Source organism: Equus przewalskii, chromosome 13, assembly GCF_037783145.1.
Source record: "Equus przewalskii isolate Varuska chromosome 13, EquPr2, whole genome shotgun sequence".
Lineage (NCBI taxonomy): Eukaryota > Metazoa > Chordata > Mammalia > Perissodactyla > Equidae > Equus > Equus przewalskii.
In genome coordinates this window covers 4,731,969-5,020,326 of record NC_091843.1, presented here as the reverse complement: position 1 = coordinate 5,020,326, position 288,358 = coordinate 4,731,969, and the positions used below count along the sequence as shown (strand labels likewise).

Sequence of the window (288,358 nt, the reverse complement as noted above, 5' to 3'; positions counted from 1 at the left end):
AAAGAACTCGTGGAACCAGCTTTTGGGCTGACTGGAACCAGGATCCAAACAGCACCATGAGTAACTTGTCAGTCAAGAAGCTTGCAGCAACTTAAACCACAGAAGACATTGACAGCTCCAAGATCCAGAGGGTCCAGAGGTGGGGTGGCTATAGGGAAGTATTGATCCACTATCTAGACCCACAGTCTTTGCTCATCTCTCCTAATTGTCAACCTCATCCCAAGACTGGTTTACTTGCTGATTCCAAGATGGATGCTCCCTAGGCAGCTACATGCATCCTCGTTCGCATCCAACAGGAAGGGGAAACTGTGTTCCAGCATTTAGTAAAAGTCCTTGATTCACTCTGACTGAACAGCTTTGGTACTGCCCAGCTCTGGCAATTTCTGCAGTGGGAAATGAATGTGCTGAGTGACTCTGCCCAGGCCAAGTGGTCCCCTCTGGAGTCAGAGGGCTGGGGGAGTCAGTGTTTCCAGAGCCACATAGCTCTCTAAACAGAAATCAGGGCTTTGGGAAAAGTGAAAAAAAGTTTCACTAGAACTTCCTATTTTCTTTTGCTTCTATCTGCATTTCTGTTTAATTCTTTTAAGGCAGTGTCTTCACAAGGTAAAGAATGTGTCTGTTGGATGATAGCTACACTATCCTAAGGGGGTAAACAGAGTTGTCAGCTCCAGTTTTGTTTTGTTTTTTCTTAAATCCCAGGAAAAGATGTGATTGGTCCAGTTTAGTTCACATGCTTATGACTGGCCCAATCACTGTGGCCAGGAAGATGGACCACATGCCCAACACAGCTAGGGTCAAACGTCTACCCTCAGCCAGGGAGGGGGTCCTGGGTGTGCAGCTCCTGCTTAGGCAGATAAGATAACAGGAGTTCACTCCATGACATCCACAAGGCAGGGTTGTTGTGAGAATGTACAAGAAGTTTCCTTTTCTCTTTGTCATCCAGTGTGCCTTCAATACCTTTTTTCTTTCCCGATCCCCCACCACCCCCTGCCCTCCAGCTCCAAATTTGCCAAGCTGAAGAGCAGGTCCTGGAAAAAGACAAAACAAAAATCCCTTGGGTGAGTTCTGTCTAAGCAGGCTCTATCCCCCCATGCACAATTCTCTCATTTAAACTAAATAAATCAAACAGAAGGTGCTTGAGCAAGTCACCGCATCACTGAGACTCCGATTTCTCACCTGACAAATGGAGTTAGTAATAGTCCCCACCTCAGAAAGTAACGGTGATAGGAACTGAGTTGACGCATGTGAAATGGGTTCTGAGCATACAATGGGCACTTAATAAATGGTAACTATTATGTTCCATACCATCCCACATTTTAGTAAATTCAGTCAAAAGGGAATCTTACTAAAAATAAATTCTCCAAGAACATTTCAAAGCCTCCCCAGTGGCCAGGAAAAGACCATGTCACCTTCTTCCCACAGCACCTGTCCCTTGTTGTCACCCACCAGCACCCCCACCTGCAATCCTGCATGCCCAGGCTGAGCCCCCACCACCCACTTCTCTGAGCTCGGATCTGCGCATTCACCTCCCACCACTCCCTCCCCACCCTCCAGTCATCTGTGCTGCCCACCCTGGCAAGCTGTCTCCCTAACACCTCACCTACTCACAGCTTCATTATTTTATTTCCCCACCTTTCTCGCTCAGAGGAGGGCAGGGGCAGGGAGAATCATATAAGGTAGGAGACAATGGGAGTCCATTGGACCTAGCCTCTGCCTTCTGGTGCCACATCCTCCTCCCAGAGCTCCTGCAAGCCCACCCTCTGGCCTTCTGGTGCTTCCCTCATCCTCCCCACCCCTCTCCCATCACCCCTGTGCTGAGCAAACAGTACTCTCCAGTCCCTACCCTTTTCCCCTCCCCCTCCACTTCCCAAGATTGCTCATAAAGCCAGGCCAAGTTCCAGACCCCCAGATCCACAGCTCTAGCAAAAAGCCCAATTCTGACTGGCAGGATGCGTTAGACAGAAGACACATGCCCCTTCTCTGAAGTGGGTTGGGAGGAAGTGCAGTAGGATCACTTGCAGAGATCCCTGGCCCTCTCCATGCTCCAGGCTCATTAGCCCTGTGACTCGTGAAATATTACTCTCTGAACCCACCTAATTATCTCTGTTCCCCATAAAAATACTTTTAAAAATACAATAATGCCAACCCTTACTTCACAGGGCTCTGTTTCCCCTCCTGGGAACTAGAGGGCAGCACAGTGCAGTGGGGATGTGGCTTAACCCTGGCTCTGCCTCTGTAGACCCTGTGATTTTGGACTAGTCCCTTCAACTCTCTGAGGCTTGGTTGCCTTATGTGTAAAATGGGGATGATCTGACACCCACCTCACAGGCTTGCTTGAAAAAGAAAAACAATCGCAGGACAATGGAACACATTTTGTCAAGTTGCTGGTTGTTACAGAGGAGGTTTTCTTCTAATGTGGGTTTTGAAAGAAAAACAATGGAATAAAAAGGTAATGGACACTTCTGCTTCCAGCAGGATGGAGTAATGGAAGAGATTTACCCTCCTATCTGATACAACCAGTAAAAAAAAAAACGTTTTTTTAAATGGAAAAAATATGGAACAATGACTTTCAAGACAGTGGACGTAAAGCAATAAACGATAACAACCCCTGTGAGAGACAGAAAACAACCGCCCTTCCTCACCGCCTGGAGCAGGAATCCAGGCTGCGGCCCCGGCAGTGGGAAGCCAGGCAGAGGTCAGCGAACAGCTTGGGTTGAGAGGACCAAGCTGAGAGTTGGAAGAGACTAGGGTATCTAGAGTACGCAGCGCAGGATCCTGGGGAGGAGAGAGCACACAGAGAGAACTCTGGAGGTCTCCGGAGCATTTAGCAGAGCACTGTGCAGGGCATGCAAGTGTGTGTGGAAACTACCCACCCGAGGCTGGGGAAAGAATCGCCAGGAAAGGATGAGAGAGACAGCTGCCGGCCCTCGCCCGGGGCTGGGAATAGTGCCTGTTCCTACCAGCCAGACTACGAAGCCTTGAGCCTCACCCTCACGGAGCTCAGGCAGAACACCCAGAGGCTTGCCTTCAAAATGAGGAATGATTAACCCTTCACTATACACACTCTGGTCCCATGGAGTAAATCTTGAAAGCAAGACACAAACAATAAACTGTTTTCAAGTAATTTAGCTACTGTCCAAAGTAAAGCTCAAGGATATTTTTGGAAATATTAAAATAGCCAGCAACCAACAAGGTAAAATTCACAATGTTTGGTATCCAATAAGAGATTAACAGGCATGAAAAGAAGCAGGAAAATATGACCCATAGTGAAGAGAAAAATCAATCAGAATCAACCTAGAACTGACACAGATGTTAGAATTAGCAAAGAATGACATTAAAACAGTAATTATATTTCATTATATTATAACATTATGCTATATTATATTAATGTTTTATAATATTAGTATATTCTGTTAAAATATATAATATTTAACATATTTTAGTATACAATATTATATATATTTATTTTTAAACATTTCATATTTTCAAAAAATTAACTAGAGCTATGGAAAACATATTTTTTTAAGGACCTTAATCTTTAGAGAGAAAAACTATAACATCTGATATGAAAAATACACTGGATGGGAATAATAGCAGATTAGTTACAGCAGAAGCAAATATTAGTGAATTTAAAGACATAGGGATAGAAACTGTCTAAAATGAAACACACAGAGAAAAAATAACTTTAAATAATGAAAAGAGTGTCAGTAAACTATGGAAAAACTTCAAGAGACCCAATATATATGCAATTGGAGTTTCTAAAGAAGAGGGGAGTGGACATAAAAATATTTGAAAAAATGACATCCAAAATGTTCTAAGTTTGATGAAAACTATAAAACCAGAGATTCAAGAAGCTCAACGAACTCCAAGACAAGAAACATTAAGAAAACTACAGCAGGACATATCACAATAAGATTGCTCAAAACCAGCATACAAGAGAAAAATCTGAAAACAGAAAAAAAGCAGATCACATATAGAAAAAGCAAAGATAAGGATAACACAGATTTCTCATCAGACACAAGGCAAGCAAGAAGCCAGGCAAGAGAGCAACATATTTAAAGTACTAAAGGAAAAAACTGTAAACCTAGAGATATACCTTGTTATTGGGTCAAAATACTCAACATTATTAACATTTCAATTCCCCCCAAATTGATTCATATAATCAATTCAATCCAGATCAAAATATCAGAAAGATTTTTTGTACAAATTGGCAAGCTGATTCCAAAATTCATATGGAAATGCAAAGGAGCTAGAATTCATACTCACACACATAGACACAACTCTGAAAAAGAACAACAAAGTTGGAGGGCTAAGACCACCTGATATCAAGAATTATTATAAAGCTACATTAATCAAGACAGTGTGGTATTGGCATCAAAGTAGCCACATAGATCAATGGAACAAAAGAGAAGGTGGAGAAATAGACCCACACAAATATGGATTTTTGACAAAGGTGCAAAGGAAATGCAGTGGAAAAAAGATAATCTTCTCAACAAATGGTGGTGGAACAACTGGATATCCATATGCAAATAAACAACCTTGGATTCATACCTGTCATCATCTATAAAAATTAACTCTTGGGGCTGGCCCAGTGGCATAGTGGTTAAGTTCATATGCTCTGCTTCAGTGGCCCAGGGTTCGCGGGTTCGGATCCCAGTCATGGACCTATACACTGCTCATGAAGGCATGCTGTGGTGGCGTCCCACATACAAAATAGAGGAAGACTGGCATAGATGTTAGCTCAGCAACAATCTTCCTCAGCAAATAAAAAAAAAGGAAAAATAAAATTAACTCAAAAATGGATCACACAGAGAAAGATAAATACCACAGGATCTCACTTACATGTGGAATCTAAAAAGAAAAATAAACAAGCTCACAGATACAGAGAACAGACCAGTGGTTGCCAGAGGTGAGGGGTGGGGGTGGACAAAATGGGTGAAGGGAGTCAAAAGGTACAAACTGCCAGTTATAAAATAAGTAAGAGCTGGGGATGTAATGTACAGCATGGTGACTATAGTTAATAACACTGTATTACATATTTGAAAGTTTCTAAGAGCAAAAATCTTAAAAGTTCTCACTACAAGAAAAAAATTGTAACTATCTATGGTGATGAGTGTTGACTTATTGTGGTGATCATTTTGCAATATATATAAATATCAAATTATTGTTGTACACCTGAAACTAATATAACGTACGTCAATTATATCTCAATTTTTTTAAAAAATGGATCATAGATCTAAATGTAAAACCTAAAACTACAAAACATCTAGAAGAAAACATAGGAAAAAATCTTTGTGGCCCTGGGTATCATATCATATCAAAGATTTCTTAGATCTGACACCAAAATCATGATCCAAAAAGATAACAAATCGATAAATTGGACTCCATCAAAATTAAATACTTCTGCTCTTGGAAAGACACTTTTAAGAAAAGAAAACAACAAGCCACACACAGGGAGAAAATATTTGTGAAGCATATATCTGATACAGGACTTATACCCAGAATAAATAAAGAACTCTCAAAACTCAATAATAAGAAAACAAACAACCCAATTTTTAAAAACACAGGCAAAACATTTGAACAGACTCTCAACCAAAGAAGATATGCAGATGGCAAATAAGGATATGAAGAGATGCTCTACATCATTAGTCATTAGAGAAATGCTAATTAAAACCACAATGAGATACTATTACACACTGATTAGAATGGCTTAAATTAAAAAGACTGACCATAGCAAGTGTTGGTGGAGATGTGGAGAAAGTGGGACTCTCGTGCTGGTGAAGTTAAAAACACACTTACCATAATCCAACCATCCCACTGGTAGGTGTTTACCCAAGAGAAAAGAAAATATATATCCACACAAAGGCTTATACACAAATGCTCATAGAAGTTTTGCTTGCAATAGCCAAAAACTGGAAACAATGCAAACAGCCTTCAACAGATGAATGGATAAACAAATTGTGGTATATCTATCCAATGGAACACTATTTAGCAACAAAAAGGAATGAGCTATTTATACAAACACCACTATGGAGGAATCTCAAAATAACTATGTACTTGAATGGAAGCAAGACAAAAAAGTACATGTTATATGATTCTATTTATATAAAACTCTAGAAAATGTAAACTAATCTCTAGTGACACAAAGCAGATCAGTGGTTACTTGGGGGGGAGGGGCGGGTGGAGAACAGAGACAACAAAGAGACATGAAGAAATGTTTGTGGGTGATGAGTATGTTCACTACCCTGATTGTGGTGATGGGTTTCATGAGAGAATGCAAATGCCAAAATTTATCAAACTATACACTTAAATACAGGTAGTTTATTGTATGGCAATACATCCATCAAAAAAGCGGGGAAAAAAAGCTAACGTGCGTATACAGGATGCACTGCGGCGTCCAGTACAGTCCACTTCAGGTCCTTCTTCTAACTTTTATTTAGAAATAACTGTACACTGAAAGAAGAGTTGCAAAGACGGTGCAGACTGTTTCCAAGTACCCGTCACTCAGTGGCGCCAGTGTTAACAACTTACATCAGCATGGTACAACTATCAAAATCCAGTTTCGCTCCTCCCTCTTCTCTGTGGGCCAGTCTGCTGCAGTCCAGCAGGCCCAGCCCCTCCAATAAGTAGGCATAAGCCCCAGCCTCCACTCCAGCTTTATGTCTGCTGTTCTGTGCGCAGTCGACACTCCGCACTCCAGACAGCTCACCATGTCCACTCCCAGCTCCATCTCTCATAAGCCCCAAAGCCTATAACTAACTTCATCCTCCACATCTCCCCAGCTATCTCACAGATGCCTCAAAAGCAGCATGTCTAAAACTGAATGCATTATTGTCCCTGTCCCCCTAAAAACTCCTCTTCCTCTTGCGGTCTTGAATTCAGCAAATGGCATTGTCACCTGTCGCCCATTCAGGCATCCTGAAGTCTTCTCTGACTCCTCCCTCTCCCTCAGGGTCCTCATCCAATATGTCACCATTAACTCTTCCTCCACAAGTTGCTCAAATCCCACCCCATAGGTCCTACCTCCACTGTCAACACCTTGATTCAGGCCATGATGTCAACTCTCATAGGGCTGTTGGAACAGGCTTTAAACACTCCTGTACTTCCAGTCTCTCCTCGTGACCCAACTTCCCCGGATGATCTTTCTAAAATGTCCACTGCCCTAAGTCTCTGCAATGGTTTCCAAATGCCTGCAGGGTGACATTCTGGCTCCAGGTATGGCATTCAAGGTCCTTTTAAAAGAGCCTTCAACATCCTCTCTTGACTCTTAGCCAGCCAGTTCACTCCTTGGAGGAGTTACCAAATGAAATTCCTCTCCCTCCCCAACTCACCAGACATCCTCATGCCTTTGCCCCTGTTGTTCCCTCAGCCTAGCAGCTTCTTTCCCATCTTCCTCACTGGAAACTCCTACCCACAGTGCAGCTCTATTTTCACCCTAAGAAAGAGCCTTCTCACAAATAACAGGCAGAATTGCAAGTCCCTTTTTGTGGACAACCAGAGCCCTTCATACATACCTTAGAGGCAGCTTTCTTTGTATTCCCCCCAGTAGATGCGAAAGCCTAAAGAGTAAAGATTGTTTTGGGGAACTTCGGATCTTACAGACACACTGATGAATGGATGAATGGATAAAGAGATAAGCAGATGTATTCATGGATGTGTGGAGAAGTCGACTAATGGAAAGATGAAGAGCTAATGGATAGACGGATGGATGGATGAATAGATGAAGAGATCATAAGCACTTCAAGGGCAGAGATTGTTTCTTACTCAACTTGTTTTCACAGGGCCTAAAATAGGACCTGGAATACAGCAATAGATGTTCACTATATGTTCCTGGAAAAGTGAATGAACGATTAAAACACCAGGTTATTATGGTAAAAGTTTTGGACTAGGAGTCATAAAACCCGATCTCTAGCTTTATCTGTATCTTCAAGTTATTTATGTAAACATGGGCAACGTAACCAAACATTTTCAATTTAATCTATAAAATGGGAAGGCTGAATTAAATGACTTGTAAAGTCCTTTCCAAGCATTCTTTGGTTCCCTGATTTGAAGTTGCCCAGATCTAAGACAAAGCCATGGGATGGGAGGAGGGGCCACATTTGAGTAAATGTGCACGCACTTACAACTTGTCCCAACGCAGAGCTGATCCCAGATCTCTGCCAGCCACGAGGAAAAAAGAGTTAACACACTCCAGATGAGATTCTGTCAAACTGTCTGGCAGAAAGCCTTGTGATGGAAATGAAAGACAGGCTGATAGTAGAGCCTGAGGGGTGATTATGAGTGAAACATGAATCTCTGTGAGGCTGCACCCACTGCAAGTTGAAAGGAAGGAAGGGCCAGGCTACACAAAGCCTTCCCAGGGCCCTTGGCTGCTGGCCAAATGCACCCTTTATCCAGAAGGATGGTTGTTTGTTCACAGAACACGTGGTCTGTCCTGCCAGAGTCACACCTGGACTCCTGGCATGCTCTGGAGTAATCACTGTACAGAGAACACATCTATCAGTTACAGACAGATACATGCCAGGCACTGTCCATATATCACCTCCTCACTTCCCCCAGCAACCCTGGGAGGCAGGAATGATGATCTTCACTTCATGGAGGAGGAAAATGTAGCCAGTGAGTGGCAGATTGAGGATTTGAACCCAGGGGACTTTGGCTGCCTGTCTGTGGACAGCTGCCCTGGAACTGGTCAGGTAAAAATCTGGAGACTTCAGACTTCATGCCACACCAAATGGCAGGGACACTTCCTGGAGGTTGCCTGATCCCTTTGCTACGTGCTTTCACACTGATCCAAACCTGCATTCCTGAACCATTACTTCCACATTGTGACAGGGACGCTGAGACTCAGACTGACAGGTGAAGTGATCCAGCCATGGTCACACAACTTGTAAACACTGGAACTGGGATTCCATCCTTGAGAACTAGAGTCAGGGCTCTTAACTGGTGGCTTATTCTGTTTCCATGTGGTAGTTGTGATAGACATCTGTGGATTTTACCTAAAACATTCATTTTGCCTTCCTCAGGTGACCTCATCTGATTTTTGGGGGGGAATCACACCCACCCCACCCCACCAGCCACCACCTCAGTCCAAGTGATTTGGGCAGCAGTGACATGCCCTGTACTCTCTCTATCTCGTGCAGCGGGGACAGATGATCCTCCTGGCCACAGGAAATGCATGTGACCAAAGATGTCCCATGAGACTCAATCCCTCGACACCAGAGGAAACCACGGAGAAAGAGGCACCTTCTTTCTACTGGGATTTCTGAGCTGGTAATAGGGAGGATGGGAACTGCTGGGGCCACCTGTGACTGTACCAGGGGACAGCCTGCCAGAGACTGAAGCCGACACAGAGAAAAGCAGGGATAAGAGATGGAGAGAGACAATTTCCTGAGGACGTATCTTGAGATCCTGGATCCAGCCACATCTAAATATATTCCAGGTATGTGAGCCAGTGAATTTCCTTTCTACTTAAATCAGTCCGAGTCAAGTGTCTCTCACATGCACCTAAGAGGCTCCAAGTCAATACGCTCCCTTCATCTCACTGAATTATCACCACTTATGTCCTTGGCTGCTGACCTATTAGACCCAGCTCACTTGAGGCAGGGACTGGGTCAAAGCCACCACTGTGTCTCAGTGCCTGACTGCAACACTAGCCTGATGAATATTTGTTGAATGAATAAAAATCTAGCTTGCTTCAGTGGTCTTTTGTGAAGTTGCAGACATATTGGGCCCAAGAAGCCTGAATTCTCTGGCCCAGCCCACCATTCCCCTCCTTCTCCTCCACCATTTTCAAGGCCTAATTCAAAGGCTGTCCCCTCTGAAACGGGCCCACAGCCCCTAGCCCACTCCAGAAGTCCTCTCACCTGCATCAGGACCTCCGTTGGAACGTTTCTGCCTTGTGTGGTAATTAGAGCCCATGCCTGACCCCTCCTACCAGAATAAGACGTCCTGAGGACAGGGTCTAAACGGAGTCATTTATGTACCAAGCCAGCACCTGGCACCCTCCAGAGCTCAGAAAATATTTTCTGAATTCAAGGGCTCATTTCATTCAATAAACATTCGCCAACCCCTAGTATATGCCAGGCACTGAGAATACAGAGGTGAATACGGCATGACAGTTAAAAATAATGATAATAACAGCTAATGTTGACCACACTTGTACTTTGTGCCAGGCACTGATCTAAGCACTTCACTTGTATTAACTCGTTTAACCTTCAGCGCAAACCAGTGAGGTAGCTACTATCACTACTGGCCATTTCATCCCTAAATGAGGAAACTAAGACTCAGATGTCAAAGATTTTGCCTTACTGAGATGGTAAGTGGCAGAGCCAGGATTTGAACCCAGGCAATCCGGTTCCAAATCCATGCTCTTAACTAATCCAGTATGCAGTGTGATCATGAGTACTTAATAGGCTGCTTTGTCATAAACCTGGCCTTCTCCTTCCTAATGTCTATAAGCTCCACTTCTGCAAAGAGCTGGGCTAAAAGGAGAATTGACTGTGCCCAGTATTTCTGAAAGAAAGAGCTTGGCTTCTGGAGTGAGACACACAGGTTTGAATTTCTAACAGCACCACTCTTTGGCCCTGGGTATCCTACTGCAACCTCTCTAAGTCTCAGTCCTTTCAGGATTAATAATAGCTCATGGGCAGTTATTAGGGTTAAAAGAGCAAATATGTGAAAATCACTTAGCACAGGGCCTGGCCCATATCACACAATCAATAAGAGCAGGCTGCTGTCATTGGTACCTCATATTATTCTTATGGAATAAAGCAACTCATCAACATACAGGGCTTGGCACAAGGTACACCATCAAATATTATAAATGTGCTTCCAGTTTTTTTCCTTCCCTCACCACATTCTATGACCTTGAAAGAGTACCGCACTTCTCTGAAATGATTCAACCAGCGCTGTTTACCAGGCCCCTAGAAAGCCTTCCTTCCAGCCAGCCTTCAAAATGGATCAAGGATTTGGAATTCCCTCTATTTCTCCACCCACAGGATCAAAGGGTGCAGGCAAGGGCTGGGGAGCGGGGGAGGAATGCAAGATGGAAACAGGCCCCAAGTTTTGAACTGGCAGAAGAGCAACTATGGTTCATCCCAGGCTCTGCTGAGCTTCAGGGCCCAAGCCCCCATGTTCTGCTCTGCCTGTGCCCTTGAGAAATAAACACAGCTGCCAGAAAGCAGGATGCTTCAGCCACGGCTAATCCCAGGCCACAAGACGAGCAAGAATTCAGAGGTGCCCTGCGATGCAAAGTGTTTTCCAAAAACGTCAGCAAGTACATAGAGTAAGGAGGGAGGGAACAGCGCAATGCAAATACACAATTAGGCTTCAGAACAGGAATAAAGGCTGAATGCACAGACCAGCCCCAACCTTCTGGGCAGGCGCCTTCCTTGGGAAGCCTTGGCTCCACTGCCCTCTAGTGGCCAGACAGGGGCCAGCCGGCAGGTTTCAACAGTTCCAAGTGCTGGAAGGATCACAGGGCTTGGAGCCTCAGAGAAAACAGATCCCCCTCCTCTCCACCCGTCCGTCCAGCCTATCAGCCTCACCTTGACCTCTCCCTTGCAATTCTGCAACAGGCTCCTCGCTGGTATTAATAAAAATAATAAAACCTACTGATGCTGACTGCAGGCACTGTGCCAAGAGCTTAAAAACAGTATCTCACTGGATTCTTACATCCTTTCGAACTGGGTACTATCCCATTTACAGAAGAGGAAACTGAGGGTCACAGATTAGAGGACTTGGCCAAGGCCACATGGCTAGCTACAAGCGGAAGAGCTAAAGTTTAAACTCAGCAGCACCCTGAGCCAGGCCCACGTACCGAAGAGCTTCACCACCAGCAGCAGCCGCCCCTAGGAATCTGCCAGAACTTCAGATGCTCAGGCCTCCAGCCCCCCTGTAGGAACCTAAACACTCTGGCGGTGGGACCTGGCACCGTGTGCTTTAACAGGCCCTCCAGGGGATTCGGAGGCACCCTAACTCGAGAAGCTCTGCGTTACACCTGCTGCTTCAGGGAGCCTCTTCCCGAATCATCGTGTCCACACTGCCCCAGGTGGTCTTCCTAAAACTCCACTCTCCACCACTTGAAGCCCTTAAAACCCAGCTGGCAGGCCTCAGGTCTGACTCAGCGCTGCAAGCAGGCCCTTCACAGTGGGCCCTGATCTACCACCCTAGCCCCACCCCATGACCCCTCCCTTAAATCCAGGGAGGCAGGGGCAGCAGGGGAGAGAGCCTGACTGATCGGGCATCTTCGCCCTCCATGTTGTGCACACTCCCCCCAGTACTGAGGTGGATGAGACTTAGTCCTCACCTGTGGGAAAACCAAACTGCCCTGAACGGGGAGCCTAAAGCTGGGAGGGGGAGGAGACACACCTACGTTCACACAGGCAGCAAGCCAAGGCCAAGATAAGAGCCCGGGACTGTCTAACGCCACAGCCCACGTGCTTCCAAGCCAGATGGAGCCAAATTGCTTAGGAAGCTGGGCTGGACCCACACCTGATGGCTCTGACGTCTGACGGGCAGAGGCTTCCCACACAGGTTCTAGTCTTTGTTTATGCAGCCAGGCCAAGGGCCACCTGATTCCAACCAAAAAGGCTTTATGGGCAAATCCTAGTCTTGACCTCCTTCTCTGTGACCCTAATAATAGTGGGACAGGAGCTTGGAGAGGCCAAAGCCCTGAGAGGATCCTCAGGTAACCACACCCAGAGGAGAGATGGGTTAGGCCCTGAGAGACAAGGCAGAAGAGTCCAAAAGCTCGGGTGGATACTCATCCTTGATGCAAGGATTGTGAAAGGAAAGCCGCCCCCCACTGCTCACCACCGCTGCCCTCGGCCTCGCCAGCCCGGACTGCCCATGTCTCCACGCCTTTTCCCAGACCGGGTCCTCTGCCTCAAACCTCCTCCAAGGGCTGCCTGGCCAATTCCTACCCACTCTTCTAGGACCAACTCGAACACCTCCTTCAGGAAACCTTCTTCCTCCACACGCACCGGCACGCCTGTGCCTTTTCTGTGACACCACTCGCCTTTCTGCAGATGGAAGAAACAGCAGGGCCCATGGCAGTGGTTCTCAACAAGCCGGACGCTAGAACCCCTGGGAAGTCTGGCCGGGATGGGGTCTGAACGTCAGGCGGTTCCAGTGGACAGCCACTGACCCACAGGACAGGCTTTGGAGCCGCACACAGATTGGGGTCCTGCTCTTCCCCCTGACAGCCGTCTCAGGAGACGGAAAGCAATCGCTGAGCCTGTTTCATGCACTGTGAATTGGGGGTTACACCACCCACCTCTCTGGGTCACTGGGAGGGTTAAATGAGGGCTTTACCCTTCTTGGCTCCCACCACTCTGCTTCTTTCCCTCCCCTGCTCTCCCCACATCCTCTCCCCTCAAAGCGAGTATTAACAGCCGGGTTGGCAAACTGTTACTTTCCCATCCATTCATTTATTTAATAAACATTTACTGAGCACCTGCTTGGTAGTACCGAGCACAGTGTTAGATATCAGGGATAAAGCAACAAACATGTCAAAAAAGATCCCAAGACACCAGCAGTTTAGTTGGGGAGATGGTCACAAAACAAACGAATGAGTAACTTCTGATGGTAAGTACTCTGAGTGAATTTACAGCAAGTGAGAAGAGATCATGCAACCAGGTTGAGTGAGGCGACATTAAAGAGGTAAATTAAGACCTGAATGCTGAGGACACGGTCTGGGAAGATCAGATCTGGGGAAAGTTCAATAGGAAAACACTGCAGCGTTTTCAGCAAGGGAGAGATGCGATCTGACTCGCTCTCTTATGAAACCGCTATCACACTGTGTTGGCGCCATCTCCACACCAAGCTGGAGGTTCCTGGAGCAGAGACAGGCTGATCTTCACATCTGCACCATCAGCGCCGAGCCCAGGCCTGGCACAGGGCGGGTGCTGAGTGACTCGTTGAATGAATGAATCTTCTTGTCTCATGTTATTTCCCTTCACTTTACCAAGCCAAACCTTACCTCTTCTCTGGTATCTGCCCATCAGCATCATGACAACTTTGCCACAAAGCTCCAGACGAATCACAACATTGACGGTTAACCATCTTCTAAGACTCCCAAGCCTTTGCATCTGTGTGATTGGTAAGCCGCATCTAGGCTGAACCTAAACAGTTGGCATTTTGGACCCATGTGTAAAGCATAACACAATAGAAGAACATGGCCTTCAAACTATTGACTGACCGGGTGACCCTGGGCAAGTTCCTAACCTCCCTGAACCTCCGTTTCCATCTGTAAAATGGGTCCGAGGTATAGTAGTCTGATATTTCTTCTCTCTTGCACAATGCCCAGCACTCAGAGGAAGCTCAGACAGTGCATCGATCGAACAAAGATCCCTTACTACAAAGGGCAAGAGGGCCTCCCCTCTACTATGTGTTGAACACAGCACTTCAGCCGCCATCTTGGAGATGCAGTCCATCACAAACGTTCAATAATCTCAGGCCTGATCATCTGCAATCTGAATTCCACAGTGATATCTCATTTCAGGGAAGAAACTTTTCTCCAAGTTGACTTTAATTCCACTCTCGCTACAGTTGATGACCAGGTACAAATCGGCCTGTGCCCAGCCCAGATCTCCGTTGGTCCCCAATGATATCCCGAGATGTTCTGAGATTCCTTGCTATATCTGCACCATTGCCTGACCTGTATTCTAGTAACCTAACCAAGAAGATAAAAGGAAATGGGGGTCGAACAACTTGTTCTTGGCCAATCCATGGTGGCCCCAGAGATCCCTGACGGCATTCCAGCCAGGGCAAGTTGTGACTTTGTTGCTATGACACTGCTGGTTGTGGGGTGGGGAGGGGGCATGTTTTCACACTCTGCCTGCTTCCCCTAAGGGGTGAAATACTGAGATGCTGGATGACTTGAAGTTCAACAGCTTGTGGCTCCATGTCAGCAACAATTTCAAACATGTAAACTGCTACCAGATTTGCAATCATGGGCTGAATACTTCTCATTTAGTGTCCCTCATGTTAAGAGGGACTTAGCTCTATAAATAAGTATTAAAAAATAAGTGTTAAATATTCATTTTCTCCAAATCCCACCCCACCCCACTCACCCTTCTTTGCACAAAATGTGGTAAACTTAGGAGACAGGGAAAGCTTCCTAAGGTAGGGTTTATCTTGCACATAGATATCCTCTTAACACCTGCGTAACAATAATAGCCACTCATTGAACATCCATGATGTGCCAGGCATTTAACATATGCCAATTCATTTAAGCCTCATAAGCTGAACTGTCATTATGGACATGGTAGAGTTAAGTAAACTGCAGCTCATGGAGGTGAAGTAATTTGACCAGTCTCCCGACTAGTGACGGGAGAATAAGGATTTGAACCCGTGTATCCACCTCCCTACTCACCAGGCCACACTACCAATCAGCCCAAACTGACATCACCCAGGGCCTGACACCCTCCCTCTTTTCTCCCCAACGCCATCTCATATTCCACCTGACCATCTTCTCCACATCCCAGGACACTGCCACCACCTCGGCTTTGCTCCAAGCTGCAGCACCTCTTCTCACATGTCCCCTGGCCTGTAGTCACATCCTCTAGACTCAAGACTTGCACTGAGCCCATCTCCTCTCCATCCAATCCTTTCTAGAAACCTCAGCTAACAAGAGCTTTACCCTCCTCCTACTCCTATTTCCCCCACTGGTACGCACAGCTCTGACTTAAGCTCCGCTGTTCACATGCACACATATCCATCATGGGCCCAAACAGACCACAAGCAGAAAGCAGATCTAATATTTCTCCTCTGAACCTCCCACCATGCCCAGGATGTGATGGATGAGCCTCCTCCCTTCACAGTACCTACTCCTGGAATGATTAACGTGGCTCGCTCAGCTCTGCCATTTAGAACCAAGACAGCTGACAGACTGATGACATGTCTCTGCAGCCAGCCCATGTTCTCCTTAGAAGCTGCTCCTCCTCACGGGGAAAGGACGTATTAAGCATCTTCTGTGTGCCAGTTGTTGTGCTAGACACTTCACAAATACTTTATCTCGTTAATTCTCCCAACAACCCAAGCAGAAGAGGATTCATCATCCCCACTTTATGGATGAGAACTGTGGGTTAGATCAATCATTGCTGGAGCCTGGACTCAAATCTGGTTCTGCTCAAGTATGAAGCCAGCCTTATGTCCACTGCACCACAGTGTCAGAGGGAGAGAATATCTTACCTACACATAGGTACTTCCGAGTGTGCAATGCACTTCTATATATATGATCTCTACTTCTCTCCTTAAAGATAGGGCTTATCTTTTAATTCTGTCTACAGGCTTTTTTCCTTCCCAAGAAGGTATACATTTCATGGTCCCATTTATGACTAAAATCCTTAGGGAGTAAAATATACCTTTGAACAGAAAAGGGCTTAAGGGTGTATCCACCCCACTCCTGGTCATTTTTCATTTCTTTGTTAAAGTATAGTTATTGGTGAGGAAGACTGGCCCTGAGCTAACATCTGTTGCCAATCTTCCTCTTCCTGTTTTTTCCTCCCCAAATCCCCAATACATAGTTGTATATCCTAGTTGTAGGTCATTCTAGTTGTTCTATGTGGGACGCCGCCGCAGCATGACTTCATGAGCAGTGCACAGGTCTGCATCCAGGATCCGAACTGGCCCAAACCACCAAACAAGAGCACATGAACTTAATCACTTCGGCCAGAGGGCTGGCCACCATCCACCCTGGCCCCCCAGCAGCCATTCTAAACTGAGCCGGACCACATGTCACACCCCTACCAGCTCGAACACACAGATACACACACTTTGCTCTGGGACCTCCAGAATCGGCCTCTTCCTGATTCCTCTTCTGCTACTCCACACCTCAGTCTCCTGATGTGGAAAGCATAGCCTGCTTTTGACTTAGCCTGCTCCTTGGTCTAACTGCCTCTGGCCAGGACCTCCGCTCTAGCTTTCCAAGACACTCTGTCAGGAACTCTCCCCACCCCTCGCCCCCTGCTGCACAGCCTTACCCTAACACAGCTTAGGGTGAAGGGAACAATCCTCAAAGCACACACACACACCTCACACAAGCTTTACATTTGGCAGGTTTCATTCTCGCCTGATTTCATCCCAGAGTCCAGAATCTCAGCAAAAAATACCATAATATTAACCACCTATTTCTTAGTTTGACTTGTAATTCCAGTCAACACAGCAATGGGTCATTGGCACAACAAATCCCAGACTTTCTCTGCCAACTAAAGTCTAGCTCAGAGCAGACCTCCCCACCCACTTCTGGTTTGCTAGTGTCTGGAGCAGTAACTATATAATACGCCTGGACTGGCTGAATAATCAACGGCCAGGTGTGATTCTGAATGGCATCCTTCCTTTCTGAACTAGGAGACTCACTCAAACCATAGGGGTCCCAGGTCTGGCACAAATTATGTCATTTCTCCAGGAGGGACCAGACTTCTGAGCCCCTCTAGGACTATGAAGCCAAGGCACACAGAGGATGTTGTCAGTAAGACCTTGACAGTCCATGAGGCTTGTCACAAGCTGGAACTTGTTCCTCATGGCTACGTTTTCCTATTGCTCAAGCAGCCCCATAGGTGAAAGCAACAAATCTCTTCTTGTTTAAGTGACAGGTGGCGTGGATCGCTACTTTACACAAACCCAGAGGAAAAAATCCACATGGATGGAAGAGGAGGGAATCAATCAAATATCAAAGATCTAGACCAAAATCTTGACATCTGGTTCTAATGCTAAAGAAACACAGCAGCAACCACAGGAATGACAGATAATTGCAAAAACAAGAAACAGTGCACCAAAGTTTACTCCCAGGGACATGAACAACACTGAACTTCTGACATAATGAGGTGGCAAGTTGGTTTGCCACTGAAAAGACCATTCTTCAGGGCAATTGGAGGCAGAGGCTGTTCTGGGGACTGAACTGAAGGAAACACTACTGAGCCTGAAGACTGGGTTCAATCGATCACACAGTAACCTGATCACGCAGTAACCTGGGCCAAGAGTCAACTGCTCAGAGCCAAGGTCTGCTCATCTGTAAAACAGGAATGGCAAATAAAAACAGAACAACCATTGCAATAGAAGGTGTATGGGCCTTTAAACAAACCCAGATCTGAATACTGCCACTTAATGAGTAACACTGTAACTTAAACTCCCTGAGGTAGTAAAATGGTGATAAAACCCAGCCTCAGAAGGCTGTTGCAAAAATTGAGTTAGCTGATGAAAACTGCTCATTACAGTACCAGACACATAGGGAATGTCCAACAACTAAAAACATCTATTAAGACTTAGTGAGTATTTATAATACTGCCCAATATGGTGCTGAGCACCTTACATGCTTTATCTTGTCATACTTGATTTGTCTAGCCTTCAAGATTTTTATATACATAAACATGTTTTTATCTATAAATATGAGCATAGGAAAACTCCTAGAAGGATATTCACAAAAATGCTAAGAGTAGTTATCTCTTGGTGCTAGGAATATTTTTCTTTTTGCTTATCTGCTTTTTCCAAAATTTTCTACAAACATCACTTACTGAGATCTATTTCTTTATTTTTAATGCTGAAATAAATTAAAATACAATGAAAATGAAGACATTGCTCACAGGCAAAATGCCCTATGCAAGCTATTCCTTTTGGAGGTAAGAGCTAACAAAAGCTCTGCTTTCCCTGAGGAGCTGGCACGTGCTTTTCTTTTTAGCAAGAATTGGCTGACTATATCCTTCTTCACTTTGCCAAAATTTTAGTCCCATCATTCTATTAGGTCCTTATTCTTTACATATTTCTGTTTTAATTTCCCCCATCTTGACTTTCTATTCTAATTTATGTCTTATCCTGATTTTGTATTTCTCATTTATATTTTACTACTTTTCTCAGTGTTTATAAATTTATCTACAAATCCTTTGAAGAAGGAGGCCAAGAACACAAACACATACACAACATATAAAGGATTGCTATTGTCCATGCACTTCATGTTCTGTCCCTGCATTTTAGAGTTCTTGGTTAAGACATTAAGTGATGGAATTACAACCTTTAAACTCTATTTGAGATTTTTTTAAAATGCAAAACTATACCACTCTGTAATAATATAATCAGGTGATAATACCATAATTTTAAAAGTTCTAAAAGTCTTATTCTAAAAAAGTTTTATTAAATGCTCAAGTCTCACAATTATATATATTTCTTTTTTGTTTTTTTTCTGGGGAAGACTCACCCTGAGCTAACATCGGTTGCCAATCTTCCTCTTTTTCTTTTTCTTCTCCCCAAAGCCCCAGTGCATAGTTATATATTCTTGTTGTAGGCCCGTCCAGTTCTATGTGAGCTGCCGCCACAGCATGGCTACTGACAGATGAGAGGTGTGGTTCCACAACTGGGAATGGAACCCGGGCCACCAAAGCAATGAGAGCACCAAACTTGAACCACTAGGCCATCAAGGCTGGCTCATATTTCTTTTTTAATTATAAAAAATCTCCATCCCCATCTCACCCTTCCTCACCCACCCCTCCAAACTCAGTATTGTTTAAGCAGAAGAAAGTCCAACAAAGTCCACTATCCACCCAAAAGCAGGAAGACAGCAGGTCCCCAGAGCATAAGGTGTGCTAGTGCCCTCACCTGCACTGGCAAGCCCTCATCCGGGAGGTAAGAAGCGGAACAGCTAACATAATGGGAAGGGAACTGGAATGGGCACCTGACCAAAGACTTTCATAATTTATACCAATTCACAAATACTTTAGGTGTCACAAACCCCAAGAGAACAGACCAAACTAATTACACAACAGAAAGCCGCTGCCAGGGCCTCCTCCCTACGTCAGGTCCTCCTATCAGGAATCGTTAGGAAGCCCAAACAGCTTCACAGTTCCTGCTTCCCGACTGCTGTCATATTTGCCATCTTTGTCATCACAAGCAAATGCCAGCAGAGGTCTTTTGGGGTGCCAAGCCACGGTGAAGGTTGGGGACTCACACTGCACCTCCCATAGCTTGTCACCTATAAAAATCAACATAGAGAAACCAATCAATATGTTAATAAGAGACCACACTCATTAAATACTTACCTATATTAACTTGTTTAATCCACTTAATAACCCCATGAGATAGTACAATCATTACCCCATTTTACGGAGGAGGAAACTGAGGCACAAACAGGTCACAAGCCCATAGGTGGCAAAGCAGGATCTGAACACAGGCAGGTTAACTTAACTTAAAAGCCTATGCTCTGAACCCCTATTCTTTACTCCCTGGAAAAAGAGTAACAGGACTTACTCTTTGTTGAGCACCCCTTATGAATCAGATGAACTATACTTTATTTCAATAAAATATAATGACAACTCAGCAAGGAAGGTAATAATTTTAAACCCCATTTTATAGAAACAGATAACTTAACAGTTAAGTCACACCTCAAGGGAGAAGCAGGTAACATATGAAATTAGTCTGTTTCCAAAGCCACAGATCTTTCTGCTAAACCACGATGCTTTGCAAATAGGTTTCTTTTCCCCAAAATCTTACTCCTTCTACTTGTTGAAATCAAACATGATTTTCCCAAAGCTGTTATTCCTTTAGTCCTGCTTAACCTTTTTTCAACCTTAGGGTTAAGATTAATGTAGTAAAACATTTACAGTGTGATACCAATTTAAAAATGCAGGATACACTGAATGATACACTTAAAACTGGTCAACTACATGGTATGTGAATTATATTTCAATAAAGCTGTTTAAAAATACATACATTCATATACATATGCACGTTTGTGTGTATATATAGAGAGAGAGAGGTTTTCTTTAAGTAATTCTACTTCAGAGACAGTTAACCACTCTTCATGATGCTGGGATCTGGCAGTCTACAGCTACCTGTCTGAGCAAATTTCTAAGTTACAGACACAAAGAATGGTTTGCGTCTGTTACTCCTCTTTCGTTTCTCTTGAGGCCTTTAACTCCATGTCATTTGCTATGGGATTGGTAAAGATAAAGAAACAGACACAGTTCGAGAAAACCAGAGTAGACATGACGAGGCCTTCTAAAACGTTTCCCAAATAACCATGTGGCTTCATAAACTTTAATATCTTGATCACTTATTAGAAAGTTTAATCTCTGAACGATAAATAAGGTGCTGACAGTGTGAGACTGACATTACTATTCCAGACCATCGAAGTTCCAATAGACTGTTGCGGTGTGTCTGAAAAGCTTAAAATCAAGTGGACTGTATTAAAATGCGGTTCTATTATATATGCTATCAGGAATAAAATTAAAATTAATTCTCACTTTGTTTTACATTTACCCATTAAAAAAATGTAGGATACAAAACTGTATCTAATGTATGATTCCAACAACACAAAAAATAGATATATAGGAGGAAAAAAAGACTAGAAGGAAACACACTAAATGTTAGCAATGGTTATCTCTAAATTATAGACCTATGTATGACTGTTAATTTCTCCTTTATATTTGTTAGCATTTTCCAGATATTCTATAATGAGCATGTATTACTCTTATTTTACAAACTAATCTATGAAGACATACTGCATAAAATTCAAACAGTACAGGGTACAGAGCAGCACTGCACAACAGAAACTTCTGTGATGGAAAGGTCCTATGTTTGCAATGTCCAATACATGTCCCATAGCCACATGTGGCTACTGACTCCTTGAAATGTGCCTATGGTGACTGAGGAACTAAATTTTTTATTTTGTTTAAGTGATTTCCATAATAATTAATAATTTAAATCTACATTTATCCTTTTCCTTATTGTAGTCTTCCTCCAATCTCATGAGTCTGATATGAGTTCTTCTAAATGTTTTTCTACCGACTTAGCTTTGGTTTCTTTCCCTAAATGGAAACACACCACACGCACTGACTGGCCACCTGCTTTGCTCTTTCAGTACCATGTCTTGCACATCTTCCACATCAGTGCACAGAAAACTGTCTTTCACTTGGCACACTGTAACATGACTGTACCACCACTTATTTAATTAGTCCATCATAACGAAAATTTAGACTGTTTCCCATCGATGCATAAAACAATGCTGTAAATATACAATTGTACTTTACTTTGATAATCATCTTGCTTTTAATTTTTAACCTGGGTTATAGAAAAAATGAAAAACAAACCCAACAAACCGACATGTTAAAAGTATTTGTCTAAACCATTAAAAAAAATAATACAGCCATATTTTATATATTCCTAAAAGATTATATGTGAATTAAATCATATTTTACATGTATTAGGTGAGGTAGATAATTAAAAGAAACTTGCACAAAGACAGCCTGGGAAAAACATGCACGTGCATGCATGCTGCTAAGAGCAAACACTGCAATAACCTTTCTGTGAGGTGGTTTAGTCCTTCACAAAATGTGAACACCTTAGACTCAGTAATCCCACTTCGATGGTTTACCCAAAAGGATAACCACATAAGTAAAATGAAATACATAAGGGATATTCACAGCATTATTTATAATGGTGCAAAGATTAGATGCCACCTAATAGTTGGGCGACTTAAGTATGTACTGACATATAGTCAAGGATATACTTAGCATATTCAATGGAATTCTAAACCCCATTACAAGCGGCAGTAGAGCTCAGTAGCCATCGCCATGTAAGAAGCTGTATCATTCTGCCCATGAGGCGGGCGGGTCCCAGAGCAGCGGGAGAGTACCCCTGCATAACATGAACCAGGGTCACATAAGGAGCTGCACGTCTGTCCAGATGGCTAGACAACACTCACCACAATGTCACCAACAGTGGCACTCTTTAAATTGTGGCATTTCAAGTTTTTTTACTTTCTTCTTTGACATTTTCTATAGAGTTGGAATTCTTTTACTAAAGTACCATGTATTTCCTAAAACAATAAAGCTACATTAAAAAATACATGAGGAAATTCTTTTGTAAAATGCATACTCTCCTCCCATTTTTCTATATTCAAGTTCTTTTGTTGTTTTTAAAGCAAATCACATCTACTTTGATAATTCTTTAAATTATGAAAAAAAAATACATCTTTTTAAGTTCACATACAGATAAAAGATAGAAATATACCAGAACAAACACTTGAAGAGGTTGCAGTTAGATGGTGGGACCACAGGTGATGCTCTTTTCTTCCTCCTACTTTCTGTATTTTAAATTTTTCATTACAATAGAAGAATTAAGAGTTAATAAAATGTAAAACATTTTCCTAAATCACTTTCTTTCAGACTTGTCCCCTTCTTTCCTAACTCTTTGCTCCTTCATACCTGACTATAACAGTCTAATAAACAAATTTGTCTTAAAGAGACAAATTCATTTATGATAATACTGGTTTATTAGTGATGTGCAGAGATGAAACACATGACAAAAGAAGTCCTGATGGCCAGAGGTGAAAGACAGAAGATTCTCCTTAAGGCAGCGAGGGTTTTAGTTACCTGTCTCTACTTCAGCAATGTCAATAAAATGATCTTCTGATGCCGATGCCAGCATTTTCCCATCATGGCTAAAACTGAGGGTCCTCACAGGCCAATCCAGCCTATGATACAGAAGAGACAGAGCAGACATTAGAATAACCCAACAAGAGGAGGGCACAATTTCACCCACATGAAGTACAACTAATTTATCCAACAAGAAAAGTGCTGGCAGAGTCACTTACCTGGAAAAGCACCGAACACACACTAACTCATCCACATCCCAGAGGCTGACCAAAGCGTCCGCACTTCCTGTGGCAAAGTACTTCCCCATGGGGTCAAACTTGATACAGATGCAGTTGGAAGGATGGGCGTTGATGGACTGCACAGGCTTCAGCTCTGGGTAGCTGAGAAACAAGACAGGCAGCAATCAAACTGTGGGAAGAGGACTGAGGTGTTAAGACGATAATAGGAGACACTGAGAAAGAAAACCAAAGATGACAGAACAAATATCAAAAACTGTAATTCAAGAAAATTTTCCTGAAACAAAAAAAGATTTCAAACAACATACTGAAAGGACACACCACATATCTGGGAATATGAACCCAGACTAACCAACACGAAGACATACACTAGCAAAATTACTGGATAAAATTCAAGTTGCTCAGCATAGAATTTCAGGCCTTTTATAATCTGGTCCCAAATTATATTTCAACTTTATCTTCCCATTTTCAGGCCCTCTCTTCAGATACTTTACCTGCCACCACTCCCAGCAACCCTACCAACTACTCTCCAAATAAGTCATGCTCCTTCACACCTGTTTTGCCCTTTTAGTGATTCTTAAAATTCTACTCATCTTTCAGGGTCAAGCTCAGAAGCTGGCTCACTCAATCCCCGTCCCCCAATACAATGTTTCTTTCCTTAGAATTCCACAGCAAACTCCCAGGCCCTCTATCACAGAACCCATTGCTCACCTAGGATGGTAGAAAGACCACAAGTGGACAGACCTGATATTCATTCCACAATTTTGTTCATCGAAAAAACAAATATTTACTGAGATCCTTACTTTGTGTAGCAGGCACTGGGCTAGGCCCTGAGGATTCAACAGTAGACAAGTTAAATACAGTCCCTACTCTCATGGAATGTATAGTCTAAGGCAAGATACAGACAAGTAAACATGCAGTTACAATGTAGAAGGAGAAATGCCACCAACAGAAAGTACATAAAATAAGCTTCTAACCTGCCTCTAACCTTGGGGGAGGGAGGTGCTGAAGACAGCCTCCCTGGAGGGGAAGGGATATTTTAACTGAGACTTTAAAAGTATGAATTAGCCATAATTCAAGGTGCATCCAATTCTAGCACTCACTAGCTGACTAGTGACTTAACCTCTCTGAATCCCAGATCCTCATCTGCCAAATGGGAAACACACCATCAACACCCTGGAATTTCTGTGAGGACTCAGTAAAATATAAGGTGCCTGGCTCAAAGATACTTAATATAGGTTAGAATTCTTTATTACTATCTGTCCTTTAGGCTCCTTCAGGATAGACTCACATCTACTTCATCACTAGATCCACCACAGCACCCAGTGTGAGACATGACAGTCCCCTAAGCTAGAACCCCCTCACCTGAGGATGTTGATACAACCGTTGCCATTTGTCAGGAAGAACATGTTATTGTCATTGTTCCAGGAGATTTCATTGACCTCAAACTTGAACTGCTCCTCTGCTTTGGAACGGTGTGTTTTGGCATCAATAAAGGTCACCACATCATCCTTGTTGCCTACAGCAATGGTCTGCCCGTCGGGACTCCAGCAGATATTAATGTTCTCCCCTGGGAACCCAGACATAATCAGAAAATACCGTTTGCCCATAATCCTCCCGAAGTTTGTTAGCCTAGACAGACCAGAGCTATCTCCAGAGCTCATTCATTAAGGTCCTGGTCAACAGGAGAGAACTACCACTTGCAGATCATAACTATGAGTCCAGGGCATTCATCTACAAATCTCCCCATTTGGTCCTCACTTATTTCTCTAAGGGACACTTCATTATCCTCATTTTACAGATGAAGAGATGCAAGATAAGAGACATCAGCCAGTGTCAAAGGTACGAAGTAACAGAGCCAAGATCTTAAACTCAGATTTGACTCTAAAGCCTCTTATTCTCTCTTATACCAGCATTTCGCAAACTCCAGTAATTTACATGCCACTTTCACAATTTTTTTCCCCTCCACGTAACAGCTATACTTTTCTTTATTCAAGATTTTTCTTAACATTGACTCAAAAAAACTTTTTACTTAAATTTTAGCTTCAATTTAGCAATAAATTCTAGGAGCTAGCTCTTTTTTCCTAGTAGACATTAAAACATATATATAACCAGTTTCTAATGGTCATCCAAGTGCCACCTAAATTATGCACCCATCACCTTTTGCATACTTAAGCAAAGCACTACATCATTCCACTTTCAGGTACAAGTCTTATCAACCAAGTCCAGTGGCCCACACTGAACACATCAATTAAAAATTTCATCAGCCTTATCAATTCTAAAATACATATTTTTCCACATTTCACTATCCATGATGCATCTGAAAATGCATCAGGATGCATCTCAAAATTTGAGGAGTACACAGCTATCCGGAAGCTTTATTTTCCTTCCTAACAGCATATAAAATATTGGCGCATCTTATAATCAATGACATCTTAGTCAATAGAATACGATAAATAGCCTCAAGGTTTATAAGACAATACCAGGTGGAGAATAGTCTATAAATGTACTGTACAACTTCCAGGTCGTTTTCTCCCAGATATCAAGACCATTCAGTCCAAGATCAGCCACTCTAGCCTATCAGCAGTTTCCTAGGTTCTCCATGCCTTTGCAAGTGCTGTTTCCTCCTAGAAGTGCCTCCCTCCCCATTACCCACTGCACCCTGACCACTTTCGCTCCGTGAGGCCTTCACTGCCTCCTCCAGGCAGACAAGTGTTTCCATTCTGGGTATCTCCCTTATCAACATCTCCACTATAAGACCATGTCATACTATGCTAATTTTTTTTAATGCATATGCCTCTTTCCCTGCACTAAACCATGAGGTCTTTGGAGCTGGAAACTGTCTTATCTGATCAGCTCAGGACGTCCCACACCTAACACAGGACCACGCACAGAAAAGATATTTGAAAAATGCTTGTTGAATGAATATAAGTAGCTTATCTTCCTTTTGCCCCCTCTCTGAAGTCACCTTTAGTGTTCACAGTGGCAATGCATTTGGTCGTCCTCACATCCCAGATGCGAATGGTTTTGTCTCCAGATGCAGTAACAAAGAGGTCGGGATTGCTTGGATGCCAACAAAGCTGGTCCACACTATCCCCATGTCCCCGATAATTGTTTTCTTTGACCTGAAAGAACAGAATCCAAATGTCACTTCACACATATGTACCTGCTTCCGTATGTAACTTAACCTTATTCAAACCAAGGTATCTTGCGACCAAGAAAAATCTGGATAATTAAAAAAGAGTCCAGTCCGTCCAAGCCTCTTCCCCAAAGCTCTTCCCAATACCCACCCCCTCTTCCTCCTCAATCACTCTGAACTGTTCAGAGGCTGTGTCCCACATCAATGCCCTTACTCCTTGCCCTCCCTAGCCCTCCTCCTTCTTTCTGGTTTTCCACTTTCACTCTGCTACCAAGGTTCCCAACCCACTTGCTCATCCCCACAGGAGGGCCTATCATTTTCAAAGGGGCCCTTCTCACCACCATACAATTCCTTCCTACCACTCCCCCACACCCCCACCTCACCCCAGGCCCACCCCCCTCCTCACCACCAGTCCTCACTCTCTCCTCACCTCCACTCCCCATCATCTTCACCCCCCCTTACTACGTGCTCCCTACACACCCCTACCTCCCCCTTCCCATCACTGTCTCCCTCTCCACCACACTGCTTCCTCACCCCTTACCACCGCAGCGCGTTCACCCTCCCTCGACACCCCACACTCCTCCTCCTCGCACCACACCCCCTCCTCACCCCTCCCCTCGCCTCCTCCCTTCTTTTCATCCGCTCCGCCCCCCTCACCGCCATTCTCTCCTCACCACTACACCTCGCTTCACCACAGCCCTCTGTCCCTGGCCCGGGCCGGGCCCTGGCAGCTCACCAACCGGTCCTTCTCCAGCAAGAAGACGCTAGCCGTCTTGTCGAAGGACCCCGAGGCCAGGCGACGTCCGTCGCAGCTCCAGGCCACCGAGTGCACCTTGGCGCTGTGCGCCGGGAACTCGCGTGTCTTGCTGTGGCCCCGGAACAGCTCCTGCATCCCAAGCACGTAGCGCGTCGGGCCGCTGGTCACTGAGCACCAGGAGGCCATGGAGCCGGGACCGCTCTGGCCCAGGGTCGAGGGCCCCATTGCCGCCGCGGGGACCGCCATGCCTAACTCCCGGACACCAGCGCAGCCGCCGCGGCCCGGGAACACTCAGTCCTGCCGCCGTCAGCGCACGCATGCGCTCGGTAGAGGCCTCGCTCCCGCGCAACAGCACTGTAGGCCACCCGGAAGGGACTACAAACCCCGGCATGCAGCGCGTGCCCGTTTGTTGCCTTTTCAAACAGTAGTGATTCCGCTTTAAATTTCCTTCACTGTTAAACATTCTGAGGTTTTAAGGATCCGTGTTTCCCCCTTACCTACTGCTTGGTAGATATATTTATGTCCCAAATTTAATCGAAGACGGAAACCAACGCTATACTTCTAAATTTGTTTCCCGTCAGTAAAACACCTTTTTTCTAGGGTTGCTCCCCACCCCACAGCTTCCTCACTTAGCGCAGAAGGCCTTCAGCTTCTTACTGGAGAAGGACCAGCTGGTGAGCCTGTCCTGGGTAAAGGGCTGGGGGTTTGTGGGGTCAGAGCAAGGGAGAGGGGAAAAGGTGTTGAGGCATCTCTGGAGATTTGTTTGCTTGGTGAGGAAGATATGCCCTGAGCTAACATCTGTGCCAGTCTTCCCCTATTTGGTATGTGGGACGGTCACAGCATGGCTTGATGAGCAGTGTGTAGCTCCGTGCCTGGGATGGGAACTGCAAACTCACTCGGGGCAGCCAAAGCTGAGCGGTTGAACTTAACCACTATGCCAGGGCCAGCCTCTGGGAACTATTTAAATAAATTCTTTGTTTTTAAAAGATACTATTTGCACATGATTATATATGCAAAAAAATATGAAAGATACAGAGTAAAAAGTCAGTGTCTACCTGTGTCCCCTACATTGGATTATTCCCCACCCTACACACCCCTACCTTAAACGGATGGTGAGCAGCCAGTGCCAGCCAGGCCCTGGAGAAGGGCTGTGGGCTGGGGAGGGTTTTGGAGGTGATTCGGCAGCTAGAAATTTGTTTAAAAAAGCAAGCTCTTGTGAATTTACAATTATCTCAAAATTAAAAGTTTCAAAACAAATCTTTTTTAAAAAGTAACACATGTACTTGGTAACATATGTAGAAAGTACCAAAAAAAAATGAGTAAAAAGTTAATTTCCTTTCCTCATGTCCCGAAAGTCCTCTTCCAAAAAATATTATTAAATTTCTTATGTGGCCTTCCAGTGATAGTGTAAGTGTAAATAAGCAGCTTGGGAAAGGTAGATACATGTTTGTCTATCCTCTTTCCTCTGAAAAACAGTAGCACTTCTTATATAACTTGCTGTCTGTATTAAACACATGTAAGAAATCATTTCTTATCAGTATATGCAGGTGTCTCATTCTTCTTGATGGATCTAAAATCATTTATTCAAGTGATCCCCTTGATGGACATTTAGTGTCCATGAATTTGCTTGTAGAACAATACCGGCATGAATATACAAACTTCATTGTGCACATATGCGCTTTTTTATTTGCATAGATATTGCCCAAACACTCATGAAGAGGTTCTAACCACCTACATTTCCCCCAGCAGCATAGGGGAGTGTCATAAGGTCATAAATACTACGTGAGTCCACAAAGAAAGCACAAGCTTCTGAGAAGGGCCTTAGGAAATGAGGCCCTTTTCTTTCCCCAATTCTCTTCCCTACCACTCCAACCAGAAATTCTTGGAGTCTTCAAAGGTTTGTAGACTCCAAAAAATACCAATGAAGTCGCTAAAACCTTGGGGTAGGAGACTATTTGGTGTCTAGTTTTCTTTCCCTAATTTTCGTTTTCAGGAATCTTCTTCATATGCCAGCACACACATAACACTAAGGATCTATATGGTGAAAATTAATAAAAGGAAACTTTATTTAAAAGGCCAGAAGGGGGCGCTCCCACACAGTACCACTGAAGGGCAGTTACAGGAAGGATTGTCAACAAGACCCAACAAGAAGAATGGTCAACAGGAAAGAATGGTAAATTAGAGGCCTCAACAGGAAAGATGCACATTGCATTTCCTGGAGGAAATTGACTACCCCAGCAACTAAGCCAATGAGAACCTGTCATCACCCTGAACTCCTGCGTTCTTGCAATGGACTTCTTTCAAAACAAGCCCTCCCAACTACCTCCCTTTTCTCTGTAAAATAACATTCCCCTCTTTTGCTTGCTGGATTTGCCTGTGGTCTGCCATAGTGTCACCAGTGCATTCCCTAAGTAACTCAAAGGAAGTTTAAAGGAGCTTAACACTCCCTCAAGGTTTTTTCAGAGCAATGTCAGCATCAACCAGCCTGAACCAGATCAAGCCCCACTGCAAGGGCAGCACCTGTGCAGATGACCTGAAGATGACCAGAAAATGCCCTCTTCCTCATCTCAGTACTGTAATCTCCAGCCTAGGAGGAGCCTAGGTCTTAGTAGCATAACACATGATTTATGTGAGAGCATGTTTTCAGACTGTGCCTGCACCAGCTGATACCCGCCTCTACATGTGATGACGAAACTTCCATTTTAAATATTCATTCCCTCCTGAAACAAAAGGACCTGCTTCCCTTTGTTCAGGGAGTCCCAACTTTGGAAATGAGTCTGCGTAGTCGCCTGTTTGCTGCAAATATACTTTATTTTGTGTGACAACTGCTTCGGGTGGAGAGTCTGATTTTAACTCACCAGGCAGTGAACTCATCTTGCTTCAGTGGCAATAGCATGCACGTCCTGAACTGCAGTTCTTTGGCTCTTTCAGAATACACTTGTTTTGCAAATAAAACGACTGTCTGATTTACTTTTTTTTTTTTTTTTTCTTAAAGATTTTATTATTTCCTTTTTCTCCCCAAAGCCCCCCGGTACATAGTTGTATATTCTTCGTTGTGGGTTCTTCTAGTTGTGGCATGTGGGACGCCGCCTCAGCGTGGTCTGATGAGCAGTGCCATGTCCGCGCCCAGGATTCGAACCAACGAAACACTGGGCCGCCTGCAGCGGAACGCGCGAACTTAACCACTCGGCCACGGGGCCAGCCCCTGATTTACTTTTTAAGTTGACATATATGGTGTCAGAAAGAGAGCTAAAGGAGGCAACCCCGAGAGACGACGACCTCTGGAACTGAGTGAGGTATCTGCACTGAGCCCCTTGCACTTATTGCTTCCATGAGTTACTGCCTACTTTGAGTCTGGTGTGTCTCCTCTGGGATTCCAAGGTCCACTCCCTTTGCATTCTGACCTCTCCCACTTCATTCAGGGTTGGGAGAGACTTTGTCCTTCCTGGTTCGAGGCTTCATCCTTGGCGAGCACTCAGTTGTTTTGTGAAGCAGTAGCAACAGTGCCTTTTGGGGCTCAGGCTTGCTGAAATTCCAGTTTTCTTTGGTTTTCAGATTCCTTCTGGAATCAGGGCTGGGAATCCATGCAACTCTCTTGTGTTTTTAGATTCCTTTGGAGATCACATTTAGGACTCTAGCAACTTTCTTGAGTTTTCAGAGGAAATTTCAGAAATGGGATCCCAGTCATCCAAATGTTCTGAGGCAAACTCTCCTTTGAGCCCCGGCCAGATTTATGTTTAAGAACTATGCCCCCCACATACACACACGCACATTTTTAACTAAGAGGCCCAAAGTGACCAAGAGTATCCGGAATTACAATGGCCATTATGGGGAAATTTAGATCTCCCCAAACTCATTTTTTTAAAACCAAATTGGAAGACTGTGGCTCTAAAATTAAGCAAAACAAATAGTATGTTTAACTGGTACCTAGAGGCTTCCAAATGTGCACAAAACTCTCAAATGCAATCACTATAAAATACTGTATCTAAATTAAAAAACTGAGGGAAGACAAAATGGCTTCTGAGACCTCTCTTTCCTTTCTCCCATTTTCTTTGTCTTATGCTCAGGCCCCACCTCCGATGCCATCTTCCTCCTTCTCTTCTGCACTACCTCCACCTCCTCTATACCCTCAGTTTCCCCATTTAATTCTCTCGTCAAACTTACAGGGCTCCAAGGAACTACAAGGACTCTCCCCATTCAGAGAAACAACTCTCCAGATTGGGCATGCAACCCCACGGCTGTGAAGCAGCCCTGCCTTGGTGTACTAACATGGTCCACATAGTGGGAATCTCTGATAAACCTCAACAAGTTCCCGCCTCTGAACCTTTTGTTTAGACCCTTTGAGAGATACCCACCCTTTCCGCCTTAGTTCCTCCACCTCTGTTCATATATTAGGCTGAGACTTTTTAGAAAAGTATCATGTTGGAATTTCTTTCTCCCACAAAGGGGAAATCATTCTAGAATTTGATAGCAGCAGTGACAGCAATAACCAAAATAGCCAACTGGACAAATTAAATGACCCAACAACATCTTTTATTTGTTCTATCACTGATGATGTTAAAACTAACTTTAAAGACACTAGACATTTATTCCCAGTAGATCAGCTACTGCCCTCCCAATGGGTAAAGTCTGCAGCTGACACAGGCAGAATCCATACTGCACCTGCTATTAAAATGCAAATAGGTCCTTCAAAACCTCTCCCCAATATTAATAGCATAATAAAAAAGGAAGTCATTCAGTGTGAGTCTTTTGCCCCCTGTGTAAAGAGTTTCCTGGGAGATTCTATAGACTTTTGGTAAGAGCACACAACTTGTTCTTCAATGCATTCCAATCCTGTTTCCACACCAACAATTTCTAGTTGTTATTAAATTCTGAGAAAACACTTTACTTTTCTGTGAGCATAATGAATTTTTGTTAGGGTCCAGCGAGGAAGCATCATTTTTGGAATGTCTACATTTGTTACTTTGACACCAGTACTTGAATTCCAATTACAACTTGATACATTATTCCAAATTGCTGCTATTTTTCAGTGTTTCAACACTCTTTGATACAGTACATAGATGATTTACTTCTTTGCTCCCTTTCTCAAACCTCTTCTAACCCCTTTTTATTTATCTTAACTCTCCCTTCTTATCTAGAGCTGAAACTTTGGCCATCTGAGCAGGTAACATTAACTTAGTCCATCTGCCTGAAACACAATTTGGATCCATCTATTCCTTTGAACTGTGTATCTGAGACATGGATGAAATTTTTTAAACAAAAGCTATAAGGTCTCTATGTCTGTCTATATGTTATGTGTGTGTGTGTGTGTGTGTATGTATGTGATATTTTTCTACCTCCAGATGGTATTGCCAAAATTAATCTGTATAAGAGCTCTGAATTGGCTTAAGGAAAATCAAGTTCTTATATAAATTAAGTATTTCTAAAAGTTCTCAGAAATACAATAGAAACTAGAACAAATGCTTTTCAGGTTCACATTATCTGGAAAATATTCTAAATTAATGCTAGTTTAAGTTTGTTGGCATAATGGAAACAGGCATGTTTTTAGAGTTATTAACATTCAATACTATACTTTTATTCTACATGGATTTATTGGTCAAATTTTATATATTATCTCTGTTGCAAAATTTGTCAGCAACGAAATTTGCTTGAGATGATGGCTGACTTTGTTTAATATCTCATGAAGGTTTTTTGAGTAATCTAATCATAATTGTTGGGAACAAATTATTTAGATAGATGAAAATGGGATAAAAGTTTTTAGGTGCAATAATTATGTTTTATGGTATGTGTGCTTAAAAATAACATCCCCAAATCTTCTTGAGTAACTTAAAACTTTAGAGTTTTTGTGAAGTTACATTAAATGATGGGATTTCATTGACTATCTGGACCGTTTTACAAACAATATAAAATACTAACACATTAATTACTGAACATAGGTTTATGTACTTTTGGCTCCCTATTACAAGAAACTGAAGATAAATTTGAGTCTGTTAGTAACCATGTGTTGTGCCACATTGAAAGATTGCACTATTTAAAAGGGCATATGCTTATAGAAATTATAAATTGTATTTATAAATTTGCTAGCCTACAATTTCTTACCTCTTAGTTTTCACTAGGAACCAAAGATTCTAAGGGTTAAGAATTCTAATTAATATATGTGATTAAAATTACTAGAAATGATAAAGGAAGCCCCTCCATGTGCAAAGAAAGTAGGATGTGTGTTTTGGGTTAGAAAAAGGCATGAGGTATGGAGGGACATTTTTGTTGGGGGGATAAAAGAGAGAGAAAGTAATATTTTTCCTAAAGTAAATGGTTGACAGAATAAGAAATGACAAAATCTGAATGTAAAGAGAAAGTTGTAGAAGGTTTGAAAAGTAGGAATCTTTGGGAAGAAATTTTATATGTGATCAAACTGGATAAGATTAAATAAAATTGCTCTAAAGGTTTTAAAATAAGTTTTAATATCAGCAGTGTACTTATGTAAAACTGGACCTTAATTTTCTTTCATCTCTTAAAAGGACAGAGTGCTTGGGCTGAGCCTGATAAGAGATTATGAAAGGTTTTCCCGTACTTTCTTGTGTTTTATCAAAGTTGTTTCTTGTGCTTTATGTTAAAAGTTGAGACTTTTCCCCTCTTCTTTGAGAAAATGTATCTTTACTACAAGAGTTAAAACATTTATATTTTTCTCCCTACCTGATCCCTCCAGAATTCAGAAACTCTTTAGTATTCTTTTTAGGACAACATATGTATTTGCATAAATTCAATGAGAATCTGTTCCCCTCATAACAGGACACAATTGGAAACATGGGCTATATTACCAAGGCTTGACTGGAATGTCATATTTGAGAGAGATATACATAGACGCAGATATTTACTATGATTATCTTTGATAAAAATGGGAGTAATTGTGGAGAGAGAAATTATGTTTGTAGGTATTAAATTCTAGCCCTATTTTTCCTTATGGCAATAGTCTTGACCCCTATTGCAATAGTCTTGAATAAAGGCTTCCTTGCCTATTTAATTTGTCCAGTGCAATTTTTCTTTGACAATATTTTAGAAAAATCATTGGCAATGAAAACTACTTAGTTACTTTATCTTATGCATAACATTTTGAATTAATTATGCAAGGACTTGGTTTAAGTTCAAGCTATGGAATTCAAACTCTAGGATCATTTTTAATCACAATAACCTGGGGTTGTGAAAACTTTGAAAGGTATAGGGGAGGAAGACATTTCCTCTACCCACTCTGGGTCCTTCTGGCCAGAGAATGAATTGAATTCATGTGAGACAGGATAATAGGAGAAAATTAAACAAAGCTTTATAACATGTATACATGGGAGAGGCTCAGGCAAACTGAGCAACTTGCCAAAATGGCTGAAGCCACCACCTTAAATATCGTCTTCAGCTAAAGGCAAAGGAGGATGTTGGGGGTGGAGGGGAGTCAATCATGGGAGGTTACTACACAAGTACAGTAAACAAGGGTCAGGTTATTATGCAGACTGGAGTCCTTGCCTTCTGCATTGATAAGAGTTTCTAGAGATAAGGTCACCCCCCCTTCCTCCTAGTACAGAGATGGAGACACCTTTACAGATGGAGATTTCCTTTACAATGTAAATGTCTCAACAAAGGGTAAGTAAATTCTACTTTTCAGAATTTCTTTCCTGTCTGCAGTTTTTAAAAGTAACCAGCCCAAAATAATCCTCATGCCAAAGAGACATATCTTGGGGTGGCCAATTCCAGTCCCCCACACGGACTATTCCCAAATAAACTCATTTTGCAAGTAAAACAACTGGCCAATTTACTTTTTAAGTTGACAGTATCTCCCAGTCCCAGATAAGAAAACTGATTTCAAAACTTATTACAAAGCTACAGTAATCAAAACAGTGTGGTAGTGACATAAAGATAGACATAGACCAATGGACTAGAATACAGAGCCCAGAAATAAACTCTCACATATATGGTGAAATGATTTTTGACAAGAGTACCCAGACCATTCAATGAGGAAAGGGCAATCTTTTCAAATGGTGCTGGGAAACTGGATATTCATGTGCAAAAGAATGAAGTTGGATCCTTATTTACACCGTATATGAAAATTAACTCAAAATGAATCAAAGACCTAAATGTAAGAACCAAACTATAAAACTCTTAGAAGAAAACATAGGGGAAAAGCTTCATGACATTGGATTTGGCAATAATTTCTTGGATATGACATCAGAGGTTCAGGAAACAAAAGAAAAAAATAGATAAATTGGACTACAATAAAACTAAAAATTTCTATACATCAAAAGATGCAATCAACAGAGTGAAAAGGCAATCCACAGAATGGGATAAAATATTTACAAATGGTATATCTTATAAGGGGTTAATATCCAGAATATATAAAAAATAGCTACAAATTAACAACAAAAAATAAACAACTTGATAAATGAGCAAAAGACTTGAATAGACATTTCTCCAAAGAAGATGTATAAATGACCAAACAGCACATGAAAAGATGCTCAACATTACTAACCATTAGGTAAGTGCAAATCAAAATCACAAGGAGGAGGGAGGGTTTCAAGATTGTGGCATAAGCAAACTCTGAACTCACCTCCTCCCACAAACACAATGAAGGTACAACTATTTTTGGAACAATTACCTCTGAGAGAGAACTGAAAACTGGATAAAAAGAACCCCTGCAACAAGGGACAGTCCTGACTGAGACAGAAGAGGCAGAAATTCCTGTCTAGAGAGAAAAAAGCCACCTTCAGGACCCATGGAGCTTCATGGCTGGCCAGCCAGGAGCAATCCTAAGGTATGAAGCCTTCCCTGGAGGAGTGGGGGACCTGTGCAGGGGAGTGTTGCCACTATAAGCATCCTTTGGACCCAGGATGGCTGAGACCAGTCTCATAATATCTGGCTTTGCTGGCTATTAACTACAACAGGGAATACACCTAGAAAAGCTATCAGACATAAGTGGTAAAAAGCCAGCTCTTAAAGGGTCCACACACAAATTCACCCATTTTGGAAAGCAACCTAAAATCATAAGAAAGGTGCACAGTCCTTTGGTGAAAGGAGATTCACCTGATGGGCTTCGGGGGCATCTCTGTGAGATGTGAGACCTCTTCAGGGACTGAGACATTGGTGGCAGCCATTATTGTGACCTAGTACAGGCATGCTGACGCAGATGCTGGCAGACACCATTGGAGTTCTTCCCCTGGCCTGTTAGCACAGGGTCTGCCTCACACACTAGAGCACTAATTTAATCCAGCTCAGCCAGGACAGGCAACATGCCCTAGGGAGTGGACCCACCCAACAGCAAGGCCTTGGGAAACTTTTTGGCCTGCATAGACTGGGTGCCTGGATCCTCTGCAGGCAGGCAAGTGGGTCTGCCTCTGTGGGACAGGGCATATGTAGGAGTGGGCGGAAAATGAGGGGCATTGGTGGAGTGTGTGGGGTCCTCTGCAGTGGGGCAACTGCGTCAGCTTCAGGGAATTGGGATGTGTGCACAGACCAGGATCCTGTTGACAGTGGATGTGGATCTGTGGCCCTTGGGGCTTATCAACAGCAGAAGACCTGTGCTTCCCAAACAGCCACATAGGGGATTGGCCCCATCTTCCAAAGCCTGAAACAAGTGGGTACTCCCATGCCTGGGGCCAGCACCACTCAGCTGCAATCCTGAGAGAGCTGACAACAGCCTTGCAGGCTAGAGCCCTAGAGAAATTTTAAGCCCCTGAGCCTAGAAACCAGCCATGCTGGGGGCCTACTCACTTAACAGAGAAACTGCAACAAGAATGTGCTATTAGACATTGCAGCCAACTGTGCTGGGGCTCTCCAAACCCAATAAACTGACTGAAGGGTCCATAGCAGCCACATACAGCTGAGCACTACAACCAGCTGGTTAGGAGGACAGCCTAGACTCCCTGGGAAACTGCAGAAGAGCAACCCTGACACAACAGAAGGACACACATAGCCCACATAGGGCACACTCCTGAAACATTTGGAACTGGTGATGAGAGGGAAGCACTGCTGGGCCTCAAAAGGTGTCTCCTACATAAGGCCACTTCTCCAAGATCAGGAGACATAGCTGACCTATGTAATACATAGATATAAGCACAGAGAAAGAGGCAAAGTGAGGAGGCAAAGAACATGTTCCAAGCAAGGAAATAGGACAAAACCCCAGAAAAAGAAATAAATGAAACAGAAATAAACAATCTACCTGACAAAAACTTCAAGCAAAAAGTCATCAGGATGCTCACTTATCCTGGGAGAAGAATGGATGAACACAGTGAGAATGTCAAAAATGAATTGGAAAATATAAAAAAGAACCAAGCATAAATGAAGAATACGATACTGGAAATGAAAAATTCACTAGAGGGACTCAATAGCAGAGTAGATGATACAGAAGAATGGAACAGCAAGCTGGACAAAAGACTAGAGGAATTCACCCAAGCTGAACAGGTAAAAGGAAAAAGAACAAAAAAGAATGAGAACAGTCTAAGGGAACTCTGGGACAACATCAAGTACACTAACATTTGTATTATAGGTGTCCCAGAAGGATAAGAGAGAGACAAATGGACAGAGAATCTATTTGAAGAAATTATAACTGAAAATTTTCCTAACCTAAGGAAGGAAACAGACATCCAAGTACAGGAAGCAAAGAGAGCACCAAACAAGATAAACCCAAAGAGGCCTACACCAAGACACATTATAATTAAGACGTCCAAAATTAAAGATAAAGAGAGAATCCTAAAAGCCGCAAGAGAAAGGCAACAAGTGACATACAAAGGAAACCCCATAAGGCTATCAGTTGACTTCTCAGCAGAAACCTTACAGGATAGAAGGGAGTGGCAGGATAGATTTAAAGTGCTGAAAGGAAAAACCCTACAGCCAAGAATACTCTTCCAGCAAGATTATCATCCAGAATGGAAGGAGAGATAAAGAGTTTCCCAGACAGGCAAAAATTAAAGGAGTTTATCACCAAGAAACCAGTTTTACAAGAAATGCTAAAGGGACTTATTTAAGTGGTAAAGAGAAGACAACAAATAGGAATAGGAAGATTATAAAAAAGAAAGAAAGGAAGGAAGGAAGGAAGGAAGGCAATAAAATCACTGGTAAAAGCAAAAATGCAGTAAAGGTAGCAAAACAACTACCTATGAAGCTAATATGAGGGTCAAAAGACAAAAGTACTAAAATTACCTATTTGGATGATAAGAGAGTAATGGATACACACACACAAAATAAGAGGTTAGATATGATATCAAAAACATAAAATGTGGGAGGAGAGGAGTGAAAGAGTAGAGCTTTTAGAAAGAGGTCAAACTACAGAAACCGTCAACTCAATATAGATTGCTATATACTTAGATTATTATATATGAACTTCATGGTAATCACAAACCAGAAACCCAGAATAAATACACATATAATTAAGAGAAAGGAACACAAACAAAATACTAAATAAAGGCATCAAACCACAAGGGAAGAAAGCAAGAGGAGAAGAACAACTAAAACACCCAGAAAAAAAGTAACAAAATGGCAATAAGTACTATTTATATATATAATAAGCTGTTTATCAATAGCTACGTTAAATGTCAATGGACTAAATGCTCCAAGAAAAAGGCATAGTACGGCCAATTGGATAAAAAAACAAGACCCATATATATGCTGCATACAAGAAACACACTTCAGACCTAAAGACACTCACAAACTGAAAGCAAAGGGATGGAAAAAGATACTCCATGTAAATGGCAAAGAAAGGGAAGCTGGGGTAGCAATACTTATATCAGACAAAATAGACTTCAAAACAACAAGAGACAAAGAAAGGCACTACATAATGATAAAGGGAAATCCAACAAGAGGATATAACACTTGTAAATATCTATGCATCCAAAATAGGAGCACCTAAATATGTAAAGCAATTATTAACAGACATAAAAGGAGAAATAGACAGTAACACAATAATAATAGGGGACTTTAACACTCCACTTACACCAATGGATAGATCATCCAAACAGAAATTCAATAAGGAAACATTGGTCTTAAAGGACACATTAGACAAGATGGACTTAGTAGATATAGAACATTCCATCCAAAAACCAACAGAATACACATTCTTTTCAAAGGCACATGGAACATTCCCCGGGATTGATCACATATTAGGCCACAACTTTAAGAAGACTGAAATAATACCAAGCATCTTTTCTGACCACAAAGGTATGAAACTAGAAATCAACTACAGGAAGAAAATCAGAAAACCCTCAAATATGTGGAGATTAAAGAAAATGCTACTGAACAACGAATGGGTCAATGAAGAAATCAAAAAAGAAATCAAAAAATACCTGGAGACAAATGAAAATGAAAATATGACATGCCAAAATCTATGGGATACAGCAAAAGTGGTTCTAAGAGGGAAGTTTATAGCAATACAGGCCTACCTCAACAAACAAGAAAAATCCCAAATAAACAATCTAACAGTGCACCTAAAGGAACTGGAAAAAGAAGAATAAACAAAGCCCAAAATCAGTAGAAGGAAGGAAATAATAAAAATCAGAGCAGAAACAGACAAAAATAGAGGCTAAAAAAATAGAAAAAAAATCAATGAAACCAAGAGCTGGTTCTTTGAAAAGATAAACAAAATTGAGAAACCTTTAGCTAGACTCACCAAGAAAAAAGAGAGAAGGCTCAAATAAATAAAATCAGAAATGAAAGAGGAGAAATTACACAGACACCTCAGAAATACAAAAGATTGTAAGACAATACTATGGAAAGCTATATGCCAACAAATTGGATAATCTATGCCAACAAATTGGATAATCTAGAAGAAGTGGATAAATTCTTAGAATCACACAAACTTTTAAAACTGAATTAAGAAGAAATAGAGAATTTGAATAGACCAATCCTAAGGAGATCAAAACAGTAATCAAAAACCTCCCCCAAAATAAAAGTCCAGGGCCAGACAGCTTCCCTGGTGAATTCTACCAAACATTCAAAGAAGGCTTAATACATATACTTCTCGAACTCTTCCAAAAAATTGAAGAGGAGGGGAGCTTCCTAACTCATTCTATGAAGCCAACATTACCCTGATACCAAAACCAGACAAGGACAACACAAAAAAGGAAAATTACAGGCCGATATCGCTGATGAACATCGATGCAAAAATCCTCAACAAAATACTAGCAAATCGAATACAACAATACGTTAAAAAGATCATACACCGTGATCAAGTGATATTTATTCCAGGGATGCAGGGATGGTTCAACATCCACAAATCAATCAACGTGGTATAATGAAGAATAAAAATCACGATGACTTCAATAGATGCAGAAAAAGCATTTCACAAGATACAGCATCCATTTATGATAAAAACTCTGAATAAAGTGGGTATAGAAGGAAAGTATCTCAACATAATAAAGACCAAATATGACAAACCCAAAGCTAATATCATTCTCAATGGAGAAAAACTGAAAGCTATCCCTGTAAGAACAGGAACCAGACAAGGATGCCCACTTTCACCACTCTTATTTAACATGGAATTGGAAGTCTTAGCCAGAGCAATCAGACAAGAAAAATAAATAAAAGGGATCCAAATTGGAAAGGAAGAAGTGAAACTGTCACTATTTGCAGATGATATGATTTTATATATAGAAAACCCTAAAGAATCCACTAAAAAACTTTTATAAATAATAAATTAATACAGTCAAGTTGCAGGATACAAAATCAACATACAAAAATCAGTTGTGTTTCTATACATTAACAATGAAGTAGCTGACAGAGAAATTAAGAATACAATCTCATCTACAACTGCAACAAAAAGAAGAAAATATCTGGGGATAAACTTAACCAAAGTGGTGAAAGGTCTGTACACTGAAAACTATAAAACATTGTTGAAAGAAATGGAAAGATATTCTGTGCTCTTGGACTGGAAGAATTGACATAATTAAAATATCCATACTTCCTAAAGCAATCTACAGATTCAATGCAATCTCTATCAAAGTTCCAACAACATTTTTCACAGAAATAGAACAAAGAATCCTAAAATTTACATGGAACAATGAAAGACCCCAAATAGCCAAAGGAATCCTGAGAAAACAGAGCAAAGCTGGAGGTGTCACACTCCCTGATTTCAAAATATACTACAAAGCTATAGTAATAAAACAGCATGGTACTGGCACAGAAACAGACACACACATCAATGGAATAGAATTGAGAGCCCAGAAATAAACTCACACATCTATGGACAGCTAATTTTTGACAAGGGAGCCAAGAACATACAATGTAGGAAGGAAAATCTCTTCAATAAATGGTGTTGGGAAAACTGGACAGTCATGTGCAAAAGAATTAAAGTAGACCGCTATCTTACACCATACACAAACATTAATTCAAAATGGATTAAAGACTTAAATGTAAGACCTGGAACCACTTAACTTCTGGAAGAAAACATAGGCAGTACATTTTTTGACATCAGTCTTAGCAGCATATTTTCAAGTACCATGTCCGACCAGGCAAGGGAAACAATAGAAAAAAATAAACAAATGGGACTACATCAAACTAAAAAGCTTCTGCACAGCAAAAGAAACCATCAACAAAATGAAAACACAACCTAAGAACTGAGAGAAGTTATTTGCAAACCATATATCTGATAAGGGGTTAATATCCAAAATGTATAAAGAACTCATACATCTCAACAACAAAAAAACTAACAACCCAATTAAAAAATGAGCAAAAGATCTGAACAGACATTTGCTCAAAGAAGATGTACAGATGGCCAACAGGCACGTGAAAAGATGTTCAAAATAATTAACTATCATGGAAATGCAAATCAAAACTACAATGAGATATCACCTCACTCCTGTCAGAATGGCTATAATTAACAAGACAGGAAACAATAAGTGTTGGAGAGGATGTGGGGAAAAGGGAACCCTCGTACACTGTTGGTGGGAATGAAAACGGGTGCAGCCACTATGGAAAACAGTATGAAGATCCCTCAAAAAATTAAAAATAGATCTACTATATGATTCAGCTATTCCATTGCTGGGTATTTATCCAAAGAACACCAATGCATAAAGATGTACACACTCCTAGGTTCATCACAGCATTATTCACAATAGCCACCACTTGAAAGCAACCCAGGTGCCTATCAAGGGACGAATGGATAAAGAAGATGTGGTATATGTACACAATGGAATACTACTCAGCCATAAGAAATGATGAAATCCAGCCATTTGTGACAACATGGTTGGACCTTGTGGGCATTGTGCTAGGTGAAATAAGTCAGAGGGAGGAAGTCAAATACTATATGATCTCACTCATAAGTAGAAAATAAAAACAACAACAAGCAAACACCTAGAAACAGAGATTGGATTGGTGGTTACCAGACGGGAAGGGAGGAGGGAGGAGGGCAAAAGGGGTGATTAGGCAGATGTGTCTGGTGATGGGTTAAAATTAGTCTTTGGGTGGTGAACAAGTTGTAATCAACACAGAAATCGAAATATATAATGTCATACACCTGAAATGTATATGTTATAAACCACCACTACCACAATAAAAAAGATTAAAAATATCAAAAAAAGAGACAGAAATTCTATTATTTTAAGTCAATGGAAAAAAAGATATACCATGCTAACACTAGTTAAAAAGAAAGGCTATTTTAATCTCAGACAACATAGACTTTACAGCAAAGAATATTACCAGGGATAAACAAGGTCATTTGATGATGATAAAGGGGTCAATTAATCAATAGGATGTAGATATCTTAAATATCTACACATCTAATAAACAGGCTTCAAAATATATGAAGGAAAACCTGATGGAATAGCCCAGAGAAAGAACCAAAATCACAATTATAACTGAAGATTTCAATATCCCTTTCTTGACAATTGATAGATCAGGTAGACAGAAAATGAGCAGAAATAGCCGACTTGAACAGCATTATCAACCAAGTTGACCTAACTGACATTTATAAAACTCTATACCCCAAAATAGCAGAATGTACACTCTTTTCAACTACATGAGGAACATTATCAAATATACCAAATTCTGGGCCGTGAAACAAATCTCAATAGATTTCAAAGGATTCAAGTAAACCAAGTATGTTCTCTGAAAACAATGGAACAAAAATTAGAAAGAAATTATCAGAAAGATATAGGGAAATTCCTCAAATATTTGGAAAATAAATAACACGCTTCTAAATAACCCATAGGGTTAAAGAAGAAATCTAAGTGGAAATTAGATAGTATTCAAACTGAGTGAAAATACAACATCCAAATTTGTGGGATGCTGCTAAAGTAGTATTTAAGGAGGAATTTATAGCATTAAATGCCTTTAATTAGAAAAGAACCAAGGTCTTAAATAAATGACCTCAGATTCTACATAAGAAACTAGAAAAAAGAAGAGCATATTAAACCCAAAATAAGCAGGAGAAAAATAAATACTAAATATCAAAGCAGAAATCAATGAAACAGAAAAGAGAAAGGCAATAGAGAAAATCAATGAAACAAAGAGCTGGTTCTTTGAGAAGTTCAGTAAAGTTGATAAACCTCCTGAAATTCTAATCAGGAAAAAAAAGAAGATACACATTAATATCAGGAATGCTGGAGGTGATAACCCTAAAGACTCTACATATATTAAAATGATAAGAAAATATTATGAAAAATTTTATGCCAAAAAATGCAACAACTTAGATGAAATAGTCAAATTCACTGAAGGACGGGGGGAGAGTGAAAGGGGCAAAGGGGTAGATGTGTATGGTGACAAATGGCAGCTAAGCTTTTGGTGGTGAACACGATGCAGTCTACACAGAAGTTGTAATATAAAGATATACATCTGAAATTTATATAATGTTATAAACAAATATGACCTCAATAAAATAAATTTTTAAAACTCACTGAAAGACAAAACCTACCAAAGCTCACCCAAGATGGAACAGATAATGAGAATAGCTTCATCTATTAAAGAAATTGAGTTTGGGGCTAAAAACCTTCCCATGAACGAAACTCCTGGCCCAGATGGCTTCCCTGCTGAATATTACCAAATATTTAAAGAATAAATAATATTAATTCTACATAAACTCTTCCAGAAAATTGAAGAAGAGGGAATATTTCCAAACTCATTCTTTGAGGCCAGCATTACTCCAACACCAAACCACACAAAGACATTTAAGGAACACTATAGACCAATATCCCTCATGAAGAGACACACAAAAATTCTAAAGAAAATTTCAACAAATCCAACAATATACAAAAATGAGAATACTTCTTGACCAAATGAGATATATCCCAGGAATGCAGGGTTGGTTTAACGTCGGAAATTAGTCAGTGTAATTCACCATATTAACAAACTAAACAAAAAAAGCCATATAAACATCTCAATAAACAAAGAAAAGTATATTCAACAAAATCCATTCCTAATAAAAACTTTCAGCAAACTAGAAATTGAAGGGAATTTCCTGAACCTGATGAAGGGCTTCTAAGGATAACTACAGTTAATGTCACATCTAAGGATAAAAAACTGGCTACTTTTCCTCTAAGATCAAGAACAAGGAAAAAATGTCTGCTCTCACTACCTTTATTCAACATTGTACTGGTAGTTCTAGGCAGTAAATGACACAAGAAAAAGAAATAAAAGTCATACGGATTGGAAAGGAAAAAGTAAAAGTGTCTTTACTCACAGACAACCTGATTGTCTAGAAGAAAATCTAATAAATCTATAAAATCTATGAAAAAGCTGATAGAACTAACAGGTGAGTTTAGCAAAGGTTCAGGACACAAGATCAATATACAAAACAGTTGCATTTCTGTATACTAGCAATGAACAATCAAAAATTGAAATAAAAATACTCTTTACATAGCATCAAAAAATGTGAAATTCTTAGGGATAAATCTGACAAAAGATTGGAAAGATCTGTATACTTAAAACTACAAAATATTGCTGAGAAAAAATTAAAGAAGATCTAAATAAATAGAGAGGCAGTCCATGGATTAGAAAACACAATATTGAGAAGATGTGAATTCTCCCCAGCTTGATCAATGCAATACCAATCAAGATGCACCAAGTTTTGTAAAAATTGACAAACTGATTCTAAAGTGCACCTAGGAAAAGCCTAGAATAGCCAAAACAACTTTGAAAGAAACAATATTGGAAAACTAATATTACCTGATTTCAAGACTTGTTAAAAAGCTGTAGTAATCAAAACAGTATACTATCGGCATAAAAACAGAAAATAGATCAATGAAGCAGAACAGAGAGATCCATACATATAAAAACAATGGATTTTTAAAATTCAGACTTTATTTATTAGAAAGGTTTTAAATTTATAGAAAAATTGAGAAGATTGTACAGAGTTCCCACATGCCCCTCACCAAGTTTCCCCTATTATTGGCATCCTATGTTAGTTCAGTACGTTAGTTATAATTAAGGAACCAATATTGGTCATTGTTTTTAACTAAAGTCTATAGTTTATTCAGATTTCCTTAGTTTTAACTAACATCTTTTTCTGTTTCAGGATTCTATCCACGTTACATTTAGTTGTTATGTCTCCATAGGCTCCTCTCAGCTGTGATACTTTTTCAGACTTTCCTTGTTTTTGATGACCTTGACAGTTCTAAGAAGTACTCGTCAGGTATTTTGTAGAATGTCCCTCAATGTGGACTCGTCTGATGTTTTCATAATTAGACTGGAGTACGTGTTTTGGGCAGGAAGACTTTAGAGATAAAGTGCTATTCTCATCACATTATATCAAAGGTATATACCGTCAACATGATTTATCTGTTGAAGTTAACCTTAATCACCTGGCTGAGACAGTATCTATCACTTCTCTACCATAAAATTATTCTTCCCCCTGCCTTTTCTATACTATACTCTTCAGAAGGGAGTCACTGTGCACAGCCCACACTTAATGAGTGGGGAGTCATGTCCCACTTCCTTAGTGGTGGAATATCTACATAAATTATTTGATATTCTCCTGCAAGAGAGATTTTTCTCTTCTCTCCATTTATTGATTCAATCATTTATATCAGTATATACTCATGGATATTTTACTTTTATACTTTGGATTATAATCCAATATTATGTTATTTATATACCGTTGCTCAAATTGGTCATTGGGAGCTTTTTCAGTTGCTGCTGTGTCCTTTTGACAAATCCCCCTCGCTATAGGATTTTCTTTTCAGCACTTCCTTACTTTCTGGCACTACAAGATGCTCCCGGCTCATCTTGTATATTTCCTGCCCCAGTCCTAAAATCAGCCACTTCTTCAAGGAGCCCTGGATCCTTTTATTGAAGAATAGTATTAAAAACCAAGATCTGGGGGCTGGCCCAGTGACACAGTGGTTAAGTTCACGCATTCCGCTTCACGGGGCCCAGGGTTCGTAGCTGGATTTGGGGGTGGACCTGAGCACCGCTTATCAAGCCATGCTGTGGCAGGCGTCCCACATATAAAGTGGAGGAAGATGGGCACGGATGTTAGCTCAGGGCTAATCTCCCTCAAAAAGAAAACAGGATCTGGGCACTCCATTGCTATTGGAGTGAACAACTAATTTTAACAAAGGTGCAAAGGCAATTCGATAGAGAAAGCAATCTTTTCAACAAATGGTGATAAAACAACCAGATATTCACATGCAAAAAAAATGAACTTGGATCCATGGCTTGCACCATTTAGAAAAATTACCTCAAAATCTATCGTAGACCTAAACGTAAAATCTGAAACAGTAAGTCTTATAGAACAAAAACATAAGAGAAAATCTTTGTGATCTTGGGCTAGGCACAAATTTATTACATGACACCTAAAAAAAGATCCATATAAGAAGAAATTAATAAATTGGACATCACCAAAATTAATATACTCTGCTCTTTGAAAAACATTATTAAGAGAAGGAAAAGACAAACCATAGATGGAGAAAAAATATTTGTAAAGTATACATAAAGAACTTCAATCCAGAATATATGTATATTTTTTAAAACCACAACTCAATAATAAGAAAATAAACAATTCAGTTTTTTAAATGGGCATAAGATTTGCACATACTTTGCCAAAATGATATATGGATAGCAAATAAGCATACGAAAAGGTGCACACCAACATTTGTCATTAGGGGAACAACAAAATTAAAACCATATCTATTAGAATGGATAAAATTTTTTCAATTTAATTTTTATTGAGTTAATGATAGGTTACAATCTTGTGAAATTTCAGTTGTACATTATTGTTTGTCAGTCGTGTTGTAGGTGCACCCCTTTACCCTTTGTGCCCACCCCCCACCCCACCTTTCCCCTGGTAACCACTAATCTGTTCTCTTTGTCTACATTTTTAAATTCCTCATATGAGTGGAGTCATACAGAGATTGTCCTTCTCTATCTGGCTTATTTCACTTAACATGATTCCCTCAAGGTCCATCCATGTTGTTGCAAATGGGACGATTTTGTTCTTTTTTACAGCTGAGTAGTATTCCATTGTATATATATATATATACCACATCTTCTTTATCCATTCATCTGTTGATGGGCACAGGTTGCTTCCACGTCTTGGCTATTGTAAATATTGCTCCAATGAACATTGGGGTGCATGGGACTTTTGGAATTGCTGACTTCAAGCTCTTTGGATAGATACCCAGTAGTGGGATAGCTGGGTCATATGGTAGTTCTATTATTAATTTTTTGAGGAATCTCCATACTGTTTTCCATAGTGGCTGCACCAGTTTGTATTCCCACCAGCAGTGTATGAGGGTTCCTTTTTCTCCACAACCTCTCCAACATTTGTTACTGCTTGTTTTAGTTATTTTTGTCATTCTAATGGGTGTAAGGTGATATCTTAGAGTAGTTTTGATTTGAATTTCCCTGATGATCAGCGATGATGAACATCTTTTCATGTGCCTATTGGCCATCCGTATATCTTCTTTAGAGAAATGTCTGTTCATGTCTCCTGCCCATTTTTTGATCGGGTTGTTTGATTTTTTGTTGTTGAGTTGTGTGAGTTCTTTATATATTATGGATATTAAGCCTTTGTCAGATGTATGACTTGCAAATATTTTTCCCAGTTAGTGGATTGTTTTTTTGTTTCAATCCTGTTTTCCTTTGCCTTGAAAAAAGCTCTTTAGTCTGATGAAGTCCCATTTGTTTATTCTTTCTTTGTTTCCCTTGTCTGAGAAGACATGGTGTCCGAAAAGATCCTTTTAATACTGATGTCAAAGACTGTACTGCCTACATTTTCTTCTAGAAGCCTTATGGTTTCAGGTCTCAGCTTTAGGTCTTTGATCCATTTTGAGTTTATTTTGATGAATGGTGAAAAAGAATGCTCAATTTTCATTCTTTTACATGTGGCTTTCCAGTTTTCCCAACACCATTTGTTGCAAAGACTTTCCTTTCTCCATTGTATGCCCTCAGCTCCTTTGTCGAAGATTAGCTGTCCATAGATGTGTGGTTTTATTTCTGGGCTTTCAATTCTGTTCCATTGATCTGTGCACCTGTTTTTGTACCACTACCATGCTGTTTTGATTACTGTAGCTTTGTAGTATGTTTTGAAGTCAGGGATTGTGATGCCTGCAGCTTTGTTCTTTTTTCTCAGGATTGCTTTAGCAATTCAGGGTTTTTTGTTGCCCCATATGAATTTTAGGATTCTCTGTTCTATTTCTGTAAAGAATGTCATTGGGATTCTGATTGGGATGGCGTTGAATCTGTAGATTGCCTTAGGTAGAATGGACATTTTAACTATGTTTATTCTTCCAATCCATGTACATGGAATGTCTTTCCATCTCTTTATGTCGTCATCCATTTCTTCCAGAAAAGCCTTGTAATTTTCATTGTATAGGTCTTTCACTTCCTTAGTTAAATTCACCCCAGGTATTTTATTCTTTTTGTTGCGATTGTGAATGGTATTGTGTTCTTGAGTTCTTTTTCTGTTAGTTCCTTATTAGAGTATAGAAATGCTACTGATTTATGTAAATTGATTTTATACCCTGCAACTTTGCTGTAGTTGTTGATTACTTCTAAAAGTTTTCCAATGCATTCTTTGGTGTTTTCTATGTATAAGATCATGTCATCTGCAAACAGCAAGCGTTTCACTTCTTCCCTCCCTATTTGGATTCCTTTTATTCCTTTTTCTTGCCTAATTGCACTGGCCAAAACCTCCAGTACTATATTAAATAAGAGTGGTGCTAGAGGGTATCCTTCTCTCATTCCTGTTTTCAGGGGGATGGCACTCAGTTTTTGCCCATTGAGTATGATGTTGGCTGTGGGTTTGTCATATGTGGCCTTTATTATGTTGAGGTAGTTCCCTTCTATCCCCATTTTGTTCAGAGTTTCTATCATAAATGGCTGTTGGATCTTGTCAAATACTTTCTCTGCATCTATTGAGATGATCATGTGGTTGTTATTCCTGACATGTTGATGCGGTGTATCATGTTGTTTGATTTGCGGATGTTGAACCATCCCCTGTGTCTCTGGTATGAATCCCACTTGATCATGCTGTATGATCCTTTTGATGAATTGCTGAATTCGGGTTGCCAAAATTTTGTTGAGAATTTTTGCATCTATGTTCATCAGCGATATTAGCCTGTAGTTGTCCTTTTTCATGCTGCCCTTGTCAGGCTTTTGTATCAGCGTGATGTTGGCCTCATAGAATGTGTTAGGAAGTATTCTATCCTCTCTAATTTTTGCCATAGCTTGAAAAGGATAGGTATTAAATCCTCTCTGAAAGTTTGGTAGCATTCCCCAGGAAAGCCATCTGGTCCTGGGGGTTTATTCTTTGGGATGCTTTTGATTGCTGTTTCAATCTCTTTCCTGGTGATTGGTCTGTTCAAATTGTCTGCTTCTGCTTGAGTGAGCTTTGGGAGATTGTAGGAGTCCAAGAATTTATCCATTTCCTCTAAGTTATCCATTTTTGTGGCATATAGTTTTTCATAGTTTTCTCTTATAATCTGTTGTATTTCTGAGGAGTCTGTTGTTATTTCTCCTCTTTCATTTCTGATTTTGTTTATTTGAGCTTTCTCCCTTTTTTTTCTTTGTAAGTCTGGCTAGGGGTTTGTCAATTTTATTTATCTTCTCAAAGAACCAGCTTTTTGTTTCATTGATCCTTTCTGCTGCCTTTTTTGTTTCAGTAGCATTTATTTCTGCTCTGATTTTTATTATTTCTCTCCTGCTGACTTTGGGCTTTGTTTGTTCTTCTTTCTCTAATTCAGTTAGATGTAGTGAAAGATTGCTTATTTGGGATTTTTCTTGTTAAGATGTGTCTGTATTGTGATGAATTTCCCTCTTAATACAGCTTTTGCTGTATCCCATATGAGTTGGTATGGCATGTTATCATTTTCATTTGTCCCAAGGTATTTTTTTATTTCTTCTTTAATTTCTTCAATGATCCATTGCTTGTTCAATAGCATATTGTTTAGTCTCCACATCCTTGTGCCTTTCTCAGCTTTTTTCTTGTAATTATTTCTGGCTTTATAGCATTATGATCAGAGAAGATGCTTGTTATTATTTCAATTTTTTTAAATTTGTAGAGGCTTGCCTTGTTTCCCAACATATGGTCTATCCTTGAGAATGTTCCATGCACGCTTGAGAAGAATGTTTATTCTGCTGTTTTTGATGAAGTGTTATATATATGTCTATTAAGTCCAACTGTTTTAGCTTTTCATTTAGCTCCACTGTTTTCCTTGTTGATTTTCTGTCTGGATGATCTGTCCATTAATGTGAGTGGGATGTTGAGGTCCCCTACTATTATTGTGATATTTTTGATATCTTCGTTTAGGTTTGTTAATAGTTGCTTTATGAACTATGGTGCTCCTGTGTTGGGTGCATAGATATTTATAAGTGTTATTTCTTCTTGATCAAGTGTCCGTTTGATCATTATATATTGGCCCTCTATGTCTCTCTTTACCTGCCTTATCTTGAAGTCTGTTTTGTCTGATATAAGTATTGCGACACCTGCTTTCTTTTGTTTGCTATTAGCTTGGAGTATTGTCTTCCACCCCTTCACTCTGAGCCTGTGTTTGTCCTTGGACCTGGGGTGTGTTTCCTGGAGGCAACAAATTGTTGGATCTTCTTCTTTAATCCATTTTGCCACTCTGTGTCTTTTTATTGGAGAGTTCAATCCGTTTACATTGAGGGTGATTATTGATGCATGCGGGCTTAATGCTGTCATTCTGTAGCTCGTTTTCTGGTTTTCCCGCATTTCATTTGTTTCTCATCCTGTGTGCTTTAGCCTACCCATTGACTTCTGCAATTTCTTAGGCTGGGTTTCTTAGATTTTTCCTTATTTATGTTTTGTGTCTCTGTTCTGTTTTTTAGTTTAGTGGCTACCCTGAAGTTTGTATTCAGAATCTCGTGTATAACATAGTCCATTTTCTGGTGGTCTCTTACTTCCTTAGCCTAGACTGATTCAGTCCCTTACCTCCTCCCCTCCTAAATTATTATTTTCATCTCTTATTCCAACTTGTGTTGTGAGTTTGTGGTTAGAGTGATAAGATTGTCTTTGCTTTGGTGATTTCCTTCCCTTTATCCTAATACTATAGTTGAATATTTGCTATCCTATTCTGATTCTATCTATCTGTCTCCCTACTCTGTGTTTTGTGACCCCTTTCTCCCTTTCTTTTTTTTTCAGGTATGAGAGCCTTCTTGAGGATTTCTTGTAGTGGAGGTCTTGTGGCTACAAAGTCCCTTAGCTTTTGTTTGTCTGGAAAATATTTAATTTCTCCCTCATATCTGAAGGATATATTAACTGGATAGAGCATTCTTGGCTGAAGATTTTTATCCTTCAAAGTTTTGAATATGTCACTCCAATCTCTCCTAGCTTGTAAGGTTTCTATAGAGAAATCTGCTGAAAGTCTGATGGGGGTTCCTTTGTAGGTTATTTTCTTCTGCCTTGCTGCACTGAGTATTCTTTCTTTGTCCTTCATTTTTGCCATTTTTACTACTATATGCCTTGCAGTAGGTCTTTTTACATGGACAAATCTAAGAGATCTGTAAAGCTTCCTCCACATGCATTTCTCTCTCAATCCCTAGGTTTGGGAAGTTTTCTTCTATTATTTCGTTGAGCACACTTTCTGCTCCATTTTCCTTTTCCACGCCCTCAGGAATTCCGATTATTCTTAAGTTACATTTTCTCATTGAGTCAGATATTTCTCAGAGATTTTCTTCAGTTTTTTAAATTCTTAGTTCTCTTTCTTCCTCTGTATGGAGCTATTCAGCCTGTCTATCTTCAATTATGCTGATTTTCTCTTCTATGGTGTCTACACGGGCATTCAGGGAATCCATATTCTGTTTTATCTGATCCATTGTATTTTTCATCTCTAGTATTTCTGATTGGTTTTTCTTTATAGTTTCAATCTCTTTTGTGAAGTAAGTCCAGAACTCGTTGACTTTTTTCTCTATATTTCCCTTTACCTCATTGAGTATTTTGATGATAGCTAGTCTGAATTCATTGTCACTTAGTTTACCTATTTCCAAGTCCTCAGGACATAATTCTTTGTTTTTATTGTTTTCCTTTTGTTTGGGAGCTTTTATAAATTGCTGGATGGTAGAGGAGTGATTTTTGCACATAATGCTATTATTCGGTTGAAGTTACAGCCTGTCACCACTGGATGGGGGTTGAGAGCAGCACATTCTGAGCCCTCTGCCTTCAGCCGCTATGGCAGCACACAGTGCAGGTTGGGGGAGGAGGGGCACTTTCTCTCATGCACAGACCTGGATTCTGATCAGCTCTCACTCTCTGGTTTCCTGGGGCCCTGGCTTGATGGGCTCCCCCCACACGAAAGCTTTCCCCTGTTAGAGGATTTCCACTGCACGAGTCTGTGGGAGTCCTGGATGATCCCACAGATGTGCAGCCCCTCCCCCATTCCTTCCATCACCCTCGGCAGTGATCCCTGTCTCTAGGGGAGGGAGGGAAGTTCTCTCTTACCCCATTCCAGCTCCTCCAAGGGTGGGTCCAGCCTCTCCACCCTCCGTCATTTGGCTGCTGTGGGTCTCTGACAATTTCTGTTATTAGGATTTTTTTTGGTTGGAAAGCAGTTGTTCCTTTTGGTTGTAATCTGGAGGGGAGAGAGTCCCGGGTGAGCTCACTCCACCATGTCACTGACATCACTCTCCAAAATGGATAAAATTTTTAAAAGTAATCATGCAAAAAGCTGGGAAAGCTGTGGAGGAATTGGTAGAAATGTAAAAGAGTAAAACTATCCAAAAAGCATTTTAGCAGTTTCTTAAAAAGTTAAACAAATATCTACCATATGATTCAGCCATTCTACTCCAAGGTATTGACAAAGAGACAAGAAAATGTATGTTCATACAAAGGCTTGAATATAAATGCTTCTTATTTATCTCAGTCCTGAGTACCAGCCAAAAACCTAGAGCCATATACACTCAAGAAATTCTGGATGGATGAAGAGACCAATGGATGGATCAAAAGAGAAGTAGACTGATGGAAACAGGAACAGGTGATGGATGAGTAGGATGATAAATGCACAGATAGAAAGATGAATAGATATGTGGACAAACAGACGGTGAGGTGAATGGAGAAATGAATGGACAGAAATAAATGTACAAAAGGATGAAGATGAATAGATGAATGAGAGATGAACAGGAGAAAAGGAGAAATGGATGTGTGACTGAATAGACAGATGCATTAGATGGATGGATGGACGAATAGATGAAGAGTTCTTAAGCACTTCAAGGGCAGATCGTTTCTCATCTCTCTGTTTCTCCAGTGCCCACAAAAGGACCTTGCATAAGGTGTTAGATGCTCAATACACATTTTTTGAAGGAATGAATGAATGATTGAGGTACTAGATTATTGTGGAAAAAGTTTTGGACAAAGAGTCAGAAAACCTGATTTCCAGTTCTATCTGTATCCTCAAGGTATTTATGTAAACATGGGCAACTTAACCAAACATTTTCAATTTAATCTATAAAATGGGTAGGCTGAATTAAATGACTTGTAAAGTCCTTTCCAAGCATTCTTTGGTTCCCTGATTTGAAGTTGCCCAGATCTAAGACAAGGCCATGGGAGGAGAGGAGGGGCCACATTTGAGTAAATGTGTGTTTACTTACAACTTGTCCCAATGCAGAGCTGAACCCAGATCTCTGCCAGCCACAAGGGAAAAGAGTTAACACACTCCAGATGAGATTCTGTCAAACTGTCTGGCAGAAAGCCTTGTGGTAGAAATGAAAGACAGGCTGATAGTAGAGCCTGAGGGGTGATTATGAGTGAAACATGAACCTCTGTGAGGCTGCACCCACTCCAAGTTGAAAGGAAGGAAGGAAGGGCCAGGCTACACAAAGCCTTCCCACAGCCCTTGGCTGCTGGCCAAATGCACCCTTTATCCAGAAGGATGGTTGTTTGTGCACAGAACACGTGGTCTGTCCTGCCAGAGTCACACCTGGACTCCTGGCATGCTCTGGAGTAATCACTGTACAGAGAACACATCTATCAGTTACAGACAGATACGTGCCAGGCACTGTCCATATATCACCTCCTCACTTCTCCCAGCAACTCTGGGAGGCAGGAATGATGATCTTCACTTCACGGAGGAGGAAAATGTAGCCAGTGAGTGGCCGATTGAGGATTTGAACCCAGGGGACTTTGGCTGCCTGTCTGTGGACAGCTGCCCTGGAACTGGTCAGGTAATAATCTGGAGACTTCAGACTTCATTTATTTATTTTTAGTTAGATATAAGTGACATATAACATTATATTAGTTTCACGTATACAACATAATAATTCAATATTTGTATACATTGCAAAATGATCACCACAGTAAGTCCAGTTAACATCCCTCACCTTACATAGTTACAAAAAAATTTTTCCTGTGATGAGAACTTTTAAGATCTACTCTCTTAGCAACTTTCAAATATGCAATACAGTATTATTAACTATAGTTGCCATGCTGTACGTCACATCCCCAGGACTTATTTATTTTATAACTGGAAGTTTGTACCCTTTGACTACCTTCACCTGTTTTGCATACCCCACCACCCCTGCCTCTTGCAACCACCATTCTGTTCTCTGTACCCATAAGCTTGGTTTCTTGTTTTTGTCTTTGGATTCCACATATAAGTGAGATCATATGGTATTTGTCTTTCTTTGTCTGACTTATTTAACTTAATATAATGCCCTCGAGGTCCATCCATATTGTTACAAATGGCAAAATTTTCATTTTTTATGGCTGAATAATATTCCATTGTATAACGTATATACATTTCTTTATCCATTCATCCATCAATGGACACTTAGGTTGTTTCCATACCTGGGCTATTGTAAATAACACTTCAGTGAACATGGGGGTTCAGATATCTTCTTGATTTAGTGTTTGCATTTCCTTTGGATAAATGTTCAGAAATGGAATTGCTGGGTCAGAGACTTCAGACTTCATGCCACACCAAATTACAGCGATACATCCTGGAGCTTGCCTGATCCCTTTGTAATGTGCTTTTGCATTGATTCAAGCCTACATGGCGGGACCATCACTTCCATTTTGCAGATGGTGACACTGAGACTTAGACTGACAGGTGAAGTGACCCAGCCATGGTCACACAACTTGTAAATGGTGGAACTGGGATTCCATCCCTAGGAACTGGAGTCCCAAGCCAGGGCTTTTAACCAGTGAATTATTCTGTTCCCATGTGGTAATTGTAGTGAACATCTGTGGATTTTGCCTAAACACCCATTGTTCCTTCCTCTGGTGATCTTATCTGAATTTTCTTTGGGGAATCACATCCACCACACCCCACCAATTGCCACCTCAATCTATGTGATTTGGGAGAAACTGATTTGCCCTGGGGAGCAGAGGAGGAATGCAAGATGGAACAGGCGCCAAGTTTTGAACTGGCAGAAGAGCATCCTAGGCTGTGCTGAGCTGCAGGACTTAGGGCCCCGTGTTCTGCCACCACTTGTGCCTTTAAGAAATAAACACAGCTGCCAGAAAGCAAGAGGCTTTCTGCCTAATCCCAGGCCACAGATGGAACAGAAACTCAGAGGTGCTTTGGCATGCAAGGTATTTGAAAAAAATGTCAGCAAGTACACAAAGCAACGAAGAATGGGACAATCCAATGCAAATACACAATGAGGCTTCAGAACAGGAATAAAAGCTGAATGCACAGACCAGCCCCAACCAACTGGGTGTGCTGTGTTCCATATGCAGCCTTGGCTCCACCGCCCTCTAGTGGTCTGACAGGGACAGGCAGGCAGATTTTAACTGAACTCGTGCAGGAAGGTAAACTCAGAGAAACCAGATGACCTCCGTCACCGGCCTAGTTCAGCCTCGCCTTGACCTCTCCCTTGCATTTCTGCAACAGGCTCCTCAGTAGTATTAATAAAAAATAATAAAACAACCTACTGAATGCTGACTTCAGGCATTGTGCTAAGCACTGACACATATTTCATTGAATTCTTACAATAGCCTTCGGAATTGGGTAGGATCCCAGTTACAGATGAGGAAACTGACGCTCACACAGGTTACAAAACTTAGCAAAGCCACATGGCTAACTATAAGTGGAAAAAAGGAGTGACCACTAATGGCTACAAGTGTTTTTTTGAGGTGGAGGTTAATTAAATGTTCTAAAATTGATTGTGGTGATAGTCGTACAAGTCTGTGAACATACAAAAACCCACTAAGTTGTATGGCATGTGTATCAGTTTCCTATTGCTGCCATAACAAATTACCACAAACAGTGGTTTCAGACAACACCAATTTGTTCTTTTACAGTCTGGAGGTCCAAAACCTAAAATCAAGGTGTTGGCAGGGCTGTGTTCCTTCTGGAAGCCCAGGAAAGAATCTGTTTCCTTGTCTTTTCCAGCTTCCTGAGGCTGGCTGCATTCCTTGGCTCTTGGTCCCTTCCTGCATCTTCCAAGTGTGTCACTTAAACCACTAGTTCCAACATCACATTTCCTTTTCTCTCTCATCCTCCTCTTGTAAGGACCCTTCTTATTACACTGGACCCACCTAGATAATCCAGGATAATCCTTCCATCTCTAGGTCATTAATTTAGCCACATATCCACGGCCATTTTTACCAAGTAGAGTAACATATTCACAGTTTCCGGGGATTAGGATGTAGATATCTTTGGGGGCTATTATTCAGCCTACACAGTACGTGGATAATACAGCTGTGATTTTTTTTTTTTTAATGAAGGGCAGCGTCTTCTGAATTAAGACCTGAATGCCAAGAAGGACACAGTCTGGGAAGATCAGATCTGGGGAAAGTTCAATGGGAAGCCACTGCAGTGTTTTCAGCAAGGGAGAGATGCGATCTGACTCACTCTTTTATGAAACCGCTATCAGACTGTGTTGGCACCATCTCCACACCAAGCTGGGGGTTCCTGGAGCAGAGATGGGCTGATCTTCACATCTGCACCCTCAGCGCCAAGCCCAGGCCTGGCACAGGGCAGGTGCTGAGTGACTCGTTGAATGAATGAATCTTCTTGTCTCATGTGTTATTTACCTTCACTTTACCAAGCCAAACCTTACCTCTTCTCTGGTATCTGCCCATCAGCATCATGACAACTTTGCCACAAAGCTCCAGACGAATCACAATGTTGATGGTTAACCATCTTCGAAGACTCCCAAGCCTTTGCATCTGTGTGATTGGTAAGCCACATCTAGGCTGAACCTAAACAGCTAGCATTTTGGACCCATGTGCAGAGCATAACACAATGGAATAACATGGCCTTCAAAGTATTGTACTGACCAGGTGACCCTGGGCAAGTTCCCTAACCTCCCTGAACCTCCATTTCTATCTGTAAAATGGATCCGAGGTACAGTAGTCTGTTTCCTCTCTCTTGCACAATGCCCAGCACTCACAGGAAGCTCAGACAGTGCAATACTTGAACAGATTCCTTGCTACAAAGGGCAAGAGGGCCTCCCCTCTACTATGTGTTGAACACAGCCTTCAGCCGCCATCTTGGAGATGCAGTCCATCATAAACGTTCAATAATCTCAGGCCTGATCATTTGCAATCTGAATTCCACAGTGATATCTCATCTCAGGGGAGAAACTTTTCTCCAAGTTGACTTTAATTCCACTCTCGCTACAGTTGATGACCAGGTACAAATCGGCCTGTGCCCAGCCCAGATCTCCATTGGTCCCCAATGACATCCCGAGATGTTCTGAGATTCCTTGCTATATCTGCACCATTGCCTGACCTGTATTCTAGTAACCTAACCAAGAAGATAAAAGGAAATGGGGGTCGAACAACTTGTTCTTGGCCAATCCACGCTGGCCCCAGTGATCCCTGATGGCATTCCAGCCAGGGCAAGTTGTGATTTTGTTGCTATGACACTGCTGGTTATGGGGTGGGGAGGGGGCATGTTTTCACACTCTGCCTGCTTCTCCTAAGGGGTGAAATACTGAGATGCTGGATGACTTGAAGTTCAACAGCTTGTGGCTCCATGTCAGCAACAATTTCAAACATGTAAACTGCTAGTAGATTTGCAATCATGGGCTGAATACTTCTTATTTAGTGTCCCTCACGTTGAAAAAGAGACTTAGCTCTATAAATGAGTATTAAAAAATAAGTGTTAAATATTCATTTTCTCCAAATCCCACCCCATCCCACTGGCCCTTTTTTGCACAAAATGTGATAAACTTAGGAGACAGGGAAAGCTTCCTAAGGTAAGGTTTATATTGCACACAGATATCCTATTAACACCTGTGTAACAATAATAGCCACTCATTGAACATCCATGATGTGGCAGGCATTTAACATATGCCAATTCATTTAAGCCTCATAAGCTGTACTGTTATTATGGACATGGTAGAGTTAAGTAAACTGCAGCTCATGGAGGTGAAGTAATTTGACCAGTCTCCCGACTAGTGACGGGAGAATAAGGATTTGAACCCGTGTATCCACCTCCCTACTCACCAGGTCACACTACCAATCAGCCCAAACTGACATCACCCAGGGCCTGACACCCTCCCTCTTTTCTCCCCAACGCCATCTCATATTCCACCTGACCATCTTCTCCACATCCCAGGACACTGCCACCACCTCGGCTTTGCTCCAAGCTGCAGCACCCCTTCTCACATGTCCCCTGGCCTGTAGTCACATCCTCTAGACTCAAGACTTGCACTGAGCCCATCTCCTCTCCATCCAATCCTTTCTAGAAACCTCAGCTAACAAGAGCTTTACCCTCCTCCTACTCCTATTTCCCCCACTGGTACGCACAGCTCTGACTTAAGCTCCGCTGTTCACATGCACACATATCCATCATGGGCCCAAACAGACCACAAGCAGAAAGCAGATCTAATATTTCTCCTCTGAACCTCCCACCATGCCCAGGATGTGATGGATGAGCCTCCTCCCTTCACAGTACCTACTCCTGGAATGATTAACGGGGCTCGCTCAGCTCTGGCGTTTAGAACCAAGACAGCTGACAGACTGATGACATGTCTCTGCAGCCAGCCTCTGTTCTCCTTAGAAGCTGCTCCTCCTCACGGGGAAAGGATGTATTAAGCATCTCCTGTGTGCCAGTTGTTGTGCTAGACACTTCACAAATACTTTATCTCGTTAATTCTCCCAACAACCCAAGCAGAAGGGGATTCATCATCCCCACTTTATGGATGAGAACTGTGGGTTAGATCAATCATTGCTGGAGCCAGGACTCAAATCTGGTTCTGCTCAAGTATGAAGCCAGCCTTATGTCCACTGCACCACAGTGTCAGAGGGAGAGAATATCTTACCTACACATAGGTACTTCCGAGTGTGCAATGCACTTCTATATATATGATCTCTACTTCTCTCCTTAAAGATAGGGATTACCTTTTAGTTCCATCTATGGGCTTTTTTCCCTCCCAAGAAGGCAGACATTTCATGATTCCTTTTGTAACTAAAATCCTTAGGGAGTAGAATACACCTTTGAACAGAAAAGGGTTTAAGAGTGTACCCATCCCATTCCTGGTCATTCTAAATTGAGCCCATCCACACATCACATCCCAACTAGCTCTTAACACACACACACTCCTAGCAACTCCCAGCGCTGGCCTTTTCATGATGCCTCTTCTGATACTCCATACTTCAATCTCCTGTTGAGCGCAGCATAGCCTGCTTTTGGCTGAGCCTGCTCCTTAGAACTAGCTGCTTCTGCCCCATTGGATATAACTGCCTCTGGTCAAGAATCTCTGCTATAACCTCGCATTCACCCACACAAGGCCCTCTGCCAGGACCCCAGCTGCACAGCCTCATCTCCACACAGGTTAGGGTGAGGGAAATAATCCACAAGGCACACACATACATCTCATACAATATTTGGCACGATAAACAGGTTCATCCTTCCCTGATCTAGGCTAAAAAGATACTTGGGACTCAGCAAAAGTCTAGACACAAGAACAACAAAAAAGGAACAGGTCGTACTAGACACCTTCTGTTCTTTGGACAATACTATAATCTTAACTATTTATTAGCCTTGTTTGTAACGCCAGTCAACATAGCAATGCGACAATGGCACAGCCTGTTTCAGCCTTTCCATGCCAGCTCCAGTCTAACCCCTACTTGACCTCACCATCCCTCCTAGCTTACTAGTATTTAGAGGAGAAACTGTAGGATATGCCTGCACTAACCAATTAATAAACGCCCAAATGTGACTCTATAGAAACTAGAGAACTAACCAAATCATAGAATTCTTCATCTGAATCATAGTATGTCACTTTGGCAGAGCCCCAAACTCAAAACCCTCTTTCTTGGCTGCTCGATAGGGCTGAATATCAAGCCATCTGGGACTGTGCAGCCAAGGAAGAAGGTGACCTTGAAAGTCAGCTGAGGCTGCCACAGCTAGGGCTTTCTTCACTGACTTATTAATAATTTCCCTGTTGCTACAATTGCTCCTTTAATTAAAAGTAACGAATCTTTTCTTGTGTAAGTGGTAAGTGGCAAGATTTGCTACTTTTGCTTTTCACGCATCCAGAGAAAAAATTAAAAGAATCCATACTGATGGAGGGGACTGTTAATAGATCAAATAACAGCTGGACCAAACTCTTTGCACTCAGTCACAATGCCAAGGGGCATATATACAGAAATGAAGCAGCAGCAGCCATTAGAATGCTGGATAACTGCAAAAGCAAGAACCAATACATCCAAGTTTACTCCCACTGACCTTTCACAGAAACCATGAGAACAAGTGCTCCCCAGGAATCTGAACAGCAGTATCCTGCCAACACAAAGGGATAGCAAGCTGGTTTGCAGCATTCCTCAGGGAAAGTGCGGGGGGGGCGCTGTTCTTGGGGAAGAAGCAAAGTAGGTGCCCTGAGACTGGAGACCTGGTTCCATCTCTCACTAACCTAGGCCACTAATTGACTTCCCAGAGTCATGGTTTACTCATCTGTAAAAGGAGAATGGCAAGACTTGTGGAGACAGAGTAACCCATTGCAATAGAAGGCATATGGGCTTTTAGACAAACTGGATCTGCGTACTGTCACTAACTGAGTAACCTTGAGTTACTTAATTTCCCTGAAGCCAGAAAATGGTTGTAATAACCCAGTCTGAGAGAGATCTGTTGTGACAACTGGGTAGCAGCTTAAATACAGTGCTCATTACAGTACTGGGCACATCAGGCATGCCCAATAAACAAAAAAGGCCTATTAACACTTACTGGGTTTTTGCTCACATTTTGCCTACAATATTGCTTACAATTGTATTGAGTACCTCGCATGACTTATCTTGTCATACTTGCTTTGTCTATCCCTCAAAAGATTTTTATGACGATAAAACAAACTAATATATACTTTTATATGCAAATATGAGTAGCGCTGGAAAAGTCCTGAAAGGATATACACCAAAATGTAATGATTATCTCATAGAGCTATGATTATGGATGATTTTTATTTTTGCTTACCTGCTTTTTCAAACTTTTCTACAAACTTCTCTTATGTATATTTTGGTTTTGTCTTTTTTATACCAAAATACTTTTTAAAATGATATTGTTCATATGTAACAACCTTCTATATGAGTCATTTCTTTTGGAAGTAAGAGCTAACAAAAGCTTTGCTTTCTCTAAGGAGCTGGTATGTGTTTTTCTTTTTAATTATGAGGGTTAGCTAACTGACTTATCGCCCTCTTCACTTTGCCAAGGGAGTGCAGAGCCAAATTTTTAGCTCAATCATTCAATTAGTCCTTTACTCTTTCCATATTTCTCTTCAATATCTCTGCCTGCCCCCAGTCTTGACTTTCTAGTCTAATTTATATTTGTCTTATCCTGATTTTGTATATCTTATTTGTATTTTACCACTTTTCTCAGGGTTTGTCATGAGCCACCACACACCTTTTACAGAATGAGGCCAGGTATACATACACACACATACAAATTACTGATGACTGTTAAGGATTGCTGTAGCCCATGCACTTCATTTCACATTTTATGCATTTCACAGAGTTCTTGGTTACAACATTAATGATAGATTTATAGTAATCTTTAAACTCTATTTCTGAGATTTTAAAAAAATGCAAAACCACAAAATCTCCCTGTAACAACATAATTTTAAAACTCCTAGAATTGGGTCGCTTTTATTAAATGCTCAATTCTCAAAATTACATATACATGTATATAATTTTGAAATCTATATTATATATAGACTTAGATTTATCTATATAGATCTTTTTTCATTTTAAAAACTCCTCACTCATCCCTACCCACTCCACTGAGTTTTGATATACCCAAGCAGTAGCAAGCCCAGCAAAGTCATTCCTAAGGAAGGAGGTTAGAGGCACTAACAAAACCACTCCTTCAAAGCCCTGGGATAGAGTTTTAGCAGGTCCTCAACCAAAACCTAATGCTGCAGCCAGCCAGCCACTCAGCCCACAGTAACTTTATGCCACCATTCTCAAATGAGGGGCCTCCCTCAGGCTGGGGAAATAGGAAGTCCGCAATTTCCTGCTGCTGTTGAAGATGTTCAGGCAGTCAATTTACAAATACTTTAGGTGCCCACCAACTCCAAGAGAACAGACCAAACTAATTACACAAAGGAAGGCCGCTGCCAGGGCCTTCTTCCTATGTCAGGTCCTCCTGTCAGGAATCATTAGGAAGCCTGAACAGCTTTACAGTTCCTGCTTCCTGACTGCTGTCATACTTGCCATCTTGGTCAACAAAGACAAATGCCAGCAGAGGCTTTCAAGGTGCCAACCCACGCTAAGCTCAGAGACACACTACACTTCCCCAGCTTGTCTCCTACTGAAATCAATACAGAGAAACCAATACATGATGTTAATTATGAATATTAATTCATTAAATATTTGCCTATATTAATTCATTTAATCTGCTTAATAACCCTATAGGATAGGTACAATCATTACTTCATTTTACAGAGAACGCTGAGGCACAGAAAGATCACAAGCCAGTAGGTGGCAGAGCAGGATCTGAACACAAGCAGGTTAACTTAAGAGCCTACGCTCTCCACCCATGTTCTGTACTTCGTGGAAAAACAGTGACAGCTGTTACTATTTGTTGAGCACCCCTTATGAATCAGGTGGATTATACATTATCAAATGCCAATAACAACCTAGCAAGGGAGGGTTTTTTAAATTTTTAATTGCAAACAGTAAAACTTGCTTTTTTCCATGTACTGTTCTATGAGAGTTTAAACATGCATGCATTATTATAACCACTACCACAGACAGGATATAGAACAATTCCAACCAGGAAAAGAATTCCCTGTGACTGACCCTTTGTGTTCAAACCTCCAACCCTAACTCCTGGCAACCACTGATCTGGTCTCTGTTCCTATATTTTTTCCTTTTCTAGATTGTCATATAAAGGCAATACATATTATGTAGCCTTTTGAGACAGGGTTCTTTCGCTTAACACACTCATCTGAAATCCATCTATGTTGTTGTGCGCATCAGTAGTTCACTCCTCTTTATCGCTGAGTAGTATTCCACTGCGTGGACGTACCACAGTTTATCCACCCACCTACTGACAGACATTTGGATGGTTTCCAGTTTTTGATGATTATGAGTTATACTGCTATAAACACACACCCACATACACAAATACACACATACACACAGATCTTTGTGTAAACATAAGTTTTCATTTCTTTAGGATAAATCCCTAGAAACAGGATTGCTAGGTCACACGGTAAATGCATGTTTAACTTGTTTAAGAAGCTGACAAGCTATTTTTCAAAGTGGCAGTACCCTTTTGAATTCCTACCAGAAATGTATGAGAGTTCCAGTTATTCTGCATGGCCATCGGCACTTGGTATTGTCAGCATTTTTTAATTTAGCCATTCTTATAGATATGAAATGATATTTCCTGTGGTTTTAATTATTATTAATGATGTTGAGAACGTTTTCAGTTACCTATTTGCCATCCTTATAGCGTCTGTGGCGAAAAGTCTTTTCAAATCTTTTGCCCATTTAAAAAATTTGTTTGGTTAAGTTTTGTTGGGTCTTGAGAGGTCTTTATATATTGTAAATACAAATGCTTTCTCTTATGTGTGATTTGCAAATATTTTCTCCTAAATGGGGCTGGCTTTCTAGTCACTTAGCAGTGTTCTCTGCAAAGCAAGTTTTTCATTTTCATTAGGTCCAATATATCAACTTTTTCTTTATGGCTCAAACTTGTGTTGTCATATCTAGGAAATATCTGGATAACCCAAAAGGAAAAAGATTTTCTCCTATGTTTCCTTCTAAGACCTTTATAGTTTTGTGTTTTACACTTAGGTCTGTCATCCAATTGGAGTCAATTTTTATATGCAACATGAGGTGTAGGTTGAGGTTCACTTTTTTGCACGTGGATATTCCAGCACCATTTGCTAAAAAGACTGTCTTTTGTCCATTGAATTGCTATTGCACTTTCGTAAAAAATCAGTCGATCCTATTTATAAGGGTCTATTACTAGATGTTATACAGTGTATATATGTATTCTATAGAGAGTATATATATACTTCTAGATTTTATTTTATATGGTTTATATATGTCTATATGTACATTTGTCTATATGTCCATCCTTTCACCAATATCACACAGTCTTGACACCTGTAGCTTTATAGTATGTCTTAAAATCAGGTAGTGAAAGTCTTCCAACTCTGTTCTTTTTCAAAATTGTTTTGGCTTTCTAGTTCTTTTCCATATGAATTTTAGAATCAGCCACATCTACAAAGAAGCTGTCTTAGTCCAGTCAGATTGCTACAACAGACTACCACAGACTGGGTAGCTTATAAACAACAGAAATTTATTTCTCTGAAGGCTGGGAAGTCCAAGATCAAGGCACCTTCAGATTCAGCATCCGGTGAGAGCCTGCTTCCTGTTTCATAGATGGCTGTCTTCTGGCTGTGTCCTTACATAGCAGAAGGGGTGAGGGAGCTCTCTGGGGCCTCTTTTGTTGTTAGTGCCATTGAGTCTATTACAACTCCCAGCAACCCTGTGTACAGCAGAGCGGAACTCTGCCTGGTCTTTGTGAGCCATCCTCTCCCCTTCTGGCACTATATCAGACAATGCTCTCCTAATATTCATAGACAATTTTTTCAGAAGTGGGTGGCCAGGGCCTTCTTCCTAGTTTGTCTTAGGTGACCCTGCTGGTATTTTGAATATTGGTGGCATAGCTTTCAGCATCACAGCAACATGCAGCAACACAAACCACCACACATGACAACCAACAGATAGGTGCTGTGGTTCCTTGACCAGGAAGCAAACCTGGGCCTCAGCGCTCTCCAAATCTTAACCAATAGACCACCAGGGCTGGCTGCAGGATCTCTTTTATAAAGGCACTTATCCCATTCATAAAGGGTCCACACTAACGACCTAATCACTTCCCAAAGGCCTCACCTCAAATACCATCACCCTGGGGATTAGGTTTCAACATATGAATTTGGTGAGGACAGAAGCATTCAGTCTATAGAAGTCGCTTTCTGGGATTGTGATTGGATTGCATTAAATCTTCATGTCAGTTTAGGAAGAATTAACAATATCGAGTCTTCCAATCCATGAACACAATATGTTTCAATATTTATTAGGTCTTTTTAAATTAGGGTTTTCGTAAGGCATTAATTTTAACCTCATTATATAAATAAATAGGTGACTTAATTAAGGTTACACCTTGTAGTGGAGGCAGCATTCTGAAATAAGTTCCATCTGCCTCCAAAACCATAATTCTTTCCACTAAACTTCACTGCCTTGCAAACAGATTTTTTAATCAAAATTTTCTTTCTTTAGCTCATTGAAATAATATACGATTTCCCCCTAAGCTAACATTCATTTAGCTGTCTTTTTAACAATATTAGGATTATGATTAAGTCTAAAGTAGAAAATACTTATAGTATGCTGTTAAGTAAAAAATTGCAGGATACAAAATTATATCTACTATATGATCCCAACTACATCGAAAAATACATACATAGAAAAAATATATTAAAATGTTTAATGATTCTGAGTTACAGCCTATGGGTGATTGTTAATTTCTTCTGTATATCTGACAGCATATCTAAATGTCCTACAATGAGCAAATACTACTTTTATAACTTAAAGTAACATATGAAGTCATGCTTACTGCACAAAATTCACATAAGAGTAAGACATTATACTTACTTTTCATTCTCAATTGCAACCCATGCTCCCAATGTATTGTTTAATGTAAATTCTTCAAGAACTTTTTTTATTCACTTAGTTTTAGTATTCTTTGTCTAAATGGGAACACATCACATATACTGATTTGCTGCTTGCTCTTCTCATTCAGTTATGTCTTGCAGATCTTACACTTCAGTGCATATAACTCTTCCTCATTCTTTTGGTACCTCATAGTATGGGATGTACTATAACTTATTTAATTATTCCCTTCTAATGAAAATTTAGACTACTCCCATTTATGCTATTCAACAATGCTGTAATTGACATTCATGTATATTACTTACATGAGGACCTTGTTTTTCATTTTTAACCTAGGTTATAGAAAAAATGAAAAAAATCCTGGGGGCCGGCCCTGTCGCCGAGTGGTTAAGTTCGCGTGCTCCACTTTGGCAGCCCAGGGTTTCCCTGGTTCAGATCCTGGGCGTGGACATGGCACCATTCGTCAGGCCATGCTGAGGCGGCATCCCACATGCCACAACTAGAAGGACCCACAACTAAAATATACAACTGTGTATTGGGGGGATTTGGGGAGAAAAAGCAGGAAAAAAAGAAGATTGGCAACAGTTGTTAGATCAGGTGCCAATCTTTAAAAAAAAATTTTTAAATCTGTTCTAGAAACGTTTATCAACAAAAAAAAAGAAAAAATCACATATTGAAGATATTATGCTAACTGTTTAGAAAAAGGACTGCAGCCATATTTGTTATATTCAATATATTGCATACATTATATGTATTAGGTGAAATAGATAATTAAAAGAAACTTGCACAAAGATGGCATGGGAAAAACATACACAATTCATACACCTTTCTGCAAGGTAGTTTGGTCCTCCACAAAATGTGAACACCTCTGAATCCAACAATCCCACCTCGCTGGTATACCCAACAGGATGATCACGTAAGTAAAAAAGAAGTACATAGGGGATAATCATCACTGCATTCTTTATTACACGTAAAGATTAGAAACTACCTGTTAGTTGGGAATAGTTAAGTATATTCTGGTATCGTCAATGGAATTCCAAACAGCCATTAAAACTGACAGTAGAGCTCGTTAACCCTTGCCATGAAAAGAAGCTATCACATACTGTTGGGAAGATGAGCAGGTGCCAGAGCATCAGGAGAGTACCCCTGCATCCCATGAACGTGGGGTCACATACAGGAGCCGCATGGCTGGGCAGCTGGACAAAGCTCACCACAATGGTATTCTTAAAAGTAATTAACATTTTCTCTAATATTTTTTACTGATATAAAATTCATATACCATAAATTTCAAATATTTTCTCCAACTGTATCCTCCTTCTTCAGGCTTGTTTTGGTTATACTGGGTCCCTTGCATTTCCATATAAATTTTAGAATCCACTTGTCTATTTCTCCAAAAAAGGCAGCTAGGATTTTGACACGGATTGCATTGAATCTATACATCAATTTGAGGAGAACTACCATAGCAACAATTTTAGGTCTTCCAATCCATGAATACAAGATGTCTTTCCTCTTATTTAGGTCTTCTTTAATTTCTTTTTAAAATGCTTTGTAGCTTTCACTATATAAGTCTTGCACTTCTTTTGCTTAATTTATTCCTAAGTATTTTATTACTTTTTATGCTATTGTAAAAGGAATTGTTTTCATTTTTGGATTGTTTGTTGCTTATGTATAGAAATACAACTGATTTTTGTATTCTGGTCTTGTATTCTGCACCCTTCTTAAACTCCTTTACTAGCTCTCATAGTTTTTTTGTAGATGTCTTGGGATTTTCTGTATACAAGATCATATCGTCTGAAATAGTTTTACTTCTTCCATTCCAATCAGGATGCTTTTTATTATTTTCTTGCCTTACTGTTCTAGCTAGAACTTCCAGTACAATGTTGAATAGAAGTGGTGAAACCAAAAATCCTTATCTTGCTCCTGATCTTAGGGAAAAAGCTCTTGGTTTTTCACCATGAATCTGATGTTAGCTGTGGGTTTTTCATAAATACCCTTTCAGGGATTGGGGAAGTTCCCTTCTATACCTAGTTATTAATTGTTTTTATCTTGAAAGGGTGCTCAATTGTATAAAATGCTTTATCTGAAGCTATTGAGATGATCATGTGAGTTTTGTCCCTTATTCTATTAATATTGTATTATACTGATTGATTTTTCATATATTGAAGAAACCTTGTATTTCTGGGATAAATCCCATTTGGTCATGATATATAAGCCTTTTATACATTACTGTATTCAGTTACTGTATTACCGTATTTCGCTGAGGATTTTTGCATCTAGACTCATAAGAGATATTGGTCTATAGTTTTCTTTTCTTGTGGTGTTTTTGTCTGGGAAATAGTTGAAATTTGAAAAAGCTGGGAAATATTCCCTCTGCTTTTATTGTTTTGGAAAAATTTGTGAACTGATGTTAACTCTTTTTTTAAATGTTTGGCAGAACTCACCAGTGAAGCCATCTGGTCCTGGGTTTCTCTTTGTGAAAAGGTTTTTGATTGCTAATTCAATATCTTATGTTGCTATAGGTCTATTCAGGTTTTCTATTTCTTCTGAGTCAATTCCAGTAATCTGTGTGTCTAGGAATTTGTCCACTTCATTTATGTTATCTAATTTGTTTGCATACAGTTGTTCATATAGTAGTTCCTTCCCTTATAATTCTTTTCATTTCTGTAGTGTCAGTAGTAATGTCCCCATTTTCATTCCTGATCTTAGTAACTTTAATTTTCTCTCTTTTATGCTTGGTCAGTCTAGCTAAAGGTTTGCCAGTTCTGTTTATCTGTTCAAAAAGCCAACTTTTGGGTTCCTTGATTTTCTCTACTATTTTTCTATTCTCTATTTCATTTACTTCCACTCTACTCATTAATATTTCCTTCCTTCTTCTTACTTTGGGTTTAGTTTGCTCTTCTTTTCTAGTTCCTTAAAGTAGAAGATTAAGTTATTGACTTGAGATCTTTCTTCTTTTAAATATAGACATTTAAAGCAATAGATTCATCTGTAAGCAATGCCTTAGCTGTATCCCAACAGTAGTTAACTTTAAATATGGGAATTTCAAGTTTTTACTTTTTTAGTACAGTTTGAAATTTTTTTAAGAGCAGGAGATTTCCAAAAACAATAAAACCACATTAAAAAATAAAAATCCAAGGGAATTCTTTCATAAAATAAATACTCATCTCCCATTTTTCCATTTTCAAGCTCTGTTTTATTTGGGGGGTTAAAGGCAAAGAATAGCTATTTTGATAATTTCCTAAATTACATGAGAGATATATTTGTTTAAATTTATATAGAGAAAAAGCTCAAAATAAATACCTATTACAACAGGTGATCTCTAGATGATGACACCATAGGTAACTCTTCTTTCTTTCTCCTACTTTCTGCATTTTAAAAAAGTCTTTATAATGGAAAAATTCAAAGTTATTAAAATGTAAGATTTTTTTCATACATAACTTTCCTTGAGACCTGCCACTTTCTTTTCAAACACTTTTCTCCCTCATTACCTGGCAGTGACAGTCATAACATAAACAAACTTGTCTTAAGGAGACAAATTCATTTATGCTAATGCTGGTGAAGTAACAACATGAAGAGATGAAAACATATGACACTCAGCAAGTCCTGATATCCCAGGATGAAAGATATAAGATTCTCACTAAGGTAGCAGGGGTTTTGGTTACCTGTCTCTACTTCAGCAATGTTAATAGAATGATCTTCTTATATTGATGCCAGCATTTTCCCCTCATGGCTAAAACTGAAGGTCCTACCAGGCCAGTGCAGCCTATAATACAGGGTGGAAAGAAGGCAAATTAGAATTCCCATAGTATAAACAATAAGAGAAGGGCACAAGTTCATTCAGGATGAAATAAAAGTAATTATCCAACAGGAAAATGCTAGCAGAGTTGCTTACCTGGAAAAGAATCACACCACACTAACTCGTCCACATCCCAGAGGCTGATCAAAGCATCTGTACTTCCTCTAGCAAATTATTTCTCCACGAGGTCAAACCTGATACAGGCACAGTTGGAAGGATGGGTGTTGATACACTGCACAGGCTTTGGCTCTGGGTAGCTGAGAAGAAAGATAGACAACGGCAAGAGGACTGTGACACTAAGACGATAACAACAGACCCTGAAAAAAACCATAGTAAAACAAGAGAATACCAAAAACTATAATTCAAGAGAGCTTTCCTGAAAAAAAAAAAAAAAGATTTCAAGCTTCTTATTGAAAGAGCATACCACATACCTGAGAATATGAACCCAAAACAACCAACATTAAGACATATACCAAGTGAATATACGTTCACCAGGTGAAATCGCGCTGTGTGCCAGGAAATCACACATTTTGCTGTGGACCCAGAACAGCTCCAGCATCCTAAGCACTAAGCAGGACAGGCTTCAGGTCACTGAGTTCCAGGAGGCCACTAAACCTAGACTGCCCTGTTTCCCCAACACACTGAAAATCCCAGCATGCAGCGCGTTCTGGTCTTTGTCCTTGCAAATACAGATCTTTCTCGACTTACAATGGAATTACATCCCGATAAAACCATTATAAGTTGAAAATATCCTAAGTTGAAAATGCATTTAATACACCTAAGCTACCAAACATCATAGCTTAGCCTAGCCTACCTTAAACATGTTCAGAACACTTACATTAGCCTGAATTTGGGCAAAATCATCTAACACAAGTCCTTTTTTATAATAAAGTGTTGAATATCTCATGTAATTTATTGAACACTGTACTGAAAGCGAAAAACAGAATAGTTGTAGGTGTATTGGTTGTTTACGCTTCTGACCACGTGGCTGATGGAGAGCTGTGGCTCACTGCCACTGTCCAGCATGACAAAAGAGTGTCATACTGCATTTTGCTAGCCCAGGAAAAGATAAAAATTTAAAAGTCAAAGTACGGTTTCTACTGAATGCTTATTACTTTTGCACCATGAAAAAGTGGAAAAATTGTAAGTTGAATGATCATAAGTCTGGGACCATCTGTAAAAATTTCATCTTAAAAAAATTTTTTGAAGTGGCATAATCTTTATTTTATATATGATTCATATAGCATAAAATTCACCCTTTTAAAGTGTACAATCCAGTGCTTTTAATATACTCACAAAACTGTGCAACCATCACCGCTATCTAATTTCAGAACATTTTCAGAAATCACCCCAACAAGTAACTGCTTATCCTTCAGCAGTCACTCCCTATTCCCTCCTCTTAGCAACCACTACTCTACTTTCTGTCTCTGTGGATTTGCCTTATCTGGACACTTCATATAAATAGAATCACAAAATGTGGCCATCTTTCACCTAAAAGAATGTTTTCAAAGTTCATCAATGCTGTAACATGTATCAGTACTTCGTTTCTTTTTATAGCTAAATAATATTCCATTGTATGGATATACCACATTTTGTTTATCCATTCATCAGTTGATGGAAATTTGAGTTGTTTTCACTTTTTGACTACTATAAATAATGCTACCATAAGCATTTATTTTTCTGGGGACACATGTATTCAATTGCAGATTTGCAAATATTTTCTCCCATTCTTTGGGTTGTCTTTTCACTTTCTTTATAGTGTCCTCTGAAGCTCAAACGCTGCTGCAATTGGCTTTTTTGGATATTATACCCTTATCAAATATAAATGAAGTCCAACATATCTAACTTTCCTTAGTTATTTGTGCTTTTAGTGTCATACCTAATAATCTGTTGCCTAATCCAAGGTCATGAAGATATTTTCTTCTAAGAGCTATATAGCTTTAACTCTTACATTTAGGGTTTTGATCTACTTCAAGTTAATTTTTGCATATGGTGTGAAGTAGGGGTCCAAATTCATTCTTTTGCATATAAATATCCAGTAAACAAACAAAAAATAAGTTATATCTTATATATTGGCAACAAACAATTAGAAAATAAATTTTTTTTAAATATCATTACAAAACCTCCCCAGCATGAAATAATTAGGTATAAACTAACACAACATGTACAGGATAAAACTACAAAATGCTGATGAAATAAATCGAAAACCTACATAAATGGAGAGACATAACATGTTTGTGGATTGGAAAACTGAACATAGTAAAGATATCAACTCTCCGCAAATTGGCCTATAAATTTAACAGAATTCCAATCAAAATCTAAGCAGGATTTTTTGTAGATATAGACAAGTGATTCTAAAATTTACATGAAAAGGCAAAGGAACTAAAAAAGACAAATAATTTTGAAAAACAAGTATAAAGCTGGAAGAATCACACTGCCCAGTTTTAAGACTTATGATATATCTACAGTAATCAAGACTGGATGGTATTGGCAAAGGAGTACACACAGACAGAATCACACAATACATGGCCTTCTTTCACCTAGCATAATATTTTCAGAAGTAGACCCACACAAATATGGCCAGCTGATTTTTGACAAAGATGCAAAGGCAATTAAAGATGAAAGGATAGTTTTTTCAACAAATGGTGTTGGAACAATTGGACATCCATACGCAAAAAAAAAAGAAGAAGAATATTAACCTAAACCTTACACCTTATACTAGATTAATTCAAAACGGATCATAGGTCTAAAACTATGAAACTTTCAGAATAAAACACAGGAGAAAATCTTCATGACATGGGATTAGGCAAATGATTCTAGAAGATGACTCCAAAAACACAATACACAAAAGAAAAAGTTGACAAATTGGATTTCATTAAAATTAAAAGCCTCTGCCTTGCAAAACTACTGTTCAAAAATGAGAACACAACCTATAGACCAGGAGAAAATATTTGCAAATAACATACTCAAAAAGGTTGGATTTATACTCAGAATATATAGAGAACTCTCAAAACTCAACAATAAGAAAACAATCCAATTTAAAAATGGGCAAAAGCCTTGAAAACACACTTCACTATATAGTATATACAAATGGAAAATGAGCACATGAAAAGATACTCAACATCATAAGCCATTAAGGGAAATGTCCTCATTTAAAAACATGATGTTATACCATTGCATACCTATTCAAATGTCTAAAGTAAAAAATACTGATAATTCCAAGCGCTGACAAGGATGTAGAGCTAGTCAAACTTTCATACCTTGCTGGTGCGAATACAAAATGGTACAGCCACTCTAGAAAACAGTTTGGCAGTTTCTCATAAATTTGAAAATATTCTTACTATATGACCTAGCAGTCCCACTCCTCTGTATTTACCCTAGGGAAATGAAAACTAATGTTCACACAAAAAAAATTATGGCAGCTCTACTCATAATTACCAAAACTGAAAACAACCCAAATGTCCTTCAGTTAGGTGAATGGATAAACTGGTACATCCATCTAAGGGAATACTACTCAGCATGTATCAATAGTACCTGGATGAATATCAAAGGTATTGTGCTATGTGAAAGCCCATCTCAAAAGGTTCAAATTGTCTGATTCCATTTATATTACATGAATGATTAGACAAACTACTGATGGATATCAGCTCAGTGATTGCCAGGTTGGCACCAGGGGAGGTTGTCACTATGAAGGGGTCCACAGTGGAGTGTTTTGGGGTGTGTATTAGTTTCCTAGGGCTGCCATAACAAAGCATCATAAACTGGATGTCTTAAAGCAACCAAAATTTATTCTCTCACAGTTCTGGAGGTTAGAAGTCTGAAATCAAGGTATTGGCAGGCTAATGCTTCTTCCAAAACCTCTAGAAGAACTTCCTTGTCTCTTCCAGCTTCTGGTAGCCCGATCCTTACATCCCTTGGCGTGTGGCAGTATAACCCCAATCTGTGCCTCTGTCTTCACAGGGCCTTCTCCCTGTGCTTTCCTCTCTTCATATGGCATTTTCCTGTTCTTTAGAAGACACCAGTCATATTGGATTAGAGCCCACCCTAATGGCCTCATCTTAACCTGACTACATTTCCAAAGACTTTATTTCCAAATAAGGGCATGGTCACAAGTACTGGAGGTTAGCACTTCGACACATCTTTTGGGGGATACAGTTCAACCCATAGGAGAGTGATAGAACTGTTCTGATTCTGATTACAGTGCTGGTTACAGGAATCTATTCATTATTAAAACTCATAAAACTGTACATTTTTTAAAAAACCACTCTACCGTAAATTTTAAAATAAAGCCGAAAAGGAGAAGCACTGACATAAGGATGTCAACTTACATTTTGCCAAATAAGGACACTTAAAAAATATAAACTGCTACCATTTACTATCCCTAGCATTTTGTTGCAGAAAGGATTGTTGAATAACAAAGAGGAAGAACAACATAACCTCAGAATAACATCAGTATGTCAAATACAATAAATTTAAAGACAGTTTCACTACAAACAAAAGAGCATTGCTGGCAAAATACATAATGCAAAAGCTGAAAGAATTGAGGGGAGAAATAGACAACTCAACAATAATAGTTGGAGACTTCAGTACTCCACTTTGAATAATAGATAATAACTAGATGGGAGATCAACAGAGAAATACAACACTTGAGCAACTCTATAAGCTGATAGACCTAACAGATATCTATAAAACATTCCACCCAACAACAGCAGAATACACATTCTTCTCAAGAGCACATGGAATATTCTCCAGGATAAACCATATGTTAGACCATAAAACAAGTTTCAACAAATTTAAAAGGACTGAAATCATATAAAGCATATTCTCTGACTACAATGGAATAAAATTAGAAATCAATAACAGAAAAAAATTTGCGATTCACAAATATGTGGAAATTAAACAACACACTCCTGAAAAAAAAAATCCATGGGTCAGAGGCCGGCCTGGCAGCACAGTGGTTAAGTGTGCACATTCTGCTTCGGCAGCCAGGGGTTTGCCGGTTCAAATCCCAGGTGTGGACATGGCATTGCTTGGCAAGCCATGCTGTAGTAGGCATCCCACATATAAAGTAGAGGAAGATGGGCACAGATGTTAGCTCAGGGCTAGTCTTCCTCAGCACAAAGAGGACGATTGGCAGATGTTAGCTCAGGGCTAATCTTCCTCAAAAAAAAAAAAAAAATCATGAGTCAAAGAAGAAATCAAAAGGGAAGTTAGAAAATACTTTGATATAAATGAAAATGAAAACAAACATACCAACTTAAACTTTCCACTGTAAAATACTAGAAAAAGAAGAGCTAACTAAGTCTAAGGCAAGCAGAAAATAAATAATAATTAGAGCAGAAATAAATGAAATTTTAAAAAATAGAAAAACAATAGAGCAAATCAACAAGACCGAAAATTCGTTCTTTGCAAAGACCAACAAAACTGACAAGTAAAGCTAGACTGACCAAGAAAAACAGAAGGAAGACTGAAATTAGTAAAATTAGGTATGCACGAGGGGACATTACTACCAACCTTACGAAATGAAAATAATTATAAGTGAATACTATGTATGTCAACAAAGTAGATAACCGAGATGAAATGGAGAAATTCCTAGAAAGATAAAAACTACCAAAAATTACTTAAGAAGAAATAGAATACAAACAACTCAAATGTCTATCATTTGAGAAATGAATAAGCCAAATGTGGTATATCTATAAAAGGAATATTATTCAGTCATAAAAAGGAATATAGTACTCATACATGCTACAACCTGGATGAACCCTGAAAACATTATGCTAAATGAAAGAAGTCAGACACAAAAGGTCACACACTGTAATTCCACTTATATGAAATGCCCAGAATAGGCAAATCCATAGAGACAGAAAATAGATTAGTAGTTGCCAGGGACTGGGGAGAGAGGGAAATGGGGAATGACTACAAACAGATACAGGGTTTCTTTTTGGGGTGATGAAAATATTCTGGGAGATAGTGGTGATGGTTGTACTACCCTGAATATACCAAAGAGTGCTGAGTTATACACTTTAAAAAGGTGAATTTTATAGTCTTTGAATCATATTTCAACTTTTAAAGAGGAGGTTAAAAGAGTGGGCAAAATTTGAATATGAATTGCATACTAGATGAGAATATAGTATCAATATTAATTTTCCTGAGTATGATCATCATAATGTGGTTATATAAGAGAATGTCCTTGTTTTTAGGAGATCCAGACTGAAATATTTAGAGGTAAAGGGTCATGATGTCTATGACTAATTCTCAAATGCTTCAACAAAAATAATAAAAATAAAATGGAATGAGTCAATCAGGCAATGAATAGTTTGCAAAATACTAATTGGTGACTCTGGGTGAGAGTTCATTGTTCCATTCTTGCAACTTATTGCACTGTTCTTTTTTCCCTTTTTTGGTGAGAAAGATTAGCCCTGAGCTAACATCTGTGCCAATCTTTCTCTATTTTTTATGTGGGACACCACCACAGCATGGCTTGACGAGAGCATACAGGTCCACGGCCAGGATCCGAACCCACAACCTGGTGCTGCCAAAGCAGAGCACACAAACTCAACCACTACGCCACCAGCCAGGCCCTGCACTATTATTATAAGTTTAAAAGTTTTTCAAAATAAAAAAAGTTATTTTTTAATGAAAAAGATAGGAAATTCAGAAGGGCTTAAGCAATATTCTGAACTTATATAAGGGTCACATGGAAATACAATATCAGGGCAGCATTGCATCTGTATTTGTCAACACTTTTTCACTTGTAAGTGACAGAAACCCATTTCCAACTGGTTTATTACAAGAGGGCATTTATTAGTTCACAGAATTGTAAAGTCCAGGAATGGGATCAGTCAGGCATGGCTGGATCCACATGTTCAATGATATCCTCAGGAATTAGTCTTGCTCTCTTTATCTCTATTCTCTGCTTTCCTCCACATTCGTCTCATTATCAAGCAGTTTTGCCATTTCTGGTGAAAAGATGGTTGTCACCAAGTCCAGGCTTTTATTCTATCCTCTCAGCAACTCTAGCAAAAAAATGAAAGCATGCTGTTTAACAGCTCCAACAAATGTCTCATTGACTCTGATTGGCCTGACTTAGATCATCTATAAACCAGTCATTGAAGTAAAGGACACACTAAGTTGCTTGTTTTTTAATAGGCAAAATAAATTAAAGTAGAATGGAAATATGTTCCATTAAAGTAGTCTCCTTTCCTTTCCTGTTGCCCAGTTCATCAGTTTCCCCAGAGGCAACACTGCTACCAGTTTTTTGGCAACCTTCCAGAGAAATTATTTTACTAAACAGGCACATATGTGGGAGTGCGTGTGCGCACACACACAGATGGCAGCATTTTATACACACTGTTGTGCACCTTACTTCTTTCACATAATAATAAATCCTGGAAGTTGTTTCATGTCAGTACATATAGATCTGCTTCATATTTTTCACGGATGCATAGTATCAGAAAACGTGAATATATGATAAAAATCTTTTTCATTTCATTCAAAAAACTCTCATAACAGATACCTAGAAGTTCAACATCTTATAAGTAGAGTTTGGATTATTTTTCTCTAACACCATGAAATTGCCCTCCAATAATCTTGTAAGCTATTCTTACAAGTTATCCTTATATAATTTGAGATTGTCCCATCCAGAAAAATCTCTTAGCCCTGCAAATGTATAGATTTCACTACCCATTCACTTGTAGGAATCATTCTAAATGTGTTCAATGTTCACAGACTTGGCTGAAGATGGAAAGTTGGTCAGTTTCTCCATACTGTTCTCCAATCAATTTCTCCCTATTCTCATTTCATAAAGGAGGCAGTTACTCTACGTTTGAGTTAGAATGACACACATTTGAAATAGTGTCGTAGTTAAAATATTAATAAAGTCTCACTATATGCAGAAAACAGAAGCAATGCAATCCCTACCCCACCCCCAATTTGAAAAATCTGTCAAAAATTTCATAATTTCAATACTAGCAGTCCAGGTGAATTGTACACTGTGTTTACATAGTTGCCAAATAGGGCATTCGTCAGCTGGTGAAAAGAAAAACTATTGCTTTTATGTGCTTTGGAAAATTTCACCAAGTTAAATTTTCACTTGTCCACTTTACATTCCCTTGTTATTGTAATTTAATATCTCAAACAGCATCTTTTAAATACTTTGTTAGGTGATGGTTCTGATTCCAGAGCTATGCAAGATGCCCTCAAAATGTGAGCAGTGATCAAACCTTACGAGGAAGGCCAATCATCATGATGTACCACACTGACAATTTGGAAGAGTGCACTCTGCTAAAGAATAGAGATCATGCTGAGAAATTTTTAGAAATAAGCATTAAAATAAATGTAAGTGACATTGGTTATTAACCTGGAAACGGATGAGTTTTGAATTATGTGACAGTTTTAGATCTACTTCCCCCTCATAAAGAGGACTGGCCTTGAAGTTTCTTCAAAGTTCTCATCTCTGCTCTGAGGCTTAACAGCTGTGAGACATCTGGCAAGTGACTTAATCTCTCGAAGCCTTAGTTTCCTCCTTGGAAAATGGGGATGGCAATAGGATTTAACTCACAGAGCTCTCATGAGGATTAAACAAGATAACCATGTAAAGTGCTTTTTGCTGTGCCTGGTACAGAATAAACAAGAAAGGCTCAGAGAAACAGTAGCGGTAGTTTTCGTTGTGGCTCATTTCGAAGCATTAGTTGGTGGGTTATTGCTCCCTCAGATCTGATAAAGGATCTTTTTCTGGGAGCTAAAACCGCCAGTTGCAATAAAAATCAGAATAATGGTTGCCTATTGGGGGAAGGGGGTTGAAGACTGATTATGACAGGGCATGAGGGAATTTTGTGGGGTGACGGAAATCTTCTATATCTTTATCATGGTGTTGGTTTATACAAGTGCATACATTTCTCAAATTTTACTGAACTATACTCTTAAGATTTACACATTTCACTGCGTGTAAATTTTTAATTCAGTTAAAACAAATTAGCATCTTAAGCTAATGACTGTCCTACTCAAGGAACAAAGGCACCACTTCTTATGGTTTAGCAGGTGAGAAACAGAAATTATTTTTCAGGCCATGCAAACAGGGAAAACTGGTTTTTCTTGCTGTCCTAAAACAACAAAGTCCCACAGATGGGAGAGAGGTAGAAGTCAAACAAATTAGTAGCAGTGAAGGCTTCAAACTCCACACCAGCTTCCCTATATCTAGGTTTATGGCAGAGAGAGAAGGCAATGAAATGCCGATTGAAATTTCAGGGACCCAAGGATAAGACATCTCCTGCCTGACATTTTGAGAGTATTACCCCCACACACATCTCCTGCACTAGACAGGGGCATGCAGGAAAGAGGACAGCATGCTACATCTGGGCAAGGAGTCAGCGAGACCGCTTGGGTCTCTGGAGGCTCCCAGTACATCCACATGCCCCAGAATAGTCAAGGAAACAACAACAGTAACAACACATTGGAAGGCTTGCTATGTTCCAAGTACTTTTCTAAGTGTGTTATATCTATTACCTCAGTTAATTCGCTCAGAAATCCTATGTACATAGACACTATTATTATTCCCTTTTATTAGGAAACCAAGGCCAGGATGGCTAAGAAATTTGATCACGGATGTTTGTCTAATAAGCGGTAGAACTAGGCAGTGTGTATGCAGAGCCTTTTATCATCCAACTTTTTCTTCTTCAAAATAGCTTTTGCTACTGAATTACATTAGAATCAGGGTGTCATTCTACAAAAAAGCTTGCTGGCATTAGGATTGCATTGACTCTATAAATCAATTGAAGAGAATTGACACCATAACAATATTGAATCTTCAAATTCATAAATTGGTATATTTCTTCATTTATTTAGGTCTTCTTTAATTTCTCTTGAGGTATTTTGCAGTTTTCAGTGTACAGGTCTTGTACATACTTTGTTAAATTTATCCCTTAGTATTTCATATCTATTGATGCTATTGTAAATGATATTTTTTCAAATTTTCAATTTCAATTGCTTACTGCTAGTATACATATAAATACAATTAATGCTTTTTATGGAGCTATAATTCACATAGTGTAAAATTCATCCTTTTATAGTATATAGTTCAGTGGGTTTTAGTATATTCACAAGGTTGTGCAATCATCACCACTATCTAATTCTATAACATCTTTCTTACCCCAAAAAGAAACCCCATAGCCATTAGTAGTCATTCCTCAGCCCCAGCCCCAGGCAACCATTAATCTACATCTATCTCTAGGGATTGGCCTATAGAATTAATTTTTCTGTATCAACCTTATATCTTGCTAAAATCACTTATTATTTCTAGAGCTTTTTTGTAGATTCCTCTGGATTTTCTACATACGTTCACGTTGTCTGAGAGACTGAATATACAGATAGACTTCAGCCAGACCGTATATGACAATGAAATCTGACCCACACCTCTGCAGCAACCAGTCTAGGAAGCCAAACCAAGCCTCTGAAGCAATCAATCCAGAGTGGTCAGAACTCGATCAAGGACTGCCAGCTTCCCTATGTTTTGATCCCGCTTCTAACTCAACACCAACCAGAAAAAGATGAACAACATCTTCAGACCATCACATAAGATGCCTACTTCTAGTTAACCCACCTCCAGCTCCCCCATGCCAATAACCTCCAATCAGTACATGCTTGAAGCCTTCCCTTTTTTTCATTATAAAGCTTTCCCACTTCCCTGCCTGACTTTGAGTCTCTGCCAAATGCAAGTGTTAGTGGCTGACGCTCTGCAATAGCAAACTCTGAATTGGTCTCCTCTTATTTGTGTGGTCTTCATTTATTTCCATGAATCTATGAATAAAGAAGTTTTCCTTCTTCCTTTCCAATATATTTGCCTTTTATTTCTTTTTCTTGCCTTATTACTTGTTAGGACTTCGAGTGTGATGCTTAATATAAGTGATGAAAGCAGACACCCTTACCTTGTTCCTCATCTTACGACATTAGGTATTTTTTAAATGAAATTAAATTGTTACGGAATTTAGACTTCTTTGATTACATTTAAAAGTACAGGGTAATAGTTTTATTTTAAAATATCAATACATGTAGTATTCTAGTACATCTTTTGTAACTATTTAAACTCATGATGAAAGAGTTTAAATGTCAACTAAAAATTGAGCAAGGTGTTACATAGATGTTTAAAATTCTCTTCTTTTCTTTCTTTCTTTCTTTTTTTTTGTGGGGAAGATTGGCCCTGAGTGAACATCTGTTGCCAATCTTCCTCTTTTTGCTTGAGGAAGATTGATGCTGAGCTAACATCTGTGCCAATCTTCCTCTGTTTTATGTGGGATGCTGCCACAGCATGGCTTGATGAGCAGTGCATGGGTCCACACCCAGGATCCAAACCTCCAAATCCCGGGCCACTGAAGCAGAGCATGCAAACTTAACCACTACACCAGCAGGCTGGCGCCTAAAAGTATTTTAAAAGGAATGAACAAAGTTTAAAGCAGACTCCAGTAAAGGCTGCCACTGAATCTTGGGGAGTGACAGTGTCCAAGTTGGTCAGCAGAGGCTGACTCAGAGGATTGGGGTCCGACTGGAAGTGGCAGTGCCATTATGCAGAAGGAGAATGCAGGGTCAGAAATCAAAGATATAGTAAAAACAAAGAAAATTACACTTCATGCATACTTGAGATTGTGATTGATATTACATTTATGGTCAGTTAATTTTCAACAGGGTGCCAGCATAATTCAATGGGGAAAGAATATTATTTTCAACAAATGGTGCTGGGACAACTGGATATTCACATGCAAAAAGATGAATTTAGGTCCTTACTTCATATCATTCATTAAAAAATAATTCAAAATGAATCATAGAACTAAATGTAGGAGCTAAAATTACAAAATTTTTAGAAGAAAACATAGGAAAAAATCCTTGTAATCTTGGGTTACACAAAGAGTCCTCAGATGTAACACAAAAAGCACAACCCATCAAAGAAAAATATAATTAATTAAACTACATCAACATTAAAAATTTTTGTACTTAAGAAGACATCATTTAAAACAGAAAGTATGTGGAGGAACTGGAACCACTGTGCACTGTTGAATGGTACAGCTACTATGGAAAATAACATGATAGTTCCTCTAAATATTAAAAGTAGAATTACCATATGATCTAGCAATCCCACTTCTGGATATATACCCAAAAGAATTAAAAGCAGGGTTGCAAAGAGATATTTGTACACCCATGTTCACAGCAGCGTATTCACAATAGCTAAAACATGAGAGCAGCCCAAGTGTCCATTGATGGATAGATGGATAAGCAAAATGAGGCATATATATATGATGGAATATTATTCAGCTTTTAAAAAGAAGGAAATTATGACACATGTTACAACATGGATGAAACTTGAGGACATTATGTTAAGTGAAATAAGCCAGCCACAAAAAGACAAAAACTGTATAATTCCACTTACATGAGATACTTAGAGTAGTCAAAACCATAGACACAGAAAGTAGAAGGGTGGTTGCCCGGGGCTGTGGGGAGCGGGCAATGGAGCATTATTGTTTAAAGGGCATAGAGTTTCAGTTTTACAAGATGAAAAGAGTTATGGAGATGGTGGTGATGGTTGCAAAACATGATGAATGTATTTAATATCATTGAACTGTTCAGTTAAAATTGGTTAAGATGGTAAACTTTATGTTAGGAATATTTTACCACTATTTAAAAAATTGAAAAATAACAGTCAACAGATCAGAGAGTTTTATGTACAAGTCCTTCCAAATTTTCAAGAAACAGTCAGTCCACACTGTTCATTGATTGCCCCCTGGTGCTAGGCCCTGTGCCAGGCACTGAGCTGCAACAGTGTGCAAAGTTAGGCACTCTCAGTGCTCTCATGGTGCTTACAATCTAATGGAGTCGGGGGGGGGAAGGATATTAATCAAAGGGTCTCACCTCTAAGCCCAATTATTAACTTAGGCAGTGCCCTGGAGAAAAGGGCTCCAATTCTCTAGGAGGGTGTAAAAAAGAACCTGACACAGACTGAAAGCGTGGGGAGTCTCCTCTGACCCTGGGATGCTTGTGCTGAGATCTCCCATTGAGAAAAGCATTTCAGAGAGGATCCTATGAAGGCCCTGAGCAAGAGGGAACATGGAACACCAGAAGGACTGAAAGGAGGTCAGTATGGCTTAATTGCAGCAAGTGGGGAGTGGGGCACAATGAGGTTAGAGATGTCAGCTGTGATAAGAGGATGCAGGGACTGGCAGGTCATATTAAGAATTTGAGGGCTTCATCAAAAAGTGATAGGAGACCATTAGAGACTTTAAACAGAAAAGAAACATGACCAGATTTGTGTTATGTTTTTAAAAATATTTGAAAATATCCCTCAGGCAATAGCATAGAGAACGGACTGGAGACAGGCCTAGGGTAGATATAAGGAAATAGGTTTAGAGGATACTGCAGTAGTCCTGGTGAGAAAGAATGGTGGCCTGGATGGCAGAGATTTACAAGATACATAGGAGTTAAAATCAATAGGCTTGGGAATTGATAAATGTGCTTAGGGAGAGAGAGGTTCATGGATGGCCAAAAGCAGCTGGATAGACGGTGGTGGTCCTGTACACTGAAACAGAAAACACACACAGAGAACCAAGTTTTGAGGGGAAAAACAGTTTGTTCTTGGAGTACAGAGATTGACGTGCTTTAGGAATAATCAAGGACAATGCTGAGCAAGCAATTTGATATACAGGTGAATAGTTCTAGGAAGAGATCTGGCCTGGATGAAGACAGGTGGGTGTCAACTGCATATTTACTGAGAGGCTGAGAGAGAACTCTCGAGGAAAGAGACTAGATTAAAAAGAGAAGAGGGTTTAGGATTGGACTTTTAGGAGTTCAACACTTAATTGCTTGTAGAGGAGAAAGAGCTTGCAAAGGATTCTGAGAAGGAAGGGTTGAAGAGGTAGGAGAATTTGGCATCATGAAATCAAACGGAAGAGTATTTCAGAGAGGGAGAGGTCAACAAAGTCAAATGCTGCTGTGAAGTCAAAACTTTCTTTAGATTTAACAACATGGAGGTTATATTAGTTATCTATTGCTGAGTAACAATACCTTAAATTTTAGCAACTTGCAACAAATGCATATTAACTCATGCAGCTTCTTAAAGTAAAGAATCCAGGAGCTGCTTAGCTGGGTGGTTTTGGCTCAGTCTTGCATAAGGCTGCTGTCAAGATGTCAGCCAAGGCTGTGGTCATCTGAAGGGTTGAAAAGGCTGGAGGATCCTCTTTCAAGATGGCCCACTCACAGCTGACTTCCTCAGAGCAAACAATCCAAGAAAGAGAAGTTGAAACCACAATTTGACCCAGTCTTGGAAGTCATACATCATCACTTCTGGCATATTCTATTCATCAGGAGCAAGTCACTAAGTATAATCCACACGAAGGTAGGAGAATTAGATTCTACTTTTCGAAGGAGGAATATTAAAGCGTTTTTGGCCATATTTTAAAACCACCACAGAGGTCAGGTGATCTGAGCGAGCGCTATTTCTGTGGAGTCTTAAGGGGTAGAAGCTAGATTGGAGTGGGTTGAGAAGTCACTGTGAGTCTAGGAAATGGAACCTGTTAGTGTAGATGACTCCCTCAGGAAGTTTGTGAATGAGGGAAAAGAAATGGGATGGGAGCTAGAAGGGAAAGTGGACTGAAAAGATTTGAGTTGTAGTTGTTTCCAAGAGGAGAGAGACTTTGTCATGTTTAAGTGCATGGGGAGGACCCAGTTGGGAAGGAGCAGTTGGATATATCAGTAAGGGAAAGAACAATTGAGAGTGTAAGGTTTGAGGACAATGTGAGGGAACCAGACCCAGAGGATAGTTGTAGAGATTAGCCTTAGATGTGATGAGAAACAGCACTTCTAATGCAGCAGGAGGGGAGGATGGATATGGTTGTGGGTGCACTGTAGTTTGGTTTGGGAAAGATGAGGGAGTTCCCATCTTTCTTCCGTTTTCTTTGTGCAGTAAACGGTCTTCTGACAGCATAAAGGGAGCTGGAATAGTCAGAAGTTTAAGGAGAGTAGAAAAGATGTGAAATAAATAACTGTAGAAAGTAGGAAATCAAATTCACTAGAAAAGAGGAGAACTATCAAGAAGTGTTGAGGGTTGATATGATGTTGATAATCATATTAGTCCACTGGAATTATAAGAAAATCTCTGAAAAAGGGAGAGCAAATGGTATTAAATTAAAAGAAGAAATCATAACCTAAAATATCCAGAGGAGAAAACTGAAACAAAAGGTTAAAGCAGCTTGAAGGGTCTCCAACCTCAGAGGTAGTAGATATGGGGGAATAGGAATGAGATCAGCCAGGTCTCATTCCTGTTAAAATAAGGCAATAAGGGAATAATAAGGTAATCCACACTAGCTCTTATCAAGCAACTGACAGTAGAAACTTCTGCCTCTAAGTAAGAGCAATGAGTGTGAGTGTGAGCACCTGAGCGAGACAGGCAGGGCACTGCAGTGCCCATGGTAATAATGTGGTCCCCAGTCCCAGAAGACTAGATACTAACATACCCCATCCAGCAGCAGGTCCAAACTCTTTCCTGAAATTACTGGCAACAAGATGTGATAAACAGATCCAGCACTCACATGTGGGCTAATAGGGAACTTCAAAAACTAAAATGAACACCCAACCCAAGAATGACAAAACATCTGAGGAAAACTCTGACATCAAAAATGAGAAACACCACACCTTGCAAAAGAGAGAAGTAACACCAAAGGAAATAGAACTAATAGAGCATGACTGGGTTCTTCTCTCCTCTGAGTAAGAGTGAAGAAACTGGCTCAGAATGTCTTACACCTGAGCCCCAGCTTTGAAGTCACAAGCCAGGAATTTGCCTCTTTTGTATTCTGGTTCTGTTGTGACAATCTCCCTTAAGGCAAAGGATGATTTAGAGTCTAGTCATCTGAATAGAGAAAGAGTTACATACTAGATAAAAATACATGGGTTTAAATATCAAAATATTTTCCCAGCACACCAAACAAAAGATTATATTATGTATGTTACAATATCAATGTAACAAACAGTAGAACTCAAGATGAAAAGCACTAAAAGAGACAAATAGTCATATTTCATATCAATAAAAGAACAATTAACAAAGAAGTATTGAATTCTTATATATCTCTCATCAGAGCTTTCAAATAAATACAGCAAAATCTAATATAAGTATCAGACTTCTGAGTTAAGATGATGAATTTTTCTCCCTTAATATCTAATGAAATGAGCAATAAATGTTACACCCACACACTTACACACACACACACACATACACACACACACATCACCAACATCACCAACATCAGCCAAACTAGACTGGTGGCCAAGAAAACAGTCAGAATTGTCTGGAGCAAATGGAAAGGTCCTACCTTCAATCTCTCCTCCCAATAGTCTTACTGGTGAATTAATGAGATCCTGAAAATTCTTGCTAATTCTTGCCGGAGTGATCCAACCTGAACAAGAATTCCTATCTTTTACCTCTTCTGACTAAGAAGTAGGACTTAAGGCTTCTAGAGAAGAATTGGGAAGGTAAACAATGGGACTGACTTTCAAACGAAAGGGAAATTTTCAGAACTATCCATTGACTGAGAAAATGTCCCAAAGAAGAATAAATCCAAATGGACAACAAACTTTGAAAAGATTGTTTTAAAGCCCACTGACTAAAGGTCTCCAGGAACATATCCATAGTAAAGAAGTTAGGTTTATTTACCTTGCTGCAGCAAGGGAGAAAGTTCACCAGAGGAACTGGAGAAGCCTCAGCAAGAGGATTGGAAGGGGCTTTGCACACGATTTGGACTTGTGCTGGATTGTTCCAAGAGAAATTAAAGACATGGGGACCAGTTATGAATTGAAGGTTGTCAAGAAATTGGGACAATTTAGTGGCTGGATATCTTAACTTTTATGTAGGAAGTAGGAGGATTAAAGCAAAACTAAAGTTGTCATTGGTAAAGGAGCTGTCACTCAGGTCAGTCAGAAGTAGAGGATGTTATGCAAGATAAATGCAAATTATAGCAACAAATACCTGTTTTTCACACAGATTGACAAAAGTAAATAAGCAATAACACCCAGTGCTAAGGAGATAGGTTTTATCAAGTGTTATAGATATAGTGCAAATTGTTAAAGCTTTTTAAAATTATTATTATGGAGAATTTCAAACATAAAAAAAGAAGACAATGGTATAATGGACTCTCATCATACCATCTTCAACTATCAGTTCATGGCCACTCTTATTTCATCCATCCTTCCATCCACTTCTCTTCCTCCAGTATTTTTCTAAAGGAAGTTATTTCACCCATAAATATTTCAGTATGTGTCTCTACCATTATCACATCTCAAAAAATAACAAAAATTCCTTAATGAACTATCTAGTCAGTATTCAAATCTCCAATTGTCTTATGAATGTCATACTTATTTTTACACTTTGTTTGAATCAAAATCCAAATAAGATCCACACACAGCTTTTTAAAGTAAATAATATGGCCTCATATGTTAAAAACAAAAAACATACATATCCTTTGATCTAGTGATGCTAGTCCTAACAATCTACAGATCAGTCTGTAAAAATATGTATTGTGGCATTGTTTGCAATGACAAAAAACTTGAAAACAGCTTGAATGTTCATCAGTGGAGAAACTCTCCATTGAGGAATAATGTGCACATCTATAGGATGTATGCATTTCATAATATGAATAAATGTGGACATCTATAGTACGGGTAACTATCTTGCTATTGAAAAATCAAGCTGGAGCTGTAGCTACTAATCTGGTGGGTTGCCCTGATGATTTAAGCAAGAAAGGCTATAACTGAGAAATATGTATAGTTTATAATCTCACTTTTCTTTTTAAAGATTGGCACCTGAACTAACAACTGTTGCCAATCTTTTTTTTTTCTTTCTGCTTTATCTCCCAAATCCCCCTGGTACATAGTTGTATATCTTAGTTGCAGGTCCTTCTAGTTGTGGCATGGGGGATGCCGCCTCAACGTGGCCAGACAAGTGGTACCAGGTCTGTGCCCAGGATCCAAACCAGCGAAACCCTGGGCCGCCACAGTGGAGTGTGTGAATTTAACCACTCGGCCAAAGGGCCAGCCCCTATAATCTCACTTTTGTAAAAGCAAATGACAAACTCATAATCTTTTACATATATTTCATATCTTTATTTATATATATGCATGCGTGTCTGTATATCTATGTAGATATTTACACTTTCATGGAGAAGAACGTGTGGGCTTACATACATTTACAACACTGGTTACAAAATGGTGGTCAAGAGAGAGTACATAAAGCAAAAGAAAATAGGAATAAAAACAGATTAGCAAAATGGAATAATAGGGCCAGCCCCAGTGGCCTAGTGGTTAAGTTCTATGCACTCTGCTTTGGCAGCCCAGGTTCAGTTCCAGGGGTGGACCTATACCACTTATCTGTGGCTATGATGTCATGGTGGGTCACATACAAAAAGAGAAAGACTGGCAACAGATGTTAGCTCAGGGGGAATCTTTCTCAGCCAAAAAAGAGAAAGATTGGCAATAGATGTTAGCTCAGGGTGAAACATCCTCAGCAAAAAAAAAAAAAAAAAAAAAAAACGGAAAAATATTTATGTATATGTTAAATGAAATGTAGAAATGTAGAGATCAAAACTGTAGCCATGACATTGTTGCAAATATGTAAAACTGAATATGCATGTAGTAGTAACAAAGACAAAGGAAAACGTAAGTGGTAGATTTTTATCTTGGATTTTTTTCACAAGAAAGTAACTGGAAAAAAAGAAAAATAGATTAACAATATATATGTGTGTGTGTGTGTGTGTGTGCATATACATGTCTTCATAATAATTAAATGCATAACAGAATGATAAATGAGAGCAATTTTTGTCTATTTGATGTTGTCAAAAATGCTAATGCAGAAAATGTCTGTTCAGATGATTATGTTGTAAAAAATGGTGTTAATAACTTCATTTCCTTGCTAACTCAAGGCAGACCTCTTATTTGGTCAAAACCACCCAAGAAATCCTGGAATGCCTAGTTTAATGCAGTGTCACCAGATAACTCCTGTAAAACTAAGGTTGGCATTGTGATTATTAATGCAATTTGGCCTGAATTGGTTTCCTAATCCAATTATTACTCGAATCAGAAATGTAAAACTTCTTCATTCTAATTTTTCTACTAAACTTACTGCTAATGAACAAGTTGTTAGGTACAAAGACAGGATTTATGCAATTCATCCTCTCCCAAATCATTTCCCATCTTCTTGTAATTTAATGGTTTGCTTTGTGCACAGGTTCTTTTGAACTCTGCTTCCCCAGGAGTCCAACAGTCCTTTAGATAAACTGACTCAATTCTCCCACTACTTCCCTCCATTCAATTTAAATTCATGAACTAGCATAAGGCCAAATATTCCTTCAAACAGTATGTACTAACTCAGACAATTGCAAACAGAAATGTAAAGCCAACATTAAAATTGCATGGCCATAAAATGATTCAGATCATGTTCATAATTATTTTTAACACTATTATTTACCTGAAAATTACAAAGTTAACTTTTTCCTTTTGTTTCCCATAGAATTTTCAGACTCCCAGGAGGTCTGCGCACCCAAATAGAGAAGGGGATTTAGAATTTTAAGAAGTTTATTGACGAAAGCAGCTGGGATTATAAGATCATCAATTAGCCTGATAGTTCAACTCTAATTTAGAACTGATTCGCCTTACAATTAGAAGCAACTATTTAGTTCCTCTTTCTTTATTTCTCTCATTCCCCCACTTGGACCATTCCCCCATCCAACAATGGCATTTTGAAAAATTTTGACAAAGAATTTGGCTTTAAATCAGCAATTCCACATCTAGAAATCTAACTTAAAGAGATATTTGGTTCAGAGTACGAAGATGTAAGTACAAGAACACTTAAAACTGCAGTATGATATTGTAAACATCCTAAGTGTTCATTATTAGATAACTAGTTAAATAAATTATCCAAGCAATGTAATACTTTGCACAATAAATCTTAGCTATTCATACAACTAGTGAGAGCTACTGAATAAGATGAAAAGCCTAGGAGAAAAAAATAATGAATGTGTATGAACAGACAGTTTCAAGAAAACAACTACAAACGGCCAAGGAACATTTTTAAAATATCTCAACTTCATTCATAATGAAGTAAATGGAAATCAGAACAAGATACTAATCTTAATTTATTTGATTGACAACAACTAAAAGATCTGATAACCAATGATTGTGGAATTTTAGGAAATAAGCACTCTCAGACACTTTTGTTGGAATGTTATTTGGTGCAACCTTTCTGGAAGATAATTAGTAATTTCCATCAACATGTAAAATACATACACCCTTTAACCCATCCCAAATGCTTTAGGTTTTCTCTGTGGATATGCCGCCAAGACTTGTTAAGTAAAAAGATGTTCTGTAACATTACTGGTAATAGTAAAATCAAAACCACACATTAAACAAACAAGCAAAACCCTAGCAACAACCAAAATATCCACGATAGGGAAATGGTTAAATAAATTGTGGCACACCCTAACAAGTGACTTTTTTATGCAGCTGATGAAAAGAGAAAGATATATTTCCCTTGCAGTCAGGGAATGATCCCCAAAATATATTAAATGAAAAAAGCAAAGTAACTATGTACAGTGTGATCTTTTATGTGTTAAAAACAAATGAAAATAAACAAATTTCAAAAAAGAATTAACTCAATTTAAAAAAGAGATATAAATATAGAAATAAGTAAATGTAAGTAATTTTGTATATTTTGAAGGATTCACAAGAAACTAATAAAGGTATTTAGCCTTGGGAAGATGAACTAGGAAAGGGAGGGTAGCTCTCAACTTTCACTTTTTATTGTGTAACCTTTTGTAGCATGACTTTTCTAATCTCATAGATGTGTTTCTTTTAATTTTATAAATTGTTCAATCAGGGATTGGAGAATATGATACACTTTTTGTTTGCCTCTTTCTGCTTTTCTATAAAATAAGAAGAGCAAATGTCAGACTATTTTTAAAATACTATTATGAGCCAACATAATGAATAATGTAGATCTATATAACCTGACACAGAAAACTGTAAGGACATATTTTTTTAACTTAAGAAAGCCAATTGCAATACAACGTGCCTAGTATGATTCTATGTGTGTGAAATTGTATGTCTGCACCTGTGGGTATCGACCACTCAGAGATGTCTGGAAAGTTGTTATTGAAGAGTGACGTGGTTACACGTTCTGCTTTGCAACCATTCTAAATTGTTCAAATTTCCTCAAAATGAGGATGTATCATCTTTGAACACAGAGGATAATACAAAATTTTTATAAATACTTTGAAAGCTACTTGATATCTCAGCAAACTAGAAGCTGGGATGGAAATGGAGAAAGGATAAGAAACTTATTTAAGTAAAGTTACACACACTGAAAGGCTGCCTACTGAAGCAGTCCAGTGAAGAGCTAGGAGCGACCTGAAACTGGTAGATTGTACCTGGAATCCAGCAGGAGGGAGAGAGTGTTCCCTAGGGCAGAGGAGAAACCTGAGCTGGCTTGCTTTAGCATAAACAAAAGCAGGTCTGCAGGCACTGACCCTGCCACATAATGAAAAAAAGAAAAAAACAACCTTTTAAAATGTATATCCACCAAAAAAAATCCCATTAATAAGGCAAGAAGCCCAATTGCTTAGAACATTTTTACTGCAAATGACAGTTTCAAATCTCCATATTAAAGCAGACATGCTCTTTGGATAAAGCTAAAAATATGTCCTATTAATAAGCACATATGAATATAGGTAAATACACAGAAAAGCTCTAGAGGAGTAAACGTGGAAGCACTGAAGAGGGGGAATTGGGATCAAGATGGAGGAGGTGGTCAAGGGGCCTTTAACCTTACCTATAATTTTTAATTTTTTAATAAAAGGAAAATATTCACATTTTTGTTGTGGTAAAATACACACGAAATTTACCACCACAACCACTTTTAAGTGTATGATTCAGTGGCATTAGTACAATCGCAATATTGTGCAACCATCACTATCCATTTCCAGAACTTTTTTACCATCCCAAACAAAAACTCTGTACCCATTGAATAATCCTCCATTCTCCCTTCCCCCAACCCCTGATAACCTCTATTCTATTTTCTGTCTCTATGAATTTACGTATTCTAGGTACTTCATATAAGTACAGTCATGCAATATTTGTCCTTTTGTGACTGGTTTATTTCATTGAGCATAATGTCTTCATTTCATCCATGTTGTACTTTATGACATAATTTCCATCCTTTTTATGACTGAATAGAATTCCATTGTGTGGATATACCACATTTTGTTTATCCATTCATCTACTGATGGACACCTGGATTATTTCCACCTTTTGACTATTATGAATAATGCTGCTATGAAGATTGGTGGATAAGCATCTGTGAGAGTCCCTGCTTTCAGTGCTTTTGAGCAAATACTTAGGAGTAGAATCATTGGATCATATGGTAATTCTGTGCTTAACTTTTTGAGGAACTGCCAAACTGTTCTCCACAGCACCTGCACCATTTTACATCCCCACCAGCAATGCACAAGAGTTCCAATTTCTTCACATCCTTGCCAAACCTTGTTGTCCATTTTTTAACAGCCATCCTAATGAGTGTGAAATGGCATCTCATGTGGTTTTGCATCTCCACATATTATTTTTTCTGTATAAGTTTTTTATTAAAAATTATTTTTTAAAAAGAAAGTAAAGGGGAATGACATCAGCATCATTGTGGGGTGAGCTCTTCCCTTGGACTCTCCCCACTAAGAGACAACAAAAAGCACATTCACATACCAACAAAGGACATTCACACAACACAAAAGATGTCTGAGAGACCCACGCAGCCATATGTCTCACGGTGGAGGTGTTGGACCCCCCAGAGGAATTGGAAGGAGGTAAGGGGATCTCCTCTCCCTACCCCAATGGCAGAGACCCATGGCACAGGACTGCATGACTCTGAGAGGAGAGGGGGGAGGGATGGCCCTCTGCAGAAACGCCTTTGCTCTCCAAGTTCCCTCACAGCCCCTGGGAAAGCCCCACACAGAGGTGGCTAAGCTATTGCCAGGGTGTCTTCATCAAGCCAGCATTTCAGGAGAGCAGATAGTGAGGGCAGAGTGGAAACACCCCCAGGACTGTGTAGGTGAAAGGCAGCACCACCACCCCCCCACCCCCGCCCAGCACTCCAGCTCACCTGGTTGGCCAGAGCACTCATGCATATGAGAGAAAAGCAGTGGCTGTAAGCAAGTGAGCTGAGGTCGTGGTGGGCTCAGAATACATAGCTCTTGACCCCCAACCAGCAGTGGCAGGTAGAAGCTGAGACCAAATACTATCATTATGTGGAGGCACAAATACACACCATAAAACAATATGAAAATACTTTTAATACTCCAGACCAGAAGGAAAACGACAAGTACCTAGAAATCAATCCTGAAGGCACAGAAATTTATCATCTAAATGACAGAGAATTCAAAATATCTATCATAAGAAAAAGAAAATGAGTTACAAGAAATACAGATAGACAGTTCAATGAAATCATGAACTTCTTCACAAAAGAGATTGAAACTATAAAGAAAAAACAATCAGAAATTTTGGAGATGAAAAAAACAATGGATGAGATAAAGAAAAATCCAGATTCCTTCAACAACAGAGCTGATATTATGGAGGAGAGAATCGGCAGTCTATAGGACAGAAATATAGAAATGCTTCAGATGGAGGAGAAGAAAGAACTAAGACTAAAAAGAAATGAAGAAATTCTCTGAGGAATATCCAACTCAATTAGGAAATGCAATATAATTATTATAGATGTTCCAGAGGGAGAAAAGAAGGAGAATGGAGCAGAAATCTTGTTCAAAGAAATAATAGGCGAGAACTTCCCAAACCTGGGGAAGGAGCTGGAAATACAAGTAAAAGAAGCTAATTTAACTCCTAATTAAATAATTGAAGAAAGACTTTCTTGAAGGCATATAGTAGTAAAGCTGGCAAGTTAATGACAAAGAAAAATACTAAGGGCAGCAAGGGAGAAGAAAATAACTTACAAAAGAACTCCTATCAGGAGTTCAGATTTCTCGGCAGAAACCTTATGGGCTAGGAGAGAGTAGAATGCTATACTAAAAATTCTGAAAGACAAAAAGTTGCAGCCAAGAATACTCTATCCAGTGAAAATATGATGGAGAAAAAAATCTTCCCAAGATAAACAAAAGCTGAGGGAGTCCATTGCCACAAGAGCCCACACACACAAGAAATGCTCAAGAAGGCCCTCATACCTGAAAAGAAAGGGTTTACTAAGCCTTGGGCTAGGAGATTAATATGTAGACAAAACCAGAAAATGGCAGCTCTCTATCAGAACAGATTATCAAACACTTAATTATAACATTAAAGATAAAAGGAAGGAAAACATCAAAAATAAATATAATCTCATCATTTTAACCACAAACTCACAATACAAGACAGAATAAGTCATGACAGTAATAACTTAGAAGGGGAAGAGGAAAGGGATGGAATCAGCTTAGTCTAAGGAAATAAGAAGCTATCAGAAAATGGACTATATCATCTACAAGATTTTTTATACAAACCTCATGGTAACCACTAGACAAATAATCAGAACAGAGACACAAATGATAAATAAAGAGAAAACTAAGAAAAACATCATAGAGAACTACCAAACTGAATTGGTAGTCCCAAATACACGGGATGAGAAACAAGGGAAATGCAGAAGAATCAGAAAATGAGAGATAAAATGGCAGTGTTAAGCATCACATATCAGTAATCACTCTAAATATAAATGGATTGAATTCTCTGATCAAAAGACACAGAGGGGGCCAGCTCCATGGCAGAGTGGTTAAGTTCGTGCACTCCACTGCAGCAGCCCAGGGTTCGGATCCTGGGCGCGGGCATGGCACCGCTTGTCAGGCCACATTGAGGCGGCGTCCCATATCCCATAACTAGAAGGACCTGCAACTAAGATATACAACTATGTACTGGGGGGGGGGGGGGGTTGGGAAATAAAGCAGAAAAAAAAAAACGATTGGCAACAGTTGTTAGCCTAGGTGCCAATCTTTAAAAAAAAAAAAGACACAGAGAAGTGAGATGGATTAAAAAACAAGACCCAACATTATGCTGCCTCCAGGAAACACATCTTAGCTCTAAAGACAAACACAAGCTCAGAGTGAAGGGATGGAAGAGGTTCCTCCAAGCTAATGGCAAACAAAAGAAAGCAGTTGTTGCCATACCTATAACAGTCAAAGTAGACTTCAAGACAAAACAAGTAAAGAGAGACAAAGAGGGGCAGTATATAATGATAAAAGGGACACTCCACCAAGAAGACATAACACTTAAAAATATATATGCACCTGGGCTGGCCCCATGGCCGAGTGGTTAAGTTCGCGCTCTCTGCTGCCGGCGGCCCAGTGTTTCGTTGGTTCGAATCCTGGGCGCGGACATGGCACTGCTCATCAGACCACGCTGAGGCAGCGTCCCACATGCCACAACTAGAAGGACCCACAACGAAGAATATACAACTATGTACGGGGGGCTTTGAGGAGAAAAAGGAAAAAATAAAATCTTTAAAAAAAATATATATATATATATATGCACCTAACAGAGGAGCATCAAAGTATATAAAGCAACTACTAACAAACCTAAAAGGAGATATAAACAACAACACAATAACAGTAAGGGACCTTAACACTCAACTTAAATCAGTGGGTGGATCATCCAGACAGAAAATCAGAAGGAAATAGTGGATTTAAACAAAAAACTAGACCAGATGGACTTAATAGACATATATAGAGCACTCTATCCAAAAACAGCAGAATAGACATTCTTCTCAAGTGCACATGGAACATTCTCAAGGATAGACCACATGTTGGGAAACAAGGCAAGCCTCAATAAATTTAAGAAGATTGAAACCTTATCAAGTACCTTTTCCAACCACAATGCTATGAAACTGGAAATCAATTATAACAAAAAGCTGGCAAAGTGACAAACGTGGAAACTAAATGCCATGCAACTGAACAACCAATGGATCATTGAATAAATTAAAGGAGAAATCAAAAAACATCCTGAGACAAATGAGAATGAAAATACACTATACCAATTCATATGGGATGTAGCAAAAGCAGTTATAAGAGGGAAATTCATAGCAATACAGGTCCACCTTAACAAACAAGAAAAATCTCAAAATTAAATCTTAAAATACACCTAAGAGAATTAGAAAAAGAAGAACAAAGCCCAAAGTCAACAGAAGGAGGGAAACAATAAAATTTAGAGCAGAAATAAATGAAATTGAAACAACAAAAAAACAGTAAAAAGGATCAATGAAACAAAGAGCTGGTTCTTTGAGAAGATAAACAAAATGGACAAACCCTTAGCCAGACTCAAGAAGAAAAAAAAGAGAGAAGGCTCTGACAAATAAAAATGGTAAGCAATAGCATATATTGGAGAATATGAGGAAGGCATTTGGTATAAACCTAATTCGGCCTGACCTTGTCTTTCCAAAAGGGCCTGACCATGGCTGTTGAGCATGCATTGTATATCTGCTTTAGATATTCCCTATGGCAAGAACAAAGGCCCTTGAGATAAAGGTGCAACTTCCCTCCCCTCCCAACATTGGCATTTCTTTAAGGATTAAGCATCTTTCTTTAGGCTAGAAACTGATTGCTGTGCTCACCTGTGACCACCCAGGTCAAGACAATAGACGCCTCCTGCTATGCCCTCCAAGAGAGCAGACCCACTACCTGCTGTGTCCATCAAGCGCTGTGCTGACAGGGCAATCTTGTGACTATTGTGGGAGGGACATTTCAATCATATGTGAAATGTCCTGTATGGGGGTATATAACCACTCTGTATACCTCACTTCCTTGGTGCCCTTTCTTCCTTTGGGAAGAAAGGCCCCGGGCCATGGTCCTCAGATTTCAGCTCAGAATAACCTCACCCAAATTTTCATTTATAGATTGGTTATGGATTATTTTCGTTGACAGCTCAAATAAAATCAGAAATAAAACAGGAGAAATTATGATGGATACCACAGAGATACAAAGGGTTGTCAGAGAATATTATGAAAAACTATATGCCAACAAATCAGACAAACCCTTAGCCAGACTCACTAAGAAAAAAAGAGAGAAGACTCAAATGAATAAAATTAGAAATGAGAGAGGAGAAATAACAATGAATGCCACAGCAATACAAAGGATCATAAGAGAATACTGTGAAAAACTATATGCCAACAAATTGGACAACCCAGAAGAAATAGATAAATTCTTAGACTCATACAGCCTCCCAAAATTGAACCAAGAATAAATAGAGAATCTGAATAGACCAATCACAAGTAAAGAGATTGAAACAGTAATCAAAAACCTCCCGGGGCCGGCTCTGTGGCCGAGTGGTTAAGTTTGCATGCTCTGCTGCGGCAGCCCAGGGATCGGATCCTGGGCACGGACATGACATTGCTCATCAGGCCACGTTGAGGCAGCATCCCACATCCCACAACTAGAAGGACCTGCAACTAAGATATACAACTGTGTACGGGGGGGGGGGGGGGGGGGGGACGGGAGGGGCGGGGGGGGGCGGGTTGGGGAGATAAAGCAGAAAAAAAAAAGATTGGCAACAGTTGTTAGCCTAGGTGCCAATCCTTAAAAAAAAAAAAGGGAAGATTGGCAACAGTTGTTAGCCCAGGTGCCAATCTTTAAAAAAAAAAAACAAACTTCCCAAAAAATAAAAGTCCAGGACCAGATGGTTCCTCTGGAGAATTCTACCAAACACTCAAAGAAGATTTAATACCTATCCTTCTCAAACTATTCCAAAAAATTGAGGAAGGCAGAACACTTCCTAACACATTCTATGAGGCAAACATCGCCCTGATAACAAAGCCAAACAAAGACAACACAAAGAAGGAAAATTACAGGCCAATATTGCTGATGAACATAGATGCAAAAATCCTCAACAAAACATTGGCAAACCAAATACAGCAATGCAATAAAACAATCATGCACCATGATCAAGTGGGATTTATACCAGGGATGCAGGGATGGTTCAACATGCATAAATCAATCAATGTGATAAACCACATTAACAAAATGAGGAAAAAAAACTACATGATCATCTCAATAGATGCAGAGAAAGCACTCGACAAGATCCAACATCGATTTATGATAAAAACTCTCAATAAAATGGGTATAGAAGGAAAGTACCTCAACATAATAAAGGCCATATATGACAAACTCACAGCCAACATCATACTCAATGGAGATAAACTGAAAGCCATCTCACTGAAGAACAGGAACAAGACAAGGGTGCCCACTCTCAACACTCCTATTCAACATTGTACTGGAGGTTTGGGCCAGAGCAATTAGGAAAGAAAAAGAAAATAAAAGGAATCCAAATTGGAAAGAAAGAAGTGAAACTCTCGCTGTTTGCAGATGACATGATTCTGTATATAGAAAACCCTAAAGAATCCATCAGAAAACTATTTGAAATAATTAACAACAGCAAAGTTGCAGGATACAAAGTCAACTTACAAAAATCAGTTGCATTTCTATACTCTAATGATGAACTAACAGAAAGAGAACTCAAGAATACAATCCCATTTGCAATCACAACAAAAAGAATAAAATATCTAGGAATAAATTTAACCAAGGAGGTGAAAGATCTATACAATGAAAACTATAACATATTATTGAAAGAAATTGATGATGACATAAAGAAATGGAAAGATAGTCCATGCATATGGATTGGAAGAATAAATATAATTAAAATGTCCATATTACCTAAAGCAATCTACAGATTCAATGCAATCCCAATCAGAATCCCAATGACCTTCTTCACTGCTAAGATCTGTGAGAACAGAGGCCCCGGCTGTCTTGCTCTCTGTTTCATCCTCAGCCCCTAACAAGGTGCCTGACACCTAGTAGGCACTCAGCAAATACAGTGTTCACTGGATGAATAAATGACTGCATTAGCCTTTCAGTTTACATGGGATTAATGTATGATTTGAGGGGAATAACTGTATGAAGAAGTGTCACCTCGAAAAATACACACACAAATATTACTCAGCCAAAGAAAAGAAGAAAATCCTACCATTTGCGACAACATGGATAGACCTTGAGGGCATCATGCTAAGTGAAATAATTCAGACAGAGAAAGACAAATACTCTATAATCTCACTTATATGTGGAATCTAAAAACATCAAACTCTCAGAAACAGAAACTACAATAGTGGTTACCAGGGTCTAGGGTGTGGGGGAAATGGCATGATGTTGGTCAAACAGTACAAACTTTCAGTTATAAGATGAATAAGTTCCAGGGATCTAATATACAGCATGATGATATAGTTAATGACACTGTATTGTAAACTTGAAAGTTGCTGTGAGAGTAGAGCTTTTCTGTTCTCACCACAACAACAACAAAACGGTAACTAGGTGAGGTAAAAGATATGTTAACTAACCTTATTGTGATAAACATTTTGCAATATGTATGTGTATCAAAGCATCACAGTGTATACCTTGAACTTACACAATGTTATGGGGCCGGCCTGGTGGCATAGTGGTTAAGTTCGCATGCTCCACTTTGGTGGCCCGGGGTACATGGGCCCGGATCCCGGGCATGGACCTCCATACCACTCATAAAGCCATGCTGTGGCAGCATCCCACACACAAAACAGAGGACGATTGGCAGAGATGTATTTCAGCGAGACTCTTCTTCAAGCAAAAAGAGGAAGATTGGCAACAGATGTTAGCTCAGGGCCAATCTTCCTCACCAGAAAAACAAAAAAAACAAAAACCTTACACAATGTTATATGTCAATTATATCTCTATAAATCTGAAAAAAATGTAAGACAAGTCACCCAGAAAAAAAGAAAAGTAAAATACACACACATACTAATTTCTGAAAAAGACACCATCCATCATTTTGGAAATCTTGGCTAAACAGCATATTTCAAGACAGATCCAGGATAGCCAAGAAAATAAAACCAACACTACTTACAGTTTTAAGAAAAGCAACTTCAGGGCCAATATTCATCCATCTGGGTTGCCAAATAAGAACAAGGTACTTTTCAAGTCTACTCATATCACATAGCCAGGGACCCTGTGTTTCCTGAGTTTCAGGCAGGATGGCTGATGAGAAAGATATATACAATGAGAACATTGTTGTATTCCTAAAGTTATATCACTATTTTTATGCTTGAACGTCAGCTAGTTATATTAATCACTCTATCATAAATTCTGCAACAAAAGTAGATATTTGAATTTTTTTCCAAATTTGTTCATATATCCATGGATGAACATTACTTATTGTAGATGGCAACCATCCATAACCTCTCCCCAGCTAAAGAAGATGGGGGCCATTCAACTTGTTCCCCCATTCCTACAAGATTAAAGTGCACCAAACTATTCTTCTCCCCACTCCCCAAGCTTAGAAAGTCCCCAAACTATTGACCTGAACAAACTACTGATGCCCTTGGGGGTGAAGGAAGGGAGAAAAGAGATAGTTGGTGCTAAGAGAGGGGCACCAAGATGGGAGCTGCCTCTATTCCCTTCTTCCTTAAATTATATATGTAAATTCTCCATGTGTGAGTCAACTGGAGAGTACAGAAGGTGGTTGAGGCTCAAGGCTCTTGCTAGCACTCCCCAAGAGCCTCCAGACAAAGATCCCCAACAACAAAAGGCTATATGTTAGAGTGCCCCGGAAAGGCCTCGGGGGGAATGTTCGGAAGAAAGGGGTTGAGACTGACCTCTCCTAAGTTAGGGAGTGCACAGGGGAGGCTACTGAGAGCAACAGTGTGCCCAGTCCAAGTAAGAGAGCTGGCATCTGGACTCCTGACACATTGGGAGAACTGTTACTGAAGTTGCAACAACCAACAGAAAAAAACAGACTTTTCAAGGACAGTCTTACAGAGAACATTCTTTCTCTCTCCTCCTTATGCCTACTTGGGAGGAGCAAGAGCCAAGGAGAGAGAAGAAGAATGACATTATCACCCCGTCCACTAAGAGCTGTTGTAGCCACAAGTCCACCTGCACCAGGAGAACAGGAAGAGCTATGAATTAAATATGAGATTAAAGATTAAAACGGGCTGGCCTAAGTCAAAATACTTGGAATGAGACTGTACTAGTTACTGAAAGTGACTGCTCAGTTATGGGACCAGAGTAGAATATTCTTAAGGGAATCTGCTTTCCAGAGAGCAAGAGGATTTCTAGAGACAGTGGTAATGGTAATTGGGGAATCATTAAATCGTTTATGTTTATGTCTCAAAAGTTAAGACTTTTCGGGCCAGCCCCAGTGGCCTAGTGATTAAGTTTGGTGCACTCTGCTTCAGCAGCCCAGGTTTGGTTCCCAGATGCGAACCTACACCACTGGTCTGTCAGTGGTCATGCTGTGGTGGCAGCTCCCAAAAAAAAAAAAAAGAGGAAGATTGGTCGCAGATGTTAGCTCAGGGTGAATTTTCCTCAGCAAAAGAAAGACCCCCAAGGACCTACTCTGGAGGTTATGAACCAGATTCTCCGGGGGTGGGCCTAGGATCCTGTATACAAAGCTAAGACTTCTCAAACTGCTTATATACTTATAATAATGTATGATTATTTACTAGTTTATTGTTTGTCTTCCCCATAAATTATAAGCACCATGGACCAGAGACCATGTCTATGTTGTTGTCTATTGTGTCCCTTGAGTACAGCATACGTGCTCAACAACACTTTGTTGAATGAAGATTCCGTATCTTTTAAAGATACACACTGAAATGTCTACAGAATAAACAAGGTGATGTCTGAGATTTACTTTAAAGTAATTCAGGAAGGTGGGGGTGAGAAAGTGGGTGGGAACATAAATAGAACAAGATTGATAATTCTTGAAGCTAGATGATGGATACATAGGGTTCATTGTCATCTCCTTTTTTTAGCTTTTTAAAATACGGTAAAATCATAACTAACTTTCTTAATTTTAAATTTTTTCTCAACATAATATGAAAACATTCAAATATACATAAAAGTTAAAAGTGAATACCCATATTACTACCATGCAGATCTGCCAACGTTAGCATTTTGTTATATTTGCTTTACCCATATCTATCCAGCTACACATTTATCCATCTTATTTTTGATGCCTTTCAAAGTAACCTGCAGACATCAGTACACTTCACACCTCAACAATACAGCATGCATATTATAGAGTTCAAAATTTTTTCCATTTCTTTTTTTAAGGTAAAATTTAGAGTGAAATGTTATATATATATGTTATATATATAAACATATTTGTATATAATGTAAAATATATATAACATGTTACATATAAATATAACATCTATTTACACAATCTACAAAAATACTCATATTTAGAAGTTTATACTGTGTTATGTTTGTGTTCCCCCAAAATCCATATGTTGAAGCTCTAACCCCCAGGGTGATGGGATTTGGACACAGGGCCTTTGGGAGATAATTAAGGTTAGATTAGAACTTGAGGAGGGGGCCCTCATGATGGCATTAGTGGCCTTATAAGAGGAAGAAGAGATTTATATCTCTCTCTCTCTCACCCACTGAGGAAAGGCCATGTGAGGATACAATGAGAAATCTGCAACCCCAGGAGACGGTCTTCACCAGGAACCGAATTGGCCAGCACCTTGATCTTGGACTTCCCCACCTCCAGAATTGTGAGAAAATGAATTTCTGTTGTTTAAGCAACCAGTCCATGGTACTTTGTTACGGCAGCCTGAGCAGACTAAGTGTTATTAGAAAGACACCAAGGGGGCATGATTACATACTTTCTTAAAGAACACTTCGGCTGAGTGTGGAGGATGGAATGAAAGAGGTCAAAAATAGATTCAGGAAGCCTGGATAGGAGGCTACTACAGTCGACTGGGCCATAAGTGATGTTCACTTGCCTAGAATCACAACAGCAGAGGCCAAAAGACGCGAACGGGTGCGAGAAATATTTAGGAGGTAAAATAGACAGGACAGATTGATGAGAAGAAGATAGAAATCAAGCATAGCGGTCAGATTTCTCACTTGAGCAACTGCTGGCTAGCGGTACCACCACTCACTGAGACAGGGAACACCGAAGGAGAAGTAGGCTTTCTGGGGCAGGAGGGTGAGTTCAGTTTTAGACATATTCAATTTGAGATGCCTATGAGATTCAACAGACGTTTGGACATATACATCTGGAGCTTCGAGGACAAGGCTGGGCTGGAGATAAATCTGTGGGAGACATCAGCATAAAAATGATCACTAAAGCCATGGGAATAGTTGAGATTACATAGGGAGAAACATGTGAAGGTGGCCTATGTCAGAACTCTGAGGAACATCGAGATTTAAGGAGTGGGTAGAGGAGCAGGAGTCAGCTAAGGAGACTGAAAAGAAGTGGTAAGAAAGGCACAGTTACAGAAGTTTAGAGAAGACAGTGTTTCAAGAAGCAGGGAGTTAAATAAACTAAATGTTTAATGGCACGTGGTGAAGATAACTTAATGAATCCCTTCACAACAAGAACGATTTCAGCCATTTGACCAGAAGATCTGAAATGTATTGTCCATGGACTCCCTGTCCACCAGACCAGTGGTTTTCAACGTGTGGTCCCTAGAACAGCAACATCAACATCACCTGGGAACCTGTTAGAAACGCGAATTTTGGGGACCCACCTCATACGTACCGAATCAGAAACTCTAGGGTGGGGCCCAGCAATCTGCGTTTTAAAAAAGCCTTCTGGGCAATTCTGATGCCCACTAAAGTTTGAGAATCACTGCACCAGACAGGACTTACATAGCATCTGATAACCATTCCTTTAGGAACCAATCCCCCTTCTAATAAACACATTTTCCTTTAGATCTGTTAATACATCTCACCAAGTTGCCGGAGGCTGAGCAGCAGGATTTTTCAATACCCCACATTTATTGCAACACAGATCCCATCTTGATTTTAACGTTTCTGCCCTACAACTGACCACCTACCTACCCCTTCTCCCTCTACTGAGTACATCTTCTTCCATCTTTATAACTTTGCTCATTCATAACACCTAATTATTAATGGCATCTTCTACTTCATGGATTCTCTTGTGCCTTTTTCTGTTTCTGTCACCAACTGAAGAAGTCTCTAAAGCTCATAATTTAAATTTCTGAGTAACAAAGATTGTTGGTGAAACTGTAAATTGGTGCAACTTAGGAGGGTAATCTGGTATCATTTATCAAAAGAACAACAGAAACATTGCCTTTGACCCAGTAATTCCACTTCTGGGAATTTACCCTACAGATGTACTTGCACATGTGCACAAAGGAGTGGGGCCCTCTACCCCCAGTTAGAGGCCAGGTCCCCCCCCCCCACAGTCAGTCAGGCGTCCCTCTACCCCTCAGAGGCCAGGGCCCCCCACCCCAGTAAGAGGCCAGGTGCCCCCCACCCCAGTCAGTCGGGGGCCCCTCTACCCCAGTCAGAAGTCAGGACTCCCCCCAACCCCGAGTCAGGCGAGGCCCCTCTACCCCAAACAGAGGCCAAGACTCCCCCCCGAGTCAGTCAGGGGCCCCTCTACCCCAGTCAGGGGTAGAGGCCAGGTCCCCACCCTCAAGGGCCCTGTCCCGGTCAGTGGGTCAGTGGCCGAGGCTGTCTCAGAGAGGCCCGTGCACACCCCACTTCACGCTTCAGTCAGCAGGCAGCAGCGGTGGAAGCCCTCGCGGCCCCAGCGTCTCGCACTGCCGCCCCCAACACTGCCTAAGCCGGCTCCGACTTGATTTTCTCTCTCTTTTTTTTCTCCTCGGTAAGGGAGGACCGGCGCCCCCGCCAAGCGCGGGGCCCGCGGCCCTGACCCGCCGGCCGCCAGGGGGCGGGGTTCGGGCGGGGCGGGGGAGGGGCCGGGCCGGCGGGGGCGGGGCTCGGGGCGGGAAGGGGCGGGGCCGGCGGGCTGATGGCCCGGGTCGTCGCCGCGGCCGCCGCCTCAGCAGCAGGAACCGAAGTCGCCGCCGTCGCCACCGCCCGGGTCGCCGGCCGCCCGCGCGCTGACTCGGCTGGGGCCCGCAGCCATGGAGGACTTCATCGTGATCTCGGACGACAGCGGCTCCGAGAGCTCCGGGGGGGCCCGCTCGGGCCGGCCGCGGAGGCTCCGCCGGGCCCTGTCGCGGCCCCCCGGCGCGCTGCCCCGCCGGACCGTGGTGAGTGAGCGAGCGGCCGGCTGCCGAGCCCCGCCGCCACCAGAGCGCCGCCTCCGCTCTGGCCGCGCGTCTGCGCGACCCTCGGTCCGGCCCGCTGCGCGGCGCCGCTGCCGCCCGCCCTCTGGCGCCTCACAGCTGCGGCCGCTTCCCGCCTTGCCGCCTCCCTGGCCTCCCCGCCCGGAGGAGCGCGGCGGGCCGGGGCTGGGCGGCCAGGCCTCCGGGCTCCGCGCTCAAGGCCGAGCACATGGAAGCTCCGGGGGCGGGGGTGCGGGAGCCCACAGCCGGCGGCGGGGTCAGGCGGGGCCGCGGGCAACCCTGGAGCCCGTGGGGGCGGCGGCAGGGCTGGGGGTCGGGGACAGGGGGTCGTGGGGGAGTCGCGGACCTCGAGGCAGCGACGCGGGAGCGTGTAATTGTTCGCCTTGCTGTGGGTGCGCTTGTGTGCAGGGAGGGAACAGGAGCCCGGCCCGGAGGGAGGGCAGCAGGGCCTGGGCCAGGTGGTGGCCGCGCTCCAGGGCCTGGCGGCCGAGCGAGGGGCCCGAGTTTGGAGTCGTGCAGGAGGATGATTTATTTCGCTTAGCAAACATTTACCAGGCTCTGAAGGAATAGGGAGGGAAACATCTTGCACTCTTTCTTTCTCCCTTAGGTTCTTTAGTCTTCGTCCTTCTTCTGAGGTTGTGAATAAAATATCTATGGTTCATGCCTCTCTAGAATCCTCTATGGATATTTATTGAACCCCTACTATGAGCCAGATGTTCTAGGAGTCGGGGGAGGTACAAGGGAGAACACAACATCCCTGGTCCCTGTCATAGAAGGTGATATATTCAACAAGTGGCTGTTGAGTATTCAAGGGGTGGAGGTGAACAGGCTTTCTCCCTGTCAATCTTCCCAGTCCCGCAAGCCGCACGCCAGAACTAAAGAATCGTCACCCTCATGTTATTTGTATAGATCTGTACTGCACGGTTTAAGGAAAACACCTTTCTTCATGTATGCAAATGTTCCTTCAAGACAAATCTCCTAGCTTCTGCTCCTCCAGTCCCCTTCCTAGCCAGTTTGTAGTCCCTAAGGCTCCACTGTGAGCCCCATCTGTGCCTCAGGTGTAGTGGTAAATGTTAGGTGGTCAATACAGAATGCATGGTATGCAAAACCGATTAACATATAGCATTACGTAGCCACGGTGCAAGCAAGAGAGATTCTCAGTAAATCTCAGTAAAGAATTTAGATGAGATGAACAGATGGACAGGGTAGAAGTGACCCGACTTGGTAAGTGAATGGATGTACCTAGTGCTGTGGCAGTGCAGGGGACATAATAGAGCCACAATAAATATTTCTTGGATGAAAGAATGGTTGAAGGAATGGGAGAGAGAGAGCACTTCAGGTGGATGTTTGATGAGTGAAAGTGAGTGCTGCTAGAGTAGAAGCAGACCTGGGGTGAAGGGGATGCTACATTCAGTTTGGACCTACTGAATTTAAAGGGCTGATGGGAAATGTATGTGGATGTGGCCAACCCAAAGAAATTGAACTCTGGAGAAAAATCAGGACTGGAGAGATTTGATAATCATCCAGATAGAAAGGAGCGTCGAAGGCCTGTTATTGACTGAGATCATCGAGGAAAAGAGTATAGAGAGGAAAAAGGTAGAAGGAAAAAATACTGCAGAATAACTCACAACTGCCTTTTCTCTTAGTTCCTCCTTGGTTATTGCCCCTTCTTTCAGTCCCACTTTAACTTTATCCTTCCTGCCTGCTTCCTTTCTTCCCAGGTATTGTCCATCTTCCCTCATCCTGGTCCAGCTTCCTTCTTCAGATGCACAGATGTCATCCTTATCTCAGTCTGTTGTGTCTCTTGCGGCCCTTCACACACAGACAGGTGCACTTGCAAACTGCTCCCCTCCCGTATGGCCACCTAACCAAACATTTTGATCTTGAGCTTTTGAGTCGAAGAGAAAGAAGGGGCAAGTTCCAGAGACTAGTAGCCAATGTAAATCTTGCTTCTCCAGATACTTACTCCAGCTTTCTAAAAACTCCAGGCTTGTTCTTTTATTTTTCTTGCAAGTTAGGTAAAGGTGGTAGGAAAACCATGTAAAAGATCAGAGGCATTAAGAGACTTGAAAGATTATAAAGCCTAAAGTGCCTTTGTCTAGTCTTTCCTGAAGGCCCTGAGATCAGAGAGACCTCTGTTCAAATCAGGACCCCCTACGTGGCCGCTGTGTGAGCTTTAGCAAGTTCTGTCACCTCTCTCAGCTTTTAGAGCACATTGGTAGCTATCTGGTAGGACCAGGTTTTTAATGAGGCAATGCAAAGAAAATGCCCAGCATAAATGATAGCTTTTATTACACGTTGTGTTGTTTCTCAGCCGGGCCTGACCTTCTCCAGCTTAGTAGGCAATGAAGTAAAAGAAACCAGTTTTACAATTTTTTTCTGTTTTTTACAAATATTGACTGTAAAGGGGAAAAAACTTACTTATTCAGGAAATCAGAAAGCCATCTCCAATACGGTAGTCGACATTTCTGAACTCCTGGTTCTTAACCTGAGCTTTAGTCTTCATTGATTTGGTGAAATATGTTTTTGTTTTTGATAATCTTTATTGCTTTTTCTTTTCTACTTTTAAACCAAAACATGTTCAGATAGTCAATTAATTTTGGTTACACTATTAGAAAAAATTTAGAAATATGTAAAGAAGAAAATTAAAATTACCCTTAATCTCACTGTCCAAAGATAATCAATGTTAACATTTCAATGTATGTCTGTCTAAACTTTTATCTGTAAATGCATGTGTGTGCTCATATATACCCATGTGTCCGCCATACATGTTTTTCCAGAGATGAAGTCCTGCTATATATGTGGTGTTTTTAGCTTGCTTTCTTCTCTTAATGTACTTTTTATCTCTTTCCACACCAATAAATACATCTTCACCAATATTTTATTGTACAGATTTATAATTATACTTATGATCTACTGGTGGATATCATGCTGACGTTTCTAAATTTTCTCTATTATAAACAACGCGGTGAGGAATTTTCTCATAAATAATCTTTGTACCCTTGTTCCTTTGTTCTAAGTTCCTCTTAGAAGTGAGATTGCTGAGTGGAAAGGTATGCGCCCCTTTAAGGGCTTTTGATGTATATTGTCAAATTTCCTACAGAAGTTGTGCATCAATTATATTTTCACCATATCCCTTTCTCCACTACCTAGTCACCCCTAAATATTGTCAGTTTATCTAGTAAATATTTATTGAACACTCACTACATGCCAGGCACTCTTGTAGTTGCTGAGAATACAGCTGTGAACAAAACGAAGTCCCTGCGCTCATGGAGATTTCATTTCAGTCCGGGGGAGACACAGTAAACATCACATAAATGTAATGTCAGGTGATAGAATGTTAGATAGAAAAATAAGGCATTTTTGTTCTTTTAATCTTTGCTGATTTGATAGCCAGATTCTGTGAGCTGTCATGTTTGAATTTTTTTCTTTGGTTGTGATTCATTTTTTCAATAAATACTTTTGAACACATGCTCTGCCTCTGAGCACCAGAGGTGAAGGAGATAACAATGGACCTATGCTCTAGTGGAGAAAGACAAGCAATAAACAAATAAGTAAACAATATAGTAGTAACTTGGGTAGAGTTGGGAACATTAGATTGTGTTTTCAAAGAAGGCCTCTCTGAAGAGTTAATATTCGGTCTGAAACCAAAATGACAGAACAGATTTGTTATGAAAAGATCTAGGGGATTAAGGTAACTGCAAAGGGTACAGCAAAAACAAAGGCTTGAAAGTGAAAATGGGCATGACTTATTAGAGGAATCGAAAGGCAGGTGGGGCTGGAATGTAATGAGTGAAGGCCAGAGTTGGAAGAGATGAGAAGTAGGTGGGCTAGGTTACATATGGCCTCACAGACCACATAAGAAATTTGGATTTTATTCTATGTAGTAAGAAAATGTAGTAAGAAGAGTTTTAAGCAGGGGAATGATATGATCTGATTTACGTTATCAAAAGGTGACTCTAGCTACTGTGAGAAGAAAAGACTATAAGTTAAGGTGACAATATAATTTATCATCCAAATGGGAATCCTTTTGCAAGTGAAAGGGGGTGCTAACTGGACAGATTGTCAAGCAACAGGTGAAAACGGGAACTGTCCCAAACAAACCAGAAATATGGTCACCTTACTGTAGGGGACAAAATACTGTAGGGGAGTCAGGGAGATCAGTCTAGAAGGTCACTGTATTAGTCCAGACCAGAAATAATTGTAGCTTAGATTAGAGTGGTGGTACAGGCTGCGAGACTGGAGGGCTATGGGAAATATTTAGGAAACAAAATCAGCAGGTCCTAATAACTTGGATGTGGATAATGAGGGAAAGGGAGGAATCAAGAATGATGCCCTGGTTTTGGCCTGAGTGACTGGATGCATGTTGATGTCATTCATTGAAATGAAGATGACTTGGGGAAGAGCAGGTTTGGAGGAAAGATTCAAGAGTTGTTTTGAAGGTGTTAAATTTAAGATGCTATGGGATAGCCTACTGGAGCTGCCAGGTATGATGTTTGTAGTGAGTTTCGAGGCCAGGGGAGAAGTCCTGACTGGGGACACAGATTTGGTGTCATTAGCATGTAGGTTGTAGTGAAGTCGTTGACCTGGATGAGGTCATCTAACCTGAGCGTCTACAAGAGGGAGAACATCCAGGACCTAGCCCAGGTGAGGGCAAGGGAGGAGGAGCAGCTAGTAAGGTTGGAGGTCAGAGTGTGCTCAGCATATAGTACAGCTGGACATCTTGTGCGTGTTTAGTGGAGATACATATATATATTGTGTGTGTGTGAATTGTCTGTTCTTGTCCTATTGGGGTGTTATTTTTCTTAGTAGTTTGTAAATTTTACTTACATATTAAAGACTCTTTCTGGGTCGAATTGGGTCCTCCAAAAAGATATGTTGAAGTCCTAACCGCCACTACAGAATGTGACCTTCTTTGGAAATAAGGTCGTTGCAGAAGTAGTCACTGAAGATGAGGTCACCCGGAGTAGGGTGGGCCCTTAATCTACTATGACTGATGTCCTTATAAGACCACACAAAGACAGAGGAAGAATACCTGGTGACGATGGAAGCAAAGATGGGAGTTAGGCAACTGCAAAGCAAGAAACACCAAGGAGTGCTGGCAACACCAGAAGCTAAGAGAAGGGCATGGAATGGGTTCTCCCCTAGAGCCTGCAGAGAGCGTGGCCCTGCAAAACACCTTGATTTTGGACTTCTAAGCTTCCAGAACCATGAGAGAATAAATTTCTGTTATTTTAAACCAGCCAGATTGTGGTAATTAGTACTAGGAAACTAATACAGCCTCCCGTGTCCTACATGTTAACTTTTTCCCCAACTTTTGATTTCTTTTGGTTTTCTTTACAGAAGTTTTAAATTTTTATATAGTCAGATCTGTCACTCTTTTCAATTATGATTTCTGTCTTTGTTGTCATGATTAGAAAGGCTTTCCTCACTCTTAAGATTATAAAAATATTTTTTACGTTTAATTCATTAATCCACCTAGAATTAGTTTCAGAAAAGGGATGAAATGGTAATCTAATATTTTTCTCTCCAGATTGTTAGCTAGTTGTCCCAGCATCATTTATTGAATTATTCATTCTTTTTACCCAGTGGTTTGAAATATTACTTTTATCAAATGGTAAACTTTTATATATTTCTGTGTCTGTGGACTTTCTGATCTGGCCTTGGTACATGCTGTTTTAATCGTAAGCAGAGGAAACTCTTCATTGCTCTTCTTTTTTAGAATTTTTCTGGCTATTTTACATGTTTATTCTTTCAAATAACTTTAAAATAATTTTGTCAACTTCCAAATAATTTCTACTTTTAAAATTGGGATTACACTAAATTTAGAAGTCTATACTGTGTAGTATTTTACTTAATCAAGCTTTACATTTTTATTTATGCATTTGTGCATCTTTTCTCTGTTTTTTTTTCTTTTGTTTTATGTTTAGAAAGATCTTTCCTGCCCTGAGATTATTTTCCTCTTATTTCCTTAGTATTGTTCTTTTGCCATCTCATTCTTAACGCTTAGTTCTTTAATTCATCTGAATTGTCTTATATGGCATGGAGTATGCTTAACATCTACCATGTACTGTATTGCCATATTTCTAAGACAGCACCAAACTGAAGACCTGCTGTCTAAGAACAGCTTTTCAGGAAAAAAAAAAACTACCACACAGAATGTATACACTAACTATAAGATGCATCCTGATTGAAGATGTATGGGGAAAATGTTCTGGATATTAGAATTGATAAGATATGATATTAATCAATTGCCCAGGAATCATTTCTTAAATAATTATCTTTTTCTCCACTTATTTGAAATACACTATTTACACCGAATTATTTTATATATGCTTGTATCTGTTTCTGAGTTTTCTACTATATTTCATTGATTTGTCTGTTCTTAATGCTTGAACCTCACTGTTTTATTTTTGTGGTTTGATAATATTTTTAGTATCTAGTAGAGCAATTACCGCTCCTTACTTTTTTTTCTCCCAAAATTTCTCGGCTGTTGTGCCCATTTATTCCTCCAAATGAACTTTAGAATCATTTTGTCAAGGATTGCATTAGATCAGAGTTTCTTTGGGCCAGATGATCCTTTGTTGCAGGAAGCTGTCCTGTACACTCTGGGATGCTTAGCAGCATCTTTGGTTTCTACCCACTAGATGCCAGCCAGTAGCAGCCCCCTACTTGTGACAACCAAAAATGTCTCCAGACATTGGCAGATGTCCTCTGGGGGACAAAATTGCCACCAATTCAGAACAGCTACGTTAGATTTGTTAGTTAATCAAAGGAGAATTAATATCTCTATAATATTGTCTTCCTAATTAGAAACATAGTAAAACGTTCATTTTATGAGGTTTCCCTCTTGGCAATCAGTAAAACTTTTAAGACTTTTCTTTGTTTGGGTCCTGTGCCTTTCTTATCAAGGAGCTGGTGTTTTGATTCTGAATGACTGTTTGCCGCATAGGGTTGAGCATGTTCGTCATCGTGAGCATCACATGGTTGGAAGAGCTGGCATTCATGCCAGGCACCATGTTATATGCTTTGCATAGATTAACTCCTGTAATCTTCACTGCAGCCCCATGAAGTAGGTACTGTTATTATCCCTATTTGATAGATGAGGAAACTGAGGTAGGTTCAACCGGGTGCTAACTGGTAGCACAGTTTACCAACACTAGTCTTAATCTTAAAATTCCTGGGGTGAACTTGCAAACCTCTCACCAGTTTTCCAAGGGAACACCCTCTAGGGACAGTAGAAATAAATGGTTGAGTAGAAAAAAGGAACTTGCAAAATATAATTCTATTTTTAAAATGTGTTTTTTTATAAGAATAGACCCACTATGTTTTTTTAATCAAAAAATTATTTTTAAAAACCCTATCAGGTACTTAAAAAATATTTTTAGGGGGCAGCCCAGTGGTTAAGTTTACACATTCCACTTTGGGAGCCTGGAGGTCACGGGTTCAGATCCCAGGCACAGACCTACACACCACTCATCAAGCCTTGCTGTGGCAGCATCCCACATACAAAAAATAGGGGAAGACTGGTACAGCTGTTAGCTCAGTGACAATCTTCCTCAAGCAAAAAGAGGAAGATTGGCAACAGATGTTAGCTCAGGGCCGATCTTCCTCACAAATAAATAAATAAATTTTAAAATCACTTTCTCTTTCTTACCCCCTCCCCCAAAATAGTAATTTCACCACTATATACAGCTATCCCCAGCAACTACTTTAATGCCTCAAACGTAGCAGGTGATCAGTAACTATTTAGGAGAAACAGAATTCTTATTATTGGTTTTCTAAGGAATCCTTTCCTCCTCATAGGTAAGTTATGTTACAGTTATTAAGTCAGAGTACCCTCAGTTATGGGAGAGCTAAGGGATAAATATGGCACCTATAGAAGAGTAGAAGGCAAAATTCACTTACATTTTGAATTTAAAACATCAAACGTCAAATTAATTTGGATCTTAAATCTGAGGTCAGCTTCCATATAAGCCTGCAGATGACTTCCCTCATCTCCCATTAGCAGCTTTATTAAGATATAATTCTATACCATACATAAAATTTACCCATACATAAAATTCCCTGAGTTGTAGGACCATTACCACTATCTAATTTTTGAACATTTTCTTCACTCCAAAAGGAAACCTTGTACCCCCCGATGGGTTCTGTGTGTTTTTTCTTTAAAATATACAATCCTATCATTTGAAAAATAAAATTTCCCAATTTTAAATTATAAAAATTATTTTAAAATTACAAATAGAGGAAAAGATTCAAAACATTATTAAGAACCCACCTCTGTCCATTCCTACTCTCCAGAGATAACTAATGGGTTTTGTGTTTTGTTCTGAAAGTTTTCTGTGTGTGTATACAAACAAAAGTAAATATCTAGTTTTTTCCCAATGGAGTCATCCTTTTTTTAACCACTTAATATATTTTTGGCATTTAAAAACAAATATTAGTACCTCATTCAGACTGTTCTCCATTTTCCTTACAATGGCATTCCCAGTGCATAACATGGTTCCTGGTACATAGTGAGTATTCATTCAATAAATATTTTATCGGCTGCATGTTACTCTCATATAAAAAATTATTTATTTAACCAATTCTTACTGATTTTAATTTTTTTTTTTTTTTTTTTTTGTATTTCAGACTATCATGCAATGAACTCTCTTGTATGGTCATAAAAATATGTTTGTAGGACAAGTTCCTTACAGTGGAATTTTGGAGTTAAAGAGTAATATGTATTTATAATTTTAATGTATACCACTGTTATGGACATAATGTCATTCTTTGTAGGATCCTAGTATCTGAACCCCTGAATAATATTTGCAGATCTCCCACCTTCAGAGATACAATCTGTTTCCTCTTAAAGAAGCTGAAATGCCAGATACTCACATTCCAAGGCTCCCTTGCCCCTAGGGCTTGGGCATGAAACCTAGATTACACCAGTCAGATGTAGTTATTCCCGACTTTGAATTGGAAGCTGATGACAGGAGGAAGCAGGGCCCAGGTAGACTCCATTTTAGTGAGATGGCAGCAGCAAGGACAATTCAGGCATTCAGAACGCTGGGAGGCTCCGGGACAGGAGGATCCCGGGTGGTGCAGCAGTCCGCCAGCCGCCTCTGACTCACAGACTCCTGCTGTGGCCCAGAGGGGGCAAGGGACACCCAGTGAGCCCGTGTGAGTGGGCAGTGGCAGGTTGGAGTCCCAGCAAGCCTGCTCCATGGGCCAGGGGGAAAATCCATGGTCCCACAGCAACCACAGCAAAAGCCTCTGCGCAGCGTTAGTGGAGAGGCCCTTCCCGGCAATCACAAGGCTGGAAAGCCCTGAGGCAGAAGTAGCACAGCTGGGTGAGCTAACCACAGACTGCAGTAGATACCCATAGCTCTGCTGCGGCCCATAGTGGACAAGTGAGATCTTGGGGGCCCTGATGGTGACAGAGCTGCGAATCTAGGTTAACCTGCTCCCGGCCACGGTGAAAGCCCATAACACTGCTGCGAACCCTAAGGAGGGAGCGTGTCTAGGTGGTCTGTGACAGTAGGCACCAGCAACCTGAGGCCCCCTTGCAGTTGTCCCCACAGCTGACGAGAGACCCCACAGGCCCACTCTGACCACGAGGAGGGGCCCAGGTCTGGTTAGCAATAGCTGACAGGGATCCTGGTCAGTGCAGATTAAACAGCTGCTCCTCCCCCCCACTCTGGTAGAAGCAAGTGGAAGCATTACCTAAACTCTATCTCTATGCAGAGGCACAAATCCACGCCATCGAGCAGTATGAAAAAATATATTAACTCTCCAGAACAGAAGGAAAATAACAAGGACCCAGAAAACAATCCCAAAGACACTGAAATTTATAACCTAAATGACAATGAATTTGAAATAGCCATCATTAAAAAACTCAATGAGTTAAATGAGAATACAGATAGACAACTCAGTGAGTTCAGGAGCTATGTCACAGAAGAGCTTAATACTATAAAGAAGAACCAATCAGAAATATTGGAGATGAAGAACACAATGGAGGAGATTAAGAAAAATCTGGACTCTCTGAACAGTAGGATCAATAATATGGAGGACAGAAATAGCAATTTAGAGGATAGGAATATAGAAATGCTGCAGATAGAGCAGGAGAGAGAACTAAGACTAAAAAGGAATGAAGAAACTCTCCGAGAATTATCTGACTCAATTAGGAGATGCAACATAAGGATTATAGGTATCCCAGAGGGAGAAGAGAAGGAGAAGGGGGCAGAAAGCCTGTTCCAAGAAATAATGGCTGAGAACTTTCCAAACCTGGGGAGAGAGCTGGAACTCCATGTGACAGAAGGCAGTAGATCTCCAAACTTTATCAATATAAAAAGACCAACCCCAAGGCGTATAGTGAAGCTTGCAAAAGTCTATGACAAAGAGAAAATACTAAGGGCAGCAAGGCAGATGAAAATAACCTACAAAGGAACCCCCATAAGGCTGTCAGCAGATTTCTCAGCAGATACCTTACAGGCTAGAAGAGAGTGGAATGATACATCCAAAACTCTGAAGGACAAAAGCTTGCAGCCAAGAATACTCTATCCAGCAAAAATATCTTTCAAATATGATGGAGAAATAAAAACTTTCCCAGATAAACAAAAGTTAAGGGAGTTCATTGCCACAAGACCTCCCCTACAAGAAATGCTCAGGAAGACCCTCATACCTGAAAAATCAAAAAAAGGAAAGGGGTTACAAAACCCAGAGCAAAGGAGATAAGTAGAAAGACAAAATCAGAAAGTTGCAGCTCTCCATCAGAACAGGTTAGCAAAAGTTAAGTATAACATTAAAGATAAAAGGAAGGGAAACACCAAGAATAAATATAATCTTGTCATTTTAACCACAAAGAAGGAAGGAAACACAACACAAGAAGGAAGGAAAAACACATCTGACAATAACAACCTAGAAGGGAAAGAGGAATGGGATGGAACATCTTAATCTAAGGAAATGGACTATCTCATCTATGAGATGTTTTATACAAACCACTTGGTAACCACTAAACAAATAACAAGAATAAAGACACAAATTACAAATAAGAAGAAAGCCAGTATAGAAATCTGCATACCTGAATTAGTAGTCCAAAAATCATGGGACGAGAAACAAAGGAAATGCAAGAGAACTGGAAAACAAGTGATAAAATGGCAGCGTTAGGCCCCCACATTTCGATAATCACTCTAAATGTAAATGGATTGAATTCTCCAATCAAAACACACAGAGTGGCAGGATGGATTAAAGAACAAGACCCAACAATATGCTGCCTCCAGGAAACACACCTCAGTCCCAAAGATGAACACAGACTCAGAGTGAAGGGATGGAAGACGATACTCCAGGCTAATAATGAACATAAGAAAGCAGGTGTCGCCATACTTATATCAGACAAAGTAGACTTCAAAGCAAAACAGATAAAGAAAGACAAAGAGGGGCAGTTTATAATGATAAAGGGGACACTCCACCAAGATGACATAACACTTATAAATATATATGCACCCAACACAGGAGCACCAAAATTTGTAAAGCAACTATTGACAAAACTAAAAGGAGACATCAACAACAATACAATAATAGTTGGGAACCTCAACACCCCATTAACACCAATGGATAGATCATCCAGACAGAAAGTCAACAAGGAAATTATAGAATTAAATGAAAAATTAGACCAGATGGACTTAATAGATATATATAGAACACTCCACCCAAAAACAGCAGGTTACACATTCCTCTCAATTGCGCATGGAACATTCTCAAGGATAGACCATATCTTGGGAAACAAAGCAAGCCTCAATAAATTCAAGAGAGTTGAAATAATATCAAGCATCTTTTCTGATCACAGTGCTATGAAACTAGAAATCAACTACAAGAATAAAGCTGGGAAAGGGGCAAAAATGTGGAGACTAAACAACATGCTACTGAGCAAACAGTGGATCATTGAAGAAATTAAAGAAGAAATCAAATATCTGGAGACAAAGGAAAATGAAAACACACCATACCAACTCATTTGGGATACAACAAAAGCAGTCCTAAGAGGGAAATTCATTGCAATACAGGCTCACCTCAATAAACAAGAAAAATCTCAGATAAGCAGTCTCAAACGACACCTAACAGAATTAGAAAAAGAAGAACAAACAAAGCCCAAAGTCAGTAGAAGGAGGGAAATGATAAAAATTAGAGCAGAAATAAACAATATTGAAACAAAAAAGACAGTAGAAAGGATCAATGAAACAAAGAGTTGGTTTTTCAAAAAAATGAACAAAATTGACAAACCCTTAGCCAGACGGTCTAAGAAAAACAGAGAAGACTCAAATAAATAAAATCAGAAATGAGAGAGGAGAAATCACAACGGATACCACAGAAATACAAAGGATCATAAGAGAATACTATGAAAAACTATATGCCAACAAATTGGACAACCTAGAAGAAATGGATAAATTCTTAAACTCTTACAACCTCCCAAAACTGAAGCAGGAAGAAATAGAGAATCTGAATAGACCAATCACAAGTAAAGAAATTGAAACAGTAATCAAAAACCTCCCCAAAAATAAAAGTCCAGGACCAGACGGCTTCTCTGGAAAATTCTACCAAACATTCAAAGAAGATTTAATACCTGTCCTTCTCAAACTATTCCAGAAAATTGAGGAAGATGGAGCACTCCCTACACATTTTATGAAGCCAGCATCACCCTGATCCCAAACCTGACAAGGACAACACAAAGAAGGAAAACTACAGGCCAATATCACTGATGAACATAGATGCAAAAATCCTCAACAAAATTTTGGCAAACCAAATATAGCAATACATTAAAAAGATTATACACCATGATCAAGTGGGATTTATACCAGGGACACAGGGATGGTTCAACATCCACAAGTCAGTCACCGTGATACACTACATTAACAAAATGAGAAACAAAAATCACATGATCATCTCAATAGATGCAGAGAAAGCATTCGACAAGATCCAACATCGATTTATGATAAAAACTCTCAATAAAATGGGTATAGAAGGAAAGTACCTCAACATAATAGAGGGCATATATGACAAACCCACAGCCAACATCACACTCAATGGGCAAAAACTGAAAGCCATCCCTCTGAGAATAGGAACAAGGCAAGGGTGTCCACTCCCACCGCTCTTATTCAACATAGTACTGGAGGTTTTGGCCAGAGCAATTCGGCAGGAAAAAGAAATAAAAGGAATCCAAATAGACAGTGAAGAAGTAAAACTCTCACTATTTGCAGACGACATGATCTTATATATAGAAAACCCGAAAGAATCCATAGGAAAACTGTTAGAAATAATCAACAGCTACAGTAAAGTTGCAGGGTATAAAATCAACATACATAAATCAGTAGCATTTCTATACTCTAACAACGAACTAACAGAAAAAGAACTCAAGAACTCAATCCCATTCACAATCACAACAAAAAGAATAAAATACCTGGGAGTAAATTTAACCAAGGAAGTGAAAGACCTATACAACGAAAACTACAAGACTTTCCTGAAAGAAATTGATGACAACATAAAGAGATGGAAAGACATTCCATGCACATGGTTTGGAAGAATAAACATGGTTAAAATGTCCATACTACCTAAAGCAATCTACAGATTCAATGCTATCCCAATCAGAATCCCAATGACATTCTTTACAGAATAGAACAAAGAATCCTAAAATTCATATGGGGCAACAAAAGACCCCGAATCACTAAAGCAATCCTGAGAAAGAAGAACAAAGCTGGAGGCATCATAATCCCTGACTTCAAGGCATACTACAAAGCTACAGTGATCAAAACAGCATGGTACTGGTACAAAAACAGGTGCACAGATCAATGGAACAGAATTGAAAGCCCAGAAATAAAACCACACATCTATGGACAGCTAATCTTCGACTAAGGAGCTGAGGGCCTACAATGGAGAAAAGAAAGTCTCTTCAACAAATGGTGTTGGGAAAACTGGACAGCCACATGTAAAAGAATGAAAATTGACCATTCTTTTTCACCATTCGCAAAAATAAACTCAAAATGGATCAAAGACCTAAAGATTAGACCTGAAACAATAAGTCTTGTAGAAGAGAATATAGGCAGTACTCTCTCTGACATCAATATCAAAAGGATCTTTTTGGACACCATAACTCCTCAGATGAGGGAAACAAGAGAAAGAGTGAACAAATGGGACTTCATCAGACTAAAGAGCTTCTTCAAGGCAAAGGAAAACAGGATTGAAACAAAAAAACAACTCACTAGTTGGGAAAAAAATATTTACAAGTTATTTATCTGACAAAGGGTTAATCTCCATAATATATAAAGAATTCACACAGCACAACAACAAAAAATCAAACAACCCGATCAAAAAATGGGCAGGAGACATGAACAGACATTTCTCCAAAGAAGATATACGGATGGCCAATAGACACATGAAAAGATGCTCATCATCACTAATCATCAGGGAAATGCAAATCAAAACTACACTAAGATATCACCTTACACCTGTTAGAATGGCAAAGATAACCAAAACAAAAAGTGACAAATGTTGGAGAGGTTGTGGAGAAAAAGGAACCCTCATACACTGTTGGTGGGAACGCAAACTGATGCAGCCACTATGGAAAACAGTATGGAGATTCCTCAAAAAATTAAAAATAAAACTACCATATGACCCAGCTACTCCACTACTGGGTATCTATCCAAAGAGCTTGAAATCAGCAATTCCAAAAGTCCCATGCACCCCTATGTTCATCGCAGCATTATTTACGTAGCCAAGATGTGGAAGCAACCTAAGTGCCATCAACTGATGATTGGATAAAGAAGATATGGTATATATATACAATGGAATACTACTCAGCCATAAAAAGGGATAAAATCGTCCCATTCACAACAACATGGATGGACCTTGAGGGTATTATGTTAAGTGAAATAAGCCAGATAGAGAAAGATGAACTCTGTATGATTCCACTCATAGGTGGAAGTAAAACATATAGACAAAGAGAACTGATTGGTGGTTATCAGGGGAAAGGGTGAGTGGGGGGAGGGCACAAAGGGTGACGTGGTGCACCTACAACATGACTAACAATAATGTACAACTGAAATTTCACAAGGTTGTAAACTATCATAATCTCAATAAAAAGTGAAAAAAAAAAAACAACTCGACAATAAGAAAATAAACCACCCAACCTAAAAATAGGTAAAAAAAAAAACCTATACAGACACCTCACCAAAAAAGGTATACAAATGGCAAGCAAGCACACTAAAAGATGTTCAACATCATGTGTCATTAGGGAATTGCAAGTTAAAACAAGATACTACTACATTTGGATTTTAGAATGGCCAGAATCCAAAACACTGACACCACCAAATGCTGGCAAGGATGTGGAGCAACATGAACTCTCGTTCATTGCTGGTGGGAATGCAAAATGGTAACTATCGTTCATTGCTGGTGGAAATGCAAAATGATACAGCCACTTTGGAAGACAGTTTGGCAGTTTGTTCTCACAAAACTAGACATAACTCTTACCATGCGATCCAGCAGTTGTGCTCCTTGGTGTTTACCCAAATGAACTGAAAACTTGTGTCCACACAAAAATCTACATACAGATGTTTATAGCGATTTTATTCATAATTGCTAGAACTTGGAAGCAACTCAGATGTCCTTCAGTAAGTGAATGGATAAGTGAACTGTGGGGCATCTAGATGCTGGACTGTTTTTCTGCACTAAAAAGAAATGAGCTCTCAAGCCATGAAAAGACATTGAGGAAACTTAAATGCATATTACTAAATGAAAGAAGCCAATCTGAAAAGACCACATACTGTAGGATTCCAGCTATATGACATTCTGGAAAAGTCAAAACTCTGGAGATGATGAAAAGATCAGTGGTTTCTATGGGTTAGTGGGGAGAGAGAGCTGAATAGGCAAAGCACAAAGGATTTTTCAGGCGGTGAAACTATTCTGTATGATACCAGAATGGTGGATACATGTCACTGATTTGTTAAAACCCGAAGAATATGCAACAACAAGAATGAACCCTAGTGTAAACTATGGATTTTGGGTGATGATACTCTGTCAGTGTAGGTTCATAATTGTGACAAATGTACCACAGTGGTGCTGGATCCTGATAGTGGGGGAGGTTGTGTATGTGAGGAGGGGGATGTATGAGAACGCTCTGTAGTTTCTGCTCAATTTTGCTGTGAACCTAAAACTTCTCTAAAAAATAAAGTTTATTAATTTAAAAAAAAGAGTTCTATGTACCAGTTCAAAAAATTCAAAATGTTACACAGTGAAAATTAGGGTAATGTTAGTCTTCAGTTCATTATTTTCCAAGGTTTTTGTTGCCTTTGTTACATGCTTCTTTTACATTATTTGTTTATTTTTAATTTTAGTTTTATTGGGATATAATTGACAAATAAAATGTAAGACATCTGGAGATTTGATATGCGTATACATTGTGAAAAGATTCCTCACATCTCAGCAAACTTTTTTTTTTAATCAGTTTCACATGTTACAAATGAGCTTGTGTCATTTTGTCACATTTTCTAAAAATACTCAGCGTTCTAAATGAAGAGATTAATGTAGGAAGATTTAGCTATCCTACAATACTGCATCTTTTGACCTAGTAACGGAAGACTAATACTTTCATGTTTTTAGACATTTAGACTTAATGGGCTTTTAGTTTTCTTTTTATAGGTCTTGAAATTTCCCAGTAAGTTTACTCCAGCGACTTTTTAACTTTCTTTTATTAAAATATGTTTATTGAGAGCCGTATGACACACAAACACACACAGAAAAAAAATGTATAAGGCAAACATATAGTAAAACGAGTTAACTTAAAGCCCATATAACCATATTGCCTGTACTCTGATGAACATCCTAGATATGTTTCTTGGTTCAAGGTATATTTCACTTCCATGCCCTGCTACCCTCTCTCCTTCCAACTACTTCCTGATTTTCATGACACTCACTTGCTTTTCTCAACAGTTTTATTACTGTATGTGTTTATCTAAATAATATAGTTTACTTTTGCCTATTTTTGAACTTTATGTGAATGGAATCTAAAAGAAAACACTGTTTCTCTGTTCACATCACTTCTCACGCCAAATGTGTGGGGATGTTTTCCCACACACTGGCTAATTCTCCCAACTCTCTGGACACCAGTTGGGTGTCTTGCAGTTTAATTTAATTCTGACACTACCTGGAGTTAACGCAGACCCCACAGGTTAAGGGCTCAGTCCCACAAGACTGCCTCCCACTACAGATGACAGTCGCAAACAGTGGGTCCTCAAGTTACCCACACTTCTGTCCGGGTTGGCTACAAATCGGTTTCCACAACCCCCTCCTAAGGTTTAATAATTTGCTATAATGGCTCACAGAACTCAGGGAAACACTTTACTTACTGTTACCAGTTTATTGTAAAGAATGCAAATGAACAGCCAGATGAAGAGGTATATAGGGCAAGGTCCCAAGTGCAGGAACTTCTCTTCCCCATGGAGTTTGGGGTACACCACCCTGCTGGCACGTGGATGCATTCACCAACCCAGAAGCTCTCCAAACCCCATTGTTTAGGATTTTTATGGAGGCTCCATAACATGGGCATGATTGATTAAATCATTAGCCATTGGTGATTAACTCAATCTCCAACTCGTCTGTCCTCCCCAGAGATTGAGGGAGTGGGGTGGAAAATTCTAACCCTCTCATTACGTAGTTGGTTCCTCTGGCATCTAGCCCCAATCCTGAAGCTATCTAAGGACTTTCAGCCATCTGTCCTGTCATTAACAAACTCAGGTTTGGTTGAAGGGGGCTTATTATGAATAACAAAAGATGCTCCTCTTATCTTTTTTACTCGGGAAATTACAAGGGTTTTAGGAGCTCTGTGCCAGGAACCAGGGACAACGACCAAATATGTATTCCTTATTATATCATAATACCACAGAATGATATTGTATGTTATTCTCTTTTTCTTTTTCCCCTGACTTTTATAAAATTAATCAGTCTTATTTCTTGTGCCTTTAATTAGTCATTTTCCTCTCTATATAGTACTCCCAAATCAGTCACTGCCAACAACCTTCTAGTTTATGGCGTGTCTTACCTCTTTATGGCGTTTTTGATAAACAAAACATTCTAATTTTCATGTAGTCAGATATTCTTTTATGGTTTGTACTTTGTATCTTATTCAAGAAATTCTTCCTTATACAGAAATAAAGATATTCTCTTATATTTTTTTCTAAAGGGTTTTTTGTTGGGTTTTCATCTTTAAGTCTTGAATACAGCTGAAGCTGATTTATGATTTTTTTTAAGATTTATTTTATTCCTTTTTCTCCCCAAAGCCCCCCGGTACATAGTTGCACATTCTTAGTTGTGGGTCCTTCTAGTTGTGGCACGTGCGACGCCGCCTCAACATGGCCTGACAAGCGGTGCCATGTCCACGCCCAGGATCCAAACTGGGGAAACCTGGTCTGCCACAGCAGAGCATGCGAACTTAACCACTCGGCCATGGGGCCAGCCCCATGATTTATGGTTTTGATGTAAAGTTAAGATCTGATTTCATTTTTCCCTCAATATTGATAACCAGTTCTCTTACTCTCATTAATTGAAAGCTCCATCGTTTCCCTCCTAATCTTTAATACCACCTCTGACATAAATCAAATTTTCCTATATGTGTGGTCTGTTTGTGAACTGGCTCTTCTGTTCTGTTGTCTGTTTGACAATACCATACTGTCTTTTTCAGAAGTGATTGACAATTCTTGGTTTTTTGTTCTTCCATTCAAATTTTAGAATCAACTTGTCAGGTGCCTCAATAAAACCTGTTGAGACTTTGACTGAGATTGTACTGAATCTGTATCTCAGTTTGGAAAGAATTGGCATATTTATGACATTGAATCTTCTAATCCATGAACCTCTGTGTATCCTTTCATTTATTTAGGCCTACTTTAGTGTCCTTCGATACACTTTTATAGTTTTGTTCCACACAGGTCTTGCACATCTGTTGTTAAATTTATTCCTAGGTACTGTACTGTATTAATCAGGATAGGCTAGGTTATACTGCTGTAACACCTCATCTCCGTGGCCTAAAACAATCAAGCTTTATTTTTATTCACACTACACATCCATTGCAGGTTGAGCGTGGAAAGAGGGGTGTCTGCACATTGTAGTCAGGTGAGGACACAGGCTGATGGAGCTGCCACTGCCTTGAACATGGTCTTGAGACATATCAGAGGGAAAAGAGGCTTTGGAGTATCGGCATCCAGAAATTAAAGGGTCCAGCCCAGAATACTGCTTGTTAACTTTCACTCAGTTTGTTGGGCAGAATTAATCACATGACCCTAGCTAATCATGGGATTTCAGGAAGTACACTTCTACCATATACCATGAAGGGGAGAACTGGAAATATTTGGCAAACCACAAAAATAACCAGCACATGTAGAGTGTGTGTGTGTATATATTTATATACACACCTATGTAGTATGTTTATATATTCATATATTTATGTATATATACACACAACACACACATATTTATATTTATATGCACACGCACATATATGTAATGCTATTCATGTTGTTGCTATATGGATTGCCTAGAATCATTACCTAAGGCTGATGATCCGTATAGAATACAATGTGAATGATTTCCCCTGGAGTTGTGTAATGTGGGAATTAGGCAACATGATAGTAGTACTGTTGTTGAAGTATTAAAAAAACTGATTTTTATATTTAACAATCATGCTCTTATTCTAATATTTATCTGTAGATTCTTTTGAGATTACCATGTAAATAGTTATTTTATATATGAGAAAGTTTTATTTTTTTCTAATCTTTATACTTTTTGTATCTTTTTCTGATTTTCTTGCACTGCATATACAGTGCTGGTACAATGCTGGATAGAATTAGCAATAGTAGACACCTTTGTTGTGTTTCTGATTTTAAAGGGAATGTTTTCAGTGTAATATTTGCTATGTGTAATTTGTAGATAACTGTTACGGGTTAAGGAAGTTATCTTCTATTTCTACTTTGAGATTTTTTTTTTATCTTTTTAAGAATGGATTGTTGAATGTTATCAAATGCTTTTTTGGCCTCTTCAGATGATCATATGATTTTCTCCTTTATGTGCTAAATTACATTAGTTGATTTTTTTTTTAGTGTTAAACCAGGCATGATTCTTAGGATAAACTCATCTTGGTTATGCTGGATTTAGTGTAACATTATTTTGTTTAGATTTTTACATCTATGTTCATAAATGATGCTGACTTTAAATAAGGTACTTTTAGATTTTGGATCAAGTTTATGCTCATTCATAATATGAGTTGGAGGTATCCCCTCATTTTTTTTGTACTTTTAAATAGTTTGTATAATACTGCATCATTTTTTCCTTGAATTTTTAGCAGAACTCTCCTTTTAAAATCACTTGGGTCTGGCATTTTTTGAAGGAAAAAGTTTTAACTACTGATATCATTTCTTTATTGGTTAACAGACTATTTTGATTTTCTCTTTCTTCTTGAGTCAACTTAAAAATAGATTTTCATTATAGCAAATTTCTAACATATGAAAAAATAGAGCAAATCCTGTAATGATCCCCTATGTACCTATCTCCCAGTTTCTTGAGTTTTGCTAAGCTTTATTTTTCCAGGAATTTATCTGTTTCATCCACATTCCCAAGTTTTTTGACATAAAGTCGTTTTCTCATCTTTTTTGTCTTGAAAACATCTGTAATTTTGTCCCTTTTTCATTCTTGATAGTGTTTATATGTGCCTTCTCTTTGTTTTCTTAATTTTCTTAGCAGATGTTTGCCAATATTAATAGTCTTTTAAAAGGGCAAAACTTTGCCATTGCTGCTGTTCTCTGCTGTGTTTTCTCTTTCATTCATTTCTGCCCTTATTATTGTTATTTCCTCTCTCTGGTCTCTTTGGGCCTTTTCTGTTCTTTTTCTGTTGTCTAAACATGTGTGCTTAGCACATTAATTTTCTTCCATTTTTCGTTTCTTGTTTGTTTGTTTTTTAATTTTTGTTTTTTTCGGATGTACATCATATTTCAAAATCTGTATATATTACATCATGTTCACCACCCAAACACTAATTATAGTGCATCCCCTCACATGTGACCCTAATCACCCCTTTTGCCCTCCCCCTCCCCCCTCCCCCAATGGTAACCACCAGTCCAATCTCCAATGCTATGTTTTTGTCGTTTTTATCCTCTACTTATGAGTGAGATCATGTGGTATTTGACTTTCTCCCTCTGACTTATTTCACTCGGCATAATACCCTCAAGGTCCATCCATGTTGTCACAAATGGCCGGATTTTGTCATTTCTTATGGCTGAGTAGTAGTCCATCGTGCATAAATACCACATCTTTATCCATTCGTCCCTTGATGGGTACCTAGGTTGCTTCCAAGTCTTGGCTATTGTGTATAATGCCGCAATGAACATAGGGGTACAAGTATCTTTATGCCTTTGTGTTTTCAAGTTCTTTGGGTAAATACCCAGCAGTGGAATAGCTGGATCATATGGTAGATCTATCCTTAATTTTCTGAGGATACTCCAAACTGCTTTCCATAGTGGCTGCACCAGTTTGCACTGCCACCAGCAGTGAACAAGGGTTCCCTTCTCTCCACACCCTCTCCAACATTTGTTGTTTCCTGTCTTGTTAATTATAGCCATTCTGACCGGAGTGAGGTGATACCTCATTGTAGTTTTGATTTGCATTTCCCTGATAGCTAATGATGTTGAGCATCTTTTCATATGCCTGTTGGCCATCTGTATATCTTCTTTGGAGAAATCTCTGTTCAGATCTTTTGCCCATTTTCTAATTGGATTGTTGGTTTTTTGTTGTTGAGCTGTATGAGTTCTTTGTATATTTTGGATATTAACTCCTTATCTGATATGTGGTTTGCAAATATCTTCTCCCAATTGGTAGGTTGTTTTTTCAATTTGTTGATGGTTTCCTTTGCTATGCAGAAACTTTTTAGTTTGATGTAGTCCCATTTGTTCATTTTTTCTTTTGTTTCCCTTGCCTGGTCAGACATGGGACTTGAAAATATGCTGCTCAGACCAATGTCATAGAGCATACTGCTTATGTTTTCTTCTAGAAGTCTCATGGTTTCGGGTCTTACATTCAAGTCTTTAATCCATTTTGAGTTGATTTTTGTGCATGGTGTAAGGGAATGGTCTACTTTCATTCTTTTGCATGTGGCTGTCCAGTTTTCCCAACACCATTTATTGAAGAGACTCTCCTTTCTCCATCGTATGCTCTTGGCTCCCTTGTCGAATATTAGCTGTCCATAAACGTGTGGGTTTACTTCTGGGCTCTCAATTTTGTTCCATTGATCCATGTGTCTGTTTTTATGCCAGTACCGTGCTGTTTTGGTTACTATGGCTTTGTAGTATAATTTGAAATCGGGGAGTGTGATACCTCCAGCTTTGTTCTTTTTTCTCAGGAATCCTTTGGCTATTCGGGGTCTTTTGTTGTTCCATATAAATTTTAGGATTCTTTGTTCTATTTCTGTAAAAAATGTTGTTGGAACTTTGATAGGGATTGCGTTGAATCTATAGATTGCTTTAGGAAGTGTGGACATTTTAACAATGTTGATTCTTCCAATCCAAGAGCATGGAATGTCTTTCCATTTCTTTGTGTCTTTTTCGATTTCTTTCAACAATGTTTTATAGTTTTTGGTGTACAGATCTTTCACCTCTTTCGTTAAGTTTATTCCTAGGTATTTTATTCTTTTCGTTGCAATTGTAAATGGGATTGTAGTCTTAATTTCTCTTTCTGCTACTTCATTGTTAGTGTATAGAAACGCAACCGATTTTTGTACATTGATTTTGTATCCCGCAACTTGACTGTATTCCTTTATTATTTCTAAAAGTTTTTTAGTGGACTCTTTAGGGTTTTCTAGATATAAAATCATGTCATCTGCAAAGAATGACAGTTTCCCTTCTTTTCCAACGTGGATCCCTTTTATTTCTTTTTCTTGCCTGATTGCCCTGGCTAGGACTTCCAATACTATGTTAAATAAGAGTGGTGACAGTGGGCATCCTTGTCTGGTTCCTGTTCTTAGAGGGATAGCTTTAAGTTTTTCTCCATTGAGAATGATATTTGCTGTGGGTTTGTCATATACGGCCTTTATTATGTTGAGGTATTTTCCTTCTATACCCATTTTATTTAGAGTTTTTATCACAAATGCATGCTGTATCTTGTCAAATGCTTTCTCTGCATCTATTGAGATGATCATGTGATTTTTTACTCTTCATTTTGTTAATGTGGTGTATCACGTTGATAGATTTGCGGATGTTGAAACATCCCTGCATCCCCAGAATGAAACCCACTTGATCATGATGTATGATCTTTTTAATGTATTGTTGTATTCGATTTGCTAGTATTTTGTTGAGGATTTTTGCATCGATGTTCATCAGTGATATTGGCCTGTAATTTTCTTTTTTTGTGTTGTCCTTGTCTGGTTTTAGTATCAGGATAATGTTTGCTTTGTAGAAGGAGTTAGGAAGCCTCCCCTCCTCTTCAGTTTTTTGGAAGAGTTTGAGAAGGACAGGTATTAAGCCTTCTTTGAATGTTTGGTAGAATTCACCAGGGAAGCCATCTGGTCCTGGACTTTTATTTTTTCGGAGGTTTTTAATTGCTGTTTCGATCTCCTTACTGGTGATCGGTCTATTCAAATTTTCTACATCTTCTTGGTCCAGTTTTGGAAGGTTGTATGTTTCTAAGAATTTATCCGTTTCTTCTAGATTATCCAATTTGTTGGCGTATAGCTTTTCATAGTATTCTCTTATTATCTTTTGTATTTCTGAGGTGTCCGTTGTAATCTCTCCTCTTTCATTTCTGATTTTATTTATTTGAGCCTTCTCTCTTTTTTTCTTGGTGAGTCTAGCTAAGGGTTTGTCAATTTCGTTTCTTTTCGAAGAACCAGCTCTTGGTTTCATTAATTTTTTCTATTGTTTTTAAGTCTCTATTTCATTTATTTCTGCTCCGATTTTTATTATTTCCTTCCTTCTGCTGATTTTGGGCTTTGTTTGTTGTTCTTTTTCCAGTACCTTTAGGTGCACTTTTAAATTGTCTATTTGGGATTTTTCTTCTTTGTTGAGGTAGGCCTGAATTGCTATAAAATTCCCTCATAGAACCGCTTTTGCTGTATCCCACAGATTTTGGCATGTCGTGTTTTCATTTTCATTTGTCTCTAGGCATTTTTTTATTTCTTCTTTGATTTCTTCATTGACCCAATCATTGTTCAGTAGCATTTTGTTCTATCTCCACATTTTTGTGGCTTTTCTGGTTTTCTTTCTTTAGTTATTTCCAGTTTCATACCTTTGTGGTCAGATACGATGCATGGTATTATTTCGGTCTTCTTAAATTTATTGAGACTTCTTTTGTGGCCTAATATGTGATCAATCCTGGAGAATGTTCCATGGGCATTTGAAAAGAATGTGTATTCTGTGGTTTTTGGATGGAACATTCTGTATATATCTACTGAGTCCATCTGGTCTAAGGTGTCCTTTAAGGTGAGTGTTTCCTTATTGATCTTCTGTTTGGATGATCTATCCATTGGTGTAAGTGGAGTGTTAAAGTCCCCTACTATTATTGTGTTACTGTCTATTTCTCCTCTTATGTCTGTTAATAATTGCTTTATATATTTAGGTGCTCCTATGTTGGGTGCGTAGATATTTACAAGTGTTATATTTTCTTGTTGGATTGTCCCCTTTATCATTATGTAGTGCCTGTCTTTGTCTGTTATTACAGTTTTTGATTTAAATTCTATTTTGTCTGATATAAGTATTGCTACCCCCACTTTCTTTTCTTTGCCATTTGCATGGAATATCTTTTTCCATCCTTTCACTTTCGGTTTGTGAGTGTCTGTAGGTCTGAAGTGTGTCTCTTGTATGCAGCATATACATGGGTCTTGTTTTTTTATCCAGTTGGTCACCCTATGGCATTTGATTGGAGCATTTAGTCCATTGACATTTAAAGTAGCTATTGATAAATATGTATTTATTGCCATTTTGTCACTTTTTCTTTTTGGGGGGTGTTTTAGTAGTTCTTCTCAGTTCCTTTCTTTTTGTCTTGCTCTCTTCACTTATGGTTTGATGGCTGTCTTTAGTAATATGTTTGATTTCGTTTGTCTTACTTTTTTTCCTGCTTGTGATAGGTTTCTGGTTTGTGGTTACCATGAGGATCCTATTTAATATACTATGCATATAACAGTCTATATTGAGTAGATAGACTCTTTAGCTTGACCTCTTTCTAAAAGCTCTACTTTTTCACTCCCCTCCTCCCACATTGTATGTTTTTCACATCATATATAGTCTTTTGTTTAGTGTGTGTCTATCCAATACCCTCTTATCATTGAAATAGGTAATTTTAGTACATTTGTCTTTTAACCTTCATATTATCTTCACAGGTAGTTGATCTGCTGCCTTTACTATACTTTTACCTTACAAGTGATTTTATTGCCTGTTTTTTCTTGTTGTTTGGGGCTTTTTTGATAATTTTTTTTCTTTTATCTCTATTTGTGGTCATTGCTTTCCCACTTAAATAAGTCCCTTCAGCATTTCTTGTAGAACTGGTTTCTTGGTGATAAACTCCTTTAATTTTTGCTTGTCTTGGAAGCTCTTTATCTCTCCTTCCATTCTGAATGACAGCCTTGATGGATAGAGTATTCTTGGTTGTAGGTTTTTTCCTTTTAGCACTTCAAATATGTCGTGCCATTCTCTTCTCGCCTGTAGGGTCTCGACTGAGAAGTCCGATGACAGCCTGATGGGCTTCCCTTTATATGTCACTTGTGGCCTTTCTCTTGCTGCTTTTAGGATTCTCTCTTTGTCTTTAATTTTAGACATTTTGATTATAATGTGTGTTGGTGTGGGCCTCTTTGGGCTTCTCTTTTTTGGAGCTCTCTGTGCTTCCTGAACTTGGATGTCTGTTTCCTTCCTCAGGTGAGGAAAATTTTCCTCTGTTATTTCGACAAATAAATTTTTTGCCCCTTTATCTCTCTCTTCTCCTTCTGGGACCCCTATAATCCGAATGTTAGCACGCTTCATATTGTCCCAGAGTTCCCTTACACTGTTCTCATTCTGTCTAATTCTTTTTTCTCTTTTCTCTTCTGCTTGGGTGATTTCCTCTAATCTTTCATCTAGCTCGCTGATCCATTCTTCTGCTTCCTCTACTCTGCTATTGAGTCCCTCTAGTGAATTTCTGATTTCAAGTATTGTATTCTTCATTTCTGATTGCTTCTTTTTTATATCTTCCAGTTCTTTGCTGATGTGCTCACTGTGTTCATCCATTCTTCTCCTCATATCTGTGAGCATCCTCATTATATTTTGTTTGAATTCTTTGTCGAGGAGGTCACTAGTTTCTATTTCACTTAGTTCTTTTTCTGGGGTTTTGTAGTGTTCCCTTGCTTGGAAAGTATTCCTTTGCCTCCTCATTATGCCTCTTTCTCTGTGCTATTTTCTTTGTACTAGGTGAGTCGGCTATGTCTCTTGATCTTGGAGAAGTGGCCTTATGTATGAGATGCCTTATGAGGCCCAGCAGTGTGCTTCCCTCTCGTCACCAGACCATAAGAACCAGGAGTGACCCCTTTGTGGGCTACTTGTGTTCTTCTGCTGTGGCAGGGTTGCTCCCACTGCAGGTACCAGGGAGTCTGATCTTTCCTTCCCTGGCCAACTGTTTGTAAATCCGGTTTGGAGGGGCCTCAGCACTGTTGGCTACAGAGTCTATTAGCACACTCTTATTGCAATTGTCCTCTTTAAATTGGGACAATATCAAGCGTGCTAACATTCAGATTATAGGGGTCCCAGAAGGAGAAGAGAGAGATAAAGGGGCAGATAAATTGGGTTGGTACCCAGTGTAGCTGGTTGCTAGGCTCAGGGGCATACAGTTGTGATAGGCCTGAGGCCAACAAGGCTGTTGTCACTTCTCTTAGGAGTGCAGCTGAGAGGGGCTAGCCCTTGGCATGGAGGCACTCAGTTGTTTCAGGCTTTGGAAGGTGGGGCTGATCCTTTTTATGGCTATTTGTGAAGCACAAGTCTTCTGCCACTGATAAGCCTCATCTCCCACTGGACCACATACATTGTCAACACAGTCCTGGTCCGTGCACACTTCTCAACCCCCTGGAGCGTACCCCAACGCCACACTGCAGAGGCCCCCACCTCTGCCCCAATGCCCCCCAGAGTTCACCTGGTCCTCACACAAGCCCTGCCCCACAGAGGCAGACACCCTTGCCTGCCTGTAGAGGATCAAGGCATTCAGTCAATGCAGACTGAAAAGTAGCCTGAGGGCTTGCTGTTAGGTGGGGCCAGTCCCTAGGGCGGGTTGCCTGCCCTGGCTGAACTGGATTAAATCTGTGCTCTAGTGGGTGTGGCAGACCCCCTGGGCTAATAGCCCAAGGGATGCATGTCAGTGGCCCCCACTGGTGTCCGTATCAGCGAACCTGGACCAGCTCAGAACAACGGCCCCCACCAATGTCTCAGTCTCCGGAGAGGATCCTCCTCTCACCAAGATGCCCCCAGAGCCCACCAGGTGAGTCTTGTTTCACCAAAGGACAGTCAGCCTTCTCTCTGGTGATTTTAGGTTACTACAATGAGTGAGTTTGTCCATGGGCCCTTTAAGACCCAGATCTTTCCGGCTTTCAGCCGATAGCTTTTCTGGGGTGTCCTCGCTGCAGTTAATAGCCAGCAAAGCCAGACAGTAAGACCCCCCCCTCAGTTGGGCTGAGTCCGAAGGATGCTTATAGCAGTATTTCCCTGGCTTCGGACCTCACTCCTCCAGGGAGGGTTGTGTACCTTAGGGTGGCTCCCACCTGGCCAGCTGAGAATCTCTGCTGCTCCCAAAGGTGGCTTTTTTCCTCTCCTGCCAGAGTTATTGCCTCTTCTGCTTTCGTCAGGACTGTCCCTTGTCGTGGGGGTTCTTTTTATACAGTTTTCAGTTTTCAATTCAGGGTGATTCTTCCCAAAATTGTTATAACCTGGTTATGTTCGTGGGAGGAGGCGAGTTCAACGTCTGCTCACAGCGCCATCTTGACGAGATCTCCATTCTTCTTTTCTAATTAAATGTCTAAGTCTCTAAATTTTCCTCTAAGTGGTGCTTTTGCTGCATATCACACATTTTAATACCTACTATTTTTGTTGTTGTTCAGTTCTAAAATTTTTCTAATTTCTATGATTTCTTCTTTGACCTATAAGTTATTTGGTCATGCTTCTTAGTTTGCAATTGTATGGAGTTTTTCCTAGTTTTTTTTTTTTTTGTATTGATTACTAACCTAATAGTATTTTGGTCTAAGTGATATCAGTCTTTTGACATTTATTAAGATGTACTTTGACTCCTAGTATGTGGTTAATTTTTGTAAATATTTCATGTAATTGTGAATATTCTTGAGATGAACCTTGTTAAATGCGTTCGAGTCTTCTGTATCCTTAATAGTTTTTTGGTTTGCATAATCTACCAACCAAGCAAGAGATGTAAAACTTTCTCACAATGACTGTGGATATTCCTTTTTCTCCTTGTGCTTTTATCTCTTGCTTTATGGAGACTATGTTAGTAGGCATTCAGTTTTTAGTTATAACTTGATGAAATAAATTTTTTATTGTGTAGTGGCCCTCTTTATCTCTAGTAGTGCTATGTTCATTGAAGTCTGTTTTGTCTGATATTAATATAGCTACATTGGCCTTTTTTGTTGGTTGGTTTTTCCCTGTTATGTCTTCTCCTGTGTTTTTATATTTATATATCAATTCCAGCTTTTATTGGGTTGGTTGAGGAGAGTATGTAGTTAGTCCTTCTGATCAGAAATGGAACTCTGTTTTTATTTTTTTTAAATACTAGAGTCGATTTGCTAATATTTGATACATTTGCATGCACATTCATCAGTATGATTGGTGACTAATTAGGAGGACATTATTTATCATCCACGCTGAGACAATGGTGAGAGTGAAAGGGAGTGCTGTTAATAATTACACTAAGACAACAGGCATTTTAAACCAGGATCATCTGGGGCAAACAAGGATCACCCTATCGATTTTCCTCTTTTTTTTTTAAGCACATTTTGTCGTAAGTGTTATGCTAGGTTTGCAAAATGAAATAGGAAGCTTATGTGCCTTTTTACAATTATCTTGAATAGAATAGATAACTTAATATTATCTGTTTCTCTAGGATTTTGTGGAATTTGTTTTTAAGAAACCATCTGGACACAAGAAGTAGATAACAGTGATTGTTTCCTGGGCAAGGTGACTGAGGTCAGAGGGAAATTGCTTACCCTCAACCTTTTGTACTGTTTAATTTTTTTAAACCCTCTCCAAGTTATTATTTATTAAAAATAATAAACCAATATAAATTTAGAATATTTAGACAGTATTTTTTTGAGAGGTAGATCTTTGCTTTTAATTTTAATTTCTTCTGTGTTTATTGTGGTTATTATATTCAGCCTTTGTATCATTTCTTGAGTAAGTTTGGTAGTTTGTTATTCTCTATAATCATTTATTTCACCTAGATTTTTTTTTGAGGAAGATTAGCCCTGAGCTAACATCTGTGCCCATCTTCCTCTATTTTATGTGGCATGCCTGCCACAGCGTGGCTTGACAAGCAGTGGTATGTCCACAGCCCAGATCCAAACCGGTGAACCCCAGGCCGCCAAAGCAGAATGTGTGAACTTAACAACTGTGCCTCTGGGCTGGCTCCTCTAAAGTTTTTTGATATGCTCTTTCATTAAATTTTAGTCTTCATCATAGATGTGATTATATTCCCTTTTTTGTTTCTAATGTTCTTCATTTGGGCTTATCAGAGATGTGTCATTTTATGGGTCTTTTCAAAGAACCAGCTTTTGGTTTTATTGATTAATTCTACTTATTTTGATCTTCTAATTCCACTTATTTCTCCCTTCATCTTTTTAAAACTTCCTTCTCTTGCCTCCTTCCTTCCCCCTGCCCCCCTCCCCATCATTTCCCTTCCTCCACCCCGCCCCGCTTTTTGCTTTTGTTTGGTTGGATTTTTTTTCTAGTTTCTTTTTTTCCTTTTCCTTTTTTTGAGGAAGATTGGCCCTGAGCTAACATCTGCCACCAATCCTCCTCTTTTTGCTGAGGAAGACTGGCCCTGAGCTAACATCTCTGTCCATCTTCCTCCACTTTATTTGTGGGACGCCTGCCGCAGCATGGCTTGATAAGCAACACACAGGTCTGCACCCTGGATCCGAACCAGCAAACCCCGGGCCGCCTAAGCAGAGCATGCACACTTAAACACTTTGCCATCGGTGGCCCTTCTGGTTTCTTGACTTGAATGTTTAGTAATTTATTTCTCATCTTTCTTAATAATTAAGACACTTACGGTTATGAATTGTTCTCTGTGAATAGCTTTGAGAACAACTATTGTTTTTTGGTTTGGTTTAGTTTTACAGTTTTAACTTAGTTTATTTATTCTTAACAGGCAACATATTCCTAGGGTTCATAATTGAAAAGGTGCAAAAATCATATACAGTGATGTTTCTCCTGTCCATCTCTGCCCTGGAGTCACCCAGCTTCTCTCTCTGGCAGTTTTCAGTTTCTTGGGTCCTTATTAAGATATTCTGTGCATATATATAAGCAAATACTTGCATAGTTTATTCCTTTTTCTTTCTATTACAAATAATAGCATACTTAACACAATTCTACATCTTGTTTTTTCTTTGATATATCTTGGACATGGCTTCATATCTTTCTTACAGAGTTCCTCATTTTTAATTACCTGCACAGTATTTCATTGTACTGAATATCATAATTTAACCAGTCCCTTATTGCTCATCCTATAGGTTTTGAAAAGTAGTGAATTCATTCATTTCTAATTAGTTTATGATTTAGTTTTGAGTTCTTCTTTGACCTTGGAGTTATTTAGAAAATTGTTGTTTAATTTCCAAGTCATTAATTTTCTTTTATTTAGTTGTTATTGCTGCTTTCTAGTTTTACTACATTGTTGTCTGAAAATGTGGCCTGTAAGATTTTTCTTTTTTGCATTTCATTAAAATTTTATTTGTCATATAATACATAATCAAATTTTTAAAATCTTCTATGTATCCAGCTCTATGGTTATTAAATCTAGTTTGTAATGATAATTCAAATCCTCTATATTATTTATATATCTGTTCATTCTGAGAGATGCAGTAAAGTTTCCCATTCTGTGTTTTTCAAATTCTTGTATTTTTAACAGTCTTTATGTCTTCTGCTCCTATATTGTTATGATTGTGATATCTTTGAAATTTGTACCCTTTATTATAAAATAGCTCTTTTTCTCTTACTAACTTCTTTGATTATTAATATTCCCACCCTGCTTTCTATTTGTATTTGCCCTTGCCTTTATTTTTCATCTCTTTGTGTCTTTTTGTTTTAATTGTGTGTCTTTGTTTTTTTGTAATGCTTAGCATTATACAAACAGATTTAATCTTTCTTTAACTTTTTAAAAATAATTAATAAACTTTTTTTGTCATATATGACTTTGGAATTTGGTAAAGTGCTTTAAGCAGGCATATCTTGGCACAGTTTGATTAGACCATTAACTCCTATGCCCCAAGAGTGATGGAAATTTTATAGTTAAAACATTAGACATTTTATTACAGCCATTAAACCAATCATGAGATACCATGAAATATTAACATATGAGCATTTAAATTTAAATAATTTAAAATATACAGAAAAGTTGCAAGAAGAGTACAGTGAACTCTTATATACTCTTCACCCCAGATTTGCCATATTTTCTTTATCATATTCCCCCAGCTCTCTATCCATGTGTGTGTGTGTGTGTGTGTGTGTGTGTGTGTTTTCTTAACCATTTGAGAGTAACTGGTAGACGTCATGCCCCTTTACCTCTAAAGAATGCACTGTGTATTTCTTCAGAACAAAACACTTATATGATACAAATATAAAAATCAGGAAATTTAACACTGATACAATACTATTATCTAATCTACAGACCTTCTCAAATTTTGCCAATTATGCCAATATTGTCTCTTATAGCAATTTTTTCCCCGATCCAGGATCCAATCTAGCAATATATGTTACATTTAGTTTTCCTGTCTCTTTACCCTCTTTTAATGTGAAACAGTTCCTCAGTCTTTGTCTTTCATGACTTTGACATTTTTGAACAGTTTAGGCTATTTCTTTTGTAGAATATCCCTTTATTTGGGTGTGTTTGATGTTACCTCATACTTGGATTCAGGATATGCATTTTTGGCAGGAATAGTACATTAATGAAGTAATATTCTCAGTGCATCTCATTAAGAGGAATATTAGGTCAGTTTGTTTTGTTATTGGTGATGCTAATAATATTGGTCACTTCGTTAAGGTAGAATCACCCAGGTTTCTCTACTGTAAAGATACTATTTTTCTCTTGATTAATAAGAAAATTATAGGGAGATACTTTGAGATTATTAAGTGTTCTAGTCTTCATCAAATTGCTACACTTTAGTTTTAGTATCTGTTGATGATTCCCGCTTAAATCAGTTATTACTATCATGGTTGAGAAATAATGATTATATTTCCTAATTGTATTATATTTCCTAATTATATTAATTAATTAGCATTCTACTGTGAAGAAGAATTTTTCCATCTCTTTCCCATTTGCCTGTCTGTCTATCATTAGTATGGATTCATGGATTCCTATTTATTCAGTGAGTTAAATAATTTCTACTACTATTTATTTGTTTTTATTGAGATAATTACAGATTCATATGCGATTGTAAGAAGTGATACAGAGAGATCCCTTTTAAACATTGCCTAGTTTTCACCAATGGTATAATTTTCAAATTGTAGTGTAATATCACATCCTGGATATTGACATGGATACAATCTGCTTACATTATTCAGATTTCCCAGTTTTACTTGTACTCATTTGAGTGTTTGTGTGTATTAAGTTCTGTAGTTTTATCACTGTGTAGGTTTGTGTGTCTACTACCACAATGAAGATATTGAACAGATCCAATACTACAAAGATCCCTCATATTGCCCTTGTATGACCACACCCATCTTTCTCCCACCACCACCTTCACCCCACCTGCTTCCCTAACCCTGACAACCATTAATCTGGCCTTCATTTAAAATTTTCCTTTCAAAATATTACTTAAGTGGAATAATGTAGTATGTAACCTTTAGGGATTGGCTTTTTCACTCGGCATAATTCCTGGGAGATTCATCCAAGTTGTTGTGTATGTCAATAGTTCATTCGTTTTTGATGAATAGTGTACCATTGTATGTATGTACCACAGTCTGTTTAAACCATTCACCTGTTGAAGACATCTGGCCTAATTCCAGTTTTTGGCTAGTATAAATAAAGCTGCTGTGAACATTCATGTACATGTTTTTGTGTGAGTAATTTTTCATTTTTCTAGTATAAATGCCCAGGAGTGTCATTGCTAGATCCTATGGTAGTTGTATATTTGGTTTTTTAGGAAACTACCAAACTTTTCTAGAGTGGCTGTACCATTTTATAGTCCCATTGGCAATGTATGAGTGATCTAGTTTCTCTGCATCCTCACCAGCGTTTGGTATTGTCACTATTTTTATTTTAGTCATTCTGATATGTGTAATGATATCTCTTTGTGGTTTTAGTATGCGTTTCCCTAATGGCTAATGATATTAAACATCTTCCCATGTGCTTATTTGCCATTTGCGTATCTTCTTCAGTGAAATGTCTGTTCATATCTTTTGCCCATTTTCTAATTGAACTGTTGGTTTTTTACTGTTGAGTTATGAGAGTTCTCTAGTTACTAGTCCTTTGTTGAATAAGTGGTTTGCAAATATTTTCTCCCAGTCTATAGCATGTCTTTTCATCCTCTTCACATAGGCAAACAAAGCAAAAGTTTTTAATTTTGATTAGGTGTTATCTACTCATTTTTTCTACTCATTTTTATAGATAGCGCTTTTGGTGTTGTCTAAAAACCCTTTGCCTGGCCTAGATTGTCACCTATTTTTTTAAAGTTTTATGGTTTTACATTTTATATTTAAGTCTATGGTCTGTTTTGAGTTAATTTTGGTATAGGTGTGAGATTTAGGTTGAGTTCCTGTTTTTTACCTATGGATGTCCAATTGCTTCAGCGTCATCTGTTGAATTAATATTTATTTTGATGCTCGCTTGACCCAATTTTGGCCATCAGGAGCCACTTTATGCTGGCTTCTGTTCAAAGGTAATTTTGAATAGGCACCATGTTTGTCTTATTGTCTTTCTTTGGAACCAAATCCCCAAGTAAGATGCACCTATACTTACTGTCTTACTGTCTTAATATTGGGGATGAGTTAAGCTTAAGTTGTGTGAGATTTCTCTAACTGTGGTGATGAAAGGAGGGTCTCCTGCTCTCTAGAATTCTTTGGACTCTGGTATTCTAATCCAAGTTTTAAATTTCCCAGAGTTCCAAAGGTTGGTCCTGTTTATTTAGAAACTAAAAAGTATCTTATGATGAGAGAGGAGAGTCACCTTTTCCTTATTCTTAGTACATCATTAGGCTAAGAACTGGATTAAAACTTTCAAAAGACAATTGGCACTCCACTCAACAACAGCAGAATGTTTGTTCTGTCACACATGGAACATCAACCAAGATAGACCATATCTTGAGTCATAAAACAAACCTTGTAAAATTTTTAAAAATTGAAATAATAAATTTATGCCCTCTGACCATAATGGCATCAAACTAGAAATCAATAACAGAAAGGTAACAGGAAAATATCCAATACTTGGAAATTAACTCATGCCTAAATAATGTATAAGTCAAAGAAGAAATCTTAAGGGAAATTTAGGAATAAATTGTACTGATTTAAAATGAAAATACAGCATATTAAAATCTTTGGGACACAGTTAAAGCAGTGCTTAGAAGGAAATTTATTGCACTTAATGCTTATAATAAAAATGAAAACAAGAAATGTCTCAAATCGATAATGTAAGTTCACACCTCAAGAAACTAAACAAAGAAGTACAAACAAAATAAACCCAAGTAGGAAGAAGGAAGTAAATAAAAAAGATTAGAGTAAAAATCAATGACATTGATAACAGAAAAAACAATAGAGAAAATCAATCAAACTAAAAGATTTCTTTTGAAAACATCAATAAAATTGATAAACGTCTAGCAAGATTGATTTTTTAAAAAACGAGAGAAGAAACAAACTACCAGTATCATGAATGAAAGAGGGAATATCACTACAGACCCCACAGACATTAAAAGGATGATAAGAGACTACTACAAACAACTCAAGGCATATACACTTAAAACTCTAGTTAAAATGAACCTGTTCTCCTCCAAACCTACAAACTAACACACACATAGCAATATATAGAAAGAATAATACACCCCAACCAAGTGGGGTTTATTTCAGGAATTCTAGGCTGGCTCAGCATTTGAAAACCAATTAATGTAATCTATCACATTAACAGTCTTAAGAAGAAAAGCCACATGATCATAACAATTGACGCAGAAAACACATTTGACAGAATTCAACACCTATTCATGACAAAAACACGCAGCACACTAGGAATAGAAGGGAATTTCCCCACCTGATAAAGAGTATCTACAAAAAAAAAAACTAGAGCTAACATCATACTTAGTGGTGAAATACTGAATGCTTTCTGGAACAAGGCAAGGATGTCTGCTCTTTACCCCTCCTATTCAACATGGTACTGGAAGTCTTAGCTGGTGCAGTAAGGCAACAAAAGGAAATAAAAGGCATACAGACTGTAATGGAAGAAATAAACGTGTACCTATTTCCAGATAACGTAATTGTCTACATGGAAATCCCAAGGAGTCTACCAAAAAGAAAATACCTCCTAGAACAAATAAATGAGATTTTAATTTAGGAACGTCACTGGATACAAGGGCAACACCAATCAATCTTACTTCTATATGCTAGCAGTAAACAATGAGAAACCTAAATTGAAAACACAATACCATTTACAATCCCATCCACGAAAAGGAAATAGATATAAATCTAACAAAATATATGTAGGATTGGTATGCTGAAAACTACAAAATGCTTCTGAAAGAAAGAATACCTAAATAAATGGAGAGACATACCATATTTGTGGATTGGAAGACTCAGCATACTAAAGATGTCATTTCTCCCCCAAATTGATGGATATGTTTAACTTAATGCCTATCAAAATCCCAACATGGATCTTTATAAACATAGATAAGCTGCTTCTAAAATTAATGTGAAAAGGCAAAAGAAGTAGATTAGCCACAACAGTTTTGAAAAAGAAGAATATACTTGGAAGAATCAAACTATCTGATTTAAGATTTACTAGTTAGCTACAGTAATAGCGACTGTGTGGTTTGGGTTAAGGGATTGACACATCAATCACTGGAATAGAATACAGAGTCTTGAAATAGACTGGAATAGAGAGTCCTGAAATAGACCCACAGGAGTGGTACAATAAACTGATTTTTTTACAAATATGCAAAAGCAATTCAATGGAGGAAAGATAGTATTTTCAACAAATGATGCTGGAACAATTGGACATTAAAAGGCAAAAAAAAAAGTCTTGACATAAAGTTCACACCTTTTACCAAAATTAACTCAAAATGGATTATAGATCTAAAATGTAAAACTGTAAAGCTTATAGAAGAAAACATACGTGAAAGTCATCATGACCTGAGGTTAGACAAAGAGTTCTTAAATATGACACCAAAGGCACAATCCAAAAAAGAAAAGTAAATAAATTAGGCTTCATCAGAATAAAAAATTTTGTTCTGTGGAAGGCCTTGTTAAAATAAGAAGGCAAACTATACACTGGGAGGAAAGATTTACAAATAACATATATGAAAAATACTTGTATCCAGGTATATAAAGAACACTTTGACCTTTATAGTAAGACAACAAACATTCCAATTAGAATATGGACAAAAGATTTGAACAGACACTTCACCAAAGAGAATATGTGGACAGCAAATAAGCTCATGAAAAGATGTTCAACATCATTTTAGCCCTTAGGGAAATGCAGTTAAAACTACAATGAGGGGGCCAGCCCTGTGGTCGAGTGGTTAAGTTATTGCACTCCACTGTGGTGGCCCAGGGTTTCACCATTTTGGATCCTGGGCAAAGACATGGCACCGCTCATCAGGCATGCTGAGGCAGCGTCCCACATGCCACAGCTAGAAGGACCCACAGCTAAAATATACAAGTATGTACTGGGGGGATTTGGGAAGAAAAAGCAGGAAAAAAAAAAAGAAGATTGGCAACAGTTGTTAGCTCAGGAGCCAATCTTTTTAAAAAACTACAATGAGATATCACTACACATCTATCAGAGTGGCTAAAATAAGAATAGTGAAAATGCCAAAAGCTGGCAAGGATACAGAGAAACTGGAACACATACCTTGCTGGAAGTAATGTAAAGTTGTAGAGCCACTCCGGAAAACATTTGGCAGTTTCTTATAAGGTTAAACATTAAGTTACCATATGGCCTAGCAATTGCATTTTTAGGCATATACTCAAGAGACTGAAAACATGTTCATACAAAACTGTGCACAAATATTCATAGTATTATTCAGCCAACTAGTGGAAACAACCCAAATGTCTATCAGTTGATGAATGAATAAAGAATAGTGGTATTTGCATACAACAGAGCCATAAAAAGGAATGAAGTACTAATACATGCTACAACATGGATGAATCTTGAAAACATTATGCTAAGTTAAAGAAGCCAGATGTAAAAGGCCACAGATTTTATGGTTCTAGTTATATGAAATGTCCAGAATAGGCAAATCTTTAGAGACAGAGACAGGACATACACGTCAGATAGACGGAGATTAAAATAATAGCTATATTACTGATAATGCCTAATTAGAGTAAGATTCATGGATCTAGAGCCCCATTTGGGCTACCTAAATCTATAAATTAAACTTATTACCTCCTCGCCCCCACTCCTACCTAACCGCTCTAACAAACTGCAAGGTAAGCTTACCGAAGGAAAAAAGCAGATAGTATCTTTAGGATAGGGAGCTTGAAACAGAGAAAGGGGGCTCCTGGTTTAGTCTTTGGTTCTAGTTTCAGCAAATGATGAAGCCATTCTTTCTTCCTTGTGGAAAAGAGTGATAGGTGTAGCAAAGCCTGAAATATCTTTATTATTTTCAATCTTGTTGAATGGTAGTTCCATATGTGAGGTGGAATATCAGCTTTCCCCCTCAAAATTATTTCCTTTCAATTTGGCTGATATTTCTTGAGCATTTTTTACCATTTGTCATATACTGTGCCAGTCTATGGTACTATGGCACTACACTACGCCCTAGTGGGAAAGGTAAGTGACTGATGTTAGGATATTGTAAAGAAGCCTGGACCAGGAACTTCTACCTTCAGTAGGATGACTGACTTTAAAGGCCTCTCTGCTAAAAAAAGCAACTAGATCCTGAATGAAATTAATTTTTCCTGCTTTCTGGCCTAGCAGGAATTAACAGAAATCTCCAAGGAGAAAAATAAACCAAAAAACCATGAGCTAAACCTGGAGTGGTGAACAGCAAATCCCATTGTCTGTACCCTAATCAGGAGATAAGCTTTGGGCCAGCAGCTTGCAGATATAGATGAATCTGAGACTTCCAATTTAAACCAGTCCAGAAACCCAGAAGAAAAATATTCTGCTTTGTGAACTTTAGTTTTTTAAGCTATAAAATATGAATAATATTCACTTCACAGGGTTGTTCTGAGGTATCCAGTTCTGAAAATAGGGTTAATGAGGAGGGCAGTGTCTTGATGGGCTTATTGCTGGGTTTCATTTTGTAGATACAAACTGTTAGGGAGCCTTAGTCATCTGTATTTCTCTTCCCTCTGGCTATATAATTATTAAAATTAGAAAGATAATTTGCTATCTGTGAAAGCTTAATTAGAATAATATGTGATGGAAATGTAAATTACTTAATTAGGAGTTAGGAGGACAATGAGATGAGAGGATATATCAACAAATGTTATTAGATTAAATTTATTCATCATTTGTTGAGTCCATGATACTACATAGGTACTAAAGCTACAGGATATAAAAATAAGTTATTCGGGCCAGCCCAGTGGTGCAGCAGTTAAGTTTGTATGTTCCACTTCGGCAGTCCGTGGCTCGCTGGTTTGGATCCTGGGTGCAGACCTATGTACTGCTTATTGAGTTATGCTGTGGCAGGCGTCCCACATATAAAGTGGAGGAAGATGGGCACGGATGTTAGCTCAGGGCCAGTCTTCCTCAGCAAAAAGAGGGGAATTGGTGGCAGATGTTAGCTCAGGGCTAATCTTCCTCAAAAAAAAAAGTTATTGTCTAATGGGGGAGAGAATAATCAAGTGCTCTGTGATATGCAGTAAAGTGACAGTATGTACAAAGTGCTATGGAATCATCAAAGAGGAGAGCAATGAACTCTCTCCAAGGTTTGGAGAGCAACACTGTTGAATTGTTCCAGTCTATGAAACTCCCTTACCTGCTAAAATACTTCCTGAGGGCCCAGTGAAAAATCAGGCAGATACTATAGAGGAATCTGCTCTCGAAAGATAGCTGCATGGGACAGTATCTGTGAGTTTTCTGTTCTTTTAACTGACTGCATTCCCCAATCATTTGCCACTTGCGTGGCAGAAAGTGTAAATGTTATGGTTTTGAAATGTCAAGGGACAGAGGTCAGGGATGGCAGAGCAGCAAGAAGTTAGAGAGGAATCCCCAGAAGCAAGAAAATCACAGGAAGGGTGAACCCCAAAATTAAAGTATAATCTCTGCCCAAGTCCTTGGCTGACAGCCAAATTAGGCAGGCAGAGGAGAGAACCACCCCCACCCCCACCACTACCAAGGAGCCAGGTTAAAACCACAGCAGCTGGAAATCATAAGAACAAAGATATCAGCACCTCCTTTGTGCAAGGTAGGCAAAGCTTGCAGTTTGAGTTCAGGAAGATTAACTGTCTACTAGATCAACAACAACTCCAAAAAGACAATTTTTAGAAGAACACAAATCATTACAGTTATTACCTACAATGCTCAGTTTTCAACCAAAAATTACTAAACCTGCAAAGAAACCAAGTGTGACCCATATTCAAAGGGAAAAAATGGTCAATCAATAGAAGCTTGACTCTGAGTGAGCCTAAGTGTTGGATTTAACAAAAACTTAAAAGTGATTATCATAAATACATTCAACCAATTAAAGAAAATATAGCATCAATTAGTGAATAGATAGAAAATCTCAACAGAGAAAACAAACTATAAAAAACAGAAGTTCGGGGGTTAAAAAATATAGTCATTGAAATTAAAAAAAAAAAAACTTGATGGGCTCAACAGCATATTAGAAGAGAGAGCAGGCTGGGAAAAAAACAGTGAAGTTCAAGATAGAACAATAGAAGCCACTCAATTTTAAGAGTAGAGTGGGGAAAAAGATGGAATAAAATTGAATAGTACCTCAGAGATCTGTAGGAAAATATCAAGCAATTCAAAATATGTGTAATTAGAGTCTTAGAAGGTGTGGTGGGAATAAGTTGTAGTAAAATTTTTGAAGAAATAATGACTGAAATTTTCTCACATTTGGTGAAAAAAATAATAACTTAGAGATCCTAGAAGCACAACAGACTCAAGGCAAGATAAACACAAAGAAAACCATTCCTTGAGTGTCCAGAGAAAAATGATATGTAACGTAGAGGAACCAATAGTGCAATTAACAGCTGACTTCTTATCAGAAACTGTGGAGGCCAAAAGACTTTGGACTGACATGTTCGATTGATGGAAGAAAGAAACCTTTAGCCAAGAATTCTATATCTGGCCAAATTATCCTTCAAAAATAAAGGCAAGATAAAGACATTTTCAGATAAACAGAGACTGAGAAAATTTATCACTAGCAGACCTGCACTATAAGAAATTTTAGCTGAAGGGAGATGACACCAAGTAGAAACTTGGATCTACACAAAGAAATGAAGAGAACTAGAATTTGTAAATACATATGTGAAAAGAAAATAATTTTTCTTTTATTACTTTCCTTAAAAGACAAGTAACTGTTGAAAGTAAAAATAATTATACTATATTAGTGAGTTCATAATGTATATGGATGTAATATATATGACAACAAAAATAAAGGATGGAGCACAGAGTAAATGGAATATTTTGTAAGGTTGCTGCATTTTTATCTTAAGTATTTTAATATTTTTTTCTAAGTACACGAATAAATTGAATTTGGATACTGTAAACCTACAAACAACTACTAAAAATATAATGAAAAGAAATACAGCTAGAAAACCAACAGAGGAATAAAAATGAATACCAAAATATAAATGTGATTAACTCAAAAGGAGGTGGGATGGGAGGAACAGAGAAATAATGAACAGATAGGGCAAATAGGAAACAAATGGCATGATTGTAGATTTAAAAGCAAATATGTCAACAATTAAGTGTAAATGGACCAAAAACTCTAATCAAAAGGCAGAGATAGACTGGACAAAAAAGCAGTAGCCAAATATGTGCTGTCTATGTGAGATGCACTTTAACACAAAGATACATGGAGAATAAAAGGATAAAAATATACCTTGCAAACAATATGCATAAGAAATTTGGAGTGGCTCTATTAATACCAGAAAAAAATAGACATCAATATAAGAAGGATTGCTGGAAACTAAGAGGGATGCTTCATAATGATAAAGGGTTAATACATTAAGAAGATATAACAATTTATAAGTGTATGTGCACCTAATAAACAGAGTTTGAAAATATATGAAGCAAAAACTAAGCTAAAGGGAGAAATAGTCAAAGCCACAGTCATAATTGGACACTTGAATACACTTCTCTCAGTAATTGATAGCACAACTGGATCCCCCCAAAAGTAAAGTAATCAAAGATCTGAAAGCCAGTATCAACAGCCGTGACTTAAAGGCATTTGTAGAACTATATCCAACAGCTGCAGAAGGCCCATCTTTTTTCAAGCGCACAAGGAACACTGAGCAAGAGGGCCATGTATTAGGACATAAAACAAGTCTTAATGTATTGAAATCTTACAGGATTTGTTTTCTGATCATAATGAAAGTAAATTTCAACTACAAGATAATCAAATGACTATATACACTAAAAACTGTCAGATTAAGCTACAGCAATACTTAGAGGGAAATTTTAGCTTTAAATGATAATATTAGAAAAGAAAAATTTTGAAAATCAATTAAGTAAGCTTCTACATTAAGCTAGAAAAAGAGGGACAAATTAAATCCACAGTTAAGGAGAAGGAAGGAAACAATAACAGCAAATAAATAAATAGCACATGAAAAGCCTGGTTCTTTGGAAAAAATAAATAAAATTGATAAACTTCTAGCTAGACTGATCAGGGACAAAAATGCAGAGGATACAAGTTAATATTTGGAATAAAAAAAGGGAATTGGGAATAAATCTATATAGAATTAAAAAGATAATAAGGGACTATTATGAACAATTTTATCCTAATAAATTTGACAATTTAGATGAAATGGAAAAATTCCACAAGTCACAAAACTAACACAAGAAGAAATGGAAAATGTTAATAGCCCTATGTCTACTAAAAAAATTGAATTTGTGATTAAAAACTTTCCTACAGGGGCCGGCTCCATGGCTGAGTGGTTAAGTTCGCACGCTCCGCTGTGGCGGCCCTGGGTTTGGATCCTGGGTGCAGACATGGCACCGCTCGTCAGGCCACGTTGAGGCAGCGTCCCATATCCCACAACTAGAAGGACCTGCAACTAAAATATACAACTGTGTATGGGGGGCGGTTTAGGGAAATAAAGCAGAAAAAAAAAAAAGATTGGCAACAGTTGTTAGCCCAGGTGCCAATCTTTAAAAAAAAAAAAACTTTCCTACAAAGCACACTTCAGGCCCAGATAGCTTCTCTAGTGATTTCTATCAAGCATTGAAGGAAGAGATAGTACCAATCCAACACAACCTAAATAGAGACCGTGGGAATCGGTCCCAAGTCATTGTGTGAGGCCAGTTTTATTCTGATAGCAAAACCAGTAAAAGAAATTAAAGAATAGAAAACTACAAGCTAATGTCCCTCATGTATATGCAAAAACTCTTAACAAAGTCTTGATATATTAAACCCAATAATAAAGGAAAAGGATAATACATCGTAACCAAGTGGAGTTTTCCCCAGGATTAATTTAACATTAGAAAAACAATGAATGTAATTTTTGATATTAATAGGACAAAGGAAAAAATCATAAGATATCTCAACAGCTGCAGAAAAACCATTTGACAAGATTTAACAACCATTCCCAATTAAAACTCAGAGCACTAGAAAAAGAAGGAGACTTCCTCAACCTGATATGGGCATCTTTGAAAACCCCACAGCTAGCATTATTCTTAATGATGAAAGTCTGAAATGTCTGCTTTGAGCACTTCTTTTGAGAATTACACTGAATGCCTTAGCCATTACAATAGGCAAGAAAAAGAAATAAAAGGCATACAGATTGGAAAGGAAAAAGTAAAACTTCTTTATTTGCAGAGGACATGATTTTTTTATATGGAAAACCCTAAGGAATCTACGAAAAAAGGTACTTGAACTAGTAAGTGAATTTAGCAAGGTCGGATGATACAGGGATAATACATATAAATCAATAGTATTTCTATGTACTAGCAATGAATAATTGACAACAAAATGACAAAAAACTATTTCCATTTTCAGTATCATTAAAAAACTTTGAATTCTTTGGGATAAAGAAAGAGGTCTGTATAGATGCAGTGAGGATATGAGGGAGGAAATGATTAATTTAATCTGGAATGAGAAGTGATCTGGAAGGATTTCACACACAGTGATATCTGTGCTGAATCTTGAAAGACAAGAAACTTCCAAATAATCAAAGGGATAATAATCATTCCAGGCAAAAGAAAGAACATAAGCAAACGTAAACAAACATAAAGATACCTGAGAAAGTGTGGCACATTTAGGGATCTGTAGTAGTTCTGTATGATTTGATTATGTGAGGAGTGAGAGTAGTCAGGGAAAGTTAAATGCAGGCCTTATTGCAAAGGACCTTATGAGTCTTACTAAGGCATTTGTCCTTTATCCTGTAGCTGATATGGTGGGTATTCAGTGGGAGAGACATGGTAATCTTGCATTTTAGCAGTTGGCAACGGAAGAGGAGTTAAGTTCAGGTCCTCTCTGGCCTTGCAACTATTTATATTGAGTTCAGCTAACAGTAGAGAACCACTGAAGGCAGTGATACTATATGGCTGCTTCTTAGGGATGAGGCATTAGCTTTCACCAAGCAATCCCTATTCTAGGATGAGGTGCATGCCAACTTCTCACCTGACCCACCCAGAATCCTTTGCCCTGCTTTGGTGTCATTGACAATGGTGACTATCATGTCTATTAAGAGAAATAGCATGGTAGCTGTGGTAGCAGCAATGGCATTGCTAGCCCAGGAATTGGTACCTAACATACCAGTGGCAGTGGTACCCAACCAGGTGAGGAGACATCTGGAAGGTTGAGCAATATCATTCCATGCTCACGGCACAGAGGTTGGTTATAGTGCCTCTGGCTGGCATGATCACACTTTATGAACTGCCTAATCATTTTGCACTCTGAGTATCGGGGTGAAGATAGGAGGTTTTCCAGTAATTATTAGCGTTAGGGCTCAGATTTACACTGTTGGTTTTATAACCCTTATTGTATTGTCCTCCATATCTGACTATAGGTTGATTATATATTGAATGAAGTTATATATTCCTAAGGCCATAACAGGGAAAGAAGGAAACAGACCTGGGTTTGAATGTCTGTCTCTGCTACTTAGCTGTATAATCCTTAGGTAAATAACCTAATCCCTCTGAACTCCAGTTTCCCCATCTGTGTAATGGAGATGACAATGCCTACCTGATAGAGTCAGTGTGAAAATTAAAGACGTAAAAGCACTCAACATGTTCTTAAAATGTGGTAGATTCTCTTATATTAGCTTCCCTTCCTCTTTAGCTTCTGTTGCAGGTTATCCTGTGTATTTGCTTTTCCGAACAAAGGTTGTGTTTTACTTTGTGACTGAAAGTTGAAATCTTCCCTACTACTCCTCTGTCCACCTTTGGGTCAGAAAACATTTCCCACTATGCCCTTAGTTATGTGCATGTGGCGTTTGAATGATTTAAGAAGGTATAGAAATTGACAGCTTTGACAGTAGCAAAATTTTAACCAAAGGAAATAAATTAATGTTTATGTTAATACGATATATATAAATTGTTACTGAGATGAAAAAGCAAAATATGCTTATCCTTAAAAGCTAAGATTTAAGTCTTCTTAGATAAAGCTGAAACTCCTTGCTTGACCTCTTATCTTCTCACAATCCTTCAACAGGACTTCATTGACTTAACTAGAGAAACGAGACCAAGGGCAAAGGATCGCAATGGACTCTGTGTGATTGACCTGACAAGAACTGAGGAAGAAAATAGACCTATTGCCACTCTTGACTTGACTCTAGAACCTGTTACTCCCTCCCAGAAGGAGCCAGCCAATCTTCAAACATGTGCCAGCCTCTCCAGCAAAGAGGTAATGGAAGGGCGAGTGGACAGAAGCTCTCGGCCTGCAGCACGGAGAATCATTAACAGCGATCCTGTGGATTTGGACCTTTTGGAAGAAACCACATTTGAAGGTCCCCAACCCCCTGCATCCATCAGTGGGAATTCTGTTTATCCAGTGGAGCCAAATTGTAGCTCAACCACGTTCAAAGGTGACCTCAGCTTCTTGGCAAGCCTACAGCTGTCTTCAGATGTTCACTCCCTCTCCCCAAAAAGCAATAATGGTAGCAGCTGCAATCAAAGGGCACCCTTGCCATGCCCACAGCAAGATGTGCCTTGTCCGCCACAGGCCTTGCCCTGCCCACTGCAAGCCTTGCCATGCACACTGCGAGCCTCACCATGTCCACCACGAGCCTCCTCATGCCCACCGCGAGCCTTGTCATGCCCATCACAGACCATGCAGTGCCAGCTGCAAACTATGCCTCACCTGCCTCAAGAAGTGCCATGCCCTCCTCAAGATGTGCCATGCCCTCAGAACATGCCATGCCCTCAGCAGAATATGCCAAGCCCACCTCAGGACTCATCATGGTGTCCTCAACACTCACCAAGCCCACCTCAAGACACATCCTGCCCACCTCAAGACTCACTTTGCCCACCTCAAGACTCACTCTGCCCATCTCAAGACTCTCTGGGCCTACCTCAGGATGTACCGGGCCCACCTCAAAACATACCATATCCACAAGATGTGGCACACCTACAAGTTATGCCACAGTCACTGGGAGATGTGCCACAGTCACCAGGAAACGTGCCACAGTCACCAGGAAATGTGCCACAGTCACCAGGAGACGTGCCACAGTCACCAGCAGATGTGCCACAGTCACCAGCAGACATGCCACAGTCACCAGGAGACGTGCCACAGTCACCAGCAGATGTGCTACAGTCACCAGGAGATGCGCCACGGTCACCAGGAAGTGTGCCACATTCACCTAGAGAAGTCTCACACTTACCAGGACATGTGCCATGTTCACCTGGAGACATACCACACTTGCTGGGAAACATGCCACACTCACTTGGAGACTTGCCTCTCTTACCACAAGACAGGCTTGACTCTCCCCAAAATGACATAGAGAACCGTGACACTCCTATGGATATCTCAGCTCCATCCTCTCCAAGCTGCTCTCCCAGCCCACAGTCTCCACAGTCTAAAATTTCCCTAGAGAAAGTTTCTTGGCTCTCTGCCACAGAAACTCCAGCCAGAAAAGAGATATCACTGTCAGAGCCTGCCAACCCCGGGTCTGCCCAGGTACAAGCACGAACACCACAAGGTGGATTGTACAACAGACCATGCCTGCATAGACTGAAGTACTTCTTACGACCTCCGGTGCATCACCTCTTCTTCCAGACACTAATACCAGATAAAGACACAAGAGAGGTGAGCTAACATATCTTCCCCTAGGGATTAGGTGTCCTTGTGTAAGTTTAGTATAAGGGTAGTATGCTGTAAGGAGTCCATGCACAAGAGGACAGGCCCAGTATAAATTTGACATTTTTCTCTCTCCCTCACTTTTGGAACCACTCGGTATAGAGTCAGATCTAGATTCAAAGTTCAGACTCACACTTAAAAACTGGTACTGTAGAAGTCACTTTACCTTTCTGAACCTTAGCTTTCCTAACTGTAAAATGGAGATAAGAACATACCTCACAGGATCATTAAATGAGATAACAATGTAAAGTGCCTGTTAGAGTGTCTGGCTCATCATAGGCCTTCATCAAATATTTCTGTTCAGTTCCTATGCCTTTATTACAGCTCCCATATCACAGAGATAGTAATACTCTTACCACTTCAGTGCCTTCAAGATTATTGCTATCTGACTTGTGGAGGGGGGTGGGGGGATTCACTTTTAAGATTTTTGTAGGAATGCTACTTCCTGTTGGTCTTCATTGATCTGTGAAAACTAAGCCAGATATGTAAGAAAGAAAAATTCTGGCTAATTCCCACAGTATGAAGCTATTTTCTCATTATTCATAACCACATTCCAACGTTAAGAAGATTGGCTTGAAGTAGTTGAAGAAGTCACAAAGTACATTCTCTTTGTTGGAGCAATCGGTGATTCAGCTTACCACGTGTCAGGGATTCACATTGATTTGGCCTTGGAGAGTGAATTTTTTCTCTCGTTTTAATTGTCATATCTTCTCATATGTTTTATGTCTTCTTGCGAATGACTCCCCAACCGCTAGCTCATTCGTTTTGCTATGGGTTTGCCTCAGGTTGGTGATACATCTGTCCATTCTCAAGAGTGCTTGAGACTGGAGAGAGCTGTTTCCCTAATCAAGGCTATAGTGCTTTGTAGGTGCCACATGACTAAAGAAGCCATTGTAGATGCAGATGGGGAGACCACACCCCCTTCTGTGTACACATACTTGGATAATGAAGTGGCAGTTTGGCTAGACAAAGTGGATTTTTCTTCTTCATCTTAATTTCTTACCTTCTTAAAGGACCTCAGCCATCTAGAATACACCTGTAAATATTTTCTGTGTCTCCTATGATTCTTTTGGGCTTCTAATGAGTACTTCTTCACTAGGTCATTTTCCCCCAGAACTTCTCAGCCAGTCCTTACACTGCCACTTACCAGCACTGGTCTCAAGTCCTCTGAGTCTCATTTTGTTTAGCTCTGAAACAAGTCGTAATGTCCATATCATAGAGATGTTTGACTTAAAGATGTTTGACTTAAACACATAAAGCACAAAGCCAGCTTTCAGGGCCTATGAAAGTGCTCTATAAATATTAGTTCCCCTTAAGGATACAGGCATCAAAGCAATTTATAAATTTTATCTATTTGTAGATGTCTCCATTTGTAGGCAAAAAATGAATAAACAGGGTCAAGATCATAAAGTGCACACATAAAATAGTCACCAATGATTTTTGTTCTTCTCTTATCTTCTCTCACTCTTAATTCTCCTTAAATGCCATTTACAGTATTGGTCTCTCATCAGCAAGATCAGGGGTTACCCTCAGGTGATTTGAGACATGAGGAAAGCTAACTAGACTTCTCTTCTCCAGAAGATTTCCTAGAAGGACAATTTCAGCCATCACTATTTTACTGTTATACATAAACTGTTAAATCTCTGTTTGGTTGGTGTTTTAAAATCAATATTTATTCTCATATTTTAAAAATACTTAATATAAAACACTTTAAAATATAAAAATAATTACCATGGTTCTATCAGCATTTATTATTGTTAATAATTTGGTGTATTTCTTTCCCAGTTGCTTTTTTACACATAGACATTTTACATTTTTTAATAATTGAAATTGTTAGCAAAAATATATTTATTGTTGTTGGTTTTGTTGTTTATAGAGAGCACAGGTTTAGAGGGTAGCTCTGGAGTTATACCACCCATATGTGAAACCAGCTTTTGCCATTTGTTGCATGACAAATGCTTACTCTCTAAATCTCAGTTTCCTATCGTTATCTATAAAATAGAAATAATAATAGTACGTATTTCTTAGGGTTGTGAGAATTAAATGAGGATAAGTTAAATGTTCAAAAATTGTTGTTATGTTCCTATATCAAACAAACTTTTTAATGTTTGTTTTTCTTCTGATTATGAAAGTCTATTCTGGAAAAATTGAAAAATACGAAAGAGCTTATTGGGGAAAAGTCATCCATAATTCCACCATCCAGATAATAGGAAACCACTTTTTCACATCTTCTCTCCCAGTCTTTTTATCCATACTTTATTTGCGGCGGGGGGGGGGGGGGGGGTGTGCAACTTAATATTTACTGTTGACTCAAAAAAAATCAACAAAATGGGATTCTTCTCCTAACAACAAAATATATTTGAAGCGACTTTCTTCATCTTTATTTTACTATCTAATGTAGTATCATAACTGCCCCTAACTATCTTCTCACCCTCACTCCAAAATCAACTTAGGCTGGCTCTTGATTCTTTCGCACTTCCCTTTTATGCTATATTTTAACACAGATGAAATCATGTTATATATAGAACTTTAAATTCTTATTTTTGAACTTAATATAAGCATTTTCCATGTCATTAAAAGTTTTTTAGATAAGCCTTTCCAGTCTCTTCTTTTAAAATTACAAATATTTCAAATGCATGGAAAATGTTGCTGTCTTCAACCTGTTCCAGAACCTCTTGTTTTTATGTCTGTAGAAACCCATCCTAATTTCTTTCTTTTTATGTCTACAGAGCAAGGGTCAAAAATTAGAACCCATCCCTCATCGAAGACTAAGAATGGTGACAAACACCATTGAAGAAAATTTTCCCCTGGGGACTGTGCAGTTTTTGATGGACTTTGTGTCACCCCAGCATTACCCACCCAGAGAAATTGTGGCTCATATCATCCAGAAAATCCTTCTGAGTGGCTCTGAGACCGTGGATGTCCTAAAGGAGGCCTACATGCTTCTCATGAAAATTCAACAGTATGAACCTTAGATGTTGATGAATCTTCTAGGGAACCTGAACTCGGGGCACAGCTTTCTCTTGCCTAAGTTTTATTCAGCTAACCATTAGAGAGGATGACTTAGTATGTTAGTGTTATTTGGATTGCAAGTGACAGGAAACCCAGTCCAAACTGGCTTTAACAGCTGTTAAAAGAGAATTTAATGACTCATGTTACTAGAAACCTAAGAATGAGATGTGACTCAGTTCAGTTCAAAAATTGAACTGATCCATTTTTCAGCTCTGCTTTGCTTCTGTTTTCAGGCTCCATAGGTATTCTTCTCAGCCTCCAGCTTTTATGATAGTCTCAGTGGGAGAGAGTCCACTTCCTTTATAATCACAGAAAAGTTCTGAAATTGAGTCTTGTAGGCTTTAATTGGTATAACATAAGATGTGAGCCCATCTTTGAGTAAATCACTGTGAACTGAGGGGTAGAATATCATGATTGGGTCAACATGCTTCACAGGCTTCATCCCAGGGTCCTAGTAGGTAAAGCCAGTGGGCTGAGAGTAATAAAGAGTTGATTTCTTCAAAGTAAAATTGGGGGTACTAATGCCTCCCAAAGTGGATACTGCGTAGCAAAAAAACAATGAAGTTCCACTACCCTCAGATGACATAGTATTGTATCAAAGGGTGAGCAAGAGCACTGAGGATAAGAGGAGGCTTCACACTTCTATCATCTTCCAGATCTCTTCCCTTGTTCCACAAGACTCTCTAGAATTCTAATTGATGTCCTTTGACTTTCAGGCTACATCCAGCTAATGCCAAGACAGTGGAGTGGGACTGGAAGCTGCTCACTTACGTCATGGAGGAAGAGGTAACGTAACAATTATGAGGGTGTATCTTCTGCAGAGGAAGTTTTAACTAGAAACAAAAATGACAGCAAATTTGGTAGTAAAGTCTTTACCATTATTCCCTCCTTACACTCCCACCTCCACCCAAAAATTTCTATTGAAATGATATGTGCTGTCTTCCAATTCAAGATTGAATACTTTCATTCATCCCTCTCCTTCTTGAGATCCCATTAAAAATAATAGTGAAGAATAGAGAAAGAAGGTTATAAATCCATGGCAATGAAAATATGGAGGACAATGGATTTGAATGAAGACTAGAAGATCTAAAGGAAATGTAAGAGTGATGATTGATGAAGCTAAGCAGAGAAAGCCTCAGGCTAGAACACATGTGTAAGGGGCTACAGCCAAGGAGGAAGGAAATCTTCCCTTTAGAGCAGAGAGGCTTTGGACTCAGAAACACAACATATAAAAAGGTTGGAGTCAGATATGGGCTGTAAATTTGTTGAAAGTTTGTAGATGGAACTGACAACCTCTCTATTCTTATACAGAAAGTTCAGTCACCAAGTTATCTACCCTTCAGGCAAAAAGTCAAAGGATTCATTGCCTAAAGAAATTGAGTGAACCATCTGTCATAAATGAAGGCAGCTAGTTGGTGCTCCAGAAAAAAAATCGTCTGCATTCTGACCTTTAGGGATCCATAAATTTAATTGCCAGCTTTCTGTTCGGCTCACGCAAAAGCATTTGAATGGAACAAATTATTTTCAATTGAGAATTCTGGACTCAGCCAAACTATTAGTCAAGTGTGAGGGTAGAATAAAGACATTTCCAAACATGGGAACTTGAAAAAAATATCTCCACATGCCATTTCTTAGGAGGTTACTTGAAGGTATGTATCGAAAAAATGGGAGAATAATCAAAAAAGAGGGAGGTTTGGTCTGGCCCTGTGGCCAAGTGGCTAAAGTTCCATGCGCTCTGCCTCGGCAGCTTGGGTTTGCGGGTTTGGATCCTGGGCATGGTCCTACTCCACTCATCAGCCATGCTGTGGAAGCATCCCACATGCGAAGTAGAGGAAGATTGGCACATCAGTTAGCTCAGGGCAAATCTTTCTCAAGCAAAAAAGAGGAAAGTTGGCAACAGATGTTAGAGCAAATCTTCTTCACCAAAAGAAAAAAGAGAGAGGCACTAGATCTAATCCAGGAAAGTAGTAAAGAGAAGTCCTAAGATTACAGCAAATAGTTGACCTAGACAGCAGTCAGTCCATGTTGGAGCAAAATAACATAGGGCTTTAAGAAAGAATGATCTGGGAAACATCACCAAGATGGTAGACAAGGAAGCTCCAGGCCCTTGTTCCCCCATGGAGACACCAAATTAACAACAACATATGGACCAATATACTTGTGTGAAAACTCTACAGACCATTTGGGAAGCTGTAGTACCCAGGCCATGCATAACCAAGACGGGACTCCATTCAAAGGAGTAAGAAAGTTTGTAGTATTTTGTGTGCCCATGCCACTCCCCTTACCCAAGATAGCATGGTGCAACTGCAAGGAAATCTCCCATATCCCAGCTCCTCCCTTGGGATGGAAACAAAAGACTGGACTTTGAGTCCAGTGTTCTGGCTTGGTATGGGGCTTCCCAAGGGATAGTGTCTGCCTTGCCTGACTCAGAGCACTGATAGGAATGGTGGCATAGTTTGGAAGTTGCTGAAAAGAGAGGCAAGCACTCTGGCACGTTAGAGCTGCAGAGAGTATGCAGTTCCACAGACAGGTACCAGGGGAGCAAGAGACTGTAGGCTCCTGAGAAGAAATAGGAACAAGCCACTTAGGAAATTAAGACAGATAAAAGCACATGCACAAGCCTAGAGAAACACATCCTCAGGGAAGATGAGACATCCCGGAATCTCTAGCCAGGCTTATTGGTGAAGGTCTTGCCCTGCATGAACTCAGTGGATAACAACTGGGAAAGGTAGTTGTTTTTCCAAATGCTCAAATCTCAACAAAAGACTACTAAGAAACAGGAGAATATGACCTAATCAAAGGAAGAAAATAAAGCTCCAGAAACTGACCCTAAAGAAACACAGATCTCTCAATTTCCTGACAAAAAATTTTTCTAAACTATCTTAAAGATTCTCAAGGAACTAAAAGTGAACACCGATAGAGAACTAAATGAAGCAGGAAAATGATATATGAACAAAGGCAGAATATTAAAAAAAAAAACTGTAGGAAAGAATAAAACATTTTTGAGCTGAAAAATACGTTTGAACTGAAAAATTCACTAGAGGGGTTCAACAGCAGACTTGATCAGGTAAAAGAAAAAAAATCAGTGAACTTGAAGAAAGATCATTTAAAATCTTTGAGACAGAGGAGCAAAAAGAAAACAGAGTGAAGGAAATTGAAGAGAGCCTAAGGGACTATAGGACATCATTAAGTGCATTATGGGAGTCCCAGAAGGAGAAGAGAGAAACGAGCAGAGAGCTTATTTGAAGAAATAATGACCAGAAACTTTCCAAATCTGAGAAAAGAAATAGACATAAAAATTCGAGAAACTCAACTCCAATGAGGATAAACCAAAGAGACCTATACCAAGACACATTATAATCAAACTGTCAAAAGGCAAAGACAGAATTTTGAAAACAGCAAGGAAAAAGTGACTCTGTCACATAGAAGGGAGTTTGTATATGATTATCAGCAGATTCTCAGCAAAACCTTGCAGGTCAGAAGGATGATGTATTCAAAGTGCTGAAACAAAAAAGCTGTCAACCAAGAATACTATATCTGGCAAAACTGTCATTCAGAAATGAGGGAGAGCAGCAAGAGGGAAGCGGCATGTAACATACAAGATCCTCAATAAGATTATCAACAGATTCTCTTCAGAAACTTGGGAGTCCAGAAGACAGTGGCCAATATATTCAAAGTGCTAAAGAATAAAACTCAGCCAAGATTCCTTAATCTAGCAAAACTGTTCTTCAAAGATTAGGGAGAAATAAAGACATTCCCAAATAAACAAAAGCTGAAGGAGTTCATTACCACTCACCCTGCCCAGCAAGAAATGCTGAAGGGAGGCCTGTAGGGTAAAATGAAACACTAAAGAGTAACTTGAAGCCATATGAAGAAATAAAGATGTCAATAAAGGTAAATACATGGGCAATTATAAAAGCTACTAGTACTGTAACAATGGTTTGTAACTCCACATTTGGTTTTCTGTATGATTTAAGTGACTAGTACTTTTTTTAAATTATCAGTCTAAAAGCTAGTATTATTGTGACTTTGTAACTCCACGTTTTATTTTCTACATAATTTAAGAGACTACTGCGTTTAAAAGAATTTCTAGTTTGTTTGGGGGCACACATATGAAGATGTAGTTTTGTGACATCAACAACCAAAAAGGGTGGGGACAGGGCTATAAAGGAGCAGAGTTTTTGTATGTTATTGAAGTTAAGCTGGTATAAATTAAATTAGAGTATTATAGCTTTAGAATGTTAAATGTAGTCCTCATGGTAATCACAAAGACAATAGCTATAGGATATACACAAAAGGAAATGAGAGAGGAATTTAAACATTTCACTACAAAAAATTAACTAAAGACAGTAATGCTGAAATAAATGGACAAAAAGCTGTAAGGCATTTAGAAAACAAATAGCACAATGACAGAAGTAAGTTTTTCCTTATCAGTAATTGCTTTACATGTAAATAGATTAAATTCTCCAATCAAAAGACAGAGACTGGCAGAATGGATAAAAACACATGATGTAACTACATGCTGTCTACCAGAAACTCGCTTTAGATCCAAAGACACAAGTAGATTGAAAGGGAAAGGATGGGAAAAGATATTCCATGCAAATAGTAACCAAAAGAGTACAGGTGGCTGTACTAATATGAGATAAAGTAGACTTTAAATCAGAAAATGTTACAAGAGACAAAGGAGCACATTATATATTAATAAAGGGTTCAGTACAACTAGAAGATAGAACAATTATAAACATTTATGTACCTAATGACAAACCGTCAAAATCTGAAGCAAAAACTGACAGAATTGAAGGGAGAAATAGACAGTTCCACATTAAGAGTTGGAGACTTCAATACCCCATTCTCAATAATGGGTAGAACAACCAAACAGAAGATAAGTTAACAAAGAGAGAACTTAAACAACACAACCAGATCTAACAGTTATATACATAACATTCTACTCAACAACAATATACACATTCTTCTCAGTACACATGGGACATATTTCAGGATACACCATATGTTAGGCCACATATGTTAAGTCTCAATAGATTTAAAAAGATAGATATCACACAAAGTATCTTCATTCTATGAAGCCAGCTTCACCCTGATATCAAAGACAGACAAAGACACTACAGGAAGACTACAGACCAGTATCCCTTTTGAACATTCATGCAAAAATCCTCCGTAAAATACTAGCAAAGCAAATTCAGCACCATATCATAAGGATTATACACCATGACTAAGTGGGATTTATCCAGAAATACAAGGATGGTTCAACATAGGAAAATCAATCAGGGCAATATACCACATTAACAGAATGAAGGACAAACGCCACATGATCATCTCAGTTGATCCAGAACATGGTTTTGACAAGATTCAACACCCTTTCGTGATAAAATAAAACTCTCAACAAACTAGGAACAGAAGGAAATTACTGCATGAAAGTCCTGTATGAAAAACTCACAGCAAACATCATACTCAATGGTGAAATATTAAAAGCTTTTCTTCTAAGATCAGGAACAAGGCAAGGATGCCTGCTTTCATCTCTTCTATTAGCATAGCAATTAGGTAAGGAAAGGAAATAAAAGACATCTAAATTGGAAAGAAAGAAGCAAAATTACCTCTGTTCACAGATGACATGATCTTATGTGTAGAAAACCCTCAAGACTCCACACAGAAAACCTGTTAGAACTGATAAATGAATTCAGTAAGGTTGCAGGATACAAAATCAACATGCAAAAGTTAGTTGCATTTCTATATACTAACCGTGAACAATCTGAAAAGGAAATTAAGAAAACAGTTTCATTAACAATATCATCAAAAAGAATAAAATACTTAGGAGTAAACCTAACTAAGGAGGTGAACAACTTATACACTGAAAACTACATAACACTGCTGAAAGAAAATAAAGAAGACAGGGCTGGCCCAGTGGTGCAGCAGTTAAATTCACACGTTCTGCTTTGGCAGCCTGGAGTTCACCGGTTTGGATCCTGGGTGTGGACATGGCACCACTGGGCAAGCCATGCTGTGGTAGGCATCCCACATATAAAGTAGAGGAAGATGGGCACGGATGTTAGCTCAGGCCTAATCTTCCTCAAAAAAAAAAAAAAAAAAGACATATAAATGGTAAGACATCTCGTGTTCATGGATTAGAAGACTTAATGTTGTTAAGTAGTGAATACTACCCAAAGCAATCCACAGAGTCAATGCAATCCCTATCAAAATCCTAACAGCATTTTTGCAGAAATAGACAAGTCCATCCTAAAATTCATATGGAATCTCAAAGGACCCTGAATAGCCAAAAAATCTTGAAAAAGCAGAACAAAGTTGGAGTACTCATACTCTTGATTTTAAAACATATTACAAAGCTATAGTAATCAAAAGAGTGTGATACTCTCGAGGAGTGACGTCAGCACTCCATGCTGACATGGCAGCATGAGCTCACCTGGGACTCTCTCCCCTCCAAAGTACAACCAAAAAGAGCAACTGCTTTCCAACCAAAAAAACAATCCTAATAACAGAAATCGTCAGAGACCCACAGCAGCCCAATGACGGAAGGCGGAGAGGCTGCAGCTGGCCTCAGAGGAGGTGGAACGCGGTAGGAGAGAACTTCGCTCCCTCCTCTAGAGACTGTGAATGCTGCCTCGGGTGCGGGAAGTGGTGGGGGAGGGGCTGCGTGTCGGGGGATCATCCAGGACTCCCACCACCCTTGCAGCGAAACCCTCTAACAGGGGAAAGCTTTCCGTGGGGGAACCCCAGCAAACCAGGGCCCTGGGAGACCAGAAAGCGAGAGCTGATCCAATACTGGTCGCGTGAATGAAAGTGCCCCTCATCCCCCAATCCATGCTGGGCGCCGCCATCTTGGCTGAAGGCACAGGGCTCAGAAAACAAGCCTCTCGACCCCCATCTAGTGGCAACAAGCTGTAATTGCAGCTGAATAATAGCATCATGTGCAAAAACCACTCCTCTACCATTCAGCACAGTCCAAAAGGAAAACAATAAAAATACAGAAGTAGGTCCTGAGGGCTTGGAAATGGGTAAACTAAGTGAAGAGGAGTTCAAAATAGCTATCCTCAAAATATTCAATGAAGTAAAGGGAAACAAGTCAACAAGTTCTGGAGTTACTTCACAAAAGAGATTGAAATTATAAAGAAGAATCAATTAGAAATACTAGAGATGAAAAATACAATGGATCAGATAAAACAGAATACAGATTCCCTGAATGCCCGTGTAGACACCATAGAGGAGCAAATTAGCATAATCGAAGATAGACAGGCTGAATGGCTCCAGACAGACGAAGAAAGAGAACTAAGAATTTAAAAAACTGAAGAAATTCTCAGAGAAATAGCTGACTCAATGAGAAAATGCAACTTAAGAATCATTGGAATTCCTGAGGGCGTGCAAAAGGAAAATGGAGCAGAAAGTGTGCTCAACGAAATAATAGAAGAGACCTTCCCAAATCTAGGGATTGAGAGAGAAATGTGTGTGGAGGAAGCTTTCAGATCTCATACATTTGTCAATGTAAAAAGACCTACTGCAAGGCACATAGTAGTAAAAATGGCAAAAATGAAGGGCAAAGAAAGAATACTCAGTGCAGCAAGGCTGAAGAAAATAACCTACAAAGGAACCCCATCAGACTTTCAGCGGATTTCTCTACAGAAACCTTACAAGCTAGGAGAGATTGGAGTGACATATTCAAAACTTTGAAGGATAAAAATCTTCAGCCAAGAATACTCTATCCAGCAAAAATATCCTTCAGATATGAGGGAGAAATTAAATATTTTCCAGACAAACAAAAGCTAAGGGACTTCGTAGTCACACAACTTCCACTACAAGATATCCTCAAGAAGGCTCTCATACCTGAAAAAAGAAAAAAAGGGAGAAAGGGGTCACAAAACACAGAGTAGGGAGACAAATAGATTGAATCTGAATAGGATAGCAAATATTCAACTATAGCATTAGGATAAAGGGAAGGAAATCACCAAAGCAAAGACAATCTTATCACTCTAACCACAAACTCACAACACAAGTTGGAATAGGAGATGAAAATAATAATTTAGGAGGGGAGGAGGAAAGGGACTGAAACAATCTAGGCTAAGGAAGTAAGAGACCACCAGAAAATGGACTATGTTATACACGAGATTCTGAATACAAACTTCAGGGTAGCCACTAAACTAAAAAACAGAACAGAGACACAAAACATAAATAAGGAAAAATCTAAGAAACCCAGCCTAAGAAATTGCAGAAGTCAATGGGTAGGCTAAAACACACAGGAAGAGAAACAAAGGAAATGCAGGAAAACCAGAACATGAGCTACAGAATGCATCTCTCATTAAGCTCTCATGCATCAATACTCACCCTCAATGTAAACGGATTGAACTCTCCAATAAAAAGACACAGAGTGGCAAAATGGATTAAAGAACATGATCCAACAACTTGTTGCCTCCAGGAAACACACCTCAGCTCCAAGGACAAACACAGGCTCAGAGTGAAGGAGTGGAAAACAATACTCCAAGCTAATAGCAAACAAAAGAAAGCAGGTGTCACAATACTTATATCAGACAAAACAGACTTCAAGATAAGGCAGGTAAAGAGAGACATAGAGGGCCAATATATAATGATCAAAGGGACACTTCATCAAGAAGAAATAACGCTTATAAATATCTATGCACCCAACACAGGAGCACCAAAGTTCATAAAGCAACTATTAACAAACCTAAATGAAGATATCAAAAATAACACAATAATAGTAGGGGACCTCAACAGCCCACTCACATCAATGGACAGATCATCCAGACAGAAAATCAACAAAGAAAAGTGGAGCTAAACAAAAAACTAAAACAGTTGGACTTAATAGACATATATAGAACACTTCATCCAAAAACAGCAGAATACACATTCTTCTCAAGCATGCATGTAACATTCTCAAGTATAGACCATATGTTGGGAAACAAGGCAAGCCTCTACAAATTTAAAAAAATTGAAATAATAACAAGCATCTTCTCTGATCATAATGCTGTAAAGCTAGAAATTAATTACAAGAAAAAAGCTGAGACAGTCACAAAGATGTGGAGACTAAACAATATGCTATTGAACAAGCAATGGATCATTGAAGAAATTAAGGAAGAAATAAAAAAATACCTGGAGGCAAATGAAAATGATAACATACCATACCAACTCATACGGGATGCAGCAAAAGTTGTATTAAGAGGAAAATTCATCGCAATTCAGGCACATCTTAACAAACAAGAAAAATCCCAAATAAGCAATCTTACTACACCTAACTGAGAAAGAAGAACAAACAAAGCCAAAAGTCAGCAGAAGGAGAGAAATAATAAAAATCAGAGCAAAAATAAATGCTATTGAAGCAAAAAAGGCAGTAGAAAGGATCAATGAAACAAAGAGCTGGTTCTTTGAGAAGATAAATAAAATTAACAAACCCCTAGCCAGACTTACAAAGAAAAAAGAGAGTAAGCTGAAATAAACAAAATCAGAAATGAAAGAGGAGAAATAACAACAGACTCCGCAGAAATACAATGGATTATAAGAGAATACTACAAAAACTATATGCCAGCAGAATGGATAACCTAGAGGAAATGGATAAATTCTTGGACTCCTACAATCTCCCAAAGTTCACTCAAGAAGAAGCAGACAATTTGAACAGGCCAATCACAAGGAAAGAGATTGAAACAGCCATCAAAAGCATCCCAAAGAATAAAACCCCAGGACCAGATGGCTTTCCTGGGGAATTCTACCAAACTTTCAGAGAGGATTTAATACCTATCCTTTTCAAGCTATTCCAAAAAACTAGGGAGGATGGAACACTTCCTCACACATTCTACGAGGCCAGCCAACATCACGCTGATACCAAAACCTGACAAGGACAGCACGAGAAAGGAGAACTACAGGCCAATATCACTGATGAACATAGATGCAAAAATTCTCAACAAAATTTTGGCAACCCGAATACAGCAATTCATCAAAGGGATCATACATCATGATCAAGTGGGATTCATACCAGGGACACAGGGATGGTTCAACATCCACAAATCAATCAACGTGATACAGCACATCAACAAACTGAGGAATAAAAACCATGTGATCATCTCAATAGATGCAGAGAAAGCATTTGACAAGATCCAACAGCCATTTATGATAAAAACTCTGAACAAAATGGGGATAGAAGGGAACTACCTCAACATAATAAAGGCCACATATGACAAACCCACAGTCAACATCATTCTCAATGGGCAAAAACTGAGCGCCATCCCCCTAAGAACAGGAACAAGACAAGGATGCCCTCTATCACCACTCTTATTTAACATAGTACTGGAGGTCCTGGCCAGAGCAATCAGGCAAGAAAAAGGAATAAAAGGAATCCAAATAGGGTGGGAAGAAGTGAAACTCTCGCTGTTTGCAGACAACATGATCTTATATATAGAAAATCCCAAAGAATCCATTGGAAAACTTTTGGAAGTAATCAACAACTACAGCAAAGTTGCAGGGTATAAAATCAATTTACGTAAATCAGTAGCATTTCTATATTCTAATAACGAACTAACAGAAAAAGAACTCAAGAACACAATACCATTCACAATCGCAACAAAAAGAATAAAATACCTCGGGGTGAATTTAACTAAGGAAGTGAAAGACCTATAAGATGAAAATTACAAGACTTTTCTGATAGAAATGGATGACGACATAAAGAGATGGAAAGACATTCCATGCACATGGATTGGAAGAATAAACATAGTTAAAATGCCCATTCTACCTAAAGCAATCTACAGATTCAACACCATCCCAATCAGAATCCCAATGACATTCTTTACAGAAGTAGAACAAAGAATCCAAACATTCATATGGGGCAACCAAAGACCCTGAGAAAAAAGAACAAAGCTGCAGGCATCACAATCCCTAACTTCAAGGCATACTACAAAGCTACAGGAATCAAAACAGCATGGTACTGGTACAAAAACAGATGCACAGATCAATGGAACAGAATTGAAAGCCCAGAAATAAAACCACACATCCATGGACAGCTAATCTTCGACAAAGGAGCTGAGGACATACAATGGAGGAAAGAAAGTCTCTTCAACAAATGGTGCTGGGAAAACTGGAGAGCCACATGTAAAAGAATGAAAATTGACCATTCTTTTTCACCATTCACCAAAATAAACTCAAAGTGGATCAAAGACCTAAAGCTGAGACCTGAAACCATAAGTCTTCTAGAAGAAAATGTAGGCAGTACACTCTTTGACATCAGTATTAAAAGGATCTTTTTGGACACCATGTCTTCTCAGACAAGAGAAACAATAGAAAGAATAAACAAATGGGACTTCATCAGACTAAAGAGTTTCTTCAAGGCGAGGGAAAACAGGATTGAAACAAAAAAACAACCCACTAACTGGGAAAAAATATTTGCAAGTAATACATCTGACAAAGGCTTAATATCCATAATATATAAAGAACTCACACAACTCAAAAACAAAAAATTAAACAACCCAATCAAAAAATGGGCAGGAGACATGAAAAGACGTTTCTCCAAAGAAGATATACGGATGGCCAATAGGCACATGAAAAGATGTTCATCATTGCTGATCATCAGGGAAATGCAAATCAAAACCACACTAAGATATCACCTTACACCCATTAGAATGACAAAAATATCTAAAACTAATAGTAACAAATGTTGGAGAGGTTGTGGAGAAAAAGGAACCCTCATACACTGCTGGTGGGAATGCAAACTGGTGCATCCACTATGGAAAACAGTATGGAGATTCCTCAAAGAATTAAACATAGAACTACCATATGATCCAGCTATTCCACTACTGTATATCTAGCCAGAGAGCTTGAAGTCAGCAATTGCAAAAGCCCTATGCACTCCAATGTTTATTGCAGCATTATTTACAATCACCAAGATGTGGAAGCAACCTAAGTGCCCATCAACAGATGATTGGATAAAGAAGATGTGGTATATATATACAATGGAATACTACTCAGCCGTAAAAAAGAACAAAATCGTCCCATTTGCAACAACATGGATGGACCTTGAGGGAATTATGTTAAGTGAAATAAGCCAGATAGAAAAGGACAATCTCTGTATGACTCTACTCATATGAGGAATTTAAACCTGTGGACAAAGAGAACAGATTAGTGGCTACCAGGGGAAAGGTGGGGTGGAGGGATGGGCACAAAGGGTGAAGGGTTGCACCTACAACACGACTGACAGGCAATAATGTACAACTGAAATTTCACAAGATTGTAACCTATCATTAACTCAATAAAACATTTTTTAAAAAAAGTGTAGTACTCTCATAAAGAAGACACATAGACATATGGAATAGAATAGAGATCCCAGAAATAAAACTTTGTTAATATGGTCAAGTGATGTTTATCAAAGATGCTAAGACTATTCAATGGGGAAAGGATAGTCTCTTCAATAAATGGTGTTGGGAAAACTGGATATCCACGTGCAAAAGAATGAAGTCGGACCCTTACCAGAACTATAACAAAAATTAACTCAAAATCGATCAAAGATCTAAATAGAAGACCCCAAAATACTAAACTCTTAGGAGAAAACATAGGGGGAAATCTTCATGACATTGGATTTGGCATTGATTTCTCTGATATGACATCAAAGGCACAGGCAAAAAAATAGACGGATGGGACTACATCAAAGTTAAAAATTTCTGAGCATCAAAGGACACAATCAAGAGTGAGAAGACAATCTGAGGAATGGGAGAAAATTTTTTTAAATCGTATATCTGATAAGGAGTTAATATCCAGACTATATAAAGAACTCCTACAACTCAACAACAACAACAACAAAAACCCTGATTTTAAAGAAAACAGAGGACTTGAATAGACATTTCTCCAAAGATGATGTACAAATGGCCAAGAAGCATATGAAAAGATGCTCAAGGGGCCAGCTCAGTGGTATAGTGGTTAAGTTTCCATGCTCTGCTTCCAATCTTGGGTTTGCAGGTGCAGACCTATGCACCACTCATCAAGCCAGACTGAGGTGCCATCCCACATACAAAATAGAGAAAGATTGGCACATATGTTAGCTCAGCGACCATCTTTTTCAAGCAAAAAGAAGATTGGCAACAGATGTTAGCTCAGGGCCAATCTTCCTCACAGAAAGAAAGAAAGAAAGAAAGATGCTCAACATCACTCATCATTAGAGAAATGTAAATCAAAACCACAATGACATATCACCTCACACCCATGAGGATGGCTACTATAAAAAAGAAATTTTTTTTTTAACAAAATAAGTAGTGACAAGGATGTGGAGAAATTAGAACCCTTGTCCACTGTGGGTAGAATTGTAAAATGGTGTAATCACTGTGGAAAACTGTATGGTGTTTCCTCAAAAAATTGAAAATAGAATTACCATATGATCCAGCAATCCCAGTTCTGGGTAGATATGCAAAAGACTCGAAAGCAAGGTCTGGAAGAGATCTTTGCACACCCCTGTTCATAGCAGCAGTATTCACAATAGCAAAGAGGTGGAAGCAACCCAAGTGTCCATCACCAGATGACTGGATGAACAAAATGTGATATATATATATATATTTATACAATGGAATATTAATTCTGCTTTAAATAGGGAGGAAATCCTCTATATGCTACAACATGGATGGTAGCTTAATGAGGACATTGTACTAAGTAAAATAGATCAGTCACAAAAAGGAAAATACGGTATAATTTGACTTACATGAGGTATCTACAGTAGTCAGATTCATAGAAACAGCAAATAGAATGTTGGTTACAAGGGGGAAATGGGGAGTTATTGTTCAGTGTGCATAGAGTTTCAGTTTTGCGAGATGGAAAAGTTCTGGAGATCTGTTACACAACAGCATGGATATACTTAACACTACTGAACTGTACACTTAAAAATGGTTAAGAGGATAAATTTGATGTTACGGAGTTTTTACCACGACTAAAATTTTTTTTAAAAAGGAAAGAAACCGGGCAACAACAAATGTTGGCAAGAATGTGGAGATACAGGAAATTTCATACATTGCTGGTAGGAATGTAAATGGTACAGCCACTTTGGAAAACAGTTTGGCAGTTTCTTTAAAAAATTAAACATAAACTCATCATGTGACCCAGCTATTTCACTTCCAGATATCAACCCAAGGAAAGAAAACATATGGCTAGGAAGGACTTGCACGTGAATGTCATAGCAGCATTATTCATCATAGCCAAAAAGTGGAAACAACCCAAGTGTCCATCAACTGTTGGGTAGATAAACAAAATGTGCTATGTCCACATATGGAATACTATTCAGTAATAAAAAGTAATGAGCTACTGATGCATGCTATGGCACAGATGAACCTCAAAAAACATTAAGCTAAGTAAAAGGAAATCACACATATAAGGTCACATATTGTATAATTTTATATATATGAAATGTCCAGAAAGGCAACGCAAGAGAGCCAGAAAGTAGATGAGTAGTTGTCTGGGGCAGGGGGTGGGAGTGAGAATTAGCTTAAACAGGCATGAGGGATCTTGTTTCAGTGATGAAGATGTTCTAAAAATTGGTTATGGTGATGGTTGCCGAACTTGATAAATTTACAACTTATTTAAAATGAGTGAATTTTATGGTTTGTCAATAAAGTTGTTTTAAAAAATATAAAAAAAACAATTTGGGAAAGAAGGGTATTCTCAAGAGTCAGCACCATTCTTGAGTTGAAAGAAGTGATAATGGCAGGCAATGTAGGGAGAAAATCTTTAAAAAAGTAACTTTAAGAAAATCAAAACCTTCAGAAGAAAGGAATGATTTTCTTGGAGTTCGAGTGTAGTAAATAGTTTTAACATAGTCCTCATACTGTAAACACTAGTTATATTTAGAATCAACTTATATACAAAGCCTAGAAGACAATTTTATTAGCCTTGACAATGGAAAATGGAAAAGTATGGAGGATAAAGATTGGGAGATGAAAAGGGATAGGATCTCTGAGAATAGTAGGGCTGTTATAACATCCATTCTTACAAAGTGGGGAGTCAAGAGATACTGTCTGTAGATGATGGAATATAAATTGAGATACAGTTATTTTAGGAAGAGGAGAAGTGAAAAGTGGCATAGGCGAGTTAAATCTTTAGCATAGCAGAAACTAATAAATAATATCTGAAGTTGATAAATCAAGAAATAGTGAAAAGAGCTCATTTTTTTAGAGGTGTTTAGGGTAACCTTCAGAAGAAAGAGTTAAAAATTATTTCCTCTAGGGTACTGGAGGGGACAAGTTGTAGTGGAGAGTGGGGTCAGTAGAAGCTTTCTTTCATCGTAAATGCAGCACAAGTACTTGATTTTTAAAATCATTTTTATCAATTAATAAGGATTAGAGAAAAAAATATACACATTTGGAAGACAAAGATAATCCCATCCCCATCTCCTCCCAAAAAAGAAAGATAGAAATGAGTTGTCATTCTTTTCCCTGCTGACTAAACCGTACCCTGGTCTGTGAGTTTATGTTCCCGGAGAATATGCCTACCCCCTGGTGTTTGAAAAGTTCCTACAGAATCCAGAAATGGTTTGGTGCCTTTCTTTCTTTGAAGTTTCAAAGCCTGAGCTCCTGGGCCTGGATCCTAGCATTTGTCTCCCAGTAAAGGGAAACCAACAAACTGTGCCTGCCTGCTGAGTACAGGTCCTTATACTGGCTTTGGTAAGGTTAGAGTTATCACCACGTAAATTACAAGGACGCAAGCCTCAGGGGGGTAAGTTAAGTAAAGGATGGAGCTGGGTTTAAAACAAAGAAAGATAAATAAATAAGGTCTGTGTACCACCAAAGCCCATGCTCTTTGTCTGTGTCACTTGGGCTTTAATAAGTTAAAATCATTTCACCTGTAACAGGAAACCCAATTCAGACTTGCTTAAACAATAAGGATATGCATCAGCTCACATTACTAGAAGTTCAAGCAGTGGGGTGCTCATCATGGTTGCTTGATCTAGCAGCTCAGCAGTCATGTGGGAACCAGTTTCTGTCTCTCTGTTCTGATATCCACAGTTTGGGGTTTATCCTGAGACTGAGAGTCAGGTTCAGTGAGAGACACTGACTGCCCATGGCTGTCTCTTAAAATCAGGATGTCTACAGTTTTGAGCTTCCAGGCTCTAGGATTGCCCAGTTTGCCCTCTTTTGTAATGACCTAAACTGCCTGCTCTCTCCCAGGAGCCTCCCTTTTAGGTACAGACACACTCATTGACTCATAGCCTTCCTTTGGACTTAGTATTTATGAGAGCCCAATGCTCACTGTCATCCAGGAGATTAAGAGAAATAATCCTCATTTTTTCTCCCACAGGGACAAAATCTGCCTGGGCGTGTCCTTTTTCTGCGTTATGTAGTACAGACCCTGGAAGATGACTTCCAGCAGACCCTGAGGAAGCAACGACAGCACCTGCAGCAATCCATTGCAAGCACTGTGCTGTCCTGTGATAAGCAGCCGCACAATGTGAGGTAACCAGCCACGTGAGCCCTGGGATGACAAGAGGTAGGGCCATAGGTAGGCAGCTACTTAAGGCCAGAGAACATCGTGTGGATGAGATTTTCTAGTCACTGAACAGTGTAACAGGGATAGATAGTAGACTATAGACAATCCTAAAAGAAAACTGCTCTGTACCAACTATGTGTCAGCACCATAGCTTATGTGGTTTTTCTCTCAAGACCATCAGACTTCCTTTAATCTATTTCACTATTGTCCAGACAACCTCATGAAATCCAGGGGGAAACCTTAACTTGTGTAAAACTTTTCACAGCTTTTTTAAACCCAGATTTATTTCCATTCCCTGGAGTAACTCAAGATAAATCTCATTTGTCACTACTACTTTGTGAAAAGTAATACATATTATCATAATAGGTTATGTGGCTGACAGGAGGTACAAGATGGTAGCAAGCTTGTGTTCTTGGTTTGTTGAATCAGGGCCAGAACTTGTGGAAGCTCCAGAGCGGGGAACTACCATATCCTATACCAAGGGGAAAAAATGTGATTTCTAGGGTAGGCATCTCAGGCTGGAATTTTCCTCCTGGAACTACAACACTTGTCTTTTTTTGGAAATGATTCTCACCGGGCTAGTATACCAGCATACCTTTTTTCAGAACATCGTTGAAATTCTCCCACTCATATTTACATTTTTGTATGTTCTCACATATTTGTTAAGAATAGGTTTTACAGGCCAATATAGGATATTGACTGTCATAACTCCCCTAATTTTTAAAAAATGAGGAAGTTTTATTATGTTTTGAGCATCAGTCAGCTTTTTCCTCTTTAGTTTGAATGCCCATATCCGTTTCCCTAGATGTGGCATTTTATGTAAAATTTAAATGTTAATCAGTATAGGGGAAGGAAATCAGTAAGTAAATAGTCCACAAAGAGCACAGAATAGCATAGTTGGGTTTTAAATAGAGAAATAATTTAAATAAAGAGAGCGCAACTCCTCCAGTCAATCTGCTTTGTGAACATAGGCTTTCAATTGAATGGAAGAGGGAAGACACAAAACCCACTCCATCCAATGTCAGGTCAGTCCCTTTCATTTCCACCTCATGCTGTGAGCCTCTCACTATACAGAGTGTGATTCTTGGGTTTAAAGATAGGCATTTGTGGCCTCTAAATGCAAACCAGGTCCTCCATTTTGTGCTTTATCAATGAAAAAAATTAGCTGTTCCAGATGGAGGGAAAACCAGCTATCTTTGATTCAGTAAGAGATGGATATTAGATTGTGGTTGTAGTTACAAAGGTGTATGCATATATTTATCAAAACTCATCAAACAAAAACCTGTGTACAATTTATTGTATATAAATTATACCTCAGGGGCCGGCCCAGTGGCACAGCGGTTAAGTGCGCACGTTCCGCTTCAGCAGCCCGGGGTTCGCTGGTTCGGATCCCAGATGCAGACATGACACTGCTTGGGAAGCCATGCTGTGGTAGGCATCCCACGTATAAAGTAGAGGAAGATGGGCACAGATGTTAGCTCAGGGCCAACCTTCCTCAGCAGAAAGAGGAGGATTGGCAGCAGTCAGCTCAGGGCTAATCTTCCTGAAAAAAAAAAAAAAACTTAAAAAAAAATAAATTATACCTCAAAGATAAGTTTTTAAAAAGAGAGAGAGATGGTAAGTCAGTCTCCATATGACCCCTTCTTAAGGGATTTTCTTTTCTCTTTTAACTATGCATACAAAGAGTAGACTAGTTCTGCAAGATTTAAATACACGAGTCCCCAGGTCCCCTCACCCTTTCCCACAGGGGTAACTACTTTCAACTCTTATTTAAGTGATTCTTTGGATATTTACCTTTGTATGGCTAAATAACATGCCTGTGTTGCTAATTCTTGATTTTTCGTTATTAGCTACTATCTGTTGACATCCCACATGAAGATGAAGAGTTAGCTCTTCTTCCTCCCTACCTCTTCCCTCACATACACACATTTCCTAGCTCCCATACCAACTAATATAGTTATATCATAACTTTTTTTAGATCAGTATTCAATGTTTCTATTACTATGACTAGCCAAGGCCTGGTGGTCTAGTGGTTAAGATTCGGCCCTCTCACTGCCAAGGCCTGGGTCCCTTTTGGGGCAGGAACCACACCATCCATCTGTTGGTTGTCATTCTGTGGTGGCTGTGTGTTGCTGTGATGCTGACAGCTGTGCCACTGTATTTCAAATAGCAGCAGGGTCACCCATAGTGAACAGGTTTCAGTGGATCTTCCAGACTGAGACAGACTAGGAAGAAGGACCTGGCAACCACTTCAGAAAAAATTGGCCATGAAAACACTATGAATAGCAGCAGAGAATTGTCTGATACAGCACCGGAAGGTGAGATGATGGCACAAAAAGACCAGACAGGGTTCTGTTCTACTGTACGCAGGATCACTAGGAGTTGGAATTGACTAAACAGCACTAACAACAAATTACTGTAACTATATATGCTAGTAAATGTTGAGCCAATTACTAAACTGTGATTACTTTTCCTTTCACTCATACCTTTTTGTTTTCCTTAGAGTTAATAATTGCCTAATTTTTAGTTTCCTTGTATTCTTTGTGCACATTGGAAATAAACCCCAAATTCTCTGCTATTTGATCTAAATCTCCCCTCAAGATATTTATTTGGACTGAGTAGTCTTATCAGTTTCCTCTTCTTTAAGATCTGTGGTGGAACACTTGACCTTCTTCAGTCTGGTTTGGTGACCCCCATCTCTATCATAAATGTGAGAATTCCCTTCACCTGTTTCCAATGTTGGATCTCTTGTTTGTTTTTTTGTCCTACATCTTCTCTTTCTTGGTTTACTCTCTCATTTTGATGGATTAGTCTCTCCAGTAGCTTCTTAGAAAAGTGTGTGCCTAGTAAAACTTTTGAGATCTTCTATATCTGAAATTATCTTTATCTTCCCACACATTGATTGATAACTGAGTATAGATATTTAGGTTAGAAATAACTTTACTACAGAACATTGAAGGAAATCTTCCATTATCTTCTAACTTCCAGAATTGTTAAGTAAGAAGTCATAAGCTACTTTGATTACTGATTCTTTGTATGTGCTGTGGTTTTTTCCTCTAGAAGTTTATAGAATCCTCTTTTTGCCCAGTAGGCCTGTTGTAGGTCTATGTTCATCCATTGTGCTGGCCATTCAGTGGGTCATTTCAATCTAGAAACATGTCCTTCATTCCTGGAAGATAGAGTTTTCATTTCTGTCTTCATGTTTTTGATTTCTAAGATCTTTTACTTTTTTGTCTAAATATTCGTTTTTAAAATTAATAAATAGCGTTCTGTTCTTGTTTTCTTTTTTCACGGGTCCGTATCTTCTCATATCTTTGATGATACTAATGAAAGCTTTTGTTTTTGTTTATTCTCTGCATAATGTCTGTTTTTTCCAAGTTGCATTTTTAGGAGGAGAGGAGGGTTGCTTTTGACTGTTTTGGTCTTTATCTCTCATGTTAGAATATTTCCATAGATGTCTGGTAAACCTTGCTAGTCTATCCTTGCTTAAGGGTTAGAGACTCAAAAGCTGATGGAAGCTCTGAGTACCTGGGAGGACTTGTCATTTTTGAACTTCCCTGTAGGTAGAACTGGCTGCCCATTTCTTAGAAAATGCCTTGTCATTGTCTTTAAATCTTTCCTCTTGGGCTGAATGGGTTTTCCAGAGAAGACTTCCAATCTCCTACGTGAAGAATAAAGACTGGATGCCAGGCTTTTGGAAGGCAGGTTTGGGAAGATGGCAAGGGTCTCTGCCTTCAGCATGCGTATGTCCCCCCGGGCCCCTGTTTTTGCTTCGGTGCCTTTGCCTCCTAGCTGTGTCTGGTATCCCAGTCCGGAGACCCTCTGCTTTACCTCTCCACAAAGTTAACCTGTAGTCTGCAGAGTTGAGGAACACAATCTAGGGATCTAAGATGTTTTTTAAACAGCTTATAAGCCATCCTGCTTATTCTAACTTAACCCCTTTCACCCTCACTTCAGAGAAACCTTGTACTGCTATTTGCAAAGCTTATTGAAGATTCTGGGTTTTTTTCTTTTTTGGTAAATAGGATTGCTCTTTTCATCTGCTGGCTTAGGATTCAGCTTTCTCAATCCTGCTAAATCAGTTAAAATGTATCCCTTTGCCAAAGTAAGGACTTACATTAAACATCATCCTTGAAACATGACACACTTGCTAATAATTTATTCACTTGTTAATTGCTCACTTTTGATTTTGTAATCAGCCGTCTCTTAACCTACCCTCCAAATCAAAGGCTGCCACCTTAACAATTACCTACATCTATCCACACATCCATCCCCCATTACCTACTTTTGTGCCTTCCTACACCCAAAGTAATCAGCATCCTGAATGTTCATCATTTCCTTTCCCTTTTGTGTAGTTTTGTTGCATCTATGTGTGTTCCTATAAAGTGTATATTTTTATTTTTGTTCCTTTTAGCTCTATATAAAAGGGCATCATGCTGTATGTAATCTCTTGGGACTTTTATTTTTCATTTAATCAGGTAGAATACTAAGATTTGTCCATATTGTTACCTATCACTGTAGCTTATCCATTTTCACTACTATGTAATATTCTATTTTTTTAATATACTTCATTTTCCTTCTAGCTTCCAAAATTTTACTGTTGTTATCTCCCCTTTTTTTCTCCCCTTCCTTGTGGATTTTTTTTAAATATTATTTACTGTAGTATTAGTGGAATTTTAGGAGGGAACAAAATTACATGTGTGTATTCAATCCACCATTTTTACCTGAGTTACCTAAGTGATTGTCAGAAGTAATTTTGACAATATTAAATATTTTTACCTTCCTAACTTTTAGAGCCTATACCCTGTATAAAGTATGACACCACTGCACATATTCTAAACCCTGGTTATTAGCATTAATAGATGACATCTAATATTAGAAAACCAACAAGGATGTCTGTTGTCATCCAGTCACACCTTCCACCTGGTCAAGGAGTGTTCCAATCAGGAAGCCACAGGTAGTGCTTTTTGACCTCAGAGGTACCTTTCAATTATAACTCAAAGGAAAATGTTGATATTTAGTTAGCTTTTGTGACCTTATTACAACTAAATGTGAGATTTCCATTAGAGTTGTTTAAGTATTGAAAATAGCCTAAGGGCCCCCTTTTTGCCTTTGGGGAAATCTAGGGGTCTAGGAGCCCAGGTTAAGGCTGCAGCTCAGAGCACCGTGCAATAAGACAAGGTTGAACGTTCTCTTTCTTATCTTTTTTCCATTGCAGGGATGTTATCAAGTGGTTGGTCAAAGCGGTAACTGAAGACGGATTAACTCAGCTCCCAAATGGGAATCAAACCTCTTCAGGAACAGGAATCTTGAGGGGCAGCAGTAGCCACCCTTCTCCCCCGCCGGCCCTGACAAAGAACACCAATCAGCTGTAAGGGGGAGGCAGCAGCCATCTTTCCTGGGCTATTGGGATTTACTGTTTCAGAGAATAGCACCACTCCCTACGAGCAGTTTCCCCAAAATTAACAAGCTCTTGTAACATAGAATGATTCTTACTAAAGGCTCTTAGTTTGACTAAAGCCTAAATTTCTAATTCGAAAGGTAAAACAAAAGCAGATGCTTTCCCCCCTAGATAAATAGGACTTCACTAAGTGAATTCAAATTCACAAAGATGAAGTAAAACACAAGCTAGGAGACATTGCCCTCCCTTTCCTGGATTCCAAGAGACAATACAGGGTTACAGCTCCTCATCCCTTCACCTATCCTCTGACAGAAGAGAAGGAGTCATGAGTAGTGAATGTCCCAGCAGCCTTTGTTCTCAAGGACCTGTACCTCTCCTCCAGTCCTGGCAGAAGAATAGCAGTTCAGCTTGCAGGTTCCAAGCAATGGCTCAGGCCGGGGCAGGTCCCGTTACCTCAGACTGCACTGGAAAGAGATTTCTGGCATTCCTTTTATGGGGTTGAGAGTGGTCTTGGCATTTTTTGAGACATGCCAGGATTTTAGGGCTAGAATTGTCCTTACACGAGTAACCTCCTATTCTATGTCAATCATATTGTTAGAAGCCAGTAACATTTGACAGCTCAAATACAGCATTTTGCCTGAATTCACAATGCTATATTATAATTTAGTTGCACCAACCTGATTTTCATATAAGGCCTATGGGCTTTAGCTAATTTAGGAAATAACTTTGTATCTACAGAGAGAATGTTTGGGAACAATGGAGCATTTGCTTGGCAGATTGGAGGAGGCCCTAAAGTAGCGTTATTCCAGAACCCCAGCATACAGACCCAAGAGAGGCAGACACTGCTCCTTCAGTGGAAGCTAATCTCATATAATAGTAGCAATCATAATAAATTTATTGTAAGTAAATATTAGTAAAAACTCAAAAGAAAGGCCTCTAAAAGTCAGCTTATTGTGATCTTAACAACAATAGATGCTACCATTGACTATTAATGAGTGCCTATCTGCCAGGTATCTTACACAGCACTCCAACTTAATGAAATAGGTGGTTTTATTCACCCCTTTTTAGAGATGAGAAGACTTGGATTCAGAGCAGTTTAGTAATTTGTCAAAAGTTGAACAACTTGTCATTACAGAGCCGGAACCTGATGCCGAAGCACCCGGTCCACCTATTGTGTCACTGACTGCAGGTTTTCTGAAAAGCAGAACCCTTTCTTCCGTCACAAATAATCGTGTTAGAAAAGGTTGACTTCAAGCCAGTCTCACCTTTTGGAGGGGTTGCCCAGATTCCTTCTGCCACCTCAACCTGGCTCTCTTCCGCAGTTAGGTCTGATGAGAGAAAGGGTCACGTTCTCCCAGTTAAAGTTCTGAGACTGAACCCAATTGGTAAAAGATTATTGTATAGGAACCAGTAACAGGAGAAAACTACTTGGTAAATATGTATTTTCTCCTATGTCAAAGAAATTCAAATAATTATTAGTCATTCTGGACCTATTTCTTCATCTGTAAAACAGAGAAGTTATAGGTTAGATGATCCTTAAAGTTCTCTAGATCCTTAAGATTGTGTGTTTCTATTTTTGAATTTAAAAGCAGCTTGCTTTTGCAGCTCAACCCCAGGTTCTGAGAGGTTCAGATAGTATGATCTGGCAAAAGGGATTCAGGTAGGTGAAATTGCTAAATAAAAGCATGCTGATGGCTTGAGTAGTTCTCCCTGACTTAGTGTGTGCTTTCCAAGATCCTTTAGTACACTGGTGGGGACCTCCTCCCAGCCAGCAGGGTGGCTCCTTGTCAGACCCTCTCGCTCACTTGTGTTCTGTGTTCTGGACTCAGGATTGTGTGCCAGCTGCAGAGGATGCTGTCCATAGCCGTAGAGGTAGACAGGACTCCCACCTGCAGCTCCAATAAAATTGCTGAGATGATGTTTGGGTTTGTGCTGGACATCCCTGAGAGGAGTCAGAGGTGAGTCTTAGTTTTGTTTTCGTTTTTTGTTCAGGGAACATAATTTCAAAAGAAAATTCCAAATAATAGTTATATTGGGGGAAAAAGAGGTAAAGGGACAGTTCCTGTCTCTTTAACCTTTTGAAAGATAGAGGTTCTCCACTAATTGTTATTATTTGCAACTAAGGCATAATTTATTGGGAAGTGGCAGGGTATCGCAAATGGGGCCTAAATCTTCTTACTTTATCTGTTTGGCTAACAACTTGACTCATCCCTCCAGGTTCTGCTGTTAAGCACTACCTTCTTCCCTGACCCTCAACTATAGAACCTGGTGTAAATGTCTACTAAAGCCTTGATGGATGAGTGAAATGTCCAATATTAGGAGAAGAAGAGGTGACCCAGAATGAGTAAGGTTGGACCTGTAGAATGAGCTCAGGTAGTAAGAGTAAGGAATTCAGTTTCTCCAAGCATGAATTAGTAAAGCATTCTGTTAGGAGGAGATAAAGAAATAAAGTTCTTGGCCAGGACCAATGATTCCTTCTTTGAACCAGTAATTTTAGAATCCAGAGGAAGAAAAATAAATGAATGAATATGAATTCATGAACAGTTGCTGCTACAGGACCATGAGAGAGCCATTGTACCCTAGGGAAATTGACTCCATCAGCTCCGTGTCTGCTTCTTATCCCCATCCCCTAAGCTCCCAGTTGGCAGCTAAAACTGTTCTTGTACAGTTCTGGTTCCTCCATTAAAGAAAATGTTACACCAAATAGCCTTGTAATAAAGATTTAATTAAAATGCCCTGCTAAGATTAAGACAAACATTTATTGGGTCCCTACAATGTGCCAGTCATTGTCACATTATCTCATATTTCCGTGAAACTTTATAACATTATTCCTATTTAACGAATGAGAAAAATACTCAAAGTAGTGAAGTAATTTGCCCAAGATAGTACTTCTAATCAGACTCAGAATCCAAATTTAAATCCAGGATTTCTTTTAATCCCGATTTCAGTGTTCAAAGGAGGCAACATGTTATAGTGGTCGGACAGAAGGAAGTGTACATAAGCGCCATACTTGCTTTATCACTTTGTCAGCAGTTATTTCATTTGGGTTCAACTGCCATACCAGTCATTCGTTTGAGAGATGGGAAATCTGAGGAATGGGTAACTCAGGGACAGTGTTCTTCCTCAAGCATAAAGAGAGAGATTGGCAACAGCTGTTAGCTCAGGGCTAAATCTTCCTCACAAAAAAATAAGTAAATAAAAATAAAAAATAGGAGCAAAATTTTTATGAACTGAGTCCAAAATATATTATTAAGTAAAAAAATATATACAAAAGAGTATGCATAGTAAATATAGATATATATTTTGTAAGAAAAAAGAAATTTAAAAATATACGTGATTATGATCATTTGTGAAAAAAGAAACAAAGCTAAGATAAACCACAGACTAATCAAATTGCTTACATACAGAGGGTGGATGGCAGTGGGCTGGAAAGGAGAAAAGATGCTGGGCTGGGGTGGTCATGGTGGTGGTGGTGGTGTAATACTTCCCTGAGTATATACTACTTCATATAGGAATAACTTTTAGAGCCAGATTAGTGTTTTACATACTCAAAAAAGAAAAATAAGTCAGTGCAGAAGTTGATGAAAAATGAATCAAGGGAAAGCATAACATGGAATACAAACAGACACAAATTAACCTAACTGTTTTAAATAAATAACATAACTGGGGAGGGGGAAGAGAGGGTCGGGGAGAACAAGCCCAGGTAACTTTTTTTTACTTTTTATTTTTAAATGATTATAGATTCTCAGGAATTTACAAAAACTAATACAGAGAGGCTGGATGTACCCTTCACCCTGTTTTCCCCAGTGGTTACATATTACATGACTATAGTACAATATGACAGACAGGAAATTGACATTGGTACAATCCATGGAACGTATGAAGATTTCACTCATTTTACATGCACTCATTTGTGTGTATTCTCTGCGGTGTTATCACGTGTAGACTCATGTAACCACCAGCACAATCAGATATACAGAAGAATTCCATCACCACAAGGATCCCTTGTGGTGCTATCCTTTTGTGGCCACAACCATCCATCTTCCCTAACCACTGGCAACCACTGATTTGTCCAAGTATCTTAAAACACTGTATTTGGACTAAATGCTCTCAGGCTAAAGACAAAATGAGCTGTAAATAAATATTGAACTCTAGTTAGTGGAATTCCTTTGTGCAGAGGTATGAGTTAACAATTCAAAAACTATCTTCTGTGTATTCTAAGATTAAACAAATAAATATATTGTGGATAATAAGAGCCAAATTTCTCACTGTCAGAGAAAAGAGTTACACGTGAAAAGAGGAAAGGATAGAAGGAACTCTGTGTTGCTGGATTAGAATCGGAGGCATCAGTATGAACTTGTGGTCTCTAGTAAATACAGATAGATACAGGAATAGATGTAGATGTATGAGGGTGTTTTATATATATTATATAAATGTATGTGTGTGTATTCAAACATCTTTTTCCTACCTCTGCCCACTGAGAGCATGGAAACAGTTACACTTTAGTAGCAATAAGCACACCTAGTACTCAGATCTTTGTTTCTAAATACCAGTTTACACTAAAAGGAACCAGAATTCCTTGAAGAAATGGCTGATTCCAGAGCTGACGCAGGGAAAAGTACAAGATAAGTATATGATGAGTTTGGAACATCTTGTGCCAGAAAGTAAGGAAATGTTCAAAGAATGTCCAGAGCATGTCAGAAGACACAAGAGCCAGATTAAAGGGCTTCTACTGACCAAACCAGGGGTAATTTGAGTATCAAAATAAATACTGACAGTAATAGACTATAAACTTAAATAAAATAAGAATCTATGATTCTAATACTGATAGGAAGGAGAGAAAGAAGAAAGAGAAAGGACCCTCTTCCTTACAGTCAAAAGCCAACTAATAAATGTAAGAGGAAATGATGAATTTGGAAAAAATACCATAGGCAACCATCATGATAGTTATTTCAGGTATGAATGGATACTAAAATGGTGAAAGTTTGTGGAGTACTAAGATATTTGCGTACTCTCAAAAGTATATTCCTACAAAATGCTCATTAATTATAAAGAGAAAAATAATAACTTTACGATGGAGACACTGCCTTATTCAAGTGATCAAAGTTAACATCAACAATAGGACAAATTGGCATGATGTGCCTCTTGATATGATGTTCTGAAAAAAACCAAAACATTATTTTTGCAGTACTCCTGCCAAAAAATGCATAACTTCAATCTAATCATGGAGAAATAATCAGGCAAATCCCAAATGAGAAACATTCTGTGAAAAAAACTGACCTGCACTTTTCAAAAATGTCAGTGTCATGAAAGACAAAGCAAAATTGAGGAATTGCTCTAGATCAAAAGACATCAAAAGCAGACAACTGAATGCAATGTGTAATCTGGGATTTTCTTTTGCTATAAACAGCTTCATTAGGACAGTAAAATCTGATTAAAGTCTGTGGATAATCTAATGGTATTGTGTTAAGGTTAATTGCCTGATTTTGATCATTGTACTTGGGTTATCCAAAAGAATGTCCTTGTTTTTAGGAATTATACACTGAAGTATTCAGGGATAAATTGATATCATGTATGCAACTTACTATCAAATAGTTCAGAGAAAAAAATTGAAAAAACAGAGACAAAGAGAAGGATAGAGAAAATGTGGTAAATGTTTAACATTTGAGGAATCTGAGTGAAGGGTATTAAGGGTATTTGGGAATTCTTTGTACTATTCTTGTAACTCGTATGTGAGTCTAACAAAAAAAAAATGTTTCTTGTAAACAGCATATATATCATGCACCGTAAGTGACATTTTCATCAACAACAGACCACATATATGACAGTGGTCCCATAAGATTACTGCCGTGCAGCCTAGGTGTTTAGTGGCTGTACCATCTAGTTTTGTGTAATTGCACACTATGATGTTCGTACAATAACACAATCGCCTACTGACACTTTTCTCGGAATATATCCCCACAGTTAGCAACTCATGACGGTAGTTGGGATTTTCTTTTTTAGGCAGCTGACAATCCCTGCCTTTTAATTGGAGTTATTTATTCCATTCACATTTTATTTAATTACTGGTTGTATATCTATCATCTTGTTATTTGTTTCTTATTTGTCCCTCTTATTTGTTCATTTTACATCCTTTCTGCCTTCTTTGGACTAATCAAGTATTTTCTATTATTCCATTTTATTGCTCCTATTGGTTTTTTAAGCTTCTTTTTTTCGATTAAAATTTTGGTTTGACTTAAGTATAGATCACATGCAGTTGTAAGGAATGATAGAGATCCCATGTACTTTTTACCCAATTCCCCCCAATGGTAACATGTTGCAAAACTATAGTGCAGTATCACAATGAAGATATCAAGATTGATACAAGCCAAGAGACAAAATATTTTCATGACCACAGGGGTTACTCATGTTGCCCTTTGATAGCTGTACCCACTTCCCTCCTGTCCCCAGCCCTTCTTAACCCCCAGCAACTACTAATCTGTTCTCCATTTTTACAATTTTGTCATTTCAAGAATGTTGTGTAAATGTAATGATACAATATGTAACCTTTGGGATTGGCGTTTTCCACTCAGCATAATTCTCTAGAGATTGATTCCAGTTGTTGTGTGTATCAATAGTTCCTTCCTTTTTATTGCTGAATAGTATTCCATGGTGTGGGTATACCATCAATTTTTTTAACCGTTTACCCATTGAACGATATCTGTGTTTTCAGTTTGGGGCTTTTATGAATAAAGCTTCCATAAATATTCATGTACAAATTTTCATGTGAGCATAAGTCTTGATTTCTCTGGAATAAATGCCAAGGAGTACAGTTCTTATATCATATGTCAGTTACATGTTTAGTTTTTAAAAAGACTGCCAAACTTTCCCTGTGTGACTGTACCATTTTACACTCTCACCAGCAATATATGAGTGATCCAGTTTCTCTGCATCCTGGCCAGCATTTGGTATTGTCACTGTTTTTTATTTTAGCCATTCTGATAGATGTGTGGTGATGGAATCATCATGATTTCCATTTTCATTTCTCTAATGGCTAATGAAATTGAACATCCTTCATGTGCTTAATTGCCATCTGTATAACTTCACTTATATGTCTCTTTTTTCCTATTCTAAATGGATTGTTTTGTTTTGTACTGTTGAGTTTTGAGAATCTTTATATATTCTAGACACTAGTCCTTTGTCAGATCTGTGGTTTGCAATTATTTTCTCCCATTCTGTAGTTTGTCTTTTCATCCTCTTACAAGGTCTTTCACAGAGCAAAAGTTTTCAATGTTGATGAAATCCAGCTTATCAGTTTTTCCTTTGATGGATAATACTTTTGTGCCGAAGATTCCTCGAGATTATCTGTGTAGACCTGTGATGTCATGTCATCTGCAAATAAGGACAGTTTTAGCTCTTCCTTTCCAGTCTTTATGCCTTTTATTTCCTTTTCTTGCCTTACTGCAGTGGCTAGAACTTCCATTACTGTATTGAATAAACAATGGTGAAAGCAGACATCTTTGTTTTGTTCATGATCCTAGAGGAAAGCATTTGGTCCATTAATTAATTATTGATTAATTAAAATATCAGTTCACCATTAATTATGATGCTAGCTGTAGGTTTTTTTGTAGATGTTCATTAACAAGTTAAAGTTCCCTTCTACTCCTAGTTTTCTCAGTTTTTATCATGAGTGGGTAGTGAATTTTATCAAATGCTTTTTCAGCAAATGTGTTTTTATAAAGGTTGGTCTTACAATTACAATATGCCTCTTTAACTTACTACAGTCTGCCTTGAATTATCACTGTTATATATCACTTAGTATATAATGTAAGAATCTTACAACTGTATATTTCCGTTTACCCCACTCACATTCTTTGTGCTTTATTGTCATACGTTTTACTTTTACATATGTGTAAACTCCAGGATGAAATCATATTTTTGCTTTAAACGTTTAGTTGTTTTTAAAATAAATTAAGAAATGAGCGGGGGAACTGTCTTTTATATTTACATACTGTGGTAAATTGTGATTTATAGTAAAAAATTTATATTTGATCTTCATCCCATTCCTGGCACAGAGTTCCTAAAACCCTTGGAATTTCCTAAGTGATGAGAGAGATAAAAAGTGTCTATTATTATGTTAATAAGGTGACTGTTGGAATGCCTCTAGGTCACCTGAGAATGGGGGCTGGTTGCCAGGGGAACTAACCGTGTCCCCAGTCCCCCACTCCATCCCATCCCTGCCTGCAGGGAGGGGAGAGGGGCTGGAGATTGAGTTCAATCACCAATGGCCAGTGATTTAATCAGTCATGCCTCTCTAATGAAGCCTCCTTTCAAAAAGACCGGGTTAGGAGAGAGAGTTTCAAGTTACTGAACACACGGAGATACCAGGAGAATGACGTGTGAGAGCATAGAAGCTCCTCGCCCCTTCCCACATACCTTGCCCTATGTATCTCTTCTGTCTAGCTGTTCCTCAGTTATATCCTTTTATAATAAACTGGTGATCTAGTAAGTAAACCGTTTCTCTTGAGTTCTGTGAGCCACTCTAGCAAATTAATCAAACCCAGTGAGGGCGTCCTGGGAGCTTCCAACTTACAACTGGTCATTCAGAAGCACAGATGACAAGATGAACTTTCAGTTGGCGTCTGAAGTGAGAGTAGGAAGACAGTCTTGTAGGACTGAGCCCTTAACCTGTGGGATCTAATGCTACCTCCAAGTAGATATTGTCAGAATTGAGTTAATGGAAAAAACATACATTGGGCCCATAGTTACCATTTCTGGTGTTCCTCTTTCCTTCTTGAAGATCCAACTTCCATCTGGTATCATTTCTCTTCCACTCAAAGATGTTGCTTATTTTACTATTTTTGTAGTGCAGGTCTACTTGGAATGAATTCTCTTAGTTCTTGTTTATCTGGAAATGTTTTCATGTCACCTTCGTTTATTGGTGGTGTTTTTACTTGTTGTAAATTCTAAGTTGATAGGTATTTTTTCTTTGTTTATTTTAAAGATGTTCCATTTTCTTCTGGCTGCTGATGAGGAGTCCTTAGAATTTCTTACTGTTGTTCCCCTTTGTGTCCTGTGTCCTTTTTCTCTGCCTGCTTTATTTTTTATTTTTATCAGTTTGATTATGATACCTGCATATGGTTTCCTTTACATTTATCCCACTTGGGGTTTACTGAGCTTCTTGAATCTGTGAGTTGACGTTTTTCATCAAATTTTGAAACATTTTAGCCATTATTTCTTTGTCCCAAATTCTCATCTTCAAGTACGTCTATGTTAGACTACGTGACACTGTTCCACAGATCACTGAGGTTCTGGTGTTTTCTATTGTTTTGCTTTGTTTATTTTGTTTTATCTTTTTGGGTGTTTTTCTCTATTTCAGTTTGAATAGTCTTCAAGATCCCTGGTCTTTTCTTTTGCAGTGCCCAATTTGCTGTTAAACCTATTCAGTGATTTTTTTTTTTCATTTCAGATATTACATGTTTCAGATCTAGAGTTTCCTTTTGGTTCATTTTTGTAGTTTCCGTTTCTCTTTGCTGATAGTCTCCATCTCATTATATACTTATTATATACATCTTGGTTGGTTGGTTGGTTGGTTGGTTGTTTTTTAATCTTGAACATATTTATAATAGCTGCTCTGAAGTTCTTGTCTGCTAATTCCAGCATCCATATCACCTCTTAGCCTGTTTCTCTGAACATTTTGCTCCTGGTTATAGATCACATTTTTCTGCGTTTTTCCTTGTCTAGTAACTTTTTATTGTGTACTGGACATTGTAAATGCTGCATTGTTGAGAGTCTGAAATTTTCTGTCTTCCCTTAAAGAGTATTGGGTTTTATTCTGGCAAGCAGTTCATTTGCTGGCAGATTAGCTCTCTCCTGTTGAGGCTTGTTTCTGGAATCTGTAAGGGTGGTTCTAAAGCAGCCCTTATTAAAGGGCTAGAGTCTTGAGGCTTAGCCCTTCTGGGTTCTCAACTGAATGCTCCCGATGTTCAGTGAAATCTCTTCTCTAGCTCATTGAAATCCCTGTGTCTCAGCACTGGGAGAGCTCCAGAATCTCCTCTCAGTTCACAACTCCCCAGTAGCTGTTCTTTCTCAGGGTTTGTTTTTTTTTTTTTTTTTAAGATTTTATTTTTTCCTTTTTCTCCCCAAAGCCTCCCAGCACATAGTTGTATATTCTTCGTTGTGGGTCGTTCTAGTTGTGGCATGTGGGGCACTGCCTCAGCATGGTTTGATGAGCAGTGCCATGTCCGCGCCCAGGATTTAAACCAACAAAACACTGGGCCGCCTGCAGCGGAGCGCACAAACTTAACCACTCGGCCACGGGGCCAGCCCCTCTTTCTCAGGCTTTTGGAGCTTTTGCCTGCACCCATGCCAAGGGGGTCCCTTACACACATTTGTTGAGCTCCCTCTTCTCTGATACAAATTCCAGCCACCTCAGCTGTCCTGAACACCAGTCTCTGTTTGCTCTGCCCAACAAGCCTACTGCTTTCTGTTTGGGACCCACACTTTCCTGTGCCTTAGTTAGAAAGTGCTCCCAGCAAGAAATCTGGGGTAAATGTGGGTTTCGCCACCTTTGTTTCTTTTTTCTCAAGAATAACAGTCCTTTGCAGTAGCTCATTCAATGCCTATAAATAGTTATTTCGTATATTTTGTCCAGTTTTATAACTGTTTATGATAGGAGGGTAAATCCAATGCCAACTACTCTGTTAAGGCTGAATCTGGATGTTGGCCTTCCTCTGTATCTTGATTTTAAAATTTAAATTTGTATTGCTATAGATAATTGTACTCCATTTCCTACTATGTTCAATACATTAAAATTTCCTCTTGTCCTTTGTATATCTGTTTGCCGTCTGTGAATTATAAAACCAGGACAAATGCAGGCCCTGAAATAAAAAATTGGAAGAGAAAATACAGTTTGAAATAAAAGGTTATTGAATAGGAAATCTGTCTTCTAAGAGTAGTAGGCCAAATGCACAGTAGAAATAGACTTGAAAAGAATTTGGGGAAGATCTCGCAAATGTAATAATTTAGAGTTATTTGCATTAAAGAAGAAGATTTCTCAGAGAAGATATAGAAAAAGATTTTTTAAATGTTATAGAGATAAAATGGATTTTCACAAATATTGTAGACTTTTTTCAACTTCCAAATAGTAAAAAGCAAAAGAAAAAACATTCTGCTTTTTAAACTTCACTTTCACACAAATAATATACGTGCTTGGTGGAAAAGAAAGGGTAAAGGGAAAAAAAAATAAAAATGACTAGATCCTTTGTTATTTACCGTTTTTATAAATGGCAGTAGCATAAAGAACCCCGTATTTTCCCAAATGTTGCAGAACTTCAAAGGGGCAGGATGTTGTAGGAGAAAGACCTCTTGGATCTGGGGCCAGTTCTGTTGCTTGTTGACTAGGCAAGTCGTTCTGGTCCTCCTTGCTGCCATCTCTTTCTCTGCTCACAGGCTATCTGCTTCCCAAAACTGCTGTGACTAGCAGACCTGGCAAGGACTACCGAACAAACCTGCAGGCAGTCCAGAGATGCACCCTACGATTCTGAGATTCATGACAGTTTTTTTGCAAGCTGGCATTGCTTTTAGAACAATGAGTTTGATCCTCCTTCCTGAAGCAGAGTTCCAGTTTTGTAGCTCTCCTGCTCTAAGCTGCTGACTGGGCTCCAGCCCGCCCTTGCTGGTCAAGCCCTGACCTGGGTAGAGCCGCAGAGTTAAGGGCACGAGTCCCTCTGGGACTCTCAAGTCCTAGACTTGAAATTTAAGAAGCCGCAATGCCACAGCTGTGTATTTTTTTACTTCTTTGTTTTTCCTCCTGTTTTTCACTCCATTGAAATGCCTCCTGCCTTGAGCCTTCCTTCTAGGAAGGCTTCCCCTGTCACCAGTGCCACCACCTCCGTGAGAAGGCCTCTTCCAGTCCCCTGATCAAACATACTCTCTCTCCTCTGTATCCACAGAGCAGCACAGGCACGTCGTGTGCAGGTACACTTTACCTGCCCTTTATTTACATTCCCGTGACATCCCTCTTAACCTTGGTCAACTATGAGCTTTTTGAAAGCAATACCCTCTTTTATTTGTCTTAATATTCTTTGCTATGCCAAACAGTATCTTGGCACATTATGGACATTCAGAAATATTTATTCTCAGTACTAATTCTCTTAGTTACAGTATGAAGTAATTTTTTTTTTAAGATTTTATTTTTCCTTTTTTCCCAAATCTCCCCAGTACATGGTTGTGTATTTTTAGTTGTGGGTCCTTCCAGTTGTGGCATGTGGGATGCCACCTCAGCATAGCCTGAGGAGTGGTGCCATGGCCGCACCCAGGATTCGAACTGGCAAAACCCTGGGCCGCCGAAGCAGAGCATGCAAACTTAACCACTCAGCCACGGGGCCGGCCCCTGAGATAATTCTTTTTAATGTATCCTAAACTTGTCTTTTTCAAATGGCAAAGACTTTTCCCTCCTAGCAGTTGTTAATTCAGGAACAAATCCATTCTGCACTGTCCACAAGCTTTGTGATTTTGTAGGCCTCCACTGTATTCCTTCTTAGCTGTCTGTATTTTAGAGCAAATGTTGGAGCATTCAGGGGGAATCGTGGTGTGTGTTCCTTGAAATAATAGATGTGATGGTTAACTCCCTCCTCTTCTCCATGCAGAGAGATGTTCTTTACTACCATGGAAAGCCACCTTCTGCGCTGCAAAGTGTTGGAAATCATATTCCTCCACAGCTGCGAGACCCCCACCCGCCTGCCCTTGTCTCTGGCCCAGGCCCTCTATTTTCTGAACAATTCTACATCACTGCTCAAGTGTCAGGTACGTTTTCCCTGCTTCAGTTATAGGCCTACAAAACCTTTCCCCTAATGCTTGAGCATTATGTAAAAGTGACTTTGAAAACTTCACAAAACCTTTAACTGAAGAAGGCATTTATTACCATTTGCTTTTACTATCTCCACAGTCAGATAAAACCCAGTGGCAGACATGGGATGAGCTGGTTGAGCATCTGCAGTTTCTGTTATCTAGTTATCAACATGTTTTAAGAGGTAAGGAGCCTTTGTTCACAAATAAGATGGCATGGGAGGCTCACAATGGACATTATTATGAATTGAAGTTACCTAGGGGATTCTAATTTGTTAGCTTATGTAAAGCATTGTTCCATGGTTGTAGCCATAAGGAACAAGGAATGATATAGCTGGAATCACTGCTATGAAACAGAAGAATTCACATGTTTCTGTTATGGTGCGTAATACAGTGGTCCTCACAGTTAATTATTAGTTGCGTGGGTAAGCAAAAGTCATCATAACATGAGAAGTATTCAGTAATGACCTGATTAGCCCCGCATCTTTTCCTGGCCCATCACTGCCACGTCTTTCTTGAGTCGAATGCTCACTGACTACAGACTTCGTAAACATCCATCAATATGATACAAATACAGAGCAAATCAGTGGTAAAGTGCAAGTGTACTGGGGCCAGTCTCATGGCTGAGTGGTTGAGTTCGCGCGCTCTGCTTTGGCAGCCCAGGGTTTCACAGGTTGGGATCCTGGGCGGGGCCCTGGCACCCCTCATCAGGCCATGCTGAGGCGGCGTCCCGCATGCCACAACTAGAATGACCTATAAGTAGAATAGACAACTAAGTACTGGGGGACTTTGGGGAGAAAGAGGAAGGGGGAAAAAAGAAGACTGGCAACAGATGTTAACTCATGTGCCAATCTTTAAAAAAAGATCTTGCAGAAGATGTGAGACGCCCTCAAGTCTGTGAAAGTGGCTCTCAAGTCACAGGCAAAGCCGGTGACCCAGGGGAGTCTGCGAGAGGCAGACTAACGCTCAGGAGGCAGATGTTGACAAGGGTAATGATGGAATAGCTGCTTCAGATGAGAAGGATTTTATTAGCCAAGGATTAATGAAGCCCTGGGGAAGACTGACAGAGTTATCAATTACAAAGGGAAAAATAGTAACTTAAGAGGGGAGGAAACTGGCATTCCTCTTGATGTGACGCTCTGAGAAGGACACCTCATCACTTTTTGGTTTTTGTTTTTTGCCAAAAATTCAAAACCTGAATCTAATCACAAGGAAACATCAGACAAACCCAGATTTAGGGACCTTTTACAAAATAACTGGGGGCTGGCCTGGTGGCGCAGCAGTTAAGTTCGCACGTTCCACTTCAGCGGCCCAGGGTTCGCTGGTTCAGATCCCAGGTGCGGACATGGCACTGCTTGGCATGCCATGTTTTGGTAGGCATCCCACATATAAAGTAGAGGAACATGGGCACGGATGTTAGCTCAGGGCCAGGCTTCCTCAGCAAAAAGAGGAGGATTGGCAGCAGATGTTAGCTCAGGGCTAATCTTCCTCAAAAAAAAAAATAACTGGCCTGTACTCTTCAAAAGTGCCAATGTCTTAAAAACAAAGACAGACTAAGGAACTGTTCCAGATTAAAAAGAAACTAAAGCACATAAATACTAAATGCAAAACATGGTCCTGGATTGGATTCTGAACCACGAAAAAAGAAGCTATGTAGTACGTTACTGGGACAATTAGTGAAATTTAAATAGTAATAGTATAGTATTAGTATTAAATTTCGTATTTTTGATAATTATCCTGGCTTCTGAAAGTAAATGTCTTGGGAAATCCATGCTTAAAGTATTGAGGGGTAGAGGGGCACAATGTTCGCAACTTATTCTCAAACAGTACGGGGGAAAGTATTTACATAAAATCTACCTGCCGTGATCGTGTAGCTCAGTAATGGCACTTGGGAAGGTAAGATAGCCTGTCCACCCTCTTGGGCTGGAACTGGGGGGACATTAAAAAAAAGCACTAGATTTAAGACGGAAGGTCCAAGTTTAAATCTCAGCTCCACCATTTACTCTGTGTTGGGCAGCAGACTTTATGTGTCTACACCTCAGTTTCTCCCTTCTCCACCCTCAGTCTCTCCCTAACGAGTGTGAGAAGAAATTAAGTGCTCACTCAATGTTGGTTGAATCTCAGTCTTCCTGTTTGCCTAGCCAGAAGTAGGCTGCAACAGTCTTCTCTATATTTCAGACTCTTGTAACCAAAACTTAAAAAGAGTACATTGTCATAGCTACGATATGTGGTTGTATAGTTTGCGCATTTTTCAACACCATCAAAAAAAAGATACATGTCCTTCTTAGAACAAAGCTGCAAAAGCACATTCCACATGTCCTTGGCCTCACTGAGGTTTATATAATTGTTTCTTTCAGAGATCTAGCAGAAAGTTTAATATTAAAGCAGCTTATTTTTTTTTAAGTTCATCTTTAACACTTTTTGATAATTTCTGTTTTGCTTCCCAGGAAATATACCTGGGTCATGGGCAGTAGTGACTTAAGATGGACATGGGAGCCACTCTTATTACAGAATATTTTTATGCTTCGAATAAGGGAGAGGGAGGCCTCAGACCACTGTACGTATATCAACCAAGAATAAATGGGGTGTGTCCCAGTGCTCCAGCTTCTTTGGAGACCAAGAGTTAAGAAGGAGAAAAAAATATTTAGAACCAGTAGTTAGAAAGCAGGGTTCTATGAGGAACACAGCTGAATGGTACCCTGAAATGGCCAGTGTCCTTCTCAGTAGGCATTTCACTGTGAGGACTCTTCAGTCATCTCTGCCCTCTTCAAGTGGGCTGAGGACGTTGTTGAGGGCATTTTGAGGTTAGCCTGAGTTGTCCAACTCCACAGGTGGGGGAAGAAGGGAAGAGGTTGGGGAGGCCAGGCTTGCCGTTTGCTTAAGGGGAACCTCTTAGCATGGAGCAAGAGAGGAAGGAAGACTAGGTAAGTTCACATGCACTGGCTTATGTAATCCAATAACCTTGTAAAGGTGAGTATCATCCCCTTTTACAGATGGGAAGACAAAGACTGAGAGAAAAGTAAATGCAGAGCCAGGATTCAAACTTAGGTCTGTCGCCAAAGTCTGTGTGCAATGAAAACACTCTGGAAGGAATTACTTTTCTATGAAATCATTGGGTGAGATTAGAAGGTGAGATTCTAAGGAATTTCCAACCCTTCATTTTCTAAACTCTCTATACATGGTTAAATTATGTTTATATAGACCCCTTGACCTTGGGGAGAAGTATATCCTGAATCCCTACATTTTGCAAATGTTTCCATAGAGGGCAGAGCAGCCCCACTGAGACGTGGATGCTGAGCTTACATTCTCTGGCTGAGAGAATCAACCTTCCACAACCCAGTTTCATAGCCATGCAACTCAAGTTTGAGCCTCAGAAAAATTACAAATTGTCATATGCCATGAGTTTTCCTGATGCTTGTGAATAGTTAGAACCTCTTATTTTGAAATTATGAATTCTAGGAATTTAAGCACATAATATTTAAATGAACAAAATGCATGCTTTTCCTGAATGAACCTCTGTTGGACAGCTTAGGTAAGCCAGCCTGTGGAAGTCAGGCAACAGTTCATTCTGAGGAGAGTCACACACACAGCCTTCCTGCAAGGAGCACTGTCCGCAGAGGGGCGAAAAGCAGACGCAGGCTGTCAGTTCAACTCATGTCTTCATCCAGTCAACAAATACTGACTGACTGCCTTCCCTGAGCCTGGCTCATTAGGAAAACTTCAGTGAAGAAAACCAACATGGCCCCTGCCCTCAGAGAGCTTACGGTCTAGTGAAGAGATCAACCCTAAACAAATAATCACACAAGTAACGTGGTTACAGTTAAAATAAATGCTGTGAAGGAAAGTACAGGTGCATAAAATAGGAGGACCTAATCCATTTTTGGAGGGAGCTGTGGAAAGGCCTCCCTGAACAGATGATACTTCAGCTAAAAAAATGAGGTGCTGGTGTTAGCCAGGCAAATAGGGAGGGCAAAGTATTCCAGAAAGAAGAAACAGCATGTCCAAGGGCCTTGAGGCAAGAAATTGCTTAGTGAGTCCAAGGAACAAAGAACAAACTAGTAGGACTGGGATGTAATGAGCAAGGGAGACGAGACCAGATGAGACCAGATAGCAGATAGGGTAGGGCATGAAGGGCCTTCTGGGCCATGTTAAGGAATTTCAACTTGATTCCAAGGGAAGGGAAGCCATCAAAGTGGTTTTAAGTAAGATCACTCTCCCTGATGTGTGGTGACTAGTTTGGCAGAGGACCAGAGAGATCGGGAGGGTTAATGGTGATGAGTGAGGCAGTGGATGGATCAGAGCACTTTGAAGATCAGTTTGCCAGGGCTTGGGTGACTGGGTCTGAAAGATGACTCCAGGGTTTTGCCATTACTGACATGGAAATAAATGGAGAAAAAGATCTGCAGTGAAGTTAAGAAGCTCACTCTGACTGTTAGATTGGAGATTCCTGTAGTGATGATGATGATGAAATAACAATAGCTAACCCTAGGATTGGTCCAGGCACTAATAATAATACTGTCAGCCAGATATCTTGAGCCAGGCATTGTGCTGAAACCCTCACATAAATTGCCTCACACAGTAACCGTGATAAGAACTCTCATCCCTACTGAAGCATAACATCCACGGCCTTGCCAACGGGACTGGAATGGCTGAAGTCCACAGGCCCAGATCCCTCCCCTTGGACAGTGCCTAGATGGGCACTGCTAACATTTGCTTCTCTGGATTCCCTGTGTTATTTTAATAAACTCCACATTCTTCTTGCTCCCACCCCATGTCCTCTCTATCCCTCTCTATTCAGCCAATTCTTTCCATTTTTTCAAAATCATTTTTATATTTTTCTGAGTAGCACATGCCTTGTTTAAGAAAACCTAATTCTAGTGAAGGCTTTTGTCCCCCTAAGACCATTCTCCACTAGTAGCAGAATGAAATAGAGCACATTTCTCTGCTTAAAACCCTCCAGATACTTCCCTTTGCTCTCAAATGCCAAAATCCGTGTTGTTCTGTGGCCTGGCCTACCTTCCAGAACTAGTACTGCTCTCCCTCTTACTACCAGATTTTACCTCTAGTTCTCAGAACAAGCTTTTTCCTGCCTTGGGACATTTGCACTTGCTGTTCTCTCTCCCCCAACTGCTTTTCCCCTGGACCTTCTCATCCTGCAGGCCTCAGCTAAGATGCCCTCCCTGACTAGAGTGGGCTGCTTCCCTCATTCCCCCAGTCTTACTCTTTATCACGGCATCCAGTTGAGGTCTTTGATTGCACTCACCAAAACTGTAATTGTTTTTCTTGGCTTGGTTACTGTCAGACTTCCTGCAACTAGAATGTCAGTTGGTGAGGGCTGGGCCCAAGTCTCTGATCCCACTGTATCCGCAGAGTGTAGCCCCGTCAGATACACAGTAGGTGCTCACTGTAAATTTTCGTTGATTGAATGTTGAAAGGGACCTGCAATGACATCTCCAGGCAGCTTTGCTTCCTGTGTTTCTAGACTTTTTGGATACTCTGTAGTATGTTTATACTATTTTCAGATTACAGATAGGCCCATTGCTATAAATTTAGAAGAACGTTACCTGTAAAGATACCTGAAGGTTGAGGAAAAACATATTGAGCGTGTTATTTGAAAACGTAACCTAATGTACTGCTTACAGATGTTTATTCTGTTTCCCAACTATCTGGAAACCATGTAGCTCAATGCTTCTCATACCCCTGTTTTGAGGGTGCCACTGTCCCCACTTTCTAAATGAGGAGGTTGAGACAGTGATGCGGTAGCTGCTCTGGTGCATCTGGGGGCCCTCAGGTTCAGAGTTCTCCTCAGCCCGTTCGCCTCATACGTGACCTCGTGCTCCTTTGCCTCAATCCCACACACTTCCAGAACCCTGTTGGGGCTGATCTGGGGATTTGGGAGGAGAAACCTCCTCAACTTCTTTTTCTTTTCCCCATTATTTTTATTTTTGGACCTACAGAAAAGTTTAAAGACTAGTACAGTGAATACCCATATGCCCTTTACCTTGATTCACCAGCTGTTAACACTTGCCACATTTGGTTTAATTATTCATTGATCTATACTTTTCTTCTTTTTTTTGCTGAACCAGTTAAGAGTAAGTTGTGCCGTCATAATTCTCATGCTTAAATACTTCAGCCTAGGAATAAGTGTATTCTCCTACATATATTCATTATCACACTCAGCAAACTTATCCTTGATAGAATATTATCTAACATGTCCCAATAATATCCTTTATACATGGCTGGATTTGAGCCAGGATCCAGTCAAACATGATACATTGTACTTGCTTGTTATGCTTTTTGTTCTTCTTTAATCTAACACAGATCCCAGCCTTTACTTGTCTTTCATAATACAGACATTTTTGAAGAGTCCAAGCCAGTTATTTTGTAGAATGTCCCATAATTGGGGCTATTTTCTGATGATCAGATTTCATCTTAAATACTATTGACAAGAACACTGAGTAGATGAAGATGTACACCCCTTCCCAGTGCATGACATCAAGAGGCAGTCAAGTCAGTTTGGTCCCACTATGGGTAACGTTAAGTTTGATCATTTGGTTAATGCAGTGTCTATAAGATTTCTGTTGTTCTCTTTGATATTAGTAAGTACAGATCTTCCTCAACTTACAATGGACTACGTCCCAATAAGCCCATCATAAGCTGAAAATGCATTTAGTCCACATAACCTACCAAACATCATAGCTTAGCCTACCCTACCTTAAATGTGCTCAGAACACTTAGATTAGCCTGCAGTTGGGCAAAATCATCTAACACAAACCCTATTTTATTATAAAGTATTGAATATCTCATGTAATTTACTGAATAGTGTATTGAAAGTGAAACACAGAATGGTTCTCTGGGTACAGAATGGCTGTAAGTGTATCAGTTGTTTACCCTCGTGATCATGGGGCTGTCTGGGAGCTGCAGCTCGCTGCTGCTGCCCAGCATCAGGAGAGAAGATGGTACGGCTAGCCTAGGCAAAGATCAGAATTCAGAAGTCAAAGTATGGTTTCTATTGAATGCATGTCATTTTCACACCATCGTAACATGGAAAATCATAAATTGAACCATTGTTAAGTCAGGGAGCATCTGTAATCGAGGGTAAAACTGAGACTGTAAAGCTTTCAGCCTTTCACTCAGTGGTTTGAAGCATCCATTGACAGTTCTTACCTGAATCGATTATTATATGACTAAGTTGAAAAGTGCCTACTTTCTAGTTATGCATTCCTCTTACTTTTCTTAACTGGCCTTCTTCGGGAAAAAGGACCTTTCCCTTCTCCCTCCCCTCCTTTTTCTTTTGTTTTTCTTTTTTACTATGGACTCAGATCTTTTTAAAATTGTCTTATAATCCATTTTTGTCATTTTTTAATGATCACATTGTCCAAAATGTGGCCAAGAGGAGCCCCCTTCAAGCTGACTTCTTTGTCCTTTTGACATGTCCCCATCCGTTTTTAAGCATTCACTTACTTTCTTGTAAAAGGTGTTCTAGGTTCACCTTGTAATTTCCTTGCCAAGGTTCTAGGATTAGCCTTTTCTCAAAAAAAAATTGGGTTTTTTTAGTGAGGAATGGTATCTAGAAACCAAGATCTGGATGTTAAGTATACTGATTGCTACAGAGATGTCTGCTTCCAGGCCCATTCTGACAACAGAGCTAGTAAACTATATAATTTTTTTTAAATACAAGCTCATACAGATACCTCAATTTCCACTCCCACAGAATTCTTCCTCTCCTCCTGTTCCACAACTGAATCTTTTCGCAAAGTGAGAACTCTCGTTCTGAACATGAATGTATGTATTCATTTGATCTATCCTACAATACATACAAAATGTTTTTTTAAACCAAATTACTGAAATAAACCAATGGCACAGCAAACTTACTAAGTTCAGTATTTCTTTGCAATTTTTTTCCTACTTAGGATAAATCTCCCTGAAGATAGTCAAAATTCACATGAATATTTTTCAAGTGGTTATATTAATTTTAAATATAATTTCATTGTTTAATATGGGTTCATTTTTTAAATCAACAAAGGGAAAAAAAACCAGAATATAAATTTTCTTTTTTAATATGTAAAACTTGAAGAGCAGAGAGAACCAAGAACAAAGGACCTCTTGGGAAGGAGTTACCACAGGTCCTCATGTGGCCTTTGACTTGAATCCCAGTAACTAGTCCGCAAGTCTCTGCCCAGACAGACCCCACCTCCTAAAATCAGACTTCATCTCTTTAAGTCGTAAATGAAGAAAAAGGATTTCAGAACACTTCAACTAACTTTTTCTCTTGCAGAGCACTTACGGAGTTCAGTGATTGATCGCAAAGATTTAATAATCAAAAGGATTAAGCCCAAGCCCCAGCAAGGAGACGATATCACGGTGGTGGATGTGGAGAAGCAGATCGAGGCCTTCCGCAGCCGCCTCGTCCACATGCTGGGGGAGCCGCTGGTGCCCCAGCTCCAGGACAAAGTGCACTTGCTGAAGCTCCTGCTCTTCTATGCTGCGGACCTGAACCCTGATGCAGAGCCTTCTCCCAAGAACTGGAGCAGCCCCTGAAGTCCTTCGAAGCACTGAACACCAAGAATACCTCCTGAACTCTATCTCCAACTACTTGGAAGTTGTAAAAGTACGAAAAGTAGTTAAAAATCTTGTAGGACCAAACCTATCTTATTTATCTGTAGGTTATGATAACTTTCTAACTCTTTAGTAGATAACCTTTTTTTTGATAATCCTCACCTAGCCTATTCTCAAATATGGCTTAATATACAAGGTGTATATATTTTTTAATAAATTATTTATCTATCCTTTTTTTGAAAAGGTAATACTATATGCACTATATTTAACAGTTCCACTCAAGATGTGAAAAAGAATCCCTCTGTGAACAAATCCTAGACATCAATGTCATGTCATTCACGGTACTGACAACCTGTTTTGAACGAGAAAGACATATCCGTTTCTCCCTAATGGAACACAAACATCCTATATTAGATCTCTTACATTGCGTATGAATTTGACTTTGTGGCCAGTCTATTAAGATCTAATGTAATGAGGGGGGTTAGCAACACAAGGATTGAGTGTGTTACAAAAAATTTGATGTTAAAAGGATACAATAAAAAAGCAATGGTTTTTCAAAATACCAAGTTTACCATGCTTAAGTTCCATGATTTTGAGTGGGCAGAATGGAATAACTACTCCAAACAGGACCAAAAAAACAGCTATCCACATTTGAGAAAGTAGTAAGGATTTTTATTGTCAAAACAAGTAAGAGATACAAGCATAAGAGAAGACAAATAAATAAACTGTTCTGCTCATTTTAGACTCCAGGTCCTCTCTGTGGAAAGGTTAGCTTAGCTCCTTACATCGACATGATACTGTCCAAAGCAGACAATGGCAGGAATTTGAGAGTGTTCAAGATGATGACTGAACACGTACACCGTGAGGAGAAATGAAAAGGTGGTTTCCCAAGTTCATTTCCTCAGTAAAGTATATTTATAAAGGTAGGAGGCTCATTTTAGGGAAAACTGATTGCATACAGAAAATTTTTTAATTCTTCAACCTCCCAGAAAAAAGTTTCAGGCCCTGGCCTGAACAAGGAAATCAAAATAGGACGACATCAGTTTCACATCGACCTCAAGGCTATAATCTAACTGTAGCTACCACCTTCTTTACTTTAAAAAAGTTTAACATCCATTTATCTATACCAAACCAGTAGACTGAATTTTCTTCTGTAGGAAGTTTTCAACCAAATTGGAGTTAAAGTGCAACAAAAGATATGCAAGACTACTGTTTGTTCTGTGACCCATAAAAGAGAAGCATCCCTCCAACAGCATGGCCCGAGGGGACCACAGTCGGAACTGGCCACAGGACGAGCGGTCCAGCAGGTCTGCCAAGAAGCACGGAGCCTCCAGCTTCAGTGCAGGAGGGGCCCCTGCCAGGTCTGGCTTTTAACTACCCAGATCTCAAACAGATCTTAGGTCCTCCTCACTGACAAGGCTAGAGCACCCAATACCAGCACAGTGAAGAGGGCCAAAGTTGTCTAAACTAGTCAGTGAACACCTCTACTCCATGACTAGTCCATGCGCGTGTTGACAATAGTAAAGGAATCAAGAAGCCTCAGTTTGGGAACAACACAAACATTATTACCTAGTAAGCAATGATCAAAGTTCTTATCTAGGGTAAATGATACAAAAATAGGTAATGAGGTCCCCCATACATCACTGCTGAGATTATTTAGTCTAACCTTAAATTAAAGCAATACAAAATGGCTTCTTCCACACAAGGACAAGCTTTGCACTGATGTTTCTCAAAAACCAATTATGTCTCCAGCTCTAGCCTCAGTTTAAGAGGTTTCAAAAAAAAAATGTTTCCTATGTCAGAGCCAAGGTGAAAGGGGAGCTGACACAAGACACCCTCTATCCAGAGTCCCTGGAATAGAAATAGCTCTAGAAGCCAGTGGGTGTGAGCACATTCAAGTCACGGGGTTTGAGATTATGGGTCCGTGGTGGTTGTTTCTTCCCTTCTATCACTGGGATGTCCATCTTGGGTGGCTTGAAAGTTGCTGGATCTTCGGCCATTCGGGTGGCCTGCGCACGGATCAGGTCCATTGGAGAAGGTTTCTGGGCTCCTCTGTAGGTCTGGGTGGCGAAACCTCCTACAGAAGTAAACCGCAGAGGAAATGATCTCAGAATTACTAGGCAGTTCCCAATACATGTGGTAAAATGCCTGCCACACTGCTTGAGTTTTGAAGGAGCTTCCTTACCCGAATCAGACTTCTGGAGGGATCTTGGTCCAAAGAAGCTCCATTTGTCTGCCATGTTTCTGTCTTTATCCCCACTTCCAGAATCCATGGTGCTAAGATTTGGGCCAGGTAACGCTGTGGAAGAACCAGAAGCGAACCAGCCTCTGGAAGAGAAAGGATGCAACATATCCTAATAATATCCTCTGCCTACACCTCTAGAAGTGTCTCACGCCAAGCCTAGGAACTGTCAACTCCCCCTTCTCGCTCTGAGATCACAGGCTTAAACCCCAACTCTGCAGGAGCACTGGCCTTCCTTGAGCTCACTGCTGCTCAGGGGAGCGCAGGAGGGGCTCACCTGCTCTTCTGCTTAGGGGAAGAGTGGGGGGTGCTGCCTGGGGTGGATTGGGCTGAAGCCGGCTGCTTCTCTTCTCTTGTTATCTCTCCACTCTGTAGCTTTAGTTTCTGTTCAAATGGATAAGAAGAAAGACTTTTTAAAAATTGGAGCAAATACAAAACAACAATAAAACAGCTAACTTTGGGTATAAACAACCTGGTTCACACAACAGGCAAAAGGAAAACATTAATAGGTGGAATAATTTTGAATTACAGAACAGACATTCCTTTGATTCTACCATATTAGATAGAATTCCATCTTTTAGGAAAATGTATTTATTCGACAGCATATCTGAAACACCTCTGTACTAAATATACCACACTAGAGCTTTTAATTTTCCCACATTCGCCCAGCCGGTCAGCAGCGGGGCCGGAACTCAAGCTGCAGGCCTTCTGGGCCTTTGGAGTAGGGCCTTGAACTCCTCTCTCTGCCTCTCCTATCACATACAACCCCTGCCATTCCCAGTCTCTCCAAGCCAACGCTCAGGCCTGCTGTCACTCTCAGGCTGAAGGTTTCCTCCGTGGGGCTTGTCCCATTCTCTCCCCTTCCCCTCCCCTAACCAGTCACTCCGGGTTCCCTCGGCATTGTAAACGCACCTCTAACATACAGACTAGCAATCCAGCAGGGGAGAGACACATCTGCTTCTCAGTTCCTAGATCAAGGCTCCCATACTGTCTCTCTGCTCCCCGTCCGGGATGCCAATGCTTAGCCCAAGCTACATTCCAAACAAATGACCATGTCTGAATTTTCTCAAACACTCAACATATCAACTTGTGAAAGCTGGCATTTCAGTCATCCTCATGTTCTACTCTTGTGGCCAAGATGCAGAAAATGGGCCAAAGTCAATTCTACCATTACATAGGGTGAATTGCTCAACTGGAATTCTGGCTGACATCTATCCTGGAAACTTCTCAGTGTCAAAGACTGACAGTGACCCCCTCCAAAAGCATCTGTCTTGTCCGAGAGCTTGAACAGGCCACTAACCCAACCCTGATCCTCCAAAGCAGTGGTTTTGAAATCAGTGTGCAAAAGTCATCTGAGATGCTCATTACAAAATGCAACCGTCCACAGTGTCTTACATCGCTACCCACAGGCCACCAGATCCACATTAGTCCTCCTTCTATATATTGCATATCATGATCCTCATGAGGCCCTTCAGGAGACAGTCTCAGACAACTTTGGAATATGGGGGAGAAAACCAACAGGAAGCAGGGCATCAGGAGACAAGTTCAGATACTGTGACTGGTTAAATATATGACCTTAGACCTCAGTCTCTTCACTTATAAGACATGGCGAATAGCATCTACCTCAAAGGATTAACACAAAGATTAAGTGAATGCGAGTGCTTCATAAATCATAAAGCACTATGAAATAGAAAAGGGTATTCCCTGAAAGTCATTTAAAACTATTTTATTCATACAACTATTTGATCATTAACCCTACCAAAAATTATTCTTCAGTCACTCCAATTTTAGAAATGAAAGAGCAAAAATACTCCAATTCTATATTTGCTTTTTATTTTTTAAAAATTAAATATCGAGCCGGCCATTCCTTTCCAATTAAAGTGTTACCTCTGCCGAGCTTGCCCAATTCTCTGTGCGAGTCAATTGCTCTGGTACACAAAGTGACTGGCACTGGCTTTACTGTTCACACTGTGCCCACACACATCCCATGCAATCTCATCTGAGCCTCCTAAGCAGAAAGAAGCAAAACACATCCTCCCACTTTACAGCAGGAGAAGCAGAAATGACGACACGAAGAGCTCCGGAGCTTTCAGTGACAAAGCTCCACCATGGGTATGACCAAACCAGTTCTAAATTCCTCACCCAATTCTCTTTCCACCACTCTCCACAAGGCCCGGCTAGCTGAGCGGGTAACTTCTAAACCACAGCCACATCTCAAGCTATGAATGATGAGGGTTTTGGTTTTTTAAATTCCTAAGAAACAAGCTTACGTGGAGCGCTTCTGCCACTCGAAGGTACTTGATCTCCTCGGTGGTCAGGCCCTTGTGGGGTGTGTAGCCAGCATCTGTCAGCCCTGCCTGTTGCTCAAAACGCTGAATGCTCTCCTGGGTCTGTTCTGGGAACAGAGGAGATGACAGTCATGCCCATCCCCTCTCCCACACAAACTGGGGGAGATCAACTTCTGTTCTCCCCAGAAGCAAGAGACCACAATGACCATCCGAGGAGGAGGGTTCTCCCAGACGCACATCAGAGCAGTAATTCTGAACCTCACACAAAGTTCTTCTAATTGGAAGGAAGCCTTCCCTCACACCAAGCTGAAGAATGGTTACTCCTAAAGGGACAGCTGGATAACCTCCAGGGAAACACTCCTTACCTTCCTCTTATTTCTACACTGACATTTTCTTTGTATTTAAAAATGTAACATGGAGAAGGCAGCTGACATTCAGAAACACTGCAAGTTCTCCAAAGATAAAGTTTCCTCAGAGAGACTCACCACCCTCATTACCCACGCAAAGACTTTCACCAAAGAGCCACATTTGGGCTAGATGGCACCGAGGTACCAATTAAATCAAACCAGAGAATGTGCCTTGAACTAGCCAAGGTCTACTGATCCAATGTTTCTCGTGTGGGAAACTGCTCATCCCAGTGCCTGGCACAGCAAACGCATCCACCTCAGTGTCACATCACTCTGACTTGATTATCTGAATTTTTCCTTGATCTGCACACATAGGACATTATATCCCCAGTACAGGCAATTGGCAGCTGTGGACCCAAAGTCTAGACACCAGATGTCCTTTAGGACAGTCATTCCCCTTCTAATGAATTTTTTATTTCCATCAGAAATAAAGGCAAAGAAAAAAGTCAAATGCATATGGATGTTTTCCAGTCTTACCAGGTAGTTATGTGAAAATTTAAAAAGTGGGAAAGGATTTAATGAATTACAGTACACCAATACCAGGATTTTAAATGCAGCCATTTTTTTAGAATTTAAGACTATAGCAACATCAAAAGTTCATGGCAGTATTACCTGAAAAAAAATAGAATGGTTTGTTTACTATATCTGCAATTATACAAAAACATGCATATATGTGGAAGTGACTAAGTCAAATAAGTGTCTGAGTGACGGTAGTATTTTGGGGTGTTAGAACGTTCTGTACTGTCGATGACCTGTATTTTCAATAAAGAAATTATACTGTGCTACAAGAACGATGACTACGCTTTCTAACACTGCCAGACATATTCTCAAGCTTGAAAAATACTAGTAGTAGTTGCTGATTCGAATGGTGCATTTATGTGTGAATAAGCAAAAGACCAAGTAAGAGTCTGCACTTCTCGTTCTCGGGTGCCTTGTCCAGGAATTGCCCAAGACAAACTGATGCCCTCCCAGAGCAGATAAACAAGGGCGTCCGACTGCAAAACTGAGCCAACCACGGACACCTTCTATGTGCCCTGCCCCTGGCAGAGGCTGCTGCTAACAAGCAGAGCTGAGTATCACATAATTGTTAACTTCCCACAGCAACTAGAAGAGCCCTCCAGAACCAACAAGGTTAACTTGTTATACTCCTCCCCTTGACCTGCCAGCCACACCCCTCATTTCATGAAGAGGGAAAGAGTCTCGACAGTGGCATAACTTGCCCAAGGCCACACTGAGGGATATGGGAAAATAAGATGGTACCAACAAGCAGAGTGCGCCTAAATCACCGGAGATGCTAAAAGTGTGACAAATCTTCCACCTAAACTGAGCTTCGCCCTGGCGATTCAGCAGCCAGGCTGACATGTGCCAGGCCCGGTGGGGACATGCTAAGGCAGGCGTGGGTACAGAACCCCCACAGGTGGACTGCAGGAAGCCTGAGCTCTTCCCCACCCTACCTCACGCCATCCTGAGGGTGCAGGGTGCTTACTTGTGATCAAAGAATTCATGATGACGCGTGTAGCTTTGGCCTTCACCACAGGGACCTTGTCCACACCGTCAGTGGCCGATGACAGGGCCACGGCAGGGGAGGAGACACTGGCCTCTCCTTCCTCCACCTGTTCGAGAGAGGTAAGGAGGCACTTGAGCAGGCAAGGGAGCCACACACCTAAACTTACTCCTTTAAGGAAGGAGTTGCTGAAATACCTTCAATCCGATACATGAGGAAATACGTGAGGGGGGGTTGGTTGTCCCCACCTGATTAGATCTGTATCATCCGTAGTGACAACAGATAAACACATTATACGAATAGCTGGAATTTATAGATATGGGAAAGCCAGCATTTGAAGCTCTGAAGTCTACTACCTTCGCAGATTACATCTGTCCAACATACTACAGGACCGTGCCCCTAAGAATGCAGGAGAAACACCTCTTACTAAGCCCTGACCATGGACCAGGCCACGCGCTTGCTTCTGCTTAATCACTGCATTCGCTAAGTGGTTCTCAAACTTTGCCGAGCACCAGAACCCCCTGAAGGGCTTGTTAGACAGACCACTGGGCCCCACCCTAGAGCTGAGCCAGCAGGTCTGGGTCAGGCAGAGAATTCATGTTTCTAACAAATTCCCAGGTGTTGCTGATGCCACTGGTGCCCAAGACCACATTTTGAGGACCACTGTTCTCAAGGTTCAAGTAACGCTGTTTTAAAACAAACCAAAAAATCTATGTAGCTCCTAATCTTTAACGTGAGAGAGCCAAGAACATGCGACCTTCTTCAACCTAAACACCTGACACCATGCTCAGGCCCAGCAGGGAGAAGAGAACGGGGTCTATTCTTTGTTCTCTGCTTCTCCAAAGGCATTGAGAAGGAAGGTGGGCAGAAAGGAGGGGAGCAGAAGTACTGAAATGTTGTAGCCTGTTACAAAATAGGATTCACACTTTTCAGCTGTGACCTTACTCAAGCAAGACTGGAACCTGTTTCCTTCCTTGGGAGATGGTGGCAGTCAGGACAGGGATGGTTCGCTAGACACAGGAAGGAATGCGTGTAATGAGTCAGGCTGAGCTTTCCTTGAGAGCAGCTGTTCCAAACCGTCAGCTGTTCCAGCTGGGGCACACCAGAAGACTGGAGCCCATTCTTTGCCTTGTGAAGTAAGCAGCAGCCTTTCTAAATGAAAAGGGTGAGCGGCCCTTCGAAGCACTGCGGGAAGCCTGCTCACTCTCTCTCCAGTCCCTGAAGCCCGTGGCTCCGGGCCTGCAGCCCAGCTGCCGGGATCCTTTTCTCCTAGTACTGCCAGTACTTTACACAAAATGTTTCTCCTCAACAACTGATTGGGTCCGATTTCAGTAGATAATGGACACAGGGAACTCCCCCAGAGCTGTAGGGGACACTTCTGTAGAAAGGAGCTCCCTGTTCCGAGGGCTGAATGGGGAAGTGGGGTGGGGAGACTCCCTAGAAAGAAAGGCCACACACAGCTCTCCGAAGTGAGAGTGAAGCTGGGAGCCAGGAGTCCCAACATCAGCTACACACCTGATATGTCTCAAGCCTTTTCATCCTCTTTTATTTAATCCCCACAACACTCCACGGCATGAAGTAGTCTCAGCTCTCAGATGGAGACACTGTGGCCCTGGGGTGAAGCTGTGTGTCCAACGTCATTGCTAGTACATAGACCATTAGGGGATCCACACCCAGGTCTGTTTAAGCAGATCCTTCTGTTACCTACTGTCAGGCCCTGAGCTGTCACGCAGGTCAAAGTTCAGCGAAACTGTAGCTGCAGGTTAAAGGGCCTCATCTGAGCGGGCAGGCCTAGTTTCTAGTTTATTCAAGCACAGTGCCACCCTCCTTGCACTCCTGGTGGTGGCAGGCTCAGTCCCTGCAGTCAGGAAGCACAGGCTTCGGCAACACGCCTACAACAAGCACCTGAGAACCTAACTGCACAAAGGGATGTGAGGGCAGATGAGGGTGCCCCAAGGTGCACGCGCACGTCGGTCAGGAAGGGCCTTTGGAAGGAGGCGGCTCTCACAGGGCACGGCAGTGGGAAGAGGCATGGGAGGCAGGAGGGCCAGCACAGCATGTGTTCAGGAAGGAGCCGACGTCCCCCCCCAGTCACTTAATGAACATTCTTTGGAATCTGCTTTCTGCCAGGTCCTCTGCTAGATACTGCAGATAGAGTACAAAATTAGGTATGGCCCCTGCCCTCAAGAAGCTACTGGAAGGTGATAAAGTATGGCAGAGATTATGACAGGGGTCCATGTGACAGTGGAGAGCTCAGAGGGAGAGGTGATGGTCTTATGGGGAAAATCCTCACAGAAGAGAGCTAAGACTTAAAAGGATACCATTTGTCAGACAAATGGAGTAGGAGGAGCGGGTGGGAGAACAGGATGGGGACTGGAAACCTTCCAGGCAATCAGAGCAGTGTGAAGCATAAACACCCTGTGAAGTGCAAGACATCTCCAGTAACTTGCATGGTTGGATCACTGGGGGGGCCTGGGTAGCGGCAGTCAGGACCTGGACCACGCAGAGCGAGACTAAGGAGCTTGGATTAAATACAGTGGGAAAAGGGAGGGGTGAGGGTGGGGACAAAAGGCAGGAGAAGACACAGCCATTCTAGTTTGAATTAAAAAGAAAAAAAGACCGCCAACTCCAGCTGAGGCACAGAAAATATATACAGGGGTTGGCGGCTGCCCACTTCTTTGGGTGCTGGGAGCCACTGGAGGCTTCTGGAGCAGAGGAAGAATGAAGGGGTTGGGCTTGCCAGGACAGTCCACAGGGTCAGATACCTTGGCGAGGTCCTGATACTTGCGCTCTGGAATCACTGGCTTCCAGGGGATGCTGCCCATGTCCGATGGAGGAGGAGTCATGGGTGTAGGGTCCTCAAGGGCATCATCATAGCTGAATGCCCGGCGGTACATCCCGATGGGCAGGGACATCTTGCCTAGAGGCCCACTAGGCTCAAGAGCTAAGAACAGAGACACCTGTCAGGATGGGTCAGCAAGTGAACATAGTAATAGCTTTAAATTAATTCATAGGCAGTAAAGCTCTAAAACACTCACTCTGGGACAGAGCAAGAATAGCTTCTTCTGGAATAGCTAATCCATTTAAGAAAAGGTAATAGCACTAATTCCTTCCTTTATGCCTGACACTTCGGATTTTCTACTTAACCTACTCAGTAGCCCGAATCCAATTTACAAATTAGGAAACCAAAATTCAATTTAAATTTATCTGAGCAAGGTCATACAATGCAAAGTGCAGTTTGGAATCAAAGTAAACCTATCAGATTTCAAAGCTTGTATTTTTCATGCCACAGAAGCCACCCCCACAGAAACACCAAGGCTCTCAACTCACGCAAGACTGAGGATATGAAGTTCTTGTTCCCATTTTATAGATGAGGAAGTTACGGCCTAGAGGTCAAGTGATTTGCCCAGATTCATAGAGAAAGTAACCACCTGGGGCTCGACTGCCTTCCCGACCTCACCAAAGAGAACCAGAGCACTATGACAAGAAACATCAAAACAACAGTGTCCAGGTCAGCTCTAGAGTCTGAAGGATTTAGTCAGCAGAGCCAAGTTCCACCACAGAAACTGCTGACACCACTCTCATGAAACACTGCCAGCCGACCTGGCCATTCCTGTCCCCTGGAACTGGCTGGGGGAGTGCCCCGTGGTGACGCAGGTATCCACTTCAAGGGCACGCTGCGCTCTGCCAGACCAGAGAGCAAAGGCCATGCTGTTTGTTTGCGAATCCTTTCTCAGCAGAACGAACGTTCAGATCCTGACTTCAGCGTGATGCTTTCCCGTTGCTAAAATTATACAGTCACACTCTCCAAGACATCAACTTCCATGGCAATAAGTCCAAAACCAGCAAAGACACTTCATTTAAACAGCAAGGGGACCAAGCAGCTACCATTATTATTAATATTAACAACAACTACTAACAAATCCATAGAAACAGAGATTAGTGGTTGCCAGGGACTGGGGAGGGGGGGATAAGGAGTGACCACTAATGGGGACAAGGTTTTCTTTTTGGGGTGATGAAAATGTTCTGGGATTAGACAGTGGTGATGGTTTCATAACCTTGTGAATATACTAAAAACCTCTAAACTGTTCACTTTAAGTGGGTGAATTTCATAGTATGTGAATTATCTCAAAGAAGGCAAACACAAACACACAGGCAAATAATAATTACCAAGTACCCTTCCTCACCGGGCACTTACATCCCTCGTCTTACTTCATCCTCATTAAGCAGCTCTTCTTCCCATTTTCCAGCTCAGGAAACTGAAGTATAGATCTTAGGTGACACCTACCTAGCAAGGGTAGGGTGGGGACTAGAACACGGATCAAAGCCACTACTTGCACTGGACACGCAACACTCCAGGCTCCACACACTACAAAGCATTAACCTAACAAGTGCAACCCCATGGCCGGCAGTTACAGGGAGTGTATGGTAATGACAACCATGGAAGACGAACTAAAAAGCACACTGATGAGGTCCGAGACCAGCGATGGATCCACATTGGGAGACACAGGGAGATTCCTAGGAATCCACTTAATTTGGGAGCAATTTCAAAAACATCGTAAAGACTCCTCCCAACAGCCATCCCAACAGCCTTCCTAAAAATAATAATAAAGTGAGCTAATGTTTACTAAGAAATATATTCCTATAAATAGAGACGAAAAATTTTTCTGAGCAATAATGTATATTCATCACTTTTAACTCATTTTCACCTATTTTATGTTTAATATTCACAGCAACTCTGAGAGATAAGCACTATCTCTTTACTGAGAATAAAAAATCGAGTGATTCAGATTTGATTAAAAATCACTAAAACAGTCCTAAGAGGGATCAATGATTTCAGTAACCCCCAGAAATTATTGCCCTAGACGGACCCAGACTCGCTACATGCTGCTGTGAGCATTTTCATGACTGCTTAAGTTAAATCTGCCTTTAGATCAGGCTGGTGCCTTTTTGCCCAGACCTCCATTCTGCCCACTCCCTTCCCCTCCTCCAAAAAGGGGGATGAGTTTAACCATTTTGGTACATGCTATAAGAACTTCACAACTTATTCTGAACTCTCATTTGATATGTGTAGGAAAGTGACAAACTTCTCATACTCTTAAGTGAAATGACTAGTCTCTCTCAAGGTAGGTTTTGGGTTCATACCCTGGCTGCATGGTTAATAGGTTAATATTTAAATGATGTCAATCTATTAAATCTAAATGCTCGCCTGGTGCCAGAATAACCATTGATATATGGTTCCGAAAAAGTGGTTTCTGTCTAGCTTAAAACATGAAGGGCAAAACAAGAGTTTACCAAAAAGAATTAAGTTTACCAGGCACTTCTGGTTGTCTCGAAGCCATTGAAAGACTGGGATCCAGGTGCTTTTTCTATATAGAATTCCGAGTAGAGTCCCTGCTACCTAATAAAAATAACAAAGGGCATTTTCTTACAGTGAACATCAAAGAATAGCTCCAATACCGTTCTTCTGACAGGCACACACAGCTTTGTGGCTTGTTTACAAGGCTGAAACACACATGAAAGAGCCAGTGGGTGACAAACATGCCAAGGGGGAAAGAAAAAAGTCTCACACCACCTGTGGCTGATCTTAACACCTGTGCCGTGACAGGTGGTGAAAATCTCACCTTACCAGCGTGAAATGGTGTGACGATTACGCTGACAGACAGATATTAACGAGGAACATCGTCCAGCTGCTGCAAGTTAGCAAAGCTGCCCAGAACAAGTCCATCCATTCCAGAGGTCCTAAGAACAACAAACAGCCAGCATTGGTACAGCCCTTCAGAGTCTGCCAAACACTTTCCTGTACCTTCATCCATTCCCCCTAACAACCCTGCCAGAGAGATTATACTCATCTCATTTTTAGATAAGTTAGGGTCCAAATAACTTGACCCACAGCAAGGGGCTAAGTACCATAGTAGGTAAATTCATTCTTTGTTGCTAACCCTAATATTTATCAGGGTTTTATCCAACATTTATCTTGTGTTTTAACCCTTGGAGGAACACTGCAAAGCAGGCATTAATTATCCCCAATTTAAAGAGAAGGAAACTAAAAATGAGAAGATAAATGATTTGTCCAAGGTCACAGATAAGTGGCCCGCCCACAAGGCAGGTAGTTTCACCCCCACTTTACAGGGAAGTTCACACAAAGTGCTGAGAAAGCCAAGTTGTTTGCTTTTCAACTTGCTACACTGTCTGTCTATCCTGATGGAGCTCAGAGGGCAAACTAGCTAGTTCTTCATTAAAGAGCATCGCAGAAACCAAAGCTCAGCCATCCTCCGGGCCCAGGAGATACATCCCCTTCCACTTCTCCATCCCCGTCCCCTCCCCCCTTCTCCGCAGAGAGCCTGCATTTTCTTCACAACATACTGGACGATGCCAGCAGGATTTGAAAGGCCAGGTCTGACCCAACCCCCTCTCCCACTCGCGAGGCTAAGAAGGACTAAGGAGATTACGGCCGGGGCCTGGCGTAAGACCAGGGTTCCCTGAGGGCAGGGCAAGTAGGAGGCTTGCGAGGTGAGGGAGAGGAGTTGGGGTCCCGGGCTAGGCCGCTCCGATGAAGTCGAGGCGAGGCCCCGGGCGGGGCTGAAGGGCATCATCAGAGAGAAGCCCCACTGGAAGACCCCAGACGGCAGGGCGAGAGAGGCAAGGGGCTGCCTGGCCAAGATCGAAGTCGGGGTGAGGGGAGAGGCGTGGAGAGCCCCCAGGCCGGGGTCTGAGTGTAGGGGCGAGGGGCGCACCCCTCGGGATGGGCGGAGAACGTAGCCCCAGGGAGGTCCAGGCCCGGCCCATGTCGATACCTGTTCCGCCGCCGCGGAGCTGCCTGCGGCCCGAGCACCGGCACTAAAGAGGCTCCGAGGGCCCACGTCTTCCGAGAGGCTGTGGCGCAGTCGGGACCCGAGCCATGGTGTGAGCAGCGCTTGCCCGTGGCGACAACGAAAGCCCCGGGAACCAACTGAGGAGCACAAACCACCAGGCCAGCTGGCAGCCTTCCTGATAAAGCCTCCGGAGGCCGCTCCACTTCACGCGAGACTTGACCCGGGAGGTGCCCTGGGTATGCCGGGAGTTGTAGTCCACCATCGGGAAGGCCCCGCGACTTTAGCTGCACTGCGGGTAGCGGGCTTCTCAGCTCCAAAGGTGGAACTTGCCAGCTCCCAGAGGAAAAGCTGCCCTTTACCACCACTCTGTACCTGGGTCTGTGACAGGCTGAGGGAAGATGGAGGTGGCATAGTAAAGTGACACCCTCCAACCCGTTTCACAGAGGTAAAGTTGAGCCTCAGAGAGATGAGAAGTCACTTGACTAGTAAGAGTTGACGTGAGCAGGGACCCTCTTCCAGGAACGGCTGGGCTAGGCAGGCTTCACACGAGTAACAGAACCAAAAAGGGGAGCAAACCGCACCTGCCTCCCCTAGGTAAAGTGATCCTAATATCTCTTCCTTTTTACACTAAGGAAAGTGACTTCTCAAGAGGTGCCAGCTCAAATGTCACATCCTGGAGGAAGACTTCTTTTTTCCCTAAAGGGTTTACAAATATGACAAAGCAACAAACCGAGGAAGTAAAAGAAGTTGATAAAAACCTACCTACATTTCTACCTATGTCCAAAGCTTGCCATCAAGGCTCATCTCAGGAGGCTTCGGAGCTGCGGTGGATCTGACACGTAGATTTCAGCACTGGGCTTCCCAGGACTCCTGGCAGGAGGGAGAGGCTTTCTTCTCGAAGCTTGAGTGTCCTCACCAGCCGACTATGCTGGAGTGAGCCGTGAATTAAAGTCTTTTCTAAATTCTATAATTAGCTTATGAATAGCACAATTACAGCGCAGTGTGATTGTGTGTGTGTGTGTGTTAAAAGTGTTACTTTGTTAATTTGGAACTTAGAAAATATACCATAATTTTTTACCTTCTGTGGAAGCAAAGCTGACCCCTTGCCTTCCTCCATCACAGGGAAAGGGTACACCTCAAAGAGGGGAGGAAACAGCACTTTGCACCCTTCTATAAATCAGAAGGGAGAATGATCTTTCGTTCTTATCCCCAAATTGATAAAAACTGAAGTCTTTCCTCGAAGTTACTGACTCTCTGACTAAAACAACTTATCCCTGACTTTTGTGGTACTGATGTCTGAAGCTATGGCATGATGTTGGTAGATAGTAGCCATAGGAGAAAACTGCTGTTTTCCACAAAGAACAGACTAACTGTAAACTTTCAACTTTTGCAATCTTATGAGGTTTTCCCCTATAAATGGGTGTTGTATTTTTATTAGAAGAGTTTGTTCTTTTAAAACCTGGACTTCCCTTAGAAGCCTTCTTTGCAAGTAAACCAGTTTCCTAATGATCTGGTTCCATAGCTAAGGAGGATTCAGTCAGTCACAGCTGAATCCACAAGGCCCAAGAAGGACACCTTCGGAGCTGTTTGACCTCAGGCCATTTTGCACAGCTCCTGGGGTAGATCTCTTGCGGCAATAGAGATTCCTCTCCACCCCATCTTTTGTGCTTTTTTCCAACTCTGGTTTTGGTTCTTAGCTAAGCCTGCTTCCAGTTCTGTGCACAGCCACTTTATTTCCCCAAGGGTGGCAGCATCCTTGGGAAGTTGGGTTTTGAGGTCTGTGTGGTCCTTGTCTGGGGGCAGATAATAGTTAAGGGTCTCTGTGTGTGGCCAACCAAAGAATCTGGTTACCTTTTTATGTATATTTACAACATACTCTTACCAGGAAACTAATTTCCTAAATGCTTTTGACTCTGAATTGTCTTTTTGTACCTCCTTGGGCATTTCATACTTTAATAAACATGGAGTCTCAGAAATTGGAATTGACCAGGATCTCTCTTGCGTCCCCCCAGATGCCCCAAATCAGCCTGCATTCCTGCTGCATGGGGGGAGGGCAGGGAGCAGGACCGAATTTTGCCCAGCTGCCTTCCTCTAGACATCTGCCCTCTCTGGCCAGTTCAAGCCCTCAGAAAGGTCCACTCCCTAGACAGACCTGCCACCGTCCTCACAACTCATCAGCAGACAGAGGTATGATAGCAAGTGGGGCATTTGCATTTCTGGGGTCTCTAGACTGGGAGTGCTATCTGGAAGCCTGCCCCTTCTATCATGGAAGATGAGGCATTCCACCCAGCAGTGCTCAGGAACTGTCCCACCTGGCAGCTGTGTTAGGAAACTAACACTCTCATGGGGACTTTGGCAAAGGTACCTCAGCCAAGAAGTGGTGGGGTTGAAATTCAAGGCCAGGGCTGAGTGCCCAGCTCCTAGTTTGACTGCTGGCGGTCCTTGGCCTCAGCTCCTCCACTTTTAAAATCCCTGGGGCAAGAGTGTTGAAGGTACATTCCCGAGACAGAAACAACTAGAAGTAACAGCTCTCTCTAGTGGTGAGGGGGAAAGATTCCACTGAAGAAACTGAGGATGCTGGGCTAGCGGGTCAGCTGTCAGGCTGTCCTCAGAGACCAACTTCTCCAACCTGATATTACACATGATGCAGCTAAGCTACAGAGAACAAAAGGAACCCAGCCAGTGTCACACAGCTAGTCTGGGACAGCCGGTTAGATAGAAAATGTGTTCTTGTGTCTTACTTTGTTGTCAGTGCTTGGGGTGCTCCTTGCTTGGGATATACTGGGGAGGAAGACACAGTCCCTGACTGTGTTGGGCTGAATTGTGTCCCCTAAAAGTCATATGTTGAAGTCCCAACCCCTGGTGCTTCAGAATTTAATAGTATTTGGAGATAAGGTCTTTAAAAAGTGATTAAGTTAAAATGAGGTATTAGGGTGGGGCCCTAATCCAATCTGACTGGTGTCCTTATAGGAGGAGGAAGAGCCCCTGGGGTGCCCAAGCACAGCAGAAAGTCCATGTGAGGATGTGGTGAGAAGGCGGTGCATACAGTGAGGTGGCCATCCACAAGCCAAGGAGAGAGGCCTCAAAAGAAGCCAAACCTGCCGGCATCTTGATCTTGAATGTCTAGCCTCCAGAACTGTGAGAAAATAAATTTCTATTCTTTAAGCCCCACCGCGTGTGTGGTACTTTGATATGGCAGCCCCAGCAGACTAACAGGAGGAGACAGACAGACAATGAAAGAATGTGAATGACTACGTGTCAGGGGTCATGAAGTGTTAGCACCAGGTGCTATGTAATAGGGGGCCTGACTCTGGAACATCAGGGGAGGCCGCCCAGAGAACCATGATCACAGAGGCGAAGAAGCGGGTGGAAGAGGGTGCTCCAAGTGGGGCACCAAGGCAAGAGCAAAGACCCAAAGGCAGGAGAAAGCTTGTCTGAGGAACTAGGAGAGTGTCGAGTTGGAGGGTGGGGAGCAGATCACAGGGTCTTTGAGGTTGGCAGAGCCCACTCCCCCTGGGGAGTGAGGGGCTGTGTCAAAGTGGACACGGTGTAAACCACTCTGCAGCTGGCCTTCAGTGGGGAGGGGAGGGAAGTTAGGAAGGCTAGTTGGAATGGGCCATGGTGTGATTTTGTTAGGCTAGGTTTTGTTAGACTAGGTTGGGGTTTATCTGGATGGCAGAATAAGCATATTCAAATGCAGTTGCGAAGAATCAAGCAGAGAGGCAGGTGTGGAAGATGCAGATGAGTGAGGGGTTAAGAGCCCTGAGAAGCAGGAAGGGGCACCTGGCATTGGGTCAATTACTTAGGGTCTACAGGCTTTTCAGGAACCCACAAAGAAAACCTTTTGAGTGCTAAAAGTAAAATGTTTGGCTCCAAAATTTTGTTTTAAACCTGCAGAATCAAAATTAATATGTTCAATTAAATGTCTGCACAACAGATTATTATGTCTTCATTTATGATAATATTTATTTTTAGTAAAAATGGCATTGTATTTGAAAACAATTTGGGAGCTAGATTTTTCTCACCTTGAAATAAATCCCTAGTGAGCACCTTAGCGCTCCTAAAAACCACCATAGGCAAGCATAAACTAGAAAAGTTACCTGCAGCTAAAGAATTTTTAAGCAAAACTTTAAAAAATTATTTAGGGGCCAGCCCAGTGGTTAAGTTCACACACTCCACTTCTGTGGCCTGGGGTTCGCAGGTTCAGATCCTGGGTGCAGACTTACGCACCACTCATGAAGGCATGCTGTGGCAGCGTCCCACATATAAAATTGAGGAAGATTGGCATAGATGTTAGCTCAGGGCCAGTATTCCTCACAAAAAAAAAAAAAACACGAAAAACAAACAGCTTTAAAAGCTAGTATTGGAGCAATCGAGGGGATTTGAATATTGACTGTATATTAGACAATCATGTTACATCAGCATGAAAATTCCTGGCTGTTATATTGGTACTGTGGCTATATAGGAGCGTGTTCTTGTTAGGAGATAACTTCTGATGTTTTGGGGACTGAAATGCCATGATGTCGGTAACTAATTCTCAAAGAATTTGTGTGTGTGTGTGTGTGTCCGAATATATATATGAAGGCAGAGAGACAGAGAAATTAACTGAGGCAAAATGCTAACGGTTGGTGAATCTAGATGAAGGATTTACAAGTGTTCATTAAGCTATACGTAAATTTTTTTCTGTAGGTTTGAATTTTTTAAAAGAAAAAAATTGGGGAAAATCCAAATGTAAGATGGGTTAGTCAGAACTTGTTTAGGTGAAAGGAGAGAGATTTAACTCCTCCAGCTTAGTGCACAGAATCCCTCGGAACACCTGAAACTAGAGGCTCCCGTTTTCTCTTTCTCGTCTTATCTTCATCCTCTCTCAGTGTCTGTGGGAACATGACTGCTGAGAGCTCTCAGGGTTACTTCCACCCAGAAGAGACTGGCTCTCTTTCTCGATTCCAGTTTGAAAACCCCAAAGAGGGTCTGGCCTGGTTTGGGTCAGTGCTCCCTCCCACTCTGACCACTCATCTGTGGCCAGGAGGACACAATGACATTAGGAAGTGTCAGCTTCCCGAGGAATCTCATGATTGGGATGGGAGAAGCATTTCCCATAGGAAAAGGGGGAGGGGACAGAAAGAACAGTAGGTCTCAGCACATAGTAGATGCAATCAGTATCCTCTCAACACGGACTGATGAATATCGAAGAGACAGGAACTGTGCTTGGTGCTGGGGGTACAGCAGTGGCCCAGCCCTGCCCTCATGGTGCCTGCCTTCTAACAGGGGAGACAGGCGACAAACTGACAACTCATCCAAATTGCTAATTAAACAAATGGGCAAAGTGTATGAGCAGACAATTACAGAAGAAAACTGCATGGTGAATAAATGTATAAAAAGGTGTTTAGCTTCACTCCAAACGGGAAAAACACAAATGAAAACAAAGAGATACAAGTTCATTTTCAGCAGATATGCAAAAACTTTGTTTGATGATACCATATGTTGGCAAGGATATGGCGAAAGAGAGACTCTTAATGTTTCCAGAATGGATTATAAATTCGGACAACCAGTTTGGAGAGCAATTTGGCAATATCGAATGAGACTGAAGACACACAAACGCAGTGACTCGGCAGGGCCACTCCTCAGGACATAGCTTAGAAAATCTCACAAATGTGCTCAAGAAGACATATAAGAACCTTCATGCTGTCACTGTCTGTATAGCAAAAATATGTAGTCAGCCCAACTATTTCAGAAAGACAAACAGAAAAACAAAAAAGTAAATTGTGTATATTCATGTAATGGAATACTACCTAACAGGAGAAATGAATAAACTAGATCCCCATGTATCAGCATGGGTAAATCTCAAAAACAACACATCAGATTTAAAAAAAAAGATAACAGTATGTTACCATTTATGTAAATTATTAAAATACAAAAGAAAGTTTTGATACATACATAATAAAAGTATAAAAATATAAGTGAGAATTATACATATCAACTTCAGGATAATGGTTATCTCTGGAGGTCGAGGTAGAATTTAAGTTGTTTGTAATTTTTTTAATAAAAAAGAAGAAAATATAGCAAAATGTTAACTACTAAGTCTTGGAGGTCAACACATAGATATCTGAACATGTGTGCTTGAAATATTTAATAATTTTGAAATTTAAAATCACTAAGAGTCAACTAATTAAAATGATGAACAACTCAAGAGCTTGTCTGTGTCTGTGAAATTGAAACATCCTAAGATCCAACTGAGGATGCATGTGAGAGACTTCATAGCCAATCTCTGGAGTTTCGCATCTTTTTTAGAAGAAAAGTCTGATAAAATGAGTGGACCTACATTCCAGCATCTGTACAGGGAGATCCAAGATATTAAAAGCCTGGATTTTGGGGGGTTTTTTAAAAGATTTTATTTTCTCCTTTTTCCCCCCAAAGCCTCATGATACATAGTTGTGTATTTTTAGTGGTAGGTCCTTCCAGTTGTGGCATGTGGGATGCCACCTCAGCGTGGCTTAACGAGCAGTGCCATGTCCCCGCCCAGGATCCAAACCAGCAAAACCCAGGGCTGCCAAAGCGGAACGCACAAACTTAACCACTCGGCCACAGGGGTGGCCCAAAAAGCCTGGTTTTGAAGCCAGACAGACCTGGTTCAAACCCTAGCTGCATCATTTATTCACTATATGATCTTGGGAATGTCACTGCCTCTCTCCAGGCTTCAGTTTCCTCTTTTATGAGGTGGAGATGAGATGACAAGATGGCAGATCGCACAAGCCAGCCCCAGGTCAGGGAATACCTGAGAGTCAAAGGGAAGTTGACAGATCTGAGAGACCAGCCCTGTGGCTACCAGAAGAGTGCTGGGCGTGGGTGTGGACAGTGGCAGCCCAGCGCAGAAGAGGACAGAGCTCCAAGTTCTGGAATCAGGCCCTGTCGGAGTTTTCAGGTAGTTGTAGCCTTTCTTCTTCCCACCTGGCTCTGGGCAGACCTCGGTCAGCCCTGTCACTGTCACCACACCATGACTGCAGGCTTAGAAGGCCCCAGCTGGGTGGAGGTGGCTTAGAGCCTCTGGGTGGGGGGAGTCCATAACAAACTGCAGGGCAGTGAACAGGCCTGCACATTTGCAGCCTCTCTTCCATCACTCCTCTTCCCCCTCCTATACCCTAGGCACTAGGTTATGGCGACTGTGGGTGGCAATTTCTAGTAAGAGTCTTACCTGGGCAGACAGAGGTACAGGGAGGTTCTCCAAGGATGCAGTTGTCTGCTCAGGACAGGACAAAGCAGGGGGTGTAGACTATCCACCAGAGAGACTCCTTCCCCACTCACAGGAAAAGTTCAAGCTACACTTGGGCTCTGCCCCCTCCCCCAGGCACTCAGTCCTGGCCCCAAGGAAACAGGAGCTCACAGGGGCAGATAAGAGAGGCCTGAGGGACACACACCCTACAAGAGAAAGACAACAGACAAAACTACCTTATCTAGACACAACAGAGTTAATGGACTAGGCAGGACAGGAATTAAAAATAAACATTGTAAGTATTATTCTAAAAAACAGAAGAGAGGATTTTGGAAATATGAAGGTGAACAAGAAATTATAAAGAAGAATCAGCTATAGAACCAGATAAGAAGAACGTTGTAGGTGAAATAAATACGTCAAATGCTGGGGTGAATAGCAGAGTGGATATAGCCAAAGACCAAATCAGCAAGTATGAAGAGCAGGTTGAGGAAATTTCCTAAAAAGCATGAGAGGGGTATAGATAACTGAAAAGCAGAAGGCTGAGCCAGTGTTGTCTGAGGTGGGCTACCCTGGATGATATGGTGCATGATAATGACCAGGGGACCCCTTGGTCAGGGAGCCACTCCTGCACCTCTTCACTGTAAAGTGGTCCCCTCATCAGATGCTGTGTTGTTTGTGGCTACATCCTGTAGATTGGGCATTCTGCAATTCCCCCAGAGAGTCGTGAAAGAAAGAAAAAGGAAGGAAGGGAAGGAAGGGAGGGAGGGAGGGAGGGAGGGAGGAAGGAAGGAAGCTAGTCAGTTATAAAAGGGTTGAACAAAAGTAAGCCCTGGACCTTGGGAACAACTGTATCCAAGGATGCAAATAGCACCAGGACTCCAACTCCACCTTGTCTTCATTTTTCCTGCCCAACCTCAGCCTCTTTGATCTCAAACCTTCTTTACAGGCGGGCAAACAGCTGCCTACAGCTGGTACATTTTACGTCTGAATCCACGAGAGGGAGATTGACCTCAAGACTCTGGTTACCAAATTTAAGAATCCCATAGAAGAGTCTTCTTGGTCCAGCCTGATCCAAGTCATTACTCTTGGACTAATTACTTGTGCAAAGTGTCATATAAAACCATGGCAGGTCTTTGATTAATTCAGTCCTTAGGGCAACAGTTCTCAGGAGATGAAGACAGTTAGACAAATGTTTGCATAGCAGTCCGCTACATGTAGTACTTATCCGGGTGGAGACGGGGAGCCACTGAGGAATTTCAAGCCAAAAATGACATGGTCAGCTTTTCTTTTAGAAAGACTGCTCGGAAGCAACATGGAAGTTGGACTGTAAAAGGAAAGCCAGCAGTGCTTATTGTTATAATGTGATCTTTAACTGTAGAATTTCCAGGTGGGGTTATGACTGAAGAGGAGTCAATATCACCCAGAGATGGATATATTGACTGATGAGACTTTGTCTCCACTTTTGTTCAGAAGAAGGTAGAGTGACTTTGATTTTATGATGGATATTGCAAGTGTTAAGTGGAAGCACAAAGTTAAAAACGGATACAAGAGTAAAAAAGGATGCAAAGGGGCGGACTGTACTGGTCATTTGCCTGTTTACTCATGGCCCCATCCCTCGCCCTTCACCTGCTCTGCTCTGTATCACAGCAGGCTAACTCTTGCCAATTCCATTTCAAAGTTCCCCACTAACTGCATCCAGTTAGTTTCAGGTAATAGCAGCCAATGGCGGGCAAAAGGAGACTGGAAAGGGCTGGTCATAAAGGAGGAAGATCAAGAAAAGAAGCCGAGGGAGGAGCAAGTACAACTGATTCCATTGCGCAAACATTTGCTAAGCATGAACTCTGGGCCCTCCGCCTTATACTAAGCACGCTAGACTCCAAGATGAAAAAGTCTTGGTCACCACCCTCAAATGGGAGGGCAGGGCTGAGAGACAGTTGCAGGCAGAGGCTATGACCACACAGGGTGACTGGACTCCAGCTGAGAGACACAAGAGGATGGTCATCCACTGTGTCTCAGGAGGCAGGAAAGATAAGGCAAGGCCAAATGAGACCTTGAGGAGCCTTCCAGTCTCAAGAGATTAAGGTGCTCTCTTTTGAAATGACATAAAATTTATGTGAATGCCAAGATTAAACCCCTTAAAGAATTTTTTTTCTGACTGCAAAGTTCTGGATAAATGCACTGGTGCCAACTTTTCTCTTTGGGAGCCTTATGCTCCTGGCTCACCAGTGAGGTGATCCCAAGAAGTGTTCTGGAGCCCTGGCCAGGTTTTGAAAGGCACCTAGGAGCTTCCTGGGTATACTCATGGTAGAAACAAGTTTTGAGAAGGACTGGCCAGAGTGTGTGTGGTGGGGAAGGAAGGACACACCTTCCCCGATTCCAGTTTCCTCTTGGAGGTATTTACAGGGACTTTCAAACTATTTTTTATTACCACATGCCACAGTAAGAAATATTTTTTACATGGTGCCCAGTACAACACACCATACATGTCTAAAACAAAAGTTTCATGAAATGTTTTTTCCACTCTATTCTTTTCTATTCCATTTCATTTTATAGTAAAAAAAATATATAATTGCTACCCAGTAAATTGATTTCACAATTCACTGTGGTCTTTTTTTTTTTTAAAGATTTTTTTTATTTTTTTCCTTTTTCTCCCCAAAGCCCCCCCGGACATAGTTGTATATTCTTCATTGTGGGTCCTTCTCGTTGTGGCATGTGAGACGCTGCCTCAGCGTGGTCTGATGAGCAGTGCCATGTCCGCGCCCAGGATTCGAACCAACGAAACACTGGGCCGCCTGCAGCGGAGCACGCGAACTTAACCACTCAGCCACGGGGCCAGCCCCTGGTCTTTTTTTTTTGAGGAAGGTTAGCCCTGAGCTAACATCTGCTGCCAATCTTCCTCTTTTTGCTGAGGAAGACTGGCCCTGAGCTAACACCTGTGCCCATCTTCCTCCACTTTATATGTGGGATGCCTACCACAGCATGGCTTGCCAAGCAGTGCCACGTCCGCACCTGGGATCCAAACCTGCTAACCCCTGGCCCCCCCGAAGCAGAACCTGTGAACTTAACTGCTGCGCCACTGAGCTAGCCCCTATGGTCTTGAACCACAGTTTTGGTTGTTTTTGTTGGGCGGGGGATTGTCCCTGAGCTAACATCTATGCTAAACTTCCTCTATTTTGCATGTGGGATGCCACGATAGCATGGCTTGACAAGCTGTGTGTACGTCCACACCCAGCTTCCGGGCCTGTGAACCCTGGGTCACCAAAGCAGAGCACGCGAACTTAACCACTATGCCACCGGGCTGGCCCCTGAACCACAGTTTGAAACACAGAACTAGAGTCATACGCTGAGGTTCCCTCCCCAACCCTCACTCTCTTCTCCCCAGATGAGTGATTTGTTTGAATGGGGAGTTTGGGAGAAGGCAGCTGACGTGCTCTGGGCTCTCCTCCTGGCCCTGCCCATGTGCACAGAGGGTCGGTCAGGATGCTCCCTGCCTCCTGGGGAGGGCTCCAGCCCTGTAAGGTGAGCAGATGCCCACTAGGCAGTTTCTGTTCTGATTTCAGTACCTACCCCTTTCTGACTGGTGCCTGTGCCCTACTGGCTGTTAATATTCTTAAGACCTTTCCTGCCCTTGCTTGATTTGTTGTGTCACTGACCTGATGGGTAGTCTGTCTGTTTCAGGGGAAAGTATTACCAAGTCTATTTTAGCCCCACATCTAAGCCACTTTCTCTAATCCAGCATTTATTGACAAGAAAGGTGACATTTTTTTTTTATCCATTTGGCTGTCTCCTTTGCCTTACTTCCCCATTAGTTCTAAACTTGGGGAGAGGAAGAGTTATTTATTAACCTGCTGTTATGGACTGAACGGTTGTATCCTCCCAAAATTCATTCATTGAAGCCCTAACCCCAATGTGATAGTATTTGGAGGTGGGGCCTTTGGAAGGTAATTAAGTTTAGATGAGGTCATGAGGGTGGGGCCCTATTACGGGATGAGTGTCCCTGTAAGATGAGGAAGAGAGACCAGATCCCTCTCCCCCTCCTCTCCCTCTCCCCCTCCTCTCCCCCTCCCCCTCCTCTCCCCCTCCCCCTCCTCTCCCCTCCCCCTCCTCTCCCCTCCCCCTCCTCTCCCCTCCTCTCCCTCTCCCCTCCCCCTCCTCTCCCCCTCCCCCTTCTCTCCCTCTCCCCTCCCCCTCCTCTCCCTCTCCTCCTCCGTCTCCCTTCCTCCCACGTGAGGACACGGCAAGACGGTGGCTGTCTGTAAGCCAGGAAGAGGGCCGTTATCAAGCACCTGAATCAGCAGGCACCTTGATCTGGACTCTCTAGTCTCCACAACTGTGAGAAATAAATCCTGTTGATTTTCACCCAGTCTGTGGTATTTTGTTATGGCAGCCCCAGACGGCTAAGACATCTGCTAAGACCCCAACATTTAACAGTGCTAAATGGTACCCAGAGGTCAAGCAAGATAAGAACTAAGATGTTACAAATGGATTTACCAGCAAGGGGTTTGTCAGTGACCCAGGTGAGAGCAATTTCGCTGGGTGGGTGCAAGGACTAGGAAATACACAGATAGATATAGAAGTGGGGCAGAAATGGAAAGGAGAGAAAGGGGTGACCAGAGCAGGAAGCCAGTTTTCTGGAACCGGAGAGATCTGAGGATAACTCTGGGTGACTAGAAAAGAGCCCAGTGAGCCCCCCCTGGTCTACAAGATGGCTTGGGGTCTGACGATAAAACACACCCATTCACCCCACAGCCCCTCACGGCTCCTCCTCTGAAGTCCCTCAGGCCCTTTCTCCTACTCCTCCTGCTGGTGCTACACTTGGAAACCTTGGCAGGCACGGAAGACAAGATAGTCAAGTCTAAACACTCTGACTCCTGGCCCTGCCTGCTTCATCACCGTGCCCAGGACCCCAAGAGAGCAGAACCCCTGGGGTCCAGGAAGCAGCCAACGGAGGGTGGAGAATAGTAAGAGTCAGGGACCTGGGTTCTAGTCTCGCCTCTGCCGCTCCATAACCCGCCACCCCATAGCCGTGTGATCCCGGCTGTCTTGCCTCAATTTCCTGCCCGAGGTCTTGAGGGATGCCCAGGAAACAGATCGCTTGATTTTGAAAGCAGGCTGCACCAATGCACTCCGGTGCGATCTGGGCCTCGCTTTTCCCCTCTCCGGGGCACTGGTCTAAGGGGTGACCGAGAAGAGCCGTGAGCTAACCCCTTGGCACACAGCAAGTGCTCGGCAGATGCCAACACCACGGCCTCCCGTCCTGTCCAGGTACAGCCTCCAGCTGCCCACCGCACCTTGCAGGGGGGCAGGGCGGTCTCTGCGCTTCGGCTGGCGCCCCCTCTCCCGCCGCCAGGGCGCGGGCGGCCTGTCGCGACAGCGGCGGTGCATTGTGGGGCTTGTAGTGCGGGCTGCGCTTGGGTGGGTGGCTGGGTGGGCGCGGCCGCGGCACTCGCTGCGGGGCCATCTTCGGTGGGCCGGCTGGCTCGGCCTGTGCAGCTTGCACCCGCGCCCTGCGCCCGGCCCGATGGCGCCTCGGCCGCTGAGCCCCTTGGTGCTGGCGCTGGGCGGCGCCGCGGCCGTGCTGGGCTCGGTGCTCTTCATCCTCTGGAAGGCCTACTTCGGCCGCGGAAGCGAGCGGCGCTGGGACCGGGGCGAGGCCTGGTGGGGCGCGGAGCCTGCCCGCCTCCCCGAGTGGGACGAGTGGGACGTGAGTGTCGCGCCAGGGTCTGCGCCTCAGCGCGCGCGCGGCCGAGGGCTGTGATCACGGCTCGGCCAGCGCCGGGAGGGCCTGGGTCTGGGCTTGGCGCCGCAGCCCGTAGGCCCCGCGCGGCGGCCGGGCAGTCGTGAGCCGTGGAACCGCGGCACGGGTGGGCGTTTGGGGGGAGGGACGCCGCCGCGGGCGCCGGAGCTCGGAGGGCGCGGCCCGGGAGCGATGTGGGGCCCGCGCTGGTCCAGCCCCGCCGCCCGGCGCCTGCGCAGTGCGCGTGGCCCGGGGGATGCCGGGAGAGGCCTCGGCCCCCTCGAGGGCCGGCGGCAGGCGTGCGGGTGTCCGTGTCGCCGTGGTTTTTGCGGGCCTGGGACGTGGGGATTGTCAGTCTGAGGAGGCAGAGGTTCCGCAAGAGGAGGGAATTTGCCCCAGGTCCCTCAGGGAAAGCCAGAGAACGGGGTTTGGGATTCAGGACTCCGAGGCGGCGCCCCTCCCACTGCACGAGCCCGTGCCTGCCTGCCCCTTGCCGGTGGAGGGCGGGGATGGGCGCTTCGATGTCTTCGGTCTTCCCTCGGGAAGGGTGGGGCGGGAGGTGCGGGCCACAGCCTGACCTGTGTCCCACAGCCCGAGGACGAGGAGGACGAGGAGCCGGCGCTGGAGGAGTTGGAGCAGCGCGAGGTGCTGGTGCTGGGGCTGGATGGCTCCGGGAAAAGCACGTTCCTGCGCGTGCTGTCTGGGAAGCCACCGCTGGAAGGCCACATCCCCACCTGGGGCTTCAACTCCGTGCGGTTGCCCACCAAGGACTTCGAGGTGGACCTGCTAGAGAGTGAGCAGACTTCCCCACAGACACCATCTCCCCGTCACCTCAGTTGCCCCAAGCCGGGGCTCTTTGCCTGGGGGTGGCTCCAAAATGCCTGTCTAAGCAGGACACGCACCTGTATGAAATCTTCCCACCCTCCCTGGGGCACAGGATACAGTCTAGACTCTGTATTCTGACCTGGAGGACCCTTCAACATCAGGCGGCTCCAACTTGGTTGCCACCTGTCTGACCCCGTGGAAGCCCACGTGCCTAGCACTGAGATACTAACAGCTCAAGTTTCCTGTATGTCAAGCACTTGACAGTCATTAGCTAATGAAATGCTCCCAACGACTCCATAAAACTGGATACGGTTATTATCCTCATTATATACATGAGGAAACTGAGACTCAGCAAGTTAAAGAACTTATGCAGGCTCACCCAGCTTGCCAGTCTGCTAATACAGACTCTCCAGCGCTAGGCTGTCAGCGTTAAGCACCATGCTCCATTGCTTGTTTCTGAAGGGCGCTTTCTTACCTGCCGCCCTTTGCTTGCACTGTTCCCTCAGTCTGGAAAGCCCTTCTTCCCTTGATAAACTGTTACTCATCCTTTAATATTTAGGTCAGACATGATCTCTCGGTGAATACTTCTCTGACCCCAAGGCGGGGTTAAGGGCTCCTCCTCTGGGCTCCCCTTCTGCTGCAGTATTTGCCACATACCAGCTTGTGTCCCTGACTACGCATCAGGGGCACAGACAGATCTGATCCAGCTAGTGCCCACCCCCTAGCAGGCACCTGGGAGAGCTTGTTGAGTGAGTCGTCCGATAGGGTGTAGGCAGCCCCCTGCCCTCAGTGTTAGGCTTCCTGGGGTCCTGGGAGAGGATGGCAGAGGGTATAGAGGGGGCAGCAGTGCTTAGCCACCTGTGTTCAGACACCGACTCAGTGAGGAGAGACAGGTGGGCTTCCTGCCAACCAGAGGACTCAGACCATAAAGACTGGGTGCGTTTAGTTAAGTGCTAGGTGGCGAGATCAGACTCTGAGGGCCTGGCTGTTGGCCTGAATGGGCCTAGTTCCTCTGGTCTCAGGCACTTGCCTGCTGGCCTGTCCTGGCTCCATCATTCCTCTCTGATTGTAGCAAACATTGATATTCACCTGGGATTCTGTCCTTTCCACAGGCTTACCTTGTCTCGTGCCGGGACACAGAAAGGTCAAATGGGGGTTCTACACTTGAGGCCCACTCTGTCTGGCAGACAACACCCCCCTTCCCCAACCCTGGGAGAAGGGGTTTGGTATTTTTATGTTACCCAAAACCAGTAACAATCCAGGCTCAGTAGGGTCACTCAGCCAGGATTCAAACCCACCTCTCCCATCGAGTGCAGGGGCTTTCCCCTCCCACAGCACTCACCTGGCTGTGGTCTGCTACAATGCCTGGCCTGGGGTGCAGCTGAGAATGGGCCCTTTGTGGATCTTTGATGACTCTTCCCTTCCCCCCACCTCTTAGTCCGTTTTATTAGGTAGTTCTGTCAGCTTTATCCTCCAGTAAATTGTGTCTGTCCACTTCTTGCCAGCTCCACCCACTGCCTGCCTGGTCCAAGCCTCCATCATCTCTCAGTACTGCAGCAGCCTCCTCACTGGTCTTGCTTCCACTTCTGTCCCCAGTGTCAGTCATCGGTATCTTTCAGGAACCCACGTGAGATCATGTCACTCCTTAAAGGGCTCCCCACAGCCTCACTGTGGCCATACGGGCCCTGTGTGGTCCAGCCCTGGGGAGCCTTGCCAGTCCTGGCTTCCTCCTCTCTCTCTCTGGCAGTGCCTCAGCCACCCTGGCCACCTTCTGTTTCTCAAACACATCGAGCTTGCTCTTCCCTCTCCTGTGATGCTTTCTCTGCCTTTTCCCATGGCTGGCCCCTTCTCATCATCCCGGACTCAGCTCATATGCCATCTCCTTGGGGAGAACTTCCAGACCACCCAATCCAAAGCCACACCCCCTCCCCCCCGCCAGCCACTTTCATTTTTTCTGTTTTATTTCCTTCCTTTCTGAAATGTGTTTATGTGTTATTGCTGTGTCCATCATAGTTACAGAGGGAGCTCCTTGAGAGCAGGGTCCCTGCCTGCCTCTGTATCCCCAGCACCCAGGTCAGCGCTTGGCACCTCGTAAGCACTCAGTAAATACTTGTTGAGTGCCTGCTGTGTGCCAGGCATTGTGCTGAGGGCTTTGGGGGGATCCAGAGGTAAACAGCTCTAACTCTCAAAGAGCTTAGAGCTTACAAGTGTCAAAGTATCACCAGAAACACTAGGATGCAGGGTGACCAATGGGGACTGTGCAGAGGAACAGGAAGGCCACCCCACTTGGGCATCCTACATGGGCAGCCATGTGGTGGTAGGATTGAATATGGCATTTCCAAGGAAAGAAAATGGGGTGACCAGACTGAACAAGAGAGACCGAACGGAGAAGGGCTCTGCACAGGCAGGGTAGGGAGTCCTGGCTCATGACCACAGCCCCACTGACCTGGGACGAAGCTAGGAGTTGGCAGGAGGCAAGGCAGCCCAGGAGAAAGAATTGGAGAGTACTATTTATAGTGCACCTGCCTTACACCACTCCTCTGAAAGGTGTGTTGCATGTGGTACCTTTGGCTTTGTTGCAGCCTGTTAGATAAATCCAGTGAGGAGGAGACTGATGCTCTAAGGTAGCGACTTGCCCAGGGAGACCCAGCCTCAGAGATAGAACTAAACCCAGGTCTAAGTGGCTCTGGAACTTGTGGTCTTTTCCTTGCCCTTGGCTGCTGGAGCCCTGGCATGCTGAAAGTGGGGTGGGGTTGGGGCTATGTATAGAGAGCCAGGGCCCAGGGAGGCTCTGAGCTGGCCCCTGGCCTCTTCTCAGTCGGTGGCAGCCAGAACCTGCGCTTCTACTGGAAGGAGTTTGTGAATGAAGTGGACGTGCTGGTGTTCATGGTGGACTCGGCTGACCGGCTGCGGCTGCCCTGGGCCAGGCAGGAGCTGCACAAGCTGCTAGACAAGGACCCTGACCTGCCTGTCGTCGTGGTGGCCAACAAGCAGGTGAGGGACGCGGGAGGCTGGCTTAGGCCAGTGGAGCTGGACCCAGATACCTGGGCAGGGGCAGGGAGCACTGGAGAGGGATTCCGGCCCAGGCCCAGGACCTGGAGCGCTTGGTCACCTCTTCTACCTGTGCTCTTCCCTCCTCTCTAATCCTCATTCTCTGTCTTCCCCTTTGCCTCCCTGTCATCTGTCATCCTGGAGAAATGAGAAAAATATTAAGTATCCACTGTATGCCAGGTGTGGTTTTGAATGACATTTTATATTCTACTTCTGTTGACCCTCCAAGGTATGGGATATTACTCCCATTTTATAGACGACGAATCTGAAACTTGGAGAGATTTTGTCGTCTCCCCAAGGTTGACCACCTTGAAAATAGTGGAATTGGGATCTGTGACTCCAAAACCCTCGTCTTTTCCACTCTGCTATGTCTTTGTGACTTCTGGCTCTAGATCAGAGAGCTAAAGCTGGGAAGTGATGAGAAGTTGGGCAGATTAAATAATAGTAATAATTAACATTTTTGTTTGCTTACAGTGTGCCAGGCACAATGCCAAGCACCTGACAATCATGACCTCGCTTCAGTCCTACAGAAACCCCATGATAGGCCTCGCTGTTATTCCTAAATGCCCAAAGTTTCAGCTGCTATGTGGCAAAACCAGGACTTGAACTCAGATCTTCCTCAAAGTTCCTGCTCTTAACCAGTGCACTGTACCTATATACCCTATACCTATACCTCTCCTGGGTGCCAGAGAGGTGTCTTGGGCCCAGCAGCCCTCGGCATCACAGACCTAAGGTGCCACCCTCAATACCAGGTGAAACTCTGCCACAGTACAGAGACCTGTCATATTTCCTGTGACCTGTGCCCATGTCCCTGAGAGCCATGGGACATGTTCCAACCGGCTTGGAGAGAGGCTGTATGTCTTTGACCTCAGATTCCCTCTGCCTATCAGGAAGTACTTGACAATCATTTATAAATGGGTGACCATATGTCCTGGGCTGCTTGAGACAGCCCCCATTGATGCCTATTGCATAATTATTTGGACAATGAATTACATCATCCTATTTATAAACTATAATTTATAGCAGTTTTGATTCTGCTGGAGACAACACGTAAGGTCCCAGCATTCTATGAATTGTTCCAAGAAGAAACATTTTCATCTTGGGCTAGAGTTGACATTAAAATGTACCCTCACCAGCCATGCTCTGTAGTGGCCTCTTTTCCTTGTCCAGTGTCTGGTTGTCTGGGGGAGGTCAGGCCAGTGTCTGGAAGTGACCCTGCTGTAAGCTGTCTCTTCTCTTGAGTTTAGGAAACTGAGCTAGGATTCCTATTAGGGTCATAAGCTTGGTCTTCAAACCAACCTGAGTTTGAAACCTGGCTCTGCCACTTAGCGCTGTTTCCTTGGCTAAATGACTTTACCTCCCTAAGCCAGTTTCCTCCTCTGTTCAGTGTAGACCATGAGAATTAAATAAGACTAAGTGCCTGTCACCAGGCCTCACGTAGAGGAGTACTGTTTCTTACTACACTAGCTGATGGTGGGATGAAAGAGGTGGTACAAAGCAGAGTCAGAGATGAGGAAGAGGGTATAGACCAAGGGGCCCAGAGGCCGCTTCTGGGAACTTAGACCCCAGTGTTCCCGAGGGTAGCCGAAGAGCAGTTTATTTCATGGATGGCAAGGGTCGGTGTTGGGAAGCACTGTCGGCTCTGTTCTGACTGGCTTCTCTGTTTCACCCCAGGACCTGAGTGAGGCCATGAGTATGGTGGAGCTGCAGCAGGAGCTGGGCCTGCAGGCTATCAATAGCCAGAGGGAGGTTTTCCTCGTGGCAGCCAGCATTGCTCCTGCGGGACCCGGCTTTGAAGACCCTGGCAGCGTGCAAATCTGGAAACTGCTCTTGGAGCTTCTCTCCTAGGCTGGTGCCCACCTGCTCACTGCCTGGCCCTGGAACCCGAGTGCTGCTGCTCCTGCTTCTTCACTGCCAGCCTGGGCCTGGGGCAGGAGTCACGTGGCAGCACATCCCCTCTCCCCTCCTTGCCCTCTCAAGAGCAGGGCCTGGGCAAGGCCAAGAACCGCACAGAAGCCTTCCTGGTGAGGAGGCAGAGGGCGGGAGAGGATAGTGCCTGGCTCACTCAGGGCTGGAAGTGGACGTGGCTTTCACCAGTGGCACCCTCCTTCCCTGACCTGTGCTGTGAGATGCTCGGTGGGCTCAGTTCTCCCCTCCCTGCAGGTCGCGGTGGTTGAGGACCAGGATAGGCGTCAGAAGTAGTCTTTGCCTAGACAGGTCCCTCCTGGTGACTTCACGCCCCTCTCATGCAGGCAGGTTCTGAGCAGTAAGCAGCGAGCCCCAGCTCCCAGTCCTGCATTGTCCTCCAGCCCCAGCTCTGCCCAGCTGGCTCATGGCCTAGTGCAATCTCTGCCTCTCTGGCCCCGGGAGATGATTTTTTAAAAGGAGGTGATTTCTGTGTTTTTTTCTAACTTGGAGATTCATTTCCCAGCCATGAAGATGAGTGCTAGGATGAACCTGGACATCCTTTCTGAAACCTCCCTGCCTCCCGCTAAGCCAAAGCCTGACCCGCCAGCCTCTCCTGACCACAGAAGTGGTATTCACCCCTAGTCAGAACAACTGAGGGCTTTCCCCCGCGATTTGGAGACAGAAGCTGCTGTTCTTGTACTAACTGTGCCAATGCCCATGTTTACAATAAGTCTGGGGAGGGAAGGAGCCGGTGGCACTGGGAAGAAGACCATCACCCCGAGCTGGGCATTGGCCTCAGAAGTGCATTTTAGTTATTTATTTATTTATAAAAGGAACAGGCCAGAGTTTTAGGCTCTGTTTCTAGGTGCTGTTATCAAAACCCCAGATGACTGTCATTGAAAATTTGGATCTTTTCGGAGACTAGCTGGAATCATGAATGAAATGGGATGACCTACATGTGTCAGTGGAGACAAGGCTCTAGGGTCCCCCACCCTTTGTGGCTGTGATTAATGTCATGATGCTTCCCCGTGATCCACATGAACTTAAAACCCCAGCCCTCGGCCCAGTGTGTCAAAGGGACACAAACCTCTCTGTGTTGGTTACAAATGACTGGAAGAGGAAATTTCAATCATGTAAATCCAGGTACAAAGAAATGGCAGTTAGCACACCAGCCAACGGGCGGTCTGGGGTACGTCACTCAGCCTTTCTAAAGCTGTTGGTTCCCCAGCTAAAGCAAAGTTGGGCAGGATTGCTGATGTTCTCTCCAGCGCATAGTCCCTGATTCTCCTGTGTCAGCGACCAGCCAGTTTAAGGACTGTCTCTCTAGTGACACTTCTCTTTAGTGCAGGCAAAAGAAGGAGCCTTTTGTTTGTCAGGGGCCACCGAATAATCAACAGCTACAAAGGGAGTTTAGAGGAGATGTCCAGCTCAGTTTGCTTTTTCACTGAGAGCAGAGATTACGTGCCTTCGTTTCATTCCACATTTACTCAGTGTGCTTCAGTTCCATGCTCTGGCTGGTGCGAGAAGAGGCATAGGGAAGAAAGTGGGGCAGGAAGCTCCCGGAGTCCAGAAGTGAGCGGGATAATTGGAAGAGGAGTCTGCTGGGCTCTGAGCTGTGGGTGTATCAGAATAGATTCACTTTCTTTGAAATTCTCACTTTCTGCATTAAGTGATCTGTCTGCTTTTATTTTAATTATTTAAGGAATGCCTTGGGTTTTAGAGTAGACTGAAATTTTGCTGACAGCTCTTCATTTTGCCACTGGAAGGCTGAGAAACTGTCCTGTGTTCTCTGAACCCCACCTTGTTCTCCAGTGCTGGAAAGTTACCTGTGGAAGCAGCAGGGGTGAGGGGACTGTGTTCTTCTAATTCAGTTCTGCCCTTGGTCTAATGAGTATCATTATGCAGTACAGTTTTTAACGTCTCCACTTGGGGGAGGTGAACTTGAATAAAGAGGTTAACTGTGTCTACTCGAGCTACTTTTAAAGACCACTCAGAACCGACAGGTCCCAGTGGCACCCCAGGAGACACACACCGCTGAAGGGCACTGAAGGTCCAGAGTGCCACCACTCTGATACTTGGACAGAATACGGACGTTCTACTGGTCTGCAGGTTTGCCCCACCACATGTGTGGCTGACAGCTGCACTCCTCCGGTGGGGCTGCTGGCCTTTCCTCCAGGCAGAGTGCCAAACAGTGCTCATCTGCTCTGGTTTCTACCAGGCCCAGGCTGGGCGAAGTGGGGGAACAGCCTTTCTTAAAAACAGCTAACTGCCTGGCCTTGTGGTGCTCTTACCCAGTTGCTGCTGAATGTGACTTTCTGATTCAGGAGCCCAGATAACTGCCTTTGGGAACCAGCGGTGACCTGGAGCTCTTCACCTCAAAGCGAGGTTCCTGAGGTAGCCTGGGGTGACCCTGTTTTCCCCCACTGCCCTGACTCTACAGCTCCAACCTACCTGAGCTTGGGAACGGGCAGTGTTGTCTGGGCAGCTCTCATATTCTAATGAAGAAGGCAGAGGGAAGGCTCTGGATCTGAGAGCAGGTGGGCATCGCAGTGCCCACTCTTCTCGTGGGAGGGAAGCCTCTGCTGCTTCTTGCCTGTTGAACCTATGCCTGGATCACTCGCCCTGGCACTGAGGCCTTCTGTTCTTACGAGTTATTTAAATGAAACCATGGCTTCTGATTTCCCATTCTCCGGCCTGTTGCCAAACCTTTGAGGAGAGGCCAGCCTGGCCCAGAGCTTGGACATGTGGATGGTCTGGGCAAGAGGGCTGTTGAGGCTGCTGGGACCACCTTGGACTGGCTGCTGATCCTAGGAAGCCTCCTCTGGCACCTCTTAGTGCCCGGAGCTGCTCGTCGTAAGCTTGCACTAACGCAGTGCTAGCCAGCTGTGAGGACTGGGGAGTGGGGGAAGTCGGTCCCTCACGGCCTCTCGGTCCTCCAGAGAGCTGCGGATGAAAATCTCATGACTCTGGCCCACCTGCCTAAATGAAACACCAGATTGTCCAAAAAACATTTCCACTTGCCTTTGGAAAACATGCTCTTATGCCAGTGTAGTAGCAACTGCCAGCATTTCTAACCAGCTGCTGAAACGCTCCATCCTTGCACAGCTGCCCCAGACCTCAGACGTGGGATAGTCTGAGCAGCCTGCCTCGCGTCTGCTGTCTGCTCACACATCCTCAGGTCCTGTCCAGTAGCTATGAAAAGGAGAACCTCCAGCTTTTCCTCGTCTGCTGCCTTCAGGAGATGGGCCCATTCAGGGACAAGGTGAGGATTCCCATCAGATCTGGAAGTAAAGGGGGCTTGCGGTCCCAGCCCGTGCCCTGCAGACCCAGGCCCACAGGGTCGCCAAGGACAAAGGGCACAAAATGGAGTATTGGCAGTTGTTTGAGGTACACAATAAATGCCAAAATAAATGCTCGGATGTGGTTTCGTTTGAATTCTGATTTTGAGGAGTATGTGCGGGTGCTTACAGTCGCAGTGAGGGGCAGCTGTGGAGGGCGGTCCCGGAACACTTCCCGTGACAGTCTGTCAGACAGCAAGGCCCAGTCCCCTGGCCCTTCAGCCCACATCGGGGTGGAGTGGTAAGGAACATCAGCTTTGGCCTAACTCAGTACCTTTTGGGAGGTATCCAAACTCTTCTCCCACTCTTTGGGAGGACTTCTAGCTGATGGGGTCAGAGCTAAGGCGTGGAAATGGGAGCAAGAACGTCTTCTGACGGTCTCCAGGCCAGAGCCAGGATGGAGGCCACAGGGCCATGCAGTCAGCCGTTCCACAAGCATTCCCCCAGCACTTGCCTGGGGCTGGACTCTGGATTCCCAGGCAAGGTCCCCACTCAAGCCCAGTCTGAGAGGGGGTGTCAAGCAGATTAAAAGGCCATTATGACTGATAGGAAGTGCTACAGCCAAGTCTGGGGTGTGGGGACTACAAGACATGTAAACAGCCTGGGGGCAGGGAATAGTGGTAAGGCAGCCTTCCTAAAATTGGCACCTGAACTAAGGGGCCAGCCTGGTCAAAGACCTGAATTTGGGATGTTGCGAAGGAGAGAAGCTATGAGGCCAAAGAACGAAGGCCCTCAGGAGCTCTGCGGCAGACTACATCCTGACGTCTGCGCTCGCAGGGCTTAGTGGCCAGTCTCTGCTGGAGTCTCAGCAGGCTGGTCCACCAGGGGAGGACTTCCGGGAGCTTCACAGCATGTCCAGTTTCCAGCCGGCCTCAATGGTGTGGGAAGGATGGGCTTCCTCTGGGGCCAGAGGCCAGGGCAGTGAGCGAAAGCTAGGTTTACTTGTTGACAGACTTGACTTCCAACCCATTAACAGCTCCCAAGCCTCAGTTTCCTTACCTGTAAGATGAGGATAAAACCACACACCTACAAGGTTTTATGTGAAATAATCTATGTAAAAACACTAAGCCTTTCTTTTCAAGAGCAGTGACAAGACATATTTTAGGTGCTACTAGAAGTCAGGAACAAGAGAGTTTTTGTATTATTAATAGTTGAGGATAAAGTATCAAAACTTAAGAAAATACCCAATGCCCACTGCACACCCTGCCTGTGACCCTGCTACTGAACAGTCGTCACCGCCTCCTCACATGCCACCAAATCAGGCAGGCCTGGCCCCAGAGAATGGCCGGGCAGTGTGCAGCCCAGGGCTTGGCACACAGTAGCGTGGCATTTAGCAGTCCACTGGACAGTCTCAGAAAGCAGGTTTGGGGGCCTCGGGCTCCGTTCAGGGCAAGGCCAACACAAGCAACCTGAAGACGAGCAGCGAGGGCAGCTCACTTGAAGGCAGACCAGGAGGCAGCCGTACAGCTCCTTACCCTCTGCCACTCAAGCCACGGCTGGCCTTAGGCTAGGGCCATGGAGAACCAGTCCAGCAGCCTCCAGCCTAGGGGTGGGGCTAGCACTGGCAAGGCAGGCCCCTTCCAAGCAGCCCAGGGTTCCCGGCCGGCTTCCGTAGATGGGTTCATGGAACTGCTATGCAGGAAACCAATGCATTAATACTATTAATAATACAAAAACTCTCTTGTTCCTGACTTCTAGTAGCACCTAAAATATGTCTTGTCACTGCTCTTGAAAAGAAAGGCTTAGTGTTTTTACATAGATTATTTCACATAAAACCTTGTAGGTGTGTGGTTTTATCCTCATCTTACAGGTAAGGAAACTGAGGCTTGGGAGCTGTTAATGGGTTGGAAGTCAAGTCTGTCAACAAGGCAGAGGGGAAAGGAACCAGAACGGGAAAAGAGGAGGGAAGCTCCATGCAGGGCACGGGAATGTGGCCCATCGAGGGCTGGACGGCCTCCCTAACCCGGCTGCGTTAGCTGGTTTTTGAGGGGCAGCACCAGTGCTTGGCTGGGAGGGGCAAATAACAAAACCATCAAGAAGTACAATAGCTTTGTTTTATTATGTACAGACTACATTCAAACAAACCAGCCACTCTGGGAACAGCAGGTGCTAGATTTTCCCAGAGCCCTCAGAATGTAAACTGGAGCCTCTGGGAGACAGTTCCTTCCCCAGAGAGGGGAGTATGAGAGTGTGTGTGTATACGCTTTTGATTCCATGAGGTTTGGCCAGCCTCATCTGTAGCCACACACCCCTCCTTGCCTTAAACCCTGGCTCCAGCTTCTCTGGTCCAGGAGGAGGCCTCAGCCTGGGGCAGGCGTAAACCAGTCATTCAACCTCCATCTTATTCTTCTGCAAAGAATCGACAAAGGCTTGCCACTCTGCTGGGTAAAAACGTTTATAGACGTTGATCTTATTCCGAATCTGTTTTGGGGTATCTTGATAATAATTCTTCTCATCCCGGGCCATAGCCTAAGGAAGGAGAAGGGTCACTTGAGGAGGGTTGGACAGGCAACGGTACCAATCCTAGCTTTGCCTGAGTTGGGCAAGCCACTTCCAGTCCCTGAGGTTCAGATTCCTCACTTCAAAAGCCCTGGAGTATGTGGGGAAATGGATGCAAATGCCCTCAGGGAGCAGGCAGGAGCTGGGGCCAGCTGAGCAGCTCACGCTCCATCCTCAGCCAAGTGATCCTACCTGGGCGCAGCGTAGCCAGATCGTCGAATTTTAAGAGAAGCCAACAATATGGACTTTTATTCGAAACTTCCCATAATTAAAACGGCAACTAGTTCAAGTTCTTTAAAAATACCAAGCAAGCAAAACAACATCTGTGAGCAGACAGGAACCACAGGCCTCACAGTCTATGCCAGCTGTAAGCATTCTGTCAATGGCATCCATTTCCTAATCTTCCTTTCCTCCCTTTGTTTCCACTCAGTCTCAGGAAACAAGCTCTAGGCAAGCAGATCAGACCCCGAATGGTCCCGGGTACCTTCCCAATGGGCATGCCAGGCCTGGCCACTCACCTTATAGTCCTCCCCGTGGTTCTCCACCATGTAGCGCACATAGTCAATAAGGTCCCGAGACAGTGTATTTCCTTTCTTTTCTGGGAGGCTGGCTTCTGCCTCCAGGTCTGGGGTGAGAGAAGCCAGGAGACAGGAAATGAGGCTTTGCTTTCTGCACTATGTGAGCTGCCCAGTCACCCCTTCGCCCAATCCCAAGCCACAAGAGTTGCTACACCAGCCATGTGATGGGCTTTGCCTCTCCATACTCAAATTCAGTGCTAGAACCTTCCTTTTCAGCTCCTCAGATCCCAGGCTCTGCCTATGACACAAGCATGTGGCAACTACCTGAAAGGCAAGGCATCTCTCATTGGCCTCAGATGAGTCAAAGGAAGGCACCAAACAAATCATCTATTTAGCGCCAGAGCCTGGGGAGAGAGATGAAGATACACTGCCTGCCCACAGGGCAGGGCTCCCTTCCAGCTCTAAAACTCTCTGAGAACCTCTTTTCTAGAGGTGTTACAAGAAGTAAAATGGAAAGGCCTAAATAAAATGAGAACTGGAGCTGCAGGAAGTAGGGCCTGAGCCTGGGGCCAAGCACCTCTCTGCTCTGTGTGAGGGGAAGAGCCAAGCTGTGGAGGCAATAATGGCTTCACTTTCAAACAGCTGGGAAATACTCCCCACTTCTCATCTATAAAGGGAGGAAAATAGCTCACAGAAACGAGGTAGTCAAAATTATCCAAATATATGCTGAAATTGTTGATAGTCAAAATTACCTCTGACGTGGTTGCCAGGGGCTGGGGGAGGGGAACGGGGAGTTGCTGTTTAGCAGTTTGTTTTGAAGACGAAAAGTTCTGGAGATCTGTTGCACGACAATGTGAATATACTTAATACTACTGAGCTATACATTTTAAAATGACGAAGATGGTAAATTTTATGTAATGTGTTTTTTACCACAGTTTACAATTTTAAAAATTAAAAGTAAAACTTTCAAAAATTAGCTCTGACTACAGTAAGTACACATGATTTTGTATGCAATCTTGTGCAGTAATTCTTGTGAGAATCCCTGAGACAGACTAAAGACAGGACTCAAGGAATGCTGGATCAAATGTCTGGCCATTCAAATCCTTTAACCTGCAGGAGAACTGTTAAAAATCTCAGACAGGTAGGAGGAAAGACGGGTGGAGAATTCCAGAGTATTCCTGCTTCCCTGCAAAATGTACTCTCTTCTATTTTAATATTCAGTCTCTATAGCCTTAATATACATGAAATTGATTTGTCATTGGTAAGATTAAATGAGATGCTGAAATCCCTGAAATTCTGCTCTTCCTTAAATTCATGAGAAGCTAAACGCGTGCCTGAGACTTAACGGTTTCTTTTCTATCCTCTCAGGCACCTGGCTACATCCTTCCTGAACATCTCTGACCTCACTTCACACACCTGGAGTTTAGCCAGTAGACTGAAAATGTCCCAGCCAGGGACACAGTCCTAACTCTGTGAGCCCTGGACCAGCTCACTTCTCCCCTCTGAACCTCAGCCTCTCCATCTGTAAAATGAGGACATCCGAGGGCCCTTTCCAAGCCCTGACCTAGAGGAATGTGACCAGCACCCACCATTTAGTACATAGGGCTTCCGCACCAGCTCCTTAGGCCTCTCTTCTACGTCCACCTCCATGGCCTTCACCTGCAGAGAACAGAGCCTTGAGACCACTAGACAAAGGAAGGATCCTGGATGAGGGAACACTCAAGAGGCTCCTGCCCATCCCAACACAATGGCACTACCCTTAAGAATCCCTATACAGGGTCAGGCAGGAATAGCTGACATGGAGAACAAATGCCCTGGAAGCTCATGGTTTCCAAAAGAGACTCAAGCAAGCAATTCATTTTTCTGAGCTTATCTACAAATGAGGATAATACCCCTTGCCTGCTCCACTTTGTTGTGTGATAATCGAATGAAACAATACACATGAAAAGTGTTTTATAACTTACAAGGGGAAGATGTCAGATTTCTTCTCTATGGGGAGGAGCAACCTGACAGTGCTTGGCTGTAGCTTGACATTTATTCAAGAAACGGAAGTGCCATTTTCCTCTGGCATGAGGGATAAAAAGAAACTTGCCAAAGGCAATGGGACAAATTCAATCAGCAAACCCATTCATTAGTTAACCATCTATAGAGCCCTAGTCACACCCTAAGCACCCCTGGGGATTTAGCAGTGAACAAAACACAAAGTCCTCATCCCCAAGGAGATTATGTTGGGGGAAAGAGGCACAGACAATAAACAAATAAACCAATAAATACATAATACACCGTCAGGTATTTACAAGTGCTATGAACTAAAATAAAGCAGGGAAGAAGTTATTGAGTGAAAAAGGGTGCTATTTTTGAAAGGGTGGTCCAGAAAGAATTACTCTGGAGAAACTAGCCCTGGGGAAACCTCACACCAGGGATGACTGGATGACTGGGGGAAGGTGTAAGGAACAGTCAGAAAAGATCCCAAACTCTGGGGAGCCCTTATTAGAAGGTAAAGGGCAGAAAAAAATAAATTCTGGATAATTCCATTGAGAGGCCAATGGACCCAAATAGGTTAATTTCAGAGTAAAAGAAATGAGTGGAGAAGGAAAGGGGAAACTCCAATCCAGGTGCGGTGTGCGCTGGGGAGGCAGCATGAGGTCGAAAAGGGACCCTCAACCATAAGGTGGGCTGGGCGAACTGGCTGTGGGGAGGTCGCAAATCCAAGAAGGGAGTGAGGGAAGTAAAGAACAGGATTCAGTTCTGAAACCCAGCCAAACATGGCGGGAGGAGGGGAGCAAGAGCCGGGACCCTACCATGTCAGTACCTTTCTCTTACGCAGGGGCACTGCCTTGTTGGGGTCCATGGCCAACCCCATCTCGGCCAGGTTCTGCCGCACCGATTTGGCGTGGTCCCAGGCATGTCGGATGTGGGAGCTACATGCAAAGAGAAGGAGATCGCGGAACAGTCAACTCGCCGGCCGTCCCGGCCGAGGCCCCCTGCCTCCGGAACCCCGGCCCCCTCACCACTCGATCCGCGGCGCTGCCTTCCGTCGAGCATTCCGGTTCAGACGCTTCCGGTTAACATTGTAACCGAACTTCTGCCTCCGGGTCTTCCCCTTAGCCTTGGGCATAGCGCGGACCACCACACCGACAGCTCAGACTTGGCGTCTCTCAACACCTCGTGCAGCAGACTCCTTCCGGCCGGTGCTCGCATGGCTTCGCAGGCTTTTTGGGAAATGTAGTTCTCCCAGTAGCGACAGCTCGCTGATTACTACGACTCCCAGAATGCAGTGGGCGGTTGCGCCTGCGTATAACGCCCAGCAGATTCGTTTACCCCGCCCCTTTCACGACCTCATCGGGAGGCGGAGTTCAGCGTCCCTACTTTCTCCTACAGCTTTATCCTGGCCATGGGGACGACTGGCCCTGTGACTCCGGAGGCACCCTTTGAACCATCGAAGCCCCCAGTCATTGAAGGCTTTAGCCCCAGTGTCTACAGCACTCCAGAAAGCTTCAAGGAAAAGTTCCTTCGCAAGACCCGCGAGAACCCAATGGTACCCATAGGTAAGCTCGCGCTGTAGGAACTGTAGACAGAGAGGACCGTGCTGTTGGGGAAATGAATTAGGGGAGGACCGGGGGCGCAGGGGGATCGGAATGAGAATGAACCAGAGATGTGGCGAAGGGGCCGGGCGGGGAGGGTGAACCTGATTGGAGCAGGAGCAGGGCGGGATCGGGGGCCTGGGATGGAGCGGACTCTTAACTCCTAGGTCCCTGCCTCGACCAACCCCTCCCACCCGTCCGTCCTCCCCTCAGCTGCGGTCAGAGATCTTGAGCCTGGGGAAGGGAGACCCAAAGAGGGGAGGGGCCCCCACGGCCAGGCTCCCACTCCCCACCTGCTTTGTGCCCTCCTCAGGCTGCCTGGGCACTGCGGCCGCCCTCACCTATGGCCTCTACTGCTTCCACCGGGGTCAGAGCCAGCGCTCCCAGTTCATGATGCGCACCCGGATCGCCGCCCAGGGCTTCACGGTCGCAGCCATCTTGCTGGGTCTGGCTGCGTCCGCTATGAAGTCTCGACCCTGAGCCCGCGGCCTGGCCTTGAAAGCTCCGGGGGGATCATTCCCAGCCCCGGGAGCAACCACCGGTCCTGCCGCCGAACTTACTCCTTCAGCTCCCCTGACAAGCGCCTGAGTCGGTGGGGGAGGAAGTGGCCAACCCGTGTAACCGACACATTTTTTCAGGACTTTCAGGTTCGGTTCAGTTTGGGTGTTGCGTACTTCTATTTGTGCCGCACCTTCTCCCCTCCCTACTTAATAAACTGATCCACTTGTGGTTTGATGAGTGCATTCTCAGTCTCATCCTCGAAGTTTTTGGTCTTTGGTTTTAGGAGGAAACACGCTAAAGACTGCAGGGGCCTTTAGAAATCATACAGTCTAATGATTCCCAAACTTTTTTGGGAAGTCGCTTGGGGCACTTGTTAAAAGTAGAGATTCCCTAGGGTGATGCTATTTGGAAAAAACTGATCTTTCCAGCAATTTTCAAACTTTCAGTAGGAAAACCTTCCTTCATGAGCCTGCCGGGGTCCTGTCAGAGGCAGGAGGCCATGCCCTCCACTGTGTTTCTGCTCCTCGCCCCACTCCCACCTCCTCGGAGCACCTAAGATTCCACCAATTGTGACCATCCCGGTTTGGTTCCTGATCCATCTTACAGAACAGGAAACTGAGGCTCGAAGAAGCAGCCTGGTGTAATGGAAAGAACATAGTCACAAAGCTTGCCAGTGGTTTGTGTACCTAGTGTTTTAGGGTTAAGGAAGAAAGGAGGCTGGGGACCTGAGCAAATTCTAGAAGAGAAGCAACCTGTGAGTTTCTCCTTCGTGTAAAGTCTCAAACAGGTGTTCCTGTCTGTGTTCAGCTCTAAAGTGTTGAGGTTCCTTCCATGTGTTACTCCATCAGTTTCAACACAAGCTGCAAGCCCTCACAAGGGAAAAGAGTAAAGAAGACATGCCCACATCTTGACCCTCTGACAGTCTAAATTTCTAAGTGCAGGAGTGTATGACTAGGGCCAGCCAAGTATCTTGCCTCACCGTGGTCTCTGTAAGGTGGAGATTTCAAATGTAGAGCAGTACATTGTAGTGACTGACCCTTGACCTCAGGATTCAGGGAACAGATGTGGAGAGCTGAGGACTATGGCACTTCTAAAGAGGAGGGCCACTATTTTTCACTGTTGGCATTATTGCATCCCCCCAAAAAGGTATGTTGAAGTCCTAACCTCAGTACCTCAAAATGTGACCTTATTTGGAAACACAGTCATGTGCTGCATAGCGATGTTTCAGTCAATGACAAACCACATATACGACGGTGGTCCCATAAGATTAGTACCATAGAGCCTAGTTATGCAGAAGGCTATACCATCTAGGAATGTGTAAGTACACACTGTGATGTTCGCACAATGAGGAAATCACCTAACGAGGCATTTCTCAGAATATATCCGGTCTTAAACGACGCGTGACTGTAGAGTCTTACCAGAAGTAATCAAGTTAAAATGAGCTCATTAAGGTGGGCCATAATCCAATATGACTGGTGTCCTGGAAAAAGGGAAATTTGGACACAAAGACAGAGGGCAGATGATGTAAAGATGAAGTCAGGATTGTAGTGATGCATCTACGAATCAAGGAACGCCTAAGCCTGCCGGAAGCTGGAAGAAAAGCCGAAACAGATCCTTCCCTTAGTCTGCAGAGGGAACGTGGCCTGCCAACACCTTCGTGTTGGACTTCGGACCTCCAGATCGGTGAGACAAGAAATTTATGTTGTTCTAAGCCTGACGCTGTGGTCCTTTGTTACGGCAGCTCTAGGAAACTTGTACAGTTAGCAGTTACTCAAATCTTTTTCAACTCTGTGCAGTTCACATGGCTTAAACACACCCTGCTGCAGCCTCTGCTGAAGGGGAGGAAGGTGTGCTCACTGGTTGTTTATCCCAAATCCACAGAGGGGCACAGCTGAAGGAGGGGGCAAAATAGGCAGAGCGGTGGGCCTTCCACATCCAGAGGGTCCCAGCCAATCCCAAGGAAGAGGGTCTGGCAAAGGCTGCCTTCAGCAGCCTCCCACCCAGACTGAAAGGGAGCCACCACTGGGAACCGCTGGTCTTGCCTCTTCCCTCCCACTTGAACGGCTTACCCCCTGGGAACCTCGATGTCACTGTCTGTATCATGAGAACAACAGAATCCCTACCTCACAGGCTTGCTCAAGGATCAAGGTTACAAAAGCATCCTGTGAGAGGCTGCCTTTCCTCCTGGGGGCAGGGGCAACAGCATAGACGGGTTGGGACACCCACTTCCAGCTGGGAGCTCCTGGGTTTCCAGGGGAATAGCCTGACCTCTCAAGGCCATGCAGCTGGGACAGTTCTAAGCACAAACTGAGCCCTGACACCAGTTGTGGCTTTCAGAGAAATGAGAATGATAATAAATAAGTGTAAAAAGAGTTAACAACACACCCTTTAAGCCAAGAAAAAAAATACGTCAAGAGGAACAGTCACAATTCTGTGGACTGAGAGGAGGTGTGAGGGGCTGGGCCACAGGCCAGGAGGACATGAGGGGTGAGTGGGGTGAGGTTCCCGTTCCCAGCCCTGGGAGGCGGGGAGGAACGGAATAGGCTGTGTGTAGCAGCTGCTGGAGGCAGTTTCCACCGTGGCCGAAGCAGCTGCTGCCCCTCTGCCCGGCCCCGCCCATGCTTTGTGGCCATGCTTTGTGGCAGGCATCTAGCGGGAGAGCGGTGTCTGCTTCAGGGACATGAGCACCGAGCGCAGGCGGGACACGTCTTTGCACTGCTTGCTGCTCTTGGGGTTGAAGTCACACAGCTGGGCCACCTTCTCCCACTCTGTGCCTGGGGTCTCCTCCTTGGATTCCTTCACAAAAGCCTCCTCAGATGCCCTGCAAGTGGAGAGAAGGCAGAGGTTTCACAGCTGTCCGCCTTCCCCCTGAATCAGTGGTGCTCTGCCCCCATGGAGCAAGGCTGCTTTGCCCAGCCTACTCTGGGGTACTTTGTCCAGAGGTCTCCTCCCCAGCCCTGTGCCCTCTGGCCTCAGGCCCCCGGGAACAGCTTTGGCCTCAGAGGAAGCCTAGTCTGGTCCTGCCCTAGGGCCTTTGTACTTGCTGTCACCTCTTCCTGGAATGCTCTGCCCCCAGACCTGCTCATGGCTTGTTGCTTCTTGTCATTCAGGTCTGAATCAGGCCTCTCCTTCTCAGAAAGTTCTGCCCTTGCCACCCAGCTCAAGTAGCCTCTCCCCACCTCCCCCGCCCTGCCAGCCTAGGCGCTCTCTGTTCATGGCCTCTCCATCAAGACTCCCTCCACCTGGGGCTCCTGACCCCTAAAGGCTCTCGGAGGAACTACTGCAAGTACTTCAGCTATTTTCAATATTTCCAAAACCTTGGTGGAGCTAAGACTGAGTGACCATCTAACTAACTGAACTACTTGGTTCAGCACTGCTCCGTGTTCCATGGACACTTACAAGTGTTTTCCAGAAAAGGGTTGTGGTCCAGTATGTATGGAAAACTCAGTTAAAGAGCATCTTCAAAGAAAGACTTTCAAAGCCTTTAATGTGCCAGCAGGCAGCACACACCTCCAGTGGAGCACGTGATGGACAGAGCATCTATCACATCCCAAGCACATTCGACTACAGAGGTCTTTTTAGCCGGAAATGACTATCTCTATGGAGCCACAGCTGGGCAGTGCTCCACTGGAGTCTGCTTTTGGTTGAAATCAAGTTAGGATGAAAACTGGTGGTTTCTTCATCAGAAGTTCTGGTTGACAGAGAAGCCACTGATGAAGGAGCAATGGAGCAAACAGTGTAGTCAATACTGTGTAGTGGACAAAACCCAAACGTGGGAGTCATTAGGAGAAAGACAATAAAGGATTCTTAAGTGAGGAGGGCTGGGTCTGTGTCCTGTTTGGCCAGCGAGGGTCTCTGGAAAGCCCCTTTCTCCTTCGAAGCCCCCTCTGCATCCTCAGCAGGACCGGTTCTGCCACATGCCAGGCCCTGACTGATGGTGAGGAGCTCTCCAGGTGATCCCCTGGCACGGGCTGTGCCAAGGATGAGGTGGCCCTGGATCAGATGCCTGGACCCGCCCAGGGGTCTCACTCACCTACTGTGTGCTCATCTCCTAACCTGTAAATTGAAGTCAGTCTCCGCCCTGCTCCTCTGTCTCTGTCTCTGGCCTGAGGATCTAACGGAGCGGCAGGGGTGCGCAGGCTCGGAAAGATGCAAAGTGCCATGTGGAGGGGGACGTGAGGGGGCTCAGGGGAGCTATCCTAGGAGCTGTCCCTTCAGGGTCAAGAGGCCCCCTCGAACCTTGCTGCTTACAGTGTGGGGTGTGGTCCAGCAGCATCAGCATCACCATGGAGCTTGTGGGGAACGCAGAATCATGGCCTCACCTCAGTCCTTCTGAATCGGAATCTCTATTTTAACAAGATCCCCTGTGATTCAGTCTGAGGAGTGCTGGTCTAGACTCTCCCTCTCTTCAGGGCTCCTGTGGCTCCCCCCTGCCTTCAGGATGAAGGCCCAGCTCCTTAGCCTGGCCAAATAGACATTTTTCAACTGGTCCCAAGCTGACCTCCCAGCCTCAGCTCCCACCGTGCCCACTGCCCCTGCCGCTGCAGGTATTTCCCGTCTCATCGCCTTTGCCCAAGCTGCTTCTCCCATCCAGGAGGCCCTTCTCCTCTTCTAACCCTCCCCACCCAGCACATTGCTTCTCACACTTGAAGGTCTGGCTGTAGGTCTTACATCTCTGAAGCCTGTCCTCAGCCCCCCAGCAGGAGGTGGCTCCCAGAGCTCAGTGTGTCCTTCCACACAGCTCTTATCACAACATGCTCCTGACCGTGAGCAACTTGGGGGGTGGACTGTGTGTCTTATTCCTATTTGACCAGAGACTGGCATTGGGTAAGTGCCAATAAGGACGAGACAGATGGGAGGCTGGCTGGAAGGAAGGAGCGGAAGGCTGTTACTCTGGTGTGTCCTGTGCTCGGTGAGAGAAGGGTTAGCCCAGATAGCATCAGAGGACTGCCTCGGACGTACCCAGTGGGAGGAACAGCAGATGTTTGGCACACGTGCACATGGCAGACATCACACCTTCATCACTGGATTTTTCCTTCAGCTTCACAAACCCCAACACACCCTCCAGGCTGTCCCTACCAATAAACTGGGGCAGCATGAGAGGAAACCTCTGCCATCTTAGATCTAGATTAGTCACAGTACCGACCAGACCCCAAATCAGGAACATGTGAGAGGGCCCCATGGTGGTCTGGGTCATGGCCACACTCCGGCTGGAGCTCTAAGGAGGAGCAGTGCACCTGGTGCAGGAGGAGGGTACGGGTGTGCACGTGGGAGCGTCTCTTCTTCTTTATACCTCTGGAGGTGGCACTCAATGTTTGTTTTGTTCAGCAGAAGACCACTTCACCCCCTCCCCTGCCCCCGCGAGGCACCTCAGAGGGAGAGAGATGGGTTGCTAGCCATTTGCACTCCCACCTGGGGATGGCCAGTGCCTTCTTTTCTTTTCTCTGCCTTGATATAGCAAAGCTGCCTTCAGGCAGAGTAGACACTCAATAAACACTTGCTGGAGGGTTGGAGGTGAAGGTTGGTGACTATACCCGTCCTGGGGGGACACCTCCTGCTCTGATCATTGCCTTCAGCCAAGCCACACTCATTTATACCCCACAAGCAGGAGACTCAAGAAACTGTGCCAGCCACACACAGGGGCTCTTGCCCTCTCTAGCTTCCCCTGCAGAGGGGCAAAGGAGACACGTACACGTAGCCGATGATATCAGCATCTGGCTGCTGGTAGAATGCTTTGTCAGCGATCCTTGAGGGGAAGGAGTTAGGAGGGGGAAGACAGGATGGCAAAACAGACAGGCAGAGGGTTAAAGAGAAAGAAAGACAGTGTTAGTACCTCCAGTTGGAGAGTGTTAGGAAGCACAGTTCTGGAAGGCTCGGCAGTTCTCGACAGCCCAGCGAGGAGAGTGAGGAACCTCTGCCCACAGGACTGCCTTTTCTAAAACTCATCCCTGATCGCATTACTCCTCCTGTTCACAAACCTTCAGTGGCTCCCCGTCGCCTGTATGTGTCCAGTACTGGCATTGGAGGCCCTGCACATGTGACCCCTTGTTCCTGCCCTCTCTCCCACCACTCCCTACTCCCTGGTGCCCATGACGTAATGGCCTTTCCTTCTTATCACGCTGTTCCCTGGTCTAGAAGACCCTCCCCCACCCCTGCCCTCTTTCTCATGATGAACTCCTGGGCATCCTCCAAAGCCCAGGTCCCAGACAGGATGGTCCCTCTCCACCCTGCATCCCTTGCATCCACAGCCTTGCTGCAGAGGGCCCTGCTGTGGAGTTCAGCTGCACACCTGTGTTTCTCTCCTTTGAGGACACAGACTGGGTCCTTTTCATCTCCATCTCCCCAGTGCCCAGCCCAGAGCCTGGCATGCAGCAGCTTCTTGAACAGAAGTATGGTGGCTTCCCAGAGCCAGCCTTTCCCTTCCTGGCATGCCTCGTACTTGAAGGGTACAGCCTCACAGGTAGGGGCTTCTGGGTAGCATCTAGTCTGAGCCCATTTCCACAAAGGTGTTCTTGGTGGGCATCTGCTGTCTTTGTCTGCCTAGCATCTATCCCCTTTCTTCCAACAAGGGCATCCTGATTGTCCCTTGAAGGATCAGGCTGCCCCGACTCGCCTGGTGGTTTGGGTGGGACTGGACCCCATGCACAACCCAAGGAATGAGATTATTGCCCAGGCTGGGTCCATCGGAGGAGAGTCCTTCCCTCTGGGACAGTCATTGGGCTTGGAATGGGCACATGACCCACACCAGACTAATGAGGGTCAGGTTGAAGTCTTCGGCTAGAGGTATTGGGAGCAAAAGGCTATTTTCACTGAGGTTGCAAAGAGAACAGAGCAGAAGCCTGGGGCTGCTGGTGGCCATCTCTGCCCCCCATCCCAAGGATGTCATAAAGGAAAGCAGCTGAGAGACAGTAAAAGGGAGTGCCGACTGACTGTTTCAGCCCCTGAGCACACTGTGCCTGCAGTCCTACTCCTGGCCTTTTCAGCTATACAGGCCACTAATTTCCTTTTATTCTCCAGCCACTCTGGGTTAAGTGGTTGTCATTTCTACAGGCAATAAAATCTTGTACACAGGTTGGTTCTTCACTCCTAGCCAGGCCTCTGCTCTCTGTGACACTAACTGTGGCCACAGAGGGCCCAGCCTAGCTGTTGGCCACTAGGCCTCAGGATAGTCTGCCTCACATTCCAATGGGTCCTGGAACTTCTTCTGCTGACTGATAACTTGCTTTTGTCTGTCGTGGGGAGAAGCTGAGAGCTTAACAGTGTTCTAGCTCTTCCGAGTTCAGGGCTCTGAACTCCACAGGCAACCGAGGAAGCAGCCCTGGGAGTTTCAGCTTCTCCTCCCTCCGTGCTCTTGCCACCAAATCACCCTTCCTCCAGACAGTCCCCATACCAGAGTTCCTCTCACTGTCCCCACAGCCCCCTCACGTGCCCACAGCCCCGTCACGTGCCCACAGCCCCCTCATGTGCCCACAGCCCCCTCACATCCCCACAGCCCCCTCACGTCCCCACAGCCTCCTCATGTGCCCATAGCTCCTCTCACCGGTTGTTGATCTTGTTCTTCTCAACTTGCTCACTCTGGCGCTGGTTCCACTCCTCCAGGTCCTTCTTGGCCTTCTCCCGCCACTCTTGTTCCATCACCTTGGAGGCAGCATCTGTGACCCCAGCAGGAGAATGAGTGGCAGCTTTACAGTAGGGATGTGAGGGCATGGCTGCCCTGGCTGCTTCTCCCCTCGGCCCTGGCAAGCAGCCCCAGGGCCCATCCTCACTCAGTTCCTGCATTAAGGCATTATGGGGGCCCCACATGCCCTAAGGTTCCCTGATACCCCACTATGTCCTAAACAGCCGACCTAGCTGGGAGCCCAGGGTAGGGGGACCCCAGCCCTGCTCCGAGCTCCCGCCCTGCCCTCACCCAGTTCTTGCAGCCGTTTCTTCTGCTCCTCTCTCCACTTGCGGATGCTCTCGGGTTCCTGTGTCAGCCTGTCAGCCTGGGCAATCGCAGCATAGCCATCAGCTGGACCGTTAGCCTCCTAGGACACAAACACAGCTGTGTGCCCTGCTGCTTCTGATGCCCAAGTACAAGGACAGCCCTCACATCTCAGACAACCTCACACCCACTGTCTTCTATGACTGTACCCTGCCTTTGCACCTGCTGTGCCCTCTGCCAGCAACTCTTCCCCCTGTGACCCTGGGCAAGTTACTCAACCTCTCTGTGGCTCACTTTCCTCATCGTGAAGTGGGCTAAATTATAGTATCCAGTCATAGGGTTAACATAAGGATGAAATGAGTTTAAAAATGTAAAAAACTTCAAATGCTTCTTGCCACCAGTCAGTCCCCTGTGTGACTCTCATTAAAGTCACTCTCTATTACAGTTGCATTTACCCAATAACACTGATACAGGCCAAAAAAAAACCTCACTTTATAATATGTTTACTTGTCCTGGTCTGTCTCCTCCATCAGAATGTCACCTTCACGACAGCAGGGACCTTGTCTGTCCTGTTTGCTGCAGCGTCCCCAGTGCCTGGCACAGTGCTGGCACACAGCGGATGCTAGTGAACACTTGCTGAGCAGACAAGCAGCCCTGAGACAGGCAGGCAGGATGGCCGCGGCTAGGCCTGTGCAGTGGTGAAGAACTTGGACTCTGCGGCCAGACTGTCGAGGTTCAAATCCCATCTCTACTGCCTGTTATAATGCATGTGGCCGGGGCCAGTTGCTTACCCTTGCTGGGCCTCAGTTTTCTCATCTGAAAATGGGATTAATAATAAAACTACCTCGAAGAGCTCTTGTGAGGATTTGATGCAACAACATCCGTAAGACATTTAGAAGCGTGGCTGGCATGGGGTGACAGCTCAATGAATGGTGGCTAGAATTATTATTACTTCATTCCCATTTTATAGGGAGGAACCTGAGGCCAGGAAACATGGCATGATGTAGTGGTAGAGCCAGGGCCACAGTCCAGGCCTCTGACTTCCAGGCCAGGGCCCTGCCCACTTCTCCATGCCGCCTGCCAGAGCCGGGGACCTGAAGTGCTGGCGGCTGAGGGTCAGTCCACCAAGGATGTGGCTCCCTTCTGGTCTCACAAAGCTAGAGACCTTTGACGACCCGGCCCCATCTCCTGCCGCTCCCGCTCTGGTGCTCTGCACACCCTATGCACTCCTGCCTGCACACAGCCTACACACGCTTGCTGCCCGCCTTGGTCTCCTCCTGCTTTCAGCCTGCAATTGTCTCCCCTCCCTTCTCTAGCTGATGAAATCTTATTCCATCCCACTCAAGTCACCAGCTCTGGGATATTTCCCAGCCCCCACGCAGACTTCATACCCCTTCCTCTGTGCTCCTCGCCACAGCCTTCACCTTCTGCTGTGTGAGTCTTGCGCTGGACCACGAGCTCCCGGGGGGAGGGCAGGACCTCGTCTACAGCCTCGGAGCCCTGTTCCGTCCTTTCACTGCTCCCTGTGCTCCTCCTTCAAGCACTCATCAAAACTGTCCTAAATACCAGCGTTTGTCTTCTCCCCACAGGACAGGGTCTGGCGTGCCCTCTGTCCATGGGTGCCCCCACTGTCCTGGGCACACAGTCGGTGCTCAATAAGCAGTGGCTGCGTGGATGCAGATCCCCAGAGCCAGCGTGCGCCCAGGCCAGAGGAGGTGCCCAACAGGGTGTGGGCAGCTGGTGAAGGAACCGCAGCCAGAGCATCGGGGGTGCAGGCTCCAGATGTCTGCGGGAGAGGCAAGGGCAGGCCCAGCACGCGTAGTGCAGCCTGGCACCTCGCATCAGGCCCACCCTTGGGTGGGGCAGTTGGGCGCTGCCCTTATTCCTCTTTCTTGCACTGCATTCCACTTCAATTTAGAGTCTCTCACAACGTCCAAGGGGCCTTCCCAGGGCCCTAATCTGGAGAACACAAGTTGATGACTGCTGTTGGATGAGCCCCACCCTGTCCACTTCAGGGAACAACCTGTCCTGAGGCCAGACTTCCAGAACTCTGCACTATCCTGTAGAAGTCCCATCTGCAGACAGCTGCAGGAACTTTCGTGTACATGCGCTTATGCGGGTGCTATACTTTATTTCCTTCATGGCACTCATCGCTATCCGAAATGACTGGCCTGTGCCTGTTTACTGCCTGTCTCCTCCCTCCAAGCAAGTGAGCTCCGTGAGGAGAGACTGCCTGTCTCTGTACAGTATCTAGAACACAGAGGGCCTAGCTGTGGGGGCGTTTCAAGAGCATTTATTGAATGAATTAACAGATGTTCAGGCTTGGGGACAGAGATGAACAAGACAGCACATCATCAGGGAGCTTAGCGGAGGGAGTTCCTCACAGATGAGGACCATGGCTGGGGCATACACTGTAATGCAGGTCAGGGAAAGAGAGGACATGACCTCTCTGGCCTGGGGGCAGAGTAGGACAGGAAGGATGGGGAAAGGGCATTTCAGATCAAGAACTGGCAGCATAAGGACCATGTGGGGCCAGTGCCTTTGGGAAACTCTAAGTACAGAGATGCCACCAGGTGGGGAGGAGACGGGGTGAGACAGGTGCGCTGGAGAAGGGTCCTCTGGGCAGGAATCCCATCCCACAGTGTCCTTTAGGGCCCAGTATCTCCATAAACCCCGCCCTAGAATGAAGACTCATGAGTTACAGTGCTAAACCTTGCAGAGAACTTGCAGTTTAACAGTTCTCTTTGATCTTTACAACCCTACATGGCAAGTTTTACCATCTTTGTTTTATAGGTAGGGAAAGTTAGCGCCAAAGTCCCAAGGTCACTCAGCCAGGAACTGGCCAAGCCATGATTCCAGCAGAATTCCTGGGTGTGAACATACTGGCCACATAGTAGCCAACAGGGACCAAAGGCACTTCCGTGTACACGATTCAGGGGCTGACTTTTTGCCTCCCTGGTAAGTCTACCTTCCCAAGATTAGAGACCGTGCCCCCTCCTCCCACTGCCCCATTCCCGGTCCCCCATCTCGCTCACACCCACACACATACCACCCCTCAGCTCACTTAGTGGCTAGGTCAGGACTTTAGAGAAGCTTCCTGGGCTGCAGAGCACTTTCGTCACTGACCCATGGGGATAGCAGGGCAGGGCCTCTAAGCCCCATGTGACAAATGAGAAATCTGGCTCAGAGCAGTGACTAGTCCAGGGTAGTCTGGCTGGGCAAAGCCAGCAAGGAAACCTGGGTTGTCTGACTCCATCCAGACTCTTCCGTGCAGCCCACCACAGCGCCCCAGTCTGGGTGTAAGAGCAGCCTTGAGGAGCCGCTCGGACCCCCGGTGCTTCTCCTGGCCCCTGGAGCAGCTGCACTGCACATACAAGGACACCACTCAGTGTGTTCCAAGCCCCTTGTGCTCAGAGGTAGCCATGTCCCAGGCCCCAGGCCCTGTCCAAGCTGGGCCAGCCTCCTCCACCACTTGTGCCCCAGGAGCAGGGCCCACCAACACGCTCTGGCTGGGAGCTGTGCTCAGCGCCCCCAGTCCCACCTGCAGGCACAGCAGCCCTGTACCTTCGGCCACTCGGGGCTCCCCCAGCACAGCCCACTCTGCAGCAGGCCCCAGGCTCTAGGCAAGCCCCAGACTGAGTGTCTTACCCTCTCTGCCTTTGCACATGCTGTCCCCTCAGCCAGGACCACCCCCTCCCCCCGGGTGGCCTGGAAACCCACTTCCAGCATCAGTCCCCTGTTGCACTCCCCGACTTCAGTGCAGCCCAGCATCTGGCGCCTGAACCTCATTCAAATGCTGGCTCGTCCCAGCTGTGTAACTGAAGCGAGGTATCAGACCTCCCTGTTGGTCCTCCTCCTGCTCTGTGAAATGGGGATAATGACAAAACCTACGTTGTAGGGGTGTTGGGAGGATGAAGTGAGCTAACACACGTAAAGCTCTTGGGTGGCGCCTGACACATAGTGAGAATTCAGACTCCTAGCTCTTAACACTCCCCCATACCCAAGCCCTTCCTGTTCTGCTACCATCGCTTCTTTCCAGGTCTCTGTCCTCTATTAGAAGCGAGCTCTTTGAGGACAAACACACGTTGGATTTGCCTCTACATCCACCGCCCCGAGCCCAGTGCACGGCACTTAGAGAATGAGAGTTGACTGAATGAAGGAGAGAGTGTCTGCCTGCAAAGCGATGTGGAGGGTGCAGGGACAACTTGGGACACAGCATCACAGGACTGGGCTTTGAGTTCCCTTCTGCCACTCACTGGATGTGTGGCCTTTGAGAAATCCCTTCCCTGGGCTCCTGTTAAATGACAGTGACAACAACCCACTGAGCGTGTGCAGTGGGGCCCACGTGCGCTAACTGCTGTGGAAGCCCTGAGGCCTGTAGAGGCTGTGCACAGGTGAGGGCTGGCCCGTGCATCCCGCCCTACCCGGCACCACCAGGAAGAGCACAGCAGTGCTGCTGGCCTGGTCCATCCTGAGAAGCGGTTTTCTGGCTCCTCTCCTCCGGCCCCTCTGGACTTACTTTCCTGCCCCTGCCGGTGAGCAGGGAGGTTGGGGGCCCCAGCAGGGCTCCTCTTTAATCACTTGAGGGTCCCAGTGAGGAAATTGGGTCAGCTGTCAGGAGGCTAGGCTGCCCAGGGGGGCTCACCAGCGGCTGCAGGAATGCCCCAAGCCCCTCTCGAGCTTGAGAGCAAAGGGGTCGGGTATGGCCAGGACCAAAAGGTGGGAGGCTACCGTCAGAGCCAGGCTGACCTTGGTCCAGCTCCCCGGCAGCCCTCTTGTGAGGGACCCTTCTGCTGGACAGCACCATGAGAGCCCCCAAGGGCCATGCTGGCTGAGCGGCTGCTGTGACTCCAGGGCCAGCCAGGAGGATGAAGCACTGAATCTTGGGGATTGACCAGCTAAAGCTAAGCTAAGCTAAGCTGAGCTGCTGATCCCTCTAAGTGGCTCAAAGGGGGATGGGGGCGTGCGGAGCAAGGGAGAGAGAGTTTGTGCAGGGGGAGCAAGTCCTGCGGGGCCTTCTCTCCCTGCCCCTGGCGTGCCAGATGGAACAGGAATGGATGTGGCCAGGCTTGTCCTTAGGACTTGGTGGGGATCAGGTTCCTAGCTGGACCCGTAGTGGCCCACAGGCTTCCAGAAGACGTTAAGAAATGTAGCAAGAAAGCTCTGCCAGGACCCTTAAAAGTGTTGGTCGTGCACAAACGAGGCTTCTCCTCCCTGCAGTGCGAGCCAGAGCCTGCTCCCTGTTCCTAAGGAAGGGCTGGGGGCCTCCCACCTGCGGCCCGGCCAGCCCAGCCCAGCCTAGCCACAGGGGAGTGGCACAAAGGGTACCAGGTCAGGGGCAGGGGATGAAGCCACTGAGCTTCTGAGTGCCTCGCCTCATCTGTGCCCCGCCCCCCCCCCCCCCCCGCCCCCTGTACGGATTCCAGCATGGCCCGGATGTGAAATGGTTTACAAACAAACATACCTGGGGTCATTATTCGTAGCGGTGAGCAGAAGAGTTCCCACTGAGATTAGGAAGGAGGCCCAGGCTCCCTCACATCCACCAAATACAAAGCGGCGGTGGGGGCCGGGGAGGGAGAAGGCCTCAAGATCCTAACCTATAGAAAGGGAAGGCTATCCTGCTCCTAGTGCCAGGTGCTCCTACCTCGGCTCCAGTCCACTTTAGGACACTGACCTTTTGGGTCAAGCAAAGTCCTTCTGAGTGTGCCCATGGCAGGGGCAGCCTGAGTCTCAACGATTTACCCAACTGTACAGGTCTAAGTGCTGCTTATGTGGTGCTGTCAGGCCCAAGTAGACACGAAGCTCTTAAAGTCCTAGACACTGGCTTTTCTAGCTTGCTAACAGTTGAGTAATTTTCCAGAAACGGGACTTGGCCAGTTTCCCTGTGTTAAGGTACCAGCCCAACCCTCTTACATAAGAAAGTATTGTTTATTCTCCTTGAGGCTTCTGGAGGCCAGCCCCTCGACAGGGCGGAGCTCAGGAGATCCCAAGCTGCAGCCCCCGCAGTCAAGGAGCCTGACCCGGGGCAGGGGGAATTACGGCTCATCCAGTGAAGGCTTCGCCCCACCAGGCATCTGGGGCTGGGGTGGTGAGGACTGCTGCATCCGTGGGGTCCTGGGGATGCCACTTGTCATCCAAGTTCTGTCAGTGTAAGTACTTTGAAACTGATTTGTGTGTATATGAGGACAGAGGGGTCAGGTGGGGGCGGAGAGAGGCAGGCTTTAACTAGAAATATCTTTACTAGGTGCTTTTTGGGTTTGTGTGTGTGTGGTGTAAGATCATTACAAAGAATTTTAAAGCAAGCCAGTGAAAGTGAAGTCCCATTCTCATCCCCCCGCCCCAGCGCGGGGCTAACCACTGTTAACAGTAGGCGCATATCCTCTCTGATATTTTCAGATGTTTATATGTCTAAAATAAAAAACAGGACCATACTGAGCATATTATTCTGCAAGCTGATTTTCCACTTAATATATTGTAGGCCTCTTTTCATGTCAATTCGGAAAGCTCACTTGTTCTTTTTAACAACAGCATGGTTTCCTAATTTACCTACCCAGGCCCCTGATGCTGGTTGTTTCCAGTTTGCCTGCTGTTATAAATGATCCTGCAAAGAATCTGAGTGTCCTTGTCCAGTTATTTCCTTAGGGAAAATTCCAAGACATGGAACCTCCGGATCAAAGGCCTGCCCAGTTAAAATGCTCATATGGCCAGAGTGGCCCCTGGGTTCTGCCTCCTGCCGGTGGCACACATGTGTGCAGGGCCATGTGTTTCCTGCAGCCTGTGCCACTGTGGGCCTCTTTATCTCTCCCTCCTGAAGCTGGACATCACTGTGGGCAACCTGAGGTCACACCCCATCAATCCTTGTCTTTGGTGGTCCTTATTCTTCATCCCTTACTCCTACATGACAAAAAAACCTTGTCAAAACTTCTCTCTCTGTTCCCATCCCAATGCATCAGACATGATGAGCACAAGAACTTGGAGCCCTAATCCTACCGTGGATGGGGCCATAAGTTACGGAGACTCAGGCTGTCGGTCCCTACCACTGCTAAGACAGAATCTTGCTTACCTGAAACACATCTCCATTGATCGTGGTCCCCATGTCGTCAGAACCAGCTAGAGAGAGAACAAGGAGACAGCATTACTCATTGCTCAGCTTATAGCAAGCACACAATGGTCCTACAGTAGCGCCCCGAGCCAACCTCTGTATATGCCCTTGTGTTTTGACCCCACATACATAGACATATGAATACATAAATAACTTGGGCTCTATCCTTGACTTCACAAAGCCTTCTCACAGCCATCATAGCCATTATCACATTGAATTTTCACCACAGCCTTGTGATGAAGTTGTTGTCAACCCATTTTACAGATTCTCAAACTGAGGCTCAGAGAGGTTATGGGGTTGCCCAGGATCATCCAGCCAGTAATACTCCTCGCCTACCTGAAATTAATTTACTTTCAGCTGTGGCTGGGAATGGCCCGATTGTCTGTGAACTCTGTGCCCGGTGTAGGAGCAGAGGCTCTGCAGGCTCAGGGCGGGGTCTGCGAGGGCTAAGGAAAAGGGGCCTGCGTGTCTCTGTCTGTCCCTGTGGTGCCTTGAGCAACTGCTCCATCTGGGAGAGCAGGAACGGCAGCCCCCATCAGGCAGCACCTGGCCTATTTTTCCTCCTGCCCCTCCCAGATGGATTTCATTTTGCCCTCAACAATGACTCCTCCCCATCCCTTTCCCTGACGTCTATTAGTAACAAATTCCTGTGGCTTCTGCTGCGACAGTGACCCTCAAAGTTGCCCTCTGCTTTCTGCCCCTTGCCCGGCCCAGCCCCGGCTCCCCACCCCACCCACACCTGCTTTGCTTTGCCTGCTCTGCTAGTGGCAAACACCTGGAGGGGCACACCCTGTGTCCTTTCTCTACCACTGTCCTACCCAGAGCCTTGCATGGTACCTGCAACTTAGTAAGAGCTAGAAACTATTTGTTGAATAAACAAATGGATAAATGCATTAAAGAAAGAATGAATGAACGAGTGGCTTTTGTCCAATCATAGGCCTCCCAGACTTCAGCCTCACCCTCTCCCAACCCTCTTTCAAACCAACTGCCTGGGCTGACATTTTGTAAAGCATACACTTATTTATGTCACTCCTCTGACTAAAAATATAATGGAAACAAACCAAAAAGACATCCACTAACCACGGACCACAGTGGCCTACACGGCCTGCTCCTGCCTCGGGGGACTTGGCAGGTGCTGTTCCCGCTGCCTGGAAGGCCCTCCGACCCAATTCCACGTGGGCTGCCCTTGCACTCCCTTCAGCCTCTGCTCAAACACTGCATTATAGAGGCCTTGCCTGCCCGCCCGACGTTCGCCCCTCGGCACCCGTCCTCCGGGCGGCATCTTCCCCATAGCACTTCCCACAGCCTGATGTGTTCACTCGTGCACGTGTTTATGATCTGTCTTCCCCACTTGAATGGACCCTCCATGAGGGCAGGGACTCTGTTTGGTCCACTGCTGGGGCACAGCACTTGGAAGAGCGCCCGGTACAGAACAGGGACTGAAGAAATATTTGCCGACTGAGTACATCACACCCTGGAACATAGCACTTGAGGGTCTTTACAATCTGGCCCTGCCCATTTTTCCACCTCACTGCCCACCAGTCCCTCTCATAAACCCTAAATTCTAGTTCCCTCCTTCCCCAAACACACCACCCTGCACCTCGTGCCTTTATTCCTGCTCCCTCTCTAAACAATACTCTTTGGGATCCAGTTATTCTCCAAGACCCAGTCCACAAGTCACCTCCTCTGGGAAGCCCTCCATTAACTTCCTCTACTTCCCTAGGTGCTGATGGAAGGTCTCACCTTGGGGGTATCCTAGAATATGGTACAGCATCCCCACCCTCTTATGCAATTACTTATGACCTCCCAGGGGTCATGCACTCCCTTACCAGACTCTGTATCCCATGCAGCTCCTAAAGGCTCCTGCACAGAATGGGCAAGCGGCAAGTGTTGGCTAAATGGAAGTTGAATTGCTCTTTGGGGACCCACTGTCATCTGCAAGGCCTGTCTAAGGCCTCTCAGAAACTGCAGTGCCTCCTAGCAAAGAGCCACGGGAGGCCACACGAGAGTACCACAGATGGACAAGTATCCCTTTACCAGCCAGACAGAGCCATGAGCAGCAGCGACAGTGCTTTCAGCCAGGGGATTGAAGGCACGGATACTTATGCGCATGGAAATAATCCCGGGTTGATATAAATTATAATTGCCTTATTTTCAAACAGTGATGGATTCTGACCAACTATGTCAGCTGTCATCCTTAATCATTCAGATAGGGCTTCTCCTGCATAGGTGGCCTGGTCCCTAAATCAGGGTGGGGCTCATGGGGTTTCAGTGGCAGCATCTTCTGCAATGGGGCTTCTTCTCCCCGGGCATCTCCTCTACCAGGGCCTTACGTTACCAGGGTCCATTCACAATGATGCTGGTCTGTACGCTGGGCCTTTCTGGAGTAGAAGTTGCAGCACCCCACTCCACCCTGACCATTCCCAGTCTCAGGCCCCTCATCCGCAGGCCCCCCAGGCCTTTGGAAAGTCTCTCTGCCCCCGTCTCTTAGTCCCGTGACTGTTCCTCTGGGGATGAAGTTTCAGCCCCTTTGGGGATCTGCACACACCCGCACACAGAATCACGAGGCTCTGACGCCACAATGCTCTCCAATTAGGCTATTGCACGTCTATAACCGTGTGTCCACAGTCAGAGGCTGGCGGAACAGGCGTGCAGCGGACATGAGTCCCAGGGATAACCCTGAGGGTGTTGCTTCCCTCAGATTCCTGACCCCTTTTAGAGCAGGGGCAGACAGAGTCCAGAACATTCCTGGGAGTTTACTGAGGCCCAGCAGGGGAAATGGGCTTGCCAGGAACTGACTGGGCAAGTCAGGGGCAGAGCCAGGCTGGGCGCTCTGCAATCTGGGTGTGAAAATATAAACTTTCTGGGCCCTCCCCAAGGCTGATGAATGGAAACAAAGTGTCTGTTGCTCAGGCTGGCCACAGATCCAGCCCCAGGGGAGACAGCGAAGCTCAGGCTCAGGCCTGCACCAGACACCTTTTCCCAGGAGCACCTGGGGGCCCAGCGCCAGGGCACTCAGTGCAGGGGCTTGTCTCAGAGAGAGACCCAGGGGTGTTGATTGGCAGCGGCAGCGGGAGAAGCTTCGGCCCAGCTCCCAGCAGGCCAAGGCACTTTTCTCCACCCGCCCAGGCTTCTGGCACTCACGGCTGGTCAGGGGGATACTTGCTCAGCACCATCTAGGCCTAAGAGGGTCGGATCGGCCCCGTCCTGTGTGGCCGCCAGTTGAGCTGCTATCCCACAGCACTCCTGCTCCCGTGCCCCTCTTAGGAGGGCAGCTGGGCATTGGCAGCTCCGGTAGGTGTGACTCCGGGAGACCCTCAGAGAGCGTGTCCCTGCTTCTCTTCCTGCCACCTCAGGTCAGGGGCCAATCGATGCCCCACCCCTGCCAGAGAGGGAACCTTCCATCAGGCTTTAAGTTCCCAGAACCCCACTGTCCTGGGAGAGGCCACAACCTACTCAACTCCCAGATGCTTCCCCTCAGCCTAGGTTCTGCCTGCCCTTCTTTCTCAGGGGGCTCTGACGCAGGCTTTTCTCAGTAGGGCCTCCCCCAGGCCAAGCTGGTGGTCTCAAGGAGGTGTGGACAAATTAATACTGGTGCATGAACGTGGGCGGGCATTTCCTAGGAATGCCCTGGGATGCATAAGGGTCTATGCTGAGGTGCTCACAGCTGCTGCTTCAGAAGAGCTCCACTGCTGGCTTGGTTGGGTAGCAAAAGATCCCCCCCAACCCGAACGTCCCATCGCCTGCCAGCATGACGGCCACAGCATTTGAAAGAGCATGGAGCCCAGGGTTGGCAGGTCTGGGATCAAGTCCCAGATCTGTCACTCATGGCTGTGTGACTTGGGGCAAGATATTTAGGCTCTCTGGGCCTCCAGTTTCTTGCATGTTACAGAGGACTTGTTACATTTCTCATATCAAGGGGATGCAGAGATGCTTCAAACTCCTCAAGCTGCAAGAACTGTCTTTTTCATGTCTGTACTCCTGCGGACCTGGCACACAGCAGGTCTCAGTTAAAGTTGAATGAATGCAAACACGACTATAAGGAGCCTCACTTATCAATATTCTTTTAAACATATAAGCTACCACTCATTCCAACAGGCCCATAAACCCCCAGCAAACGACAACAGTAGCAGGAAGCAAGAGCTGTTTTGGATGTACCCATGAAGGTGATAGCGACATTTTTACTAAATATTTTAGGAAACTGTTTTTTCAAGCCAAACATCGCTGATAACATGCTGTCACAGCAATCAGGCCCTGAACCCTGCGTCTGAAGCTAACCGCGATAGCCCTGGACCACCTTTGGAAAACCATTAATGGACAGTTACAAACCGGGGAGGGCAGGACCACATCTGACTGAAGCCCTTTGCGGCCCTGCCCCCACCCTGGCATCAGACTCAGAGCCAGGCAGACCCAAGACAGTGTGGTCAGGTGGAGAGGGCTTAGAGTGTCACAGAAACAGGTTTAAATCCTCTCTGCTACTTACTAGTTGTTTCAATGGTGTACCTTTTGAGCCTCAATTTTGCCGTCTCTGACATGGGTTTAATAATGTGTATGAAATGATTAAATGTAAGTAAAGTGCCTAGCTCAGTGGCTGCAGGATGCCAGGTGGTCCCCAGGAAAGGTCTGTGAGTTCTTGGAGCACCCAGTTGAGCCCTGCTTTCCCAGCTGTAGGAGGGAGCTAACCCTGAAGGGGCCAGGAGGTCTGCATTTGTGCCCACACCTGCACGGCTTAGCTGGGAGCCTGGGACAGCCAGACACCGGGGAGGCTCAGGAGAGACTCTCAGGCTGGGCAGGGCTGGATTCCAGAGCCAGGGAGTGGTGGAGCTGGCCCAGGGATGAAGTGTCATGATGAATTCCTGTTCCGGGAGCCACCAGATCCATGGCCAGGAGCGGCCTCAGATGGGGATCTCCAAGACGATTCCTCCCCACTTCCCCCGGGGCCCCCTCGGCGCACGCACGGCCCCAGGCCTGCTCCTGGCCGTGGACAGCAGGCCCTCTCCGCTCGACCGCGGGCCCGGGCCCGGGCTGCGCTGGCCAGGTACCCCGGGCGAGCCCTCGGCCCCCGGTTCCAGGCCCGGCGCTGACTCACCCGCCCCCGCGGCTCCCGGCTGCGCGAGGGCCGCCTGGCCGCCCGCGGGGGCCCCGAAGCCCTCGTCATTCTCTATGCCCGCGATCTCGCTCTCCTGCTGGGCCAGGAAGGCGGCCGCCGGGTCCTCCTCGGCCGCCTCGGGGGCCCCGCTCTCCGACGACGAGAAGAAGCCAAAGTCATCAGCCATTTTCCCGCGTCTCTGCTGAAGCGTCCGCCTGGCGCTCGGCTCTGCCCGGCCGGCGGCCGCGACGCTGTCACCCGAGCCGCCCGGGGAGCCGGCCTCGCGGGGACGCACTTCCTCTCCGCCACCGGCCCGGCTCGCCTGTCACTGCGGCTGCAGGCGGGAGGAGCCGGGACGGGAATGCGGTGATGTCACCGGCCGAGGGAGGGGGCCCGCGGGACGGCCGGAGGTCGCCTCGCAGCGGCCACAGGAGGGCGGCAGCAGGCCGGCGGCCCAGCCCGACGGGCCCGAGGCCGGGGCTGCGCTCCCCGCTCCCCGCCGGCGGCGCCCGTTCCCGGGACGCCCCGCCAGGCACGCCTGCGGCCGGTCTAGAGGGGAGCGGGCTGGACAAGCGGCCACCGCGGGCGGGCGGCCCGGGCCTCGGGAGCACCGAGGGGGTGGTCGCCGCGCAGACCTTGCCCCTGATTCATTCTGCAAAAGTTTCTTCACCTAAGCTGGGCAGATATTCTAAATCCCGTGATTAAGAGTTTCCTCCTCCCCAAGAGGAGGAAAACGAGGCTCGGAGAGGTGATATGAAGTCCCACGGCTTCGTTGTATCTGTCCTGCAAGTCCAGGGCCCTTCCCACTAGGCCGTGTTGGTTTAGTGCATTTTTCATGCGTTTCTGTCATTGGAGAGGCTTCAGCTTAGACCCCAGGGCTCTGCGCGGCCGACTTGGATGACCTGACTGGGCCCCTACTCAGAGGCTGGGCCCCTTAAAAGTCTCTTAAGTATGAGCCGGCCTGAGAAAGGCAGATCTAATTTATCCAGGCAGCCTGCCCCTCCTCCACCCAGTGCCCTCAGTAAACCATGTCTGAGTGCCACCTCCCTGCCAGGGCCTCGCCAAGCATCAGGACGACAAAATTTAGTAAAACCCAGCCTTGGCCATGGGGAGGTTACAATCTAGGAGACCAACAGATGGCAAGTGGCCAGTCACAGCTCCACGGCTGAGGTGCTGCGGTTTCAACACAGGGTACCGGGAGAGCCGGGAACCCTCACCAGGTCTGCACTTGGGATTTTCTCTTTCTCATTTGAGACTTGAAGGTCAACTATGAACTGGAAGAGAGAAAAGAAAGCTGTGTGCCCAGCTGCGGGGAGTGGTTCCCTCAGGGCGTGGGGAGTAGAGGTAGAGTTGGGGTGAAGGGGCACTTCAGTTTTGCTCAGTAATACTTCGATGTAGGTTTCACTCTTGTGTTGAGAATATAGTCATTTATTAGTAGCATAAAAAAAGAAAGAGGGGCCTGCCGGTGGCCAGGGGTTAAGTTCGCACGTTCTGCTTAGATGGCCCTGGGTTCCCCGGCCCAGATCCTGGGTGAGAACCTACAGCATGCCGCTTGTCAAGCCGTGCCGTGGCAGGCGTCCCATAGAAAGTAGAGGAAGATGGGCACGGATGTTAGCTCAGGGCCAGTCTTCCTCAGCAAGAAGAGGAGGATTGGCAGCAGATGTTAGCTCAGGGCTAATCTTCCTCAAAAAAATAATAATAATAATAATAAAAATAAAGAAAGAATGAAATTTAAGGCCCTGGCCCTGCGCAGCCTGGTCCAAGCACCCGCTCCACCACCATCTCACACCTCTTATTTCCAAAACTGCAAGCTCAGTGCTGAAAAGCCCTAGAAAGTTTTGTTTGCACAACAAACCAGCCACTAATGTGGCTACTTTTGTGGAGACAGAAGGATGAGTGAACATGCTGTGCGCCCATTGTGCCCTCTGAGGGATGCCCTTGTTTGACCTCCCCCGCCCCACCCCCCCACGCCCCTCCACCCCCTCCACCCCCCCACCCCACCCCCGCCAGGCTTCAGTCAGCAGCTCACACAACACTGTACCATGTGGACACATGCAAATCCCCCAGACACTCTCCCCAACTACCTCCTCCTTTCTTCCTGCTCCTTCCTAATTTACCCATCAGCAGAGCTTTGCTCCATGTTTAATTTATACAAGTTACTGGTCCAGATTGTTCTGCAGCCATGCTTGCTCTTGTACATTACTCTTACTCTCAAGCATTAATATTAAAAATTATTATTAAAGTTATATTTTGAACCATGTAGCACTTCTTTATGCTGGGGATGCCCAGTTTCTCGGCACCTCTCTAAATATCTTTGGAGATCTCTACACACAGTTCTAGTTTCCTAATTCGCCATTTAATTGTGAAACTCAGTAGCGGTCAAAAGACATCAATAAATAAAGTTGAGCAAAGAGGGGCCGGCCCCATGGCCTAATGGTTAAGTTTGTGCACTCTGCTTCGGCAGCCCAGGGTTTCACCAGTTTGGATCCTGGGCACAGACATGGCATTGCTGGTCAAGCCGTGCTGAGGCGGCGTCCCACACACCACAACTAGAAGGACCCACAACTAAGAATATACAACTATGTACCGGGGGGGGGCTTTGGGGAGAAAACAGACAAATAAAGTCTTTAAAAATAATAAAATAATTTTTAAAAAAGTTCAGCAAAGATATGGGGCAATCTGACAGACTCTAAATCTCAATTTATGAAGTCTGAAGTGGAGAAATTTTTAAAACTTCTTTAGTGGAAAATCTCAAGCATATATAAGAGTAGAAAGAATGATATAAGGCAACCCCACCTACCAACCCCCAAACCTCAATATTACCAACACATAGTCAGTCTTGTTTCATCTACATCCTTGATTCTTCCCCATACATTATATAATTTCACCTGTATACAATTCACTATGTTAACCTCTTTTTTAAAAATTAAGAACTTTTTTAAAAAATTGAGGTAAAAACATAAAATTTACCGTCTATACCATTTTGAAGTGTACAATTGAGTAGGACTCAGTATCTTCACATCATTGTGCCACAGATGGCTAGAAGTTTTCATCTTGCAAAATAGAAAGTTCACACCCATTAAAGAACTCCTAGCTTCCCCCTCCCGGGAGCCTCTGGCAATGCAGCGCCCTTTCTGTGAACACGAATTTCACTACGTTAGATGCGTCACTTAAGCGGAATCATGCAGTGTAATGTCTCAACATAATGTCTTCAAGGTTCATCCGTGTTGTGGCATGCGTCAGAATTTCCTTCCTCTTTAAGGCTGAATAATATTCCATTCTATGATGTATATGCCACATTTTCTTTATCCATCTATCCGTCCGTGGACATTTGGGTTGCTTCTACCTCTTAGCTACTAAGAATAATGCTGCTATTAATACAGGTGTGCAAATATCTCTTTCAGATCTTGCTTTCAGTTCTTTTAGATATATACCCAGGAATGGAATTACTGGATCAGACTGTAATTCAATTTTTCAGTTTTTGAAAAATCGGCATACTGATTTCTATGGCAGCTGCACCTTTGACATTCCCACTAATAAGCCCCTTTCTTTTGGGGGCAGGGGTGGATTGGTTGTTTTTACTCTCAAGGTTGTTTTTTTATCACTTCTTTTCAACTTTTCATTTTGACGTAATTTCAGACGTACAGAAAATTGCAAATAATTCCCATATGCCTCTCATTCAGATCCTCCAAATGATAGCATTTCATCATATTGGCTTTATTCTTTTTTCTTCTTTCTTTTTCCTAAACCATTGGAGAGTAAGTTGCAGACATGATGCCCCTTCATCCCTAAATATTTCACTGTGTGCCTTCCTAAAAATAAAGATTGTCATTTACATAACCACTATATAATTATCAAAATCAGGATATTAATATTGATTGAATACCATTATCTAATCGACATAACTTACTTAGATTTCATTAAATATCCCAATAACAGAGGAAACTAAAATCCCAGATTATGGATTGCATTCAGTTGTCATATCTGTTTGATCTCCTTCAATCTAGAACACTTCTTCCCTTTCTTTGTCTCTCGTGACATCGATGTCTTGAACATTACTAGGCAGCTCTTTCATCTTTCCGTTTGAGTTGTCTTTGTTTCCTCATGGTTGGATTCAGGTCGAACATGTTTGGCAGAAATAGCACAAATGTGATGCTGAGTTCTTCTCAGTGCATCATTTCAGGAGGCACATGATGTCAATTTGTCCAGTTACTGATGATGTTAAAGTGGATCATTTGATTAAGGGGGTGTCTGTCAGGTTTCCCCACTGTAAAATTAGTACTTTTTCCCTTTCTAATTAATAAATATCCTGTGGAGAGGTACGGTAAGACTACGTAAATTTTATGTCACTCCTCAGACTTCCACCTATGTATTCACTGTGGCATCTATTGATTTTTGCATGATTCAGGTATTATAACGATAGTTATCAAATGGTAATTTTCTAATACCATCACTCCTTATACATTTATTAATTGGCTAGTTACTATAAGGAAAATGTTTGTTTGCACAGATTCACAAACTCTTATTGTATCCAATGGATTGTAATACTTTGCTATCATTATTTATTTTAGTACTCAAATTGTCCAAGATTGAGTCAGTGGGAGTCCTTTCAGGCTGGCTCCTGTGTTTTTGATATGTCCACATCATCTCTGAGCGTTTTCTTACCTTCCGACACGACAAAATGCTCCAGGCTTAAGAATAAGCCATTTCTATGAGGACTCCTGCTACCTTTGAGTGGATGAAGAAACCAAGATCTGTGTGCCACGTGTGGGCATTGCTGCGGCTGCTGTTTCTTATTCTCTTTCTCCTCCTCCTCCTCCATCCTTATCTTTTTTTTTACACAACCAAAGAACTGTTATAACAGCAAAAGAAATTTCTCCTCCAAATTCCTTAATGTCACCCGTTATGTAGCCAGTATTCAAGTTTCCCCAATTGTCTCATAAATATCTTTTTATTGTTGGTTTGCTCACTTAGGATTCAAACGAGGTTAACACATTGCATTTGGTTGATATGACTTTTAAATTCTTAAAAAAAAATTTTTTTATTATGGACAATTTCAAACATATACAAATGTAGAGATAGTAACAAAATTAATCCAATAATATATAATATAGAAATGAAATTATAATTAATGTCATATAATAAACCCCAATGTGCCCATCACCCAGATTCAATGGCTAGCAATATTTGGCCAAACTTATTTCATCTACACCTCGCCTCTGTCCTATGCTTTAATTATTTTAAAGCAAATCCCACACGCTACATCAATTCCTCCATAAATACTTCACTAAAATAGAAAGACTTCTTACCTTTTTTAATATAACTACAATATAATTATCACAGATAAAAATTTTGACAATATCAATATCAGTAAATATACGTCAGTATTTACATTTTCATGAATGTCTTATAATTTTTTTGCAGTTGGTGTGTTAGAATCAAGATCTGAACAATATCTCCACGCTGTATTTATTTGTGTCTCTTAATTCTTTTTGAAAAAATCAACTTTATGAGGTAAAATTTAAATCAATAAAGCATGCCCATTTTAAGTGTACAATTCCACGAGGTTTGACAAGTGTGTACACCTGTGTAACGACCAGCACACTCAAAATATGAAACATATCCACCACCCTGAAAAGTTCTGGCATACGCCTTCTCAGTCAGCTCCCCGCACTGCACGCAGTCCCCAGCCCCAGGCAACCACTGCTTTCTGTTACTACAGGCTACTTTTTGCTAATTCATTCAGGTGTTGCACGTTATCAGTGTCTTATCACTGTGTAGAATTCTGTAGCATGAATATTGCATAAATTGTGTATCTTTTTCACCTGTAGGTGGACATTAGAATTATTTCCAAGTTTTTGCTGTGATGCCTAAGCTGCTATGAAAGTTCATATACAATCTTTGTGTGGACATATCTTCATTTCTCTCGTGTAAACAACTAGGAATGGAGTTGCTGGGCTGTATGGAAAGTGTACGTTTACCTTTATAAGGAACAGCCAAACTGTTTTCCAAAGTAGTTGTACCATTTTATGTTCCCACCAGTAAAATATGACAGTTCCTGTTGCTCCACATCCCGACAGAAACTTGGCCTTCTAAATTTTAGCCTTCCTATGTGTGCAGTGGCATCTCGTTATGGTTTTAATTTGTATTTCCCTGATAAGTAATAATGTTGAGCATTTTTTCACGTACTTATTAGCCATTTGTATATCTTCCCTTATGGAGCGTATGTTCAAATGTTTTGTCCATTTTATTGTTGGACCATTTTATTCTTGTTGAGTTGTAAGAATTGCTTATATACTCTAGATTCAAATCCTTCAACAGATAGATGTGTGGTGAATATTCTTCCCAAACTATGCTTTGCCTTTTCATTTTTGTAACTGTATCTTTTAGAGACCAGAAGTTTTTAATTTTTATTAAATCCAATTTATCAATTTTTTTTCTTTTATGATTCATTCTTTTTGTGACCTATCTTTGAAAATCTTTTCCTACATCAAGCTTACAAAATTTTTCCTCTGTTTTCTTCCAGACGTTTTATAGTTTTAGCTTTTATGCTTATGTCTGCGATCCTTTTCAAGGTAATTTTTACGTATGGTGTGAGATAAGGATTGCGGTTCATTATTTTCCATATGATGTCTAGTGTTCCAGCTGCATTTGTTGAAAAGACTGCATAGGTTCCCCCACTGAAGTACTTTGCCTCTGTGTTGAACATAAGCTGACCTTATATATGTGGGTCTATTTCTGGATTCTCTAATTCTTCCATCAATCTATGTGTCTGTCTTTATGCCTATACTACACTGTCTTGATTACCAGAGCTAAAAGTAAGTTTTGTAATCAGATAGTGCATGTCTTCCACCTATGTTTTCTTTTTCAAAATTCTTTGGTTCTTCTCGATCTTTTGCATTTCCATATAAATTTTAGAATAAGCTTACAAATTCTACCAAAAAAAACCCTATTGTGATTTTGATTGGAAAGGAACTATATCTATAGATCAACTTCTGGAGAATTGACACTTTGACAATATTGTGTCTTCCGATAAATGAACATGGGCTATTTCTTCATTTCTCTCTTCTTCAATTTATTTTAGCAGTGTCTGTAGCTTTCAAACTATAGGTCTTGGCCATCTAAGTGTTTCATGGTTTTTGGTCCTATTGTAAATGACATCTTTAAAAATTTCACTTTCTGATCATTCATTGCCAGTATATAGAAATTCAAAATTTTTTCCAGTTTTATTGAGATATAATTGAAACGTACATTGTATAAGTTAAAGGTGTACAACATAGTCATTTGATATACAGGTTTCCCTCAGTATCCAAAAATAGAGCATTCCTTTGAAACCTTTCCTAAGCCAAAATGGCATAAAGCAAAGAAGCAACTACCATTTAACGTATGTGGGAAAAATTTGTTGTGTTCTCAGATTCAAGAAATAACCTACCAAATTATACCAAATAACACGTAACCCTAAAATATAGTAAAACCCTAACATATAGTAAAAGCAGGAATGAAGTAATAAATACACAGCCTACAGAAAGTAGAAATCACGTATGAACAGTGTAGTTTCCCCTACTAGAATCGGGAAGACAATGAGCACAATGGAAGGCTGAGAGGTGGTGATGGTGATGACGGTGTGTTGGGCTGAGTCATCGGAGGTTGGGGTGGTGGGAGGTCCAGAAGACTGGGGTGTAGGCGAGAAAGAAAGAGGGTCATCTGCTAACATCTCATCATTGTCTGAACCCATCAGGGCAGGCAGGTCACTAACATCTACGCCTTGTATGTCTGCCAGCCTCCATGTCAAAAGTCGACGTTCGTTCTCTCCTGTGGCTGATTTGGCTGGTCTGGGAGGCTTGAAATACAACAAGGCTTGACTGTTAGCCTCTGTAATGATTCTCAGCAAAATAGACCCTGAACGCTGTTTTTGCTTTTCATCAGTTTTCGTAGAAGCGAAAATCCTCTTTGGATTTTTTTTAGTTAGTGAAAACACGTACTAATGGAGGTCTTTTGTAAAAGCGACGTGGCCTAAAGAGAACTTTTGGATAACGAGGGAAACTTGTTTGTATGCATTGTGAAGTGATTACCACAGTAAGTTTAGCTAACATCCATCACTTCACATAGTTACAATTTGTTTTCCTTGTGTCAATAGATTATTTTTTAATTGACCTTGTATCCTATGGTTTTGCTAAACTCACTTGTTCTATTAGCTTTTAAAAATGGATTCCTTAAAATTTCCTATGTATGTGATTCTCCAGGTTTTGCTAGAAAACAATTCACCCCAAAACGTAGTTGCCTAGGACGACAATCATTTTGTTATCTCTCATGTTTTCTTTCGTTCAGGAATTTGGAAAGTGCTCAACTGGGCAGTTTGAACTCAGGGTTTCTTAGGCAGGGGCAGTCAGATGATAACTAAAGCCGAAAGAACAGGAGGGCTAAACCATGGAGGCTAAGGTGGGGCATCTGTCTAGTCAGAGGTCTCAGAGCCTCTCTGCATGATCTCACCACATGGGTTATTTGGGTCTTCTTTATAGCGTAGCATCCTCAGGACAATCAGGCTGTTTACAGAGAGGCTGAAAGCTCCGAGAGCAAGTACCAGTATGTGCAAGGCAGACGCCATATCTAAAGCTATGTGACCTAGCCTTAGAAGTTTCAAAGCATCACTTCCACAACACTCTCAGTCTAAGAGTCACAAAAGCACACCAATTTCAAGAGAAGGGGACACAGAGGCCTCCTCTTAATTGGAGTAGTGTCCAAATCACTTATAAGAAAAGTATGTGGGATGGGAGATATTTGTGAAATTCTCTTTGGAAAATACAATCTGCCACAGTGATCACGTCATCTGCAAATATAGGCAATTTTATTTTGTGTTTCCAATGTTCATGCCTTTTTTTTCTTGTGTTATTGCACTGGCTAGCACCTCCAGTACAATGCTAAATAGAAATGGTGAGAGTGGACATCCTTGCCTTGGACCTAATTTTAGGAGGAAAGTTTTGAGTCTTTCATCATTAATATGATTTTAGCTGTCAAGATGAGGAAGTTCTCTTCCATTTCTAACATGCTGAGAGATTCTAACAGGAATCTGTGCTGAATTTTGTCAAATGACTTTTCTGCAACTATTGGGAAGTTAACTAAAGAATTATTGATTTTTTAATGTTAAATCAACCTTAAATTCCTGAAATAAATCTCACTTGGTCATGATGTGGTATCATTTTTATATGATTCAATTTGCTAATATTTTGTTAAGGATGTTTGCATTTACGTTCATGATAGATATTAGTCTGTAGTTTTGTCTACTTATAAATCATTATTCTGGTTTTGGTGTCTGGTAAATGGTAGCCTCATAAAATGAGATAGGAAATGTCTCCTCCTCTACTATTTTCTGAAAGAGTTTGTATAAGATTGGTATTTTTCTTCCTCAAGTAAATGAAAGAAATCACCAGTAAAACTATCTGGACCTGGAGTTTTCTTTAAGGGAAGGTAAATTGTTAAGTTGATTGGAACAAAGAACAAAGTTGTTCATAATATTCTCTCATTATCCCTTTAATTTTTATAGTATCTGATTTTTGTCTCCTATTTAATTCTTTTTTGTTTTGTTTTGTTTTTTGCTGAGGAAGAGTCTCCCTGAGCTAACATCCATGCCAATCTTCCTCTATTTTTTAGTATATGGGCCACCACGACAGCATGGCTGCTAACAGAACAGTACAGGTCCCCCCGCCAGGAACTGAACCTGAGCCACTGAAGCACAGCGTGCTGAACTTAACCACTAGGCAACCAGGGCTGGCCCTTTAATTCTTGACATTAGTAGTTTGTGTCTTGTTTTTCCCTTGAGTAAATAAATCCAGAAGTTGATCAATTTTGTTTAAGAAGAACCAGCTCCTGGTTCCATTGATGTTCACCATTGTTTGTCTGTTTTCTATTTCATGATTTCTGCTTTTATTTTTTATCATTCCATTTCTCATGATTTGAGTTTAAATTTAGTCTTCTTTTTATATCTTCTTAAAGAAGTTTAGTTTACCTATTTTAAACCTTTCTTATTTTCTAATATAAATATTTAAGCTATAAACTTCCTTCTAAGCACTGCTGTGGCAGCATCTCAAAAATTTTGATATATTGTATTTTAATTTTATTTAATTTAAATATTTTCTAGTTCCCCTCCAATTTTTTCATTGACTCTTCAGTCATTTCATTGACTTTTCAGTGTGTTGTCTAATTTACAAATATTTGGAGCTTTTATAGTGAATACATTCTATATGATTTCAATAATTCGAAATTCTATGAGGCCTGTTTTGTGACCCAGCATACAGACTATTGTGTGCTCTTGAAGAAGACATGTTTTCTGCAGTATCAGAGTGGAGTGCTTATGTCAATTAAGTCAAGTTGGTGGCTCATATTGTGTGTCTTCTATTCCCTGCTGATTTACTTTATACTTGTTCTGTCGATTACTGAGCAGAGTATTCAAATCTCCCACTCTAGTTGTGGATTTCTCTTTTCCTCCTTTTAATCCTATGAGTTTTTGCTTCTCAGTATTTTGAGGTTTTATTAGTAGGTGTATACACATTTTGGATTGTAAGGTCTTCTGATGAATTTAACCCTTTAGCATGAGATGATCCTTTTTATCCTTGGTAATATTCCTTGTTCTGAAATCCATTTTGTCTGATATTAATATAGGCTTCCAGATTTCTTTCTTTCTTTCTTTCCTTTTTTTTTTTTTTTGAGGAAGGTTAGCCCTGAGCTAACTGCTGCCAATCCTCCTCTTTTTGCTGAGGAAGACTGGCCCTTAGCTAACATCCATGCCCATCTTCCTCTACTTGATATGTGGGACGCCTACCACAACCTGGCCTGCCAAGTGGTGCCCTGTCCGCACCCAGGATCCGAACCGGTGAACCCTGGGCTTCCAAAGCGGAACGTGTGCACTTAACCACTGCGCCACTGGGCCGACTGCCAGATTTCTTATGATTAGTCTTGGCATGATATATTTTTCCCATCCTTTCCTGTAACCTACCTGTGTCTTTACATTTAAAGTGATTTTCTTGTTGAAAACGTATAGTTGAGTCGCTTTTTTAAATCCAGATTGACATTCTCTGCTTTTTAATTGGAGTGTTTAGACATTTATATTTATAATCGACCTGAGTGGGCTTATATCTACTCATTTGCTACTGGTTTTCCCTTCTCCCCCCTGATCTTTGCTCTTTGTTTCATTTTTATTGCCAGGATACTTTCCAGGAGTCAATTTTACCTCCATTCTTGGCTTATTAGCTCTGCCACCTTGTGTAGGTTTTCTGTTGTTGTTTGCTCCTTTGTTTGCTAGCAGTTGCTCTAGGTTGTATGATACACACCTTTAACTTACAAGAGCTTATCTCAGAATAATGTAACACCGTTTCATGTGTAAAACCTTTACAACTGTACACTTCCATTTCTTCTCTCCCATTTTTTGTGTGGTTGTTATTCTACATCTTATTTCTATGTATAGTTTAAACCATTCAATGTATTATTGACATTTTTACTTTAAACAGCCAATTGTATTTTTCCCTAATTTTTTAGTTGTGTTAAATACACATAACATAAAATTTACTATCTTTTAGCTACTGTGAATAATTCTGCTACAAACATGGGTGTGCAAATACCTCTTCAAGACCTGCTTTCAAGTCTTTTGAGTACATACTCAGCAGTGGGATGGCTGGGTCATGAATCCTATTTTTAATTTTTTGAGGAACTGCCATACTGTTTTCCACAGTGGCTGTACCATTTTACATTCCCACAACAGTGCACAAAGGTTCCAGATTCTCCACAGCCTCACCAACATGTTATTTTCTGTTTTCTTTTGTTTTTATAGTTGTCATCCTAATGGGTATGAAATGGTGTCTCGTTGTGGCTTTGATTTGAATTTCCCTAATGATTAGTGATGTTGAGCATCTCTTCAGGTCCTTATTATTCATTGTATATCTTCTTTGGAGAAACATCTGTTCAAGTCTCATGGCCATTTCTTAATTGGGTAATTTGGTTTTTGTTGTTGACTTTTAGGAGTTCTTTATATAGTCTGGATGTTACTTCCTTATCAGATATATGGTTTGCAAATATTTTCTCCCATTCTGTGGGTTGCCTTTTCACTCTGTTGATAATAGCCTTTTGATGTACAAATTTTAAAAATTTGCATGAAGTCCAATATTTCTATCTTTTCTTTTGTTGCCTGTCCCTTTGGCGTCATGTCCAAGAAATCATTGCCAAATCCAAAGTTGGGAAGCTTTTGTGCTATATTTTCCTCTAAGAGTTTTATTGTTTTAGGACTTAATTTAGGTCATGGATCCATTTTGAGTTAATTTTTGTATATGGTGTTAGGTAAGTGTCTAACTTTATTCTTTTGCATGTGGATATCCAGTTCTCCCAACACCATTCATTGAAAAGACTATCCTGTCCTCATTGAATGGTCTTGGCACCGTTACCAAAAAATCACTTAACCATATATGCAAGGGTTTATTTCTGGGCTCTCTATTCCACTCCATGTGTCTATCTGTCTGTCTTTATGCCGATACCGCTCTGTTTTGCTTACTGTAGCTTTGTAGTAAGTTTTGAAAAAAGGAGGTGTGAGTCCTCCAGTTTTTCAAGATTGTTTTGACTATTCGAGATCCCTTGAGAGTCCATAAGAATTTTAAGATTTTTGTTCAGGATGGGTCTTTTAATTTCCGCCAAAGACCTCCTTGGGATTTTGACAGGGATGGCGTTGAATCTGTAGACCGCTTTGGGAAGAACTGACATTTTCACAATATTAACTCTTCCAATCCATGGACACCGGATGTCTTTCCATTTGCGTAGGTCTTCTTTAATTTCTTTCAGCAGAGTTTTGCAGTTTTCATTGTATTAGTCTTTCACCTCCTTGGTGAAGTTAATTTCCAAGTATTTTATTCTTTTTGATGCTATTATAAATGGAATTGTTTTCTTAATTTCCTTTTCAGATTGTTCATTGTGAGTGTAAAGAAATGCCACTGAAACTTGCGTGTTGACTTCGTATCCTGCTACCTTGTTGAATTCATTTATTAGTTCTAAGTTTTTTTGTGGAATCTTTCTATGCATAAGATCATGTCATCACATGCAGGTTGTTATTTGGCCAAAGAATCAAGAGCAACTCGCATGCGTACTTATGGAATACTTCTCTGCCTAACTCCCCCCCTCCAGTACTCTGCCCTGTGACTCCTACCTACTCCAAGATCCCCAAACTCCTCTCTCTGTCTCTTTGACTTTTGAGACCACTGGGCTCTGTATGGGTTCCCCTTTCACACTCAGCAATTTAGAAATTCCTTCAGGTAGAAAGCCTGGGAAGTCACAGGGCTTGTTTGTTTCTCTTCTCTCAGAGATCACAGTTCTGTGCTGCCTATTGTCAATGTCTAAAAACAATTCTATCACACATTTTGTCCAGTTTTCTATTGTTTACAGTGGGAGAGTAATTTTGACTCTTTCAGAGTCAGCCCTCGTGGTCTAGTGGTGGCCTAGGTTCGTTTCCTGGTCAGGGAACCACACCACCCATCTGTCAGTTGTCATACTGTGGTGGCTGCGTGTTGCTGTGATGCTGAAAGCTATGCCACCAGGATTTCAAATACCAGCTGGGTCACCCACGGTGGACAGGTTTCAGCAGAGCTTCCAGACTAAGACAGACTAGGAAGAAGGACCTGGCCACCCACTGCCAAAAAATTGGCCATGAAAACCCTATGAATAGCAGTGGAGCATTGTCTGATAGACGGCCGGAAGGCGAGAGGATGGCGCAAAAAGAGGCAGGGTTCTACTCTGCTGTACACAGGGTTACTAGGAGTCAAAATGGACTCGATAGCACTAACAACAAAAAATACTCCTCTTAATTTTTTTTTTTTTTTAGAAAAAATAAATGTGTTTGTAAAGGATAACTATCATTGCTTACCAAAAGCAGAGTTAATCTTCGTTAGAAGATGGGCTTCTGTGAGAGTTAATGGAGTTGCTGAAACCGGGCAGAGACATTTCTTTGAACGGAGTTTTCTTCTCTGAAGGTGTTGGAGGAGGATTTCCTGGCTGACAATGAAATACACATCCCCAAAGATGGAGATGGCATTCTGAGGTTCCCAACACTCTTGGTGCATCCTGGCCAGTGCTAGGTGGGGCACAGGGTCCCTGGGTGCATGGGAGGAGGATGCCTCCGCAATTGTTGTTGATCTCGGGATTTCACAATTTTCCTGGGATGTCTGTCTGTCTCTGAACTGCTTGTCTCTGACTAGAAAATTCAGGCTCTCAGAGGCCACTGAAAGCTTCAGGGACACCCAACTAAAGGATCTGCCTGTGCTGAGACTCTCTCCTTATGCCCAGGCATGAAGTTGACATTTTCTTCTCTAAGAGCTGCCCAATGCCTTTCTCGTTATTCCAACTTTCAGCGTCTTCACTGCTCATATGTTGCCCCACTTTCCCCTGGCCCTGGACCGACTGGCCTTGTCCAGGAGGTGGTCCTGCCCTTTGCCTTTTTTCTGGGTTAAAAGCCAGTGAAAGAAACCCTGAGTTCTAGTTCTTTTTTTTTAATTGGAGTGTAAGTGCCGTATAACATTATATTAGTTTCAGGTGTACAGCATTATGATTCGATATCTGTATATATTGCAAAATGATCACCACAGTAAACCTAGGTAACATTCGTCACCATACATAGTTACAAAATTTTGTTTTCTTGTGATGAGAACTTTTAAGATCTACTCTTTTTGCAACTTTCAAATATGCCATACAGTATTGTTAAAGAGTCACCACGTTGTACATTACATCCCTGAGACTTATTTATTTTATAAATGAAAGGTTGCACCTTTTGACTCCTTCACCCATTTCACCCACCCCACCCCCGCCTCCAGCACCTGCCAGTCTGTTCTCTGTACCTGAGTCCTAGTCCTGAATTGCATTTGGGAAGAGCCGTTCCCTTCTGTGGGGCAAAGTGGACTGTTTCCCTCAGGGTAGTCTCTGTTAATCCTCTGTCCTGGGCAAGTAGCTGGTCTCTATGGTATGGGAGGTCCATACCCTACTTCTCCTTAAAGTTCTCCTGGTTTGGGTTCTCTTTGGGCCTCACTCTCTTCATGTGTGGTGAAATTTAACTTTGTGGAGCTTCCCACCTCACTGGCTTTAACGATGTTTCTTTCCTAAATCTTTTTAATTGACATTCCTGTTCCTTTTTTTTTCCTTGCAATTTGTTGTTGTTGAAGAAACCCTATTGCTTTTTAGAATTTGTCTCAGTGTGGATTTTTCTGTTTGCATTCCTGTGGTGGCGTTTAATATGCTCTTCGGAACCTTCATTATTTCCTATAAATTGGTAATGAAATCTAGAGTAGTGATTCTCCACCAGTGTTGATTTTGCCCTCTGGGGACCATTTGGCAATGTTTAGAGACCTTTATTTCCTTTTTCTTTCTTTCTTTCTTTTTTTTTTTTTGAGGAAGATGAGCCCTGAGCTAACATCTGCCGCCAATCCTCCTCTTTTTGCTGAGGAAGACTGGCCCTGAGCTACCATCCGTGCCCATCTTCCTCTACTTTATATGTGGGACACCTGCCACGGTATGGCTTGCCAAGCGGTTCCATGTCCGCACCCAGAATCTGAACCAGCGAACCCCAGGCCGCCAAAGCAGAACGTGTGAACTTAACTGCTGCACCACCAGGCTGGCCCCTAGAGATCTTTATTTCTTGTCACAACTTGCAGGGGTACTGCTAACACCTAACAAAGCACAGGACAGCCCCTCACAGAAAAGAAATATCCAGATCAAAATGTCAGTAATGCCCACGTTGAGAAACCCTGATCTGAAGGCTGGAGCAGATTCCAGATAAATATTTTTGCAAGACTACTTCATCCACAGTGTTGGGAAATTCCCATTGCATCACAGCAGATATCACATCACGTGTAGTTGCCTCACAGTGACATTCAGACTGATCAGCAGGTCTAGGTGTTGTCAGCCTGATCCGTTGATAATAAATTTCCAGATCAGCTTTCTGTCTCAGGTTTTAGCAGCCTTTGTGATCTTTATCTATATCAGTTACTTTGTTTGGAGTTGAAACATTGTGGTAATTCTATTTCTCTCAATGTTCCTGCATTATCTGGAAATTCTTAAGGGACTTTCACTTGTTATCATCTTGGTTATTCACAGGCAGAGTTCACAGAGGACAGGTAAGACAAATGCGTGACTGTTTCTCTTAATTTACCAGCTTTCAGAAAAACGAATGGAAGTGCTGGCAATCCCCAAAAGTGATTTATGAGCTATGTGTGGGTTGTTTCCTTTTTGGTATCACAATGAACTCCTGGATTTATACATATTTGATGTGTTTCAATTAATTGTAGGCATTACACTTTTCAACCACCTTTATTTAGGCATAATTGATGTGTAATAAACAGCACATATTTAAAGTTTACAACTTGAAAACTTTTGACAAATGTGTATACCTAGGCGACCCTTCCCACCATAAAGATAATGAACATATCCAATACCTTGAAAAATTCTTTGTGCCCTTTGTAATTCCTCTCCTTACCTCGTCGCCTCTCTCCAATCCCCGGGCAACCATGTGCTTCGTGTATTGTCTTGAGTTTTCTATAAATAGAAGCACACAATATTCAGTCTTTTCTGTATGGCTTCTTTCACTCAGCATATTTCTTTTGAGATTCATCTATGGTGCTCCATGTATTGATAGTTCATTCCTTTATATTGTGTGAGCACAATTTTTTCATCTGTTCACCTGCTGATGGACAATCGAGTTGTTTCTAGCTTTTGGATATTACAAGGAAAGTTGTTATGAACATTTGTGTACAGGTCTTTGTGTGAATATACGTTTTCCTTTTTCTTGGGTAAATACCTAGAAATGGAAGGGCTAGAATGGAATAAGATAAGAGGAGTAGGTTTAACTTTTATTTTTATCATTTAAAAACATTCATTTTTAGAAGAGTTTTAGATTGACAGAAAGACTGTGAAGGTAGTACAGACAGTTGCCATATATCCCATACCCAGGTTTCATTGTTAACATTTTAGATTAGAATGATCTATTTGTCATAATAAATGAAACAATATTGATATATTATTAATTAAAGTTATTATAATATTACTACAATACCTCTTGATTGGTTAAATTTCTATTTAAATCTTTTACCTAATTCTTTTTTTTGGGGAAGATTAGCCCTGAGCTAACTGCTGCAAATCCTCCTCTTTTTGCTGAGGAAGACTGGCTCTGAGCTAACATCCGTGCTCATCTTCCTCACTTCATACGTGCGACGCCTACCACAGCATGGCTTGCCAAGAAGTGCCACATCTGCTGAACCATGAGCCCCAGGCCTCCGAAGCAGAACGTGCGAACTTAACCGCTGCCACCTGGCCTGCCCCGTTTGCCACTTCTATTCAACATTGTACTCGAAGTTCTAATCCGACCAACTAGGCAAGAAAAAGAAATAAAAGACATCCAAATTGGAAAGGAAGAAGTAAAATTATCTCTATTCACAGATGAAGTGATTTTATATATATATAATCCTCAAGAACACCCACAAAAACTATTAGAGCTAATAAATGAATTTAGCAAAGTTTCAGGACACAAGATCAACACACAAAAATCAGTTGTATTGCCATACGCTAGCAACGTGCCCTGAAAGTGAAATTAAGAAAAAACTTTCATTTACAATAGCATCAAAAGTAATAAAACACCTAAGAATAAACTTAACCAAAGAGGTGAAAGATCTGTACACTGAAAACTATAAAACATTGTTGAAAGAAACTGAAGAAGACACAAAGAAATGGAAAGACATTCCGTGCTCTTGGGATTGGAAGAATTAACATAGTTAAAACGCGCGTACTTCTACAGATACTAAAACAATCTACAGATTCAGTGCAATCCCTATCAAAGTTCCAACAACATTTTTCACGGAACTAGAACAAAGGATCCTAAAATTTATAAGCAACAACAAAAGACCCCTAATAGCCAAAGGGATCCTGAGAAAAAAGAACAAAGCTGGAAATATCACACTCCCTGGTTTCAAAATATTCTGCAAAGCTGTAGCAACCAAAACAGCATGATACTGGCACAAAAACAGACACACAGATCAATGGAACAGAGTTGAGAGCCCAGAAGTAAACCCACGCATTTATGGACAGCTAATATTTGACAAGGGAGCCAAGAACATACAATGGATAAAGGAAAATCTCTTCAGTAAACGGTGCTGGGAAAACTGGACAGCCACACGCAAAAGAATGAAAGTAGACCATTCCCTTACACCATGCACAAAAATCAACTCAAAATGGATTAAAGATTTAAATGTAAGACCTGAAACCATTAAACTTCTAGAAGAAAACATAGGCAGTACACTCTTCAACATTGGTCTTAGCAGCATATTTTCAAGTACCATGTCTGACCGGGCAAGAGAAACAATGGAAAAAATAAACAAATGGGATTACATCAAACTAAAAAGCTCCTGCACAGCAAAGGAAACCATCAACAAATTGAAAATACAAACTAACAATTGGGAGAAGATATTTGCAAATCGTATATCTGATAAGGGGTTAATTTCCAAAATATACAAAGAACTCATACATCTCAAGAACAAAACTAACAACCCAATTAAAAAATGGGCAAAACATCTGAACAGACATTTCTCCAAAGACGATATACAGATGGCCAACAGGCACATGAAAAGATGTTCAGCATCATTATCAGGGAAACGCAACTCAAAACTACAATGAGCTATCACCTCACTCCAGTCAGAATGGCTATAATTAACAAGACAGGAAACAATAACTGTTGGAGAGGACGTGGAGAGAAGGGAACCCTCATACACTGCTGGAGGGAGTGCAGACTGGTGCAGCCATTATGGAAAGCAGTATGGAGATTCCTCAAAAAATTAAGAATAGATCTACCATACAATCCAGATATTCCACTGCTGGGTATTTATCTAAAGAACATGAAAACATGAATGCATAAAGATACATGCACCCCTATGTTCATCGCAGCCTTATTCACAATAGCCAAGACTTAGAAGCAACCTAGGTGCCCATCAAAGGATGAATGGATAAAGAAGATGTGGTATTTATACACAATGGAATACTACTCAGCCATAAGAAATGATGAAATCCAGCCATTTGTGACAACATGGATGGACCTTGAGGGTATTATGCTAAGTGAAATTAGTCAGGGGGAGGAACCACATGATCTCACTCATACATAGAAGATAACGACAATCACATAGAGACAGAGATTGGATTGGTGGTTACCAGAGAGGAAGGGGGGAAGCGGGAGGGTGAAAGGGGTGATTAGGTACATGTGTGTGGTGATGGATTGTAATTAGTCTTTGGGTGGTGAACATGATGTAATCTACACAGAAATAAAAATATAATTATGTACACCGGAAATTTATATAATGTTATAAAACAATGTTACTGTAATTTTTTAAAAAAGAATAAAATACTTAGGAATAAATTTAACAAAAGAAGTGCAAAATTTGTACACTGAAAACTACAAAACATTGCTGAAAGAAATTAAAGAAGACCTACATAAATGGAAAGACACGCAGTGTTCATGGATTGAAAGATTTAATATTGTTAAGATGGCAATACAACCCAAAGTGGTCCACAGATTCAATGCAACCTCTATCAAAACCCCAATGATCATTTTTGCAGAAATAAAAAAAAGTTGATCTTAAAATTCACATGGAATCTCAAGGAACCCTGAATAGTCAAAACAATCTTGAAAAAGAAAAATAAAATTGGAGGACTCACACTTCCCAATTTCAAAACCTACTACTAAGCTACAGTAATCAAGACAATGTGGTACTGGCATAAAGATAGACACAGATCAATGGAAAATAATCAAGAGTCCAGGAATAAACCCATAAATCTATGATTAATTGATGTTTGGCAAGGGTGCCAAGACCATTCAATGAGGAAAAGCTTGGCCTCTTCACCAGTTCTGGGACAAATGGATATGCACATGCAAAAGAATGAAGTTGGACACTCGCCTCACACCATATACAAACATTAACTCAAAATGGATGAAAGACTTAAATGTAAGACCTCAAAATATAAAACTCTTAAAACATAAGCTCAAATCTTCATGACCTTGGATTTGGCAATGTATTCTTACAGAAGACATTAAAGCACAAACAAAAAAAGAAAAAAAGTAGATAAATTCAACTTCATCAAAATGAAAAACTTTTGTGTATCAAAGGACATTACTAAGAAAGTGAAAAGACAACCTACAGAATGGGAGAAGATATTTGCAAATCATGTATCTAATAAAGGTCAAGTATCCAGAATATATAATGAACTCTTACAACTGGAAAAGACAAGCAATCCAATAAATACAGCAAGCAAAGGACCTGAATGGATATTTCTCCAAAGAAGATATACAAATGGCCAGCAATCACACGAAAAGACGCCCAAAATTGTCGTTAGTCATTAGGGAAATATAAATTGAAACCACAACGAGATGCCACTTTACACCCACTAGGATGGCTATAATTTTTTTAAAAAGGAAAATAATTGTTGGCCAGGATGTGGCAAATTAGAGCCCTCACACACTACTGGTGGAATGTAAAATGGTGCAGCCTTTGTGGAAAATGGTTTGGTGGTTCTTCAAAGAATTAAACATAGAATTACCACATGACCCAGCAAGTCTACTCCTAGGTATATATCCAAAAGAATCTAAAATAGGTATTCAACCAAAAGGTGTCCACGACTGTTCACAGAAGCACTGTTAACAAGAGCTAAAATGTGGAAATAGCCAAAATGTCCATCAACTGACAAATGGATAAAAAATGTGGACTATTCATACAATAGAATACTATTCAACTATAAAAAGGACTGAAGTACCGATACACGCTACAGCATAGATGAACCTTGAAAACATTATGCTAAGTCAGACACAAAGTCTACATAGCATGTGATTACATTTATATTAAATATCCAGAATGGGCAAATTCATAGAAACAGATGTAGATTAGTGGTTGGCAGGGGTTGGAGGAGGGAAAAATGGGGAGTGACTTCCTAATGAGTACAGGGTTTCCTTTTAGGGTGCTGGGAATGCTTTGGAACTAGACAGTGGTGATGGTTGCACAACACTATAGTAAATGCCACTGAATTGTACACTACAAAATGATTAGAAAAGTAAATTTTATGTTACATATATTTTACCACAATTTGTGTGTGTGTGTGTGTGGGTGTGTGTGTGAGGAAGATTGGCCCTGAGCTAACACCTGCTGCCCATCTTCCTCTTTTTGCTTGAGGAAGATTGGCCCTGAGCTAACATCTGTGCCAGACTTCCTCTATTTTATGTGGGATGCTGCCACAGCATGGCTTGACTAGTGGTGCTAGGTCTGTGCCTGGGATCTGAACCTGTGAACCTCCGGCTGCCCAAGCTGAGCATGTGATTTAACCACTATACCACCAAGCTGGCCCCCCTATTTCACCACAATTTTTAAAGATTCAATCAATGTAACTCACCATATTTAACAAATCAAAAGCAAAAAACCACATGATTATCTCAAAACAGAAAAAGCCTTTGACTAAATCCAACATCGATTCCTAATAAAAACTCTGAGCAAACTAAGATTTGAAGGGAACTTCCTCAGCGTGAAAAAGGACAGCTGTGAAAAACCTTCAGCTAACATTAAACTAAATGGTGAATGACAGAACGCTTTTCCTCTAAGATCAGGAATAAGACAAAGACGTCCACTTTCACCACTTCACTCAACATTGTCCTGGAGGTTCCAGGCAGTGCAATAAAGAAAAAGAGAGAGAGAAAGAAATAAAAGGAATCCAGATTTTCTTTTCTGAGGAAGATTTGCCCTGAGCTCACATCCGCTGCCAATCTTCCTCTTGGTATGTGAGCCGCCACCACAGCATGGCCACTGAGGGATGCGTGGTGTAGATCCATGCCTGGAACCAAACCTGGCCACAGAAGCAGAGCACGTGCAACTTAAACACTTGGCCACTGGGACTGGCCCAAAAGGAATCCAGATTTAAAAGGAATAAGTAGAACTATATATGCACACAAGGTGACAGTCTTATGTAGAAACATAAATTCTACAAAAAAGCTAGTAGACCTAATATGTGTGTTTAGCAAGATCACAGGCTACAAGAGGAACATACAAAACTGAATTGTATGTTTACATACTAACAATGACCAAGAGCAAATTGAAATTTTAAAATGTCATTTATAATAGCATCAAAAATATTACATATTTAGGGGCCTGCCCTGTGGCATAGCAGTTAAGTTCCCGTGCTCTGCTTGGCAGCCCAGGGTTTGCCAGTTTGTATCCTGGGCATGGACCTACTCACTGCTGGCAAGCCATGCTGTGGCAGCGTCCCACATATAAAGTAGAGGAAGATGGGCACAGACGTTAGCTCAGGCCAGTCTCCCCCAGCAAAAAGAGGAGGATTGGCAGCAGATGTTAGCTCAGGGCTAATCTTCCTCAAAAAAAAAGAAAAACCCAACACATTACACATTTAGAGACAAATCTAACAAATAATATGAAAGACCTATACACTAAAAACTACAAAATATTGCTGAGAGAAGTTAAAGAAGATCCAAATAAATGGAGAGATATATCTTGTTCACAGGTAAGAAGACTCAGTATTAAGATGTAAATTTCTCTTCCTATTCATCTGTAGAGTCAATGCAATCACAATAAAAACCCCTGTAGGACCTAAAACAGCCAAAAGGAGTTTAGAAGAGAGCAAAGTCAGAGGACTCACGCTACCTGACTTTAGGATTTATTATGCAGTTCCAGTAATCAAAGGCAGTGTGATATTGGCATAGAGTCTGGAAAAAGACTTACACGTGTATAGAAAACTGATTTCTGATAAAAATGCAAAGGCAATTCAGCAGAGAAGAGAGAGTCATTATACTTTTTGATGCTGAAATTTTCCCATCTTTGGCCCCTTGTCACAACTTGATAGCTTCTTTGCTTTTTGGTACAGCAAGCTGTCCGGGCTCATCCTGTACATTTCCTGACCCAGACTGGAATCAGACATTTCTTCAAAGAGTTCTCTAACCTTTTAGTGGGAAATAGTACTTAGAAACCACTGTCTGGGCCCCTCAGTAGTTACTTATTTCTTCATAGAACTCTTCAGCCAACAGAACTAGGAAATATATTTTTTGTTTGAAAGACAAAAATATATTGTGTTCTTACTAATATTTCTAATTCAAAGTTTGTATTACAATATTTTTACTTAATCCTCTTTGACTCTATATGTATATATTTTCTTTTTCACTGAAAATCTTGGTTTTAATGCATAACATAATTACTCTTTTTTGCTCTATCTACATGTTTATATAGTTTTAAAATAATATTATTACTGACACTATGATTACTGAATGTCATTTAAAATTTCTTTGCTGTTTTTTCTTAGGATACAACATGTAGGGAATATATAGGTAAACTGTTGTGTTTTAAATTCACTTGAAATTGTTATTTTCTCTATCGTTGGCTGAGCCACTCACTTGATATCAGTGTCATAGCCCAGGTCCCATAGAAAACATAGGCAGAGTCAAAAGCTTACACGCTGATCCTTTCCTGGGGAGCGCAATCCCAGGGCATCAGGCATGAGGGAACAGGGGAATGAGGCAGGGGAAGGACAAACACAAGGGGCTGGCTCCTGCTTGGCAGGAAGTGCGCTGCTCCATCCTACGGGTCTGTCCTCAGACCATATGAACAACTGCATCTCAAGGCAGCTCATCATGGGGCAGGAAATGAGGAGTTTTTGTTTAGTGGATCCCATCTTTCATTGGTCAGAGTTTTGCCCCGTGGGACATTAACTCCTCTGCACTTTCTGGATCATGCACGTGTGGACATTGTGCTGGTCCATGGTGTTTCATGCTCTGATCTCATTTCCTACAGATAGGAAAGCTGTACAGTGGGAGGCGGGAGGTTCGTGGCACATGTGTGAGGTCAGATGGTAATTGCAGCACCCAGGTCAGTGGAACCCACACTGTGTCTCCTGGGAACCATGCTCCCTCCCTGTGAACCAGAGTCTAAGGTGGAGACAATTTAAATGCATCTGGGTTATTTAAACCATCCGTAAATAGGTCTCCTGCTTTTCCTCCCTTTCCCATCTTGCCAACTGAGGTGTTGTTTAAACTTGTTCATAGTTCACAAGTCATGCAATTTTTTATGAACATGGGGGTTTTAAAAGACCAATAAAACAGCTCTTCTTTAAAGGTCACCTGTTATCAGCATTCTTTCCCCAACACCCAAAAAATTAAGGTGGTCCTTCTTTTGTCTTCTGATTTGAGACACTCTAAGTAAAGACCATCCCTTTATGTCCCCCAGGCAGTAGCTTTATTTCCCAACTTAGTTCCCATGGCTTTGCTCCCAGAAGTCCACCCACATTTATGAGGCCCTTCCTCTAAGGATCTAGCCTGAACCGAATATTTTTAGACCTTGTTCTCTGTGCCCAGTGCAGTTTGCAGCACTGGGGACTCGGTGGTGGCCCAAGACAACCTGGCCTCTGTTCTCCTCATGGAATCCGGGGCTGGGAGATAAATGATAAACAGGTAAACAAGATAATGTCATTTAGTGATAAGTGCTTTGAAGAACACATGACATGTTTAGGTCTTCTCCGAGGATGCAGTACGCATGTGCTGAGATCTGAACGTCAAAGGGGCAGCCCTGTGAGGACTCAAGGAAAGGGTTCCAGGCAGAGGATAGTGTAAACGCAAAGTCCCTGAGGTATGAATGAAAATAATGAGGTGGGGTTTGAGAGTAATGAGGGCAGAGAAGCAGAAGGGCCAGATCACACAGGGCTCTGTAGGCCATCGTCGGGAGCTTGGCTTCTATTCCAAGCAGAATGGGAAGCCAATAGAAGGTTCTGAGCAGGGGAATGATAGGATCTGACTTACCTTTTTAAAAACATTCTCTGGCAGCTGTGATGAGACTGAATTAGAGAGGGGCAAGGGTAAAATCAAGGAGGCCAGTCAGGAGGTAACTGCAGCGACAGGTGGGAGATGAGTTGGGGAATGAAGCCGGCCTACGTTACCCATCGTCTGTTACCAATTACATACCCTTCCAACTGATCCTGCAGCTGACCTCCTGCTAGACTGGGAGAGTCCTAAGGCTAGGTCACCCTGAGCACTAAGTCATTGGTAGACACGTGTTGAATAAATCTATAGCAAACCTAACTCCTGCAAAGGGCCTTAGCAACGACAAAGCCTCTTCTTAATCCATTATTTCATTCCATCCCCTCACCAACCTGCAAGGTGGCTATGATTAGGCCACAAACTTTACATGTCCTCTCTGATTTAATCCTTGCCTGTGACGTAGTGACTGTTCACAGCTGACAGATGAGAAAACTGAGGCTTAGAGAGGTTAACTTACCAAAGTCACACAGTCAATCAATGGTGGCATCAGAGTTTGTACTCAAGTCTCCTGCAGAGCATGAGATGTACTTTGTGACTTATGTAAGGTGAAACTTTACCTCCGAGCCTTAATATGTTTCATCATCCCAATACCTCTAGCAGAGGCCTGAGGATCTATATACACTGTTGGGTACAGGTATTACCTTTCTCCTTCCTTCTCTTACTTTTTGGATGAATCTAGTTGAGTCAACTTAATTCCTTCTGGCTCCACTTAACCAATAATGAGTAATTTGATGGGGCAGGAGGCCAAACAAACAGAAAACTGTTGCTGACATGTCAATGGTCTGCTTTACTCGGCAATCAAGATGCCGTGTCCCCAACTGATAGAAACTATCTTATGTTCCAGCTACTCAGAAATTGAGGGCTTATTCTAGGATGTCCATGACTCAGCAGAACAGAATCCGCCCTTTATCAGAGACAAAATGGTAAGGCATCAGCAAAGCCTTATTACTGGGACCAGAGAAACAAATATTTGTTAGATTCTCTGAGATAGCTCTCAGGCACAAATCCCAGAGTGTTATAGCATAAAACTGGGACTTACAAACCTGTCTCTCACACACACACACATCCTTCCAGAGAGTGAGGAAATCCATGGAATTTTCCATTCATCTGTGTCTTCTTAGAGGGCAGCCGCGGTGCTCTGTCGATCTCTGTAGCATCTGGTCCAGAGCCTGGCTCAGAATAAGCACTCAACAAATATTTGTTGAATGAATTCCTAAAATCTGTAGATGAATATAATTAATAAATCTATTAAAAAGATCTTCAAAATGCTCTAGAACTGCACTGTCCAACAGTGACCACTATACACATGTGGCAATTGACTCTTGAAATGTGGCTAGTCCAGAGATGTAAGTGCAAAATACATACCAGAGTTTGAAGACTTAGCATACAAAAAAAGTATTTTGGAAATATTGGGTTAAATCAAATACATCACTAAAATCAATTTCACTTGTGTTAAATGTGGCTCCTAGTATTTAAAATTACACATGTGGATAACTTTATATTTTGACTGGACAACACTGTTCTAAAGAGCACAATAAAGTTCAGGGAAAAAAATTGTTCTTCAAGGACAGGGCAAGCCCTTAACTGATGACACTTTCCACACTTTTCATCCTGAACATATTAACAACTCTTAGGTTTCTTCCAAGGCCAGCGTCTCCCATGGCAAATGGAGGCCATGAGGTTCTGCCTAGGTCAGAGGGGCAGACTGGACGTTCATGGGCTGAAACGTGGCTTGCAATTATGGCTGACTGAGTACTTTTCTTAAAAACTGAATTAGTTATCACCATTTTAAAATGAGGAGATTTTATATGCAGATCCAAATTTATAGGTGCTCTTTAAAAAATGGGAAGTTGTGGCAATATTGGTCTTACACAGAAGGCATCAGCTACAGCTAAAAAGCAGAAACCACCTTTGGACAAGGAACCGACTCTC

At 41.9% G+C, this 288,358-nt stretch overlaps 7 protein-coding genes and 2 long non-coding RNA genes across 22 annotated transcripts; 4 read left to right on the top strand and 5 right to left on the bottom strand.

Annotated features, from left to right (window-relative positions):
• Nucleotides 1-19,107: 19,107 nt before the first annotated feature.
• THOC3 (THO complex subunit 3) lies at nt 19,108-27,877 on the bottom strand. Its single transcript, XM_008510744.2, has 6 exons — nt 27,478-27,877; nt 26,571-26,727; nt 24,968-25,172; nt 23,585-23,746; nt 23,364-23,464; nt 19,108-19,963 (listed from the first exon to the last, which is right to left on the bottom strand). The coding sequence occupies exons 1-6, from the start codon at nt 27,742-27,744 to the stop codon at nt 19,800-19,802; spliced, it is 1,056 nt and encodes a 351-aa protein (XP_008508966.1). The 5' UTR covers nt 27,745-27,877; the 3' UTR covers nt 19,108-19,799.
• A 49,684-nt stretch (nt 27,878-77,561) lies between these two features.
• On the bottom strand, nt 77,562-100,874 carry LOC139075249 (uncharacterized). Its single transcript, XR_011525449.1, has 2 exons — nt 100,734-100,874; nt 77,562-77,794 (listed from the first exon to the last, which is right to left on the bottom strand). It is a non-coding gene; the product is annotated as an uncharacterized lncRNA (long non-coding RNA).
• Nucleotides 100,875-105,577: 4,703 nt separating this feature from the next.
• Nucleotides 105,578-203,675, top strand: SIMC1 (SUMO interacting motifs containing 1). 3 transcript variants are annotated; one of them, XR_011525447.1, is made up of 11 exons: nt 105,578-105,867; nt 151,106-152,698; nt 155,479-155,711; nt 156,478-156,547; nt 172,055-172,209; nt 177,462-177,614; nt 179,474-179,602; nt 190,274-190,430; nt 190,573-190,657; nt 193,466-193,601; nt 198,751-199,593. XR_011525447.1 is itself a non-coding variant. In XM_070570315.1 (11 exons), exons 1-11 carry the CDS (start codon nt 105,739-105,741, stop codon nt 198,769-198,771), a joined length of 2,796 nt encoding a protein of 931 aa, XP_070426416.1. In that variant the 5' UTR covers nt 105,594-105,738; the 3' UTR covers nt 198,772-199,593. The 3 variants fall into 3 exon arrangements, 2 of the variants coding, with proteins under 2 accessions (XP_070426415.1, XP_070426416.1); XM_070570315.1 differs by lacking the exon at nt 193,466-193,601 and adding an exon at nt 198,187-198,257 and having other exon boundaries at nt 105,594-105,867; XM_070570314.1 differs by lacking the exon at nt 193,466-193,601 and having other exon boundaries at nt 105,587-105,867; nt 198,751-203,675.
• KIAA1191 (KIAA1191 ortholog) lies at nt 199,682-212,641 on the bottom strand. Of its 11 annotated transcripts, none has more exons than XM_070570319.1 (10): nt 212,270-212,504; nt 211,097-211,214; nt 210,905-210,977; nt 208,803-208,949; nt 208,238-208,416; nt 205,455-205,581; nt 203,544-203,668; nt 201,551-201,657; nt 201,217-201,359; nt 199,682-201,108 (listed from the first exon to the last, which is right to left on the bottom strand). In XM_070570319.1, the coding sequence occupies exons 5-10, from the start codon at nt 208,385-208,387 to the stop codon at nt 200,900-200,902; spliced, it is 861 nt and encodes a 286-aa protein (XP_070426420.1). In that variant the 5' UTR covers nt 208,388-208,416; nt 208,803-208,949; nt 210,905-210,977; nt 211,097-211,214; nt 212,270-212,504; the 3' UTR covers nt 199,682-200,899. The 11 variants fall into 11 exon arrangements, with proteins under 11 accessions (XP_070426420.1, XP_070426421.1, XP_008536926.1 ...); XM_070570320.1 differs by having other exon boundaries at nt 211,102-211,214; XM_008538704.2 differs by lacking the exons at nt 208,803-208,949; nt 210,905-210,977 and adding an exon at nt 210,787-210,873 and having other exon boundaries at nt 211,102-211,214; nt 212,270-212,641.
• Nucleotides 212,642-213,021: 380 nt separating this feature from the next.
• Nucleotides 213,022-215,458, top strand: LOC139075248 (uncharacterized). Its single transcript, XR_011525448.1, has 3 exons — nt 213,022-213,220; nt 214,300-214,474; nt 215,258-215,458. It is a non-coding gene; the product is annotated as an uncharacterized lncRNA (long non-coding RNA).
• A 9,419-nt stretch (nt 215,459-224,877) lies between these two features.
• ARL10 (ARF like GTPase 10) lies at nt 224,878-234,437 on the top strand. Its single transcript, XM_070570313.1, has 4 exons — nt 224,878-225,201; nt 225,826-226,027; nt 228,878-229,053; nt 230,785-234,437. The coding sequence occupies exons 1-4, from the start codon at nt 225,019-225,021 to the stop codon at nt 230,956-230,958; spliced, it is 735 nt and encodes a 244-aa protein (XP_070426414.1). The 5' UTR covers nt 224,878-225,018; the 3' UTR covers nt 230,959-234,437.
• A 1,959-nt stretch (nt 234,438-236,396) lies between these two features.
• NOP16 (NOP16 nucleolar protein) lies at nt 236,397-240,664 on the bottom strand. The gene is made up of 5 exons (XM_008538699.2): nt 240,385-240,664; nt 240,186-240,294; nt 238,963-239,032; nt 237,374-237,480; nt 236,397-236,825 (listed from the first exon to the last, which is right to left on the bottom strand). Exons 1-5 carry the CDS (start codon nt 240,489-240,491, stop codon nt 236,682-236,684), a joined length of 537 nt encoding a protein of 178 aa, XP_008536921.1. The 5' UTR covers nt 240,492-240,664; the 3' UTR covers nt 236,397-236,681.
• A 103-nt stretch (nt 240,665-240,767) lies between these two features.
• On the top strand, nt 240,768-241,700 carry HIGD2A (HIG1 hypoxia inducible domain family member 2A). Its single transcript, XM_008538700.2, has 2 exons — nt 240,768-240,921; nt 241,271-241,700. Exons 1-2 carry the CDS (start codon nt 240,768-240,770, stop codon nt 241,435-241,437), a joined length of 321 nt encoding a protein of 106 aa, XP_008536922.1. The 3' UTR covers nt 241,438-241,700.
• A 2,131-nt stretch (nt 241,701-243,831) lies between these two features.
• Nucleotides 243,832-262,090, bottom strand: CLTB (clathrin light chain B). Of its 2 annotated transcripts, XM_008538697.2 has the most exons (6): nt 261,574-262,090; nt 256,446-256,492; nt 249,368-249,485; nt 248,999-249,110; nt 247,151-247,204; nt 243,832-244,279 (listed from the first exon to the last, which is right to left on the bottom strand). In XM_008538697.2, exons 1-6 carry the CDS (start codon nt 261,758-261,760, stop codon nt 244,108-244,110), a joined length of 690 nt encoding a protein of 229 aa, XP_008536919.1. In that variant the 5' UTR covers nt 261,761-262,090; the 3' UTR covers nt 243,832-244,107. The 2 variants fall into 2 exon arrangements, with proteins under 2 accessions (XP_008536919.1, XP_008536920.1); XM_008538698.2 differs by lacking the exon at nt 247,151-247,204.
• Nucleotides 262,091-288,358: the final 26,268 nt, after the last annotated feature.

Coding starts and splice junctions, on each gene's coding strand:
- KIAA1191 (XM_008538704.2), bottom strand. CDS start 210,814: ATGGCTTCGAGACAACCAGAAGTGCCTG. Junction 208,417..210,786: donor GAGACAACCAGAAGTGCCTG/GTAAACTTAATT, acceptor CTCTGTTCTTAG/CTCTTGAGCCTAGTGGGCCT. Junction 201,360..201,550: donor TCCCCTAAGCAGAAGAGCAG/GTGAGCCCCTCC, acceptor TTTCTCTTCCAG/AGGCTGGTTCGCTTCTGGTT.
- ARL10 (XM_070570313.1), top strand. CDS start 225,019: ATGGCGCCTCGGCCGCTGAGCCCCTTGGTGCTGGCGCTGGGCGGCGCC. Junction 226,028..228,877: donor CGAGGTGGACCTGCTAGAGA/GTGAGCAGACTT, acceptor GCCTCTTCTCAG/TCGGTGGCAGCCAGAACCTG. Junction 229,054..230,784: donor TCGTGGTGGCCAACAAGCAG/GTGAGGGACGCG, acceptor GTTTCACCCCAG/GACCTGAGTGAGGCCATGAG.
- SIMC1 (XM_070570314.1), top strand. CDS start 105,739: ATGGAGGACTTCATCGTGATCTCGGACGACAGCGGCTCCGAGAGCTCC. Junction 155,712..156,477: donor CTTCTCATGAAAATTCAACA/GTATGAACCTTA, acceptor TTTGACTTTCAG/GCTACATCCAGCTAATGCCA. Junction 172,210..177,461: donor AAGCAGCCGCACAATGTGAG/GTAACCAGCCAC, acceptor TTTCCATTGCAG/GGATGTTATCAAGTGGTTGG.
- THOC3 (XM_008510744.2), bottom strand. CDS start 27,744: ATGGCGGTCCCCGCGGCGGCAATGGGGCCCTCGACCCTGGGCCAGAGC. Junction 26,728..27,477: donor TGCTGGAGAAGGACCGGTTG/GTGAGCTGCCAG, acceptor CTGTTCTTTCAG/GTCAAAGAAAACAATTATCG. Junction 25,173..26,570: donor TGCCACTGTGAACACTAAAG/GTGACTTCAGAG, acceptor CTGGGTTCCCAG/GGGAGAACATTAATATCTGC.
- NOP16 (XM_008538699.2), bottom strand. CDS start 240,491: ATGCCCAAGGCTAAGGGGAAGACCCGGAGGCAGAAGTTCGGTTACAAT. Junction 240,295..240,384: donor GCAGCGCCGCGGATCGAGTG/GTGAGGGGGCCG, acceptor CTTTGCATGTAG/CTCCCACATCCGACATGCCT. Junction 237,481..238,962: donor GAAGCCCTATGTACTAAATG/GTGGGTGCTGGT, acceptor CTCTCACCCCAG/ACCTGGAGGCAGAAGCCAGC.
- HIGD2A (XM_008538700.2), top strand. CDS start 240,768: ATGGGGACGACTGGCCCTGTGACTCCGGAGGCACCCTTTGAACCATCG. Junction 240,922..241,270: donor GAACCCAATGGTACCCATAG/GTAAGCTCGCGC, acceptor TGCCCTCCTCAG/GCTGCCTGGGCACTGCGGCC.
- CLTB (XM_008538697.2), bottom strand. CDS start 261,760: ATGGCTGATGACTTTGGCTTCTTCTCGTCGTCGGAGAGCGGGGCCCCC. Junction 249,111..249,367: donor GAAACGGCTGCAAGAACTGG/GTGAGGGCAGGG, acceptor CTGGGGTCACAG/ATGCTGCCTCCAAGGTGATG. Junction 247,205..248,998: donor AAGAACAAGATCAACAACCG/GTGAGAGGAGCT, acceptor CTTCCCCTCAAG/GATCGCTGACAAAGCATTCT.